The sequence below is a fragment of the Rissa tridactyla genome, chromosome 2, assembly GCF_028500815.1.
Source record: "Rissa tridactyla isolate bRisTri1 chromosome 2, bRisTri1.patW.cur.20221130, whole genome shotgun sequence".
Classification (NCBI taxonomy): domain Eukaryota; kingdom Metazoa; phylum Chordata; class Aves; order Charadriiformes; family Laridae; genus Rissa; species Rissa tridactyla.
The window spans coordinates 122,760,349-123,048,706 of NC_071467.1; the positions used below are offsets into that span (position 1 = coordinate 122,760,349).

The 288,358-nt window shown below is 39.0% G+C and overlaps 2 protein-coding genes and 1 long non-coding RNA gene across 4 annotated transcripts; 2 read left to right on the forward strand and 1 right to left on the reverse strand.

Annotated features, from left to right (window-relative positions):
• The first annotated feature begins 14,334 nt into the window (after nucleotides 1–14,334).
• On the forward strand, nucleotides 14,335–132,217 carry OSBPL10 (oxysterol binding protein like 10). 2 transcript variants are annotated; one of them, XM_054193432.1, is made up of 12 exons: nucleotides 14,335–14,755; nucleotides 47,351–47,526; nucleotides 49,269–49,348; nucleotides 60,923–61,114; nucleotides 80,598–80,808; nucleotides 90,432–90,583; nucleotides 109,502–109,648; nucleotides 116,347–116,830; nucleotides 124,650–124,836; nucleotides 126,313–126,495; nucleotides 128,013–128,166; nucleotides 129,111–132,217. In XM_054193432.1, exons 1-12 carry the CDS (start codon nucleotides 14,445–14,447, stop codon nucleotides 129,153–129,155), a joined length of 2,322 nt encoding a protein of 773 aa, XP_054049407.1. In that variant the 5' UTR covers nucleotides 14,335–14,444; the 3' UTR covers nucleotides 129,156–132,217. The 2 variants fall into 2 exon arrangements, with proteins under 2 accessions (XP_054049407.1, XP_054049406.1); XM_054193431.1 differs by having other exon boundaries at nucleotides 14,338–14,755; nucleotides 90,429–90,583.
• Nucleotides 132,218–134,340: 2,123 nt separating this feature from the next.
• Nucleotides 134,341–187,753, reverse strand: STT3B (STT3 oligosaccharyltransferase complex catalytic subunit B). Its single transcript, XM_054193430.1, has 16 exons — nucleotides 187,251–187,753; nucleotides 165,360–165,468; nucleotides 163,333–163,620; nucleotides 161,538–161,603; nucleotides 157,815–157,914; nucleotides 153,139–153,237; nucleotides 151,416–151,562; nucleotides 148,556–148,604; nucleotides 146,754–146,908; nucleotides 145,079–145,290; nucleotides 144,022–144,209; nucleotides 143,313–143,484; nucleotides 140,758–140,931; nucleotides 139,591–139,704; nucleotides 138,050–138,262; nucleotides 134,341–136,051 (listed from the first exon to the last, which is right to left on the reverse strand). Exons 1-16 carry the CDS (start codon nucleotides 187,529–187,531, stop codon nucleotides 135,971–135,973), a joined length of 2,448 nt encoding a protein of 815 aa, XP_054049405.1. The 5' UTR covers nucleotides 187,532–187,753; the 3' UTR covers nucleotides 134,341–135,970.
• A 126-nt stretch (nucleotides 187,754–187,879) lies between these two features.
• Nucleotides 187,880–214,973, forward strand: LOC128906296 (uncharacterized). The gene is made up of 3 exons (XR_008465118.1): nucleotides 187,880–187,938; nucleotides 213,968–214,113; nucleotides 214,719–214,973. It is a non-coding gene; the product is annotated as an uncharacterized LOC128906296 (long non-coding RNA).
• The last annotated feature ends 73,385 nt before the right edge of the window (nucleotides 214,974–288,358 follow it).

Genomic DNA, 288,358 nt, shown 5'->3' on the forward strand with positions numbered 1-288,358 from the left:
TCTGTTATCAGCATACCAAGCTGGCATGGAATGTCCCCCGTGGAACTGATCTGCTGCAGCTAGTTTGTAACTCAAGGGCGTAGGGCTCTATTTATCTTATCTGCAGAGGATAAAAACTCCCATGAGGGTGTTCCAACTCTCTGTTTTGTTATTCTGTGGTAGAGTTTATGCATATTAACCTCCCGAGGATCAACACCTAGGACAAATTTAGCATCCAGAGTAACTGTGACTTATTTCAATGTTTTTGTTTAGTTGGAAACCATACACTTGCCATAAATTGTGAAAGGCCAGGGAGTTCTGAAACAGCTTTCAAAGATGGCAGCTAGCCAGCTTTAGTGCCAGTCTGATAGGGTCTGAGTATATAAACCAAATGTTTTCAGTGTGCTTAACATAATTTGGTTCAAAGAAAAACATTTGTTTCAAAGAAAAAAAATCATCAACAGTATCCTGCTTTGCAAGCACAGAAACGTTTTTATTTTTTCCATTAAATTTTAGTGCCTGCTAACACTTGTTTTAGCATGTACAACAAGGCCCGGTAACAACAGAATAGATTCCCAAATGCAACTTTAAAAGGAGAACATAATATTAATCAGCAAAGAATGACTTTCACTGGACATTAATTTAGTGTGATGTGAAGGAGGAAGCTCCTTTGGCACTAGAGGGAGTTGCTGTTTCCCCACGATAAATCCTGTCCCATGCAGCTAGAGTTCAAACATATAGGACTTTATTGGTTTACAAAGTTTGTATGCAAACTGACTGAGCAAAAGACCAAGATAGAGACAAAGGAGGCATTAGACTGAACATTTCTGAAGAAGATGTGGCATAAAACAAAGTTTACAGCCAGTTAACACGTCTATTTTTATTGCAGTTCTTAAAATCAGTAAATTATTTGAATTAATCTCCCACTTTGGACCTAATTTGAGTCTCCACCTATTATGTTTAAGAAAGACTGGTATGTTCTTCATAGCAAAACTAAAAATCTGTAGTTTATGGATAGCTTCATTGGTTTTAGCATCTAGTTTATGTCCCTGCTCAACAGAGGTGTTTCCAAAAGAGCTCTGAGTTCCAAATTCCTGAGTGATGCCTCAGTTGGTTACTTGGGTGTGGGAGAAGCAACAGGAAAAAAAAAATCCTTGCAAGTTTTCAGAAAAATAATGAAGAACTATGGTGATGTTAACAATTTCACCACTAGTTTTGATTTCCTTTAATTTTGGATAGAAAAACTTCATTGTTTGTAAAGCTTGTGTGCATTAATGTGGTATTCAGACCTAAATAATGTTCTAGAGCCTGAAATATTCATCCCCAAAGCTCAAGCAACTTAGTTGCCGTGGATGGGGTTGTGCAGTAGTAAATGATAGGCGTATAAGATGCAGTCATGTTGATTAAGAAACAGGGTGAAGAAGAGTTGAGTTTTGGTCACTATTGATAGGAATAAAACCCAGTAAATATCAGTAGATAGATATCACCAGATATCAGTAAATATCAGCAGATATCTCTCAGTAGAAGAGTTTCAATTTTGAATATGCATAAGCGCGATAAATCCACTTTTATTTACATAAATCCACTCTGAGAGTGAACAGCATGCCACAAACTACTGTCTCAAAAAAAAAAAAAGCTGTCTTTTTATGTAGAGGAGAGCCTGTAGCAGGCTGTTTGATAGTCTAATTTGTATTCATTTGGTTAAAGAGGAAAATTATTTACAATTATTAGCACGAAGAGACTATCCTCCCTATAGTTATCCCCATCTCTGCAACCTTTCTGCTCTGATATTCAAGTTTTTACCTAATGTGTAAGAATGAATACCAGGATGGAGTAAAAAACATTTGGACTGAAGAATAAATTAACACAGTAGATAATGAAGCCTCTTCTCACTTTTATTGATTTTCTCAACTGCTATAAAACTTGCTGCATCTTTTAGAAGAAATATTATCAGTTCTCTTGGAGATTCAGATCTTCATATTTGTTGCTAGCCGAGATGATGCATTGTCTTTCTTTGTCTGTGCACCCATAAGCTCTATTGTATGACTAATTAATCTGCTGTAATAACAGTGAACTTAGTAATGTAGTTTATGGCTTAGCTTTCAAGTTTGCAAGAATATTTATTTGAAAGTTTTTAATTGTTTTGTGTCTTGGCCTTGAAGGCACTAAAATGTGCACAATACAGGCATGCTTTGACCATTCAAAATTAATTGTCAGTAATGCAATTAGAAGTCTTCTGAAGTGTGTGAGCTATCCAAATTATAATGAAATGGAAACTTGACTTTGTAGTCATTAATTACCTCATTAACTGGCGGTTTCTTGCACCTTCAAACCTTGGAGATTTTATTAGAATATGGGATTAAATAAAAATACGATTTAGTCTTTTCTCAAAGGGAAAAGTGAAATACATAAGGTTTTCAGGATAGGAAGATTTTGAGAATGTGAAGAAAAATCCTTGGCATCAGCCATATTCCCTGAGTGTTCCTTCCCTTTGAGGAAATGGAACACGTTCCCTTTTTAAATATTTGCTGAATTCTTTGGAATCCATGGCTAAGTAGAATATTTTTTTTCAATTATGCTTAAATCCGTTTGCTCTTTTGGGTCTTCTGTTTTCTCTGTGACTCCCAAAATAATGCATTCAAGTTCTCTTCTCATTCTTTGCGAGGCCAAAGAGAACTTTCCTGGAGGCATGAAATGTGAAGTGCTTGAATTTCTCCAGCTCTTTTCTATAATCTGTGAGGACTTCTACATTCTCTAGGAAAATGTCTTCATAATAACCTGTATTATTTTGCTTTCCGTTTGCCTCTGAGTGTAGCCTCCTTAGTAAGACCAAAGATGTTAATTACTTTTAATCCAAAAGCTGGGGCTTTTTTTCTTTTGACACTGTTTTAATTTATAGAAATATATCTTAATTAATATATTGTGTCTGTGGGAAAAGCTAACCACTGTGAGATCCAGGTCCTATTGCTTATCTTCTATTATCAGTGGAATTTTGTTAGAAACTCTGCAGTTCTGGCAGTACATTAGTTTTAAGCTGGACATTGGTGCACAAAGCAATACATTTCCCATTTGCTTTCTAGCTGACAGTCCATTCATCTCCTGATACAATGCCTGCGAGGAATTAATCAGACTTAATGAGGCCCTCATCATCTCCTTTTTGATGTTGTGCACTCTACCAGTGCACCCTTGCAAAATGACATAATGTATTAGATTTTTTTGCTTCTCATTCTACATAAGTTTTGTGACATGTTTTCCTAGATTGTGCTGGCTACCACAGAATGTAAGGCTTCTTGTGTTATTTTGCTTGACTTTGATTTTGAGCTTTGTATGCATACACCTCATTACCCCTGTGGATATGAGTTTCATACCTGAGTTGTCCTTTTTACTGGCATTTTGAATTTTCAGTTATGTCTGCTGAATTAGACTGCCATCCATCTGCTAGAAGCCTTATTCTGGAATGAGCAGATCTTGAGCTAACTCTAAATAATGTGCCCAGATTTAATTCTAAATCTGCCAGTCTTTTTAGTGTTTTCAATTGTGTCCTAGATTTCGATATTCTTTTCCTTCATGAGAAAATAAATTTGATTCTTCAGTTTTCATTCAACCACAGATACTTCTGATGTAATCTTGTACCCTAGATAAAACCACATTTTTGTGTTTCATTTTATGGCACAGCTATTGTACTTCTTACATTTCTGTGCTGCAGTTTCACTGCCTCCTTTGACCTATATTAACAAGAGATGCCTAAATGTACCATGTATTTCAGCATCAACCACCATAAAAAGGTGACCTTCTCAATGTCATTTTTCTTTTAATAAAGCCTATTGCTTTTGTACACACAGTATAACAGTGTTTGAACTTCCTTCCATTGGCTGCTGTATTTCTAGAGAGTTAGAGCTGTGACTGAGCCTTTAGCATGTGTGTTGTAATTTTATTTCTGTTGTTATATGACATTAAGTAAACTCTGGGACACAGGATGCAGAGCAGAGATCAACTACATTATTAAGTGCTTTGATTCCAGTTGGGCTTGAATTTATTGATCTTCTCTATTATATACCACAAATTTCTCAGAAACACAGCTCTTCACAAAGGGTGCCACTAACAGTACAGAGAATATAGGGGAAATTCAGAAGCCAGTGAAAAAGGAAGGTACATGCTTCCTGGACAGCCCCTCCATGTATGCATTCCTGGGTAGCTAAGAATAGCATTAGTGAGAAGAAAATAACTTTATTCTCCAAGGAAGAAACATTAGTTGCATTGTGCTACAGATCGTGAATGAAAATTGTACTGCCTTGGTTCTGTGTTACACATGGATATTCATCACTTTTTTGTAAACTGGTATTGCATGTTGCTTGCTGTTTATTTCTACCTCCCCAGTCCAGGTTGAAGAACACCACTCTTGGCCAAAGAAAAAGAAGCTCTCTTGACTTGAACTAAAGTGGAGAATTTCCTGAGAAAGAAGCTGATGCAAGAGTATTTTTCTACCTTTCCCTCACTTTTATTTTTTTCTTTTAGCAAGACTCAAGCCTGAGAACCTGTATGTACTGCATTTAAACAACTTCAGAGAATTTCCATTTTTGAGAACTGTGCTAATTTTACACTAGGGAAATGTTAGGAAAAAACAAAGTGGAAAGAAATTGCTTTGTGTATTTCTTCCCATATTTATCAATTAATAAGGCCATTAGTACCTCTGAATACATAAACACCGTTCCTATCCTCTGTGAAGAAAATTACTTGAGTGCAAGGAATGTGTCAGAAGTGTTATGCATAAAATTTGTGTAGATAGGAGTGGTATTTTCCCTCAAAATTACTAAACTAAAGAAAAATAATCTTAAAACCTAGGGCATCAGGACATCAGTTTACTTCATGCAGATAAAGCTTTTTTTTTTTTTCCTTAAACCCTTCTCTTTTCTTGTGTGATGGCTTGGGTTGGCTTGCTTAGGTCCGTTTCCCTTTGTAATATTTTCCTAAGATTCAAATTAACCCTGAAACGCTTGGTTATCTCTGTCTGTGGTTGATGACCTCTGACTTATTTCTGGTGCACTGCATCATCAAACGACATCAGCTTTCCTTCTGAAGCTCTATGAGAGTGAGAAAATCCTGTGGTTATGTCAGGAGACTTGTCTTCTATTTCTCCCTGGGTTACAAACTTCCTGGCAGCTAACTGCCAGGATTTTGACACGTGTGGTTTATGTGCAGCCTCTGAAGACTGCATTTAACCTAGCCTTTTTTGGCAAACTCCCCATTACACTCTTAGGCTGACACTGGAGCAGCTCCACCTCCACTGGGAATTCTAAAGTGGACCAGCCGCTTGTGTTGCTATCAAAGTGTTGTCTAAACTTGGTTAGAACAGATCTCTGGCAAAATAAGGCGATAGCAACTGCCAAAGACCTTGCTGGTGCTTCGAATGTGGTGTGACAGTCCTCATTGTTGTTAGCAAGGAAGAAATCTAAAACTCTTTCAGACTGGCTGATTCTTGTCTTTGTTACTGCCTATAAGCCCCATTTTTCCCTGTCAGCAATAGAATTCTATGCCCTTCTCTACTAAAAGCAATATGAATTTGATTTCTGAGATGAAGGAATCTGGGACCAGATTACATTAGTAAATTAAATGGGCTGTGTTCTCCCATAATATGACCCTATTCCAGTTTATGAAGCACATGCTGTGTATGAGTTTATTTATAGCTTTTAGATGATGATTTTGTTCAAGCAGTCTTCTAAAAAAAAAAAAAAAAGGAGGTGCATGAACTTTTGAAGACCTTTCCTGTTCCATTTGATATTTATACTAAAACCTCAGATCCTTTCTATTTGTTTTTCATGAAGTGTTTTGAAAATTATGTGGAGAACTTACTTACATAGTTTTTAAATCTGACATCAGATCAGTGAAGCCTAACTTGGAGGGGGAAAGTTCTTATTGAGATACTTCAAAGCTTTGTTATATAGTTTATTTAAATTTTAGTTTCTGATGATGATTTCAAATATTTGCGAGAAGAATTTTTTTAGAGATCTAATGCCTGTCTTTTTAGTTAGGGGTTGATCTCTTCTGATCATGATTTCAAGGTCCCCCAGAATTTTTCCCTATTTCTCCTGAATGGGATAGTAAGATTAGACTTTCCTCCTTCATTTCACACAAACAGGATGTCAGAAAAATTAAAACAGATTTCCAGTCTGCTGTGTATCTTATAAAGAAGGAAGAGAATCATCTGTGTGTGCAAAGTCCTGGATTCTTCCTCTTATTGTCATTTCAGGTTGTTAAGTCTGGAATCTGTTTTATCAACTTTCATAACTTTAATGCTATCTCATTTTCTGAAAGCATAGCCCTATTTTTAGGCTGTAACACAGTATCACCATAGTAAGGGGAAGTTTATGATTGAGCGAAGCTGGCAGAGCTGAGTTTAGAATGTCTGGATTTGTGAAACTGCGGCTAAGGAGTGCCTGTTCCAGGCATCCTCTATGGAAAAGATCAAGGTCAGGAAAAGTTAAACTGAAAAATGACAGTTTCCTGAACTTGTAGTTTGCTTATTCTAAAAAATTAACATTTGTTTCTACCTTTGAAATCACAGCAAATACTTTCATATCAAGCCATTTATGAATGCACATTCAGTTCTGCAGAATAGGCTCTCAAAAGTCAAAGATCAAAGCTGACAGCTGAGTTTTAGAAACCAGAGAAACGGAATCATAATTCAGCTCTTTGCATATTTGAGGTTATCTCCATTGGATACTCCTGTCAAGGCTGTGTGATATGAGAGAGCAAGCATTACAAGCAAATTCACTGGGGAAGAGGGAGAAAAAAATATGGCTGTCTCTTTCTGTCCAGCAACCTAAAGAGGATTAGATAAATGACCTTGTCAGGCTTTTATAAACCTCAATTTCTACTGTTCTTCAGAATCAGTGAAGATAACAGTCAGTTCTGTTCTGTGGGGTCCTGCTGAACATGATGTTGCCTATCTGTTATACCAGCATTAAACCTGCAGACCACAAAAGAATTAGCCCAGCATTTGCATGAATTAGGCAATATGCAGTACACTCCTTTTATGTTTTTTTTTTAATTTTTTTTTTAATTTAAAACCAATCTTATTTATTGTAATATGTAATAAATTTTTTGGTTCATATGTTTTTCACAAGCTATTTTAATTTGTCTGTTACCAGCCAAATTAAAATCAGTCAGTGGTGAATGCTGGCAAACAAAATGTCATCCCTAGCTTCAGATAATTGCATACATCACACATTCTAGAGCTAATCACAGTATAACCCCCAAGACTATAAACCCCCAAACTGTAAAAAATCCCCAAGTTTTACTGCCTTTTACTGCCTTTTACACGCTTGTTGACTGGTTTTATTGGTGAGAGCTAAAATTTAGAACCGAATGGCAAAATATATTTCAGTAGTTTATTGAATTTACAAAAGATTTATTTTGAGAGTAAAAAGCAGTTAAAATATAGGTATCATGATTGGCTCTAAGGTTCTTGCATTTTGTGTTAACATTACTCATAAAAAAACTAGGAAATCTCTATAATCTGCCCAGCTTCTAAAACATTGTCATGAAAAAGGGAGTGAACATTATGCCTGTTTTAATACAAGGTTCCACAGTTTCAGAAAGTGTTTCAAACATACTCTGTCTTTTGTCGTGTCTATATATTTCAACCACGCATATTGAAATACCTACCAGTATTTTTATGCAGAATTGTAGGTAAAAAAGGAGTCAGTCATGTTGCATTAGAAACTTGTATTTGTTTCAATTAGGTTTCTGTAGATGGAACTGCTTGCAGAACGGAGTCTGAAATTAGTAATCTAAAGTACTTTCTGCATAAGTAGAAAGTTTTATTAGCTGAATTTTTCTCCCTTTCTCAGTGCCAAAAAATCTCAAATGTTTGTTTTTAATTTCTAGCCCATAGTTCCTTCCTTTTTTTTTATTTTTTTTTTAACTGTCATCCCATTGTGTGGTGTATTCTAACATTACCTAAGTAGTATTTTTAAAGATGATTTGAGTAAAACACAGCTCTGCTGTGGGTGAATAAGGGTTCTTAAGCCATAAGATACTGCATGCTATTATCAAACTATACAAATTGCTGTTGGTGGAGTATGAGATCAGAGCCCAAATGGCATAAGGTAGCATTATAGTATCAATAAATATGCACTCTGCAGTATAAGTGCTCTATAGCAATACTTTTAGGATGTACAAATGGTTCTGCAGATTAGGCATAAGATTACAGGTGCACAGATACTTCATTTAGAAAGTGGATGGACATTGGACACTAAACTGTGGGGGTTTACAGTGATATACAGCCTCATGCCTTATGAATAACAAATGCTGAAATCTGACAGATTCCACTGGAACCACTCAGCTCTCCAAAACAGGGGGATAAAAGAGAGCTTGAGCACTGGTTTGAGATACGATATATATAAGAGAGTGGCATTGAGTAATCCCAGCCTGGTCTTGAATCTGAATTTGACCCTTAGTGGGCTAGTGTACTTTTCAAATCTCTAAATGTTTAACTATAGAGATAGAAAAACAGTGGGTAAAAATGTCTGCACACTGTTAAGATTTGCTATATTGACATTTATCTGTAATTCCACACCAAACTGAAAAGGGTTTCTGTTATCCAGCAGGTTATGCTAGATAATCTCAGTGGTTTCTTCTGGCCTCATTGTGTAAATGAATCTATTTTAAAGAACTGTATTTGCAACTACCTATAACAACTGTTCAAACATTGGCTGGCACAGAATAAGGGTCTTCCCACTAGGTAAAATACACAATATATAATGTCAGTGATATTTATGCTCACTTAGTTTCTTATGCTTACTTAGTTTCTTTATGCACTGGCTTCCTATTTGTTTCCAGTTGCAGTTCAAAGGGTTGATTCTAGCTATACAGAAAATACCTTTTGTCATGGTTGTCATACACATCACTTCCTCATGCGCATTTAATGATATCAAATGCAAATTTATATAATGTGCATAATATAAACTAGTATTCTCTCCAGCTAACCATCCCAAAGTTTGTATTCCAGAGGCTCAGACATTTTGATCAAGTTTTGTTTCAACTGGTCTAACCTGCAAATTACAGAGCAGTGCACTGTAAACAAGCTATGGGACTCTAGCTGTGGCAGCACAAACCTCAGTCCAAATGACTTTGCAATGCCTCGTGGCAGAGTAAATTACCCTGCATGCAAGTCTGTTTCCTAGGCTCGAGTGTTTGTGGCAGCCAAGGTAGTTTGGGTACTTTTGCCGTGTGCCATGTCTCTCTTGACTGTTTCCTTGTCACCAGCTTTAAGTTAAGTGAGGCTTAGGAGGATGGTTATGCTGGTGGATGAGAAACCTGGATGAGAAGTTGCTGACAACAGGATGAAGTATGGCAAAGAAGTATGTTTAGCATATGCTGCAGGGTTACAGGCACCAGGGAGGGAGGATAAGATGCATAACGTTAGCAAAGCCAATGCTAAAGTTGGCAGACTGCAAAGCTAATGGTAGTTTCTCTACGTTCGTGAAATCCTAAGGTCAGAAGTGTTTTACTTATGGATGACATGCTGGTTAAATCTAAGTGAAAACCTCATATAAGATAGAAAATAGTAATTGTATTACAATTCTTGTACTGTGTTATGAAAAAGGCCAGATTAGGAGGGTCACTGCTTCTTTTAGACTTTCAAGTCCAGAAATCTATGGAACTGGATCTGAGGAAGGACCAGAGGACATGCTGCTGCTGTGCACTGTTCCATCTGCTGTGTTCACTCTCTGGCAGTTGCTGTAGACAATTGGGGAAGCATTAGTGAGAGCAGGCTCGGTGCAGGTGTGACTCTGGCATGAACTGAACTTTGTGGAATGTGTCTGAGTCATTCCACTGCTGACGTCTTTAGACAGTGGTGATAGAGGTGCACAGTGGTATGGTTTTGCCCTAAGTATTGCCTGCAGTTTAGTGACAGGTGGCTTTAGTCTCTAGAAGCTCATGGGAAATGAAGCAGTGTCTCAGGAGGACCGTGGGGCAAGAAGGAGGTGACAGTAAAACTCTATAAGCAACCCTCAGGGCATTTCCATGGAATAGGTTCAATGCTTGAATGTAGACCAGGCAGAAGTGTTTCTGCAGAGCATATAGTTAAACTCCTCCACATGATTATGATGGTAAGAAGTTGCGTGGAAATCTGGTGGGGGGAGGAGGTGGAAAAAGAAATTGGAAAGTAATTCTGTAAAACTGTTTGGTAGGGGAGCATTAAAAAGGTATAGAAAACCAAACCAGGATGACCAGGAAACAGAAATTGGTGAGCTGACCTTGTTTCTAGAAGCTAAAACTGTGTAATTTAACAAAGGATGGAGAAACATCTCTGTTTCCTGATAAGGGCCAACAGTATTGCATTTGTTATCTTACCAGATGTTTTGCTTTCTAAAAAAGGTGGGATAAATAATGAGTTATCTTGGTTCTTTTGGGTACATAATGAAAGAGGCAAAAATTTGATTTGGCCAGAGAGTGAAAGTAACAGTCTGAAGGAGGACTGTAACATAGCAGCTGTGTTACCGTGGAAACAGTGAGAACCTTCATTAGGCAGGTTGCTGTTAATAAATAGCTAATTAAGAATACTCGTAACAAAGCATACATCATGCACGATTGCATCAGACTAAGTCAGTGTATATTACTCTGAAGTCTAGCTCTACTGGGATAGATCATTAGCTAGTAAAAAAGAGATAAATACAGGTTCGGTCAATTTTGAAGAACACTAATAACTTAAAATAAATGACGACAGGGGTTCACTGATATCAAGATTGCTATGAAAGGTTGTCCAGCTCTGTTGGATTGTAGCAGTATGTACATACTGGGAAGGGAAAAAGGACAAGAAGAATCACATATTCTTGTGCTTAAATACAATCTAAAAGCTGCAGAGTGACAGTGTTTGACTCAAAAGGACCTTTGGCTAATCAAGGGGAAGGGATCCTTAGTACATGAACAGCTGCACTGCAGGTTAAACCAGAGGTCTGTCTAATACAGTACTTTATTCCTTCCACTAGCAGGTGCTTAGGGAAAGACTCAAGAACAAGGCATGGATTAGTTCATCAATATTATAAACAGTCTTCAAGGAGGCATATGTTTAGGGCCTTTCTGAACTTCAAATACATCCAAAACACTTTGGTCAACCTTGTTTAAAGGTTCTTCAAAAATAATTGCTTTTTTAATCTTTCTTGACTTTTGGCATCCAAAACCATCTTGTAACAATGAAATTTATGAGTCTAAATCATGTGAAAAAGCATTTTCTTGAGCTTGCTTTAAACCAGATACCCCATAGTTCTTGTTTCACGAGAAACAGTGAAGAATCGTTCCTATTAACCTGAGTACCATTTTGTACACTAGTTGTTTCTTTTCCAACTGAAAACCCTGTTCAGTTAGCTCCCTCCTCATAAAAAAGCTGGAGTTTATACCTTTTCTATTTCTACTCTGTCCTTTTTGAAGGAATATTATAAATGCAGAGTATACAGACGCTGGCTGTACTATAGATTTATATAGCAGCATGCTGATATTTCTGTTTTCCTAATGAGCTCATCACAGCTGTTCGCTTGATTACCCTTGAACACCGAGATGGTCTTTTCAGAGGACTATTTAAAATGACTCCAAGATCTCTTTCCTGAGAGGCTACAGTTAATTTATAGATCATCATTATGCATGCATAGTAAAAGCTATTTTCTCCACATGTGCTTTACTTTGGTTTTTTAGCAACATTAAATTTCAGTTGCTATTTTATCAGTGATTTAGTCACAACTGTGAGATACTTCTGCTACTTTTTGCACTTGATTCTAGTTTTGAGTGAACCAAGGGATTCTGGTTTAAGAAGATGCTGAGTAACACAGATCTCAACTCGGAGTAGTGGTTTCCCTCTATTTGAAAGCTAGCCATTTATTCCTGTGTTTTGTTTCCCATCTATTAACTAGTTTATAATCTGTAAGAGGACTTCCTATGCTATCACATCACAGTAATCTTTCTAGCAGCAGTGAAGAAGGTTTTGGGATTTTATGAAATTCTCTTGAGGACATAATACATTTACAGTTTCTTGTCCCTTCCATTTCAGAAACTCCTGAATGAGCACACAACTGTTACTTGACATTTGTTGTGTGGAAAGGTATGAGAGGGTTCTCTGTACCTGTGTAAGAAGGCTTATTTTCCTGACATAATTCTCTTCCAATAAATTCTGTGGAAGGCAGAAAAAATTACATTCATTCTTTATAATGTAGAACATATATAGGTAATGTGATGCAGTGGCTGATGCGATGACACTTATTTCATTGAAGCATTTTGTTCCACTGTTCTGGGCTGTCATTGTAACTGATTATGAGGAGAAATGCAGGGGTCTCATGCTTACCTCCAGCGAGCAGGGTCTGAGCTTCCTGAAGGAGCATGCCTTGCTTCATTCCAATGTCTTCTGAAAACCGTGGTTATCAGTAGTGGAGTTGAGCCTAAGAATGAGGATGTGGTCATGGAGTTTCTTTCCATGGTAAACAATGATTGGGGAATTTTACACGAACATCTTAAGTAATAGCTCTGATTTGGAAAATTACTCTAAAATATTTTGTTTTAAAAAATAACTGAGTTCATAATCTTCGTCTGTACTGCAAGAGATGTGCATTAAATGTTCTGCCAATGAAATATTAAATTCAAATTCAAGTTTCCAGACTGCAGTGCCTCAATATTTATCTACAACACAAGAAGTTTAACTACCCAAAAACTCAGGATCAGGTTGCCCAACATTTCAGCTACCCAACCACAACACATATGGTAGGATTTTCCAGAGATAAAACTGAGAGAATCTAAGTTAGGATCCCTCCTCTCTATGCTCGTTTATGTGGGGAATGAAGGCCTCTAACTGTATGTAGGTTCGGGTGGTTTGAGTATCTACTGACGTGCAGAACACAGAGGGCACATGATATTTGGTACACTCCAAAAATCTCTAGTGCAGAACTTTCCACAGGGTTAAAGCACAGGAGCTAAGCTCAGTTCATATTTTGTCATAGACTCTTTGAGCTCCTCTATATTTCAGGTTTCCAGTTATAAAATGACAAGGAGAGTAACTAGATCTGTGGTATGCTGTGAAGATACTTCTTGTAACAAAACTGAAGCACTGGGCTAATGCAGCAAGGATGGCCATCGAATTGATTTGAGGGAATGTAACCACATAGCTCTGTACCGAGCTGCCTGTTCAAGGACCTGGTTAGCTTTTTACAGTGATCTTGAGGTTACATCCTCTGTTTTCAGATGTGACTTAACCCACAATAATGTTTGTTTGTTTGTTTGTTTTTTTCAAAATCTGGATGAATGATATGGCTGCTGTGGTAAGAACAGGCTGCCCACAGAGGTTGTGGAGTCTCCTCCTCTGGAGATATTCAAAACCCGCCTGGATGCGTTCCTGTCCAACCTGCTCCAGGTGAACCTGCTTTGGCAGGTGGGATGACCTAGATGATATCCAAAGGTCCCTTCCAACCCCTACCATTCTGTGATTCTGTATGTTGATATGCATTATGTGTAGCACTATATGCTGTGTGTTGGGCAAGACTGTTGCGTTCCTGACTGCAGGGCACACCACCAACCTCTTGATTTTTTGCTGCGTGCAGGCACTGCTCTGTGCTGCTGGTGTACTGTATTGTGGACAGTTGTCTCCTTGGTGTCATGCTCCATGGCAATGAGCAGCGATGTGCATCAGCCTGTCCCAAGAAATCCCCTCTCCGGTGCTACGCTTTGTGCTCTGGCGGACACAGCTTTTGTGAGTGACAGTCATATGCTTCGTCGCCCAGCCATCCTCTTCTCCGGCGGTGTCTCTGTGTGTACACCCTGCCTACAGCCACTGCTTTCCTTGCTCCCCACGCGTGTGCGTGTCATGGTGTGTGTGCCAGGCCTGGCAGGGACGGAGGCTGCGTCCTGGGCTCTCCTCTTGCCCCGCCACACGCTCGAGGGCCTGGCAATGTGCGGGCAGGGCACCCCTTCCCAGTGCCACCAGCCTGCGTACGGGTCTCCATGGCCGCCCCGCACCCTGGGCACGCTTTCCTTTGGGGTCCCCTCGCCGTGTCACACAGCGTGCGTGTGTGCCTGTCGCGGATCGGCGGGGCGCGGGGCGCGGGGCGCTCCCTGCGCCGCCTGGCTGCGCCACGCACTCTGTGTGTGCGTGTCCTGCCTTTCCCCATTCCTTGCGTGTCTCCGTGCCTGGCACCCGCCCACGGGCAAGGGCCTGCGCGGCTCCCGGCCGGCTCCCGCGCCTCGGGCGGGCGGGGCCGAGGGGGCGGCCGGGAGCCCGCTGAGCCGCGGGGCGCCAACCGCCGCCCAACTCCCCTCAGCAACTCGGGAGGGAGGCGGCGCGGCCGTTCCCTCGCCCGGCGCGGCCCGGCCCCTTCTCCCCCGGGCGCCGCCCCTCTCCGCGCCGCCTGTGAGTCAGGGCTTTGCCGGGCACGGGCGGCAGCCGCGGCCGGAGCGGGCTCGCAGCCTCCGCCGCGGGGGGCTCCATGGAGAAGGCGGCAGCGGTGAGCGAGGGCGGCGGTAGCAACAGCAGCAGCCGCAGCAGCAGCCGCCCCACGTCGGCGGGCTCGTCTCCCTCGTCCTCCTCAGCCAGCCGCGGGTTGCCGGGCCGGGCGGCGGCCGCGGGGAGGCTGGATGGAGGCGGGGGGGCCGGCGGCGGCAGCAGCAGCAGCCCCGGCTCGGCGGCGGCCAGCCCGGGGGGCGCGCAGGCGCCCGGTGGCGGTGGCAGGCGGCGGGAACCGGTGCTGGAAGGGACGCTCAGCAAATACACCAACCTCCTGCAGGGCTGGCAGAGCAGGTAAACGCTGCGGGGCCGCGTCCTGCCTCCGCGGGCTCCGCTCCTCACCCCCAGCCGCCCCCAAGATGGTGTCCGGGCTGCTGGTCCACCCCCGCCCCGACCCGACCCCTCCCCGGCCGCCGCGGGCAGGTAGGCCGGGCCGTGCCGCCAGCGCAGCCCGAGGCCAGGCTCCCTTCCCCTCCGCGCCCGCTTTCCTGCATTTTGCTTTACTTGTTTGTTTTCCCAACGGAAGGAGCAGTTGGGCGTAAGGACGGATAAGGCGGATGGGGGGGGCGGCCCGGTGTGGGGTCGGCGGGCGCAGGGCAGCCCGGCCGCAGCGGTGGCCGCCAGCGCTGCCGCCGCAGGTGCGAGCGGGGGCAGGGCGGGATGACCCCCGCACACGCTGTTCTGCCGGCGGCGTGCGGGTTTTAAGCTCCTTTTTGTGTCACGTTAGTCTCCTGTGAAGTTGTCTTGGGTAACTACAGAATGAAAAACCGTGTGAGAGCCTCCCAAAATAAATGGGAAAAATGCCACGCTTGTGATTATTACTATTTTTTTTTTTTTTTTTTTGCTACGGGGTGGGACAGTGGAAACAGTTACCTGTGTGTTTAATAGGATCTTTTCTTGTTCCTATGTCCTTCCTGTTTGACAAGTCCTAATTGATGTTGATACGGTGACAGGCCCAGGTCCTGCAATTTTGTTGGGTGTGGACAGGCTGATGTGCGTCTGTGGAAGTCCCGGGGAAGGTCTGGTTTTGGATCTAGTGTCTTCAGTGCAAATTTTTTTTGCAAAGTTGAAGCCAGACTGTGGAATTAATAATGTTGTATTGGGATCTGTTGAAATCAGGAGAGAAGACTTCTTATTAGTGTTTTACTTTTCATTATTAAACTTTGTCCTCTTAGTGGATGGGTGGATGATATCTAAACCTTGACTTTTTAATGTAGGGCATCACAGTGATGGTTTTGAAGAGAAATAATTGCTATAGAGATTACAGGACTAGTTACAAATCTCTACACAAACCTTTAAAAAACAAAAAAACGCACCAAACCTACCAAAACGTGCCATTGCTTAAATATTAAGTGATCCCAAGCAGTAAGAACATGGGAATGGCTGGGTCCTTGTTGTTCTGACAGTGATTTTAAAGTGTTTGTAAGCGACAGAGTTAAACGGCACAAATACCGATGATGCTATGATGCTCACTCACATGGGGCTAAATCAGTGGTAGGAGTCCTGTAGCAATACTTCCTGAAAAGTTTCAGGAGCTGGTCTTAATTCCATACACTGGAGGGCATGCATAGGTACGTCAGCTAGGAGCATTTATGAATATATCTGGTATGATTTGGATACACGCTCATCTTCATAAAGCTAGTCTGCTTCAGTGTAGGCATAGAGAAGGCCCTTGACTATAGTTTTGTTACTGCAATTCTGTGCTAGGTTTATATTAGGCTTCTATCTGTTTATTGATTTATGCAGTCCTCCTGTAGTTTTGTTTAAAAACCAACCAAACACGTTTTGATACCTAAAATGTAGGACTCAACTGCATGACTACAAATTAAAAACACACCAGCCTCTTTTTTTTTTTTTTGGTGTCCCCTGACACCTCCATCTCTTTTCCAGAAACGGTATCTCTTTTACTGATCACGAGTGATTTCAAGGGTCGCTTTCATGTAATCTGATGAAATTCCAAAATAGAGGTCTTTGCGCATAAGTCTTTGGGTGTAGAAGTGTCTGTTTGTTGTATTTGGGCACTGATTAAGTCTCTGATAAGGCTGACAGCTTGAAGTGGTGTGTATAGTCTATGTATGTCCAAGGAATTTACCTGAAAACATCATGGAAAAAAGACAAATGTTACTTAAACAATTCTAGCATAGCACTTGGAAATCAATGTCCATTTACTTTAGCAGTCTTTTCTAATGCTGCTTTATCATGCTGTGTCAATTGCTACTTTTATTTTCTGTAAATCCGGCTGTTTGAGCAAGTGGTATTTGAGCAAGAGCTCTTATGCTAAGTAACTTTAGTTTGAACTTTAGTTTGTTCAGTTATTCCATTCTATGGACAGTTGAAACTTGAGGTTTACCAAAGTTGGTCTGATTATAATACTCAATAAATGAATAGTGATCTGTGGGTTCCAGCATGGTTTTCCATTTGGCCTTCTGAATACTTGTCATGGAGCATGTTTTCTGTGAATCAGAGGTCAGTCTGTAAGATTGGTAAGTGACTTTGTAGCTGGCACCTGCAAATCTATCAAGAGTGTATGTGTTACCGAATGATCATACAAATTAGTTTTGAATTTACTTAATATGAAAAAATACAAGATTGTTTAATTGCATGATCGATACAGCCAGATGGTGTGAATAGAAATAAAATGGAAAAATAAAGTGAAAACTGACAAGAGTTTGGTGATCATGGATTTGGAATGATGTTCTTTAAAGCTCCTTGTCCATTAGCCTAAATAATTTAAGTGTATTTAATGTTAGCTTATGCCACATGGTATTGAAGTTGAAAGGCTTTAGTGGGTTATCCAACACTTACTGTGCAGAGTAGCCTCTATGAGTCTAAAGAAATTATTTTCATTTGAATTACAATAAATTAGTGTAACTTTTTTATCTATTGTCCTTTAACAGGTGTTAATTGTCCTTTTACTCATCCAAAATAGTCCTATTTTGGATGAGGCAACTGAGTATGAATACTGAAGCACAACACTGCATTTACAAGCATTAACTGAAGTAACTGAAAGCCCCAAATCCAGTCAATCTGGAGAGCTCTGTTACTTCTTATTTTAAGAATTGTGGAGGGTTTGTTGTTTATTACTAAAAAAAAATAAATCCATTTTTTCTGCTCTAGCAGGTCAGGAACAACCTGATCTGGAAATGAGTAAGTTCTTCTTCACCTTTATAGCAAGCAGAAGGAAACATTGCTTTTTTCTGTTTGGTTGTTTTGAAACTGTTGTGTGATAAAGGTGTTAAGGGGCATGGGCATCTAGAGTGTCTCCACTGAAGTCTGTAACTTTCTTTGGATTTACACAAGTATGAATGCAGGGAGAGGAACTTAATCTAAAACACAGATGTTTTGACATAATGCTTGTGTCTGGTCTGAGACATTGGGGCATCTGACTGCTTATGAAATTACATATAATGATGTTATCAGAACTGAAGGACTGTTAACAGAGCATTTCTATGGGGATTTACTTGTTCTACGTGTATGGGAAAGTAGTAGCTTGTTTTTTAGATGGGAGTTGAGTGGGTTTGATGGACAAATACGTCTCTGTAGAATCAACTCATGTCATGCAAAACCTGTTTTGCATGAGTTAGTTTGATATTAATGAAATATTTATTGCCGGTGGCTTTATTATCCTGTTTGTGAATAGATCGGTAAAATGTTGTAAAAAGTTTTAAAACTCCCATTTGCCCAAGGTTGTGTAAAATTCACATGTGGTCTGCCTCCCTCTCCCTGCGTTTTCCTTGAAAATGTTTTTAGTGCTTGTGCTTGTAGGGTTTTGTCCTGCAAGTGTTGTATAAGCCCCTGGATCATCTGCATTTGGGCTGGGGCTTAAATTTGGATTTGTACCAACAACAAATGGAGCCCCAGCTGATGGATGTTGTTGTTGCTTTTCTGAGCTGAACTGCTCTGTGTGAATTATTCTATAGCCAGGTGTTTTCTAAAGCATTACTTTGGCCTATTCCTGTTTCCTCTCACAGTTGAGAAATATATTGTGTTACCAGTCTGCATGAATTGTGTCCAGTGTACTTCTTGTGCTTGGGCACCACCAGACTTCTTTTGGGAGTTAGCTGCATTCCTTGAATGTCAACAAAGAGTGTACTTTGGGGCAATTTTGGGATTTTTTTTTGCTCAGTCTCTTTACTGGGCTTCACAGTGCTGTGGTGTGCTCTCTTTGCTTGTGTAGTTGCAGAGAACAACTGCAACCTGACTGCTGCCACCACAGAAAAACCCTTCCCTATTTCCAGTGTCCCAAACAGCAGCTAGGATGCCGCCAGAAGAACCATCAGACTTTAGTGCTACTTTAGGTGATGACTTCTTTGGCTCCCAGAGGTTATGCAGCTCTCACCATAGCTGTTATGGGAGAGTTATTTATAAGTATGTCGACAAAATATGTCAACACTGTTTTGTGCTATAGCACCTATGAAAATCTGCAGGTAACGGTTTTTATTTCTTTTTTTTTTAAATTGTATATATATTCTGGAGAAGGAGATTGTGACCTCTTAGAAGGGGAATTGATGAAGGTACTTCAAACACGGTAATAGTCCCCCTCTCCCTCCTCCTGAATTAGCTAGTCCATCTTTTGCAGAATTTTGGAATTGACACATCTGCTTGTGAAGCTTTTGGGGTAGTTGACACATCTAGTAGTTGCTAATTCTTCAGTGGTACCAGTTAAGTTGTTCTGGCAATGAATTGTGGTCTTTTTCCAGTGTAAGAAATGAGTAGATGGTTACTGAACAAACTATATGGCTATAGGTATACCAATATAACTGCTGGGAGGGAAGCGTGTCCTAGAGAAATAAACTGATTTTTAATACAAAATAAACCATACTGTCAGGATTCTAACAGTAGATAGTATCTGAGGAGAAAATAACCATGTACTTGTTTAATGTTTGTGAAGTTTGCTGAAATGGGAATTTTTTTCTGTTCTTACTGGAATAAGATTAACACCAACCCCTCTACTGTGTATCTTTTAGTCTTAGTGTGTTTCTGACATATCTGTACGGGGCTTTGTGTAGTGTTGTAATACCTTCCAGGGTTTATTTGCAGAGTTTGGGGAGAGGGAGACTATTTTAAGGAGCTGGAGGTGCAACTCTCTCTCTTTCTTCTGTTGGAAGTTTGCTTCTTAAATTTTGGAACCTGTGTTATAATTTGTTAGGGATGGTGGAAACATTTTAAATTTTCAAGACATTTTGATAATATTGGGCTAACATTCTATTAAAGATTTTACTTGCAAAATAGATTTTACTAGAAACTGTGCTGTCCCTTCACATGTAGATTCTGTTTGTAGTTGGAGGCAATGTGGAAAGGAAGAAAACTAGTTAAAAGCAATGTTGTTTAGTTCTGTTGAGCAAATGAACAGGATATGTTCCGTGCTGAACACTCAGGAGTCGCGTATCTTACACTATTGAAATGAAGATCCATGTCATTAGTTTCAAATCAACTTGGAATTTAAAATGTCAAAAAAAATCAGTTATTAGTAAGTTCTGTTCAGGATTAATGCACTAATCTTTTTTTCTTAATTCTGAAATTTGTGTAGCAAAATAATCCCACTCAAATGTAAGCTTTCTTTTTTCCCTCCTCCGCTTCCTTCACTTTTTGCTGTTGAAACTTTTCCCTCATAAAAAAAAAGGTTATCTCTTTAATTGTATATCCCTAATTTTTTTGTAGGAAAATCGGAACTTCCAGTTAAGATGCACTTTGTTTAAGTAGTGGTTGATTAAACCTAAGTGTTTTAATCACGAGCTGGTTGATTTAGTTTGAATATCTTTTGCTGTTGCCTCTAAACTAGCTGGGTTGGGAGAATGGAGAAGGCTGTTCAAATGGTAGAGTGAAGTCAGGAAAAGAATTTCAATGAGGTAAGAGGGAGGCTGAGAAATCCATCATTCTCTGCCCTTCAGTGATACTTATAAGAAGCATTTGGAAGAAGAAAACTTAGAACCTCAGGCTGAAATGGAAAAGGATGGTCTTGTGGTTAAGGAATTGGTTTCCACTGTGGAGATGTGGGTTCTGGTTGGAGAACTGCCATGGATCTTTCTCTTGTCCCCGGGCAGGTAAACCCAAGTTGTTTGTTCCTCAGCTGCCTGTGTCACATGGTGTTAGGGCTGCTTATGCCTATGGAGAGAATGGATTCATATAATGCATAATAATCTAATGCATAAGATGCTTGATGATTATGTAGGAAAAATCTGTTTAAAGCAAATGAGACTTGAGCATTTTCACCCCATTTGAGATTTGGAAGCGTGCTTCAGAGCTGAGCAGCAGTCATGTACCAGAGGGAATGAAGTGACAGGCAAAACAGAGCGTGGTCTTCCTTTCACCCAGATGTCACACTTAGTTTTCAGACAGTGAAAAGAAGTGGCAGTTGGCACTAACACTGAAGCACGCACTTACCCTTATCTGGGTTTTGTTATTACTAGCTCATCTGCTGCTAGCTTTTTGAATGGTGATTTCTGTGCTTACCAACCCAGTGATAAATGTGGTTAGAGGGAGCACACATGCACTTGCTGGCTCATTTAAAAAAAACCCACCAGTTCATGAATATGGATTTTGTTCATGTAGGAGAAGTGACAGTAAGTTGTTTAAGTAATGTGCCTGGAGTCTTTCTGTGCGTATGTAAGAAAAGTATTCGAAAGTTGTCCCCAGTCATTTTATATTTAAAAGCAATTGTTTAATAAGAAGAACTTGTTTGGGCTTTAGCTGCTCCTTGGTAAAGTAATCCTAAAATTCTTACTTTGTCCTTTATGATGTATTTAAAAGACTGAACCTTCGAAGTGAAAAGGGCACTAAAAATAGCCATAACTATTGGTTTTTAATGTAAAATTGTATTTGTTAAATCCGTATTATAATGAATGATGAAACAGAAAGTATTGAATTTGGTTCAACTAGAAATGCTGAGTTTGTTCTTTGATGCTAATACACTTCCACAGCTTTGCTTTCAAGCGTGTTGGCATTCTGCTTTAGATCTGGTGGGCTTTTGTGGATATCTTACTGAGATGTTTGATTACTTTTTGGAACCTAATCCGGGGATGCAAAGTTTTCTTAGTATTTAACTGTTGCATATGAAAGTGTTTCACTAAATGCTGTTTAAACGCTATTGCACTTCTCTTTCCAGCATGGCATGTAATTAGTAGATAATTCAATGTTTAAGAATATGGGTCCTTAACTACCCAAGTCTGTAGTACAAGCCGTAGAATTTGTTGTGGTTTCTGTTCCACCTAGGCCTGTGTTTCTCTTTGGATATCTATCTAAGAGTTTCTCTTCCACTGGTAGAGGACTCTTCACCGTAGCTATGGGAACAATTTGCCCGGCTTTAATCACTACTTAAAAAATTGCCTGTTGCTCTTACTACATGTCAGCCTTTGACTTTTCACTGAATCTCATTATGCTGGTTGTGTATGGGACTGAAGATATCTCTTATCAAATTTCTGTGTGCAGTCTTTTTGGGCAGGCTAAGTTATCTTTTGTCTGTGTTTGGAGCATCTAGACCAATGGAGTTTTCTTGCTGCAAGCCAGATCTCCCAGTAACTTTAATAATTTATGATAGTTCTGATTATTTTTTGGTATTTCAATGTTTTTCTTCATGTGTGGGCAGAACTGTGTACACTTTCAGTTGTGGTTGCAGTGGGGATCAAATACAGGGGTAATGCATCCCATTTCCTCCAACTCAGTATTCCCTGCTTAAAAAGTTCTAAGACCATTAGCTTTTTAGCTCTCTATCATGATTTTTTTGAAAACTACGTTGTTAGTTTTGCCTCATAAGTTTCACTATTAGTCTAATTGCACACAACACTGAGAGCTCATGTTCCCTGGTGCTGCCTGGGTTCTCCAGGCAGGTATCTTTGTACCTATGCTCTTGTTATTTCCTGCTTGCTTTGTGTAAGCTGTCAGTGGTGCAACACCCTGGTGCTTGTTATGCCATTTTCTCCTGATAGCCAGTATACTACTTGATCCAGTAACATATGGCATAGTACAATCACAATGAGTGCCAGAAGTATCAAAACAAAGAGTAGCGCTTAACTATCCTTTTTTGGATGGGAAGGTGATGAAAAGGAGTGCTGTTGGGAGCTGTCTCCCTGCAGTATGCTCTTTCCACGGTTAGCATGTTTTTGTATATACCCAGTGATACTTCTTGGGCTTTCTCATGGTGTGTGCATGCCCCGTTTTTGAGGGGGTATAAATAGTAGTCAATTATTTGTTTACAGAAGACAAATAATAAAATATAGTTGAGGAAACTGATTATTAGTTGGAAGAATTACTTGGATGAAATAATCAGTAGATTTTCCTTACCCTGAATTTCTGAGTCATTGCTTTTCCAGGTAAATCCTCTATCTTGTAGTTATGACTTTTTTGGTCACTGGATGTATGGTTTTATTTTGACAGTATTGGAGTGCACGTTGTTTGCTGATGATAGCTTGTTTTCATGTCATCAGCAATCTTTATGGAATTTTTTTTTCCATCTAGGTCATTGCTAAACACTCCAAAGCCAAGAACTGATTGCCAGGGAACCCTCTTAGAAATACATTCACTCAAAGATCCTCATTTAGTTACATTTTGAGGCTGGCTCCACCTTTTAACTGTTTTTCCAATGCATTTAATGTGTCTTGTTCATTTTTTTATTGTACTTAAAAGCCAGTGCTGCCTGCATTAGAACACTGCCTCAGTGCTGTTAATATTATGAAGCAAACTTGTAACATCAGAAACCTAGCAGGTTTTCTGGAGGAAATTTGTTTTTAGTAAATGCATACTGATTGGCGTTAATTATCTTGCTTTAAATATCTTTTGTTTGTTTAAAAGTGTACTGTATCAGCTGTTGTTTTATTGAGCATTGGATAGGCTGAGAGGCCTATGTAATTAACGAGGCTCTTGCATTTATACTTTTTAAAATGTTTGCACAATGTAGTTTCCTTCAATTTGGGGACTTTCCCATTGGTTTTGGTGGAAAGGAGCTGGATGCACCAAGTGTTGATGAACTCGGTTTTGAAACATTCAGTATATGTTTGGTGAAACCTAACAATTTTGTTGGTAGTATCTTTCTGATAAAATTACGTTTCAAAACTTAGAGTGCTATTCTTCAAAAGACTGGACTACACTGATAAGTAGTATTAATTGCTGTATGCTTGGTGCTTGTTTTAGGACCCTTCCACAGACTAAATGCAGTTGCTCTTGTGTATCTCAGGCCAGTGAACCCACTCAAGAGTGTTGTACAGCATTTGCAGGTGCCCTAAGGTGTTTGACTGAAAAGACCTTAGTCCATAAGTTGGATGGTTGTAAATTGAAATCCCTGAATTAGTATTTTTCTGTGGTTTTGAATAAGTTACTACAAGTTCATATATCAAGTACATATTTCTCAGTGACCTGGGAAATGTCTTTGCTTCAACTGCGCAGTCTTTTAGAGGTTACCTGGTGCAGTATTAAGAGTTACACCTTATATAGTGTGCCTTTTGTTGGGTTCCCAAGATTTTTTTATAAATAAGTGGACTTGGAGCACAGTTAAGATTGTGATGGGACAACTTGTCTAGGTCATTCAACAGTATATTTAAAAGTTAGAGGGAGTGCATAGATATAAGTTGGGATTCTGATAAAATTTCTGTGTTTACCTTAGACACAGAATTGTGAACCACACTGCCGCTTACAGCTGTATTGGTTGCTACATCTTTCATTGAGATAGGATCATGCTTTTATGTAAGGGACACATATGCACTGTGGGAAAAATCTACACACTGGGGCCAGAGTAGTGTGTTTAACCTCACCAAGAGAGAACTGTGTGTTTTTCTAGCTTTGGAATATGGAGAAAACTTTCCTAATAAAAGGAGAATGGCTTAAGCTAGCGCAAGCAAGACCAGACGTTCTGATATTATTCTCCTGAAATTTATAAAATTAAAAAAAATAATAATGGGGAAGAGGGAAAATGGCCAGTTTCTTGTCTGTTGTTCTTACTTGGAGTTGGCAGGGAATTGAAGAGTTGTATCAGGTTTCTCCATACTGCTTTTATCATGGTGATAGGAGGAAGATAATGAACTTGATCCTGAAAAAGATACCGAAGTAGAGGCAAGATTGAGAAGCAAAAAATGTGTTATTCATTGCTGCAAGCAGTTAGGCATTTTGCACTGGCACAAAAACCTCTCCTGAAGGTAGTGATTCTTTTTTATTTTTTTTTTGTGCCTTATCACAGTAAGCTTTTTATAGAAGTTTCTGCTCTTGAAAAAGGAATAAAGAGATTCCTCTCTTGCGCTTTTTTTTTTTCAACGGGGAGGTTTGCCTTCCACACCATAAGGTGTAGTGTGGGTTTTGTGTTTAATTTTTTTCCCCTCTTTTCTTCTCTTTTTTTTTTTTTTTTTTTTTTCTTTTTCCTTGTGTTCCTGTGTGTTTATCTTACCAGGTTAGTGGGCTTTGATTTTGTGACTGTTGGGTTCATGTGTCAAACCTGATCTTTTTTATATTATGCAAGTGCAAGGAAAGGGTAGTTTGGCAATAGAACAAGGGAGAAAAGAAGAGATGTAGAATGGTGGAAGAAGCTTAGAAGAGAAGTTAAAGCCTCTGGAGGAGGACTGATGGAGGGAAAGGTATCAATGGAAAGGGAAGAAACAGAGGAGAGAAAGAAGTAGATACTGAACTGAAGACAGCACAAGGATAGATCTATACCACTTCTTAAAAAATAAAAAAGAAAGTCTAGGAATCATGTAATGTTACTTCAGAATGAAGTCCTGGAAGCCCAAGTGAGATAATTTGCTCTTATTAATTTTAATACTGCCATTAAGAATGGCACACAAAAAGTAGAGAGGAAATTATTATTTTCTAAATTGTAGAATTTGTAGTGCAGTGAGGATTTTTCTGGTTTTGCTTTCTTCCCTCTGCCACCTTCTGTAGCAGAGCTCATTTCAGGCTGGTGGATGACTGATGTGAATAGCAGCCAGAGGAACCTACTGACAGTGTCCACCTGGATATATATTAACGTGCCAGACTTACCTTTGCCCTTTTAAACACAATATTGTTTATGTGGGAATTCAAGCATATGTGATGATGAAACTGGTTTCCTGTTAAATGTTATAGGTATTGATTCTTCATTTTTGATTAAAACAATGAGGATGTAGATTTTTGTAGAATAGTGTTTTTAGAAATACATATATAAAAAGCAGTAACCTAACGCATAAAGGTCTTTGGAATTAATTGTTGCTCACAAATGTAAATATGCTTTCTTCAGAAGGATCCGGGCTAATATGCTGCATATCTCACAACATATTGGTGAAACCACCCTCTCACGGACTCTGTGGACTCTATACATATGTTTCTAAGAAACAGTGTTGACAAGATACTCTGTTGTGAAGATGGCTGCATATCAACTGCCAGGATAAAGAGCAAACACAGGAACTTAAATTTCTCATTTCAGTCGATGAATCGATAGTCCTAAGAATAAAGGCAGGGCAAACCCTATTGGACAGCAAAGCATTGGCACGGATGGCTGTAAAGTTCCAACTATCCTAAGATGATGCAACATGTAAGAAAGGTCTGGTTTCTGCAAAGCTTTGTTTGAACTAGCGGGGGTGGAGAAGAGATGGACGTGAGCCAACATGCTGATCTTGCAAGCAAGTTCCTTACTTTGTATATTGTGTTTTCTTCAGTATGATGTGTAAAGAAAATACATGGTCTTGGATACGTTCATTCTTTCCAACCAGGAACTTTTAGACTATGGATTAAAAAAAAAAAAAAAAATTCTAAAGTGAGGAAGGATGAGCAGAAAGGAACAGACAAAATCGAGAACTTCAAAAATTCGCAAAGCAAGACCTTAACTTGCCTTTTGCATTTTTTTTCTTCTGTGTAAATATGTATTAAAAATATATGCAGCTCACAAAAAATGGCATTAGTGTGACATAAGTGAGTTCTCATCCCCTTGTATATGAGAGTGAGTTCTCAGCCCCTTGCATACGAGAGTGGAATGAATGTTACTTGTTGAACAGGTTCTGTCAGTGAAATAGTAGCTTAAATGAAACTTGCAGTTGGGAGAAAAGCCAGCACTCATGTGGTTCAGTTTTGAGAACCTAGATGATAAATTACCTGCATCTTGAAAGTGAAAAATAACAGCTGCTATAAACACTACAGTAAAAACACAGGACAACTCTAAAACCAGATGTTTTATTCCATCAACTTGCACAAAAATTACTGTCCAAACAGATGTGTTCAGAAAGCATTTGTCTGCTAGAAAGTATCTGGTAGCCCATGTATTCACTTAGAATATGTGATAATAATTTGTGTCTAGAACAGCTATAGAGAATATACCCTCAGTGAATTCTGTAAGTAGTACAGTGTGGAATGAGGGAGGAACGAAGAATTGATTTGAGGACTGCTGTCTCCTGGCATCATGTGTATTTATTTCTCTATCTTTAAAATCTTTGTGTTGCTTTTGCAGGTGGTAATCATCTCTTGTTATTCTGTGTTTCTTCCACATAAATTATGTGAGTAATACACATTTGTACACAAGCCAAAAATAGCTAGATGAACGTGAGGCAGTTATCCGAAAAAATCAGGAAGCCACATTCAGAAGCTTTATGTTGGCATTATAACTCTGATGACCTAGATTGATGAAGACAATCACACCTAGCTGAAAAGGTGTTTCAAACTGTTATATTTGTCTGGTTTTTTTATAAATGTTATTAATACTTGGAACACCTCATAATATATTAAAGAAAAAAAAGCTGTCAGTGAGCTTGCATCCTTGTCAGTATTGCAATACCTTACTCAGTAAAATAAAATACTTCCTAAAACTAAGTTGTAGCATGACTGTTCTCTTTTTTTTAAACTTTTAACACTGTTTTTTATGGTGATAGTGTTTTCTTTTTTAAAAAAATAGTATTTATTTTTCATCTGAGAATGCCATAGGTACTTCACAAAATTTGAGCAAGCCTCAGATGTGATGCTTACACTGCTGAGGTTAGAGGAAGAGGTGCTCGATCTCTAAGGTGTCCTTCCCCATTAAATCATTGCCAGGTGCAATATATACATTTTTCTTTTCTTGGTGTTAAACTGAGATCTACAAGTGGCTTTCATTGATCGCAAGGTGTTTTTCAAACCTAAACATTAATCTTTCAGATTACAGGAAGGTTATTATATCTTGAGGTCTTCTTATTCCGTGATGTTTTTAGCTGCTGACTAGAAAATAATACTGAAGAGTTGCTGGCTCCTGGCAATGATTCTTGCTGAGGACAGGGTATTGCAAAACAAGGATGAGCTATGAAGGTCTGGCAAAGAAGTCAGTGAACTGTGGTACAACCTCTATAAAACTTTGCTGACTCAAGGCAGCTAATTGAAAATTTATGCTATAATATCCATTGATGGGATGTGGTTATGCTTTGAACCTCATTGGATTGCATTATTGTAATACAGTACAGTCACTATCTTTCTCTTGATATGTTCTTGTTCTTAAAAAGTTAGCTTCAGCAAAATAGCTTCCGAATATTGAGAAGATGTCAATTTGAAGTCTAGTTGATCTGAAAATAAACTAGTAGTAGCTCTGGATATACCAGAAACTTTTTCTGCCATTTTTTTAAACATATAATGATAATATGAACTACTTATACTGGCCAGTCCTTAACATAATGTGTACTGACCAAAAAAAATTTTCTTATGTAGTACAGTAATCTTTACTAATACAGTTACTTCCAGTTGTATAAGATCTCTCTCTAAACATTCCGTGTCTTTATTTAAAATGGACTGTACAGTCATGCTTTATTTCCCTTCCATCTCTACCCCTCTGTTGCCAGTGCCTCTGTGGTCTTTGGTTTGTTCAAGCTTGGACAACCTAAGGCATTTCTGTAGCTCCGTATTCTGTTTGTAAAAACTATGGCTATAATTGGTGTAAGTCCTGTCCAGTTAAGTCTATGTGTACATTTTATTTAACGCTTACCATGCTTCATACAGTATGTCTGCAATTGTTCCACACCCGGTAAGGAATGCAGCTTAGGGTGCCAAGTAAATTCATTATCAGGGAGATAGTGAAATGCAAGGGATCCAGAGGTTACTGATAAAATGTATGGTTTGTATTTTTCTTTTCCTTTTCTTCTTTTCTCTCTCCCTCCCTCCCTCTCTCTTTTCTCTCTAGGAGGGCATGTTAATCTAAACATGCTTTTGGGGCTTATTTCAGAATATCCTCTTCTCCTCCCAAGTCCTGAATTGCACTGGTTAGGAGAAGGTTGGTAATTTTCCCCAGAAGTGAAAGCTGGGGCGCCTGACTTGGGGGTGGTTCTGGCTAGCTGGGTCTTTTTGCTCCTGGGTGAGAAAAACACAACCAGAGACTGGAATACCTGAAACTTCTAATTCCTTAGTTTTCTTCTGTTGTTAAATAACTTGCTAACAGGACTGCTAGCTTTCCCCCCAGTTCTTATATTTTGATGGTAAAATCCTAGTGAAAATGTAATTATGCTCTGAAAATAATGACTTCACTGGTACCCTTACTCTTCTTTTTTAATTAAGATACTGATTTAGAGTTGATAGTCATAAGGAGCTGTGAGAACAGCCAGTGTTTTGAAGCAAAGCTCTCAGATGTGAGTACAAATACGAGAATCCGTTGCAGACAGTAAGCAATTGATAACCTGTGGGTTATCACAGCCTTGTTCAGCTGCTCTGCCCTTCCCAGGGGGTCAGAGGTTCAAACTGCAAGTTTCATTCTGCAGTTTTCCGGTAATCCACTGCTTTTCCAGCCTTTATGTCCTCATGCACCCTGTGCTGCTTACAGGGTGTAGGTGGGTGATACTCACATTTTGGGACACTGTGGGGTGTTCTGTTGCGCTGGTTTCTGATGGCTGGCATCGATGGCTGCCCTGCTTTGATGTGCTTAGTGCTACGTGGTCTGGAGTTCATCTGTGCCTGTGAGCTCAGACTGATGTTAGTTGTTGAGCTATAATGAATTAATTCACAGCCCTTGGGCCTAACGGCAAAGGATGGGTTGCAGGTATGGCATAGCTTACATCATTCAGTGTGGTGGTTTAAATGTTGTTGGCTGGAAGAAATCCTGTAATATATGTGGTATTTTTGCTGTGCTGGGGACTGAAGGCTGGCAGATCGTTCAAACCTAGACAGAGCTCAGGGCTCCCCATAGCACACTGTGCTCCTCTCAGTGTGGGAAAAGTATTGGAAGTGTCTCCCTGTGCATAACCCTTTGTAGAGGAGTCAGATGACTGTGAAAGCTGGTAGGAGGCTTAGGTGAACACTCCTTGGGCACAGAGGTTCTGGTGGGAATCTCTGAGTTGAGGGACGAACTATGGGAAATAGCTGGACTTTCTAAGCAGACTGTAGCAGCTTAGAACTGTTAGTCTCATAACTTAGGTTCTTATCTTTTCTGTATGCTAGTTTTTAAATGGAAGGATTAAAGCTTGGAGGAAAAGGGTTGAACAGATGCCAGATAGTGTCTTGCTGCTTCTTGCATTGAACAAACGGGTTAGCAGTTGAATATGAAGCTTTTCTGTAGGATCAGAAAAATGGTATGAATCCACCTGTCCTTCTTCCTATGTTCTAAGGATCTCGCTCCTTTCCAATTTATTTGATCTTGCTTTTGATACTGTGATAGCAGGTGTAAGGGGAGTAGTGCTGTAGAAGATGGACTGAAGAGAAGAAAACATTTGAAAGTATAGAGATCAGATATGAAAATGTTACATATGCTAAAAATTAGAGATGGAGGAGCTGTGACCTCAGGTTCCAGAGAGAAGCCTAATGACATGAAGCCTTCCTGGGTTTTGTTCCCCTTGAGCTGAAAAAAATTGATTTTTCAGAAGTGACATTTGAACAGATTGAACACAAGAGGCGTGGAATAGGTGTCTCAACTGAGGGAGCTGGAAACCTTAATGGAACTGTCAGTAGTAATAGAGAAAGCAGCTGGTATAGGAAAAAATATAGTGCAGTTTCTCACAGATTGCTTATTTGAGATGGTGTCAGGACATCAGGAACAGATGTCTGAGAGACTGAAAATACCTACTCTACTCATGTTGAGTTTTAACTTTCATTAAATAATTCCCTCAACTAGATTTAATTATTGGAATGCAGAATTGTATGCTTTTCTAAAGGAAAATATCAGAATTATGAAACTGTAACTTAGTTCTGGAAATATGAAAGCTACTGGATCTCTGCTCTGGCAATTTATTATCTCCACTTGTTCTGTGTTTTATTTTTTTCTTCCTAGTGGCATTGGTATCTATTAGGTGCTTGGACTAATTGTTAAAACTAATTCTGTTTTAAAGACTGTTTTACACTTATGAGTTGGTTTATTCCCCCCCCTGCCCCCTTTCTGTATGCATTTGGCAGTGCTTGGTTCAGAGGTTCAGTTAAGTTGTAGCGTGTTTATACTGCTGAAGGAAAAAATGACCACCTTATGTCTTTCCCTTCCGGGGAAGAGGTTCTGTTTTTTGAAATCCCTGCTACTGAATTTCTTCCTGAAATTCTTTTTCTGCATCATTCCCTGCTCTGTCATTGTTTAGGGACTGCATAGTAGGCAAGCTGCTATTGCAGTTCTAACAGCAAGTATGGGGCTTACTAGAGGAGTCTAAGGAAACAGAATTATTGCTAGTGTTCTAGGCTGCTATTAAGGACCTTTTTCCTCCAAGTGTATTTAGGTTGTGAATTTTTTTTTTTAATTACAGTCCTTTTATTGTAGTGTCTGCTTGTCACTGCTCAGAATGAGATGAAAAGCAGAGGGAGGGTGCCTCGTCAAATGCTGCAGTGCAGGACCAGTGCAGGACCTCAGTGAGTACTGAGGGGGGTGGTGAAGGCAGGCAGTAGGGTACCAAAGAGCACTGCAGAGCAGGACTGACCTTCAAATGTCAAATCTCTGTTAGAAAACAAGACTTACAGTTTGTGCTTCCTAAAGTGAAGGAGTAATACTTCTTTACAATATTTTCTTGTGAGAAATAGTTAGTTTTTAGAAGTGGCTGTTTAAAAAAAATGCACCTCTCTAGTTATAGTTTTCAGTTAAGACTAACGTTTCTTTGGGGATTGTTTTTCCCCTGTCTTTTTGCTTGAGCATTTCTGATTATAATTTGGGTGTCTCAGATACAATAAGTGAGAGGAGTTATTTTGTTGGGGAAGGGCGGGAATAACGGTATAGATTCCGAAGCTCTTAAATCATGTCTTGTCTGGGGTGCCAGATAAGAGAAACTAACAGCTAAGGAGCAGTACTGTTTGGAAACAGTTGATAACATTTGGGAATAAACCAAAAGAAAACTACAAACAAGTGGTTGAATAGAGAAGTACTTAACACAGCATTGATTTTTATCATAATTAGAGACAAGGAAAAAAGCTAGAAGGAAGAGCTTTTTGAACTGCACTTGAAGGAAAGAAATTAAAATAAATTCTAAGTCATTACTGAAAAGAACTTAGTGCAGTAGAGTAATTTTGCTTGCTTCTGATTTTTAAAGCTGAAGACTTATGGTAACTGAAGGAAAACATATTGTTTATAACTGTTAGTTAATGAAATGGTTAAGCTATAACAACTTGATCTTTCCTTCTTCCAAGTCCTCCACAGCCTTTCATTATTGTGACTACGGATGTTCATGAGGATGTTCGTAAAGTAGCCTAAATATTCAGGTAGTAAAAATAAGATTTGGGGTTCTAGCTTGTGCTAGAACCATTAAACTTCAAGTTTAATAGAAATCTCACAACTTGATGTTACTTCCCATCTCATGGAAAAAAGTGTGCTGTTTTGCTATAATATGTTTGATGCTGGTTTTACCAAAAAGAGGAGAGCACAAACCTGACCTTAGAGAATCTATAAAACTCTAAAGTTGAACTGGAAGCAGACTCTAAAAGATATTTTATTTGCCTCATTAAGTTAACTCATTGTTCCATGGTTTGATCTTCTACAGGCAGGTGATTCTGCTTTATACCATTGATAAGCAGTGGTGTTGTCAGCATGTTTAAAAGAAATTGGTTTTGCTATAATATTTTCATTATTGGCAATATTTCTTTAATACCCATGTACTAGTTTATTGCAAAAGTGAAGAATTTAAACTTCGCTTTGGTTTGTATTGGTTGGTTCATAGTTCTTCATAGCTCAGAAGTTCATAATTTCAGTTATGGCAAAGGAGCTCTTTTTATTTGTGCGGGAGGGTGGGTTAGATCAGCAATTTCTGAATTGCTTTTATAACTAGTATGATTGTAACTATAGGAATGATATCAGAAATTATGTTAAGCTTTTAAAAAGTTACGAGCGAGCTTGTGCCTCGTTGTAGAGCAGACTGATTGCTTTCGTATTAAGAATGATGTCAAATTTTGTTCAGAATTACCTGCTTGCCAGCTGATCAGCCAATATGATTTCTCAGTAATTCGGTAAGATATAACAAGGGACTCAACAGAAATGTATGTAATGTGATGTAATGTAGGAGGCTTCTGAAAAATACCATGTTTCATAATTTTAAAATTGAAATTGATGTAGTACTGAGTACAGTGGAAACAAATTTGACAGGACTGCTAGTGCTGAGTGGTGCGAATTGTTCCTAAGAGAGTGACCTGGCGTGCCGTCTAGCTGCAGTTCAGGGGGAGCTGTGTGAAGTAGTTGGCTGCTAGACAATAGTATAGACAAGATAGATGTCTTCATTTTAGCTCTGGTATTGTGTTCTGTACTTTGGTTATCTTGCGTTTTTGGGTTTTGAAACCACCTTTCGAAAACACCCGTGCAACTTGCTCTAGGTGAACCTGCTTTGGCAGGGGGGATGGACTAGATGATCTCTGAAAGTCCCTTCTAACCCCTACCATTCTGTGATTCTGTGAAATATTTTTCCAAGGCACCTTCAATCCCTTGTATGCAAGCCAGGAGCTTTTCAGCTCTCAGGTTTGCCACAGGGTGCGAGGCCTGTTGCTCTTTAGTCAGCCTGAATCAAAGTATGGCTAGGAATCAAGTGTATCCATCACAGACCTACGGCTGAAAATATTGGCCAGAGGTTTCCGTGTAATGCTTGTAGCTGCAGAGGAAATGGATTGCTTTCCTGCTGGATGGATGACTCTGCAAAGTTCCTCTTCTCCCCAAAGACTGATCTGGCAGCATTGTTCTTTAGCTGACTACAACTCTGATTATTGTATAGGCTATACTGGGATGCGGTACCGAGTACTGCTACTGGCCAGTGATCGGAACAAAGAAATGAAGGTGACAGAGCAGAAGTTCTGACGTGACACCAAATAAGGGAAGGCTGTTCAGCTGAAGCAGATTTTTAAAGTGCAAGTCAACAATTCTTCCTTGAGGAGATAGAGTGAGAAATTACAACTGATTTTCCCTTGTGCTTTCTAAGGGCAGCGTTTTTCATTTTGCCTAATTGTGTTGATGTAACAATATACTGAGATTTTGGGGGAACTGTTGCTGTTTATTTTGCACCATTACTGTCGACTGTGGTGTAAATGTGCAAGACATTTCTATATAAAAGTAGGTGATTTAGAGATTAAAGGGCACTATCTAAAGTTCAGCTTTTTTTTAAATTTTTTTGTAATTTAGTGGTCGTAAAAGAATTGTATGTATTGAGAAATACCAGAGCTACTTTATGTATTTTCTTCAATGAAGTAGTGCTGGAATGGAATTCTTCATGTAGATTGCAAACAGTTGTAAGAGGATGTCCATGCTGATTTCCTAAGACTTCATCCATGGAAATGCATCAATTGTAAATCAGGTTAAATATAATTTTTGGATGAGTTTTAGCTTCCAGAGGAATGTCCTGTTCTTTAGAGTCTCCTATCAGTAACTTGCACGGAATTAAATATCTCTGACTTTCTTCCAAATAATGAAGTTGGAAAAGCAGATTAGGAGAAGAAAATGTAAAAGTTATTGCATAGTTAAGAGGAATAAATGAACATGGCTTATGTCTCTTTGAAGGCTTTTATAATGATTTAGTAGTTACAAATTATTTTGCATATTCCAGTTTTTGTTTGCTGATAATAATTAGCATGAATGTATGTTGTGGTTTGGCTTGAGCTGGTAGATGGTATCTGAAAAGACCTCCTTTGCTTTTGTGGTAGCTTGTACCAATTGTTTTCATGAGACCAGAAGATGAGCCGCAGTTTCACCTTACTGCTGAATAAGGGCGACCCTCTCCCAACTGTCTGTTCCATCTGTTGTTTTTTTTTTTCCCCTGGTTTAACAAATTTAATTAGGTCCCACTGAGTTTGAGCACTAGAGAGGACCCAAGGGCACAGGAGAGGAAGGAGGGAAGAGGAGCAGTGATGAACCCTAAGTTTGAATGATTTTTTTTTTACAACCAGCTGAGCTGTGGACATGAGGTGAGGTTAACTGTGCTGTGTTTTGTGAAGACAATCTAAGATATCAAAATGTAACCCACACTTGGCAGTAAGCCTAGCACACCAGTTTCTGGAAGAGAGGGAAGTGATCATTTGTCACAGTTAATACTCAACTGAGGCCTGTTTCTGATCACTTGATACCGCTCGTGCTTTTTCCTCAGTCGTTTAACCATTGTAGTAGAGGTTGTGAGTCAGTGCCGTCAGCTGCAGTTGTTCATAGCGTGGCATAGTGATAAACTGATGAACTGATTGCAGATGATAACCTTAGTTTCACTGAGCGCAGGACTTCTGTAGGGTTGGTCGGTTGCTGCTCTGCAGGGGTGATGATCTCTGGCAACAAAGTGGAGGGGAGCAGACGATGGAAAGACATAACAGCTTCTCCTGCCACAGCATGCGTTAGTGGCACTTGTAATTTGGAGCATGCAGGTATTCAGTAAATGTGACTTTTAATATTTTTATATTACCTGTCGGAAGTTTTTCAAGATTTGAAATGCAAAAATATGTTCTGAGAAAGCACGCGCAAAAGATGGAATGCCTTCACAGACTCATTTAGGTTCCTGTGTACTTTTGAATGCTTGCCCTGTGTAAATGAATTTTTGTTTATTTATTTATTATCTTGTGTTAGTATTTCTGGCACATTACTCTTCCAAGAAGACTAGGGAAAGCTGGAACTAATATCTCTAGGCTGATACGACTGGAGGAGAGCATCCTAGGTGTCTCTCATACATCATGAAGGAACAAAGAGGGTGCTTTTTCTGCCTGCTGGTCACCTTTAGGCATAGCAGGGGTGATATAAGTAGATCTGTACACAGCACGCCTGAGAGTGTTGAACGTATACAATATAGTAGATTTGCATTTTCACCTGTAGGTTTGCTTTTAACATATATATAGGTTTTTATATTAGCAGATGCTAAGATGGAAGTCAAGAATATGGTATGAGAGAGAAATGAATGTGAAAAAACAGTACTATAGTTACTCCTTTGTAATTGAAAAATAAACTCCCAAACCTCAGACTATACACTATCACTTGTGATACTTAGTGTTGGAATTAGAAAAGACCAAATCAGAATAACTGAAGAATCAGAATTATCTACAGTTTTATTCCTGCTCATAAATACAGTTAAGCGCTATGTCATTAAAATAGCCCTCAGAGGCTATGGTTTAATGAGGTTTGTTGAACCGAATTAAGAGCATGTTGTCAACAAAAGGGGGACAACCTCCTTGCATGCTCCTCACTTCCTTTTACTTTGCCATGGCTCTGATGTCCTGTTGATTGCATGGTAATGGAATTCGGCTCACTAAAATGGCAGAAGATTAACCTGGCCAAAAAAGATGAAAAAACCTTAAAGTAAATATGTATTGAGTGTTGATACCTTTCTTGTTAAGTACTCCAATTAACATCTTTGCTGCTTTCAGTATGTGTTTGCTTAGACACATCTCTCTCGTGCAGGAGAGTGTTTTGCTCTGGATGGTGGTTTGAAGTCTAGCTAGTAGAGTGCATTATTCTTGACTGTAGTGTCAAATGATTCTTCAGGTTTCTGTTTACTTAGTTTTAGGTAAATTTCCTGAAAACCTTTTGGTACATCCTCTTGCCAAAATGTTCTGCTTGTCTACTCCTTCATCCCTCTGTTTCATTTCCTCTGTAAATTGTCCATCACTTGTTGGCAGCACAGTGGTCATAGTAAAACTGAGGATCTGTCTCCATGAACCACTACATGTGTGACTGTGATAATTAATTTTCAGCAGCATCTTTCTATTGAAAACTTTGAGGTTGGCGACATCTTTTTATTAAGAGAGTTTATGAATCCTATCTAACCTTTTATATTTCATGTTTAATAATTAAAAATAATGGAAGAGCTAAGTAACAGTGAAGACAGTTCAGTGATTTAGCTATTTTGTTTGATAGTTACTGTATACAAAATAGTACAGATTTTATAGCATAGAATTTACAATTCAGTTGCATGACTTAAGGTACCTTTCCTGTGACTTTAGGGTTTTTACAGTCTGTCTTAAAGCAACCTTGGTTTCCAGTAAGCAGTAATAATGAATTGAAAAGAACTCCAGCGGCCAATTTGCTTGCATTGACACTTACTCCTTTTTATTTATATACAGGTCAACTCCCTGACGTTCCCTGACTTAGCACTGCTGGCTGTTACTGTTGAGCATGGAACCATGTTCACCTGTGAGGAACAGACTCGTTAGTGTTCACCTACATAGATAATTTCCCTGGCTTTTAACTTGGAGACGTGCTGCCCAAATACTTCAGTCTGAGATAACAGACTCCTTTTGTCTGTGTAATTGGCTCAAGATATGACTTGAATGATACTCCTAATTTCTGTTCTGTCATTGTTAAATTGAGCAAAAAGCAGCACTTAAAGTAGCTGAACTACTCAACAGCTACTCTAATTGAAGCTAGTCTTGTAATTTGAGCTACTTCTATTTGCAGTCTGTTTTGTGGTCTGATTACCTGAATAAATTGCCTGATATTCCCACTTGGAGGTGTTTAGGCCATCCCTTGATTTGTCATCCAGCAGTTGTCTCTTCCTCAGCTTCAGAGTTAGTGCTGTTCAGGGTCACTCTCTGTGCCTTTATTATTTGTTTCATTAATATTTCAGTCCCTCGAACTATTTTATCTCCAGGTGAAATCCTAACTAACACCAGGTCTAGCATAAAATCTCAGGGTCATATTGGTTGTCTCATAGCTGAGTGTTTTTCTGTATACGGTCTGTAATTCGTGGCAGCAAAAGAGAGCTCTAAAAATCTGTGGATGTTTGAGGTATGAAGGGGCTTCCTCTAGATGGGACTTAATATCCAATAATAGTAGTGCTGCGTTGAGGTAGGGTTAATTCTTACCAGTGAGGAATATAAGTTGTTGAAGAAGAGAGAAGAAGATTTGGGAGGGACAAGTCAGAGAAACATAAACCAACTTTACCCCTGCAAATAAGGGTTTGATTCATCATTGGTATACCATAAGAGGGAAGTAATACGAAAGCTGAGGATGGGAAGGTACTGTGTAGTAGACCTGGTGTGTGTGTGTGAAGGTTTACTGCTTCCTTCCTACGTTTTCTGTCCTTCTAGTAATTGTATCCGTCTCTCTTAATGTAGTTCAGAGGGCAGGCTGTAGGCAGAAGGTGAGTAAAAGGGTGCGAAGGTATCTTAATTGAATAGATGTTCTTTGTTCAGCATCCTCTTTTGTGGGTGTGTATGTTTGGGATTGCCAAAATTTAGTAGCTGCAAATTGTAGAGTATTTGGATTACGGATGGTAGTATTTTGAGATAAATTTGTGATTTAGATCTGGCTGACTCACACAAATTCAGTGGGATGTGGTTTTCGTTAAACTGTTTCGTGGTAGTGCTGATACAAAACCAGCAATTCCAGGCTATCTGTGTGTGTTGTGGGGGCGTTATATTAGGTGACTGAATTTGCTATACTCTCCTCATATTGCATGAGAACCAGGCTGTCAAATGGATGTATTTGATTCATTTATGGATGTTGTAATAGCAAGTACCGGAAAGCTAAGGTTACATCTCTCTTCAGTCTGTGAAGAGTCCTGCAGAATGTGGCACGTAGCAGACAGAAATCTCTGTAAAATACTGACATTGGTCAAATCTTACTTCATTATTGATCTGTCTTCATATATGACCTTCCTGGAAATGCGTTCTCTGTGTGTGTATGCAACTCCCTACTTAAAGTAGAGACTGTTGAAAGAATAATATATAATAGCGTCAGTTACTGTTGGACTCATTAGTGCTCTGAGCAGCCGCGTTCACAGTCTCTGCATTCAGTGCTGCCTTCTTTTTGATTACTTTCCTTCAAACAGGTCTGTGGGATGCTTACACTTTCTTAGTGTGTTTAAAGTACATGGTAGAGCCTTTGATTCAGCATTTCAGGCTTCCTGAATTTGTTATTCGGCTTGTTGGAGAGTTGTATTTTTGGTTGCTAGGCCATCTTCTAAACCTGTTGCAGAAAGTATCAAGCAAAAAGAAGTGACGTGTTTTTATGGAAGGCCAAATGTTTCTGTATCACTTACAATTTTGGTGTGTTTTTTAATTACAGAAAAGAATAGACAATAAGATTCCTGGCATGGCTGGCATTGTTTTGGGAGACGTTTAAAACTTTGTAGTGATCCAACTGCTTGATCAGCAGCAGTTTTGACAGCTGCTGATGTGAGTAGAGAAAATTACAAATTTAATATGGAAAAGCAGCTTTCACGAGCTAGACATCATTTTATATAGGTATTTTCTTTATTTTGGGGACGAAGCTCAGATTTTTTCCAATTTTTAGTTATTGCCCCCTGTTTAGTTATTTTTTTGTAGGTGATTTGTTATGATAACGAAAGCAAGTGAATCAGCGTGTAACTAGTTGTCTCTCGTATGTTTCCTGTATCTTTTTTTAGAATTGCACAGAAGTGTGTCTTTCTAAAGCTTAACATCCTTTCATTACCAACAAATTATTATAAATGACGTGGAAGTACTCCGTTCTTGTTTTGTTTTAGATCTTCGTTGTTTTTCTATCTGGAAGCTCTGTTTTTAATCTGTGACCTCAATCGAGCTGGATAATAGCATTGCCAGAATTAAGATTGCACCAGCCCATTTACTCCCCCAATTATGTCTGCTAGCCTTTTTTCTCTGATCTGCAATACAAAAATTGGAGCCTGTTTAATTATTAAGTAGTGGTGAATTTAGAGCAAATAAAAAGGAAGGTGGCAAGGACTACTAAATGGCACAAAGTAGCATCGGGCAGCCAGCCGCTTTGGTGGGATATGAGCAGTAAGTGCTGTTTACGCTATCACTCTCAACTGTGTATCTTTTGTTTATGTCTTTGCCCCTAAATTGCGGTTGTTACCCCTCAGTGCGGCCATGTTGTGCTAAAGCATACATTAGTATGATGAATATACTTTTCCGCAAATCTGTAAGAATTCTAAGCCTGATGGGTTAAAATGGATGCATTATTTTTAAGCCTATTTTTTCTCCCTCTGTCCTAAAAAGCAACCCCTAAGCAACTCTTATCTGAGATGAGAAAACTAATATTAATATTTATCCTTACTGCAAGTCTCTTTTTACTGAAATAAAGTTTGGGCAGCATGTCTATTGCTGACTATACAGGATTTCAGACCGTTGAAAGTAATTGGTGTGGCAAGCAGAAGTTGATGAACTGATGGGCTGGTCTGTAGCAATTGCAGCTTCTGCAGACGCTGAGAAAGAAGTGATCTTTTAGTTGGTAAAGTGGGCTTTCCTGTAAACTTAACGATTGACTGGAACTTGACAAAAGAGGAAAGGCGATTTCTCTTAAGATTTTATTTGTGAGAGTTCTGTGGATGTTAAAATCAGGAAGGACGTGATGATCAGAAACAAGTAGTCCATGTATTAGGTGTGGATAATACTTCCTCTATTTCTTATCTCCATTTTAGATGTGGAACGCTTCTAAATGTATTCAGCAAATTATAGTTCAGCTTGACTGATAAGCAATTATAATAATGCAGAGAAATTACAGTTTTAAAAATCTAGTTTTCATTCAGAAATGCTCAAAGTCAGTAAAACTTAAAATGAATGCTGTGGTTCTTACGTTTTCTTATGTTAGAAAACGATAAATTGAGGAACCTCAATGCATAAAGGATGTTAAGCAGTTACTGAAATGTAAGTATGTTCTCCCAGCCACCTGTCTTTAAATGTCAATTTTAGAGATGGTTTTTAATAATAAAGTCCTTGACTTTCAAATGTGTATGCCATGCTTTATCTTTATTGGCATGAATAATTCCATTAATCTTATGGCTCAAGGTAAAAGGGAAAAAAAGAATTAAGCAGTTGCATAAATGTCATCTCCAAGATGGCCTAATAAGATACAGTTTCCTAAAAATGAAATATTTCTATGTGACATCTTGTTCAGTTACTGGAACCATAAACTTTTCTTTGACACAGTGATTTACTTTCTGTACTATAATTCTTATATAGTTTTTTTAACTATGTTAAAAAAAAAAAAGGAAGAGAATTATAGAATGCTTTGATTCCTTATTCTTGAAAATGTCCTCTTTTTGAGGATTATGCAATCCCTGAAGAACACACCTAGGCAGCGACTGGAGGAAAACTGGAATGGAGTGAAAGGAAAACATGTGTTTGGGACTCAGAAATGTTGAGAACCAAGTGGTAGAAGGAAAAGGTAGTGAAATTCTTCTGCCGGTGGGCTGTTTCTGTTCTTGAGCTAATTTGATCCTGAAATGCATAGTGAAACATAATATTTGTCCCATTGTCTGAAATAATAAAGTCTGAGAAGGGGAAATACATTAATTGTTACTTTTCTGATATGACAGGGAAAGAGATGTTGTCTATCAAGGTTTTAAATCAGACAGAAGACTTTGTGCTCCTTCAAATCAATGTATTTTATCTGAACAATTTGCATTTTTATGGTTAAAGCAAAATAAAAAGTAGGTCATAAAGTATGTATTGTGAGACTGGTTTGGAAGAAGAGGTGTCTCTGGAAGTGCTAAAGTGGTGTTCAGAGGGAAAAGCTCCTCTGTCCATCAGTGAAAAAGTAACTGGGGAAAAAAACTCCAAAAAGCTGAAACCAAGGCTAGCCTGCTGTAGAAACCCAGCAAGCTTCTCCATCCATAAGTAGTTGCTGTGTTACGTCATGATATAATGAAAACCATTTTATTGTTTAGAGATTATGGAAGTTTTGTCTTTAGTCAAAGGATTTGTCTATGCTACTGTGCGGTATTTGGGCATCCATACCAATTTTAAACAGGTGAGCTCTGGGATTAGACACAGTCCAATTATGAAGCATGGGTCCCAATGTAGGCTAGTTTATGAACCCTAGGAAGTAATTAATACAGTGTTGCTTTCCAAAAGAGGTGATTTTTTTAAGCAGATTGAGTCTTTAGTTGAAGATTTGACTGGGATTGCAGTTGTCCAGTTGCAAAAGTCTTTATATAAAAAACTTCTATCACATTATATATTCAAACAAAATTTGGTCCAGAAAACTGACTTAACTGAGGAAGAAGGGTGTGGGGAGAATTCAGATGACTAGGAATGCATTACACAATGGAAAGATTTGACAGTCTTACCCTGAAAACTTCTTGGGATTACAGAGTACTGAAAACGTGTTTTCAGATGGTTGGTTTCTGAGATGCTTTCAGAATAAGGGAAGAGAAGAAAGTTATTTTAAGTGGTGTTTTTTCTGCTGGGAACATACCTTTGTGTGCATTGCAGACTTGCAGACTTCCATCGGAGTGACAGCTTCAATAAGCAGCGCACCCTGTTACGTGCAATTGAATGTTGAGGTGCCTAGAAATGTTTTTATTTGTTCTTTATTTTTTTATTAAACTATGCATTTCCACTGGAGAATATGGAAATGCTTAATTTGAGTGGAGATGGGAAAATGAAAATTCTTAAATCCGGTGAGGTGAGTAAATTACATGGGAAATGTTCATATTGTGTGCTTCTGATAGTTTTGGGTGTCTTTTTACAATTTTTTTAAACATTTTTTTTTTATTGCCCCAAACTGGAATAGTGTTGGAAATGTCAAATTTTCTCATGGAAGACCTATGTAGCTGTTGTCCTCTGATGGTAGACCATTGTTATCTACTATGCTACCAGCATTTTATCACTTTTTAAACCATAGTCATTGCTTTTTCTTAAATTCTTACTGAATGTGGAACTAATAATAAATTATTATATTATATAATTATTAATAGTTTATAATTATTACTATAATAAATGCTTATAACAGTGAATGCAAAATCCAGTTGCAAAGTTTATTGATACAGTTTGAGTCTCTATCTTCCAAGAATTCGAAAGATGACATAGTTACACTTCCTGATGGATGTCATTCACTTTTTTTTTTTTTTTGTAATGGCTGTCAAAGTGGATGGATAAAGGGGATAGGAATGAAACACGATGAGTGTTTAATTAAGACAGATGGTTACAGAACTTACAAGACTTAGGATTTATTCTGAGAGCGCGCTGATTTTGAAATACGGGAAGTAAAATAGAAATAAAGCGTCATCAGGCCATATTGACAAACTCATGAGTAACTTAAAAAAATTCTGGTAGCATCAGACTCTTGTTTTTTTTTTTTAACTTGATAGAACAGCAGTAAAATTCTAGTTCTCAGTGTGGCTGAATGTTTTTATCTTGTAATTGATACCAGCTGGTAATGCATCTGCATTTGATTGGAATGGCAGAGGGGAGTATCTCGGTGAATCCCAGGAGCTTGCGGCAGGCTGGGCCAGAGGAGCAGGAAGCCTGTAGTCTCTGAATGTATTCGGTTCAAAGTGAGAAATCCATTGGCCAAGGCTTTTCTTTATGAAATGGCCTACTTTTTCCTGCCTCTAATTTTACATGTCTGCTTTGAACAGTGCTTAAGCAGTTAAAACCGCTTAAAATCTGTTAAAGCAGTAATTTTCTAGCTTGCCATTAGATGGACTCTTTTAACGAATGTTAATTTAAAAAAAAACCCCACAACCCAAAATGATGATTTTGTCCAATTTTGGAATAAAATATTTAGCTGTCTTTTGGAAGGGTTTGTCAGTAACAGTTATTTCATCATTTCTGTATAGCACTCATTGTTTGTATGTCTACTGTGACATAACTTGACCCTGCGTCCTCCTACCTGACTAAAGTGTATGTTAGTTTTCAGGAGTATTGGTCTGTGAATTAATTACAAAAAAATGACATCATGGGTAAATGTGTGCCCTGTGAACGAGACCAGTAGAGAAATCCAGGATAAGGTGGTAAGATTAATCAGTTCTAGAGAGGTTAGTGCCGTTATTTCCCTGGTGTGTAGAACAAACGGCTTTTGGAACTCAAGTTAAAAGATATCCCTGTCCTTTTGATACGGTTACATGGGGCTTCTAAAATGGGACATGTACCATTCTCTTACTTCTGTTCTGCTTTATATTTATATAATGCTTTTCCATCCTCAGTTAATGAAAGAATCTGGTCTCCCATTTCTTCTGCGTTTTTGTGATTGTCTGAACTAGGTCATCACTTGGTCTGTGATGCAAGAAAATGTTTTTGAAAGCTGCTTCTGTTTTTTCTATCTCTTTCTGTTACTCCTTCCCCCCTCCTTTGTAGGAAGTCTTGCGCTGCTTGATTTGACATTTAATTCCTTATTCCTTCTCCTGGCTTTTGCTCTCCTTTTAGCAGTTTTCAAGGTGCATTATCCCCCTGCTGCTCTTGTGAGACTATAGTTGTCTGTGCATTTTACTCCTGTCTATCTTTTTCTGTGATACCACTGTGTAAAGGTGAACCATAACTTTTGAAAAGCAAATACTTGCTTCTGTGTGATTCGAACAGTGTCATGGTCAGGATGCCTGTGAAAAGTTCCTGAGCTTTTCAAAGTCACAGGAAAGCTATTTCGTTGACGTGACCAGTTTTTGTTGGGCAGTTGGGACTTAACGTTTCTGTAGATAATTCTTTTTTCTCTTATGACTTTCAAAGTTGGCAAACATAGATACTGGTTCAACTGGGACAAGAAAGAAGGCAGGATACTTGAAAAGGGCGATGCGAAGGCCTGTGAGAGCTGGATACTTTTTTTCTTTCTTAAGATTACTACTTGAGTTGTTCTGGAAACATATCGCATGCTTTTACAGGCAACTAAGACATCATCACAGGTACTGAAAACTGAAGGTACAAGGCCAATGATGTTCGTTTTTTTTCTGAGACTGTATGTAAAATAGGTTATGGTTGGCTAGAAGGGCAAGTTACCACTACTGCTGTAGCAGTGATAATAAGGATGTGGAAGGATGCTGTCTCTGCACATGTGGATTTGCAGAAGTCGTTACTCTTGGATGTCGTTATGCTGGTAAAGGTGTATTCTGTACTCAAATCGCTGGTTTCCGTCCCTGGGGTAGCTTTATGGCAATGCAAAGACCATCTTTGCGGAGCTTACAGTCATTCTGGGAGTGCTTTACTGGTCTGGCATGCAAAGGTTTCTGAGTTGAAGTGCTCATAGTATTTATGTAATGTAATAGATCCTGTTCCATTAGACTCAGAGGAACTATTTTCCCCAAATCCTTTGGTCTTAATAGAAGGAAAGATGATTTTTCTTGCCTCTTCCCCACCCCCCCCTTTTTTTTTTTTATTTTTAGCTGTTGTTCCTCCTTTTGTTAATTGTAGACCTGAACTGCAATAACCACAATGATGACTTCCAAGGTACTAATCGATAAAAGATGGCTTGATAGCAAAGGCTGAAATAAATGATTTGTACCTGAACAATAAAAGGACAACGAAATTATAATGAGGATGGCACAGGCTCAGAATGGACATCACTGCGTATAAAGCCTAGACTTGTTTGCTAACAAAGAGATTGCTGAAAACTTGTCAGTTGGAGATTGCTGAAAACTTGTCTGTTGGATAGAGAGAAGCACTAGCTCTAGGGTCAAGCTACTCCATCGTTTTCTCAGGGGCATGGCATCACTTCTGTCCAGTGCTCTGCTTTTTATCCTGAATATGTAACAGTTATTCCTAAAATGGACAAGGAAAACTAAGAATGAGCAAAATTCAAATTTACTATGAAATGTGCAAATCTGACTCTTTTTTTATAGTGTGTTTTCCAATTCTGCTGTTTTTACCTGCAGTTAAGTGCATCATCTTTCCCTGCTAAGCACCTTGAAGAGAAAAAATGCTTTGTAAGTGGGAGAGCTGTATTGTAAAATCATTTAAAAGCAAAAAACAAAACAGGAAGGTTGTGGACTGGTGTAATACAGTCATTAAAATAATCTTCTGAAATTTTGGCAATTTCCATTTAGGGCCTCTTTATGTTTAACACTACTGTTGAAAACACTGTGGTGGTTGGTATTCAGCTTGCCATTTATCTAGTGATTTTTTTTGTGATGAAGATAAACTGTAGAGGGAAGGTGAAGAGATGTGCTTCATGATTATAAAAGGGAGGCCTTTCATTTGTTTCATGAGGGAAGGGGTGGAGAGGTGCTTGTGGGAGATGGAGTCAGGGCAGAAGTGAGGGGTGTAGTGACGCACTAATTTAAAATTATTTGGGACAGCTGGTGTTAATCTGTTAATATTTTAGAGAAAATTTGATCTTTGTCCTCGTGCAGAGGTGGTGGCAGTAGAGAGTTATGCATAAATGTGGCAAAGGAAGGTTCCCCGAGCAAAAATGTCTGAAGCTGGGTAAATCTTAGGCAATGATTGCTTGCATTATGTCCAGGCTTATTTAACTTGAAAAAAGAGCACAAGAACACCAATGACTTCAGCAGGCTGTGAAGACGATCCTGGAAATACCCCATCGTGGGAAAAGTTAGAGGTTTCTGCATATCGGTATATTGAAAAAGGGCTAAGACAAAATGCCGCTTTCAAAACAAAGTTGTGACTTGAGCAAATTTGGGGTGTGCAAAGCTATGGAAGTCTGAGTAATCAGTTTCTGAAATATTGTACACAAATTCATATGTCCTATGCTAATGCTATCTAGAGGAACAGCAGCAAATAGTATGCATTCCAAATGCCCATGTTAGTGCATTAGTCAGATTGTTAGGGCTGTTTTTTAGTAGAAGCTAAGGGGGTGACCTGCATTCGTGTGATCTTCTCTCTAGTCTGTTGTGAGTCACAGCAAATTGTCCTTCGTGTGAGCCAAGAGGTTGCCGTCCGTCCCCTGTTGGCAAAGAGTTAGCGTCAAATAGTTGTTCTGTGTAATAGCATGGATGATTTCTGCAGGGAAATGGAATTTAAGATCTGTGCTGTTGTGAAAGATAGGCTTATTTGGGAAAAAATAATAATTTGTGTTTCCAACTCTTGAAACTGATGCACTAAGTTTGAAACATCTTCACTTTCATTTAGTGCACTTGGACAATGTAATGAGTTTGTTTCTGTTTGTATGATCTTGCAGTCCTAGTAGTTGGTTTATTGTGGAACGGCTTGTGTTCGTCAAAACTTTTTTTTTTTTTTTTTTAAAATCTTTGTGGCTACTGAATTTTTACCGTCTGAGTATTTCGTGATCCTAAATATATGATCATCAGTAAAAATGGTTTTGCCTTGTTAGAATTTGTTAGCAGAATGACCAAATAGAATTTAGACTTTACTTCTCTCTCCTCCTAATTATTTTCTTATACGCAGGTGTCCATACTTCCTACCTAGTGCTTATCGGGAACTGAATGTTCAATTTGGTTGTCCAGTTCTCAAAATTACACTCCACATCTGCATGTAAAATATTGTCACAAAGATTAAAACACCATGGTATCTTTAATTATGGTCATCCCTCTGTAAAAACAGTGTCACCTTTTCAAAAGACTAGTTATGGGGAATTAGCATTGTCTTTCAAGGTTATAAATGAAAAAAAAAAAAGGGGGGGGGAGGGGCCAACCCCCCCCAGGTGAAGCAGTCTCATACTTCTTCAGTGGAACCTCTTCAATTAAAAACTCCTTTCCTTGCTTTTATGTCTTGTATGCAAACCTCACCATTAATCTGAAAGAAACATGAATAAAAGAATAGCTTACACATGCCCTTGAAAACCCAAACCTAATGATCAAAATAACAGTACCTTATAAAATTGAGTTATTACAAAACCAAATTTAACCACATTTGTTTGTTTATGATTTTGATTTAAGATCAGTTTGTACTCTTATTTGACCAAATGGATGAAAAACTTTGACAGAAATACTATACCATTACAATTTCTTTGAACAGGTACTTTGTGCTGGACTTTGAGACGGGGATTCTGCAGTATTTTGTGAATGAACAAAGTAAAAACCAGAAGCCACGAGGAACCTTGTCTTTAGCTGGAGCTATAATATCGCCCAGTGATGAAGTGCCACACATGTTGGTGGTCTACTCTGCTAATGGAGAGATGTATAAATTGAGAGGTACAGCGCTGCTTTGGTGCCAGCTGAGTCATTCTTCTCTCCCATTCCTGCTTCTGCATCTCTTCTGTCATATCTCATTTCTCTTTTACCTCCCTATACTGTCAGAAAGTAGTGGTTATACAGCTATATTGTTACATACTATGTTATAAACCATAGTGGAACAGTAATCTGGAGTTAAATATGTGTGAATTTACAATATATAGACTTTAAGCGCTGGAAGATGCCTTCTGTAAACTGCTAGTGTGGCATTTTGATTGTACAGTATATCTTGTTTGCTTCCGAAGGAAGAAAAAGCTGCTTTTGTTGCTGTCCACAGCATAGCATTTCACTTCTAATATTGTTCTCCCCTGCCACCACCCTGCAGATAATGTGCAGTAATGAATGTGCTGATGGGTCAGAGAAGGGCGAAATGCCCTCAGAAGGCTGTTAAGAAACTCTGTTCTTGTCAGTCTTGGAATAACTGAATGCACCTTTAAAATAAAATTTTGCCTTCCCTTGCTCCCAAATGTAAGAAAGACAATATAGAGTATGTAAGAGTTACATTAGATATTTTATTTTCTTAAAAAAACCCCAGAATTCTGATTCAAAGGTATTTTCAGTATAGCTGATTGGTCAAGATACTTTCATATCAAACTAGTTTGTAAAAAAATACACTAATTAAAAAAGTGACGTGTAACAGAAGTTTAAAATTATGTTAGTTTTATTCTGACCACAGTCTATCAGTTGGCTAGCAGGACAGAGTATGCAGGACTCCCCTGTTGTACAGAGTGATGCTGTTTTATATGTAGAACTGAAACAGAAGAACAACCAGGGAGAGTTTCTGCTAAAATATTTCTGAATTTGCACAGCTAGAAATCACGAACACTTGTGGTTCCACTATGAGGCTTTTCCAATCACTTGAGATTATAAACTACTTACAATGTGCTGCTTTTAATTGAATGAGATCTATGAATTTGATTCAAATCAGTAAATAATTTTTATGCTGAGTCAATAACCATTGAGATACTTAATAGCAGAAGAAGTAACAGAAAATATTTACTGAAATTATCCAGTCTGTATTGCTGTTCTTAGTTAGGATTGCTTTAGTAGTGTTTTGTTTAAAAATAAAAAACACAACCAAACCTCTCTCCTAATTATACTTATTCATATTACACAGGAGCCACCTGATACGGACTGCAGACAATCTTTTCAATAATTTTTAAAGCCGTTTTACAAAGACGTATGGGGGAAAATGTGTTTTTCATTCTTGTGTCTTTAAGTGAATGACACACAGGTTTAAAGAGAGATTTAGTTGAACTACATTAAAACAGAAGTACTAAAGTATCTGGGGAGCTGGTAGCTTGTCTACTAGCTGATTGACAACCTGAGTGTAGAGGTTTCACTGATTTAAATGCTGTGATGTGGCCCTTGTCCTTCACAGAGAGATGAGTAAAGAAAAGTGGATTAAAAATAAAAAAAAAATTCATCGTGAGGTAATTCTGCTTTTAAATAACACTTGGAGGAGATAACTATGATGAGCTTATCTCTTCCACCTGGCCGCAGCATCTTAAGTTGAAGTTTGGATGTTTTGTACTAAAGAATTTACATGTACTTAATTACGTAGCGTAAATTAGAATTTATAATACGTCCTAACCAATAAATAATCTCTCTCCTCCCCACCCTGACCCCATAACGTCCTCTTACACAAAAAAAAGAGTATTGGTTTATGTGTGATTCCCTGCATTTTCTTGTTTTTGTTCTAGCTGCTGATGCAAAGGAGAAACAGTACTGGATAACTCAGCTTCGATCCTGTGCCAAACATCACAAGGAAGGTAATTCTAAGGTAAATAAGTAAGAGGGAGAAGTAACTATTATATTTTAAGTGGTGTAGGTGAAGAATGGCACGATCTGGATAATAGACTGTCTGCTGTAGTTAGTGGGCTGGTGTTCAGAGGTTTATCAATAAAAGCAACAAGTTGTCATTCCTCACTAACTGGAGCAGACTTAAGTTAATTGGGCGATCTTAATAAATAAAGACTGTCCTATTTATGAGAAATTAATGAAGTGCATTTTGGATGCTGTTAATAAATGGTTAATTGAGTGGCTGGATCAACAGTTTATTAATAAATACCTGTGTGATGTCCTGATTAGTATTTAAAAGTGTTAACTGATACTAGTTTTATTTTATTTTATAAAATTTAATGGCTCTTATTATAGAAGCTTCAGTTAAATGTTAGCAGTGGTCAGTCTTCAACTTTACCAAATATGAAAGGTCATCATATGAAGATTTATATGTATTTCTCTTTGGAAGTGATGTCAGAATTTTTGTCCTCAAACAGGTAAATATTTCAGACAGGTGAATAAATATCTGGACTGTTCTCTGTTGACAATATCAGTATTATGTTAACTGCAGTTAGAGTCATGATCCTGAGTGTCTTTGAAAGTTGGACTTTGAAAAGATGGATGGTATTTTGAGGGGACTGGCATTCACTGAAATGTGTGAAATAAAATGAAACCAACCTTTTTTCCTTCTTTGTGAGTGATGTGGACTTGTCGGGAAGCAATTATGGTATAATTAAAACCCTTTTTGAAGGGTAATAAGTAACTTCAGTGTTTCAGTACTCTTTCAATTGTAATGCATGACAGATAAAATATATGGTTTTTATATAGCTGTGGCCCGGTACTATTCAGAAAGTTGAAACTCCGCATGGTCAGAATACTCATACAGTTGCTGATGATTTGCAGCTCAGGGACTTTCTGTGTTAGATAGAGACGGTAACTTTTTATACTCAATTACCATCAATGAATTATTCCTCAATGAGTTTTCTAGTCACTTCTGGAACCCATTTAAATGTTTGGCATCTATAATGTATTGTGACAAGGTAATAGAAGTGTTTCTGAGTGTATATGATATCAGAGACTTATGCAATGGAAAATTGATTCTTATACTTCTACTCTGTATTAGTTTGGTAATATTTCTTAATATTGGATTTGTTTTTCTCCTTTGGCCCCATCCTGATAAATAATTCTGTAGAAGTGTCTATTCTAATACAAAAATTCATTCAGAATGGTAGTAATTGAATTGAAGCTGATTTTGTGTAAGTGAAGTTTGGATCATTTTTCCTCCTTAGGTAAAAACTGTTGCACTTGGTAATAATTTATGTTCAGAATTTTTCATACTGCCTTTCCATGTCGAGCTCCTGCAGTAGTATTATCTACATATTTTGATAGGTTCTGAATTAATTATATGTCAAGAGAAAAATCTTGGTGTTATAACAGTGAAAATGTCCAGCAATTAATAGTGGTGCAAAAAAATCGAGTAGAATTTTAGGGATTATGAGGAAAGGAGCAGAGAACAAAAGGGAGAATACTTAGACTGCTCTAACTCTGTCGAACACTTATGTTGAATACTTTTATCAGCCCCCTTCCATTTCTGAAACAGAAACACTGGAGTGGGGGAAAGTACTTTTCATCTCTTATTCTTCTGTACAGAATGAACTCTCTGTGACAAAACTTGACTACGTTGGAGTCTCTTTTCTGATGATGGGAAGGGAAAGGGCAAATCAGGGAAGTATACTGGTAGTGAGTGCTGTGGAGTGGCTGAATAGGAAGTATTTTCTAGCTGTTAATAGCAGTATGGAGGAGCCTCAAAGAAAATGAACTGAAAACAGGATCAAAATAAAAGGAGATGAATGAAAACAGGAATGCTTTTGATGCCAAAAGTGTATATAGATTTGAAAAGTATTTGAAAGGCAAAATATTATTAGAAAGTCTTGACTAATTGAGTGGGGGGGCTACTAAATACAAAGACGGCGTCTGACCCAGAAGATGTAATGTGCAACTTTTAGAAACAGGAAGGGCTTAGAATGGGGAGCATCTCTCTAGACTTGTAGTTGTACTCTTGCATAGTGACTCACCACTGCTGTGGCTTTCTTCTGGTTCCTAGGCTCAGCATGCAAGAAAATAAAAGGATTTCCTTGACTGAGAAGTGGTGGGCATACGTAACTGAGGAACCAAGTGAAAGTTTATTTCAAACAGCAGGAGAAGGGTTCATGCGTTCTTGGAAGACTGATCAGTTACAGAAACTTGACAGAGAATGCCACAGTATAGATTCATTTTGGTTGGTACAGCCAGTCATAAATTTTAATTAGCTTGGATCCATTTAGTATGAAATAGAAATGCTGAAGAAAATTAAAATACATTTCTTAGTTCTGTGTTAGAAGTCTACATCTAAAATCAGACTAGGTCACTTTTCAGTTGATGTTTTTGTTAGTGAAGCGCTCTTAATTCCCCACTCTTGTAAGCCACAGAGCAAATAGAAATTTTATATCTTCTGTATTTTTAAACTTAACAGTCCAGAAAATAAAATGTTGGGAATTTATGTGTTCCAGTTGAGGCCACTGATGACTCTGCTTCTTAGTTCGGAAGTGCACCGTACTTGAAGCAATGTTGTGCTTACCTGTTCCTAGGAACCTCTCTTTTGACAAGATTTGCGTCTTGTTTTTCAATAGAATTTTTTCCCTTTTCTCCTCCTGTCTTCTCAGGGTTAGAGTATTATCAAAGAGGCAGATTTTCCCTGACCTTAGCATTGCATATAATGCTAACTTGGATTTCACCTACAAGTGGGTTTTAAAGCTTCTCTCTGCTTTTCTCTAAGAAAGTAAGTGATCAAAAGCTTTAATGCTACAATGATTAGACTTTGGAGATCAGATATTGGTTACATTGGTTACAGATATCTCTTCACAGAGATTCCAGAAACTAGAAAAAAAAAGCATTTCTATAACTTCTTTTTTTCTTTTCCTCAAAGTTTCGTACTTCAAAACCACTGCCTGGTAGGAGGTAAGGGAAGCAAAAACTGCTGCATTTCTTTGTGGGTTTTTTTCCTTTCTATTGTAGGTGAAAGTACTTTAGTATAATAATTATTGGCATGGGAGTGGAAACGTGCTGTTGAAAATATTTAAATTTACATAAAAAAGCATGCTGCTATTTTAGCCACCTTACAGATTTGGGTTTTTTTTGTGTTGGGCTTAGGGACTGGAATTACCTAGGAAGGTCTATAATGACACAGAGAAGGGTATGTGTTTGACTTCCTTTTGCATAATTGAGGACTTGACAAAAATCCGTATTTTTGTATTTTGTTAAAATAGCCCTACCATTGATAGGAGTGTCACGATGTGATTAGTTAGTCTACTGGCAACAGGGCTGGATCTGTCTCTTCCCCCATCTCCCCATACTTCGAGGGCTGCAGTAAGTCATAACTGCAAATTGTCTGTCTCTCATAGTGCCGTCATGAACAGGAGAGAGATAGTAGTGTTTTAAACTTCTGGAGTTTGAACAGAATCCAAGCTCTGTCTCTGCTGGGAACTGGCATGTTTCTGCATCTGGGAAGTTGGAGCCTGAGTGTTTGCTCCCAGCTTCTACATCTTAAACTCATCTTTTTCACAGGAAGAACGAGAGGCAGAAATTTCTAGCTATTTTTTTTAGGAGTCATACACTTGAGAAGGAGGTGGAATGGGAAGTGTAAAATATGCAATGAGGGGTATGTTTTATCTTATGAAAGTGGGACACAGTTTAACTGGGGAAAAATAATGGGATAACCAGGCAAGCAGTGGGAAAGTTTCCAAGCATACCAGTGAAGCAACTCTTAGATACAGGCCTTTCATACTAGAGAGAGAGAATGCATTTTAAAAATCTTGAATAGATATTATTGAAAGGAGATTGATAGGAAAACATGAGAGTTTGGAGAATGTTTTTCAAAGCTGAAGCTATGACACTATTTCTGTGAAATATTCATAGGAGAGCATTGCTTCTTCCTGCACTGGATCCAGATCAGCACTGGTTGTCTTTTCCAGAGCTACTGCTTGCTTCAGAATGCTACTGTATGACTTGCTGTCCTTGCTATCTTTAAAGCTTCAGCTGGGGACTGGAGTGGTGGAGGAAATTAAGTAGAGCAGCAATGTAAAAAAAAAAAAAAGTAAAAAAAAGTTATATACTAATGACTAAATTTAGTTGCATCCTAATTAATGGTCCAAAGGTGAGCTATACTGCTAACAATTGGATGTGACACAAGCTAAGTCTGTCACTTTGCTTTAATTAAATTTTACATCTTAATGATAAAAAAGCAGTAAAAGGATAATGTTCTCTGGCAAATAATTCCCATGCTGTAAGATAGCCTTAATGTTCTTCGTATTCCCATACAAGTCTCATTTCACTTAATTACAGATTGCTCAACCTCCACAGAGTGCCAAATCACACTGTATTGGAAGAAGTCTTCTATGTCTGGATAAGACTGCTGTTTTTTTAGACTATTCTAAGTGAATATTATTTTATGAGTCTTAATTAAAGCATTAGTCAAATAGGAATTCAGTGATATAAAATGCTTCCAAGAAGAAGAAGAAGGCTTATGCATAATTTTTATGGTAACTTCAAAGAATACTTTTATGTCTATAAATTGTCACAAGCTTGTTGGTTCCTCTGTTTCATACCCCTTTTTTCTCTACTGTTTAATGATGGTGGCTGTAAAAGCACTACGAAAAACAAACACACGGGTTTTTATACCAGCTCTTAATTCCAACATGTGGATCAGTTGCTGGATTGGCATATAACCCTCATATTTCTCAGTGTGTATCAGGAATGTGGCAGGGAACAGAAACCTTGATCTTGTGAAGTAGCTTCTCTTAAACTCTGCGCAGATGGTTACTTTCAGCTTAGGTCTGTGCTAGAATAAGGAGGTAGACTGCCCCTTGTTCCAGCTTCTGGTTTGGAGCTGCACACATGAGCTGCTAAAAATTGAATGATGTGGTTTTACGTTTCAGCTGAACTCAGCTGCTCATTCCCTGCAGCTGTAAATGTGAGTCCAATACCCTTCCTTCTGCTGCCACCCTTTGTGTGGGCTCAGTTGTGTTTCTGGTTCTGTGTTAGCTTGGGCATCAGAAACAAAAAATGGCATCCTATTAAAGTTACCTGAGCAGCCCACTGAGGAATCGGATGAGCAGTGATACAGGGGAAGCTAGACTCTGCTTCCAGCAGCCCCTAGTGGTAAAGCCCTGCTGTCATCTTCCTCCTGAATGGAGGATGGCTGAAATGGATCTGGCCAAAACCTAACTTTTCTCTGGTGTAGTTTGAGGCTTTGTATTTAAAACTGAATCAACCTGATGACTGCATGCCTCTGTGAGAGGCTGTCCTGCTCACTTTCCGCTCAAGGAGTGCTCCTGGTGCCTGTTATAACCATCATCTATCTCTTTGGAAAGGCAGTTGGGGGAGCCAGATCAGCTCTGTGTATGGCTGCTTCTCTGTTTCTTTTCTGGTTTAACTCCCCGGCGCGGCTCTCCATGAGGTCAAATAGGCCTCAGAGCCAGCATGGAGAGATGGTGGAGAAAAAAGTCCAAACCTACCCCTTTCAGTGGTAACTGCAGTAGCCGTTCAGCTGTAGTAATGCCTGAAAGTTTGAGGTCAACACTTGCTATCAAATCATTTTGAGGCAGGTGTGTAATTTTTTTCCACAGCTGGAAAAATGGCTATCAGATCTTTGGTGGCCCTTCTTCAGTTTTAATAGGTTTCTTCTTGCCTTATTAATAAATGGCCGTGGAGATACCTTTACATTTCTAAGTGTATTATTCACTGGGTATTTTTAACATCTGCTTGATAACCATTTTCATAAAGCCAGATTAGTGAAAGTTTCAAGTCTTTGTGAGTTTTGTTTTTGCACATTTTGGTTCCTTTATGCACATCAAACCTATTTTCCTTTTGAGCAAGTTCACTCTTCCCTCCTCTGGTATGCACGTCTGCTTCCTCCTCTTGTCCCTGACCTATAGGAGTCAACTAAAGAGTGGTGCTTCTAATTAAAACATGCTTTGGAAATCCTCACAGTGGTGAGGCTGAGAAGGAAGCAGTGCTTGGCTGTAGATATGCGTGTTTGACACCTTTTTTCCTGCCTTTGGAAGCTGCATGAAGATAAGAGTTGCTCACAGCTTTCTGCTTTCAAAATCCTTTTACAGAAACTGAAAAAAAATATCCATTTACAACTGAACACGAGCTTGCTCGAATAATTCTTGACAAAGAAAAGATTTTATGATGGAATGATTATCATAGTCTCTTGCTTAAAAGCAGACACATGTATCGCCTTATAGAAGATGATGCAGCACTGTAATATTCTGTTGGAAAAGTTAGTACTATAGATGGTGCTTTACACAAATGTGCAAAGCGTATCATAAGCCGGTTCCTTTGCAGGGCTGAAGTTTGGATGTTACGTAGATTCAGTCACTTGCATTTTAATATTTGTGAATGACTATAATGTAAATTAAACAGATCTCTGTCCATATCTTTCTTTTATCAATGTTTGTTTACTTAGGATGCATTGGAAAAGAAGTAGATGGGAATTAAAATACTGAATGGTGGTGTCTCAAAATTGTAATTACTTTCTGACGGCATGAGACTTCTCATTGCTCCAAAGCTGCACGTAGGGATTGGTTCTGTGCTATATATATGCAAAGGAGTAAAGGAATGTCATTTCAGTATTTATTATTCTGTAGATAACATCTATAGCACAGAGCCTGTGAAAATTATTATTATTGGCCATAAACAGTTATGGTAATTCACTTCAGAAATTAGTTTATTGATCTCTGGAACATTGCATTTACTTTACAAAATAAACAAAACTGTTTGCTTCTGGTAAATGGTGAAAAACACTTCAGCATCTTTGTGAGCAGGAATGACCATCTCCAGGGAGAGTGAGTCATGAAAAGATTAGTATTGTTGGAACTTGCTGTTGTACAATTACATTATTTTAATTGTTAGGATTTTTGATATCCAAATGGAAGCATCCATTATGCTGCTTTTTTTCTTGGAGATGGACAGTCTACTAAAGCAAAATTCTTAACCCAACTCTGTGTTAGCTAAGTGTACTTTAGCTAACTTTAGGTCATAAACCCAAGATGAACACAGTTAGAAATTAATCTTTTATTAGCTTCTTTATTATTCTTTTATTAGTTTCATTTTATTAGCAGGCAAACTGTTGGAGCAATGGCAAAGTGTAGCCTCAGGAAAGAATATTTGTAATCCTTTTGGGATGCTTCAGCCTGTGGATATATTGACTCATTATTGGCACCATGCATTACTAATTTTTGAAGAGCTTATGTCTTCCTTTCATCAGATTTTTCACTGTCTTTTTATTTATTTATTTATTTGCAAACCAGAAAGCAGTAGGACCAAAGAAAATGGGATATGATAATAGAGGGGCAGAGCAGCCATACCAGCAGTGCTATGGGGAAGAGGGGATTAGGAGTAAAGATCCCTCAGTTACTGTCATTACTTTGATTTCCTGGGAGAGTGACTTTAATGACTGTTGTAGTATGATATGTAATTAGAGTGTTTTTCGCTGTGGAAAACATCACACGGGTTTTAACATTTTAATAAAAATGGAAAATTTTGATTTTTGCACAGCTGTATATCAATGTGAAAGAGATGGCTGTCATTCACAGTGCTTAATTGGAAAAACTTGTGCAAAAGAGGAGTGAAGCATTTGGCTGGGACATAGGTGTTGACAATGCGTTGTAGAATTCATCAGCGCCTGAAGGGCTGAGTGTATAGTTCCTGGAGAGGCATCTTCTGGCAGTGGCAGGAAGAAGCTGTCAGAAGGAATGAGCTGCCGCCCCTGTCTCCTTGGAGGAGCAGGCACAGTTCTCTGCTGCTGTTCTCTGTGGCATTCAGGAGTGGACCCCCAATTTGAAAGGTTTGGAGTGGTTGTAGAAACTGCCTCCTGCAAAAATTCACCTGCATTTTGTGTGTGACTGCTTTTGCAAGTTGTAAGTTGTAATTTTTTACATTTATCACGGGGCCTTGCCTGTGGATTGCTTCATGGGTAGCCAGAGGTCCTGGTGCTAAGCTCATTTAGAATTTGTATGTTGTAGATGTCCTCTAAAGAATAATCCCAAATTAGATGCTAGAGAATTTGTGTTGTGGGCTGGTGGAGTTTTCTGGCGCGTTGGTTGGAAACATGGGGTCACTAGGTGGATGAAGGGTATAAAGGGACAGAAAACAAAGAGGTGAGGAAAACCTACTTTTAGACCTGTAGGAGCTATTCAGTGTATTCAGCTCTGATATTTGGCACAGACTGTGCCAAATTCACGATTGCCAATCTTCCTGATTCGGGGAGCTGCGTAGGATTGATAACTATCTTGTGCTGAGAAGGGAAGGAGAAGACTCTAGGAGAGGCTCACTGGCAGAGGTTATCGTCCCCTAGAGATCGTATAACAAACACTCTTGTAGGGCAAGGCATGCAGCTGAATGTCTGTCACACCGGGCAGCGTGATACGGTCAGCCCTTGCCAGGCTGTGGACTTCTGTACACAGAGATTTGAGCTTACCCAGTGTCCCTGTAGCAGGACAGCCGTGTTGAGCATCACCCACTACTGATACTACAGACGGGCTTTTCTTCCTCATTTTTCTCTCCTGCTCCACTGATTCTCAAACTCCATGTCCTAAATGACCAACAGTTGCTGTGAGCTGCCACATGCCTTTGCAAAACTTAATGAAAAGCCATCCTAAATGCACTGTGGGCCCACGGTCTGCTTGTTCTGCCTCAAGTCACAGTTTAGGAGTGTAGCTGATGTCGCCCAGTGAGTTGTGGTATGAACTAGAGCAAATCTTGCATGGAAAAAAAAACTAATCTGGATTAAGAGAATCCTAAAATGATGGGCATATCTGTTTCTTGGAAATGTGTTCAAAACTTATTTGTGATACATAGCCAGTTAAAAAAAATCGCAGCTCGCTAGCAGCTTTTGTACTAGTAGTTCACTATCAAATTTGTGACTCCCAAGCGTAAGCGGGGTTTGGTGAAAGGCATATCATATTAGGTGACATGGTGAAAGAAAGTGTGAGGTGTGAGCTGCAGTCAAGGTGTTTGTTGTGAGCAGCGGGTCAGCTGCAGATAGTACACTGCAGTTTGAAACACTGTCTTGAGGAAAAACAGCACTGAATTGCCAACTGTTATCAATGATATAGATACTAACTTAGAACATACACGCATTTCAATATATGAACATATCTCTCAAAGTGTTCAGGTTAAATGAGATTATTTTGGCAGCTGTTTTTTTTGAAAGTTATTGCTCTCCTAAAATTCCTTCCTGATTTCTGTATTTAAACAGAAACGGTGCATGGATTTTTCCGTATTTGTTTTATGTTACTTTTGTTATTTGCAGATCTTTAACTTCCCCCCCCCAAGAAAATCACAACATAATAAAACTTCACTTCTCACAGAGTGTTGTTTTCTTTCAAGCAAAACGAATGACTAAACTGACTGTTTTACATTGCTGCTGTTTATCTGAGTTTTAGCATCAGTTTAACTATATGAAAGTAGCAGTTTTTTAATATTTTTAATATTGTTATTGCATGATACTAGAATGTCAGTGATTCTCAGAAGATTTCATTCAAAAAACAACTTTTATTAAACTGGGAGATAAATTGACTTTATGCTGAAAACAAAATAAGTTATCTTATTCTTCATCTGCATCCTATATTTAGTTTAGAAGTACTCTGATGCTCGTCAGTTTAAAAAAGAAACATCACTAAGTGATGCTATTACATACTAGGGATAGCCTTTTACTGTGAAACTTCTGTTTGAAAAAGGAAATTCAATTGCACCCAGTTCCCCTTCTTCCTCACAAATACCTTTTTCTCTGGTTCTTATTTTAATTGTAGTTATGTCTAAGCAGTGCTCTTTCAAATGGAAGATGGATTAAAAACCTAGCAACCTTCTGTGCCCTTCTGACAAATTCCACCCCCGTGCTTTTTTTTTTTGCCTTAGCGTCAAATCCAGTTTTAATGCAATTGTGAATTATCATCAGGGATGGATAGTTGTTGAATGTCTGATTCTACAGATGCTTATTATTATGATCTTATTAGTCATGGTAATAAAGAATACATTTGTTGCAAAAACAAGAGTCAGGCAGATTCTTGGAAGTGTTTGTAAACTTAAGTCCAGACCAATGGAATAATGCTTATTTCTATTGAGTGTGGCAGCTCTCTGCACGCTGGGAATATGTTAACCCATTTTTTAAACATTCAAATGCTTCAAAAAGTCTGAAGTCTGGTTTTGTGTGGGGGTGGCAGAGGGTTCATGTAACTTATTTCACTTTTCCTTCTTGGCAGTGGCAGATAATCTGCCTTGTCATTTACAGTCAGTGTAGTGGTAACAGAAGGCCTGGCTTTAATTCCAGTGCTAGTTGGAACCCGTCCACCTTGGATTTAAAGTCTTTTAATGAAATTACCACAGAATTCCAAAGTCTGACCTGTAAGGGATAAGGAAAGAAGTTGTACCCAAGTAATATTTTTTAAGCACTTGCCAGCAGACTCAAGAGTAGTACCCCATGTTGACGGTAACTGTCTCAGCAGTGTTGAAGGCTGCCATCACTGCTTGTGCAAGGTTTGTATTTCACCCATAGGGCAGCATGTTTACCTCACTTTCTTAAAGTGCTACTAAATGTCACGCTCTGAAGCAATTTGTGTTTTATGAGGTAGAGTTTTTCTGTTTCAGTTTTCACCTTACAGATGCAATCTGTTCAAATAGAAAGGAAAAGGTCTTTAATATTACACTCTCATATACGATGTCCTGTGGTGTTCTAGTGCACATCTGAGCTCGATTGAGAATTGTTGTCCTAAAGACTTCCAGGAAGACTCAGGTTTAAGGGCTGCAGAAGACAAACCAAATGGCAGCACTGTCAAACGGTTAGATGAGAACAGAGAAAGTTCTTGAATGTTCAGACTGATTATATAGGTTGTGTGTTAAGAATATTCACACTGCAGATACTGTTGGAGACTTATTTCTGACTTTTTTTGTATTTAGGGTTTATTCCAAGCTTATTCCAAAATGTGTTAACTCTTTAAGCCATGTTTTGTTTTAAAAGTTAGTGTTTAATTGGTGTGTGGATTTGCCTTGCCAAAATTGCAGTTCCTGTAATGTTGAACCAGCACTGCGCTGTTTCAGAAGTTCATCAGGTGAAACCATTAAGATTATTTCTTTCTTCCTTGCTGTTCACACCAGTTTGGTGAATTATAGGTCAATGGCTTAATAAAAAATGTTTGTGTTGGCATTGTTATTACTTTGTCTGCAAAGTCCTTCCTAATCTTTCCTAAAAAGTATGGTTGTGAGAACTTAGCAGCATGTTAATATGTAAGAGTTTGTGAAGATTTTTGTGAAGGCCAATTTCAGACCATCCAAAAAACAAAGGCGGTAGTTGCAATGTTTCCAAGAGGATCCCTGCTGAGCAATGCAGATGGTTCAGAAGGAATAAATCAGTCCTGAGCACGTTACGCCTCCAGATTTAGGTTTGTGAGGGAAGTAGAATAAATCTATAGCCTGAATTGTAAATTATTTACTTGTGTAAAGGTTGCTGATGTCAACATCTCATCGCTTGTTCTAGAGCATTTCATCCTCGCGAAGTAGAAGCTCATCTCTGCTGCCGCCTGGGACAGTTAATTCTGCATCTCCTAGTGGCCAGAAACATATGAATCAAAGTGGTCCAACTGTTGTAACCATCACACATCACAAATCACCTGCAGCTGCTCGAAGAGCGAAGAGCCAACGTTCTGGTCAACTCCATGAAGTCAGAGAGGTAAGAGATAAAAATCTGCTGTTTTGCTAGAACTTCTAAATGCTTATTTTGCTTTAGAATAAGCAATCAAGCCTGGCGAGTTAACAGTTCTCTTTGTTTCCTACTTTATGTTTGACTGCTTTGTTTTGATCCCTTCGCTGAGAAAAAGGCGGTCTTTAGTTCTGGTTCAGCTTAAAGTCTGGTTTATACAGGCTTTTTTTGTGCCGATGTTAAAATCAGTGTGTGCGCATCGTTAAAAGAGGAAGTAGGTTAGCCACAGGTCTCAGACTTTGCAGTGGTGCTCCAGTGCTGGAGGAACATCTCTTTCAAGCTGCATGCAGCAAAACCTTTCAGATTAGAGAGAGGGCCCTGAAGCCTTTAAATATAACTAGAAAAACAAAAACTTGAGTAAGTCTGATGAATGAATGTGAAAGAAGGCATGGCTCCCATACTCATCAGTTTCTATATGGCTGTCGTCTTAATTTTGTTGTGAGGTTTCTATTGCTGGCCTTGTGATGGAATTCTCTGTATTAAACACGTGAAAAGCAAACAAGAAAACATGTTTTTTTCAAAGTGTGTTTACCAGGGTTTAAGAAGTATAACTCGTATATAATTTAAGTCTGTCTTCCACACAACAAAAATAGTACAGAGTTCTAAGCTTAAATACTATGGCAGACTTGCACAGAACTGACTTTCATCTTTCTCTCATCCCTCGTTATTTTTGCTTTGTCTGAATTTCTTGCTATTCTCTAATAATGTCTGTGTAAGGTCCCCCTTCCACCTCTTCTACCAAAGAAACTGTTGGCAGCCTTGCTGCTTGAAAGCATTCTGCTATCACGTGGGTTTAAAATAATTACCCCACCCCCTCAAGTTGCAATCTCAAAAGTCTGCTTATAAGTTTATACTCCCTAAATGTTTTAGAAATGGACACCTTTCATATTAAGACTTTGAATAAATTCTTAGCGTGTGCTCACAATGAAGACTCAAATTACACATCCGGATGAAGAATGCTTGTTTTTCTTCTAGCAACATTAAAAGTGAAAACTTCCCTTGTATCCTCTATTCTATTAACAATAGTCATTCCTTGCTCTGAAGAGCGCATTGTCTGAATGTCACCCACGTTATAGAAAACTCACATCTGTTTGTTTTTCATGAGAATACCTTGTCTTTGCCTACCAATCATCTCCTCCAAGTTGTTTCTGCCTTACTAAACGTATTTGCTCTCATAGGTTGAATTCAGAGTGTACCTTAAACCTATTAATAAAATAAACAGTGGGAGCTGTTGCAGCTTTATCAAATGAAGCTGGGTAGGGTTGAAAGGAATTTAAAAGACAGAATTAGTGTATGAGCTGATCATAATAAGTTGGGAAGGGAAAAAGTCAACAGATGCAAAGAACTACACTTGGGAAGGAAGAAATAAATACTAGCCTATAGTAAACCAGAGAAAAAGTGGCTAGGTATCATCCCTGCAGAAAAGGCCTGGGGGTTGCTGGCACATTTGTTTGCAGTGTATTGCAATGTGATGTCATTGCAAAAAGGTAAATATTACAGGACTGTAATCTGTAATCATGAAAGATAATTATTTTGATGTGTTTGATGTTTATGATTCCTTAGCTGCAGCACCAAATCCTGTGAGAACAACTTAGAGGGCTGCAATAAAAAAATCTTAGACATTGAACATATGGCAGTGATTGAAGGTTAAAAGAAATGAGTGTTTTTCAGGGAGGGAAAATGGTACTAAAATAAACAACGCATAAGAAAATTTTATAACGAGGCATATGAGCTTTACCTTTTTGTGTATTGATTTTTGGTTTTTTTTGGTGTGCTGCTTCTTGAAGTGAGCGTATTAGTGGAAAAATTGGTCATTCTGCCCTATTTCCCAGACTCACGTAAATAGTGGCTTCTTGACTGATCTTGTTTCCCTCTTGTGAAAGGATAAGTCTGTTTTTCCAGATTAAAGGAGCAGACAGATTTAATTTCAGTGGCATGCTCCGTACATTTCCTTCTCCCTCCTTTCCCAGAGTGACTGCAATAGACTTGGGTATATGCTGCCTGTTTTGTCAGGGAATGTTCTTGTTCCCTTTATGAGTCAATGGTGACTGTTAGATGTACTCTCCCTTGTTAAATTTATGAATAAAGAGATGGGTCCAGATGCCTTCACAAAAGTGCACTTAAATCTGTTCTAGTCCTTTTTTTAAAATTTGAAGCGAGGAGAAATAGGAACTAAAAGTACAATAAGAGACAATTAATCCTCTCTTTAACACCCAAATCTTTGCGTTTTACTTGGGAGTTGTTTGGTATGATTTGGATGAAGCGAAGAGACTGCAAAATGATTATGGATCTGTGTTAGTATTCCCTTTATAGAATGAAGTCATCGAAGCTTTGACATGCAAATAAGCTTTTTTTTTATGGTACTATTAATAGGACTACATTAACTAATTTTACATCTTACAAAATACAGTAGTTCAATCAATGGAAAGAGTTGATATGCTTCTGGAAAATGCAAAGCAGCATACATATTTTTAAGTTTTAAAACAATGTTATGGTAATGCAACAATATTATATATAAGATCCGTGAGAAACAAGAATGCCGCAAAACGGGAATCTTTCACGTGGGACATACGGTCTTCACTGTCTTGGTCAATCTCTCTGGGAAATGCTGAACCTGAAATTGTTACTCAATTCTTGACCAGGTTTTCTGGATTTGTCCGTGTTATTTGGAAAAAATGAAGTGTATTGCCATGTTGCAAATAGGACAAATTGACATAATGCAACGATATTTGGTAATACTTTGTTGTTTTTTTTCCCCCTTTTTCCTTTCATAGCAAGAGTAAACAACACATTGCTTCCTTCTGTTGTTTGTTGTGGCTGATTAAATTTATTTTTATTTTTTTTTAGACAACATAAATGCAAAATTCGGTAAAGATAGTAAAAGCAACTGCATAGGTCTCCAAAATGACACATGTAGTAAGTGTTTCTGTTGTGAAATTAGATGTTTACTTTTTTTCAAAATTTTGGTAAATTACAATTGAGTGTGAATATGGAACTTTTAACTGCTATAAAAATTTTACTTTTAATACTCAGGACTACTTTTGTATAACATTGAATTGAAAAAGAGCTCAGGAACATTCTTTTTCATCATAATGTAATTTTTTTGTTTAAAATAATATTGCTCTCTTAAATCAGATTTTTGCTTATATTAACTTGATATTAATAGTCCAGTCCATACTGATTTATGGAATGTTATATCAAAACTAAAATTCACCATACATTGATTTGGGACAGCTGATCTGCTATGTGTTGCATTTTATGCAGAATTATTCAAGATACTATGTCTTTATTTGGGCCATAACTTATTATTAAAGGGGTGCTTTCATCTGATTTTTTAGCAGGTGGTTTTATGGTAAAACCTAACTATGTGCGGTCATGAAACTGAATTCTGTTTTTTAAACTATGCATATTATTATCCTCTTAACAATTTGTGGTAAGACTTATGCTTGCAGAATTCTTTACTGCAGGCAGTTAAGATTAACTGGAACATAAAGCCAACTGGCCACGTCACACTTCATATTAAATTTTAGCTGTCACGGAACTAAATAATAGTGGCACGCTTCATCTTGGAGTGGCATTTATTTTGGCTGAGAACATCTATGACTATTGTATGACCTCTGCCAGTGTTGCCATTGTTGTGAAAGAACTAAGAATTGCAGTATGCAAACATGTTATAGTGACTTATATAATTATTTACAGAAGTTTAGAGAAATTAAATGAAGTTAACAAAAATAAGCCTAGAGAAATACTTTTTTTCCATAATTAAAAAAAGTAATAGAGGAATTTCTGATCCCTTTGGAAATGTGGTGTTTGTTACAACTTTTGATGCTCTACACTGGCCTAGACATCAGCAAGTGTTTCTGAACATCTGGTACGGTGAGATCCAGATTTCATGGGGCCTCCACCAGTGTGACATCTATTTTATGTGCCAGTGGGCAGTTCCAGAATGTTTTTGCTTTTTGGCAGAATGCTTTCAGACTGCTTTTTGGTAAGGTGACAGTCCTACTGCTTCTTGCATGTCCTTTGCCATATATAAACGTGATTGCTGTTTGATTCCTGCAGGAATTACGCAACTAGCTGATAGTTCTTTGCTTCCTGCCTTACAATATAGGAAAATCTAGGACTTGCGCCTTGGGTGGGAGGTGGAGTGAGGTTTACCTGCAATTTGTGGGGCTGCAATTGTCCAATTTTATGTGGTTACTAGGAGAAAGAGATATGATACTAAAACACTTTGGGAATTTTCAAGTGAGAAGTGAACGTCTTCAGGTCGTTGTAATATTGGGATAGCAAAATTAGGAGCTGTGACTAGCTACGGTTAGCAAAAAAGGATACTGTTGTCTGTGGATAACTGTGTTGTGTTATAGAATTAAAGCACTGCACAGGCAGCATTGTAGGTGAAAAAGTAGATGCAGTACTCAAACCACTTGGAGAAGCATTCGGACTTGCAGGGCTTCCACATGTGTTAACGTACATACACTAAGCTGTGAGTTTCTTGATGGTAAAACTTTGTAATCGGTGTTCAAGCTGGTAGTAGGGGAAAACCTGATGATTTTCATTCCATGCCAGATTTTACTTTTCAGCTTTGAAAAGTGAAGTTTTGCTTTTTGTTTCAATTTTTTAATCCTCCTTGTTTCTCTGGAAGTGTGTACGTAAAAATGTCAATGGATAAGATCAATCTAATGCCAGTTCTAGCAAAAAGCATGCTGTGGCTCTTGGTGTTTGGGATAGCATTGAGGTTATGTGAGGTTGTGCGATAAGGGCACAGGTAAAAATATTGATTTGGATCCTTGAACATCATGCCTAAACAGTGCGAAGTATGCACAAAGAACATTTTTAAAAAATCCTGTTAACAATTGAAGTGTTTTTGAAAGTATGTGTATAATTTTGATTAGTTTGGTAAACTTCTGTGTAAGTAGGGAGAAGTGCTATATGTTAAATCTATTGCTTTCACTGACAGTTCTCATCTTGATTTCGGAGCGTAGGAAGGTGAGACCAAGCTTTGTGATAAAGATGACCTTCAGGACTGCATGACCAATCAAATATTTGCTTTTAGAAGATGAAAATGATCTCATCATGTTTACCTAACTAAAAGGTATGGATATAGGATGGACTGCTAAACTAGGCTAACTTCAGTCTTTCAGGCCTAGTAATGTGGATGCTTTATCAGGGAGAGGCCTGATAACCATGGACTGCAGCTGCAATAGCACTGCTGGAGTCTGCTGCTGTGCCTTTGCTAGGCAGATATAAAACTAGTTACCTAAAATCGTGCCCATTTTTCCTTCTAGGCATGTTTTAGTGTAAAAGGTAGCTTTGTGGTGTTTTCTTCGTGGCAGTTTGGTTGATTCTTTTAAGTAGAGTCTTCCTGCACTTCAAAACTAGTACAGTAAATATACTCTATAGTTTCTCGGTTGGACTGACCAGGGAGCTTCATATTGGTAATTTAAAGATACTAAAGAAATCATTTATAGTGTTTCACTTTTGAAATCTAAGTATCCTGTTTTCAGTTCTTTTGGAGAAAGGATGTGGTGGTGCAGTGAGTGGTAATTTTGGAAAGAGAAGGGAAAACACAGAGGAGGAACCTTTGTTAGTTATAGATTTACAGTTTTTCCTGGGCTTGTATTTAAAACCTTCCTCCCAGCCCCCACTATACATAATGAATTAAAGGTATAAAGGGTCATCCTTTTGATCATCTTTAATCAAGTGCATCATATCATACACAAAATAGTCGGTCTGTAACTGTAGATGGATGCTGGTCAGAAAATGATATGTTACTTAATAGGTTACATCTTAATACCAATACATCTATACTTTATATACATTGTATGTATTACACTTCTTTTGTCTGCAAACTCATTGTCACAAATTTTTTATTTCAATTAGCAAGGGGTGGAAAACAGGGAAAACAATCTCCACTCTAAACCAGATTTCTTTGGAGGCTATTTGACTTGTCTATAGAAGTCTCATCTCCTATATCTGTTTATTCTACCTCAAGTCAGTACTGCGAATATCAATAAACCCACACCTTCCAAGGGGATAAATGGGATGCTTAAATCTCTGGGAGTGTCGGCCTAGTACCTTCCAAACTAGTAAGTGTGCATGTGCTTATAAAAATTATTCAGTAAGTAGCATTAACTATTCCACTTTGGGGATGAGGAAATGTAAAGTATTGTAATACTATAAACCAATAGTTATTAAATCACATAAACATGAGTGGAATACTCTTGTATTCTCTGAATCTTTACCTTGCCTTTGCAATATCTTTGAGGTCGCTAAGACTGCATATAAGTTACACCTTCCTAAACTGCACCTTGTTCTGTGCATTTGATTTTGTATTCATGGAAAGGTTGAGTCATCCTGGATTGCAGATACCCAGGCAGGGAGAATGAAGGTTGCTATGGGAATCATAGAGCAAATGTTCTACTAAAATTACACCCTTTGTCCATGCAGGTTATGCCAAGAGTGAACCCAGCCCATTATTTCTGATTTTTTTTTTCCCCTCCAAATCTGAAAAATATAAATGATGCAAACATGGCTTTTTTTAATTAATTTTTTTTCAGTCTGTAGTTTAGTAATACTTGAGCATGTGCAAAGACAATAATTTTCAATCGTTTAATAATGGCAATTTATAAATTAGGGATAATACAGTGCGTATGATAGCTACATTCAGAGACTGCTGCAGCATTCATTTTCTTTAGAAATTACAGAGAAGCTAAGATTACTCTTCACAGTTATTAAAATATTTCATTAAATTTTAAGTAAATGGTAGGTTCCCAAAGGAGCTTGAGAGAAGTCAGATATGAAGGGTATTCAGTCTCCAGCTTTTAGAGGCCTTCAAAACTAGACAGAATTCAACTGTTCTGTTTTATATGCATATATAAAACACCATAGTATATCATATACTTACCTATTTTTTTGGAAAACTACAAGGCTGTTTTCTTTCACAATTAAAGCACAAATACTGCAGTAGTTTCAATTTAGAGTTGACAGTTTGAAAATGAAGCATTAGAGAAAATATAGTTTGGTAAATCTTTTCTCAGATTAGGGTGTCACATCTCATGGCTGCTTGTTTAGTGGCCTTGCTTTCAGTGTGGGCTTCTGGGTGACTGGCTGGTGCAGCAGTGATCTTCGTAGGAAACCCTGAACGCCACAAGGTGCATTTACCTTCTGTAGCTCTGTTTATAATGCAAATTGCAGCTTCTAAGATACATGGGCTATTTTGTTAGCCCACACTTAAATGCTATTTTTATTAAATTAAGTAGAAGATATTTTTGAATGTTCTCAGTGTTAATGTATGACAATGTAATATTAGGTGGCTAGCCAAGTTTCAAATACTAAGTACAGAAAGTACTTGCATAAAGGCCCTCCAGGAGAAAGTAACCATAGAAATGCCTTATATATTTTAAGCATACCATTCAGTTTACATTATTATACAGATTTATCGAGGGACTTACTATAATCTTCAACTCCTTGTGTAACACCCAAAGTGCTGCATGCTGCCCTAAGAAATACAGGAAACATTTTGATTTTACAACAAATGGGAATAATAAACACTATAGCTCTCATCAGTTATTTAACAAAGAGCTGATCTCTAGCAGCTGTTGCTGTATGTTTTTATTGTGATCTCCATCTCTTATGCTTGGCTTGCAGGTTTTAAATGCTTTAGAAACTTTGTGTGTGTTAAACAGATGCTTTTAAGCAGCTGCTTACCCGCTTCTTGTTTGCAATTCTGATTTCTGATAATATGCTTTTAAAATATGGCTAATAACATGACGGCTAGCAACACTTCATCCTAACAAGCTAAACTGAACTATACCTACCTGAATTTGACATATACTTTAAAGTAGCTTCGTATTATAGGTACTAGATGTATACCTGTAATTGATTAATTATTTTGAATTTTTTTTATGGTCCATACATTTTTCTCTTGCTCAGGAAACAGAGTCTTATGTTCTTGCACATAGTGCTTAGCATATTCTTCTGGTGATATCTGCTGTATTCTGGGATGACTGCTTGCAGTTTTTCTCACAGAGATCCCCAGTTATCTAATTGCAGTTTTATTGGTAGGTCTAAGCTGACAAAGCACATGAATTTGTGGAGAAGTTGCTGTATAAATGCAATTCAGACATATTACAGTATGTCATAAGTTTGCTACTCAAAATTGTGGTAGTGTGTGTTGAATCACTTCAGTGCTGTGAAGTTAATGATGTCAACTTAAACCAGTTCATAGTCAGCTTTAGGACATGGGGAGAAGTCAAAGGGGTGGATTTGGAATGCTTTGTCACAGGTTGTACAGGTACGCTTTATTCAAGGCTCAGGAATGGCAAGATTAGATAGCTTTGATAGTGACAGTTCATTTGCTCTTCAGAAAACATAAGGTGAATTGGCTGCAAGATGGGGAAGTAAAGTCTACTTTGATTAAAATTGAAGGTCATTCCAGTGTATACTGGACACCTGAGAATTGTTATAATGACAGAAATAAAATTTTATTTTATGCTTGGACACTACAAGCTAGGTGACTAACTGGGAGAGGGGTGAAAGGAAGTATAAGCTGTGTTGGGAAAGAGAAGAAGCACTGGAAGTATCCATCAGAAATTTGGATAAGTACTATATGGGATATTGGACTACTCTGAATAGCTGTATGTGTGTTTATATAACCCCAGATGGAATGGAATAATTTAAAAAAAAAAAAAAAATTAAAAAAGATTGAGTTACGTTTCCTAGCACTATCTGTTCTGAGAGAGACCTCCACATCCTTGAAGCTGTGCATGTTGAAATGTGTAATTTATGTTCTAATACAACATGACCTTTTCCTCTTCTGAAGACTGATTTCAATCAAAGTACAACAACCTGTTTTTATCAGTAGTATGCTGTATTGTGGTAAACTAATAGAATTTTCCTGTGATGATGTTGACTTAATGACTAGCAGCAACCTTTTAGGTGCTCTTTTGAATGCTTAAAATTCACAAATTGGCCTTAATTGCTGATAATTAAAATATGCTTTCCAGCTCTGTGCTATAGCTATTAACTTCACCAAAGTGATCCTTCTGAAATGTGAACTGCTACTCAGAAGAGCCCATAGAATAACATCTGCTTATAAGTAACGTTTAATCACTAAAACTAATGACTTTCCTTGCGGATTTTGAGGTAATTTTTATAGTAAAATTGCATAAGAAGAATTTCCTGCAAGGTGTTTTTTTATAAGCTGTGTTCTCGGTGCAGCATTCCGTGGTTTAAAATACAGCTATGTGCATCCTGCTTGGCTAGATGGCAGCCAGTTGCCGTCCAAGATTCACTTGAACTTGCAAGCTCCTTCCTTTTGCTTCTCTAATTTTTGGTTCTGGATCACTGGAGGCAACTCGGGGTGGGGGAAACAATCTTGGCAGACACTGTCTGCTTTTTCTCTTCTCTGTAGTTTTACCTCAAGATCCCAACGCCCTGCTCCCCTTGAGTCATCTTTGATAGTAAAGGGTAAGTCTCAGAAGGTGACTATTAGTAGGATGTGGTTAATATAGCAAGTAGATTAGCAAATGCGCAAGAAAAGAACTCATGGTGGGGGAACCTGGCACTTACTATTTGTGTTTTAGTACAAACCTTATACTGTTAGCAAATGTCATGCATTACCTACATGTGTGGAGTATCCGCAGGGAGCTCTAATCCAACAGGCAAAAAAGAAAACCTGTTGTGTCTCCTGCAATAGACCCTGATCCCCAGACACCTCCCTCCAGTGGCAAAATGACCAGTGCTAGATTGATAGTGATCATTTTGCAGAAAATGTACAGCCCACTCATTCTAATTTGTGGGGAAAGTAGTGCTCATTGGTACAATTTGTCTGAATCATGCTTTTTCACTTGAGTATTTATTATGGCAGCCAGCTCTTACTAAATAGCTTTAACTTGTCTCCTAGAGACCTGTGGAGTAGCTCCATTAAGCGCTCTTAAGATAGCTGACACTATCAGAGGAATTTTATTTTCCTCCAGTGTTTTAGTACTTTGGTTTGTTTGTAAATCTTTCTCTTTAAATCTTGCTCTTCCACAGGGAAAAGAACCTGAAGTTTCTGTTGGTTTGGAAGGGAGAAGTGTTCTCCTCTTCAGATCTTAAGCAGCAAGATGACATTCTCAAAGTAACTAGCAAATTTTGGGAGGCTTCCCCCCCTTTCCTCTGTAAAATAAGGCATTCAAAGGAAGCTGAATATCTCAGGGTATTGACTAAGATTAAAAGCATCTCCAGTTTAGAAAATCCAAGGTTGACTGTTTGCTAAAACATTGTCTGGCAGGATTTGAACTTTTCGTCGTAGTCCATCTCAAAGGACACAAGATCTTTTCTGTAATTTCACTTATCCCCTCCCTTCCCATATGCCTGAGTTTCAACAGACTGACAATTTCTTGGGAAGGTGGATTACTTTTCCTTCTCTGGTACTGAAAAGAATGTTGAAGGCTTCCAGACCCATCAACAAAAAAGACCCTTCTTACCTTTTTCTTCCCTCCCCCAGATCCAACAACCTTATGGGCTAAAGCAATAGTATGCAGACCCACAAAATACAAAGTCTGATTATTGTAGCTGTGCAACTAACAGCAAGGGAGCTTGGAGGTGTGACTAATAAACTACTGGAAGGTTGACCAATGAGTAAGAAGTCTGTAGTCCATCAAATGATTAGTGAATGTTGTCTTCACAAAACAGAATGGTACTATGTTGTAAGGATATGCAGCAAGTGTCCAAGATACAGAATTTAAAGATATAAAATAGGAATTGAATGCATAAAGAATGGAACATAGGATCACGTCTAGTATATGAATGAATAAACTAGCCAATTTAAAAAGTGCATGACAGGACTCGATAAATAACAGCTACTCCCTGGAGTGTAAATCGTGAGCTGAGGTCCCTGGAGATGCTGATGGCGACCAGTGGAACAGCAGCAGTGTCAATGGAAGCAGCAGATTGGAAAGAATAGCTAAGAACATGAAACAATTGGGCCAGGCCTTCTCCTTCTCACCTTGTTTTCTCCCAGTTGTCTTAGACTTGGCTTTTAGCATCAGTCCTAATGACATTTGCTCTCTGTTCTGTAAGGTTTTACTTACAAGGAACCACCCTGCAAAGTGCACGATGAGACTGAGCTAAAAAAGCCAAAACAAAACCCCAAAGGAAATAATTTTTTGTTAGCTGAGACAATGAAGATATATAGCAACTGGTTTTTCATTTGTTCCCTTAACAGAGATGATGTGGATTCCTGGTTAGGGAAAAGAGAACAAAACAGTGGATGGGGGTGGGGGGAGCTTGTTTTCATTCTTCTCTGAGGGAAGAAATAGAATTGTGAAAGCAGAGGCAAGGACTGAAAAGAAAAAGAAGTGTGCGCTGGTGATTGGCTGCCATCCTGATTGTCAGAGGTATAGTTCTGTTTGTTCCGTCACTTTTTGTGTCTCTGTCTGCAAATTACATGCCAAGTGAAAATTAACTTGCTCCTTTGAAGCTTCGTTGATAGGATGTATGTGTCTAAGCCTTAATAACTATTATATAACAAGTCATTCCAATTTTACTGTTCATTGTTTGCTTCTTTAAAATAATTGAGGTCAAGCCGACTGCTACCCTGAGGTGACAATAATGGAGAATTATGGGCTTATTCTCTGTAATGGGAGGGAAGCAGTAATCAAGAAAGGACAATTGATATCGATGTCATTATCTGGTTCCATCTTTCCAAGATGCTTTCAGAATATCTCACTTGGTGTTCTAGGATCCTTTCTTAAATTTTTTTTTTTTCTCATTACTGTAGTAATGTTCACAGAGGCTACTGTGGGTCTTCATCCAGATTGAAGCTTTTGGGGTAGAATTCCTTTCTGTTTGCAGCTCAAGGAGGTTCTTTCTAGTCAAAAGCTCAGGTTTTATTGTAACAAAATGTACAGATTGTTACTTGTGGAACTTAAGCATGTTTGCGGTCATCTGGTCTTGTACTGTTTCCACATTAGACACTTTTAAAGCTGAAATGCAAAATTCTCTTTAAGAGATTTGCGTTTTATATTGCGGTACTTCTAGCAGCAACCTCTGTGCATAGCTCTTTTGCTTTAGTTATATATTAAGCTGCCTTCCTAGCTTGTGTGCTATTGATGGAATCCCATTGAAAGATCTATGGATGTGACTTTACTTAAGAGAAGAGAGAAGTCTATAAATCCTTATCAGACAATTTCTTTTGTCAAGTAGTGAGATGCACGTAGCAAGTGACCTTGAGTAGTTTGGGAATGCTTTTCAGAAGTTAAGCCAAGGGAAAAGTTCTCTTGCTCTGCAGTGGTTGGGTATAAATGCTTAACTCAAAACAAAAATGCATTAAATTGGGGAAAAAAAAAAAATCATTTTTACTGCAGTTGCATACTTCTCAGTTGGAGAGGTATACCTGTTGAGCTGGTGCTTAACAGTATTTACAATAGTCTTTTCTGCGTGTGTTTATGCTCTTTCCTTTTTCAGAATAAATAGTTAAATGTGGGAAAGCTTCATGGAAATACTAAGTGGGAATTGTGAATTTAAGCTGAATTGGTGGCTAGTGTGTCAAATCAATGACTGGTATGATTGCTTTAGTGACGTGGGAGTTCCAGGTATCTCTGTCTTCCATTTTGATATATACTTGATACATACAGTTATACATAAATGTATAAAAAAATACATTGATGTATGTTGGTTGTCTGTTTTAACCTTTAATTTTTACAATATGACAGTTCCTGTTGTTGTTGATGAAATACAGGTCAAGATTGCAAGAGGAGTCCTTGCTCAAGGTCAGAATTGATGACTATATTAGGTTTACATGGCAACCCAATCTATTGGGTTTACTTAGACTTACTTAGAAGGCTTTTATGTTTTGTGTGTGGACTTTCTTCTGTTCTGTCACTCATCTGCTTTTGCTTTTAAGAAAAGCAGTGTTTTATATTAAAGAACAGAAAAAACCACCCCCCTGTGGTATATGCTTATTTAACAGTGAGAATCAAGGTCCTGACTCATATCACTTATGACTTAGTCTAGGGTGGTTTGAAAAGCTGGTTTCTCCTTGTGTCCTTTTGCAATCTCTTCTGAAATGTTTTTCTTTTGGTACTGTTGTCTAAAAGCAAGAAACTAATATTTCCAGAAAGTGTGTATGTGTGTGGATAGGGAGAGAGATATCGTGTTTTCATATAACACTTTATTTATTTAAAAAAACAAACCAACCTACCAAACAAACAAAAAATTCCCTAGAAAGTGAAGAAGAAAACTGGCTATTTCCCAGCCTTGGAAGGCAGTAAACTTTTCACAAGGGCAACTTGACTTAATGTTGGTAAGAAAGTGATCCATGTTGCATTTCTGTTATTATTTAAATGTCTAGAGCTTTTCCCACACAACTGTTTATTTTTACAGATGCTCTGTTTTTCATATAAGCACTGTGTTGTTTATTTTCCCATGTTTTTAATAATTGTTTTCAACTTGCATGCAGTCAGTAATGGAAAGGATTTAAAAATAAAAATTGCTGCATTAAATCTTTCAAAGGAATTGCGTAGAGATAAGTAGTGCTGCTAGTGGTGGTGCACAGAGAATACTACAGTAGAGAAAAAGAGTTATTAACTGATTGAGCTGAATGTCTCGATTAATTATTTCTAGCACGTCACAGAGGAGCTTGATGATACAGAATTTCTGTGGGTTCTCAGCGCTAAAAGAATGTTTTCCTTTTTCTCTGGAGTGTTTTGGATTTTTTCATACACATGGGTAGGCATATCTTAATACTAGGTCTAAAAGTATTCAATATGTGTGAAGGTCAATACCAGAAAAGGAAAATGCCATAAGATTGTGGCTAGGGAGGTGTGAAGAATCTTCCTTGGATTTTATATTCCAAAGAAAAGTAGGAAGATCTGAAGTATTTAAGTGGTTACATAGAAAGGCAGGATTGGTGACACTACTTTATTTTCTCGGCCAGCTCCACATGGCCTGTATGACAAAGGGAGAGTGTCTGCTTGCCCTTCAAGGTCATATGGCTGATGTCGTTCTTCCTTTGTTCCAGGGAGCTTGAAGTCACTGTGTCTTGGGAGATGCCGCTGAGACAGCTGTGGATTGGGGAAGTTTTATAGATGGCTTAAAGCTGGTGTTTGCTTTAGGTTGTTGTGATGTGCTGTGTTAGTTGGGTGAGATCCCATAGACCAGTAATTCTAGAAAGAAAGATGTTCTGATTGTCATAATACCCATCTGGGCTGGACAACCAGACTTAGGCCTCTTAGTCCTGGAGTCTGGATAACAAAAGCATTTCCACTGTAAATAAAATCATGTCAAAAGCAGTCATATGCTCTTCTGTTTAGGTGTGGCTATTCAGTTTTCTTCCTTTGAAATTTCTATTTATCTTTGTTTTAGGATAGGAGGAAAAATCTTTAACAGAGAGTTTATTATTATACTTAATGATTGGGAATCTCTCTCTCTCTCTCTTTCTAGTTTAAGAAACAAATTGAAGCCTTAAATTGAAAATGACATTCAGGTTTTGTAAGATGATTTCTCTGCATGGGAAAGATTAATATATCATCTAGTATTTTAACAAAATATTGAATTACTGTAATTTTTTATTTTAGCACAGAAAGTAGCACCTCAATTTTTCATTATTACGTCTTAAATTAATTTATAGCAGCTAATTTTAGCTTATTTACTGGATGAAAGAATGTTCTTTCTTTTTCTGACATCTGAAATACATCTGCTTATCTTTCACATATTGTGGGGGTGACCCCAAGACAAGCGTCGTTTCTATTTCACCCATTTGTTTGGGATCTTGTCACATAACCGTTTGTTCCCATACATTATGGTTGTCATTGTGTTCATAACAGGAAGATCCAGGAGGTGCAATTCCAGCTGTGAAGGAGTAGTTAGCAGTTGCAGTGGCTGGGATAAGTAGGAAAAGCAATCACACAGGATTTTGAGATTAGCCAGGGAGGGGAGGAAGCAGGCAGCAACAGAAGCTGTGAATTGGCTGTTTTGGAGCAAGCAGATGACCTACTGAGGAAAAAGTCAGAGATGATTCCCATTGCAGTCTTCTGTGAGGGTGTCATTGGATAGCAGGTTTCTTTGAGGGTAGCGTTATTCAGAAGAATTTTATTGGGTATGCATGCCAGGGTTTTGATAGCGAGCGGGCTACAGGGGTGGCTTCTTTGAGAAGCTGCTAGAAGCTTCCCTCATGTCCAACAGAGCTGATGCCAGCCAGCTCTAAGGTGGACCTGCTGCTGGCCAAGGCTGAAACCATGTGGGCTGGGATAACACGTTTAAGAAGGGGAAACAACTGCTGTCCACCAGAAGCTGGTAGAGAGGAATGTGTGAGAGAAACAATTATGCAGACACCAAGGTCAGTGAAGAAGGAGGAGGAGGTGGTGGTCCAGGTGCTGGAGCAGAGATTCCCCTGCAGCCCATAGTGAAGACCATGGTGAGGCAGCCTGTTCCCCTGCAGCCCATGGAGGTTAACAGTGGAGCAGATATCCACCTGAAGCCTGTGGAGGACCCCATGCTGGACCAGGTTTATGTGTGTGAAGGAGGCTGTGACCCCGAGGAGAACCCTCGCTGGAGCAGGCTCCTGGCAGGACCTGTGACCCCATGGAAAGGGGAGCCCATGCTGGAGCAGATTTGGTGGCAGGCCTTGTGACCCTGCGGGGGACCTACACTGGAGCATGGTCTTCCTGAAGGACTGCACCCCATGGAAGGGGTGCATGCTGGAGCAGTTCGTGAAGAACTGCAGCCTTTGGGAAGGACTCATGTTGGAGAAGTTGGTGGAGGACTGTCTCCCATGGGAGGGACCCCACACTGGAACAGGTGAAGAATGTGAGGAGGCAGGAGTGGCAGAGACAACGTGTGATGAACTGACCACAACCTCCATTCCCAATTCCCCCTGCGCTGCTCAGGGCCAGGAGGTAGAGAAGTCGGGAGTGAAGTTGAGCCTGGGAAGAAGGGAGGGGTGGGAGGAAGGTGTTCTAAGATTTGGTTTTATTTCTCATTACCTACTCTGATTTGATTGATAATAAACTAATTTCCCCAAGTCAAGTCTGTTTTACCTGTGATGGTAATTGCTGAATGATCTCTCCCTGTCCTTATCTTGACCTACAAGACTTTTGTTATATTTTCTCTCCCCTGTCCATCTGAGGAGTGGGAACGATAGAGCAGCTTTGGTGGGCACCTGGTGTCCAGCGAAGGTCAACCCACCACAAGAATATGGACAATACCTGAGAATTTCTGGCAGGCTGAAAGGTCTGAATCTCCGTCAAGCTTTAGGAGCAGCTGTTAATAGGGAACACGTGACGTGGTCTGCTTGTTCTGCTGCAGGATGAAGATGGAGAAAGGAGCAAACCATTTGTATGAGCTAGTCTTCTCCTAGCCCGAGGCTTTCTCTTAACATTTTGCAGTTAGATAAATGCAGGCCTACTAATGTTAGACATATGCATGCATGTAATTCCTTTTAATACATGTAGTCCTGATAGTTCTTTCAGTTTTTCTATTTTGTATCTAGCATAGAGTTGTATTTCTGAAGTTTGAGTGCATTTGTGGGAATATGTGGTTTCTTTTCCATGTTGTGAGAAGCTATTTATAGGTGAAGAAGGGATCCAAAGCTGAAACAAGAGTGGAAAGAGAACTGGGTTAAGACTTGGTGAGGAGACAGGGGCAAATATCCTTGCTGTTGTTAGAAGTAGAGAACTACTACTTTCAGCTCTCTGTATTTGCAAATGGGGAGGACGGAGAGCTGTAAGGTGCTAAAATAACCCAGTGCAAGAGCAAAGTCATTCAAACTGAAGCAAGCTTTTTCACTTTGGAAAATGAAAGTTACAATTTAACTATCTCAAAATCAAAGCTTTTGATTCTGGTTTTGCAGCCAGCTTAGAGTGCTGATAAATAAGTAAGATAGCGGATAATACTAGAGCTGCATGGCATAGTGTCTGCCCTGTTAAGGGTTAATGTGTTTAATAAGTTTCGTCTAGCACAGTTTGGTGTTTTTGTATTAGCTCCTCTTTGATTTACTCTTTTTAGAACAACCACACTTCAACTCTTCTAAAACCTTTTGTCAATGACTTTTTTTTTATAAAAAAATATTGGCAAGCATGTAAAAAAAGTTCAGTTATTTCAATAATATACGTTATTTCCTTCCCCTTTTGCCACAGAGTTGTTCTGTGACTGTCTAGAATAGGGGAGGTATTCCTTTTTGTTCTCTTCATTCAGCACTTTAAACAGAGTGGTTTTGATCAGTGCTCATGCAGCAAATGTTCGGCAAGTTCTAATACTTTGAATCCTACACAGAAGTTGGCGTTCTTGGAGTCTTCTGCTGCATCAGGTCTGTAGAGCAGCTGCTGGTACCATGATGATAACGTGAAGCTAGGTAGCACAGAAAGGATGAATCAAAAAGGCTTCTTTAAAACTATCTTAGGTCAGCTAGAGGATAGTATGACTCGGAGCAATACCTTGTTTTGGCTAAAGGGAGAATAAATCATTGATTTTTTTTTTTTTTTTTTTTTTTTAAATTTCTCCTAATCTAGGAATGATATAGTTGATAAAAGCCTGTAAAGCTTTGGGCTAGGTGATAACTGCAAACATTCAGTTAATTTTCCATATGTTTCCCAAGTCAGTTTATCTTATCCTCCTGTCTTAGCTGCAGAAGAATATATTGCCTTTTATTAATATGGAGGGGAAAATTGAAATGTTTGAAGTTTTCAAAGTTTTATTTTGGATTTTATTTCCTATGGAAGCATTTATTTGGAAATATTACTGTTTCTCACCAAAATAAAAAAAAAAAAAAAGGACAAGAAAAAGGAAGGTAGGAAAACCAGTCACTTAGAAGTGAAAATAGAACATTTCTGTCACAGTGGAGCATGAGAACATCAGGTTTTCAACTTCACATTCTTATTCAGGATAGGAACAGGAGGGAAGCAGTTTTCCATACATTTATATTGTGCAGTCTTACAGGGAAAAGATGATTTTTTTTTTTTATCCTAGCCATTTCTTTGTTGCCTCCCTGAGCTCTTTTCCCGAGGGAGGAATATTTGCATGAGTGTGTGTCTGTGATGCTCTTGATTTTGTTCTAGCTTTGAAGTAACCCTCTGTCTGTGCTGCAGAGCTCAGTTACACGGTGTGTGACTTCTCAAAGCAGAGCGCTGCCTGGGGTTTTAGCGGTTCCCTAAAGCTGCATGTTGTTGGGGGTCTGTGTCACCTTCTGACTGATCTGGTTTTCTGTCAAAGGGAATTAAAATTGACTGTGCCTTCTACTGAAGCTTTGGCTTCGGTTTTAAATGTTGTCTATTAAAATGTCATTATTATAACCTTCAGCAAGGCATTTAGCGAAGTTTCCTTACAAACCTTGCAACAACAGCTTTTCGCTTCATTCTAAACCGGTTTGCAAGGATGGTTATTTGCATCTTTGAGTTCAGTTTCCTTTCTCGCTTTTCAGTGCACTCAACGTATACTTTTTTAATCAGTTATTTACCATAGCATAGTGAGGGTATAGGAAGGAGGCTGTACCATACTTTGAAATATATGATAATGCTAATAAAGTCATGGAGTTCATAATAATACATTTTTACAGTCTAGTAGCTCAGACAAACAGAGCTTGAATCTTTGTTGTTTATGAAGCCTTTGGATATTTTTTTCTGAAAGCTTTGGATACCTCGAGTATGAACCTATAAGTTTTTGCAATAAGTTTTTTGCAAGGTAAGTGTAAGAAAAGAGGCTTGTCATGTGCATGTCTAATATCCTATAGGCTGTAAAAACAGGAGAGTAGTTTCAAACATCTTTTCCTTTTGGCTTTAGGAAGGATTTTGGAAGCTTGACAATTTGTTTAAAGAACAGCCTGCTGAAATAATGTTGTTTTTATCTGCTATACAAGCATGCATTTCATCTTCATCTGGACAGTCCAAATCTAGAAACAAATTAACTTTCTCCCTGACAGCTGGATTTCATATCTGATAGTAAATAAGTACTCTTAAGTTGCATCCTATGCTAATGTCCGTAAACTTACAAGTTACCTTATTTTGTAACAACAGTTCCTTACTGATGCTTGAGAAATTAAAAATGGCTGTTCTTAAACTGTAATTAGATATTTTATGTAGGAAAGAAGGAGAAGGGACACTGTAAATTCCTTGGGTGTCTCAGATAACATATAAAGGAAAGAAAATCTAAGCCTAAATTACTAATGGAGAAGGAAGTAGAATTTTCATACTTTTCCTTACGAAGACTTTCAGAAAGTATGAGTCACACTATTAAACCTACTATGAACCTACTATTTTAAGAGACAATTTTCTCTAACATAGTCTTGACATTTTTACAGGCCTTTGGTAGTCTCAAGCCCTTCGTTTTTGTAGGTAAGTATATGGTATATTTGGATCAGAACATTAACATCCATTTGTGGTAGTTCTTCATATTTAGTCACTATATCAACCCATAAGAATTTAACAGCTACATAGTGATATTTCCTATGACAACAGATGGTTTTGGACCTTTACAGATCATGAGCCAAGTTGAGGGACAACAGAAGAATCTTGTACAAGCCATTGAAGCTCTCCCAAGTTCTGGCCCCCTTTCTGCCTTGGATCAGGACTTGCTGCTTTTAAAAGCTACCTCTGCTGCCACCCTGAGCTGCCTTGGAGAATGCCTAACTCTGTTACAGCAAAGCATGCATCAAGTGGGCCAGCATCATAACAGGACACTGTCATCAGGTGAGCACAAACTCTCTTGGGTGTTATTTTATGTGCCTTTGGGTTTTTTGTTATGATAATGAAGCAGGCAAAATTAACCATTCCTCAGAGAGTAAGTTGGGACAAGCAGCTTTTAAACTTCTACAGTCTCAGGTACTGTAATTTTTTTCTTTGCCTAAAAAAAGATGCAAAATCTATTGAAAGCAGAGGACAGGAGGAAAAGGGGTTGTCCTAAGTCTTCTCAGGGAAATTGGGTTCTGGAGACAGCAAGACAAAAAAAAAAAGGTGGGCATGGAGAACAGCCTATATTCTTAATGACAGTGCAGAACCTGCTTCATTGTCTTGTTTTGCTTTTTTTTTGAGATTGAAACCACAATACAGATCTGTTTGATGAAAATGCATGTAATATTATGCAATATACAACGAAAAATCATATTTCTAGTTTTTTATATGCAAGGATGCTGCTGAGGCAGATTTATTTCACTCTGTTTTTTTTTTAAATCTGGAAAGAGTTCCCCATGCTGCTATTTAAAAAAAAAAAAAAAAAAAAAAAAAAAAGTGGCAAACTTCTATGAGCCTAAAATGTTGAACAGTGTGATTCTGCATTGAGCTCTCTCATGAGCAGGCATGAAATTCTCAGTCCCCACGTAGCTCGTTTTTTTTCAGTTCACCCAGTTCTACATCTCTGTCCATAATGTCTGAAGTTGGACCTTTAGTGTTCTGAAAGGGTGGCCAGTGTTTCTCCATACACAAGCTGCACTCCCAAGTCTAAGAGCAGGAGCAGGACTTGATATGAGAGGAGCAGCAGCAGCAGAACTCTGGATACGGGATGGCTTTTTATGTTTCCTTCAGGTGCTTCAACAACATCCCCCCTAACCTGTTACTACAGGGCAGAGTATGCCCCGAGGGCTGCTGAGACAGGTGGGAAGGTAGGTAGGAAGCCCTCTGAAGAATTCCAATTGTGGGGAAAAATAGAAATGTGAGAGGGTCACTTAAAAAGCAGGCAAATGATGTAAAAAAGGTTCTTGGAAAAAACAGTGTAAAAACTTTGATGCCTATACTATGGTATGTCGTGACTTTCCGGCATCCAGGTTCTGATATATTTCATAAAGGAACATAAATAAAAAATTAGTTTTCTTATTTTCTGTATTCTGGTTTTCTTGTAGAAAATGCAAAAAAAGTTGCACGTATTTAAATAGTGATGATAAAATGTATTTAATTGAATTCTTTGATATAATTTCATTTCAAAAGAGAATGGTTTGGAACAAAGATGAAAAGCATCCTTCAAAGAAAAGTCACTTTCTAGTTTCAAAGTCCCTGAAGGTTGTTTTTCGTGTCCATGTGATCTAAGTGAACTGTCAGAGATAGATGACTTTGAGTTGTACATGTCCTTGAATCTGTGTCCAAATAATCTTCTGTTATATCGGTGTCTGTATTTTGACTTGATAATGATTTTTGAGGATTCGTGTGCAAGAACAGAAAAAAGCAAACATAACATTAGTAATTGCTGAAAGGGAATCCCATATTTTTTGAGAAAAAAAAAAAAGGAAAGCCACAACTCTGAAGTACTCGATAAAATGTAAAACGTTGTTCTTTGTTCCTCCTAAGACTTTAAACTTGTTCAAGAATCCTTTCAGGAGTCAAAATTCTGTAACACTGGTTCACACCAGCAGGTTTGGTGTAACTGTGGAAACCTGAGTGTAAACAGTTAATTCTTCAGTGTGTACATGTGCTTGTTCTTCGGTATGTAATTTAAAAAACAAAAGAAAAAAGAACTAAAAGCTGCTGAAGTATTTAGTCTCTTCTCCCTGACTGAAAGTCTGTGAAACGATCTGTGCCCTGTTATGCAACACAGTTGCCTGAAAGAACCTGGCCTACCAGTCTTGATTACTGATTTTCCTACACATTTAATCTTGTCCAGGCGTACTTTGATAGACTTAACATTTCTGCTGAGTGGGTAGAGTTTCAGAGTCATCAAAGCTGCATAAACTCATATCTAATCAGACTAATGCCTTTAAGTAATCCTCTAGCAAAGTCTAATTCTGAGAGATGACATATTTCATTTCCATTCTGTGTCCTCCAGGTGATTTTTTAAAATTTCTTACCCAGAAGGTGCAACCAAAAGATGACCTTTACTGTCACCTGTTGATACTGTCAAGTGAAAATGACTCTTGTTAGTTTAAAAGCCATACATTTTTTCTGACAGGAAGTTTCAAACGCCTTCCCCATGAGATGTGATGGCACCCTGCAATTTATTGCCAAATTTTCCCATGCCAGTGCTGTCTCGTTACCTCCCGCATAGTGTCCCAATATGCTAGGGGGCGTCGCTGGGCAGGATCCACAGAGTTCTGTAGGGAGAGACAAGATAGGAGTTTGGTAACTTACTTTCTTGCTTCTAGCCTACAGTTCCTGAAAGCGGTCCAGTCCAGCAAAGCAGCACAGGTCCTGGCACATGTGGAGCGTGAGAAATAATCAGTGGCTTAGCTTTGGTGGTTCAGACTTACCCTTGAGTTTTCCTTCCTTCAGCATTAAAAGCTCTCACTATTATGCCATAAAGAGAACTGCCTGAAAAGTAGATATATATCTACTTTCTCTGTACCTTTGCTCCGCTTGTGTCCTTGAAGTCTTTATGGCTGAGTACTCAAGGATTGCTGACGACTTCTCTGTGCACTGTAGGCCTTGCAATCTTACTGCTTCTAAAGGAAGGAATTAAAGTAGCTGAGAGTTTCTGACATATTTAAGGAATGCACTTATGAAGATCATAATTAAATAGTGGCTATTTTAAACAGATTTACAGACCTTTATTGTTTTAAACAGAAAAAAAAAGTCTCCTTTCTTTTGATGTTTTTACTGCTTTGTTTTCCAGTAATGTGAGTAGAAAGACAGCAGCTTGGCATTCAGTTTAGTGGAATCTTATCCAGAATCTAGGATTGTGTAGGTCTTAACTTTGAATATTTTTATGGCCTCCTTTGTCATGGAATAGTTTAAAGATGACGTGATTTTTCCTTCTCGTTTTCATGTTTCTCACGAGTTGTCAGTCTTAGACCTCAAGCCTATAAGCAGACGTGAGGATGAAACTGAAGTCTTCAATCTTGTCTTGAAGGGTAGTCAACACATTTTATTTCCACTCTAAAGCTTCAAGGAAAGGTTTTTGTGATTGTCTTTTTTGTTAGTGCTTGATTTTGGAAGTGCATCAACAAGAACAGTCAGTGAAGCAAAATCCTGTCTGTGTTTCTACTTTTGAGTCAAAATAATGTCAAATATTGTCAAATTCATTTCTAGCTGACATTATTAAAGGTATGTGCATTGATCACTGGCTAAATTCTTTGTGATTTTTTTTTCTTTCATTGAAAAATATGCTGGAGAAGGATATTATTAGCTGAAAGTGGTTACATATAGTGTGAATTGAGGATGAGGGATTGCACGTAGACAAGCGTCTTTGGGTCTGAGAATTTTACTCTCTTCGTAGGAGGGAGAAAAATGTCAAGGATTTTACTAAAAAAAGTGGAAAGGATTTTTACTCTACTCTGCTCTGCTGAGACCCCACCTGAGTATTGTGTACAGCTCCGGAGTCCTCAGCACAGGAAGGACCGTGGACCTGTTGGAGAGGGTCCAGAGAAGGGCCACAAAATGATGAGCGGGCTGGAGCACCTCTCCTGTGAAGACAGACTGAGAGAGTTGGGGTTGTTCAGCCTGGAGAAGGGAAGGCTCTGGGGAGACCTTATAGTGGCTTTCCAGTACCTAAAGGGGACTTATAAGAAAGATGGAGACAGACTTTTTAGCAGGGTCTGTTGTGATAGGACAAGGGGTAATGGTTTTAAACTTAAGAGAGGGAAGATTTAGACTACATAGAAGGAAGAAGTCTTTTACGCTGAGGGTGGTGAAACATTGGAACAGGTTGCCCTGAGAGATGGTAGGTGCCCCATCTCTGGAAACATTCAGTCAGTTTGGATGTTGAAGTTGTCCTTGCTTATTGCAGGGGGGTGGGACTTGATGACCTTTAAAGGTCCCTCCCAACCCAAACTATTGTATGATTCTATGATTTTCCTATTGGTCAAGAATGTCACCACTTAGGTACATGTGAAGTATTTGCTAGTCAGCATTCTGTGCCTTGTGACAAGCTTGAGTTGATTTAGCATGCAGATAGGAAACAGATGACTTTTAAAATAAAAATGCGGAGAAGAAACTTTTTTCTTCACTTCAACCTTTAAAACTTTAAAGTTTTATCTTTGTTATCTTTTCTGCCTCTGTAGCCTTTGGCAGAAGAATACTCTATAGAGCCTATTGACTGCAATGGTTAACATCCTTCCTTCCTAAACTGCAAACAGGACAAACTTGAATGCTCTTTACAGGTTATGTTGTGTTTTAAGTCTGTTTTTTTTATTTTAGTGTTTTGGCAGACAGAATCCTGTCTTGTAGTAGCAAGCTGCACAGATAAATCCGTTCTTCTAGTCTGTGTTTCACATTAGCCATTCACTCACTGAATAAAGCATCTCCATGATAGGAATTCCCTCCTATATTTTTCTCACTTACCCACTTTTCCAAAATGTAAAATAGAATGTAGTTGTTTTTTTTTCCTGAGGAATTTTTTTTTTTAAAAAACCAAACCCGTCCTTACTATAGATTTTTCTGGAGTTCATTTGAATGTGCAAATGCTGCTTATTTTGGCTCCCATGTCAGCAAATGGATTGAAGATGATTCTGGAGGTGAGGGCGATGTACTTGAACTTTGCTTTAGCAGATTCTCTGTTGCCTCCTTTTTAGAGAAAATAAATGGACAGGGAAGACAAAATCTAGATACTTTCAATTAGGTGACAAATGACAGCTAGGGAGTCTCCTGCAGCTGAAATGGTAGGAGAAAATTGAGCAGAGGAGTCCTCTTTCTTGCTTAACCCCCCCACCCCCAAATGCTTGTGGGCAGGAAAGGGTGAGAAAAGAAGACAGGGGAGACCATATTCTTTGTTACTGGTGTAATTTACTAAATTTGTCATGGTCAGTAAGGTCTCCCTTGAATGCATCATCACTATACTTGCTTCTGCTGAGAATAACCAAAACAATTTGCTGTTCTACCTAAAAGCTGATACATTATTCTTTATATGCTCTTTCTTCTTTGGAAAATAACTTTACTTTCTAGTTCCTGCAGAGCATTAGCAAGTACAATGTTGTCTTTCTAATCTGAAAAGCAGACGTGCAGCTGCCACTTGCTGTTGCTGGTTCAGCCTGCTGTAGGATTCATCAGAGACAAAACTGTCGCATCCATCCCTGGCAGGGGAAGGAATACGGATCTAATCTTGGTCTCTGCTCGAGGCCTACCGTTGCATTGTTAAGGGGATACTTGTTAGAGTATAGGTACAGTGTATTGTAAGAGTTCTATCAATAGATATTTGTTTACAATTGTGCCAGGAAAAAACATAATTGTTTTTTTTTCGTCTATAAACCAAGACCAGAAGACTTAATAGAAAGGTTTTTGTTATAGAATAGAGGTAGGTGTTAAGCATACTTCATGCATCAGTTATCATGCAAAATGGTGTTTGAAGGTACATCAGGTACCTAGAAAATCAGAACCAACAAAAGAAAATTGTGAACACTGCTTAACTGAAAAAATCTCCTGCAAGCCTCTTTGGGGACAATTTCCCTCCCTCCTCCTGTGTGTACCTGTGAAAGGGAAACGTGTGTCCTGAGGGCATTTGTGTGGGATACGGCCTATTGTGCCATCTGAAATAGGTGCGGTTTTTGTGAACTATAGCATTGCTATAGGGAAAGGAGAGTAGGTTGTGCCTGGATGCTGTACTTTTCTTATGTAGAAGCGTTCTCCTGTGCCTTGGTGGATTTGTCTGCTGGGTGTTAATCACAGTGGAAATCAGTGATGAACACGCAGCAGTCGGTGACAGGGGAAGTGGGAAAGAAGCTCATTTTGGGTATTTTCAGTAAGAACTCTCATTTTGTGTGTACGTGTGCACTGAACTTCCAGAGGAATCAGGCTTGTGTTTTCAATCCTGGAACCACAGAACCAACACTGCGCAGGTAGAGGAGATCTGTCTGATTTTACTAGTTGTGTATTTGGCACATCCTTTCTAATTTTTGCATAGTTCACTGCAGAAACTGATATTTTGTTTTAGTTAGTGTAGTGCTTTGCATAGTCTTAAAGTAGCCATGAATGCTTATGGCTGCCCTTCTGGAGAATTTCTTTAGAATTATGAAATGTATCAAAATAAGAATTGAATTTACCTTTCTGTCAGCTGTCTTTGGCTATGACTGAGAACAGAGCAAAAAGCTGTCTTAAAAACAAAACAGTAACAGCAGTTTCTTCCTATTTTTATCCAACTCTGAAGATGAACTTTCTTTCTCATAATATGTTTAGTTTTTATGTCTTTTTTTTTCCCTTCTTGAAGTCTTTAAAAGAACATGACTTGAACTAGTGATAGAAAATTTTGAGTGTCATAAAGTGGCAAAGATGGCAAATCCATTAGAAGGGATCAGGTTATTTACAGGTGGCAGCTTAGTCTGCAGAGAGTAAATTCCAATAAAATAATGTGATTTGGTATGGGACAGGGAACAACTACCTGTATTATTTTGTGGTAAGAGTAATTTCTACTAATGCAGGTGAGAACATTTTGGATATACAACTGATAACGTGAGTGAAATAGGAGCCATGTTGTTGTGTCATTTCACTTCTTACATAGAGATTGTATTCTGATCTTAGTTGATTTTAAGATTATTTCTGACAAGTTCTCTCTTCATACTTTTGTTTTTGCCTGAAAAGTAGGCTGCTATATTAGGTATATGGCAACTCCCTTGGGATGGTATGAGAATGCTGACATTTCAGTGTAAGATTTGTAGATTAAAGATCATCAAAGGTTCCCTGATGGCGCTTTGAAACTAGGCATGGAATTTTTTCAACTCGTTCAGAGAGCTGACTTTTTATTTATTTAGGTTTCTGTGCGTATTACTGGTATCTTTTACTGCATATGTCTCTTCTGCAAAGTAAAATTCCAGGCAGACAGAATTTAACAAAACAGTTTTTCTCCTATGCAGAGGTGTTGAGGAAACAGATGTGCTTTATCCTTTGGACCTTAACTTTTGGCATCCTATTGGTGTTGGCTAGGTCATAATGTGTTGTTAAGATCTTTTTAAAAATTGATTAAGCTGACAAGATTTGTTGTTTTGTGAGGGTAGCATTGCCCTTGGGACAGGTGGAAAAACATGCTTCCATAGTTCTAACAGTTTCTATTTCTGTAAGAGAGTCTCTAAAATGTGTGGAGAAAGATGAAGTAAATAGTCTTTTTATGGTGTGTTTGTACTGAAGACAACACAGTCTTAAAGTGCTTTTAAAAATATGTAAGTGATGATAATAAAGTAAATGTTCATGCTTAAACATTTCCCCTGAAGCAAAGCATTTATTCAAGTCAGAGCTTTTTCTTATGCTTATTTACAGAAATTAAATTTTTAAAAAATATATTAATTAAAAAAAATAATTGTTTACAGTGAAGCCCAAATAGATTGTGTGTGCAAAGAGAAAACGGAATACCCCAAGGAAATGATCGGATGACTTATTTTCAAAGATTGGCATAAAGAGAAGTCAGCTCAATTTTTTTATTCTTTTTAGTCTCTCTGTAGTAGGAAAACAGCATCAATAATCCAATATTCAGCTGTCTGACAAGGAGAAACAGAAAAATAGATTGAGATTTGTTACTACAAAGTAATGAAGAGCGAGAAGAATAGGCACGCTCCATAGGACTCTTTGTGGTTATTCAAAAGTGAAGGAAGTTTATTTTAACTTCTTGCTTTTTTTTTTTTCCCCCTCTTTGAAACCTGTACTAATTAACATCAAAAAGAGTAAAAATTTTTTAACGGTTTACAGACATGCGAATTCCTTCCAAGGAACCAACATTTTTATTTGAAACTTTCCAGTTTAGTTCTATTGTTCGTGCTGATGGTACACTTCCTTCCTCCCATGCAGCGAGAGTCCATTTTGGATGTGCCAAAACAATCTTCAGATGATCCTCTGAATCAGAGCTTGTTTTGAGGGGTCTGGGGTTATCCTTTGTTCCTGTCAGCAAATCGCTCAAGACCTGAGGAGCAAGCGAAGAGATACCGTGACTACAGTCACTGCACTCTTCATTCCTTGCCACGTATACTATAACAGCATGTGTTGATTTAACTCCATCTTTGGAATGGAGGCAGACGTTAGTTTCCTGACGCGTAGGACCAATGTATAGAGCCAATCCAACAAAATAACAGTTTGTTTCATACTTGTATTTTCTCTCACATGGTTCACATAACTTGACCAGGACTTACAACATCTACTGGCATAATCCTCAAAGTCATTGAAACCCAGAAAGCTTTGCAGTATGTGGCCTGACAGCAGAGCCATAGAGATGTTCTCCCCTTGGCAATGGGAAATTTGAGTCATTGTGTGAAATACACATTTAAAAAAAAAAAAAAAAAAAAAGCGGGGTTTTTTTCCCTTGTTGGTTACTCAGATTTTTGAAAATCGTTTTATACTTAACTATTACCTTATGCTTTCCTCAGCAAAAGATGGTGCCACAAAATCATGCTAAGCAAGTAGGCCTGAACTCCTGTCATGTCATCATAATTTAATGCCATTTTGGATGAGAGGAATGTTCTGTGATTATTTTATCTTTAGAATTTGGTAAGAGGTTAGGTATAGAATTTGCGGCCCATTTATAATATTACACAGGATTACCTCACCAGATCAAACCATTTACTTTAATTAGGAGGCAACCTCTGGTGACCCTTTGTGATAGGGAGAATAGAAATGGCATGTTCTTTAATGTACATTGTGTTGATTTGGGTCATCTTAAAAAGTTGTCAGTGATGAGAGGAGATCCTCCCAATGGCACTAATTGTATTTTCATACACAAATGATGGTAATGACTGAAGAGCTGCGATTTTCTCATCCATATCTATGCATTTTATAGCAGTGTGTAATTAATAGCTGAAATTTAAGCCCTATGCTGAGGGCTACTGATTTGAATGTTGATGTTTTAGAGCATTAAGGCAGGAACAACCCTGCAGTCGCCTTAGCTGATTGTTCTTTCTGTCTTGGGCATCCTTAAATACTGTCCCATCCTTGAAATCAGGTGCCCCCAGAAATAAGGGTTGTTCTGATATCTAGTTCTGTCTGATTCATATTTAATATGTATCTTTCTAATAGACCGCTTTTAAACCGTGGTCTTGGGACCAGTAGAGCATTTCGGCACTTAATCTAGAAAGAGCTTTTAACAGTACAGAGAGAAATAAAATACAGCTGCTAAGCTTAAAACCCTGATTTCAGGCAGAAGAAATGGAGTGTTTGCTTGGATAACTTCGTAACTATGAAAACAGTGGATAGAAAATGCTTTCTTAATTACCAAGGTGTGCCAGATTGTACAGTCTTCATGTATAATTCTGTCTGGTGGTGGGAGTAACATTTTAAAATCTTCCTTCATTGACTTTTTTAAAAAAAGTACTTATCACAGATAAATTGGCATAAAAGATGCTAAAGTATTTTGTTACTGAAGTAAAACTGCATGGAAGCAGAGAAGAGATAGCAATTCATTTATATTAGTAGAATGATGAGATGAATGGAAGAAATCTGTAATCTGTCTCTTGTAAGTTGACCCTCATTTTCTGCTTCAGAAGGTATCCTGGGATGGCCTGGGCCCAAGTCACACTCCACAGAGCAACTGAAAAATGGTGCCCTCAGCTCCTTATCATCTGCTAGTGCCAACATTACATGGGCGATAGTACCATCTGCAGCCCAGGATGGACAGGCGCTGCAGCCAAATACAGAGGTAAGCGTGCTAGGTCTCTGTAGGCCATTTCTGTTGTACCTGAGACTTGACGTTGGTTAGATGTCAACCATGTATGATGGTGGATGCTTTTATTAATTACTTGGTTTATTTTTTTTATAGTATCCTCTTTGTTTGAAATTAGTTGTGAAAATGCTAAGTTGCGTGCAAAAGTGCACTCAAAACTAGAAAAATACATTGATGATATTGGTGTGTGCTTTTGCCTCTCTGAGGTACTTTGGACAGTGGGCTGTGGCAAGTGTACAGTCTCTTTTCTAGTCGTAAAAGCAATTAACAGACTGTCAGTACCCATTTCTATTTTCTGTCACCAGAAAAAGCTGTTTGATTTTTATGCTGGGTTGAGATAGACAGGAGGCGCTAGGACCATACCATTTGCTTGCTACTTGTTCTTCCATGTTGCTGTTTTCTCTTTGGTGTCTCTTTGAGTTGAAAAAATAATATAGTTGAAAACTATATTATTTTCTGACCCCTTTTCCTGTTAAGTAATTATGGGCAGAACTTGTCCACATTATCCTGCTCCAGCCTGTTGATTTGTGCTTTTGTGGCGTTTACTTGGTAAAGGGCAGTTCTGAAGCATCGACTCTTTGAGGAGGCTCACAGCTGCGTATCAGGCATCTCATGCACTGAAATCTCACATCTCACCATGCCAAACTTCTCCAGCTTCTACTGTCTGCTTCGGTTACCAGTGCTGCCCACCAGGAAAACACTTCACTCTGAGACCCCACAGATTGTAGGGGAACATGTGAGACCTGGAAAACTGGGAGGAAGTTTTTGAGAGAGCTGAAGAAACCCTTCCCTACTAATGAATGCTCTTTGGCAATTGGAATGGCTTAAATTATATCACCTTTAACAAAATGTGTAATGGCTGGGGACATCAATAAAGTTGTTTGTTTTTCCAGTTCTTTTGTAGTATCTTGAATTGAGTATAGTTCAAAAAATCCAAGGATAAACCAGATTATTTTTCTTTTAGTATTACGTGTTATTTTGGTCCTCTTCCAGATCTATCTTTAGAAAGTAATTTCAAATTCTGTTACTCCTAGTGTCCATTAATCACAATGTTTAAATTACCTGTAATTGCTTTTTATTAGGAGGTTGTGTAATTTCTTTTTCAGATAAGCCAACTGCAGTTCTTATAGTATGTTTTTAAGACAAGAGGCTATTTAAGAATATTGTTTTGGGAGTTACTTCTTTACTCACTGATAGCCTGCAATTTGTTTCATTAGGGTTTTTTTGGCCTGGTAAAGCCAAATGGGATGTGGAAACATGGGCTTTGCAGCAAAAACATAAAGAGCAGGAGCTGATTTAACTCATCTCAGGGTATCATTTTGCAGTTGAGTTGAGCCTTTACAGCTTGTTTTAAATTACCTTTTTTTTTTTTTTTTTTAAAAGTCCAATCTCCTCCCCTTCGCTTGCTGATGAGAAATACTGAGTTGCGCGTGTGGCTTGAGATACTGCTTTGCTTGTGGAACTCATGATTTATTGAGAAGGGAGTACCCTTGAAGAGTTGGATATAAACAAGGGAGCATAGCAGAGTTTGTAGTACAGAGTCCTCAGTGCTTTGTGCGCAATCTTCCTGAAATCAGCGGCTTGCATTTGGAAGCCCTGGGGCGCTAGCCCTTAAAAAAGAAGAAAAAAAAAGAAAAAGAGAATAAATAAGATTTTTAAGTTCTAAAAAGCTCAGCTGAAGATGGTGTTTTTGGCAGAAGCAGTAAGTGGAAGTTTGTGGACTGATAGACCAACAAGAAGCATCAGGACTGATGCATGTAATTTTTGTATGGTAATATAGTTTGTTAAGCAGAAATTTGGTTTTGCCCCAAGAAAGTGGCCTGAATCAGGATTCATTCCTGGAAGCTCTTTCCAAACCTACATCTTCCCTTCCACTGAGTCCTTTTGTACTTCATGTCGTCGATTTGAAGTGCTCGTTTAAATGTAGCTGATACATTTTTTCAGTTTTGATCATGTTGATTAAGGTATCAATGCCCCATTGGAGGGCTGAAGCACAAAGCCTGAATTGTGGAAGAGGTGAAGAGTTGCATCTAACGTAAGTTGGAGCTTTTGTGTTTCATGTTCATCTTCAGATCAAGCGAGTTGTCATGCCTTGTCCCAGAGGCTACACCTCTTGGCTGCTGTGGTCAGATCCTTTTCTGGAAGAGGAGATGAAGTTTTCTTTGAGTACTGCAGGTTCTGCCCAGCTGTCCCAAGCTGAGTGAAGTGTCAAACAGGAAGCTGGAGCTTCTTGGTGTTGTGACAAGAGAAGGGAGGGTGAGAGAACAGACTTCAGAGAAGAGAAAAATCTTCTGAGCAGCATAACTGTTACCCTGCTAAGGATGCTGTCTGAGCCAGATGGTCACCCTGGAGATGATGTCTGACACCCCACAAAGTCATCAAAGGTGTTTGACTTAACACACTTTTAACAATTCTGTGTGCAGGATTTAAGCATATTTTTAAATTTATTCTGGCCTGTTGTGTGTCCAAGGCAGGAGCCTAGGTTTGGCACTAACTAGCCAATTCATTTTAAAAGGTATAAAAGCACTGACTGTGCCTAATTACTTACGATGTGTGATTATATATAAAAGCAACTGCAAATTGTCACACCCCACTTGTTTCGTAGTCCAGATTTATTATTGTTAATAGCTGTGGTGGCATGAGCACAGATGCATCTAGATGTCATTGTTTGACAAATTTTTGACATTGAAGACCCTGATTTCTTTTTTTATCTGGTAGCTTCTTTTAAATGTAGAAGAAAAGAGGAATCCACAAGTGTCATTCAGATGAAGCTTATTTCTCTTAATGATTTTTGTTTAAAAAAACCCCAAATTGGGCACTGGATGATCCTTTTTTCTGAGGAAGTTTGTAGTGTATTAATGGGGCTCAGCTTTCAGAATATACCTGCCAAAAGAAGTGAGCCTTGCTTTTACAGAAGTTATAAGAGAGTGATTATCAAAGTTAGTACCAGTTTCTTCTTTGACTGGATTCTGGATTTTTATTTTAAAAAATCTGTACCTTTTATGACATAACTTCTATCTCTTAGTCAGAAGTTATACCCCAAAGGAATGGGAGAGAGCTTTTTCGCTATCGCTCAGCGTAATACAGTAGATGTACTGACCAAACAAATTGTGAATTGACCTGTAGTCTGAAATAGAAAAAGCCATTAAATTAGTACCCTTGAGGAACAACCAACTCAGCTGCTTATATTATAGAGTGTTATTTATAAGGAAAAGATAATTTTAGGTATGTACATCAGCAGTGATTTTGAAAAGAAAACGGAGATGTTTGTTATGTTGGGCTGGGGAGAGGGATGACTGCTGGGGAATCTTTCCCATATAGCAGGCTGCCAGTGGCAGCACTTTCCTGGCAACATGACCAAGTGGCTGAATGTCTTTAGTGACAGCTGTGTTAATTCTCAGCACAGCATGTAGACACTTTGCAGCAGTGTATTAAGCAACATCATTAACAAACCAATGACTTCTTCTCTGCCGTGGTTTTTGTATGTTTATGAAGAAGCGTGGATCTTTATAATTCTCCTCTGGAATAACAAGGCTCATCTGATGCAATTTTCTTTGAATGCTTAAGCATTCTTGAGGGATGTAGTAAGTTCTGGTGTTGAGTTTTGATGCCATAGATAACTAATGTAAAATCTTTCTTTTTGGTCTGTTGCACTGTCAGGGTTTCAGGAATGCAGATTCTCTTCCCTGGTGAAATAATGTAGCAGCTAAAGATTCTTCTCTTTAGATAATGTGTTGGTGTTCACTGGCTTTTGTTATTCAGGGCGTTTCTAGCTTCCAAATGCAGGGATATCATTTGAGATATTGTTTAAGCTAGTTCAGAAAATACAAGATTTTGTGGCAGAGATTATTTTCTTGTGTATTCCTTGCCTATTTTATCATGTCCTTTCTTGATGTTGCTGTTTCATCTTCCTAGATGAGTTTTCTTTTAGGGTTGTGATATAGGACAACATGAAGTTAAAGCCTGTTATCTTCACTGAAAGAAGTAACACCTGACAGTGAAATGCCGGATCAAACACCTTTTTCTCTTTATTTTTCACACTTTTTTTTTTAATGGTTGGAGGTACAAGTTTCCTTTTTTGGATTTTTTTTCGTTCTGTCCACCTGAAACATCAGGTGGAAGCAGGGATAAGGGCTGAGCTGGACAGAACTATTCTCCATCTGATGTGAGTTGATATAACATACTTTTGTGCCTCTCCTACCAAACCACTTTGGAGTTTTTGGCATAAGCTATGTTATAATTTCAAGATACTATTTAGGGTTTTTCCCTTAAAGCCGAACGGGACAAATTTGGTATGGAATACGCCAGAGTACACTCTTCAGAGCTGTGACATGAACTTGGTCTGCGTCTGTTGTGTGGTAAACGGGACCCTGCTTCCTTCATTTAAGAGTTTGTAATTTTGAGATTCCTTTCAACAAATGCTGAAATTGATTAGTTTTAAAATATTGAGTCTCATAGTAAATTCAGTTGTAGTAAACTTGGTGCCTAAGTAGAATAAAGGTGTGAATCACTTCCATGTGTGAGCTACTGTTCCAGTTCAAATAATTGTCATTTTGGGTGTTAGAATTCCCCTTCTGAGCTGAAAAAATGTAACTGCGGGCCAAATGCTTCCCCCGGCAGGCAAATATAAATGGGAAACAGGCTCTTCTTACACAGGACCTGAGAAGGATGGAATAATCTTCTGTTGATCTAACAGTTTAGTTAAGGATGATTAGAAAATCATGCTATATCTACATTTGTGATTTAGTTCTCTTCGTGTGATTTTTATGCCTTAAAATGCCATGCCAGCTGATTCTTTCCATCCTGCGGATCTGGTGTCTGTGCGTTCTCTCTGCTTTCCTGTCCCTAACTTTCCCTTGCTTGTGCGCATGAGAAGCTGTACGCATGCTCCATGTTGAAGTGTCTTTTTAATAGGATTGAAGTTTTAGCTCTGTAGGATTGAGGCTTTAGCTCTGATTATCTAACTGCTAAACCAGGTTTTAATTGTGGTAGTGATTGCAAGGGCAGTCAAGTCCAGGTTATTAAACATATTTTGGTCCCCTAGATGATCTTAACCTTGATGTTTTCAACTGTAAGAAGGAACTGTGCTATTTACAGGGTGTACTGTATTTTTTTAGTTCTTAATTTTAAAAGACCATGTGTTTTTGTCCAATCTCTTCAGACGATAGTCACTTTCAAGCTGAAGTTGTTTTCTATCTCTAGGTTAGTATACGTCCTAATATGACGATGCTTCATCCTTTACAGAGGATATAATAGCCTTCAGAGCTATTACGGAATGTCAAGATGCTAAGAAATGATTTTAAAAGCACTCCTGCAATTTTAGAAACTAAGCTGGGTACAAGAAATGCTTTCTAATTTGGTATTACCTTTTCTCTATATAGCTGTGTCTCAGCAGACTTTCCCAGGACTGGGGATTGTTTGCTAGTTTAAATTGTTCCTAGTGTTTCCTAGTTCCGTTTTGTACTTGACATAAAGCTGTGTAATTGATGTTGGGAGATCAGTTTGGCGATGAACATACTGTGCTAGCCACAAGTGCAGTAATGGAAAGAGAGCATATCAGCGTGTGAAAGTAACATTTGCAGTATTACAGAGAGTCCCTTTTCACTGTTTAGTACAGACATTACAGGATTTCTCAATGTGCTCTGCTTTTTGCCTTCTGCATGATTAAGTAGTTTTTGGGCCGAAGAGCGCAGTAAATGGCCTGTAATGACCTGGATAGATAAATTAATCTCTAGGCAAAGATAGTACCAGTTAATCCATTCACTAGCAGACCATCTGAAAAATGAAATCTGAGATAATCAATTGAAGGTATATTTAAGGATAATCAAGGGAGGTATATTTAAGGATTAAATGTACAATTACACTAAAAGTAGAATTAAATGACCCTAAGCCTGCTGCAGCGGGGCTGACAATGACTAAGATAATCTAGCTAATTTTGATTTTATTTTTTTGCTAGCTTTCTGGAATAATTACTCTGTCAGCAAACAATCTCTAATAAAACTGTTTATGCAAATAATTAATAACATTTAACTCCAGCCAAAGCCATTGCATTTTTTTGACTCACTCTCACCTCCAAAATGCATGTATTCCAGCTGCTAATATATTTGAGAGTAATATTCTGCTTAAAATAAAAATATGAAGCTTTAATACAAAATTTGCATCTAATTTGAATAAACTTGAGGCTCTGGTTCATGTGGCATTCCATAATTAACAGTTAAATTCAGTGAAAACTAATCATTGGAATATAAAGAACTCGGGTTCCCTTGCAGTAAAGCTTAAAAATTGAGTTAAAATGGATCAATTGCCTAATCTGTTCATTATAAAACTTGTGCCCTCTGCAAAACAAAGTCTGAAGCCAATGTTAATTTTATTTCAGGATTGTGAGCTAATTGATTTGTTGTGTGACAATTGATTTGCGTTGTGCTGTCAGTTTTATTTCTTAGTATGTTTATACATGTGGGTTTGGCAATACTGCTCATTAGTAGGCTTACCCATCTCATTAAAACAGTCAATAACTTCGCTAGACTTTAGTAAGTTGGGGTGAACTCTCTTACAACAAGTATTTGTCTCGGGTTGGAATTGCTTTATCTTGCTCAGTGAAGCACCATCCAAACTGGCTTCAGCTGTTCCATCTGGTCTTGGTAGGAGAAAATATCATTTTCTGCTTGTGATGATGAATTCTAGTGATTCTTTATTTGAAAAGCCTGGAATGTGGAAACAGCTGCGTTGAAAGTATTTAATTATAAAACTTTGTCTCAGAGGAGGAGTTGGAAGGAGAAGATGGGAGAGGCAGGACTCTTCCACATTATAGTGTAGAGAGACTGCACAGTTGTCTTCAGTCTGAGATGGACCAAGCGATTCATCAGGCCTGAGAACAAATCTTAGAAGCTTTTCAAGTGGAGAGTTCCACTGGCCTCAAGAATTTAGCTGTATAAAAGTTGACAATCTTCTAGGCTCAGTTTGTTCCACATGCACATTGAATGTTCTCCTGGTACGATTTATAATGATTTATTTTTCTTTTGCAAGACTGGAGCCTGTCTTTTTTTTTTTTTTCCTTATTTTGTATTTTGTGTGTGTGTGGCCACAATGGGAATGTGTATGGAGGATGGGACAAGAAATTGCAGGAAGAGTCAGAATGGTTTAATAAGTGCGTTGCATTGAGGAACGATTGTTGATACTGTTTGTATTACCATGCCTTTACCATTTCTTTCCTTTTACAAATACGCTGGCATGTGATATTGCATACAAGAAATAGCACTGTGACAACTGGATTTACATATAGATTAGTATTGCAAGACCAGATGATTCTAAAGGTTACATTTGTAGTTGTCTATCTTTTTGTGCCCTCTTTGCATATGTGAATGGTATATTATTGACTATTGTGGAAGCATTTTTCTGTCATAAATTTGCTTAGCTAGCATACAAAGCGACATAAAAGAGGATTACAGTGGGCTGAATTATTTCAGTTCTGTTCCTTCCTAGCTTTTCAGTTGCTGGGCTTTGCAAGCAGAATCATTATGGAGTACTCCAGCTTGGAAGGGACCGCTGGAGGTCCTGCAGCCCAACACCCTGCTCAGGTCACCTTGCTCAGGGTCATGTCCAGTCAAGTCTTGAACACCACCAACAGTGGAGGTTCAACAACCTCTCTGCGCAAATTGTTGCAGTTTCTCTAGGGATTTTATCAATGGGAGCAAAGGTTCGTTTGAGTATGATGCCTTTCCTTATCAGTGGGCTGTGCTGTACCCTCTGGTGGGAGACTAAGATCACCTGCTGGGTCCCTTACCAAAAAGTGTTTGTCTTTCCCTTCTTTGTGGGGTTATGAGGCAAGTTGCTCCTGGTTCTTCAGGTTTCTCCCCAATGATCTCATTCAAGAGAGGATCTCTTTTAATACAGGGTATTATACATTATTTATACATAATATATATATATTAATATACAGGTATGGAGAGTATAGCCTTCTGCCATACTTTCCCTCCATGTTAGTCTCCCTCACCAACCTGCAGCTCAGTTCAATCTTTTGTCTTTAGCTCCCCAAAAGTTATAAATGTGACTTTCAGATCCATCACAATCTCTGAAGTCCTGCCTGACCAGTGATGGGAATCTGTCCTGCCACGCTGTGTGGTTTGTAAGCTTGTAAATTACGAGTAACTTATTTTGGATAGTGTCAGATGCTGTATTTATAGCCATCTTGCTTCTAAAAAATTTGATTGTCAAAACCAAAACCGAATATCTTTCAGGAACTCATTCTTCACTAGTATCTGTATTGCATTAGGAACAGGTTTTGTTAAAATTGTTTATGATGTGATACTGTATTTCTTGTGGTTTTAGGTTAGCATAAAATTTACTGTTGTGATTTATGCTAGCCTTCAAGGTTTTTTTGCTTCAATTTAGGACAAGTCCGTGGGGCTTTTCTCTTTGCACATGTTTTTTTGTAGTCTCATGTTGCTGTTCGTTTCTGTTGATACCAGTGATGAAAAATATTTATTCCCAGTTCTTACTGAATTTATGCAATACTGCAAAGTCCTCTTGTGTTTTAGGATTCAGATTAAACAATGCTGTACTTCAGTAGCCCTCATTTCATGAAAGGTGCTCACAAGATGTGTGGACTGGTGCTGGTACTTAGTCTTTTCCTGTGGAGTCTGTGCTTGGGAATTAGCTGCTTTTCAGCGGATTTTCAGAACTGACTACCTTAAATTTATGAAAATCGAAATTTGCAAGAGGAATTGTCTTATGAAGAAGATACAAACATGTGAAAAAGTTTTCCAACAAACATTATTGTGGTGTGTAACAGGGTTACAGTGCTGTAGGTAACCTAAATGAGGATCTCTGTTTAAAAGCATGTTAAGTCACTGATTGATTCTTTATTCTCAAACATTATCACTTTCATGGTTAGTTTCTAGTATTTTTTCTGAAGGCTTACACAGGCTATACTGCAACATAGGCATAGATGTGCTTTGTTTCATGTTACATGTGTTTTTTCCTATTCTTTAAGCAACAAACCAACCCTTTTTCTTCTTAAATCTCTTGTTATCTGGTCCTCATCACTGCTATATTGTTATGTTTACCCCTAAATAGGGTCACATGTCAGAGTTAAATGCATCTACAGTGTAGGAAAAGGAAGCTTTCGTAGCTTGTTCTTTAAGGATGAAAAGACTTCTGCTCCCGGAGATAGTACTGCAAAACATTAAAAAAAAGGAATAGTAAAGCTCTCAAAATAGTGAATATCCATATAATGTGCTTGCCTCCAGATGCCTGGCAGATTGGTTTTGTTGGGAAGAAAAAAGATTGCAGACCTATTTGTCACCTAAGATACAGGGTTTGTGATTATTTTCTGTGCTTGCGTCATCTCTATGTCAGCCTGTCTATATTTACGAAGTATTAGGTTCAAGATGCATTTCTACTTTGCTTGCTTGCTTCGCAGTGAAGGAAGGATGTCCTAAAGAGAGCTAGGTATTACTTGGTTCACTTGATGACTCTGCTGTTATGTGCTGTATCCAATTAATCTTGTGGGATAGATGGATTGCTCGCATTGCCACCCTTTTATCCTTGCACTTGACCCTAGCTGGAGAGATTTTCTGAACGTCCAATGTATTTAGCATATTCAATTAAAAAAATCCCAAACAACAAACCACAAAATGTATATAAATTACCCATACACAAAAAAATGAGATGTTTTAATTGTTGATAGTCCTAATTTGAAGAATTTTATTTTCTGTGGAGACCTGAATTACCAAACACAAATAGGAAATTTGATAAGAAATTAATTTCTGAGCACTTTGTAGACATTCTTTCCTGTTGCAAGCTTTTTCTACCAAATATTCTATGCTTTGACCTATCAATGATGAACAATGTATCCAGGATTACATAGAAGCTTTGACCCCACTCTCACACTCTAAACAACCCAGATGCAGCAGTTACTTATATATCCAGATAGATGTGCCTGGATTATTTTTCTTGGTATACATAATTTAAGGTAAGTAGACAATCTGCCTATTACCACATTTTTCCTTCATCCAGTTGTGTGACGGAGAAAGTAACTCTCTTGCCAATTGGATCTGTATGTAGATGACAGTAGCATGTTGTTGTGTATAAGTGCGCTTGCTTTTTAATTGTAAGATCCTTCTCATTTGATTGTCATCCTCTGTTACTTGCTTTGATATTTTAAGGTATCTTAACTTCATTTTTGGTTCATCATTGTTATATCTAAGCTGTAATGATTGAATACTAGGAAAAGTGTGACAGTGGGTGTGTGTGCTTTGGGGTTTGGGGGTGGGTGGGTTCCCCCTTGAGGTGGTAGACTTTTTGCATATTAATACTATGGCAAAAATTTTCCCAGCAATTAAAGCAAAAGCTACTGACAAAGGCAGTAGAGGAGACAGCTCCTCCTCTGAAATATTCAGAGTAAATGAAGAAAATCATCTGACTTGAGCCACCTATTTTGCTACCTTTAAGAGAACTTTTTCAGGATGAAATTGAGATGTATGGGCTGTACTAAGTTTTGCTTTCTAAATTCTCCATTTAAGCTCTGCTTTGGTTCTGAACTTGTTAAGTCTCTTTTTAAAAAAAATCAAACTTTGAGCACTGGGGAGCCTTAAGTCTCTTTGGAAGTCACTGGAACTTTGGTATCCAGGTGTATGGATTACAATGGGTGTACGGGATCTCAGTGTGTTTGAGGTTTTGTCTTTAATCTACTCTTTCTTTGCAATGATCAGTCACCAGGAGCAAGGCATAAATAACACTACAGTAAGATGGAGGCCAGGGCTCAAGCAATGACCTGAGTTCACTCTACCACAGCTTTTCAAACCCTCTTTTCGCCTTCCTCTGCTACATTGTGTAATGGTGTTGTGGTAAATGTTGAGAAGAGTTTTTTCTATTTTGTTTTATTTGAACTGTTCTTGAAGAGTAGAAAAGCTTATATAAAGAGATATAGGAGCTTATTGGATATTTAAAAAAGAAAGTGTTACTACCTTACAGTGAAGCTTAAAGTTGCTAATCTGTAGATGACAATGCATTTGGAAACTAGAGGAGAAATGCATGGATGATGATTATGATTTCAGTCTTTAGACTGGGTTTGAAGTAAATGTGTCTTGAGTATTTTGTTGGTTTCAAGATTTAGGTTGAAGTAAAATGAATTTTTTCTATTTCATTTCTATTGTTTTAATTTCATTTTTCTATATGGGAATTACTCCTGCTTTCACAGCTGTATTGGGTTTGTGTGGCACAATTTTGGTAGCGAGGGGGCTACAGGGGTGGCTTCTTTGAGAAGTTGATAGAAGCTTCCCCCATGTTCGATAGAGCCAATGCCAGCCAGCTCCAAGATGGACCTGCTGCTGGCCAAGGCTGAGCCTGTCAGCAGCCATGGTAGCGCCTCTGGGATACAAAGTTTAAGAAGGGGAAACAACTGCTGTCCATCAGCAGCTGGAAGAGAGGAGTGAGAATGTGTGAGAGAAACAATTATGCAGACACCAAGGTCAGTGAAGAAGGAGGAGGAGGTGGTCCAGGTGCTGGAGCAGAGATTCCCCTGCAGCCCATGGTGAAGACTATGGTGAGGCAGGCTGTCCCCCTGCAGCCCATGGAGGTCAACGGTGGAGCAGGTGGATGCACCCAAAGGAGTCTGTGACCCCCAGGAGAGACGAGCCCACGCTGGAGCAGGTTTGGTGGCAGGACTTGTGACCCTGTGGGGGACCTGCGCTGGAACAGTCTGTTCCTGAAGGACTGCACCCCATGGAAAGGACCCACATTGGAGCAGTTCATGAAGAACTGCAGCTTGTGAGAAGGACCCATGTTGGAGAAGTTCATGGAGGACCGCCTTCCATGGGACGGGACCCCATGCTCGGGCAGGGGAAGAATGTGAGGAGGCAGGAGCGTCAGAGACAACGTGTGATGAGCTGACGACAAGCCCCATTCCCTGTCCACCTGCGCCGCTCAGGGGGAGGAGGGTAGAGAATAGATAAATCGGGAGTGAAGTTGGGCCTGGGAAAGAGGAAGTTGAGTGGAAGGTGTTTTTAAGATTTGGTTTTATTTCTCATTATCCTACTCCGATTTGGTTGACAATAAATTAAACTAATTTCCCCAAGTCAAGTCTGTTTTACCCATGATGGTAGTTGCTGAATGATCTCTCCCTGTCCGTATTTCAACCTACCTTCTTATATTTTTCTCTCCCCTGTCCACCTGAGGAGTGGGAGTGATAGAGCGACTTTGGCGGGCACTTGGCATCCAGCCAGGGTCAACCCACCACAAGAATATGATAATATGCTAGTCTGTGTATAAAATAGTTTCAATTAGTACAATTTACTGGACAAGCTACGTTGGAGATAGAAATCACTGCTAATGAGGCGTGGGTGCGGTAAGCTTGCGTGTTTTTCTATCAGGTGCATGCCACAGCTGGCAGTAAATGCAATTAAATATTTTGAAGGCGTATATGCTGGAAGAAGAGAAGACAAGTGATGCATGCAAGTTATTGCAGCTTTGTAGATTCTGATAAGGTGGCAAGCCCTGCAAGAAGCTAACAGCTCATTACATATTACTACTTTGGGGGTATTTTTACTATATCTGCTTTATGAAGAGAATTCTAACTTTGGTATTGAGACTAGTGAAAATCTTACGGGGCCAATTTTGTCACCTTAGTGTAAATGTGTTAAAGCTCTCTGACCTTACAGAGTTATATTTAATCTTACACCTACAGAAAACCTGTTTGCAAGCTCTCAAGTTACACAATTGAAAGTGTAAATGACGCTTGCAAACCTATACCATTAACGAAGGGAATCTGAAAATCAAAATGAGGCCTTTGACTTTCATGTGCACTAGTAGAACTAATTGTAATTAGGTGACTCTACAGAAAATATGGCAATCCTTGCGTAGTCTGAAAATGCTAATTCTGCTTAATGTTGCTTCTGAACAAGTCCTGCAAGTAAGTTATTCCGTCTTTCTCTCAATGCAGAAAAGTTTTGTACAGTGTTATTTTTTTAGTATCTTTTGCATTTTTTTGAATGTAAAAAGATTTCAGGACTACTTCCCTTGGAATATCATAAAACATCTGGATAAAAAGACATAGTTTAAAGTTCCTAAGACTTATCCTCTTGCTCCTGACTACAGTCCTTTTTGTACTACATAAAAACTTTTTCATGCCTTAATGAAAACTCTTAGAATATTTTGGTGCAATTATATGAAGAATTGCCTTATGAGTCCTATACAAATCCTCAGTGTGTCCCTGTCAGCACACACATGGTCTCTGCTTATTACTATGGTGGAGAAAAGGTTGAGTTACGCAACACCTTCTTTGCCTCAATCTTTACTGGTGACATCAGCCTTCAGGAATCCCAGGCCTCTGATGTCAGAGGGAAAGATTGGAGGAAGACTTACCCTTGGTGGAGGAGGAATAGTTTAAGCAGCACTTAAGCTGCACATTCATATGTCCATGGGGCACGATGCGATGCATCTATGAGCATGGAGGGAGTTAGCCAGTGTCATTGCAAGGCCACTATCTATTGTCTTTAAAGGATCATGGTGTTTAGGAGAGGTTCATGGAGACGGGAAGAAAGCAAATCTCACCCCTGTTTTCAAGAAGGGCAAGAAGGAACATCTGGGGATGTTCTGGTAACATCTGGGGAGCTGCAGTTTGGCTGGCCTGTGATGGAGCAGCTAATGCTGGAAAGCATTTCCAAATACATGAAGGACAAGGTGATGATCAGGAGTAGTCAGCATGCATTTACATAGAGAAAATCATGCTTAACTGACGTGATAGCCCTCTACAATGAAGCGACTAGCTTGGTGCATTTTGGGGAGGTGTGGATGTTGTTTGCTTTGACCGTGGTAAGGTTTTTGACTGTATCTTCAGTAACATCCTCATAGACAAGCTGATAGATTATGGATTAGATAAGTGAGCAGTGAGGTGGATTAAATGTCTGAATGACCAGGCCCAGTGGGTTGTGATCACTGGTACAAGGTCCACTTGGAGGCCAGTCACTAGTGGTGTACCCCAGGGGTCAATACTGGGGCCAATACTGTTCAACATCTTCATTAATGACCTGGACGACGGGGTAGAGTGCACCCTCTGGCAAGTTTGTAGGGGGGCTGGGAGGAGTGGCTGATGAGCCAGAGGGTTGTGCTACCATTGAGAGGGACCTTGGCAGGCTGGACAGAGAGGAATCTCATCAAGTTCAACACAGGGAAATGGAAAGTCCTGCATCCAGGGATATCTGAGGGTAAGCCCCTGCACCAGTACAGGCTGGAGGCCAGCTGGCTGGAAAGCAACACTTGCAGAGAAGACCTTGGGGTCTTGGTGGACAACAAATTGACCATGAGCCAGCAATGCATTCTTGTGGCAAAGGTGGCCAACAGCATCCTGGACTGCTTTAGGAAGAGTGTTGCCAGCAGGTGGAGGGAGGTGATCCTTTCCCTCTACTTGGCAGAGGTGAGGCCACATCTGTGGTGCTGTATGCAGTTCTGGGCTCCCCAGTACAAGACAGGCATGGACTTACTGGAGTGAGTCCAGCACAGGTGCACAAAAATGATGAAATTTGAAATTTCTGGAGCATCCTTCACATGAGGAGAAGCTGAGAGAGCTGGGACTGTTTGGCCCGGAGAAGAGACAGTTCAGGGGAGCCTACCAACGTGTATAAATACCTGATGGGAAGGAGTGAAGGACAGGGAGATGGAGTCTTCTCAATAGTACCCAGTGACAGGACAAGAGGCAATGGGCACATGAAAGTCAATCTGAACGTCAGAAAATGCTTTTTCACCATGAGGATGATCAAACGCTGGTGTGGGTTGCCCAGAGAGGTTGTGGAGTCTCCATCCTTGGAGATATTCAAAACCTAGCTGGACATGGTCCTTGACAACTGGTTCTAGGTGTCCGTGCCTGAGCAGGATATGAGACAAGATGACCTCAAGAGGTCCATTCCAACCTAAATGATGCTGTGATTCTGTATATTCCTTTCTCTTCCCCCTACCCCAAACAAGTAAACGGGGTGAGATCCATGTCATGCTTGACAGTACTGTTGCATGATATGTTTTGTGAAGTATGTTGGAAAGTCAAGCTGTGGGCCTTATAGCTGAACTAATTATCTAAAATAAATTTCCAGCACAGCAGTTAATTTGAAAAATTAACTTGTGGAAGATGTTTTGGAAGAGCAGAGGCAGGTTTGCCCTTTTACAGAAATGTGGCTTTTAACTCTTGTGATTCTATCCCACTCTTGTGATTCTGTCCCACACTTTTTGAAATGGCTTTTTCCTGAAGACATTTTTTTTAAATGCGGAATGTTTCCTTCAGAAACAATTTCTTTCCCTTACAGGTTTCATCTGTTCAAAAAGAATTGGCGTGTTTTCTGATGAAGACTGCTGACTAGAACATCCATTTCGTTTCCCAGCAGATGACCTCTCTAAATTAATCGACTCAGTTATAATGAAGTGACCTGTTTAAAATGGATCTCTGCTGGCGTGTGTTTTTATGTCTTCAGCCTTTAAACTTTGAAGTGAATCCCTTCACGGGATTTCTAGAAATGCCCTGTTGTTTTCCATTCAGATTTTTCTGAAAAATCCTGGTGCTTCAGCCCAGTGTTGGAAACTCATTTTGATTGAAATAATTTTAAAAATAAGCCCCTTTTTGGTGCTTATTTGTAACTGGTTCAGTATTTGATTCTCGGGGTCAGCACTGAAGCCTAGCTGTGCTGTTCATTCCCAGGCTGAACTGTGCACAGCTCAATAGCTTTTACAACATGCTCTGACCACACAGGAATGGAACAAATCACTGCTTGCCTATATATATTATATTTTAAGGGGGGGAGGGGGAGATGTATGTCTGTGTCTGATAATTCAGAAAAGCTGCCATTAAAGGATAATCACTTGCCATAATCTTTTGCATTCTACTGAATGCTTACACGTGGGTTACTACTAAACTGCATTTTGGTGGAAATAAAAAGAATTAAAAACCTGATTGGACTTTTATGACGCTTTAAAGATACAGTAGCTTTGTGTTTTGTGGCTGTGTGTCCACACACCCTGAGTTGTGCTTACATGGTTGTTTTTTTTAAAGAAAATACGCATTAGTTAAAAAAGAAATTCCATTTTCTGTGCTCTTAAGAAGGAGTTCAGTAATTACCTAGAACAGCTAATGACAACAGAGGGAAATACAGAAAGGATATTGCTTTTACTGATGCCAGCTGCTGTTCAGTTCCTGTGACATAAATTGTAAACTGCTACTTAAGTTCTTATTTTCTTGGAAAGTGAGAAAAGATGCAGACAGCTGATGTCATTGTTCATGCACTGAAGGCCACTAGTATGTTGATAACTCTAATAGTAGAGTTGTGGGATTTTTGGTGCCCTTGCACATGTTCTTAAAATAGGGGAGAGTTAAGATAATAGAAATTCTAGTCCTTATTGCAGAATGGTTGTTAAACACGCTTGATCCTAATGTTATGTTGTACTTACCCTCCCTGATTAGCAGGAAGTCCTTCAATTAAAACAGTGCAAACCCTACTTTCGTGGGCACCTAAATTGTTTATAGGGTTGTTTGCCCTCACCGTGAACGTTTTGTAGAGTAGCAATGAGAGGCAGTTGCTATTTTGTTAGTAACGCTTTGAAAAGCATGGAAAGCCTAATACCTATTCTAGCAGGAAAGAAAGAAGGGTTTCTGTCGGTGGCTGAACATGCAGTTTTCAGGAGAACAAGTAAATTCTTAATTTATGATTTAGACTGCGAACTTGTCGATGTGCAATTTGTTTATTTTCTGATGCTGTTAACAACTAAAGGTTACACACCTGTTATTTGTTCACTTGAAAGCATGTTACCTGCTAGCATGTTCTCTCTCTCTCACACTCGTGCACATTCACACACGTCTATGCCCCTTCCCTCGTGCCCTCCCCACCCCCCCCACCCCGACCCGGAGAGCAGCCCACCAGGATGTCCTTTGGGAAAGAGCAGCCCCATTTCCCAGTTGGAGCTGTGTGCAGTTAAGCTCACTGATCTCAACGCCATGTGACTGGAAACGCAAGGAGCAGATTGACATCCGGCACGCACTCTCCAACTTGTCAGATAGCCAAAAAAAAAAAAAAAGAAAAAAAAAAAAAGGCAGTGGGAGTGAGGAGGGGAGGTTCCCTTGCTTTTTTTTCTAGCGCTATTAATTCCTGCTGGAGCTTGTTTGCCGCGAGCTCAGTTCATGGCAGTAACAGAAGCAGCAGTGCTTATTCGGTAGCTCAGTGCTCTCAATGAGGTCAAGCTGGATCAAAGGGAAACCTCCTGTGGAAGCATCTACTGTAAGTTCTGATACTGCTTTTTCCACGCTCCCTCCAAATGAATCGTAGCCTGTACAACGGAGCCAGGCTTCAGTGCTTTATGTCTCCCCGACTGATAATTTTGTGTGAGGTTGTCAGGTTTTGTGTTAATTGAACTTGTCAGTAAGGCGTCAGTTGGATAATAATGCTGTGCATTTTGGGAGGAAAGGGCTTATTGTTCTATCTTTTTATTTTCTGAGGGAGTGGGAAGAAGAAAGTGTGGTTCTGTCCTTTTGAAAAGCTCCAAGCTGTTGAGGTTACAGTTTACCAGATTCTGTTTTATGTAATCTACATATTCTACTTTCTAAATAAAGTAATAGTAAAGTGTCTTTCAAGTGTCCTTGGATTTCACCAAATAGCTATGCTTTTGGGAATAGCTACCTAAACATTTATTTACTATTTAAAAAAAAAAAAAAAAAAAAAAAAAAGAGACAGAGAAAAGACTTTATTCAAATCTTGGAAACGTGTAGTAACTAAATTTCAGGGATGCTCTCCTTACACAAGCTGTTGTTCACCTGAGAGGTGAACCTAATTCTGAATATCAGCTGGTTTTAATGAAACTTTTTGGTTGCAAAGACTTTCACAGTGAGATGAAAAATTTCTCATTTTATGTAACGAACTAGCTGTTTCTGCAGAAATGCTATTTAGCATGAAGGAATGCTAACTTTTGCAGGTAGTGTCTCATTTACAGCCTGGAATCCTTGGGGAATAATGAAATGCTGGGCTGAAAATTTTTCAGCTCCATAACCCAACTATTTTTTAAGTACAAAAAGCTTACCCGAGTACATATCTGGAAGGCTTGTTGAGTGGTTTTGATGAATTCAACAAAGTAACTACCACCTGTTTGGGTTATTGTTAGTAATATATTGTAAACCCTGAAGAGAAATAAAATGTCACAAATCATTATCCCTTTCTGCTTTAAAGCTCCTCTTGAAGGAGGATGGCATGACACCTTTCTCTTGATCTTCAGCTTGTATGTCTGGAAACTGGGCAGCGTTGGGATTATTGTGCTGCGAAGCACCTTAGTGTTGCAAATGTCATAAAGACTCATGGCATTGCCTTAGCCCCCAAATTCTAATGTCCTTTTTTTTTTTTTCCAGAGGTGTGTACTTTAATTATAGTTATCTTTTTATCTCCTTCAGTTAATAGTCTCGACTTTCTTAGGTATGTAACTTGCAAGTTGAATAGAGGAAAGGAAAAAAAAATACCCCTACCAGTGTGAAATCAGGTCATGCAACATCTAGATATGAAGCATGAATATTTACTGGAGAGATTTATGAAACAAATTCTTGAAGACTCATTTTCAGCTGTGTACTTCTACTTAATAAATAAAGACCCATTACTTCAATATGCTATGATTTTTTTCTGGCATCACTGGAATATAAATATGAGAAGATAATGTGTAAATTAGCATCTGATACTTACCACAGTTGTTTTGAGGATAGGATCAAAATGCTCTGTGAACCCGTCACTGGATTTTTCTATTTTGAATTTGTATCTTTGCTTGGTTTTAACAGAGCCTGTCTTTGGTTCCATTGAGACAGCTCCATTTTTAAACATATACAGTGGAAAAAAACATACTGTTATCTTTTTGCCCAGATGGTAATGTTTCTTTTCATTTCAGCATTCAGCTTCTGAGTTGATCCTAGTTGAAGAAGAAATGACAGATACTGAAGATAATGAAGAGGAGGATTTAGGAGTCATGGATGATCAACGTAGTGTAATTCTCCATCTCATCTCTCAACTCAAACTTGGCATGGACCTTACCAGGGTATGGACACTGTATCTTTTTTATAGTTCATTATTTTTTCTTCTTCTCATCCGTCTGTGTGTGTGTGCGCATTCACACATGTGATTCTCCTGAGCATGTTTTGCCCCTGCAGGCAGGGAAGTTTGCTATAAAGGTGTAGTTCCAGAGAGCTATGGAGTACTATCTCCTGCTAGGCAGGCTTTCACTTGAAGTGACCACATCACATATTTTGGGTATGGGAGAATGGGGTGGGGGGAAGGGAAAGAAAAAAGAAGAAAAAGCCCTGAAACTCTTGCTTATTTTTTTGTAAGTCTTTCCGAGCAACCATATGTCGTCTATGTATCCCACATGTATGTTAAGTCAGGCTGCACTGAGTTTTTGAGGAACAATAGTTGCAGTTGTTTCAATGAAGGAGATAAGTGCTCAAGTTACTGCTTTGTGGATTGGGTTCCATTTAATTACTTGGCAGCTTCCAAAAAAACACGATGGTAAAGAATTTATGCTCTTCACTGTGTCACTGTTCTTGTCTGTGCTAAGCAGCTCACCAGTTTAACCTTCTGTGCATCCTTCTGGTCCTGGAACCAGTATTGTTATGAGCTTATCTGTACTGACATGATCAGAGAAGTTACGGCATCTGAGAAGTTTCTTATAAGTCCTTAGAGTTTTGGAAATGAGGTAGATGTTCTGGAAGCAGGGAATGCCTCTTTTTGAATAGTCCTACATTCCAGTGAAACCTTCTCATGGGGCTTAATGAATAATCAAGTGTATTTTTGTAAAGATACGGAATAGCCTCTCCTTCCACAAAGGTTCTCTACCTAAAAAAACCCCACACATAAAACCCCTATAAGCCGCTTCCCACAAATAAGAAGAGCTCATTCTGACAACCCTCCACAAATAAAAAAATGTTTGTAATGACCAGGGAATTTCCCTTGTGCATGAAGAAGCTTTGTAGGAGATTCTTCTCATGGGCATTTTGGTACTCTGAAGAGTTCATCTGCTTTCCTTTTGATCTTAACATATTAGTCAAAATCTGTTTTAGTATCACTTTCTTACAAAATAAGGCTTTCTCAATATAGTCTTTTCTGCTTCCTCTGGAACAATTGACAGTATTTAAAAATACTTACATTTTTAAGACTGAGCAATCCCATGATTTGTTGCTAAGTATAGCTATTGAATAGCTGCACAGGAATTAATGTTTTGTTCTATGTTGAACAAAAGTTTCATCAGTTCATTTGTGAATAATTTATACCTGTCACTTCTTAGTATGTCTGGGGTTATGTACAGTTCATTTTTGGTTTTGTTTTTCTTAACGCTCCTCAATTTTTCATAGCTCTTACTCTTTTCTGTGTTGGTTTCCTGAGGCTGTCTGAGTCCATAGTGTTTAAATTAGACAAAGATTCCTTATGTGTTGTTCTTGTGTCTCAAAACATTCTGGTTTTGGTAACGAACAAGATTTTTCTTCCCTAATTTCCAGTGTCATCTTTTTGTCACAGCAGAGGAAGCAAAACCCCAAAGACACACAATTAATGTAAATAAGACAAATTCTTCTAAATCCTCCTTCTCTCTAAATAAGAGAAGTGTAGACGCTTATAAGAAAAGTAGGAAGGTAAATATATATGATAACCTGTTTCTTACATAGTGTTCTTAGAGCACAGTTTTTGAGGATGGTGATGAATATTATCAGATCTATAGTATGGCAAAATACTAGGGTACATGAATGTGTGTATATAAAATCTACAGTCTGAAAAGAGGCATATGGCGGATCAGATCTATCTCTGGTCTGTGTGATGCACGAATACACATATGATGAGTATTAATGAGACGTGCCACATGTGCACATCACTATTCTGACCATTTTGAGGATTAAAAAAAAATAAATTGCAAGACAGCTGGCTGCTTTTTTTATAAACTTTGCTTACTGACATGAGGCCCTTTGGGCCACAGATGATAAAGCTTGGTTTGTTGGCTGCACCTCTTCTCATTTTTTGTTATTCCTCTGAAAGTCAGGTTTCAGATAGCCTTGATGCTAGTCAGCTTCTGCTGGAAGTGGCTGTGGCACAGTAGTTGCTAATACCAGGGGATGTTTTTTGTATGGTTTTTCTCCGAGGGTTGTTTCTTTGGTTCATTTTGTGAGCTGTGGACTGTAACATGCTCCACACATGAACAAAGAGCTCTTCTGAGCCCTTGGTGGCTTTGAGTTCTGGATGCATAATCATTACCTTCATGTACCATATCAGAGGAAGCAGCATCTTTTCCTTTTCCTTTGGGGTGATTGCTTATAGTTAGTCTTGGCCTTGCCTGCGCTGACATCAGTTTCCCACAGTGATGATAGGCGCATTTAATGTCGCAGAGATGCTTCACTTATGAAATGTGTCATGCTGCCATGCCTTTTAATGAGGAGTTAAACGGTGAAAATCTACTGTGACGGAAAACACCCGCAATGAAGTATTAAATCTGCATGGGGATTTGCTAGAACAGGATAGGCGCTGTGGTGGCCAAATAGACTTCAATAGCTGCTAGAGAGAGTTGGGGGGGGGCAGCAGTTTGCAGCAGCAGAACTTAGTACAAAACGGATGCCTTGGACTGGGCTAGGACTTTAAACCTCGTTTAAAATTGGAATTGCTGGGGAAAAAATAAGTTTCTACATTGTTTGTTCTTTGGACTTTTAAAAAATGAAAAGTAGCGCTAAAAAGAGCTGACAGCCTGATAAATTTGTTGGCAAATGGCATCTAATGGATTGTAATTAATGCTAACAGTTTGTACAGATGGGTGATCGCTCCCCTGCATTCCCTCACGTTCCCCACATAGTTAATATGTGTTAAAAATAAAGGGCTGCCATTCTGTGTAAAAGGGCTGCCAGTAATTCTGCAGAATATCAACCTTTTGTAAATTAACATTGTAGTATGTTCACGATGTCAGAAGTTTTTAATTTGCTTGTCAACATACTTTTACCTTGTAATTTTAAAATATAAGTGGGATGACAATAGCTTGTTTTATTCCCACAGCAACACATATGACAGTGGAAAGCTTTTGTACCTCTAAGAGACGGACATCTCAGCGTGGGGTACCTTGGTCAGATTTCTGAAAAAAGTAGGGAATGGTGCTGACACCCATAGTTTGCCCCACAGTAAATAGTAGAGGGGATAAATATCTCTATTCTTAAGAAGTCATGCTCTTACTTTTCTCAGTTGCATTCAGATCTAATTAAGTATAGGTGAATTCAAACCTAGGAGATTATGGTCAAGCTTTGAGCCAATATCCTCTTTTTAACTTCAATGAAAATGGAAGAATGGTTGTTAAACTGCTTTGTTTTCAACCTGAAGCCTGAGAAAAGAATAAGAACTGAGATTATTCTAACAATTTAGAATGCAGTCAGGAGATTTTTTTTTTGCTTCAGACTTCAGCAACTTGGTATTTTTTCTAGAGAAATTCTTGTGTCCCATTTGGTTATCATGCGGGCTTTTTCTCAGAGGAAAAAATACGGCAGTTTTGACTTTTTATGCAATTACCAAAAAAAAATTAATATCGTTGCAGTCCAGTCCAAAACCAATACAACATAAAGAACATGGATCCTAAGTGTATTTTTCTGGACAGTGCATTCTGTTTGGCTGCAGAAGAGTCAAAAGCCTCCTTCCTTTGGAAGCTAGAGTACTAGCACAAGTGCATGACAGTCCAATGCTGGCAAGAAGAATGCTGTACGCTTCCAAATTTGTTTATTTCTGTTTTGCTTATTTCTGCAAAAATCAAGATAGGGCCAATTAAAAAAAAAATTGACTGGTGTGCTTTTTATTTAATTTTTATTTTAGACTATGTTAGTGTGTAGTGGTGTTGCATATTGAGACTTTGAAGCTATGAGATTATTTAGTAAGAGGCAATGTTTTCTAGGCATATTTTGTAACACTGGAGTTGTGTAAGCTTTAAAACTCAAATATTTTTCATACGTAGTTCTGGCTCCTTTTGTGGAAACAATTCAATTATTCTGCGTTTTGCAGTGGATCCTTTCCTGCTGCCATTAAGAGTGTAGTTTCCATTTTAGTTGGGCTTTTAAAGCAAGATAATTTGAGCTGGAGTTCAAGCGTTATTCAGATTTTAAATTGACTCTTGAAACTGAAAAATTAGAGTCCAGTGATTCATAACATCTCATTTAGTGGCTGTGTTGGTGTAGCTGTATTAAGTACGTAGCTGCAGAGCACACAGCTGGGACTTGCAAGAGTGGATAGGAGCACTATACGATCAAGACAACAGGATGAAACTACAGCCTTAATGTTGTACCATAAAATTTGCATCATCTTAAGGATGGTCTGTAGTTTTCTTCTCCTCCATTCGTGCTAATAAAGTTCACTCTTTTTAGAGAGAGGCACTTGGACGTGACGAGGTGCAGAATGCTGTTTATTCAGATGAGTTTCTCTGCCCTTTTAAATCTGTGCAGTGAAATGGTAGTCACTACTAGTATTTCTGGACAGAAGTGATGGGTTGTGGGTTTTTTTTCCTGTGTGTTTTGCTGTCAGTTTCCCCTTTGATAACCTCATCTTGGAATGTACAATTTATATTAAAATGAGATCCTGTATTGAGGGTCAGTGATGCTGAATTGCATTTTTTTTAAGATTATATCGGATAATTAGTATTTGGTCAGAATGAGAGTGCTGCAAGTAAGATGGGACTGTTTAAAGAGCTAAAAACACCATAACAAAATCTGCCTTTCCACTTTGCCTTCCAAAGTTTTGGATTTCACTTCTAAAAACAAGTCTTCTCAGACCCTCGCTGTCACACCACCATGGGGACTGTAGGCTGCCTCTAGCACTCTGTAGTTTGCCACGCGTAGTGTAAAATTAAGGTCCTGCATCTTTTGGGGCCTCATTAGGTTGGTAACAGAGACCATGTAGAGTCCTCAAGGCTTCCAGAGTAGATCAGAGGAATATTACAGACAGAACTTTGCTTGATTTATATCTAAACTTGTAAAAATTATTAGTCTATAAAGACTATATGCGTGTAAACAATATACAGAAGGAGAGAGCGAATGAGCATGTATGTTTACCAAATGGAGCGGTTATCTTTTTTTGCAGTTGTGGTATGTTGACTTACTGTGTAGCCGTTAAGACTGCGTTTGAGCTGATGTGACTGGAATATTTTTTTTTTTTCATGTTTACAAGTTTTCTTTGAAAAGAACTAAATGATTAAAAAAAGTTTGACAGTTTCTATTTCATTACCCGTGGGATCCAGAAGGACTGAGCTGTGCTTTCGTCCCACTTAGAACAGCAAGCTGGGGCGGCAGGGGGGAAAGCAAATGTGTTTATGATTGAAGGGTGGCTCCCTGCCTGCTGTAAATAACCTTTGCTTTTGGGAAAGGGAAAAAATAAATGCAATGAAGAATTAGAGAGGAAAGCAGAACAACTGCTTTAATAGAGGACAGCTGTTGATCTGCACCTGGCATCATTGAGCCACTTTGATTCTAGACAAATTTGTGTGTGCCTTGTTGGTTGTGCAGGAGCGACCTCTGAGCTCCCCTGGGATGGTCCTGCACAAGGTGGGGGAGAAGAAAAGGAGAGAAAGAAATCATTTCAGGTCCTGTAGCCCTCGTCTGTCTTGCAGTGCACTCTGGGATGTTTCACTGAAAACTTCTAACAAAATGTTATTCCTAAGAGGGTGACTTTAGCAACATCTGTGTTGCTAGATGAGCCACTCGAGACTGCATCCAAATTGCTTGGGGCTGGCTCCCTCCAGTGCAGGCTGCCTGGTGCTCAGTCCCGGATTTTTTCTGGCCCCCCTCGTGCCTCTCTAGTCCCAGGACATTGATGTAACAGTTTGTGCAGTTTTTGTTTATTTCAACTTTGTCTGAAATAAGGTAAAGGCATACAGGGGCCCATCATATGGTATGATCTGAAACTGAGGGGACACGCCGTGTGCCTGGGGGTGACAGGGTAGTGTAGGGGTGGCAAAGGATTTGACTTGGGAGGTGGGAGGGGACGTGAGACATATGATGACAGCGTAGGGCAGAGGGAGGCAAACAGGGAGTGTTTTCTTGCTTATAACCTCTTGGGAAAGGTCCGTGGCATGGTTTTATCCTTGGAAACACACCTGAGATTTGGGTTTGGCTGGATCTAGTTGGCTTGGTTTGTTAGAGGCTGGAAGGGACCTAATACCTATGCAGTGGGTGGTCAAGGGCCCAGGTGTGAAACTGGGAGCCCAGATGTTTGACAGAATGGGTAGATGGACCCCTAACACTCCCCACCACTTACAGGTTGGTGATGTGTATGTTTATATAAAATATTCATCTTTTAGTGGTTTGGGAAGGTGTGCCACTCCCTTCTTGGAGGGTTATGGTGTTCGGAGGGTTTGTTGATGTTTGATGTAAATTAGTTTACATTGAAGTATGTTTTTTATGCCCTGTAAACAAGCAGAACAATGGTTGGGTTTGTTAGAGGAGAGGAAAAGGCAGATTTCCATGTGAGCGGAACAGCCCATCCCTGTTGTGTGAGCTGCTGTTGAGAATCATAATGAAATCGGAAGCAGCCTGCATGGCTCTCAAGGCCGCTGCTTTTTCCTTCGCTCATTATTTACACTGCAAAGAAAATGAAATCGCTGTGGCAGGGGAGGAAAATACCCTGTCCCGAAACTTGGCAGGGCCAGAATTGCAGCTGTCTTAACTGTTCTTCCCCCCTTCCCCTGTGGTAGTATGATCATGGGGAAATCATATCTGCCTTTGTCTGCTTTGCATACAGGTAGTGCTTCCAACATTTATTTTGGAGAAAAGATCCCTGCTGGAGATGTATGCAAATTTCATGGCCCATCCAGACCTGTTTTTGTCAATTGCAGCTGGAGCCACTCCCGAGGAAAGAATTATCTGCTTTGTGGAGTATTATCTAACAGCTTTTCACGAAGGCCGAAAGGGAGCGGTTGCCAAGAAGCCCTATAACCCTATAATTGGTGAAACGTTTCATTGCTCGTGGGATGTGCCTAAAGATAAAGTGAAAGCATTCAGAACTAATGGTGCCTCCACGGTTTCTAAGGACCCAACCAAGGAGCTTGGCCAGGACCAGTCCACGTGCTACAAGCTGAGGTTTGTAGCTGAACAAGTGTCCCATCATCCACCGGTATCTTGCTTCTACTGTGAGTGCAAAGAGAAGAAAATGTGCGTCAACGCTCACGTATGGACCAAAAGCAAGTTTATGGGCATGTCAATAGGTGTCTCTATGGTAGGTGAAGGTAAGAAATCTGCTTTTATTTTGGTTTTTTTTTTGAGCTAATGTTGTGGGTGTCAACACAGCACGAATCCAGATATTTTCCTACTTGCTCTCCCTCTGACCTTTCATTTGAACCTTGTGGCTGTTAGCTTTTGTGAAGTTTGGAATTAAAACTGTAGGGTTCTTAGAACTTTTTTCTGTCCAGGCGTAATGTGACACACACATTCCATTTATAAATATGTGCTTTTATATGTGAGTCTGTTAACATATGACTGTAGTTCAGCTATAATTAAGTTGCTGTAGCAAATGGCTACTGACAGCATATTCTGTAAGAACATTTTTGTTTGTCTTGCTCACTTTTAAAGTAATATACGATTCGGTATGGAACAGTTTCACAACTGGAACAAAGCTATGGGAAAGAACATGTTTTTACTTAAGCCTGTCATTCTTTTTTCATAGTTTCTGCAAAGAATCATGGTTTCTGCAGTGTTTACAAAGTTAGTGTTATCATCTCAAGCTTTATAGACAGTCGTGTAGTTGAGTTATAGATTGGGATTTGCTATATCATATATACGTGGTCTGCTTTGTGAGCAGTTATTGCTCAACACAAATTCAGAAATATGGAGAATCATAACACATTCTTAATGGATGATCTGAACCGATAAATGCACCTGTTCCAGTGTCGTTACTGACTGCTAATGTATTGATTTAATGTTTCTAAGCAATTTAATCAGTCCCTTTTGCCATTTGAGGGTAATTTCCCATGTATGGCTTATAGTGTTTTTTCTTAACTAGTTTTTTGACTGTAATCTCAGAAGTACCAGGACAACTTACAGTAAATGCTTCCTTTTGTCATCATTATGTTAAATACTATGATATTAAAGGGAGTAATAAAAAGTAGAGTGGGAAATGTAGTGATTTGGTTTTGCTTAGTAATAACAACAAAACAATTATGGTGGAAACATGCAGATATTTCTACTGGCTAGAACTGAAGAACAAGCTCAAACAGTAGAAAGGGTTAAAGTAGCTTCTTTCCTGATGGCACTATATTCCCTTTTTCATAGAAGAGCCACGGAACTTCCTTACTACTGTATTTGGTATTGTTGTGATAGTTAAAGTCTAAAATATCACAGCTGTTTCCGTATTAGGAATTAGGTATTTTGCTTTTAATACGGCGTTAAGGAAGTTGGGAAGGGAGTGTCAGAAGGGAAATTGGTCTTTCTGTCTGTCTACTGACTGTAGCGCTGCCAGCCTGAGTCACTGGTTTGACTTGCTGCATTTTTCCGGTACATATTCGTTCCTAGTACTCTTTTTCTCAGTGAAGGGAGCTATTTAATGGAAATAAAATTAAACACAAAGTCACTTATGATTATGTAGGAGTAGGGAAATTTTCTTGCTGCTGGCACACAGAGTTCCCTGGGATTGGGGGTGTCTACTGTGGGGATTATTTAAGACTTCAAAGTCCTGATGTGTCCCAGTTTTGAGAGAGAAAGGGTCCAGGAATTAACCACTTCCCTGCCCCGAGGATTGTTTAATGTGTGTTTGTGAGAATAAGTTCTCCTCTATCCCCTTTTTTCATGATCCTGGAGATATCCCATGAGTGGAGGCGGCCTTTGGGGAGCATCTGCAGTGGTGAACTCTTTTATTGCAAGGTTTGCTGCTGTCTTTATGATGGGGAGGACATTTGGATTTACCAGTTCATAGTTACCATTCATCTTTTTTTTGTTCAGGTAAGCAGTGCAGAAGCATGTGGCTTTGCAGTGAGAGCATTTCTGGGATGTGGTGGAGAAACTCCAGTGCAGCCCAAGCGTTTCTGTTGCATGTTTGAGGGCTGGCAATAGGCAGCAAGAAGTTGTACCACCGAAGCTTTTCAGTCATCTGAAGACAGCCAGCCTAAACCCAACAGTGTGGGTTTAAAAGTGTGGTTTATTCACTCAAAACTACACTTTCTTCAAAATTTTTTTAAATTTATTTTAGTCCCAGGGAAATCTTCCTAATTAAGTTGGTGTGTAGATGTGTCAAGCTGTGCAAAAATTAGGATCTGCTGCAGATGTTTCTTTCTCATGGGCTGCCTACGTATAAATTCTGCGTTAGATTGAGGTCAGTGCGAGTACTTGGGAAAAGAGTGCTGAACCAGAAAAAAGTAGCCGCTGGACTGTGATGTGTTTTGAAACTTTGCTCTCTAGTGAATAGTTCTGTGCGTGCCCTTCAAACAATTCAATGAAGCTTTTACTACTGCGGTTGGCTATTCACAGAAATAAAGGAGCACTGGATTTTCGGACTTGTTATTGTGTAAGGAATATGCCGGTAATGTTTCTGTGGTGTTTTTGAAGTGTATTTTTCTAACTTGTCACATTGTCCTCAGATGTATAGAGCATGTTGCTTTTTATGCTTTGTTGTTAGAAGCAGCAGAGGATACGCTGAAATAGGATGTCATGGAAATACAAAGGCTTCTATAAGAATTTAAAGAATTAGGGGATTTAAGGACAGTATGGTCCTGTCACGCAAAGGGTACAGCTCAATATCTTTATTGTACAATTTTTAGTGTACGTTGCACCTCAAAGTGACTTAAGATTATTTTTTTTCTATCTGTGATTTTTGTTTGTTGATTCAAAGTAAGTATCAGTTGCAGAGATACAGAACGAGTAGGAAAGCACTGCTGGAAACCCGTGTGAGAAGCTGTTTTATATGCTAGCCCTTCGTCTGTGGTTATGAGGGGTCTAAATCTGGCTTGCTAATGAAATGTCTCAATTTTTTTCTTCACTATGTAACAAACCCCCCATTCTTCAGAGTATTCTGCATTGAGTTTCCTCATGAGAAAGCTAGCCTCAATAGAAGAGAGGGTATTTTGCATAAAAGAATTCATGTTGCATGCGCAGTCCCTAATTCTGGTTAATGTTAATTATGTACTAATGAGAGAGTGAGGGAGGAGAAGAGGGTGTAATGAATAGGATCACATTAAGATTTAAATTAGCAAGGGATGGGAGAGTCAATGTAAATATTTAATGTGTTTTACGTGGTCCAAAGAATCTTCAAACAGATACTGGTTGTAGGATAAGGATGCTTTAGTGAAGAGGCTGTGGTGAGCACACTTCAGTGCGGGCTCTGCGTTTTCCTTTTCTGCTCTTGGGTATTGTTCTAAAGTGGCAAAATCCAACTGAAAGTGTCACCTTTGATTCATGGGTTAATTTTGCAGAGAGTATAAAGTATGTTTAAGTGGATTGCTCTGTACTATCAAGTGGGTAGTTCTGTCTTGTGTTTTCACTCCTGCTATTTTAAATGTTTTAAAAACTAGTGAGGTGTAGGCTTCCAAAATTATTATTATTTTTTTTTAAATTGAAGTCAACCGTGAAAATATTTGGTAGGTACGGAAAAGATTCAATGTGCTTTCCAGGATAAATCTAAATGAAAGCAATGAATGTTTTTTCTCTTTTTTTTTTTTTTTTTTTGGTCTCCTGTTCAAATATATGTATGTGTATGTTATTTATGGTTGTACAGGTCTATAATTTCTATTCCTGAGACATTAGTGACTTTTTAATTTACCAGTCCCAAAGATTGACTGCTCCATGCAACTAGAGCAACCTAAATATTTCCCTAGTACTAATTTTTGTATTAATATTTTTTAGCCCAGTGGTTTCAGAACAGTTTCCGTATGGCATGGCACTCATTACTTAATTTAGCAAATGGCTCCAGTCTTTGGAAAACAAGCAGTGCAGCGCAGCTCGCTGGAACATTTACGAGACGATAAGAACCCGTTTCTGGCATCTCATGTTTTCCTGTGCGATTCTGTACAGCTGGTGATGCCCCACACCCGTGTGGGGTCCATCCCAGATGTAACTTACTCCTGTTTGTGCCGTGTTACAAATAATGCAGAGTGAGGAGCCTGTTAAATTAGGAAACTGCCCTAGGCCGTTTGTGTCCCACGTACCATTTGTTGTTCAGATTGATCTCCATAAAATCGGTGGGAAGCATTAAATTTCACATGCCTCTTCTGCAGCTTATTGATCCAGAGCCTTCTCTGGGTATTTCGTCAATATGTGTTACAGGAAAATCGATTCACAAAGCTGCAGCATTGGTGAGGGACGTGTAATAGTCAAACAGGGAAAATTATATGCCCTGAACATCACTTCCTTTAATGCAGGCTGAGGAGTCGTGGAAAGGAGCATGGCTGTAAATATGTTGCCTTACCCAAAAGCTGGAGTAAGTGGTGTTGAGGACATTGCAAGGGGGAATTTCAGAATTCCACACTTGCTTATAAAAAAATTCACCCTTCTCTGTGGGATTTTTTTATAATAGACTAGATTACTAAATCCACTGTTCCTCCCAGAGTATTTATCTGGTGCATTCTTCCATGCATAATAGCCGGCTATAAATACTTAAGATTTTTTTTTTAAAAGGAATTTGTAGTTTCTGAAATAATTATTTGATGTGAGAGGAGGAAATGTTACTGAAAATGGGAGAATCTTCTGCAACTTTTCATGTATATTTACTTACAGCCATTTTTAAACTAAAAATGAATAGTCGCTTACAAGAAAGAAGAAAAATAGCCTGTGTATTTTCCAGCAGATATTCTTAAACATCAGTCACAATGCGGTGATACTTATAAGCAGATGTTAAAAGTACGCAGCGCTTTTCAAAATAACCGTTAGTTTTTAGTTTTTCTGCCTTTAATTTCTCAAGATTTAAACTCGGCAGGGTGTAAGGCACGAATTCCAATTGTGGTGGCAGTTACCAGCCGTGACTCTCGGCGTCATTTTGGCTTCCTCTTCCGTCCGAGCGCGCGGGTCTCCGTTCAGACGTGGTGGTGCAGCCACAGTCTTCAGGGTGCGTTGGTTGAATGAGGTTTTGCACGTGGACTCTGCAAACGCCAGAATGCAAAGCTAGCAGTCACGTTAATACCAAAAGTAGTATCAAGTTGTGGATATTTCAAATCATCCCTTTATTCTTTTTTAGATTCTAATTATTGAGCTGGAGTCCCATTTCAAGTGAGATAGCCATTTCATTAAAAATGTGTTTATTCAGGTGTTTAAGGAATTAAAAAAATGTGCTACCAGGTGCTAAAAATACTGCCAAGAGAGCTGGGTTCAGTTTTTAATTTCTAACCTGCTGTGGTGGTTAAATATTTGCATTGAAGGTCACGGCTGTTATTTGCTGTTCACTTTTCGGTGTGCTTGGCAGCGTTCGTTAGAGCTCTGCCTCCCTCCCGCTCGGGTGTGGAGGAAGAAAGCTATCGATCCCGTCAGAGAGACAAAAAGCAAACCCATACTAACCCAGAAGGAAATGGTGTTTGTCACGGCAGTTTCCTCTGACGGTGGGGACACGCTGTGACGGTCAGCGGAGGACGGCTGGGCCTGGGGGAGTAGGAGGAGGTTCTCCCCCAGTGGCGAGCACCACACCTACTGCTGTTAGACCTTCTGTCTTTAAAAAAAAAAAAGCCAACCGAACACAAAACCCTCACAACAACAAAACCCCCAAAACTGTCGCGTTGGAAGCCGATGCTTCCGGGTGCACTGTGCTTTTGGACTGTGTAAGGATTGTGTCTGTGCTTCAGCCATTAAGATGGAGGAAACGTGGCCTCGTGGGCCAACCCTCGTGGGTTGCTGCTGCGTGTCTGTTGCTCGTGACTGTTAATGAAGAAGGTGAAGAATAAAGGGGAAGAGGAGGAGAAAGGAAACCTGTCAGACCTGAGTCTAAAACCTGTTGCAGTTCTCTATGTGGAACGTGCCCCACTGCAGACCGTCGGGTTTCCTGTCTGCGTTTGATCAGCACCCGTTAGCTTTCTGTGATCCTTTTTGAATATCATCATCCAGTTAAAAGACTTTTTGATTGTTCTTTATTAATTTAATATTGTTTTAGCACCCGTTTAATGAGTTTGATAAGCGGAGTTGTCTTTTTTGAGAAGAAGTTCATCCTGGCTGGGTGTCCTGGGGGTAGTTCAGCCTTCCTGCAGCGTGACGAGCTTGGTTTTACCTGCAGCTGTGGCATTGAGGAAGCTTGAGACAGCGTGTGTGTGGGTGTGTGTTCCAGCTGTGTGGGTGTGTGTTCCAGCTGTGTCCTGCCTCTTCCATGCCGGGCAGGGTTCAGCACGTGACACCAGGAAGTTGTGACTTGCCGAGGCAAAATGATTAAAGGTCCATTGAAGACATCGCATTGTTCGTGCTTGTGCACTCTCCAGCTCGTTTGTCTCCGAGTCGTCGGAGCAGGAGCGCTGGCAGTGTCACTGGTGGCAGGCTGAGGTTGCAGAAGTCCTGAGAACGACTGCACAAAACTATTCTGGTTTGCAAAAGATGTTTGCCTGTGGAACATTTTCAGAAGGCAGAAGTGACAAGTTGCAGAGCTTCCTGTGCCTGCGTTTAGTTCTATTAATTGGAGCCAATATTTAAGATGATTATTCTGTTAGAGCTCTGTGCTTTCAAATTTTGAATGTTTTTTAGGTTTGTGTTTTCACACAGTGTTAAGGGAATATTTTTATGTTGGCAGTACTGGTGCCTTGTTCCTGTTTTAGTGCCTTTTCATCATTACATGTCAGATCACTTTCCAAAATTAATGTCATTGTTCCCTTAAACGGATAGACAAATTAATACCACAACAATGCGTTCTTCCCCTGTCTGCCCCAGGGTGAAGGCCGATTGGCTCAAGTTCATCTTGTTTCTCAGCAGATACTATTACTATGTGAAGATAATTTTCCTGCTTTTTTTTTTTTTTCCAAATATTTCTGGGTTCTAAGTGCTTCCTGTGATGGGTTACTTTCAATCTCTGTTGTGAAAAATTATTTTCAAAGCTGTAATTCTTTTTACCTTTAGGCAGTCATTAAATGGGACACAAAAGAGTGTAAAACTCTAATCAAAAATATGCTACAGATATTTGTCATGATCTAATTCTGTGTGCAAGGTTTAAGGTCCTCTTTACCCCGTCTTACATCCTGTTCTTTGTCATCCTGAAGACCAAACTACAGCTGTGGTGGGGATAGAGGTGTATCCTTAACACCAGGGGAAGCTAAGATCTGATGAGACATGCAGCTTTCTTTGTAGTTCCAAATAATCTTGTAAAATTACTGCTGCTGCATGTTGTTGGTTTTAGTTGCAACCCCACAACGCTCAGGTTGCAGGAACCTTTAAAGAACAGAATTGCCAGTGATTTTCTCTGCATGGCAGAGACATTGGTCCCAGTGGTAATAGATCAGTGGGGCTGGTGGCCCCTCGTTGGTTACGTGAGACTTTTGCAAAGGCTGTGTGGGAAAACAAGGCATTTGGAAATGAAGGAGCAAACTCGTAGGGAATTTCTAGAAGGCTTCCTTAAGCGTGTGTCCTAGTTGCACCCGAGCAGACCTAGGGAGAGCCTTTCACTCCCACCAGCAAACGCGTCAGTAAGAAATTGATGGAGAGGACCTGGTTGTGTCTGATTGAATGAAGAACTGAAGAGTCCTTTGGCCATGCCCGTGTTTTTTCTGGAGAGAGATTATGGCATGACATTGAGTGAGCATCTGAATATTCAGTGTGGCTTTTTGCAAGAATTTTTTTTTTTTTCCCCCAGCTTTAACAGTTTATTGCTTGTCAGTAATATGAAATAAGTAATCCAGTCTGATTTTCTGATAAGCTGTTTGGTACCATGATGGACCCCAGGGTACACATTCAAATTGTGTGCTTTTGAAAATGCTTGTTTGAAGAAATTTGTTCCAGAGGGCAGACTTTTTTTCCTTAGCAGACAGTACCCTCCTTCAAGGCGAGTTGCACGTTGTGCTCTCTGTGGAAGGACATTTTGATGACAGTCATTGGTTGGTGACCATCAGGTCTTATCAGTGAACTTTTTATCATTTCACTTTCAACCTTCTTCCTACGTAGGTGTTCTTTACTTGATGGAACATGAAGAAGAGTATGTTTTCACCCTGCCTAGTGCCTATGCTCGCTCGATACTTACCATCCCATGGGTGGAGCTTGGAGGGAAAGTCAACATCAATTGTGCCAGAACGGGCTATTCTGCCACCGTCACCTTCCACACCAAGCCGTTCTACGGAGGGAAGGTCCACAGGTACGGAAATTACTGTCTTATTCTTGTTTCCCTGCTACGGGATTTCAATAGAAAGACTCTTGGGCGTCTGTTAGGTTCTTCTGCTGGAGTATTTTATAGTCAGTTATCTAAATTTCTTTTCCTATTAGTGTCTGAGATGACGTACAGCTTTAGAGCACAGTTTATTGTAGTTATACATTTTATATCGTTTAACTGACTTGGATATATTTCTCTCATTAAACTAAAGTGAATGTATTCTTCCAGGCTTTGTTGCTTGTAAAAATTGCTGTAAGTGCAGGATCAGAAAAACGTCTGTAGACAAGGCAATATTTCTGCTACACCAGCTGCTGCTCCTTCTGTGTGAGTCTTGTAGACGAACTGGTGTTCCAGTGGAGCTCCTGTAAGGAGGAGAGAAGCAAAAGTGTCGCTGCCCAGAGCAGTAGCTCCCTGCTGGGAACCCCCACTTCTGCGCTGAAACAGATGATGAAAATATTATTTATGTGTCTTTGGTGCTCTTTTATTAAGGGTGTGAAAAGGCACTGTGCAAGACAGCTTCCTCTCTTGCTTCCATGCTCAAGTTGATGGCCCGGTCATTAACGTACGCAGACCCCTTTCTTGTTCTGCTGCGGGCTGTAGCAGTGTCCATGACAAGGCTGTGTTGCCTGTTGGGATGGTGTGGTTTTCCACAGATACCTCTGTTTTGTTTCATTTGGCCTAATTATTCTTCCATATGCATGTCAACCATTTCAATATTGTGTTCAGGCCAATACTGACACGGGCTGTTTCGACAAGGGCTTTTCTAAAAGGTGTCGATTAATAATTGATGCCATCAGGCTGAGTGAAAACTGGGCAAAGTTGTGCTGTATGAGTCTAATAATTTAAAAATTTAATTGAGGTTGCAGATTATTACTTGGCGTGGCTTGCTAAAGCATATCTCTGTATGTTCTTAGAGAGAGACACTCACACAAAACTACTCCCTGCATTTTGGTTTTCCAGCCCTACCAATCTATTTTGCTCGCTCTCAGACCAGTTCTTGGACCACTTAGGTAGGTTTAATCATAGCTGCCTTTCAGCAGCTGAGAAGTAAACTCGCCGAGCTAAAGAAGATAAAGGTACCTGAAGTCTTTGACTTAGTTGTCTGACAGCTTTGTGTTCAAGTGTGAAAATAACACGTGTACTGCAAGTGTCACGTGAGTGTTGGGAGCAGTTTTTCAGGCTGATGAGGTGAACAGTTCTGGGTTAGAGCCGAGCGTCAAAGTTTTACGTTGGGTCAGCTGTACTCTGGGAGAAGGTTGTCCAAAGGCTGTTGCTGTGTTAGCAGAGCTTTCTTGGGTTGAGTCTTCCTTTTTGAAGGCAGCGTCGCTACTTTTGCTTGAAAAATTACTTTGTAGATGTAGAAAGCTGCTTGTAGCCTTACCTGCGGTAGTGCTTTCAATATGCTGATAATAAATGGTACCAGTTATTTCCGTGGTCTTTTTTTCTTCCCTCTTGAATTAGGGTTACAGCCGAAGTGAAACACAATCCCACCAACACCATTGTATGCAAGGCACAGGGAGAATGGAACGGGACGCTGGAATTTACTTACAGCAACGGAGAAACCAAAGTGATCGACACTAGCAAACTGCCTGTTATCAGGAAAAAGATTAGGCCGATAGCAAAGCAAGGCCCGCTGGAATCAAGGTAAGGGCAGAGGCATTGCAGTGTTCATTGCAGTGAACCTCGGGTGGAAAGAGAAGAGGGAAGCAAACTGCAGTTATAAACGGTGTGGCTCAGAACCGCCGCGCTTCCTGCAGCACATTAATCTAGGCACAAATAGCCGAAGCTGTGTATTGGTGCGTTGGAACATAAATTCCATTATAGCGACGTATACATCAATTTTGTAGAGGGGGAAAATGCTTGTCTGCGTTTTAATGAGCATTTGGAAAATGGTAATGCGGTGTTTGCACCTGCTTTTTTGAGTGATTGTAAGGTGGTAGTCAGGTTAGTTTGTTACAAGTAATGTTGTGTCTTATGATTTACCTGGAATTTCATGTTTTATATATTTTAGAATATGTGTATGTATAAAAAAAATGTAAAATATGATCCAATGTGAGATATAAATACACACACACACGTGGTTTTAGGGCTCTCAGCACCCACATCACATGCCAAACTATGACTAGGTACATTAGAAAAAAAAAAAATGTTCTGTTCTTCACTGTCAATAACTGTTGGCGCTTATCTTCAGAAAAATCAATAATTTTATTGAATTTAGGAACATCTGATTGGAGGATTTAAAAACATGAGTTAAGCTTCATTTTATTATCTGTAAATATGTTCTGTTTATTGTACAAAACTGTCTTGAGTCATTGTGCAGGGTCAGATATGGTTTTCTACTTTCTAGACAGGCTTGCTTATCAAGAACTCATTTCTCCCCTGTAGTTTAGGAACAGAAAGCTTGGAGTAAATAAGGAAACCAGTAGCTCTGCAGTGTATTTATTGCATTTTTTGGATACTCGTAAACAAATTACAACTATCCGGTGTTTCTGCAGGATATGCAGTTTATCAGATTGTAAACAGAAACTCATTTAAACAGCCCTGGAAATATGCGAAAGCTGCAGTCAGTTTCTTCTCGGTATTTTTCTGGGCAAAGTTTCTCCTAGGCTAATATAGTGTGAGAAGTCATTGCATCTGAATGTGGTCAGTCGTGTGGAAAAATAAGTTTGGTTATATACTGATAATTATTGTTGGCTGGGAATATGGACCACAGACCTAGAAGGGCTCCCTAGAATCAGCGCATCAGTTCCTCTGTCAGTAACCTGGTGGGAACAGTCAGTATATCCCAGTTTAATGTGCTTTTGGCTAACATTCCCTTGTAATTAAAAAATTAACTGCGAACAAACACGGAATAAGCGCATGTCATTTTGGGGGTGGATCATCAGTAAAGAACGTCAACAGGAAATAATAATAAATCTATCTGCTTTGAGAAGAACGCTCAGGTCGTGAAGAGTCAGGAACACGAACGAAAGTTAACTTACGTGGCAAAATACTGGGAGTTGAGTAAATCTGAAAATGTGGTCCGCAAACGCGATGACTATGCGGGAGGAGGGATGGTTCACAAACTACGTGCCTTGCAAAAATCAGTGTGCCTGACACCGTGCTGCTGTCTGGGGCAGAAGTTCTCACTCTGTCGCTTGTGCTCCTTCTCCGTCACGCAGGCACCTTTGGCAACACGTCACCAATTCTCTGAAAGAAGGTAACATCGATGCAGCGACAGAACACAAGCACCGCCTTGAAGAGAGGCAGCGAGCAGAGGAGAGGCAACGGGTGGCTCTCACAACCCCGTGGAAACCAAAATATTTTGCCAAAGAGGTACATGCGTTCGAGACCAGTAGCCTCTTCGTGCAAACAGCGGGGTTCTTCTCTGCGGTCTTCACCACGGGCTAGTGGTGTTATGTAGCGATGACATATTTATTTTTTAAACTTTATTTTTGTCAGAATTTGGCTCTTAAAGAAGAGCAATGGATCGCCCCGTGTCCGTTTTGTAAACTTGTTCACTTCCCTTCGGTTAGATTTATTTTAACTGGAATTTTTTGGTACCTAATGTTAGGCACCTAAAGCTATGCTTTTTACCTTGAAATCCGCACCTTAATTTACAAGTGTGGTGTACTCACAACCCCCACTAATCTTGACCTAAAGTGGATGTCAACTTTGAGGGTGGGAGAGCCCTGGCACAGGCTGCCCAGAGAGGTGCTGGAGTCTCCGTCTCTGGAGACATTCAAAACCCCCCTGGACGCGTTCCTGTGCAACCTGCTCTAGGTGACCCTGCTCTGGCAGGGGGTTGGACTAGATGATCTCCAGAGGTCCCTTCCAACCCCTACCATTCTGTGATTCCGTGAACATGATCTAGGGATATTTGTCCAATATAAGTAAGCACAGACATCTTAAACACAGTCTTGGGTTTCATCTGCTTGAAATGAAACAAGTTTTACTAAGTTCATCCTTGCCCTTCCTTAGAGGCAGGGGGGAAGGGAAGTAAGACGGCCCGAGGGAGTGAGGATGTGACTCTGTTGTTAAGTGAGCCGCTCTGTGCAGCTGTTTAAACCAGCAGCTCAGCTGTTGCGTCATCCCATGGCTTCTCTTCCCCCTTGTAATTTTCTCCCTTCTGCCCAGATTACTTGTAAACTCATTGAGCGCAGAATTTTCAGATGACCGAGATGGTTGCTTGTGTTGATTGGTATTATTTTAGCTTTTATGTGGACATACGCAGATCCAGGATGTATAAATCTTGTTCGTAAACTCTGCTTTTCTTGCAGGGCGATGGTTGGCTGTACTTGAATCCTCTCTGGAAGACCCACTGACGGGACAGAGCAGTTGCCTCATAACTTTACCTTAAAGGCATTGAAATGATACAGTATATAACTTCAAGACACAAACGAGAAGCTATATATACTGTGAATGATGCATCTCAAAATAACCACAAGCTCACGTTTATTCAGGAGCCATTTTGTGTGTATGGGTACACAAACACACGCGCACACGTCCATATATACACACATATGTACACGCAGTGTGTATGTGCCTGTGTGTGTATTATTTACACTACATGTAAACAAGTATAAACACTAATGGCGATTTACAGACCTTTTTCCTCTAAGTGTTAGGGCACAGAACTCCGGCTGGACTCAGCTGGGGTTCCCCGAGTTGTGTGCTTGCAGGATCAGGCCCTATGCTAGTATTTAAGAAAATACTTTTTTATTAGTACCGGTTAAGGTTTTTCTATTTTTCACTTTTGCCAAAAATGTTTTGCACTTAAAACGTGACGCGTCACTTAATGGCAGCCGTTCTGTCTAAACAGTCACTCACTTTGACGTAAGAATGATACACTGACAGCGCGCGCGCGCTCGCTCTCCAGGATGCTGATTTAAGAGCATGTTCCCTGTCACTTACGAGTGTGAATTTTCTGCCATCTTATAAGAAGTAGCAATACCTTCTCCAGAACGTTGTTGGCACTAACCTGTTGCGTCCTCACTTGTTTGTTTGTTCGTATTTCCAGCTGTTGAATGGACCCGCGGTCACCAGTCAGCCAGCTGCTCTGCTCATTTCCATCTCGCTGCTGAATGTTCTCTGGCTGCTCTCTATGCCGATGCTTTTGGGTTACGTGTCCCGCTAAATCCCTTCTGGCCGACGTAGCTGGTGGCGTTTCCAGCTCACTCTTGCCTCAGCTTTCCACCCCCACGTAAAAAACCCAAACCACTGCTGGTGTGTTCATGCTAAAAAAGCCCAGCCGTGCGCTGAGGGGGGTGAGGTGGGACAGGAGACCTGTCCTCCTGGGCCGCTGCGGTGGGCGTCAGCCTCCCCCACCAGCCGAGAGGCGGGTTCCGTACACTGCTCCGGGAAATCAGAGCGAGCTCCTCTGGTCAGAGCCCTTAATTCTGTGGTAAGGCTCCGAGCAGACACGTGTTGTGATTTCTTGTGCTTTTGGCCCCGTTGTTTGCTTCTGGATGCGATATTTGGATGAATAGAGATGACGTAACGAGCCTCCTCAGATGAATGATTTTCTGATGCAAAAGTAGATACGATTTTAGTAAAGTATTACACTGAGACAATTACCTTTATTAATGAAATGGGATATAATTTGTTCCGTAAACTAAAAAGAAGTAGGCAAACAATGCTGTAGCTTGATCTTGCTTTGTAAGGTAACCACTGCGACACCAAGAAAGTGGATTCTAAAAGCGTGTTAAGGCTTTGTCGCTTTTTAGTTCCCGTTTGTTGCAAGTGAAGGTGTTTTTGAGAGAAGTGGCAACAAAAGGCAAATGGAAAATGTGCTGACTTCTGCTCAGCGCTGCTTTCTACAGTGCCCCGGAAAGAAACCGCTCTCATTTCTCACGTACAGTAGCATGGATGCCTACCTTCTCTAGTACGGATTAATTTTGTGCCTTTTGTCTGCTTTCTTAATACAATAACTTAGGCTTTATAGGTATTACACAAATATATTTAGGTCAAAGCACTGCTTATATCTGTTCTTGTGCGTCCTGCATTTTATAGTTATTATTTTTGGTAGATGTTAAAAATCTCTTGAGCAACTAACAAGGCTAAACGGAGGCGTGTACACAAGGAAACATAATATTTAATAGATCTTCACATTTGAACTTCAGTTCCCTGTTTAATGAGGGTGTGGCTCCTTTTTCCTCCTAAATGCTATTCTGTCTTGCTTGTGCGTCCTTTTTTTTGCACATTAGAAAGATTCATGTTATAAATGATTTAAATCCTATTTTTTAAAAAAAAAGTGGACTTTATGAGCTTGGTTTTGTAACTGACACTTTTTTTTTTTTTAAAAAGGAGAAAAAATTATCTTATTTTTAGGAATAGTTGATGTTTTTCTGTAACAAAACCAAAATGATGCTGTCACAGTAATCACTGAAGTACTACCAAGCATCATCAGGAAAACGTGTACTTTGATCACCTGCAGGAATTAACTTTATAACGGCTCCGCTCTTGTTCTAGAGGTTAGTCTGACAAGTAACTAGAAGTATTCACGCGGTTTGTAATACCATCACAAAGAACAATTGAGAATTGCAGAGTTAAACACGTGGAACATCCTCCCAGAACTTTTGACTTTCACGCACCAAAGAACAAGCCACATACTCCCTAAAAATAGCCATTGAAAACCTCTCTCTGTGGCAGGCGCGCGGGCCTGCGCTCCTGAAAGAGTAGACCTCTTTCAGCTTTGATGGTGGGACTGTCGAGGCGACAAAGACGCTGTAACCGTTCTTTTAAGGGGAAATTTGAGTAATTTTATGCCTGTAATTTATTGAAGCTTTTTTCTGTCTGCATGGTTGGTTGTTTCTGCATGCCGAGAACGTTCCGCTTGTGCTCTGAGAAATGTTTTGTTTTGTTCTGACGCTGTGACGAATCCCCTGATGCCATCACCGCCCTTTCTTTCCCAAAGAAATGAAATGGGAGAGGCAAACATGAAAATGGTCCTTTCTGAAAAGATCCCATCAGCGAGAGATTCCAGAACAAGATTCACACGTCTCATTTTATTAATTCTTTTTATGGTTACGTGTTCAGTATATTTTACAGGACTGAAAAGTAAATATTCATAAGCCTTATTCTGTAGGTTGTTCCAATAGCCGTCTTGGATTTGCAAGTGAATCTTTTCAAGTAGCCAATGTACACTCTGAATTGTAATGTAAGAACCTCCATGTACTTCAATATTTTTTTTTTATTTTTTTTTTTGTGCACACCTGTAGAAAGCCTATGCAACCTTTTTCTTTCTTAAATTAGAAATGTTCAGAAAGAAAGTTTATACCTTTATCATTTAACAGATGCTCTGGCAGTCTCTTCTGATTTGCCTTCCTTTCATAATTTGTGAATTTAAAACGACAGATGCTCATGAATAAAAGATTTGTTTCATTTAGTAGTGGGATGCCCTTTCTCTTTCCATTGAAGCGGGAGTTGACTGGTGTCGGTTACTGGGATGTCCAGGAGCGGTGTACGACACCCAGGGCACCCGGGAGCTCTTGGCGTGGCTCTGACAGCAGTGACGTGTCAGCTGAAGCCTGGTCTGGGGTGGGGTTTTTGCCCCCCCGTTCCTGCTGCCACACACGGCGGGGGTAAGTCTTTGTTTCGAGGGGCCAGCGCTACACCGGGAATACAGGGCTGGGCACCTTCACGGCTTTGGGAAAGGCTGGGGAACACGTGCCTTATTTCGACAAATAAAAAGGAAACAGGCTGAGGTGTTCCCTTGTTTCTGAAAATCATTATTTCATTTCATCATTAACAGAGAGTCTTGATCAGATACCTCTTAAAATACAACTCTAAATTATTGCAGCATTGGACACTTGCACGGGGAGGAAAAACGTGCTTTTAGAGGCTTCATGGATCCTGGTCTACATTTTTCAAGTGTTAGATTTATTTTCTTTCAAGTGTTCTGGTTTATTTTAAACATTTATCCACAGTGCTGGAAACTATGGTGCCAGAACACTTTTTGTTTTCTATTTTGCATAAAACCAAGACTCGCTGTAAATAGGACAGGAAACATTACCCACTCGTGTTCGTTGTGTTGCTTCAAGGCCGTGTCTTGCAGCAGTTTATACGTTTGGTTTGAAGAGTTTTACTCCTAGCCAAATACCATTTATTTTCAGTTTTTACTCATAGCGGGATTGATATGTACGGAGGGCTGAGTCAAAGCAGTTAAAACTGGTGTGTTTTTTTTTTTTCAAGAGTAAATCTGTCAAGATACTTAACTAATGACTTTTCTCCCCCCTCTGTTATGGAATTACTTCCACAAGTCAAAATATTTCTGCTGGGATTACCAATAGTACTGTCTGCCCTCGCTGCTTTCAACAGCGCTGATCAAGTGATACAGAACTTCAGCAGTGCTGGCTTCTAGGCACTTGCAGTTTTAGTTCCTTAGCAACTGAAGACCAAAGCCCAGCAGAAGCATTTTTTTCCATCAGCTTTTACTGTTCTGTGACAATTAAGCTTCAAAAATCTTCAAATTTTGACCTAGTAGAACAATAAAAGAATGACTGTAGCTAAGGAAATAAACTGGTATGGGAGGCATATTTGATAATGATACAAGATGTTCGTATTCTTTGCCGTTATGAATGTGGTTCGTTTCTCAGAGAGAAGAGGGAGAAGTTAGTTGAGCTGAGGAACTCTCAGATGCAGGTGGACAACCAGGTACCCAACCTGGCCTGCAGGTTCCCGAGGAACCAAGGGAGGTGATACAACACCTGCCACTTCTTCTTTGTAGCTTAATGACCCCAACGTTTCATTTCATTTACGTGCAGAATGTTGGCAGAAGCCTTGGCATCAAGTTAGATTTAAGAAAGCTCAGGTAAGCGGTAGGCAACTTTAGGCCCAGGCTGCTAACATTCCTGGAGTTAGCGCATTTTTCTTTCACATAGCTTTAAAAATGCTGGAACTGTTGATACGAGTCACTTATTTCTGCTCTGTTGACAAGAACGCTGTCAGCTGAGATGGAAAACAATCTGACAGAACTGTAAAGATACCTAAAGATGGGAGGGCAACCTTTTACTGGCTGTTTTAAAACAAGGCTGAGTTACTGCCAAACCCCAGCCTGACCGGCGGCATCTGTTCTGCTGCTTTCCAGATGTTCTTGCAAATGTCAGCGCGTTTATTTCTCAGCAGTGGCGAGGGGGCAGGATACAGCTGTGCTTGGGAGAAGCAAGAAAGATACCACAAATCCTGCATCGCACAATTACCCTTCCGCTTGTGCGTAAGGAACAGCAACAGCTTGAGCTGCTCCAGCTGCTCACAGCATTCACTGCAAACAAACGAACGCATGCGTTGGGGAAAGACGGCTGCTGTTCTCCAAAATACTGCAGCCCCCTGGAATGGCAGCAAAGCAGCAGCCCTGCAAGGGCAAGGATGTGAAGTAGCTTCTGCGGCTTCATTACAGCGACTTCATGAGGTCAGCAGATTTGCATTATGGAGTCGGAATGACTTAATTTATCACTAGGAGTATAAGCAACGTGTTATCAAGTTAATCACAACAAAACCGACACAACACCCTTAACACAAAACTTGAATTAACTTTATTTTCCCCTACAGTCAACAACTGGTCTGCATTGAGCTTTAAAGCAACAAAATAAAATGAAATCTCCAAACGCCAGGGGGCCAGAAATCCAGATTTAATTACCTTTGTGAAAATGTTGCAGCTGTAGTATTGGTCTGTATAAACCATCGGAGTCAAAAATGAGTTCATAAATCAAAAAAAATATTCTACACCTTGGGAAAGAAGTCAGCAGTAACATTCTCACAGAACACTGTAAATTTACATTTTCTTCATGAAAGGTACATACTATTCTGCATTTTACATCAAATTAATGATGCAAGTTTTGTTTCTATAAAAAGTTACAACCTGTGGCAGGAAAACAAACTGCAAAACCCTTTCATTTTAATTAAAGAAAATTTTCAAGTCGATATAAAGTTTTCCTATAGCTGGAAAGTGAACGTGTTCAGTCTCCATTTATATTTTAGTGCATTTAATCTGACAGTTTTCACCACTTTTTGTTTTTTTCCTTTAAAAAAAAACAGTATAAAAGACAGACAAAGCAAATAGCACTATAGCAGGAATTTCTTCAATTGATTTAAGCACTCTAAATAAAAATGCAGAGAAACAGATTTCCAGAAAAACTTTTGCCCTCACAAGAAAGGCAGTGAGAGCGGAGCAGAGGTTTGCAAATCCTCCACCTCCGAGAGCCACAGAAAAGGGGGTTTGTATACCTGTCAACCTTTTTTTTCTTTTTTTTTTTTCCCATTAAACAGGCTATACTTGCTGTACCAATGTAAACATTTACCTAAAATACTTTATTTTCTGTTCTGAAGCACCCGCCGCTACACGGTGCTCAGGTGTGTGTTACTGTAGCATTCATTACTGTCGTTTCAGATTTTTTTTTTTCAGGAGGATACAGATTTAGCCCTTGTATCTACGGCGTGCAAGGCTGGCCGTATCTACCTTGGGAAATGCCAGTGTAAGGCAGCGATGCTGCAAGCCCCTGCGCAGCAAAAGCAGCTTGGCCAATCTGGACCAGCATCCAATCAATCTGACCTGCCATCTCTTGTGAAAACTGCAGCTCTGCTTCTTACCAGATGAAAACCAGCCTGCAGCAAGAGTAAGAGGACACTGGAAAAAAAAACCCAACACCAAACGCATTGAAAAATAATCACGGGAGAAACTTATTTTGAGAGTTTCATTTCAGAGAGCTCTGCTTCCTCTTAAAATCGTTGAAAACAAGTCATTTTTAGGTTTCACCATTCCAGTTTACATATGGCTGCTATTCAGCTGAACAGTGTTTTCCAAAAAAGATTGACAAGTATGCATGTGCCAAGGACCAAATTACAGGGTTCTTTGGTGCAGTCAGTCCAAATTCTCAACAGATTTGAAGGATAATATGTACCAATAAAAAAAATGCTGCTAGACTTGGATAGCAGCTCTGTCTTGCTTCACATTACAAATCTAAAACAGCTGTTCTCAATAAGCCAATATTTTTAATCAGACATTGCCTGAAAATTTTGTACAATAATCTGGACCAATGATGGTTCTGTACCCTCATGTTGCTGTGAAACATGACTTGAGCTAAAGGCAAAGACTGGTTATCTCAAGGACAACTGCTTCGTATTAGCAATCAGAACAGTGTATTTAAACTGTCTTCCTGTTGGGTCTCTTGCCTTTCTTTAAAATTAGTTTATTCTTAATGTAGCCACGCTTCCTTTTGGAGGTCTAAAAAGAAAAACAGAATAAAACGTATTAGTTAATGATTTAGTCTTGACCGCGGTTTAATGATGTGCATTTCAACACCTCATCTTTAGATTGATTTTAAAGAGCTTAAATGGTAAACCCTCAATTAGGTATTATCCAGTTATTAGTTTTAAAGTTGGGATTATTAATGCATGCCCAACACTTGCTTTTGCACAAGATGTACTTTTGCAAGCCCCATCTACCAGATCTGTAGGATTATTTTCAAAGCTTGTGCTGAGGCAGAATTAATAATTTACCAACATGATAAAGCTCTAGTATGCCCAAGGAGCAGAAGTGGTGTAAAATGTTAGTTTTGTTTGGAAATACCTTCTTGCATCTTTTCCACTACTTGATTCTCTTAGAAGTTACCAAGCTGACAGTAATACTTGCTCAAAGCAGCATTTTTCAAAAATAAGAGAAAAACTGAATAACAACATTTTAGTCTTTAGTCTTCTGCTGTTGGTCTGTAGGCTAGTTAGCGCTTTCTGCTCATGTGTCTTTATCAGCTATTTTAGATATTGGGTTTTTTAAGGTAGTAATGGGGGGAAATATTAATGTTAGTCTTAAGTAATATTAACTTCAAAGTTGCAGAAATACAGTTAGCTGCTGGCAGGTAGAGTTTTACGCTCAACACGCCTGCCACAACACATCAGACAGTAGGCAGCTCCCACTCTTGCTGCACTTTGCGGTGCTTACCAGCAGGCTCCCTTATCTCAATTAAATATAACTTTAATATAAAGAGAGAGAGATACAAACTAATACGTAATACTCAGACACATCATACCTCTGAGCTTGAGCAATGTCATTCTTAACATGGAAGAGTGACAGGAGAGGGACTGAATTTCCACTAAGGAAGCAACTGCTGAAAACCTGTGGCTACTAAGGGGCCCTCAGAACGCAGTTAAGAAACCCTAGTTTAGACGTTCACCCCACGCTCTTTGCTGGTTCTCCCATTCCTTAATGGGAAGTGGAGCCTGTTTGTACTGCACGAGTTGGTGATGGATAATAATTTGCATCAACTTTTATCCTGTCTTTAGACATAGAACCAACACAGCCACAGCTTAAGTGAGGTCAATGCATCTATCGTTAATGAATACGTCTGTCACTTAAGATGAAGGATTACACTGAAATGTATGATAGGCACAGTAAAGCTTATAATTTCCTTTCAACATAAGTCTAGCTTCAGTGGCAACTCCTAAATGCCTTATTTTATGAACTTGCATCAAATCACAAAAATTAGCATCTTTACCCTCTAACATTCTTTACTTGTATTTCCACGACGCAGTGTAAGTTTATTACCTATACTAGTTTAGTTCGTTACACATATGTTTCTGATGGGATTCTGGAATTCCTTTTGCAACATATATTTGAATATATAGAAAAGAGATGTTGTGAAGGAGAGGACTGCTAAGGGTCTCCGCTGGTAACGCATCTTTCTTACTAGGCTGAAGTAGCCCACCACAGCTAACAGTTTGAAAACCATGAAGATGACTTCAAACAGTAAGCAGCCAGACACTAAAGTTCCGTCAACAAAAGTTTCATATTTAATTTATTTCATACAAAATTGCCATTTTTAAACTTCTAGGCATCACTACTTCCAAACAAAGTCAGAAAGCAACTTCCACATTATTTACTTAGTGAGCCATAGATACTGAAACATGAATTGCTGTACTTTAGAGATTATAATTGCAGTTACATGAAGACTTAAGAGTTGTAACAGCCAGTGACACACTCTATTTCCAGTTAGCATTCTGCCTTAAAAAAAAAAATCTAGCCTTGTGTCTTCACATGCTTTTAAGTTAAGCAGACAGTAAATTAACAATTATTACCAGCAGGCAGGTCTGATATTGGACACTAACATGAACAGTATCCGTAACATTCTGGCTAGTGGAAATACATAATTCACCAGCTATGTGATTCACTGTTAAAAATAAACTGCCATCTCCTCAACCCCTTTCAGTCACTTCACTGGGAACCCACCTTCTTTGACAAATACTTCTGTTTCGGTACAATGTTGGTTACTCTAGGTTTATGATCCAATGTCTCTCTGTTGTCTAGTTGTTTCACCTTGTATATTCTAACAAGCCAGTGCTCTGAGGTAAAGGCTTCCTCCAGATGTTTAAACTTAATGTCTTTGTTGCCTATCTCAGCATTGCGTGTACGATCGAATCCTGGGGGTGTCCGAAAATCCAGCTATAAAAATTAAAGTTGCATATTAGTTTGAGACAAAACCCACAACACCCATCACTGCAAAACTGTGGTACTTCATACCACAAGGCAACGCTTTCAACTGGCCTAGTCAAAGGATAGCACTTCTCTTGCATTGGTTATTGCTACATAGAAAAAAAACTCAGTTCCTTTTTACAACTGAGAAAGAGACACGTTTATTCTTACTCCTACAGATGCCGCAGGAGACAGCGCTCCGTGACTCAACAGAAACACCACGTCTGCATTCAGAGATGAAACTACTCAAGTGAAAGTCTGAGGTGCAGCAGCCTGTGGTGGCTTTTTAGCATAGCTGCTCGCTTAGAATCATAGAATAGGGTAGAAGGGACATCTAGTCCCACCGCCCTGCAATGAGCATCTCCCACTAGGATCAGGTTGCTCAGAGCCCCGTCCAACCTGACCTTGAATGTTTCCAGGGATGAGGCATCTACCACCTCTCTCTGGGGAACCTGTGCCAGTGTTTCACTATCCTCATTGTAAAAAATTTCTTTCTTCTATGTAGTCTAAATCTTCCCTCTCTTAGTTTAAAACCATTACCCCTTGTCTTATTGCACTTGCACTCTCTCTTCTATAGGGCAATAATTTGTACTTCTGTGGTTTACCATGCAAGTTGGAAATAGTTCATGTTTTTTATGTTTATCAGCTAAATTTGCTTCCCCCGTGTTACAAATAAGATCCACTGGCCTCAATTTTAGCCAAATAAATGATTCTTGTGCTAACACATCAGGATGAAGGGCCCTTGGTGGGGAGGAGGGGAGGGGAGAAGAGGAAAGAAAGAAGCAAATCAGGCAGACTTCGCTACATCCATATGCTTGATGATCCCAAAGGGGAGTGACAGCTCGCTCTGAGAATTATGCCTTTATTATATAAGTGCCATGTTGTTTAATACACTGATGTGACTTGGATAGAAATGGGGTAGTTTCTGACAGTGATTAAATAGTCAATTAAGAGTTCCACTTCTGTGTTGCTATTACAAAACACAAATCTAAAAGCTCTCCACAACAAAACAGTTAATGCTTCAGCAAGCGCGCTGCATAGTGGAATTAAGATGCTCGTCTGGGGCAATATGAAGGACAGCAAAAAGCCAAGTACAAGTGTAGGTTAGCAGCAGAAATGCTTTTTTCTAAAGGTTAGATACAGTAGAGCATGCCTAGATGTGTTTTAATTTGGAAAGCTGACTCTTACCTCCGATTCTGCTACTACAAGCAACACAATCTAAAAGATGGAAAATACATCAAAATAACATTTGCTTTCTCACATTTCAATTCAGATTCAGAAGAAGTTGTAGCACTAACCTGCATCTCTCCAAATCTGTAATAGGACATTTTATACATGAGGCAGTTCAGCAAAGTTGGAGAACCTGCCTTGTCTACCCGGAATTCTCCCTGAGGGGTAAAGTAATCACTTTCCTTTAAAAAGAAAAGAAGATACAAAGAGTCAATATAAAGTAAGCCCCTATTTAAGATAATTTCTCATCCCCTTCTCCACAAAAAAAACTTCATAGAGAATAAAACTGAGTTTTACAGTTTAAAAGCTGATTTAGGCTAGTCTTAAAACAGAAAATGAAGGTACAATAGTTACAAACTACCTGCTTCTAACCCAGACCCCAATGGACCCACCTTCCTAAATCCATCTTACTGTGCTGGTACAAGTTTTGTCACTTCCGTTAGCAGTTACTGAAAAACTAATCTCAAAAATGTAAAAGTTAGTTGGGCATCTATCAAAATGATTCTTCAGAAAGGTGAAAAGCATTGTATTGTTGATGCACAAGGTCTGCAATGTTACCATAAACTTCATACGTGCAGAGTGTTTAACCAAAAAAAATGTCTGCCATTTTCATCTCCAGTACAAGATGAAACTATGCACAGGGGCTACTCCCTTGAGCCTGTGCTCAATATCTAGAAGTTTTTCTTAGGCTTAAGCAAATATTACTACAGACTTCTGCAATCTCTGGGATGTTTGAATAACTTAAAGTCTACATAAGTCAATATTAACACTTAAACTGGTCTCCTACTATTACAGAGTTTGAAGAAATTTCTAAGGACAACTGTTTAAACAGTCTGAACGCTCCTACTTTTTTAAAGTATGATGGTGCGCAGTGAGACATGCACACAAGAATTACAAAAGATATTCTGTACTTTTAGTATCATGCAAAAAAAAAAAAGTGAGAAGCTTTTGAGGTTACTGACCTTTCAAAACGATAAATATTGAAAGAAACTGGGCTACAGGCCTCTGCACTCCTACTGTTCTAGGAAAACAACCCATAACGCATTTTTCAAATAAAATTGCAATAAGTAGTAGAGATTTCCCTCCGCTGTAATAAGCACTACCAGAAAAGCAACAACATAAATGAAAATTAAGAAAAAAAAACAAAACCAACAAAAAAACCATAGAGATGAACATACAGAAATACAGTTTTCAGCCGAGAATGCTTCAGTCTTCCCGTGTACGTTTCCACTTACCCGAATATCTTTGGGATGTTCCCCCTCTGCTATTCTCACCATCCACAAGAACTTATTGATATCATCACCAGAGTAGCCAATCACACCACCAAAAATAATCAAAACATAATCCACATCCAGACTTCTCATGATCTCATATGCCGCCGACTCATTTGATGACATTGCCTTTCCCACCTGCATCATAGCAAAAGTATCTTAAATACCTGCAGAGCTGCCTATCGAACACACCTGCTGATCAATACCTGCCAGACCAAAGCCCAAGAATCCATCCTTGCCAACCAAAGCCTACATTTTCATTCTAGATAAAGAAAACCTATTGTGAATATTTAGAAACACAAAAGCCCAACCTACATTGAAGTATTTTCTCCTCTGTAAGAGGAGTGCTGCCTGCTGAAATGAGTGGTTTGAGTATAAAACGTAGCGGTAAGGGTTTTCCTTTTGTGGCACCTACAGATTTTTCACGTCATGGCTGTATTGACAAACGTAGTGTTGCAGAAAATACCTAATTGCAACTTATTTTCAAAGCTTTACACACAACCCAAAGTGAATAAATTATTTGAAGAGTTAGTCATTTCTTTGGGGGTTTTTTGGTTTTTTTTCCCCCCTTGAGCTCTGTCCTTCAGTAATAAAGCAGTCGTGCTGCGTTGTACTCAGTAGCATACAGGCACCCTCAGCACTGAATTCAAGGTAAATTTATGCAGAGAAAATGTCAGAATAGTGACATCCTTAAGTTAAAAGCGTAATACAGTTCTGGCTTTGAAAAACTTTCTAAAGCCGTTTCCAGAACCTCTTCCATGCTGGTCACTTCCCGCACTTAAAGAATTCGCTTAGGTCAGTAGCTGGCAATCAGTTCAGTAGTTTTGTTTGCCATTGAAGCTCTTGTACTTCAGACATAATAATGTATCACTGTAGTAAAAGGGAGTAACTACAATATAAATAATATTGCATCCAAATTGGTAACATTCAGTTAAGAAGGTAATTAGAAAACGCCAAGCTTCAGCTGCAATCTGTCAAAAAGACTGGGAACCTCAGCTTCTTGGCCATTATCCTAATCAACGTGAAGTTATTTGGCAGATTTCCATTGCTGTGCAGGAGGAAGTCATCTGGCGCATGTCTCCAGGGCATGCCTCATTTAGCGCACAAGTTCAGGTATTCGCCACAACACACATTTATTGTTTGGGTCCCCCTTTATTCATTCCGAAATGGAACCTGACAGCGCCAGCAGTCATACTGGAGAGAATTCTTTATTAAAAACCATCATTGCTAATTGCTGTAATGTGTATGGTTACTGTGCTTATGCAATACAGATGACTTCCACAGTCTCTCTGTTCACCTTGTCCTGCACCTGTCACCAAGTCCAGATATAGTATCTGCACTTCTACCTCTTGTAGAAGAGGGAGGCACATAGAGCTATCAAGAGTTGAACGTCCATCTAAAACACACTGTCACGCCAACAACCAAAATTAGAGAAAAATGCCTTAAGAGTACATGGGAAGGCTTGTTTTCCGACATTAGGACCAACACCACGATTTCCCAAGCTTGCTTTCAGCTGATGTGAGTTCCCTGCTCCTGTCAAAAGCACATACGTATGATCCCCCCCTACCCCAATACACATTTTTCAGGACTTTGGGTGCTCAAAGCATAGTTTGATTAATTTGTCAGTTTGAACACTGCTTGTCTGCAGATGTGGTCCAACTGCTGTACTAGGTACTGACACAAGACAAGAAACTGCCCTAACATGTTCCTCAAGCCCTTCCCCCATTCTGCCCAAGACACAGGTCTTCTGTGTGATCACAGAGTGAGGAGTCATCACACAGCACCTAGTAAGACTGCAACCCAGCTACAACGTACAGCATTTTTTTGTTTCTGAAAAAAGTTTTAAGTTGCCCAAGGTGGTGATCCTGTAGCCACAGGCAATGCTAACACCCGGCTTCTAAGCACATGCACAAAGGTTAAACTTACTCTTCAGAAGTGAAAGAAATGAAATGTACAGATGTTCTGTCTAACTGCAAATTTGAGAAGACAGAATCGTATCAAATCTGCAACACTTCCACTGCTATTCATAAACTTTCTCTAATTTCCAAGATGCCCGAAATCTGTTGTTTCATGTGGTCAGTTTTCACATGCCATTCAAAAATCCAGTCAGCAAAGACCCTGCTGAACTGAAATGATCCCTATTTGGATAGTTCCTGTAAAGTAGTGATACCAGGCAAGCTGTCATAGCACTAATCACAAGGAGAATGGTTCCATTAGCTTTTGTCTATCCTCTCACAAAGAAAAGAAGAGAAACTGAAGCAGAAGTGAAGTTTTCAAAACTCCAAGGAAACAAAATGGAAACTCCAAAACCAAAATTGATCCCTCCCTTCCAGTCCCAAAACTCTTTATACTCGAGTTCTAATAAATGCAAAAATGTGTTCCTTCCACCTCTGTGTTTCCCGCTCTACGGATTTTTTCCTTAGTATCATACTATCTGTCAACAGACATTTACAATTTTGTACTTGACTACAATGTAAACGTTTTAGTGTTTCTACTCCATAGAAAATCGCCACCCTTACCAGGGCTATGTGGCTGTTGTTCCAAGTATTGTTATCAACCAAGGTTGTCCGGTTAGCCATTCCTGCTATCTGATAGCCATAGTCCCACCACGACATCACTCTGGCGTGCTCGTCTGTGTTTTGTCTCAGCCAGTAATAGGCTTCTCTGAAGTCATCTAGGATATTCCGGGTGCTGGAAAACAGAATTCATTTTATTCACATCAGTACAAATACTAGCAACAAATTAACTGCACCATGATAAATCTGGGCTCACAAATAAGGGTTTTCTTGTGTGTTCATCTCCCTTTGAGGGATTCAGTCACCAGCAGTCATAAGTTTGAACTCACCGACAGCTGAATGACCAGAAGCTGAGCTGCTTTTGAAGATGCATCTGCATCTTCACAATGCACTATATGCATTTTAAATGCATTTCCAGTCAAATATATATTCATAAACAAGTTTTCCCACTTGACTCAAAAACTTTCCTTTTTTTTTTAACCATCATCTTTATTGGCTTTGGATAGGATTATTTTTATGCATTTACATTAAATATTTCAGAAAATGTTGTATCTTCTTGAAAATTAAAGTATTACGAATTGTTTATTCAGGTGACAGCTCTGCCTTAATATCATAAGAAGTGATTAAAAGAAGTTAAAGCAAATTTCTAACGCAAAGGAAGTAGAAAGGCTTTTGCCCTTTAATTATTTTCAGACCTGTAGACCTTACTTACCCATCATGGTTATAGGAAGCAAGAACAACGCTGGGGCTGGAGTACGCATTGCTAGTTACCCAGGTACAGTGAACAGCAAACATCATCAACAACATCAGCATCAGCATAGTAACAATGTTTTTGATATTGGGACCCAGTCCTTCTTCTGTTTTTTCCTGTTCAGATACATGTTTTCTCACTTTGCCTGCCTAAACAAACACAGATATATCTGTTACGGCAACTTTTGTCACCCTTGACAATGGAACCCATGCCTTTTTCTTCACCACATACACCCCATAAACGCTACGGGATACTATAAAGCTAGACCAAGTTGTAGTGTAAATTAACTAAGTATGCACAAGAATATTTTGACAATCCAGCAACTTGCAAAAATGGATGATTCCTTAAAAGCCTCTTTCGGAAGACAAAAAACTATTATGTGAGGGTCAATGCATGACTTCCTTGGTTTGGCTCAATATGATGATGACCTTTTATAAGGCAGGATGGAAAAGAGAAAGGCACAGATACTCCCTGTGAGGAAAAGGGGGGAAACCCAAGGCTCATGCACTGTCAGGGTCAGTATGACAAAGCCTAAGAGATTTAAAAAAATTCGTATCTAACAGCGTTTTCTTCATGATAAAGAGAGTATGCATGTTTATGAATAGAAATACCTTTTTATAAAATCTATTATTCTTTAATTTCACTGTGTCTTAGAGGAAATACAGAGAGGCAAATATTCAGTGACACAGAACTGCTATAACTAGTTAAGGTGAGCGAGCAGCTGTCTGCCGTTGCTTCTACAAAAGGCTGGGTCAACACTGTACGTTTCCTTTAGGTTACGGGCACAGCACTGATCAAGCTAGAAGGATGCGCTTCTACATTGACACTGATTTTTTTTCAGGACATCAGTCACACCTTATTGGAGAACATCAATATTTGTTCTAAATTTAAATGCTAGTGATTCAGACCTCTAGTGGTATTTAAAACATTCTGACCAGAAGAAAAAAAAAAAAAAAAAAAAAAAGAGAAGTAAAAATGAGCTGGTTTCTGATGTCTAACTTTTGCTCCCTCCCCATACCTTATCATACAGGTTGCCAGGGTTCCTTTTGTCATCCTCATCACTGCTGTCCTCTATTGGTGGATTTTCCCTCTTCATATCATCCCCCAAATAACGCTCAAAGACATTGGAGAAAGCAATTGCAGACAGCATGCAGACCACTGGAGTCAAAGTGAGCATCAGCCGAACCATCACACCAGCAAAGTAAACGGCGCTGATTGCGTACAGAGCAACTGCAAAGAAGCAAATCTACTGATGACATTTAGAAAATAACACTCACTCTGACTGCACACGTACATGCTCTCCATAAAACTACTTCCAGAAGTGGGTTGAGCATCTGTGTATGTAAAGCCTTCAGTATGCATCTTGTATTTCATTGCTTTTTAATTTACAGAGCTACAGTTCAATTAACGTTTGTCCCTTTTAAGCCTCAAACCCTTCCTGAAGTCCATCTTGACAACTTAACAGTAATGCAATCCCATTTTCATATTCATTAATAATGTGTCAGAAGATACATTATTAGTGCAGTTTAATATCACACACCAAAAATACCACTGGAATAATAGGTAGCTCATTTGATTAAAAAGGTCAAACAGCCCTAGACCAAACAAGTTATTGAAACTGAAAAAGCAAAAGGAAGCGTTAGAGTTTCATGTTAAGTATCAAATTTTAATTTAAGCTAGAGATATCTGTGGACAAATTGGGGGCTTGTCTACATTATAATTCCATACAGACAAATAATAAAATATTGTGAGCCCTATTCTGAAGCAAGTTTTCCTGAACGATGTTATCTCCACTCCCCTCCCCCCAAAAATCCCAAACCAAGATTTTCAGAATGGTAAGGAATATTCAGAACACTCTTCTTAGGAGGGAAAAAAACCCAAACAAACTTGTGTGCACTGGTTAGGAACATCTATTGTTCAAGTAATAGTTGTTATTCCTTAACACAGTAAATGTTCCCACTGCCCACGTACATCTTAGGTAATCCTAAATGGCGTAGTCTGGAGCCTCCTGTCCCTGTAAAAGCTCAAGACCTCAGTGATCTTCACTCCTCCATACAAGTCTCAACTTCAAATTACATCCTTACAAGCCTCATTCATAGTCTTAAAAGTCTGCTTTCACAGTACAGCTTTGTACAAATAAACTATTTGTTGTCACTGACATAGGGAGACCCAACACCTCCACTTAGGCTCCACAGCAAGCGATTCTGTTCACTAAAATAGCAGAAAATCTGGAAAGAGAAGGCATTTTGCATCATCATCTGTGATGGGATGAGTGCCAGAAACCCAGGGGAGGGTCAGGTGCCTTGCAGCCTGCACAGTGTTGGGACCTTCCCTTTGCACTGAGCTGTTCGTCTTGCTGAACTGCACTGTGGAACTGCACCCCAATGCAGGGTTTGCAAGATTGGCATGCGGAAGAACATACAACTCCATCCGCAGAACAGAACCATACCCACAAGGATTTCAGTCCCACCTCTTGGGAGGACACTCCATCATCATTTCACCAACCTTTGCATTTTTATAAACGATTTTAAATACTGCTGGGTGCAGGCAACTTTTAATAATCATCTTTAAACACATCACTTTTAAACCTTTTTTTAGAACAAGCCATATACCAGCTCTCAGCAAACAAAAACAAAATAGAATCAAGTTGAAGACAAGATTTTTCAAAACAATTTTTAAATGTTTTCTCTTACCAAAGACTCTTTCATCATTGATGTTTTTGATACAGAACCACAGCCCTGCTGGGAAAGTACACACGAGAATATGCAGATCAAAAAAGAAGGAAACCCATGTTGTAGGCTGATGCTCAGACACAGAGGCAATGATCGGGATGTGAATTTTCGCATACCTTTTTTAAAAAAAATTCAGTTCAAATTATTTTGAAAAGATAAAATTATTAAAACTTGTAAACATTAGGAATTCTGAAATTAATTTCAAAAGAAGCATTTCAATTTAAAATGGCAAGTGCTCTATTCAGTAGAAAACTGATAAAACTTTTATACCGAAAAAGTCCCCAGGTCTTACTGTATTTAGGAAGTATTTGGTGTATAGAGTTATTGAAAACACCAATATAAAGGATTATTTCCATACTAATTAAAAGAATGAAAATTATGGATGATTTTTTTTTTATTATTATGGCTAAATATGAAGCCAAATTGATCAAAATGAAAACACACAGCTATGGAAGCCCCATCATTACATTTTGAAGAGATAATAATACATGCCAGTAAGTCTCCTAGAGTTTCAATATTGTATTTTGAAAACTCTCTACACAGAATATCTTTGTTTTCTTAGTACAGAAAGTTACAGTATTAAATACCAGATCAGTTACTGATGCCCTCACATCCTTTTAGATGCTGAATAAATCAGGCCTTGTCTACACTTGGAAATACGTGTCAGCTAAACAACATGTCACACACTCAGTGCAGACAAGGACAAAACTGCATGCTATATTAAAGACAGCTATATGTACCGACCTAATCCAGGGTGCTACGTGACTGAATGGTGAGGTATCAAACATATGTCCTTTTCTTCACTGAGATCTAGTTCTCATTCAAAGCTACATTGCATGTTTTAACACAATGTGATTTTCTAATGTAGACAAGCCCTCAAAAGTTTAATGCTCTGTGTGTATATATATATATATATATATATGTATATGGACTGCTTCATTTATAGGCAAAGAACAACATCTATGTGTTCTTCAAACAAATGTGAGGCTTCTTTACTGACATCTATTTCTACTACATTTACTACAGAGTTGGTACAGAATCTGTATGAGTGGCACTTAGGAGCTTGAAAAAACCTGAACAGCAAAAGCTTGAAGTTCTCCTATTCCTGCTTTTAAACTCAAAAAAACCCAAAACCTACCAATTGAATTACACCTTAAATACATTTATCTGAAAAAAAATATTTGAGTTTTTGTTCCTATTTTCCTGGCTGGCTAAAGAATCCAAGATTGTATTTTTAAAGGTTTACTAAAACAAAAGGTTAACTACCACAGGTTTTTACCCATGAAAACATACATGAATAAACCAGAATTGTTCAGAGTATACATCTGTATACACAAACCGGATGTACGAACATAATAAACAGGCAACATGCAAGATCATATGTGCAACATCTTTGTGACCGTGCAACGTTGCACAATGAAAATAGCATAAGGTTAAGGCTCTTAGTAATTTTTAAATGTGTCTTCAAGTGTTGGTACAACTTTTGGTTATTTTATGCCAAGAAGTGCTACAATTTCATATAGAAAAACATACCATTACATATTCAAAGACTTCCAAAGAAGCAAGAAATTTAATAGACCAATTAGTGAAACGGTTGCAAAGATCATGAAACAGCCACTACAAATGCCTTCTTTAGATAAAAGCACTATATTCTCCTTGACTGATATACTAAATGGATTTGAGGATGAGGAGAACAAGAGATTATTAGTTTTCAGTAGAATGTTATTGATATCTAAATCCTTATATCCTTTATTCCTACTTACCCAGTGTCCCACAATGAATAAAATCTGCCACTCCAAGGAGCAATATAACCTGAAAGAGAGAATGGGGAAAAAAAACCTTTTGCTGCCTAGCTATTTAAATGCAGTAATTTTTCTAGCAAAACCCAAAGAAATTTCATTAACTTCTAATATATGTGAACTAGACCTACCGCATTAGCAGGCTATAAAGTCTACCAACCATGAAGCTAGTTTTAGAATAACACACTCTTACAGGATCACACTCTCACAGGATCACATTGTACTCGTTGAGTATCAAAACATGCACACCTCCAAAATTAAAGTAATGCAGTAATAACTAAAATATTTCTCGAAGAATATGACAGATAGCAACCTACACTCCATAAAGAAATATAAAAAAAAATACATAATTGATAAGAAAGTATTTAATACTTCTGAAATGCCCGAGTGGGAAACTGGCAACAATCTATAGCCAAAACACTGATACTCAATGAAACACTGGTTTCCTATTGTTTCTCTACTGATGGATCTACACCAAGCATGGAATAGAAAAGCTGCTACTAGACATGCTGACAAGCTTTACATATTATTTTTTTTTAAACAAAGACTTTAGATACTTTAATATCTTAAGATGAAAAGAAACAGCATCATTATGAGATGAAAGATAAAAATCAGTATTTGAAGTTATTAGTAAGATTCTTCTTAGATTTTATTTTCACTTTCCTTGCATCTGCTTCAGCTCGCTCTGAAGAGATACAGACAAGCTGAAACAAGAGAAAGTTAAATCCTTTTATTTATTACCCAAGTCTTTGTGCATGACACAGTAAGTCTTCCCTCTATCTGATATTTAAAATTAGTATAAACTGACTGAAGGTTTTAGTTTAATATCTAGTTTAGACATTTAAATATTGTGGTTAATCCTCTATGACAAGACATATTTTTCCCTTCAGTCTTTGGGTGTAAAGTTTGCTCCCAAATCACTGTGTGCACAAGGAGCTGCCAGCAGATGGGGAACTACCTGTTATGGTCTTCTCTGAATGTATCCAAAATATTAGATTAGATAGGATTCATCTGAGGTACTGAAAGAGTTGGCCAATGTGATAACTAGCCACCATCTTCATCGGGGTGATAAGGGAGGTCTCTGGTGCTTGTAAATGGCTAATGCTACACCAGTAGGAAAGGCACGAAGGAATACACAGGAACTACAGGCCAGTAACCTGAGTCCCTGAAAAGATCATGGAGCACAGCCTCCTGAAATACATTATTAAATGCTTTTTGAACCATTTTCTTCATTTCTCATTTATAAGCTGAAGAAGAATGGGCTGAACAAACAGACCATTTGATGGATTGAACACTGGTTGTACTGACAAGCTCAAAAGGAGCACTCAGTGGATCAGGGTCCAGCTGGTGGCTAGTAAAAAGTAAAAATATCCCAGAGGCCGAAACAGTGAACGATGCTAAATTGAAAAGAGTGGCTGACATGCCTTGTATCAGGCAGGACTTCAATCCAGAACCTCAAACCTTTCTTCCAGGTGCTGCACCTGGGATACAGGGTCCAGATGTGAGCACCCTTCTGAAAGAGGATCATTAAGAAAATAGGGATCAGAGTGCTGTGAGATGGTCAGGACCCCAGACCGCACAGCACACCAGGAGAAACTTGAGGCAATGAGGTTTGTTCCATCTGGTGAAGTGCTGATACTGAACCGTGAATTTCAGAAGTTGAAACCAACACTTCCTAAGAACTGCAACAAAAGACATTTTGCTGCACACTGAGATTAGAAGCCACATTTTGTTTTGATATGCCAGTCTGAAAATTTTTACTAAGTATTACTAGGACCTGCTCATACGTACTGAAAAGCAAATCATAAACCATCAAGTTTTAGAAGACTTTCAAACAAATAGAGATGCTAAGTATTCTTTTGGAATAATGGTATCATAATTAACAAAAATAAAACTGCTGTTAAACAGTCCAAAACGTTAAACAACTGATATAAAAAAAAATTTATGCCAGAAACATTGCTAAAAAAAGTACAAGAAAGAAGTCAGCCAAAATAAAAACAAGTGAAGTCTCAGGGAAGTGTGTTTTTCCAAAATAAAACTCTAACTAACAAAACACAACTGTATTTGAGGCATAATATTAAGATCATGCAATTTAAACCAAGCAGAATTCAACTGTTGCATGGGCAACATATCTTTAGCTAGGAAAATAAAATTGCTTTTTCTTCACCAGGGGGAGGAAGTATGGCATTAGATCACCAAGGAAGTGTCATGGAATCAGAAGACGGCAGTGAGACATCTGGGGATGGCAACCAAGCAAAGACAAGCTTGATTTTGTACGACTGGGTAAGACTGCCTTGAAGACTGGAGGCTGAACCACAGACCTAAAGTAGAACTTACAGATTAATTCCAGTCATACAGAAATCAGGTTCAAGTATTTCAGAAAGTAAGCAATCTGATTTTGACCTATCAATGCTATTCAGAATAGATTAGCTATACCTATCTTCATAATATGCTTTGGCTACAGTTATGTTCATCATCCAGTCTGACTTCTTACATCATCATGTGGATTGTGGATAAACCTGAAATATTGGAATGATGCTACAAAGTTGTTTTGTTTTGTTGGTGGTTTTTTGTTTGTTTGGTTTTGGGGTTTTTTTGTTGTTTTGGTTTTTTTTGTTTTGTTTTTTTTGTTTTTTTTCAGCCCCTGTAGCCCAGAAAGCACAGTGAATTACAACACACAGAAATACAGAGTAACATGCACACTGGTTTGCTGTGGCATTGCCAACAACTAGTTGTAAACTACTTCTTTAGTAACTACTTGTAAACAAAATATTGATCAACCGGTTACAGGCTCCAAAGGTAAACTAGTTTCACGTTTATTTACCTGTGTATGTCAAATAGATGACACTCAGGAATACAATACCAGCAGCTAGTGAGACACCCAAGAAGAACAACGTCTGAAATTCTTGCTTTGTTAATCTGTCTCTCAGGTACTGCAAAAATGCATACGCCTGCAGCAGTGCAAAAACACCTAAAGGAAGAGGCAAGTTTTTGTTTAAATGCTCAAAACCGGTAACAGCTGTTAAAGCAATTGGCATACTTTGGCTATATTTGAATTAGAAAAATAGATGTAGGGTACACACATCTGAAAACTAGTATAAAATCACTTTTTGACAAATAGCCTTTAATACTTAACAGGGATGATACTTTCTTGCAACGACAGAAACTTGCAATGGGAGAAAATGCTCTCCAAAACATTTTTTGCTTATTATATATGAAGAGCTCCAATACCCACGGCCTCTTTGCTCCCAAATTACACTGGGGTAAGGGACAGAATCACTTGAAATATAGATTGCATTGATTATGACAAAAACACAGGTTAGCATATCCAGACCTGGTGAAAAATTAAGACACATATCCGACGCAACACAAACAAGGCTGACATAGAAAATATATGGAAATTAAGCTACTACACAAACCAGGAGGATTTAATGAAAGAAAAACACCCAAGCATTAAGTAATACAGACAACTGAATTATATAAAGCTAGTGTTGAAACACCAGAATTCACTGGATAAGCACCCCACGCCCTTGAAAAGCCTGTTCAGAGTTTAACATTAAAATCAAAACTTGGACATGATTTTTCTGTTGCTATTCATTTCAATGTATATAATCAGATCAATTCAATGATAAGTCCATTCAAAAGTGAAAAACCACTGGTGGCTGGCAGAAGGAAACCACAGAACTAGAGCATATGGTCTTTCTTCAAATTAACAACAAATTTGAGGTGCACAATGTTGAAATTCACTAGTTCTGAACTCTCAGAGGAAGTCACTAACTCTATTCACTAAATAAATGCAAAATTCTTTAGACACAAAATGTGGTTTGATGATCTTTAATCTCTTTCCACTATATTCAGTCTGTTGAAAAAAATCTCCATTTTAAAAAGTATTTTGCTGGTAAATTTTAATGATATTTCAATTGCTGTCCTAAATACATTTTGGTAAACGATTATACATAACAAAAAAAAAAAGAAGAATCTAACAAACTAAGCTATATCACACAGTGTACGCAGTTAAACATAAACCTGTCAGAGTCTTAGTAGAGGTTACTGCTGTCAAGAAATCAAGATGTTTGACTTAACTACTGAAAAATGAACTTACTTTAAAGAAATAAAAAGAATCAAACAACACTGAAATTAGTTATTTAAATTACTAATCAGGAGGCTGATTTTTAAGTCATTTTTATTTAACCCACTTTGAAAAATTACAGCAGACTATCAACTCTAAAACCAAATTGCTCAGTAAAAACTGTGTTTACCAATAAGGAATGTTTCAATTGTACAATGCTTGAAGGCAACATTATATTGCAAAAGAGTAGAGATTATCAATGTGTAAAATAAGTGCTTGTCAGAAAGTGGTTCACACAAAGGATAATATGTCAATTGGAAAGAAAACTTCCCTACAGACACTAAATTGTACCTCTTTTTCTTTAACAATTTGGTTGGTTAGTATGTGTTCTTTCTAATATAAGGAAACAAAACCGCAAGGGTTTGAGCTTTTCTTGTGCTAAGCAGACTGTTTGGAAGCAGACATTTAATTTTCTTACCTGCAGCTGCCATGTGTTCACTTGTTCTAATTGGCTGAAATCCCACAAAAGGTATCTGCATCGATAATATTAATCCCACGATGTAGAAAGTGCTATATGCTACGAAAAAAAGAGTGAGGAGAGGGGAGGAAGAGAAAGGTGGGAAGAAAATGAATACACGCGTTTCAAAAAGCATTGGTTCCCCAGTAGAGCCCATCTCCCCCCCAACTTCAGTGACACTGAAACATATTTCAGCCATCCTAATTAATTTTTCCTCCTTTGACTAGAATAAGCCTCCCTACTGCATCCTATTTTAGAGGAAGTGGCAAAGTATTGTTGTTCCTACTTGCGCTGCCTTTTCTCCTCCTAGGGAAATAAACCATCTACCCAAGATGCTCTAGCTTGGAAATAGTTTTCCCTTCCCATCTTGTTTTCATGAGTCATGGGTGGGAGAAAAAGCTCTCAGATAACAAACAACAAAAGAAGCTTTCTACATGAGCAGAAATTGAAGGGACCAGACCTCAAAGCAGCAGAACATTGGAGAGTCCACTACCTATTTAGAAAATGCAAAGAGGTATTTTTTTAAACACAAAAGCAGAGGCATGCCAAGAAACTGAAAAGCAATAGAATTAAAAATTAATATTAAGCATATGTATTAATGGATCTATATCAACCACAGGGACTCATAGCCCCCCAGAAAGTAGAGGCCAAGAACATCATTAATATTAATATTAGTATTAATAATATGAATGATTATTATGTATGCATTAAGATTCATATACTTTCTTTTGGCAAGGTTTTAGCGCTCAGTATTCCAGGGTGAAGAAGAGAGGGGAGGGGAAGAAAGAAATACCAACTCTGAACAGCCATGAGTCTGATCACATTTGAAGTAACCAGCCAACCTAAAGTCCAAGCAAAGTTTTGTTCCTTCTGTGGCAAACAGCAATAATCCACCTCCCAGATTTTTAAACACTCCTACAAACCATAAACCACTGTCTTTGTTACCGCCTTGATCTTATGAAGAGATCCCTGTGCTCATACAATCCTTTCCTAACCTCCATGAGAAGAGGCTTGGGAAGCACATCATTTTCCAGTGGTACTGTTTCCATAGCACCTGTGTGGTCTCACTGGGGGATTATGCTCCCAGGGTACCACACGCTTTCCAAAAGTCTCACAAGTGACTGTGATGGTACTTCCATCCACTTGCTGTCTTCTCTGGTGTATTCTTTCAAGCATCTGTATTGCACTGCTTTGCCTAGCTACTGATCTATTCCCTCTTACGTCACCGAAATACACTTTTGCTGTAGGATGCTCAATTTTTGAAGAATTCACTACAACATAAATGATTTATTGTACCATGAAAGTGTTACAACACTGCCATCCTGTGGAAGTTCAATGATTGGCATAAATCACTACATTTCACATTTGTTAGACCATTGTAAATCATCATTTTTAAGCCTAGGCCTGCAACTGTTATACTTTCTATACCCATTACCCCCCCGGCCCCATCCCTTACTTCCGACTTCTTTCAAAAAGCTATCACATATGTCTGCCTAATATAAGGGGAAAAAAACCACCAAAAAAAGGTAATATACCCAGCAATGCAATTTTTCTAGGAACTTGGCTATGTCAAGGTGATCTATCATCACAAGCTTTCCATGTTCCTTTACATTCTACTGTTCGCACAGTCTTTGTGAAAACAAGAAGTTAATTTGATCCCTGCAATCTATTCTCATGGTTATAACTTTGACTAGGTCAACAACAAAAACATTCTGACCTACTGTGGATAAACTCATTTTACAAACAGTCCTGCACAAACACAGGAAGAACCTACTGAAAAAATTCTCCAGAGAGTACAATCAAATACTTGATCACATACTTCCAATTAATGGATTACAATCACCAGAAATAAACACTAATAATCTGAAGTTTTAGAACACTGAAGTAGTTAATATAAATACACATGCCCCCTTACTATTTAAATTATAAAATCCAGTACATAGAACAAGGAATTATTGAAATTAAGTTTTAAATTCTGGAAGATCCTTAATGGTTTTGTTATTAAACATTTTGAAAAGTACACAGAACTTAAAAATTATACAGACAAAAACCAAAACAGATTGAAGTGGAAATTACCAAGTCTCTAAAATGTGCAAAGCATGTCTTAAATCTATATATACTGGTATATTTACAAATGTAAAACCATTTACTTTTTCAACATATGGTAAACTGCAAGAGAAATTACAAGTACAATAATAGAACATATTATCAATGGTTCCTCTATCTGAATAAAGAGGTTTTCCACCTATACAACTGCTGCTAATGCTAATACATTGGAATTTTAAGCACTTCTTAATTATTAACCTAGTAAAATCTGAATGAAAGATACTGACTACTGTCAAGGAAAAAAAAAAAAAGCACAGCTTAAGCTTTCAAATGTAGGTAGCATGATCACTATTGATGCCAAGTTGGTCATAAGTGATCTGGCTGATAAATTCATCTGCATGCAAGTCACAAAATACTTTAAAATTGGCAAAAGGTTCACGTTCTAGGAAATTTTTACTCATTAAATGATTCTGAGTTACACTGCCAGGCATATCAGATCATGTCCCATTAACCTTTTCTTTGGTGTACGAACAGCCACATGAAAAATATATACCAGGAAGCCATCACTATTTTTTAAAACTTGCTGCTGCCAGATAGTGTCCTGTACATTTATGTTATGTTAGACTAAACATTCATCTGTTACAAAAGTTAAGCTCATGCTAGTTTTAAATAAAATTAAGCAACTGATCGAGAGATTAAAACCCCCAACATTCTCGGCAATAGTAAAATGGATACAGATTTTAATAGCTGCTGTCAGCTGACAATAGTTTACTAAAGTTTTAGCTGCATATTGGTAGTTTTTTTGAGAATTATGAGACTGCTGCAGGCACACTAGCAATTGCGTATCACATAAACTCCAAAAATATCTTTATTCTTCTTATTTCAATGAGCTTTTGTAAAGTCTTTTCCCTATCTGAGTAGTAAGTGAAGCACACTTGAAGTTCGTCTCAGAAGCGCTTGAACATTCTTACCTGTTTTACAAAAACATCCTGTTAAACAAACCTAGAAATCACATACTAATGTGATACGTACAGCCTTCTCTGTGTGTAAGGCTTCCCATGAAAACTTAAATTAAGCCAGCAGTTGCAATGAAAGAGCAGAGCAGCAATTACATTTTCATTCTGACAACTCTGCTGAAGTACAGCTGAAGGGCAATAACATCTGAAAACACTGTAGCTATTTGCAAAACAAACGTCTGCCAAAACCTTTAATTCATGTGAACCTGCAGTACTATCTTCCCCAGACTAGTTCAAAGACTAGTTCATTGAAAGCGGAAAAAGCAAGAGTACTTATTCTTTATTGTTTCTGGTTACCACATTGCTTCAGGATTTTATAATTAGTAGATTTAATTTTCTCTTGCCTAACTCATAGAAACTGGAAAATGGAAATACACAATAAAACAGTTTTAAAAGCAAAACAAGATAAATTACTTTCCCCATAAGTTATGAAGAAGCAGTTAGCGAAGAAGTAATACTAACATTAAAAATGGGTTAGAGATTTTTTCCTTTTTTAAAAGAATATCCATTTTTGAATTACATAAATAGATTATCAAAGAAGCATGAAACCAGTATTTACATTTTTTTAAACAAAAATACAAAACTGAACTTGAGTAATTATTATAGTACGTAATGGATCAAATATATATGTAAAGATAGTAATTTCTCTAGTAAGCACTAAAAAAAGCATTAGAATAATTAAAAATACAGAGATAAAACAGTATTAAAATGGGCAACAAGATTATATTTACAGATATGAAATGTCCTGTGATATTACACTTCAACTCATATTATGTTCTCAAACTATCTATCTATTGTAAAGATTTCACATTACAGAGTCAAAAATGTTCTAGCTAACTTATAAACCTTTGAATACTCAAATTGCTTGTTACTTATTTCATTCACACACCTACACCGTGGCCAACTGATTTAACTGATAAAGTCTCTGTAAAAACAGTTTACAGAGTACTTAAGTGTCAGGCAAATAAGTTAAATTGTTAGTCTCTTAAAATCACTATTCAAACATTTCTGAAACTGGAAAGAAGGCTGACCCATTAACCCAATAAAATCTTACGGATTCACAGGGAGTGGAGAGACTCTTAGACTACTTTTTGGTCTAGGTTATATAAAAACATACACGTCTGCTTAAAATTACCCATGTTTTTTCTCACATGTCACAATATACTGTCTGTTTGCGTAATTTCTGCTGCACAACTTTTTAAAATAGCAATTGTATAACATACTAGGAAAAGACAAAAATATGAAACATTATTATAGACACACATAATATATATATGAAATATATTAAAAGGATTCTACAGATACCAAACCATTCAATTTTATTTTTTTTTCTGTGCACAAGACAAGAAAATTAATTGGGAGCTACATATATGAAATTTTGGAAGTGTGAATATGTTTTAACTCCTTATTTCTATGCTGTAGCAAGTAACTGACTATAATCAGTAAACAAATTAATAAAATGCAACCTGATATGCAATTACTTAATTCCCACTTGATACAAAACATATCCATATAATTAACTTCATATCTCATGACTAAGCATTTGAGAATGACTGTTCACTGAACAAAACTTACCAATGTAGACCCTCCTGCTGTATCTCTGCATCAGCAACAGAACAAACACATGCAGTGGAATAAGGTTGATGATGAAAACATAACCACCCCATGCAGAGACCTAGGAGAAATGGGATAGGAAATTAGACCTGAAAATATCTGCAAATTCTTAGGCTAGCCAATGCTGGATTTATACATTGTGATGGTGTAACAAGAAACACAATCTCCACCTAGACAAGCCATCAGAGCTACCAGTAATACAACCAGAATCTTTGTCAATATTTATTATCAAAAAAGAAAAAACCCCAACAAAACCCCTGCATATCAAAGTACTAAAGACTTTTGAAATGGGCTGGTGGATTTTCAAGGCTATCCTTCCTGTATCTCCTCCTCCTCCCATGCTGGCAAAGAAGAATGTGATGCTGAGGGCTTTTCCCCATGGTGAAGGCTGCAGCACAAGGCAGCAGCATGACCCCCAGGTAGGATCCAAAATTTTCCTTTGACCTACAAATTTAGCACCATGCTCTGATGCTCTGCACTTGTTGCTGGGGTCAGGGAACAGTATCTCCAGCCAGAGAGGAGAAAGGCAACAAGGGACAACCTCAGAAGCAGAACTCCTGGAACACAGCAGCTAATGCAGGTTGCCACGTAAGGAAAGAAACAAAAGGAAGCAGGCGGATGCACAGGGAAGCGGGGCTGAGGACTCTGCAATGATGTATAACAATACCATGGATATTGTAAACCTGTGATAACAGCAGCACTTCAGAAGCACTGGCATGGTGTACTTAGAACTGAAAAACTACAGTGTTATCAATATATCACTGATTGCTAGTTTAGATAAAGATTTAATGAGCTATCATTACAATTTATTATCTACATTTCTAACATATTTAGAAGGGCTAATGTTGACTGTATTTTAACACATGTCCTGTTGTCAAATTACAGTCTAGACTTCTCCCATATGTACCATGCCTACCCTAGATCTTAATTTTTAGAATGCAGTAGCTAATGTGGTTTTCACTTTAATTGTACTTTAGGGCGTAGATTCATGTAACTATTTTTAAAGCCATAGAATCCAAAAAGAAACCCAAATGACTATGTTCTATAGAACAGATTGTAAAATAAGAACAAGGCCAAGTACTACTGTTTTTTGATACTAATACTACAAAACCCAGCGTTTCAAAATTTGGGGTAACCAATTCAGACAATGTGAAACAAGTAGAATAGAAATCTCGAAGTCTTCTGGAAAATCATTTCAGGTTATCAAGATCCTATTGCCAAATTACTAGCATGAAGCGTGCTGGTTTATACAGGGAAGTTTATTTAATGGGAGAAAATATGATATGAAGATAGACAATACAGAACAGAATAAGAACAAATGTGCAATTAGGACACTGTCATAATTAGGGAAAGGTTTGAATGAAGCAGGTACCAGACAATTTGACAGAGACCTGCATCTCTAATTATCAAAATATTAAATCAAATCAAATCTAAGCACTGAAGATTGTACTGAACTAAAGATGCACTTTGGAACTTTTCAAACAGAACTGAGGCATCCTCATAGACTGGCACAAAGAGTGGAAACATGCTATTACTCTTACAATGACTGCTTCAATGTAAAGCTTTGTTTTATTTTACCTCCTCATCATAAAAAGCTATCCTTCCGCTAAGAAGCGGAAGTTGCTGAAGTCAAATAAATGCTAAAAATATAAATTAAAGGAAAAACCCCTTCTCCGTATGGAATGCAATGCAGTGCTATGGGTCAAATTACCACAGTGAAGTAGGTATATATTTTAGGCAGACTTAGTTATCAAGAAAGACTTCTGTCAGTCCATGCAGTATCTGTTCTTCTTTTAAGAAGCTTTTCCCCAAACTCCCCCCATGCAAGACTCACTCTTACTACCTCAAAATTGTTATTTAATTTAATTTTCAGCTTACACTGAAAATGTAACTAATTCCATTAGAGAAAGGCAAATGAATACTATGTAACGAATGGTACAATTATGCTTTGTCTTAAAAATTTACCTAAGCAAAATATCTAGAAGGGCATCTTAACAAAACTTTTTCCCAAAGGGAAATAAAATATATGGAAAGCCGACACCAGGAACGAAGCAGGTACCCTCTGTAAGCAATAAAATTCTATCACCTAATCACTGAGGCTAAGCTATGGACAAATCTTAACCTTTCACTGGCTGACAGCACTTGAAAGGAAATAAAATAAGAAAAACCACCACATCAATTTACATTCAAGGATTGAATGTCATGATGATGACATTGATTCCATAAATTCTGTCACCATGCACACTATATATCACATCCCCTGCCTCTCGTACAAATCGCACAGACTAAGACACCAGTGAGCCTAAGATGGGAAGAACTTGTTACTGTGTGACTTTTCATCAGTAAAATTGTAAAAGTATTGCATTTGTTACCTCCATATTTATGAAGAGAACTTTTAGAGGATCTTGCCAATAAATTGGCACAATATAAAAAAGACTATGGTATATAATTATAGCAATTCACAAACTTACTTGCCTGATTTTGTACTGCACGTAGGTTTGGTACAAACTTACAGAATCTCTTCACTGTAACACTACATAAACAGCAACGCTATGTATAAAAAAGTGGTTGTTTATTTAATGACTTTGCAAAAAGGAGGAGAAATAGAGGAGGAAATAAATGTAGTCTCAACAAGAGATAGCTGTCCTCTTTGGTGACATATACAGGACTATTATTTGCTATATTAACAGCAAAAATCTCCCAGAAAACCCAATGAACATTACAGCTAGGGGAAATCTAGGCAGCATCCAGATAACCTCTGAATTAACCTTGTACTTTAAGGCATGCAAAACGGTTCATAAACACCTTTTTCCTTGCACGCCTAGTTACCTGACTGTAGGAAAGCAATATTCGAGACTTCAGTCTTAACCGACACCAAGCAATTTGCCTGACTGTCCCATCACTGGTTAGTTTGAGTCCAATTTATTTTTCATATAGCCACAAAAAAAATTATCAGGGGAAAAAAAGGACCTTTGACTGATTCATACAGGAAAATTCTTCAAGTTCACGTTTTCAGAAGATGGAGGAAGGGGGGGAACGAATTCCCTCCATTTTGCAATTAGTTTTATCTCCTCAATTTTACTACTGTTTTTCACCTCTGTTAGCCCTTAGGAACATCTCTGCAATAGCCTCCATTTTCACAGATCAGGAATGAAAAGGGACTTTACGATCCTTTAATCTGACACTGAATTCATTCTGCAGTTCTGTGGTTTTAGTTTATGGCATGATTATAGACAAAGAAATAGTTTTCAAAGTTATATTAGTGTAAATTCGTCCATAAATATTAAATATTATTATCATTATTGCATTTTAGTAATAATGACACACAGACACACGAATTTAAAAAGTCTACCTTAATTCACCTGCACCAAAACAAAAATCCCACTGAATCAGAGTACCTATTCACAGCATAGGATAAATTTGTAAGTAAAGTTATTCTACCTAAGAGTTTTTAGAAAAATTGTTTTTACTGTATTTATTTAAATACTTTAAATTTCAAAATATTTATTATGCTTTTTTTACTCATATATTTAAGGTTTTATTAGTAATATGAAGCAACAATTTTATATTATGGGTCCAACAAAGATTAAAATCTCTTCCTTCTGTTCTTCATCAACATATGGATTATGTAAACCTTACTCAAATAGTTTAGCTAGTGTGTATATACATATTCAAAAGGCTTACCATGTAAAAGTAGGATAGACAGCAGCAGATTGTCCAAAAGACCGACCCAGTTTTCACAGACTTCACCTTTAAAAAAACCCAAGTATTTATGAATGACAAACAAATACTGGACAATATTCCAAAATTTAATTCCAAAACAATTGTCAAGAGAACTTCTTCAGCGCATATCAAGTTATATTTCTGTACTTCTGAACTCATGCCCATAAAACCAAACCACAAGTGCAATTCATTCACATGCAAAACAGCTTACACCTCTCTCTCTAGTTAAAGCAGAGGCAGGATGCAATGCAACCCTCTGCTTCACGACCCAATAGAAAAGTTGTTGCAACACCTCTGTGCTACTTTGTCTGAGACATTAGACTAAGTCTAAGACTAAGTGTAGACTATCCATGACTTACTTTGGTTGTCATCGGACCCAACTCTGCAATTATAGGTAAAAGAGTTATTCTGTAATTTTTAAAAATTCCCTTAAGGTTAGGGAGAGCATCCAGACACTACTGAAGGTTTAGCAGGATCCATAAATTGGCCCAGGAGTATGATTTTGTCCAAAACTGATGGCAGTGATTGTGGTGTGGGAAAATAGGAATGAAAACCTGACATTAAATAAAGCTAGAAAGTTCACTATAAAATATATTTGATTCACACATAATTCTACAAGAGTTCACGCAAACATTATTGCACTATGCAGTTTAGTTAAATATGAGTTCCATAAGAACAGATAACTGCGATCATGCCTCAGTTGTTATAAAGTAACAGCTTAGGTTGATTCTATTACTGTTATCAAACACAGTACACCTTTACAGCTGCAGTTTATTCTAAGTTCAGATTTGAAAAACCCACATTTAAGTAACACTGGTCACTCAGTCATGAAAAACTTGAATTCCCTTCCATTACACTTCTACCAACAATATCCCAAGTTTGAAACACTCTAAAGCTAAAAAACTTCTGAGTACGCACCTGCTTCTGAAAAGTAGAACTCTTGACAAAATCATGGGAAAAGCTGTAATGACCACGTACATACATGGAGACACTCAAATTGAAAAGTATATGCATCAATGCACAAGAGACAGTACCATGCAGTGTCTATGCTGAATTAACAATATAATTATTCTACTTGTGGTATTTCCAAAATAGATGCAACAGTCCAGAAAAACTCCAGCTTGCCTAAACTCCTTCATACAAAACTGCATTACAGATGTAATTCTACCTACAGATTAAGGATTGACAGACAAGCCACACTAGCAAGTAGGCTAATTAAAAGACATCAGCCTATTTTGTTTAAATCATGCAAGCAATATTAGTATCTTGCTCTGGACAGCTTTGGGTATTTAATTTTGATGCTTAAGTCAAAGCCAAAGCCCAAGCCCGGCCCATCCATACAGTCAAAATCTTCTCCAGAAGACAATTCAAAGCACTTCATATTCAGTCTACTGCTTTTCACTAGCTAAATAAGGAGGCTAAAGTCTGATGCTCACATAATACTATTACCTCCAAACTGAAAACCAGAAACAACCCTCCTGTTTGCTTTAAATTTACAGACTTATTATTATTATTACTACTACAGGACACATATACTTCAGTTGAACAGGACTTTTACACAGCAAACTAAAGGGCATGATTACAGAGTGGTTCAGATCATGTGACTTCTCAGTACTTGCCTGATCAAGAGCCAAGGGGAAGAGAGATGAGAGGGAGGAAAATGAGAATTCAATGGATTCTAAGCAAAATCAGTCATTTGGTTGGAAGGAGGAACCAAAGAAACCTTTCCAAAGCAAAAGACTCAGCAATTACTTACCCATAAATAGTATGTGAACTGCAGTGCAAAAATAGCTATGCCTTCATTGTCAAATGATCCTGCTACTGATCGGGATATGTAACCTGGAACTATGGCAATAAAACAGGCAGCTAAAAGCCCTGCTCCCTGGTTCCACAGTTCTCTGGTGAGCAGGAAAGTAGAAATAGCTGTAAGGCCGCTAAAAACTGGTGCTAGGAACACACATACATCTCTTATATGGACTGTCACATTAAGCATATTTAAAATCCAATGTATAAGGCCTGCTGTCACCATTAGTCCTGGGTACACCTAAAAGGAGGAAAAAAAAACCAAAAACCACTAGGTTATTGCAGAAAACAATCATGGTAGGTTTATTAGCATATAATTTGCAATGAAACAGTCATTTCTTAAGTTGATACAAGCATTGAGTAGGTAAAGCTAATGGAATTATTTTAATACTACTATAATCATGTTTTGACAATACTGAATACCAGAGGTCCTTTAAATTTTATCCAAACGCTAACAATTACATATAATCCATTTTGTAAATGGATAAGCAGCATACAGATAATATCCTATCTTACCTGACATTTATCAGATAATAAAAAGAATGTGTTGTAAAGGTATGGAAGCAAAAGCTGAAGTTTGCGAGAGAATTTCAAGCCAGGTAGCAGCTTTAAGAGAAAAATGAACCCGAAAATCCTAAGACAACAAGAAACCCAAGAACATTCCCCAGCTCTATCCATTTTCCTCCAAAATATACCACGCCACTCTTTCACTTCTTGTTACCCATGGAGAAAGAAAATGCGCATCAACAAGATCTCTTTTTAAGCTGAAAAGCTGATGGACAGTCAGTTGAATATTATAAATTTACAAAACGCGCGTAGACATCTTTGGATATAAAGGATTAAAATAAAGTCCTATAAAATTGAATTAAGATGTCCTCCAGGAAAGGTAGCATAGACTTACACAAATCTATTGAACCAATCATAGATTATCGGAGAACATTAAAATATTCTTAATGGGAATTCTACCCTCCCACATTTATCAACATTAGAAAAATCAATATGTACTAACTTTTCCAGTATGTGCTTCACCTGCCTTAGTTTCTTGTGAAAGCTAAGAAGGGCGTTGTACTAAATTAAATTAACAGACGACAGAATGTTGACCTGCATATATCCTTGAGAGCTGGTTTTCTAGATAAACTATCAAAACACAATATACCATGCGACTTGCAAAATAACGTATGCAATCAACATTTCAATTCTATTTCCTAAAGGTTTTAACTTTGTATACGACAGGTATGGAAAAAATGTATACATACATTACATAAAAAGTTGCAAGTATCTCTAAGATAGTAAAACGGTGTTCTAATTGTTACAAAAAACTTCGTAAATGCATTTAAATGGCATGTACTATAATCAAAAAGTTTTATCACACTTTCACACATTAAGTAACACATGGCTGTGTTACTTAGTGTTACTAAAGCCATTCTACCAACGTATTCTGATTTCGTAATATTGTTTTGTACAGCTTTCCTGTCGTGTAGCTTGCATTGATACCAACCTTACCTACTCCTTATGCTTTATACAGGTGCCCTGCTGATTTAATTTCAAAAGGTCTTTTTCCAGTGAAACCCTAACATTTACCATACACACGTGAAGTCCACTTAACATTGGATTAAAACTTGTGCCTTTAGAGGTTTAGATAACTGCTTTAAATTTTTTTTTTTTTCTTTTTTCATTTCATGTACCAGAATTAAAGGAGTCATAATATCCTTATTTATTACAAGTTCATATGTGAGAAGTAAAACTCAGTTCTGTATTTCTTGTTCACATGAAACAGTATGCTGTTGGGTAAAGACTAAAGCATGTTGACTTACTGTCTCCTGCAGCTAAAAATTAAAACATTTTGCTATTCCCTCTGCAACAATCTGACAATTAAAAGCATATTTTATTAAGGTTCTCCTTTTATCAATGTCAAATTGTATTGAAAGTTCAAAAAAACTTACTGCAAACTCATCTTTAAATTATTGTTACAATACTTACAGTTCCACCTACTATTCTTCCCAGTGGATACCATGCTCTTTCATCAAACCAATTTAAAAATTCATAAAACCCATGGGATGCAAGATGATGTGTTGATCTATAGTTAAACCTAGAAAGAAATCGAGGAAAAGAAGGGGGGGAGGGGGGAGATAAAAATCAAGAACCTAAGTTTTAGGCATATCTTAGGTCACCTGTTTTCTAAGACCTAGAAAGTACTTAAAGTTTAGCATCTCATTTACTATATAAGTACAACAGTCCTCCCTAAATCTATAGAGTTTTAAAGTAAATTACTAAACTCTCAGTTTCTAATCACTATATTTTCTTCATTTCTACAGCCAGTGCATATACACAGATGAAACATTAAGAGTTTTGGAGAATTTTTTTGTAAACATTATGAAGTTTTCTGTCACTCTGACAAACACTCCTGTAATTTTCTGCATTCCTTTTTAAAGCTAGTTTTCTAATACAGTCTATCAACCAAGTATTTACTATATCCAGAATACCACTTAAGCAGAATTAAGATCATGAAAGAATCAATGCAAGAGTGCCATTCTGAGACAGGATAGCTACCCGGTACATCTGCTGCTGCTCTACTTCATGCAACATTGAGAGGCGACATAATGTAATAATATGCACCATAGGCAATCGGTCTATTTTTTCACACTATCAAATTAATGGTCTTGACATATTCCCTTCTTTCAATCAATAAGAATCTATACAATGGAGAATCTATGTAGAGGAAGTTTAATCCTCAAAGCTTGTACATTCTCTGCTGCACAAAATTCCTTGTAGAACAAAAGCCCTCCCATGCATACCTTCAGTTCTACATTGCCCATATACCATTAAAAAACATTGATGGATTGCCATCAAGGCACTAATCTTCCGCTTTTCTGGCACATAATTTTTCCAACTTCTTAAAATTCAGATAGCAAAACCTTTCAACTATTAGAAAGTTCATTAATTCTTCAAATTAGCTACCAGACTGCTGTGAGAAGAACTGCAGTGCACGTTACCCCAACTGCAACTCTTTCATGATCACTCAAAAGCCAAACTAACAAGGCTACAGGTATTGATGCTGTAAAGCTCTGTAAACAAAGTTTAGGCTTAGAAATGCCTGGGGGAACACCGCTTCTGAAACAAGCAACATCCGCAAACCCAACCCTCCTAAGAGATATTCTAATTGGAATTTAGATAACAATGCAAAATTAATTAGTTAAAGAAGTGTTAAAGATGATATTCATTAGTTAAGTGGAAGTTCAGATGACTAAATGGAATACTGTAACAGACAACAGATTAGATGAGCAAACTACCATGAAAGACTTCCAAAGACAGTTAGTATTCAAGACTAGAAAAGCTTATATGTATTTTTCATTTTGTCTATTTTATGAAAGTATCCACTTATATCAGTAACATGCATCACTTCTAATAGAAATTTTAAAACTACATCAAATTCTTCTGTATATCTACGATTCCCAAAATATCACAGGTTTACTCTGAACTAATTCATTTCAACAGAACAAAGCTAATGTCATTCAAGACTCTGAAAGACCCATCAAGTTCCTACTTGTTTAATCAGTACAAGTCTAACATCCGAAGTACCACTACACAGAGGTCATGAGCAGATTTCTTCATCTACACAGTGAAAGAACAAGAAGAATTGAAATTCAAGTCCAGATGTCAGCAAACTTGCATGTTTCCACTGACTGAACTATCACAGCATCAGTCAAATGACATTAAAAATAAGTAAATAAAAAAATAAGAGTGCAGAACTTTCAGGAACACTCTCTTACATGTTAAATAAGCAGTTATATAGCATACATTAACTGATAAAACTGTGGCCTTTCAAACGCAATTAGTCATGTTTATATAAGAAAATTCACACAAACATCAGTCATTCTGACCTAGAAATCTTTGTATCAAACAGCAATGTGACATTTGTTTCTAATAAGCCTGCAACTATTCCCATTCCACTAGATTTCTAAATATAAATTAATTCTCTAGTTCTGAGCTGTCAACTGTAATGTGATTTATGAAATGCTGTACCTGTAAAATTACCCTCTTATCTTAGTATAGCAAGGTCTATTGTTAATTTGTTTAGTGCCAAGTGCCTGCAGTATGGTACAAGACAAAGCAGGAGTTCCATGTTGCACAGGACGCATACAATCCAGCCAGCTATGGACCGAACTTAAAACACACTGAAAACTCACTGAAAACTCAGTCAGTGTTGTTATCCTAGAACTTTAAAAAGCAAACCAGAAAGATATTTACTAACATGGATTACTTTCAAATTTTTAAATAATGACTCAAACTCACAGAGGCTACAAAAGTATGACTAATGTTTACTTTTAGAGCATTAAAAGATCAGTTAGGCAGATTAAATAGGCAAGAAGAATACATATTGACATTCTCCTTGTGTTTTGAACTAGTAAAACCTCATAACTGACTTCAGAAGCATGCGAACAACTGTCTTGTGCTTTGGCAGCATCCCATTAAGTCCTTAACAAGAATGAATTACCACCCAAAATTGAAATGCAGTGTAACAGCATGCTACCTCTATCACTTAAGAGGTAAGAATTTAATCTTCCCTCCTAATATGCGTTTGGATAGATACAAATCTATTAACTACTTCTTTCAAAAAGCAGTTGATTCTTTTTCCACAAATGAAAGCATGCAGAGACAGCTGGGCATGTCTTCACAGAAGGAATTACTAGCAATACTGTAGGTATATTAATTTTTCACTGTGAGAAGACCTATAGGTGAGAACAAGAAATAACCTCTGACCACAGAAACCTAAAAAAAGTATTTAGAAGTTTAACTACAGCACCTCACTTTGACTTAAAAAAAAGTGCTCACTCCACCTCCCACTAGTAACCTGCAAACAAAAATAAGTTAAAATGTAAATATAAACATATGCATACATAGGGGAAGCTTGATGAGTAATACTGCATATCAAAGCCTGCTTCAGGCATTGACAAAGTGGCAGCAATGGGCAGCACCAGACAACACTATGGTCTAGCAATCATATGATGCCAGTATTATGCTCTGACACTGCTTACCCACTTCATAGCACTCTACTTCTTTAGGGACAAGCCTGAACCTTGTAAAACCGTTTCCCTTTTGGCCAGAATGGAGAGATCCGCTAACAAACGGTGAGCATCACAAACCATAGTCACACAACCTTCTTATTATCTTGGTACTTTTCAAACTGTGTTTGAAATGCTGCACAGTGTTATTGTATTTCTACAGCAGTACTCTTACAGTATTTACAACTATCTATAGGTTTCTTAAGGATGGAAACCAGCCCTGGGAAATACCCGAAGTGCCACCTTTGCCTATGCCTACATTCTGGAGATCTAGGGGCTGCAACTGAGGGAGGAATCAGAATGGAGACAAGAACAGCCAGTGGTGGGTAGGGGTTGCATTTCAGGCCTGTGTGTCACTGCCTTCCCCAGTTCTTCCATCTCCAGCAGCAGCAAGAATAGGTGGTAATTAGGGTTTTTATCTAACTCTTTTTCTGACTGGCTAGACATTAGCCAAGGAGACACAGGAACCGGAGTATGCTGCTGGTTACAGTGACTAAATAGGACACAGTACTACGTGGCAGTACCAGACTGAAGGAAAGGCTCCCTTTTCTCCCACCCTCAACCCTCACATCCATCTAATCTTGAGGTATGGGAACTGTTCACGCATCTCCCAGGGTTCCCTCTCATCCTTCTTCATCCCTTTGAGGCAAGTCAATTTGAGACAGACCTGAGAAGAATGAAGAACAAAATTATGTGAACCACATGCCTAATTAAGAACATAGCTTGAAAGACTGAGATGAATATTCAAGTTCTTAGTCCATGTTGTGAAGAAAATAACCACACTTTCTAACATTCAGCAGAGAAGAGCTCTTAAGGACCTCACTGATTAACACCAATAAGCGTTGGCTTTTCTTATTTTAGCTGACGTTCCAGGAGGAAAAGTGATGCTCTGCTGTTCTCCTTGCCCCTTTCTGTCAGGTCTGTAGTTTGAACTGTCTCCTCCTCCAACCTAAGCTTTAAAGGAATCATCAAACAATCCTAAGTCTTTGTACATTCCAGAATTCAAAGTGCCAACCACCAAATTAGCCTGATACTGTAGTTTGAACATTTTGGGGGATGCTCTAATGATCACAAAAGCGCTCTATGCATGGTACCATTAATTTTGTGGCACTATTGGAGATACCTATATTATAGTTGGTTCATCAGACAACTGAAGATAAATTAAAGATACGGTTCTCATTTTAAAAGCATATTTCAATTTCAGCATAGAACAGAGCATATGCAGCAAAGGCAAAAGAACTGAGCAGAGGCATATTTATTTATTTATTAGTAGCAACATTAATTTGGAAAGCTTAACTAGGCAGCTTGGAAAATAAAGCCTGTAAAGTTTTCAGTTATACCTTATGTACTGTTAATACATAATCTTAACTATCTGTTCATGCTTGGATTTGATTTTTATTCCACCCTATGAACTGCTTTTCTTGATGACAGAAGGTAATGCTGTAAAATGATTAGTTAATGCTGTTCACAGTGATCACTCGCTCTATCCAGGGGCTACAGAATTCTCCAGCACTTCACAGCAACAATGACTGCTATATTTATAAGGAGACATCTTTGGCCTTGACATTCCTAAGTTTAGTATTTCCTTGGCAGAAGTACTATTTAAGAAGAACATTCAAATAAAATTCAGCCTAATGAGAAAGTAAGAACATATAGGAAAACGGCACATGTACAGCAATGCAGTTACTTGATCCACATCTTAACAACATTTAGGGCAAATTACACTGATGGCCATGGAATTCATTTGACCCTCCCATTACAACAGAGCACAAGATCAGCGCATTGCTTCCTGTGGGAATGTTGTGAAGTGTCTAAAACCCTATCAATTTCATACTGCCATTGTCCCATCATCTGGACTTCGATGTTTTATAGCCGTCTGAGAATATGTAATATCCTTACTAGCAGAATCTGTTGAAAATTTTCTAAGCCTGCAATTATAAAGGCTTCTGTGCTCTAAAAGTCTCCAGCTGCAGATGCACAAAATTTTCACATCTGCAAACTCAGAAAAATAACATGATACAAACTGTGAACATTACAAGCTATCTGAGCAATTTTAGGAGTCAGTTTTTAATGCAAATGTAGATTACAGAATCAATTCTGCCATACAGCATCTAATTAGAGATGGCAAGTCTAGATTCTTGAAGAAGATAGTTGCAGATTGACTCCATATCCGACGTATTCTTTGCAACCAAAGGAAGAATTTATTCAGTCCAACACTTTCATGGAAAATTTAATGAGAAAGTTCAGTAACTTCCACTGAAATGAAGAAACATATACACAGTATTCCATATTAAATTTTAAAACACTTGCTTGCCTACATATTACACGGCAAGCATAACATCCTGAAAGTCTTATTCTGAAATCTGTAATTACGAATAAGCAATTACCACAATGAGTTTTGCATATTGTTTTTAAAATGGAAGTACAGTAACCCCATTGATCACATAATGAATTCAATGCACTATGGCAGTTCTCATCATGAAAATGCTTACTGGTATTGAGTTTATAACCTTAGAAAGTATGTATGGACATTTAAGCTAGTTTCAACTAATCAAGATCAGAATTTTGCAGCAGCAATACCTGTAGGCGGAAGTACTTAAAACAGGTAAAGAGCCTTTCCTACTGCCCACAACCCAAAACTAAGGCGTCACAGACCTCAACAATAAGAATGGTGAAACATGCACCAAGCTGTACATGTGTAAGAACCAGTGAGACAGGGTGGTCCTCCATTTACCTGAGCCAAAACTGAAAATCTCATGTTCCTTTCTTTTTAACTTAAGCTGTGTCCGCAGAATGGTTTTATTAGGTCTCAAATTTAATAAAAACATAAGGATACGCTGCATGAATCGTCCCCAATTAGAACATTTATACATAATCAAGTACTTATGTGTCCAGAAATACTTTTTCTGGAATTTCTCTAGCTGCACAGCTACCCCAGTTTTATGTGGAAGATGTTATTGCTCTGTACACTCAGCTGGAGCTTCTGCACCTCACTGGACAAGAAACGCAACAAATATGTCCTGAACATATTAACTCTACCCAGTCTTTCACAAGAGACATGAAACATGTTCACACAGTTCTTTACTAAATTTGATTGAAGCAGACAATTATTAAGTCAAGTCCACCAGAAAGAAAAAATAACAGCTTTGGCTGAAGTACAGTTTAATATTGTCCTAATTCTGTCCTTTGGGGGGGGTGGATCAGTATGGAATTTTTGATGGTTTGGTCTGCATGGTTTTATCTCAAAATATATGGACATGTAATTACTCTTTGTATTCTGAGATAAGCCTCAACTAATATCAAGTACTTGGTGAAATGCAGGCCAAGAGTGCCCTGCATTTCGAAAGGCCCAACTGATCTTCTGGGGTTTTGTTGCAAGCAGGGCCATTTGAAGAAAGACATACACATCGTGCAAGTTGACTGTCACCCAGAAGTCTAATGTTAGATAACAGGACTGGCAGCAGCACTATCATTCTGAGTTTTCTCAGGGTCAAAATTGGTCATGATGCTGCCTTTGATTTCAGATTTCCTAATTCTGAACAAACACCATCAACTCAAAAATATATGGCAAAAATCCTGTGTTATACTAACAATAATGAGTATACTTAAGTAATAAAATAGCAGGAAGTTCTGCAGTGATGTGGCCACCTAACTTCAGAAAAGATGGAAATTCTGAATCAAAGGAGGACTTCCCTGACGGGGAAGAACAGAAGAAAGCCCAGGCAAAAAAAAGCGCTTGATGGCACAACCAGAATGGCAGCTATTTTTTCAGGTCCAACATTCAGCCATACTCAATGGAAATACTGAAGAATACTAGAATGGTTACAGAATAACCATTAAGAATATCAGAATGTCCCCAATGTGTTTAAGAAGGATTACAGCATTCCTACTGCCACTACTTGGCATGGTATTTTCACTGCCTGCAATAAGATGTCACGCTTAGCAAGTGCTAAAATCAGGAACTGCATGCTGACAGTAGCTTAATGATACGAAATTCTACAGGGAGCATACAGTTACTATAACTTCTTCAGAGAGCCCAGGGCATCTTCGATATTTTTGCTGAAGAGCTGCAAGCTTTTTGAGGCATTCCATGACCATAGCTCATATTTTTCACACAATATACCACATCTGAAGCCACAATATGCTTCCCATCATCACTATGGTGGGTGTATATCTGCGTACAGTTTCAGACACTTCCTCTGATGCCTATTAGGCTTTTTCATTACTTTTTTCCGTCTTGCTTTTGAACTATTCCATGTCTCAAGGCAAATTATTAAGAAAAGAATTTATACTAAAAGGAATACTTTGCCAGCGAAGTCTGCCATTCGTGACATTTAACAACATTTCAGACCTAAGAAAAAAAGTGATGATGCCATTTTTTCTTGGGACAGTCAAAATTCCCAAGAGGTTTCAACAAGATGCAAACAGAATAACTCAAAATTCCTACAGGGGAAAACTGAATGGTCATTTTCTTCTCTACTGGACACACAACTTCACTGCAGATACTACAGTATGACTGGCATCAGTACTGATGGCAACACTGATTCCCTATCTTTTGGCAGCATCCACTTCTTGAGAGTCATCACTTCTCTGCTCAATACAATACTAACTACCACTAACCCAGAAGGCCCTATAGTGTTATGTCTGTTTTTTTCTGAGTGCTATTGGGCTACTCTGTGGCACCTTAGCCTTGCATCTTGCAGCTCTGAAGGCTTTGCATCAAATCCAAAAATATGTTCTTCCGGATGAAACAGATTCGTGCTGCACTTATTTTTAACATGATGGAGGCAGCTTAACCTCAGGACCTTCTAAGTTAAAGGCTGGTACATGAGGATCTGGTGGACAGAGAGGAATTCAAAAGGCAATTAGCTGACTAATATATTTTAAGAAGCAAAATATTCTTTCTGTAAGAAATGCGATACTAGAAATCAATGGGCTGAACACGACTGCTTCACAAGAAGTGACTGTGAACAGAGGATGGCTAGCCCCCAAGCCACTTTCATCATGGTCTTCTACTATAGAACAAAGCAACCTATAACACCTAAACAACTAGAGTGGACTCTTATGAAACTGATCTCAAATATACTACCTGCCATCCTGTAGCAAAATCTAATATGTACCCAGAAAAGAATACTACTTTTTGTAATAGTCTGAAATATAGAGTAAAATAAAGGATATTTCTTATTCATTGTGGGTACTTCAATTACATTTTAAGTATTTGGGAGTATGTGGCACAGTCATAATCTCTATTACATAACATAGTCATCTATATGCTACAATGCAGTGGCAACTATGGAAGTACTAGTTACACCAAAACACCATTGAATCAACTTCACGATCACTTCCCATTAAGTAAAATTTAAGGAATCAGACTGGACATAAGGCGGCCTGGCAGACTGTTTATACCCTGTAAGAGACAAGGCACGGTAAAAAGTAAATGGGACCCTTAAAAAGGGTCCAGATCTCCACCATCTCATACAAGCACGTAAGTAATGACGATACTATTTTTGGCAGAACATTTAAACAGTTATATCACTGTACAAGAGCTGTAGCAGAAACTATTGTGTTCACCCCTCGATAACCCACAGCCTGTTGCTTGAACTTCTGCCTAATATTAAAAAGAGTAGATCCAGATAGAATCAGACATTAGATACCAAACCACCCTGTACAAAATATGTCAACATAGTTTTCTGTTAGCTCACACAGACTGAAAAAAATCTACAGTGTTGTGATTGCATGTCAGCAGTTTAAGTCAGTTTCGCAAGTTAGTGTTTCACCCAATATTCATTAAGTATTTGCCTTTTACTACATCTCTTAAGGCACCTGCTATTCTTCCTCCTGCAACTAGCTCTCCGTTACCTATATTGTCTGACTATGCTTTCTTTCAATTGTCCTTTCTGTATGTAGATTATGTTTAGTCTAAGAAGCTGGACCTCTCACAGTGCACCTGTTCAGCTCCATCTGTTGCAGTATTGACTTACTGATTTTTTACTACAATGAACACTGAAAAAAATAAAAATTAATGCTTCAGAGTGGATAATACAAAGCATCAGAGCAGAACCAGTCAGTCTATCTAACTTGAACAATTTCTGACCAGTGATTGAGGACAGGTTAAAGACCAAATTTTATCTAACTTAAATATGTCTGCTCAAATTCAACTTAACCCTTCAGTAACTTGACATAAGTAGACATAAACATTACCTTCACCAGGCATGTAGTAGGGATCAGGCAATTTTCTGCTGTGGGTATGTACATATATAGATATACATATATAGCTACCTGCAGACCAAACCAAGCAATATGCCCAGAGTTTGCAGAAACCTAGAGATAGTTCTAATTATGCCCTAATCAAATAAAGCTGAAAAGGAAAAAGCATGAATATATCCCAAAGTGCAAAAGCGTAAGGGGAAAAAAAATATATATATAAAAAAAATTCACAACTCCAGGATGCCTTGTACTGAATTAGACGCTCACACAAATGTGGCTGTGGCAGTTATCCTTCAACTGAGCTTTACTAGTCAAAAGGAGTGCAGAAGCACTCCTAATCCGCTTCTGTGCCCAAATTAGCTTGAATCACAGCTAAAAAGCAAATCACTCGAAAGATGATTTAAACTATTTCACCTGCTCTTTCCCTGAAGCAGTTTAGGAGTACTCACGTAATCTATTAATACAGTCCACCAGAAGGGACGGTGGCCTCCAGATGAGGGCAGAAAGACTTCCAGCTGTTTGCAAAGTGACTGCATATTCTCACACTGGGGGAAACTGATGTGGAAAAGGATGTCACCAATAAAATAAACAAAGACCAGAAGAGTAGATGACAACAGAAAGTGGTCTTCATCATTCCCTACAGACTGGAGTTTCTAACTATATTTTGCATTCTTGATCCACTTTCAATGTCCAGTTTATTCTGAAATAAGTATGGCAAGCAGTATTTAAAATCCGTTATCCACTACATTTATTTTATACCTTTCATACTGTTTCAAATAAATCTAAATTAAAGCAAAAATGCAAGTTTTCACTGAATTTAATTCAACCTGTTAAGAATTGTACTTAATGGTTACCATTGTTTCTTTAAAGACTATGCACAAGAAACACAAAAGTGTAATAACAAAACATTATTTGCTTTTTATTAGGTATCCTTGCAGAAATGCTGCAGATTAAGTGTAATGCAGTGACTACAGTGCTCAGCATTTAAGACAGTATTTATAATTAATATTAAATTCCTGCCATGTACAATGTGAAATTAAATTTACGTTTGTTTTCTCATTACATGATAGTATTTCCTTTATTGCTTACTCTTACTATATTGTCCTACTATATCAAACCATTTCACTGTGCTCCTCAGTCACTTTAGTAAAATCCAATTCATGTTTAAAAGTGACGATATAGGGCCTTTTAAAGAAAAGAAAGTACAATAAAAATGTGGAGGTGAGGGAACACTGTTAAGATGAGCTAGGCTTAATATTACACACATATGCTTTGAAGCTGCGATGCCCTTCTGCCACAAATGCTATTATGGACATAGGCTACACCCATCCTTGCCTCATCTATTCTATGTCCAGGAGGATGTCCTTTCCAAAACATGCCACCTCTTTGACCAGATGACTACATTAGTATACAGTTTGGTGGCTTACATTAATGAATAGTAAAACAGATGAGTTTAATTTCTAATGCCATTTTATTAAATAACACGTAGTGACTTGAGGTACCATGCCTTCCCCTCCTTCTCCATTGCCACATAAAATGGGGTAAGGTAAAATGAACGTCCGGTTGCCCATGAAAAGGAATGGGGAAAGGAGGATACTAAAGCGAGAGCATTAGTTGCAGTTCAGACAGGGTCGGACAGTATCACAGGGGATACGTGAGAGTTGTTGGGAAGGATCTAGCAGAAGTTCTCAAGGGATAGTTCTTAGGTCACATAATCCTAAATCTTCTCTCTCCTCGCTCTCCAGACATGAATTAAATCGGCCTGTTCCAGGACCTTTCACGCTTCAATCCCCACCAGACCGTATGCCCTCTCGACTCTCTCTCCATAAATGCGCATTTAAATTAGAAAACTAGAGTTAGCCTTCCTGATTCAGAAAAAGGATTTGGCTCTAGATCCCCAACATCCCATATAACCATTTAAGCAATGACAATCTTATTTCTGGCAGAACTTTTAAACAGTTACAGCACAGTAGAAGAGTTTTAGCAGAAACTATTGATATGTTCACCCCTCAATAACTCATGGCCCCTCATCAGAGAACTCATGAGTACTTGAGATCAGATCAGGGTACAGGATGTGACAATGCAGTAGCTCACTGCCACTGCAAAAGGGGAGTTTCCCTCTCCCTGCACCCAGTTGCAGATCCTGACACCGCTCTTACCAGATTTCTGCAAGTTGCCTTAACTTGTTAACACAGCAGAAAACTATCCCAGGAAACGTCCAACAGATTACAGGAAATTCAGGAGAACTGCTCCACTTGATTAAATGCAAATAAGGCCAATTTATAGTGGTGAAGACAAGCTTAGCAGCACCTTGTCATATTGTAGCTATTCAGAGTCAGGCTTTACTCAAAACACTGAACTGCCATCTTATCAGCAACAACAACTTCCTGGAGGTTCTCAAAGGAACCTTTGGAATCATCTTCCATGTATTTTCCAACACGCAAATGATATCCACAGGTACTCCAGCACAGCATATTAGATACTGAGATAGAGGACAACACTGCTTAACTTCCCAGGTAAAAGTACCATTCAACTAACATTGAAAGCTGCTCCGTGGCTTTTTCGTATTGAAGATACCCCTGAAAGAAGATAGCAGATGATGCTGTATTGAACGTACTATCGCAAAGCAAAACCATAATGTGCATAGGTAAGAATGTTGTGCTGAAACTAGAGTAAGATGGAAGCATAAGGAAAAAGGGACCCTGAAGTTCACTTTTTATTAAGTGGACTTAATAAAGCGAACTTAGCAAAAGCTAGAAAATTAAATTCAGTGATGAAACGGTTACAAGCATGACATATTTGACACAAAACGTATCATCCAGTCTTCTCCCAAGCAAAAATTGGGCTTTACTGTGGGAGGGTGGGGAGAGCATTGGTGAAGTAGTGGTGGATTACAAAATTAAAGCACTAAAAACTCCTTGGCTCCTGAACACATTTAGCCATGGGAGAAAAATTACATTTGTCATTACTAGCTGACCTGAGACATCACAAATTAAGATACTGGTGCAAATGTTTAAGGCAGTCTCTCCAGTGTCAAAATCCATTTTCTATTTGGCAAATAAAAGATTAAAACTCTTACAGAGTAAAATGAATTGTGAGACATATGCAACAGTTTTTCAAGTATTACTTCAGACACTTGACATTAGATAAATCATTCTAGTCACCTGTGAAAGCTAAAATAGTCAAAACACAGCATTACACAACTGCTTGGAAAACTCAAACACTGCATTGGCTTTCACGACTCTTGTTCTACAGTAAAGCAAGCCAAAGAGACACCCATTTACTTCCGTTGTTAATATCAATATAATAATGCCAAAGCTCCAATTTTATTTCACTGACTTTCTAAATTAGAAGAATTGCAACTTTAAGGTGTTTTATCTATTGCCAGAGAAATAATTAAAGGCATTTTAAAGGCCTTTAATACCCAAATGATAAACTTTAAATATTTCAACCATAAAGATTAAACTGCCTTTGTCAAGATACACATTCCAAACAATATTTATGAAATTCTAAGTTATTCAGCTGAACTTCCAAATGCTGCTTGGGATAAGTCTAGAATATGAAGGAAGCACATTCAACATATGCAATAGACTACTGGGGGGAAAAAAAAAGCTGGATAAACATAGACATAAAGAAAAATATTCAGGACAAGTAGGCTTGTTGTGTTACATTTTGCTTCTGCCTCAAGAAAATGCACTGCTGTATTTTCAAATCCTCTGGCTATAGCACACAAGTATTCTGTTCAACATGTGGTCTTCCCAGTCAGCTGCATCCTCAAATAGGTGCTTTCTATACCTAGATTTCCTTAAAATATCCATCTATTGGGAAGATTGGAATAAAAATAAATAAAATCACACTCCTTGGAGTTAAAGTATTTGGATACCATTTATACTATAACAATTGCAAAAAATTATCACAAAGACTGAAAAAATAAAGCAAAGAACTCAGAAAATATAGGCTGCCCAGCCACATGTGCTAGAACAGTTTAAAATTACATAATTACTTGCTATTTTTCCCTTCTGCAAAATCCATTTACCATTCAACAACCAGGATCGGTGGTGCCCATGCGTACAGTGAGCAACTCTTAAAATTAACGTAAATAATACTGTTTAAAACAGTCTAGAAGATAACAGCAATCCCATTAAGAACACCACCAAAAACCAATAATAAAATGAAACTCCCATCCTCACTTGCAATGTAGTTTCCCAAGGGTTTTTTGTTTGTTTTAAATGAGGGAAGTTTTGAAAAGGTGTTTTGCAGTTCTGTCTTCATGGATTATCAGCTGAACAGAACTCTAACGTGCTCTTTAACTAACAAACTAACATAACCGATATAAATCACTTGCCATAGAAAATCATATGATAAGCATTGTAACACCCTGAAGTAATTATCATTACAGCCCATATACCCCAGCCATTTATATTAGATCGGCCCTTTAAAAAGTTGCATACGATACTGGACTTGGGTCTCCCATAGCACACAGACATTTTAAATATTGTTTCCTGCTCCAATAAGCATTCATGTACAAATGCTCAGTTATTCCTTGTTTAAAACAGGCCATCTCTTTTTCTAAAGCACAGAGGTATTGCCTCACTTAACAGCAAAAACTTTTGAAGTATAGGCAGCATTTAATTCTCCATATGCCAAAGGAGCTTTTACCCTGGGAAAGCAGCAGCAAGTTGAGAAATACAGAAGCTGATCTATTTTGTTTGTATCTATGTCCTTAAATTCATTCCTCGGGCTGCTTCAACTTATGTAAGGTGTGATACAGCATTAGGGTCAACTTCATGGTGCCTCTCAAGCCCAGACCTATGAGCTACCCACATTAAAAATACCTCAGCTTGATTCCCAGCAACAGCTCAGATAAATATGACAAGCTCTGCTCAGCTACAGGGCCAGAAATGAAGTCTATCCATTGGACATACTACGAAACTTACTGCAGAAGTAAAGCACAAAAAAAACTATAGCAAAACTTGTCCTAAATTCACTTTGCTCTCCAAGTAAGTTGTAAGACTGATGATTAGAAGTTTTGCTATAGCAGTTAATAATAACAAAAACATCTACCCATGCCCCGCGACAGGGTGCAGGCTCCGCAGGCTCTGAAAGCAGCAGTTTAATGTCTCTGCTAAGTAGAAAGAGGCCCTCAGGATTAGCCCTAAATGTCAGTACAAATGTACCTCAAAGGGCTTGCAAGAATGGAGTTTTCAAAAATTAAGGAGGAAACTCCACAGCACATGCACAGATAGACATTACATGGAAAACAACCTGACTGCATCAGAAGAGATCTTTGTGGAACAGCAAAGACACCTCCCTAAACCCAAACTACCCCCAACCCATTTAAAAAATAGTTTTTAATAATAAGTACAGGATTTTGAATTTTCCTGCTAGCTTTACTGTCCAAAATTTTTATTCTCCCCTTCCCCCACCAGCTCAACATGAGACAGATTTAAAAACATGAGTATTAGGATTACAGGCCGCCAAAACCCAGACACTGTTAGAGAGAGAATTATGATACGAAGCAAAAGTTAACCTTTATAAACCACCCTAACCTTATGTAATCAAATCATATTTCTGTTTAAAAAACAGAACAGATTAAGCTGCTCAAATAATAGGATAACTGCCAAGAAAAGCCCATTCAAGGATTTTCATCATAGCATTTGCTCTAGCTAGCCAAGTGTTTGTGAGTATTTGCTAAAGACCATTTAAAAAAAAATAATCATGGCATTAAAAGTTAAACTTGCTGGTTCAGTTTGACTCAGTCTACATAAAACATTCCGATACATTTTCCTTTTCAAGTTTCATTCTGCTATCGACGAATCAATAAAAGGATCAACACTGCATGCATTCTGTCTCACCTCCAATGTTTTCCAAAAGATGACTGCAGGGATAGTTTCTGTCCTCAACCATACTCTGCACGTGTTTTATGAACACTGCCCCTCCTACCCTCTCATGCATAACCTCATTACTGCACCCACATGAAAATTGATGAGGTATTCACCCCAATTAAAAGTTGTGCAAGCGAGGAAAGAAACGCTACCTGCTAAGTAAAGATGGCAGAAAACATTAGTAGAGATGGAGCAGAGGTTTGATTCTTACATGAATGTTATTTTATGAGGCCACACGGTGAATCACTTTTCAGCTGCATCAGTCTAACTGATCAAATCTAGCCTGAGGTCTCCATGCTCACAAAGCATAGCCTCTGCTATGCCTTCAGCTCTGTCCAATGTTCTTTTTCCTGATTGTCCTCCTTCCATTAAATTTTTAATATTTACCTATTTCTGCAATTTCCTAAGCAGTAGAGAAGTTCAGTACAGTCAACTGCACATCTTCTCAACTACTAATACTGTAGCAACCTTCTAGAAAAGTTCACTTAGCTTCAAAACAGCACCCTCCAAGTACCTAAACAAGGAAAGGCTGTTCCAAGTCCCTGGACATACAGGACTTATTATCTTATAATCTAGAAAGCCACAAAAGCCAGACACCAACCTGTGCTAACAAGAGTTTCTCAACACATGTCATATTGCAATAGAAGCAATGAAAAAAGATGCCTGATCTGAATCTTCCTCATTAAAAACAGGGGAAGATAGCTGGCGGGCTATTCTCCAAGAACACAGAAATCTCTAAACTTGCCCTTCGTGAACACACAAGCCCTGCTAAATCAGATTTGGAGACTATGCTAGAATATTTTTTCCTACTATAATAAAGTGGCAGAAATGAGTCTGAGATACCCAGCTACCTGAAATCATACTGAAGTTATTAGTATTACTAGAGTATAAACAACTTTCATCATTCACATGTAACATGTCTGTATCTTACAGTCAGAAAAAAAAAGTCACAAAATACTTAATCCAACTGTTCATTAACAGTAAGTACACAACCTTTTAAAATATATTCCTATAAAACAGAAGTAGAATTCTTCTCATTTAATATAATCAAAAAGCCTGTGAATGAAGATACTGTAGTAAGTTTATAATATGAATCTCATGACATTTGCAACATCGCAAAATCAATCCAAAGTGATTATATTCAAACTGGATTGGAATCAAATGCTTTCCCCAAGGTCTGGAAATTGTCGAAGATTATAAACAAGAGCAAGTGTTTGGGAAAAGAATCCTGAAGTGGATGGGAAATGTTTCCTAAACAGATCCACATTCATGTACTCACCTTCAACGAGATTATGTGATGGGTTGAAAGCCTCCAGAAAGACAGCAGTTTAGAGATGGCAGCGGCTGACACCCCTCAAGAAGAACACATTTACTATGCAATCTGCTGTCTGCCCAGCAAGAAGAGTCACTAGCAGGTAAGCAATGGCCAGATGAATTATCTGGGTGAGCCACATCTGACCATAGCCTACAGACTGAGCATTGTTAATTGAGATTATCAACACTATCACCCTCTTCACATGTTGTTTTTCCCCTTATGAACACCAGTTTAAGATACTCTCATTCACTGCTACATACCCCTTCTTTTGTCACTCCTGTTGCTGCAGTGTTTTAACATGCTCTGTTTTTATATGTATACAAGTCTCCACCCTATCACTCAATCCCAGTTTACCTTCTAAAATCAGTCACTATTTACATTCCTTCCCAATATTCATTCTTCCTCAAAAATAAGAAACTAAACTGCAGTATAAAAACTGATGGTAGGCAGGCTCAGGGAACTAAAATGTTACAGCATTTTGACAACTGAATCAACTCACCATGACTGCGTTAGAGCAAGCACAAAGAAAAAACGCAGACTGCACAGTGGGTGACAGAGGAGAGCTCCTACTCCAAAAGGCAACCATCAGATCAGCTAACTACAACACAAACCCACAACCTTACTCTCTCCCAACAAAATCAATACATTTACACAACCTCCAGTGTTTGATCAACTCCATACACCACTTCCAATGTTCACTTGAGTCACACTTTGTATTTTAATGAAGATTTCATATCATATCCAACTCTGAAGATTCCGTGATTCCGTTGTGCTTTAGGTAATCCTGCTCTAGCAGGGGAGTTGGACTAGATGATCTCTAGAGGTCCCTTCCAACTCTGAAGATTCCGTGATATTTAGAGGTATTAATTTAAGTTTTCATTAATAAAAAAAGTTCATACAGCTCAAGAATCTGTCTAGCAAACACGACTTGAGCCTAGCAAAACCCGTCTTTTTGGTTGCACCGAAGATAAAATACTAACTTCCTTTAACCAGTCTGCCTCTGAAATGCAAGCAATGACACTGACCTTATATTTATTTTCATCAGTCCATTTCCATCTACCGAAGTCCACTAATGCTATATGATGGTATCAGTGATAAGAAAGTGGATTGCTATTATATATATAAACCATACTTCCCACTAACACAATTATGTTACCTCAGTGAGGTATGATAAACAATGGTCACCCTGAGGACAGCTAAAAAGCTGGTGGTTTGAGCAATCAATGATGTCGGTTTGGAGGAGGCAAATATGTATATAGGATTCTGGGAGCGCTGTTCAGTACCAGGAACTGTCAGGACAGTAGGAGACAACATTCCTGGCAGTAGTACATAGGCAAATGTAACTGACAAAGATCACAACTGGTGCTCCATCCTGCATATGCAAGCTGGTACAGAGAGGGCCTCATGCTCGGACATACAAGCTTCTGCATTCCAGCTTAAACCAGCTCTTTCACTCCTAAGGTAGCTGGTGCTAATGTGGTGTTTAGCAAGCTGTTAAAATTCTCAGGAAAAGATAAAACTTTGATCTAATGACATGGAATATGATTAATGATTCAGATACAGTTCTCACATGTGTGACCTAACGGTAAGAACCATGCAAACAGAATGAACGTTACTATTCTGACAGCACTCCCTGAAGACTACTGATGTACCAAAGGCTGCTACTGTTTTAGTTAGCAGCAGTATCAGGATGCAACGGTCTTGCTAGATATATCTACCTTATATATATACATATATACACACACATATAGATTATTATGCACATATATGATACGAGCAGCCAAATGAAATAGCATACGGGCATGCTGGAGCTGTACTTTAGACAAACCGGTGCATAGAAAGTAGTCCCTGTTCAAGTACTCCATAATTTTGGTCGCCTCGGTTCAACAGCCATGCTAGCATTTAAGGCAACATCTGACAGAAAGAATGACCTCGCTTGACAACCAAGTTAAACACGCGGTTGTACTTTCAGGAAAAGCTTTCACTGTGCACTTGTGTGTACGCAGCACAGAAATTATGCTCTTGGTCCGCCCAGCTGCCAAACCATCCAACAGATGAACCAAATTGCAGGCATGAAACCTCTGTCCATGTTTCAAGTTCTTGGCCTGATAATGAAATCCTGAAGTTAAATGCTGGAGGCCTGTCAACAGCACAGCTTAAAGTCAATGCTGACCAACTTCATCTATTGGCTCACCTGACCTAGGAGCTGCCTAAACTTACACGCATTTTTCAAAGTCTCTGGACCAGCTCAAGTATGGAAAGTAAACAAGACATGAGAAATAAATCAAAATAAAGTGTCAATACTATACGAAAGAGGTATTCAGCGTAGAAAAAAAACAGTAATCCTAGTAATGATGAACAGCTTGCAAGTTTGTAAGTGACAGTATGGTGACCTCAAAGTACCAGTTTGTTTTTTCCTCACACAGGCATTGTATTATAATGGAGATCAAGAGCAAAAGTTGTCCTGTTTCTACTGCCTTGGCCTATTGTACTACATTTGGGTCATTTCTGGAATAAATGCCAACTGGAGTAAGTCTCAAAGGCTAATTTTACAAAACCAGCAAAGCTCACGGCCCCAAATCAAAACCTAAATTTACTGTCAGAAATCCAGCTTGAAAGAGATGTTAGAAAAAAGCCATATTTGATTCAATTAATATGCAGAAAACCCAAGGCAAATCTCCCTTTCTTCCCACCCCAGATATCCTACGTTTCTTATGTCCATAGCAGAAAACTGGATTCTGAAGTAAATAAGAAAGCTTTCTAGACCTCAGAGGCAAAATATTTTTCCATTCAAAAGAATAATAGTTTTGTCTAATGCTCCTCATTTTATCAAATATACCTCAGCTTCCTCTCTTGATCACAAACTGAATACTACAGAATAGGTGACACACCGCACACATTGCAAGATATCCTATTCAAGCTTGACAAAAAAAGCCAAAGAAATGGAGAAAACTACGGAACTGTTCCACCTGCAAATACTATGGCCGCTGTCCTGAAAAAAATAAATATTAAAAAAAAAAAAAATCCAGTTTACCTGAACAAGCTGCTAAAGTGGTTAAAAAATATAAAAATAGAGCACTGCTTCTAATCTCTTTTCATAAGCTCCTTTTCCACATTAGATTCAGACTTGTAAGACCCCTACAACTGTGAAAATCCATTCCTACCTAGTTACTCAACAGCATTTAGGAGTGACATCATTTTTCACCAATATTGCTGCTGCAGTAGAGAAAGCCCTTCGTTTTTTCCTCAGTTTCTACCGTTTTAGGTTCTCTTTCCTACTAATTAACTTAAGTGCATTTACCTCTACCATTTCTGGCATGCAGCAACATGACACTGGCATGATTCTTGACATTTCAACTGCTTCTCACAGACCTGCACTAAAATCAATGAGTTTTGTTAACTTAATCTATTCTCTAATTAACAAAGGTACATACAGCAGCATTGGCAGCAATGCCTTTTGTTTATATACTCAGGAAGATGACTTTGCACCAACTTACACATTGCTTAAACCAGAAGTTTATCTTTACAACTGCATCACGGCTATGAACTTAACTCCCACAGCACCTTTTTCAATGTACTTCAGGGCTTAATATAAAACTTCCATTTATCCAACAAGGATCAGCCTTGATTATAAAAATCAGATAAAGCTGTACAAAAATTTAGGTTGTGTGCTTAAAAAAAAAAGTTTCCTCCATGATAGAAAGACTTTTTGCTTAAATTTAGATTAGAAGAGCCTGAGAACTACTCCATAGGATACAACCCCACGTTCATAGCCTCATTGCAGATGTGCTTAACTGTGCTCCCCCCGTTGTTAACTTTATTAACTGAATGCTTGCATTCCTTCCATTCGTGTTTGCAGCAACACACTTAAATTATGGGCAATTACTTGATGTTTTAAAGATATTTTGAGATATTTGGCTTTCACATCACAAAGTGTGTATTACTTCAGACAGCATTTAAAAACAAAGCAATTCCTTGTTCTCTAACCACTATTCTGAGCCATGATTTGTGAATGGATTACACTGGGGGGGCGAGGGGGAAAAACCAACCAGAAAAGAGGAAGTCGTGCTTTTGAAACTATCGGTGGAGTGCATGCTTTGCAGATAAGTACAATTTCAGTAACAATTTTAGATTGAGTTTAACACGAAGCATCTACTGTGCATTTCAAAATCAAGCATCTCCTTCCTTCATGAGATTAACAGTAAGACTCGAGACATAAAATTTTAAATTAAAAACAGAGAATTCATTATTCTAAAGTCATCTGCCGCTTACCCTACCTAAAGTTCTGAAAAAACCCACGGATTCCTAGGATGAAGTAGCCACCAATATAAAAATTCATTGTCACGTTTTCGCATTAAAAGAACTGCCCCAGAAGTCCCGTCATCTTTCACTTTGCCTTGCTGCAAGGAACGAGCGCAGCATTTCTTGATCTTATACATAAAATGGTTTCAGCCCCCTCCAACAGGGGAAAGAACAGACAGCTTCTACAGGAGGGAAAGCAATCTTTAGGAAAAAAAAAAAATCAAGATGCGTGGGAAACAGCAAAAGTCCTTGGGCTCAGTAAGCACAGCTTTGAAACACCTGGCAGTAAATCAATGTCACCCATTTCACTGTAATCCCTCCAGTCACTTTCATGAAGATTACTTCCTGCAGTGCATTCCTCGCCCCCCTCCCTCCCCCGCCCAACAGGGGCTCTAGGACAGACCACTCCGAGAAGCCGCGCATCTGGAGACCCCACGCCGCGACAGCAGGACCGGGACGTCGGGCACGTTTTGGTACAACCGTTTTCGTTACGACGGCGGTCGCCGGAGCCCGCCCCCCCACCCCCGATTCCCGCCTGGCACCAGCACCTCCACCCACCCCCTGCAACTTTTCCCGTCCCCCCTCGGCGGACCGTCCTGCCGCAACTCCGCCGGATCCGGGGCAACAGCCGCCTCCCCCTCCCCGAGGTGTCCTTGCTCCCTCCCGCCCTACGGCCACACCGAAGCGACCCGGCACTGCCGCCCGCTCCCGCCGGGCGGCCCCTCACGCCTTTTCCCCCGCGCACCCACCACCCCTTGGGCTCCCTCCGACCCCGCCACAGCGTGTCCCAGCCGCACCGCCTCACCTCCCGCGCACCCCCCTACCCTCCCCCCCAACCTTCCCTCCCTCCTTCGCCGGGCGGCCGCGGCTCTCGGCTCCCTCCGCCCGGCGGCCGAGGGAACAGGCAGGGCGCAAGTTGGCGAAGTGGCGGAGCGGGGGGCAGGCGGCGGGGGCCTCCCGGCGGCCCCGCGGCGAGGGAAGCCTGAGGGGAGCTGCCCCCCAACACCACCTCCACCTCCCCGCCTGAGGCGCGCCCCGTAAGGGGGCGGCTTTCCCGCCTTCCTCCGTCCCGTCCCGTCCGGCAGCGGCGGGGACTCACCAGGGGTCGAACTCGTGGATGATGCTCTCGAAGCGGATGACGGCGAAGAGCCGGGAGCTGAAGCCGGCCAGCCAGGCCAGGAAGAGGATGGTGAAGGAGAGGAGCGACTGCCAGCCCGCCGGCTGCGACAGGCCCCCCGACAGGCCGCCTCCGCCCGCCGGGGGGCCGCCGGCAGCCGCCGCCGCCGCGCCGCCGCCGCCCGCCCCGCCGCGGCTGTTGAGCGGCGCCACGGAGTTGGCGGCGGGTTTGTGCTTGTTGTCGGGGGCCGAGTGCTCCGCCATGTTGTACCCGGGGCTCCCTCGCAGCCTCTCCGCCTGGCGCGTGCGGGGAGGAGGCGGAGGAGGAGGGGAAGGCGGGGGGGGGGGGGAGGGAGCGGGAGGAAGGGCAGGGGGAGGGAGGCTCGGCGAGGGGAGGGGCGGAGCTCCGCCCGCTCCCTCAGCGGTCCTCGCTCACTCCCCGCCGCCGCCGCCTCCTCGCTGGGCCGGGCTCTGCCTCCCGCCGCCGCCGTCGCCGTCCCAGTGCGGCGCGGGGCTGGACGGGCGGGGCGGAGGGGGTGGGCGGAGCCAGTGACGGAACGGGGGGAGGAGCCGAGGGCCGAGCTCGAGGCGGGGGAGTCGGGAGTAGGAGGGGCCGGTGGCCGCGGGCGCAGGCTGAGGGCAGAGCCCGGGGATCGGGGGGCAGCCGCGAGGTGCGCGGGCCGGCGACAGGGGGGGCCCCGCCCCGCCACGCGCGCGGGCGGGAGCGCGCGAAGCCGGGGGGGAGGGGGCGGGCGAGCGAGCGGTTTGACATTGCCGCCCTCCGGCGGGGGAGGGGCTAGGGGGGAAGGGGCGGGGCTCCGAGGGGAAGGCGAGGGTGGGAGGGACCAATCCCCGCCGTCGCCCTTCTGACAGGAACTCCGTGACGGCCTGTCACGGAGCGACAGGTATTTAAAAGGGGCGGGGCCAGCTCAGGCAGCCAATGGGAGCGGTGGGTGGTGAAAGGCGTGGCAGCGCTCGGCGGGGAGGTTGCAGTCGCCGCCAGCCATTGGAGGGAATTAGAAAAAAAAAAGGGGGGCAGGGGTGACTGGTGGCGGCCTGCTCCAATCGGAGCGAGGGGTGCGTGTCACGTGGGCGCCCTCCGGAGCGGCGGTGGCTCACGGCGCCGTGCCAGAGCGCTGCAGTGCGTGTGGGGCGCCGGGGCGGTGCCGCGCCGCGCCGCTCCCGGTGTGCTCCGCGCGGGGGCGCAGCGCCTGTCGGGAGCCGTAGTCGGCGGGGTGGGGGCGTGTCGTGCGCTCAGGGGTTGCTCCAACGGTTGTAACGGCTCCAACGGCCCTTGCTTGTTAAGGGAGCCCTGTGGCGCCGGGGTGCGCCCGTGTGGTCGGAGGCAGCAGCGGCGCCAGCCCGTCCTCAGGGAGCCCTGGGGGCTCACCCCCCCCTTCCCTGAGGGGGCCCTGCGCTGGCGTTCAGGGCTGGTCGCCCGCCCTGCAGCCGGCTTTTATTTGTCTTCCATGATGCGAGCTTACTCTTCGGTGCTCTGTCTCCCCTGGGGCTGGCGTACCTTCGATCCGTGTGCTTCAAATGTTTAATTACCCTGGTGGAAATGGCATTGGCCGCAGCAAGCGTGGTGCCAGAGCTTGACCCCCAGGCAGCTAGGAGGAGTAGGTGGAGGTGAGGCCTGGCTGAGGTCTGGGGCACCTTGCTGCCCTTGCCCTGCTGTGGCCACCTGCAGGGTGCCTGGGCCCACCTGCCTCTGCTGGGAGCACTTCCAGACTGGTGCAGAGACTGGCAAATGGAAGCCTTGGTCTTTTTTTATTTAAAGTGAGTTTTCATGATTAAATGCTGCTTGGGAGTCTTGTAACTTCCTCAAAATATTTTGTGAAACCTACAGTTATAATAAGAATGTGAAGAAAGCTGAAAGCTAGTGAAGTTTTGTAGTTGCGCTTTTTGAATGGTCCTGATGACCTTCATTCTACTCTGAGATGGCAGAAGACTGCCTGCTTTTAGAAGAAATATGATACTCAGCACAGGCAAAATAAAAAATCTATGGTTGTTTGCACAGTTTACACGAGCAACTCATCTTGTGACTTTTATGTAGGGCTGCATTTTTGAAATTAAATAGCTTGGGTTCTGTTGTCTGAGCTCCAGGCATTCCCTCTGACACACAAAAATGACTCTTCAGAGGTCCTGAAGATCTGCAGTTCAATTTCACCAATATTGATGGGAATTACACTGGGCCTTAGCTGACTAATACCATTCTAATTAGTCCTTGCTATTGTCTCTGGTTTTATTTTATTTGCCAGAGGAAGAAAACAGTATGTTTCATGGTAAGCAAAGTGGAAGCCTTTCTGTTAAAAGTTGTTCTTTCAGTGGAAAGCTCTGTTTAACCATTTGTAGAGAGTGTAACTATATCTTTCCTCAATCCTTGCACTAGTCAACAGTTGTGACTGTGTTACTGGGTATGAAAGCAGAGTTACGGTATTGTATGGTGTGTATGTTTTAAGATGAGCACTTTGATATTCTTTTGCTCCTATAGGACTCCATTTTACATGCTTTTTTTAGAATAAGGCTTAGGAAAACTTCCAGAAAATTTTGAGGTTCAGTTTTGCTGAATCTGGCTCTTAAAAGGCTATGTTTTTTGTTTGGTGGGGGTTTGTTTGTTTCCTTTTAATATTGTGTTCTTTCTTATTCTTGTTAAAATAGGCCAATAATATGTTCAATATAAAGTGAGTTAGCTATTCGTCCCTTTTCTAGTGTTGTTAGTGAGGCTTTTTTAATGACCTGATCAACTGGCGTTTCAAGAGAAGGATTTTTTTTTAATTGGCTCATGAACAAAGAGCAAATGTGACTAGAAATTTGCAACTGTCAAATCTTTTCTAAAATGCATTGACTGACTTTACAGCAGGCTCTGTCCTGGTCTACTTTTCTGAGATGACAATGTGGTGTTTCCATTCTCACAGTTGGGATCCTGTGTTTTGGTAACAGCAGTTCAAGCTTAACATGCAGTAGAGGAGCTGCTTTAAATGTTAGTGTTGTATGTAGAATACCTTTGTCTTTTCTTCTTACCCACTTCCCTCCCCTCCTCCAACCATTTTTTTAGAAGTTAAGGAGCCAAAAAGGATTGATGATGCATATCAGCTGGAAGAAAATGTGTATATCAAAACTTATCTTTATGTAAAATTTAGTATCAATGTTAAATTTCCATGATTGGGAATCCGTTTTATTTCAAAATTCTTGCAGATCATGGTGGATAAGGTTATACGGTGTTTACTTTAAATTTCAGTGCTATAACTGAAAGTTGTATCACTTTGACTACACTGACAAGAGTTAAATCAGACAATTTTTTGAGTATAGACAAGCCCAGACAGAATGTGATTTATTTGAATGCTGACTAGTGGTAAAGTGTTCCTTTGTCGTTGGTAACAAATGATTTTGTTGCCTATTCATTTTCAAACTGTTCAAAAGTCTGTACTGTTGAATACCTCAGAGCTTGGGCAACAAAATTTAGTGGCAGCAAAAGCACAGTTCTAGTAAAAGCTTTTATTAATGTTTCTGTAAATATATTGTTTGAATTTTTGTATTAAATAAGGTTTAGTAGTGTTACAATAAAATTGATCAAACAAATACACACACAGAAGGAAATTCATAGACTCCTATAGTTAGATGGAAGGATTCAATGATTTTTGATGCTATACTGCCATGAAAGCAATGGAAAGTACATTTCTGTAGAGGAGATGCAAAACATGTGTGCTGAAAACTGTATTCAACCCATACTAATAGCTTGATGGGGAAAGAGTTTTTTTTGCCCCCCCCAACCCCCCGCCTTGTTTTCTTCCATTTGTTTTAAGGTAATTTGGTTTTATTTGTTCCACTGTGTGTGGTGGCATTTTCTTTGAACACAAAAACCACAAAAAATGTCCACAATAATGACTGAGGAGTTGACTTTGCGTAGTGATATGAACCATTTTGCATATAGAAAATCAGTTTCCTATTCTAAGCATGCAAAGTAATAGCTGAATGCCTTAAGGAAAAAAGATCTTGTTTCATTTTCAAGCTTCCTTAATAATGGAATTATTCAGGGCATAATGCCAAGTGCAGCATTCATGTTATGGTTGTACAAACCAGAGCATCTTGAAAGTTGTGGAGCTGCATACAGGAAAATGTCAGATGAGAGCTCCTCATTCCTCAACAGAGCTACCACGTGTCACTGATGTTTGGGCTGCTATTGAAAGAATAGGAGATGAAATTTGTGCAGAAAAAAACTACACATGGAAACATCCAGGTAATAAATTCTTAATCAGAAGTACAAACTCATAGTTGATGGGAACAATTCATACTTTTCACCAAACTTTATCGTCAACAATTCAGCATGTTTATTAACAGGAGTAGGTACCTCAGTTTAGATAGACATTTGAAGTGCAGCTCAGGCTTGAAATGAATAAATAAGTCTCTTAATTAGTCCTTCCAACTTTGTGGTCCTGCAGGTGAACAAGTTAAAAAGTTTGGTGTTAAGATTTTTTTGAGGATGGCTTTAGAAATTAACAATATAATACTTCCTGAACTGAAGAATATGACAATCTGAGTAGCACAGTTGAGCATAACTTGATGTGGTGGAGGATGATTGATTTCAGCTATGTGCTCAGATGGTCATTGTTTGAAAATGTGTGACAGTGTTTAATTGAAAGAAAACATAATACTATTGCACATAATTATCCTTGAGAATTTGAAGTTTAATGCATTTTAAAAATAACTGTCTATTAGTCTCCATATAGACAAAATGGCATGAGTTTAAAATAATTTTAAAATCAGTTTAATTAAGCAGGTGCAACCTTTTGTGGATATCTGTAAATCACTTAAGCCAGTTGTAAACTGATACAAGATTGTCTGCAAAGAGCTTTGCACCTGTGCAACTATAATGAGGTTTTTGATTGATTTGAATTAAAATGGCGCAACTGTTGTGTTTAGACAAGGCCTTCATCTAGCATTTAATTCAGTAACAGTAGAAACTTGGCTTACTCCTCACAGTGTTCTACTGGTGATTTCTCCTCTTCCTTTCCAATAATGTAACCATGTGTCGGTGTTCTTCCTCTGCTTCCCCTGACTTAATTATCCTGCTTAATCTCCCTTTCCCATGACATGCGCAGGGGTAAAAATCTCTCTGGTTTGCACGCACAGACCTGCCAGGAATCACAATGCTTTTAGCTCTCCCTAGCCAGGCCCTGGTATATTCTTCTGCCGCCAGCACCTATTGTATCAACCATGTCTTCACTTCTTGAGGAGAAATGGTGCTTTTCTCTCTGGTGGACTGGTACCAGCTCTGCAAAGTCCCCATCCCTTGTTAGAAAAACTGAGGGAGAGGCACATGCTGGGCCTTTATTTAAAGAAATAAAAAAATACCGTACTCGACATTATACACGTGTATATTCTTACCCACATGCGTAAGCGCTGTGCAACATTTAAAACCTGTGGACCTCTGAAGCACCTTTCTTGAAGTGTTGTGTTTTGTCATCTCCAGTGCTGCAAGCACCTTAACCAGAACTTGGTTGTTCTTGGCAAATGCTGCAGCCAGGTGTTTTTGCAGAATTTTAATTTTATTCCTTCTGGTGAGAAGGAATGTGCTGCCTCGGGGATGATCAGCAAAAAATAAAATTTTTAAAAAGGCTATTTTCTTCGGGGACATCACTAAATGGCCCATCAAATAGCTGAAGGGTGACGTTTAGCATGTAAATGCTAAGTCCCCAGAAGTTGTGGATACTGGGTCTTATTAAAATATTGTGTTGGAACAGCAAAGCTGCTAAGGGAACTAGCTGGAGGGTAAAGCTAACCTCTGGGGAGTGAAGTGAGGGATATATCCATTTTAAATATATGGGCTCTGTTACTGCTCGGTCGCAATTAAGATGAATTTTGTCACCAGATTGAAGTGAGAGGGGGAGCAGAATACAGGAAAGAGTCATTCTGCTGTTAGCTGTAACAGCAGCTGCATGTTACAGCATCATAGCAGGACGTGTGGAAACAGCACAGAACAGAGGGACAGAGAGGAAAGAAAATTGGTTTTATGTTGTTGTTTAAAGCCTGTTGAAATCAGCGGAGAGTTCTGTTGGTAGGTTTTTGATCACCCTTGAGTTGTATTTTTCTTCACTGCCTCCCTCACCAGAACATTCCACAGTCCCTGGTAGCAACTGAATGTAGGGGAAGGGGAAGAGGGTATTGTTTGCACATTGTTTGTGAACTACTACCATAGTTCATCAGAGCTTAACTCTTCTGATTTTAGTTTGGCTGATAAATTTGAGCAAGTTGTTTAAGTTAGAAAGTTCTTCTGCAGTATCAAAGATAACTAGTTCAGTAGGAAAAAATTTGAAGATTGTGCAGTATAATATCAGCAAAGAATTCCCCATGTCTGAAAATGTCTCTGTAAGTATTGTGCAGTATTTTTCCATAATTGAGTTTGTAGTCTAAATGTGCATAGCCTTAAGGAAAGAGAAGTTATTTTACAAAGGATTGTTTCTAGTGCTTTTCTGTTGCTAGCAATTCAAACAAATTATTGTCTCCTTGCTGTTTTTCTAGACTGCTTTTAGATATTCTTGTAGTCAACTGCTGCATTAATAACTGCATCAGAATTGCAAAAGAATTTAAGTCATTTTTTTTGAGGAATGAACTGCGCCAAAATGCACAATGAAATACAAAACAGGAGCTTATGGGTGCTTTGGGATAGTATAATTTCAACCCATCCTCACATACAGATTTGAAGTGAGGACTCCATCATTGTCGAGAGAATTCAGCAATGACTACTTTATGACTTTATATGACTTGAATTTTTTTGGCTGCTGCAGTGGCATCAAATGATTAGAGGCTTCAAAAATGGAAAAACTGCTGCATTGAGGAAAAGTTACTAAGAGGCTTTTAATGACTTCTGTCCACATGTGAACTGAGACACTGTTCTGTGATATCTAATCCATAGGTCTCCAGTTCTTACCACAGGACTCTCTTTCTGTAAATGACTGTAGCACTCAAACCCCAGATCTGTAAATGACTGTAGCACTTAAATTCCAAATTCATTGTTATCCAGTTGAATTTCTGGCATGTGTTTTTGATTATTTATTTTTTTAAATTGTAGGTGTATCTGGAACAATGAATCTTAATGTTTAAAATCCTATCTTGAGGAAACACAATAATTAATCCTTACTGTTAAACTCTTTTTATGCATCTCTCCTTTAAATATTTTTTCCATTTTTGTAGGTCTTAGGGCACTGAAATCCCTATCGATACTTTATGCCTGTTACTGATATGCGCTCCCAGACTTAAAAACCCAGTTATTATTTCAAATTCAAAAAAGAGAATTTCTAATTGCTAAAGGAAAGAAGCCACACAAATCTGAGGCAAAAATAAAGATCCTGTTCTTATTTGACTATACAGAAGTGCTGCTGCAAAAACAGGACCAGAGGATAAACTCCCCTGCCAAAGCACCTGAGCCACTGTTCAAGGCAGACACTTGCAGGACATACTGGGCAGGTTGTGCGACTATTGCATGCCCTGTTTTCCTTCCATGATGTGGCAATCATCTAGAGTAATATACCCTAACATAACAAGCCATCTCATAACTTTAAAAAGCCTCTTTGTTGTTTTCTGGTGTGAATTCTGTCCTCTAGAACTTGATCTTGTTTTCTTCTCCTTATGCTGTCTGTACTTCTGCATTTAAAAACACTTTGAGGGGTTGCATGAAATTGTCTTTAACGTGAAGATAGGAAAATGCCTTGCAAGTGCTGATTTAATAGCTACTGCCCTGGCACACACATACAACCTGCCTGCCCCCTTCCTTCCCCCACCTTGTTGATATTGTCCCTCATTTTTGCATGGAATCAGTGTTGCTTGAGACCACCCAAAGTTGCTGAGACCTGTGTGGTAACTCTAACCTCAATGTTGCTCTTTTCTGAGCTAGAACAGATGCACATTGGTTTTGCACAAAGGACTGTGTTCAGCGTTGCTTTAGCTTCTTTGTGCCATGGAGATCACATGGTAGGAATAGCCAAACTGTTGACCTTCAAAATCGTATGAGTGAGAGATGGACAAATCTTGCAGCTGTTCCCTGTACTGTTACCTAAAGTGTGGACCTTTATCTATAGTATTCAGGATTCATCCTGAGAGTCTTTTCAGTCCTGTAACGTACTGTGTCAGACATGCATTGTTAACGGGGCTGGGGGGGGGAACAGACACACCAGGTTAGCACCAACATCTAAACTGTATGGCAGCTTCCATGCTGCTCTTGTCCTCTGTCATCCAACAGACACACAATGTCATAAAGAGCTAATCAACATTAATTTGAGAGAGGTATATTTTTGTGAGTGTAGTTGCCATTTTTCAAGTGCAAGGTATAAAGGTAGTGGCTCACGGGCTGCAGAAAGTATCTGTCATGGAGGCACTTCCTCCCCTTCCTCCTTCTCCTCCTCTGACCTTGGTATTCCTTCTGTTGTTTCTAACTCTTTTTGTTCCCTCCTCCTCTTTCTGTAGCTGGTGTTTTCTTCTCTTTCTTAGAAATATTTTCATAAAAGTGACGCTGACTTGGCTGACGGGCTCAGCTTTGACCTGCAGTGGGTCCATTGCAGAGCCATCTGGCCAGCACAGGGCAGCCCCTGACCTCTCCCCACAGAGGCTGCCCCTGCAGTCTTCCCCACTACCAAAATCTTCCTATGTACACCCAGTATGGGTTTCCAAGTCCATACAGGCAAGCTGGATAGGGAATGTGACCAAGTTATCTGCATCATGATATCTTTTTGCTGGTTACCAGGAATTTTTTTACTTTACTCAAAGGTCTTTTTATTACATACTACTCTTGTTTATCCGTCATCATCACACATTCAATATTATGCTCGGAGGCTGTACGTATTTATGGAGTCACATAACTTTTTATTTTGAGAGGATCTTATTTATTAATATCGAGAATAAATTCAGGAATTCTTAAGATAATGGGCCTCTTTTTTAGAGAAAATACCCCCATTATCTTGACATACAAGGTTCTTTAATTTGCTGAATCGGTTCTACTTACATCTCCTTCATATGACTTCCACTTGAAGCAGAGATACACTCCATGGTTTTTATTGCAGGCAGATGGTAAGATTTGTGTGGAAATCCTAGGCATTTTTTATTGGGCTGTTAATTACTGGCATTTGAATTATTAGGCATGGTAATCTTTTCTTATTTCTGCCACAATTATCCTTCTTCTGGGGAGAAATGTGACTTGTATTCGTCTGTGACTTTCTTGTTTTCTTCATTAACTCATTGTGTTAGGTAACAACGAGGAGAAGACAATGTTCAAATGCTCTTTTAACAGCATTAGAGTAATTTTGTCAGGCTTGTGGAAAAATGCAGTGTCATTTCATTGTAGTCCCTCCACCCTACTGTGGCCTGTAGCTTAGTGTGCACTGTCCTGACCTGAACTGTCAAGTAAAAGTTTTATGTGTTTTCTTCTAATGTGATAGGAGAAAATTTTTATTAATACAGTCACCACTGGTTCTCACAGCCAGAAACTAGGAAAGCTGTGAATATTAAGTACAGACTGACCATCTTTTACTTAATTCTCTATTTTAGTTGAGATAGAGATATGCTTCTGAAGATCAGCCAGATCCTCCAGAGTATTATAAGCACTGTCTGTCAGCATAATACAATTATGTTTTGGAGTACTATAGAGACTCCTAAAAATTTGGAAACACAAGGTCAAACCCTGAATGCTCTTAGGTGTGCAGTCCCAAGCCATATTGATTTATGATGGCAAAGAGTTTTCTCTGTCTGTCACATATTAGAACAATCTGAAGGGCTACAGATCCCCAGTAGGACTAAGAAATGAAACATAAATATTTTAGTTCCTCTCTCTCCATATGGTATTGTTATCCTTTTATTCATAGAGCCAACACGATGTCACCAAGTTTCTTGATAAGGAAGCAAAAGCACTCAGCTTCCTAAGCACTAGTGCAAGGTGGGTCTGTAAGAAATGTGTATGGTAAGCTTTCCTTTCCTCCAGGATGAGAGATATAATCATGACTTGTTCCACCCATCCTTGCTTGAGAAATGAATACCTCTCAGTGCAGGTTTTTAATTTGGTAATTAGACATCCTTGTACTTTATCTTGAGTTCATTTTGGAAGCAGTACTCTCATCATTCCTAACCATCGCTTTTTATTAACTGTTGGGAAGCCACCCTTTTATATATTGGAAGATTAACTGTAATTAGATTCCATCTCACTAAAGCACTGCTATGTAAACCACTTCACCTCTTGTTTAATTGAGAAACTGAATGTGGAGAGGCTTTATGTTAACAAGGAAAGAATGAATATTTAAATTGGCCAGAACGGTATTATGGCTCTTCTAAGCCTCTTAGTACATAGTTATTGGCATTGCCTCCTTTCCTATGCTTATGTAGTCCTTATTTTCAGGCATCTGCAAGGCTTGAGAAATGCTCTGGTGTTATAAATAATGCACCGCTAGCAGAGTTGAGATGTTAAGTGTTCAAAACAAGCTCATCAGTATATATATGTCATGAGCAAACAAACACTGTGTTTCTACCCATATATCTAGTCAGCTCCAGATTTTTGGAAAAATAGTTTCTTAGGCCTAACTTACATGTGGTGGAGCTTTTTCCCACTGAAGGAATAGAGTCACAGGGGCCAGTTCTTTTGGTTACAACACTGTTGACAGATTTCAAAATGTGGTCAGCGGATTCCCATCATGGCTACCTATAAGAATTTTGCAAAAGAAGCCCAATACCAATGACCTTAGATTGACTATGGAGAAATACATCTTCATTGGAAAACTTTTTGGGGTACAAAAATTGAAAAGGACTGAAAACAGCCATTCTGTTGCAATGTTTATGCTCTTGGTCTAGTGCAGGGTCTCCTGCTGTGAACAAGGAGCTGCCTCAGTCCTGTTTCATGATGAATAGAGTTTACACGTAGAGCGTAAGAACTGTAATGATGGGATAGCATGTTTTACCTTTTAGACTCTATTTTGAAAGTTTGTTCCTAAAACTTAAGAAAATCTAGGTTTATTGGTGTCTGAAGAAGAGTAATGCAAATTGACAGATGTCTTGGTTTGATGGGAGATGAACTTCCATCCTTAAATCATTAATGCTAATAGTGCTAATTTTCCTGCACTTCAGCTGTGTTGCAAGGGTATACTGACTGTGATACCTGAAGCAGCAAGGAAGAAAACTATGATGATAGTTGTGAAAGACCTTACTTCAGTTGTAGAGAAATGTAAGAAGCATTTTAAATCTGAAACTTTTGTCCTGTGACTATGGTGGAGGGAAAAGAAAATGCCTGTGCCTTAAGGAGCACATATGAAATCATAATCAGCAGGAACATTCCTGGTGCTTAGCTACCTGGTTAATCTAAGCAGCTTGCCTACAGTAATAGAGTTAAGCTTTTCTTGCTGTGAGTTTTCAAATTCTTTTGAAGATAGAGTTGCTTGGATTCTGACTGGGCTGAAACCACGATAGAAGAATGGGGACTACGAGAAGAGAAAAATCTGTAGATTTTCCTGTGAAGGTTTCCATCTAGGTGAGGTGAGGTGCTGCCAGAGCACACTTCTGGTGACGTATGTGTCAGACTTGTGTCTTTTATGTCGTGTGTCCTCTCAGAAGCCAGGAAGATGCAGATGCTGCTGACTATAAATCAGGATCAGAGTGAACTTCTTGCAGAAGCACTTTGGTTTAGGTATTGGATCGAGGAAGCGTCTTTCTTGTCAGTTTTCTAGGTATGTTGTTCCAAATCTCATTTTTTTTTTCTAGGAAAATTAACAGAACAGTTGTGATTTAAAAAAAATAAAAATAAAAAATTGCTGTGCTCCCTCTGGAGATCAGGTTGCCTTGAACATTTGTAGTTTGGTTATATGTCTTGATGTAACAAAAGAGACAGATTGGAGGATTCTCTGTAGCAATGGATGAGGTGAGGGCATCCTTGCAGATGCTGGATGATAGGAGAAAAGTTGCTTGCAAGTTGAGAATATTTTTATAAGATACATTTTTATGAAATCTGTGTTGGCATGTTTTATTTGAAGACTGTAATTTTAAAATTGTTGAAATGTCTAAGCCTTAAGTTAAGCACTTAAGCTAGTATTTCTTTGTAAGCACGTGAATAGCTCGATTAAAGTGCGTAGAGCTAATCTTATGCTGAAGTGTTTTGCTGAATCGAGTCCCTAGAGAATTTAATGCGCGCAAAGAAAAATATATCTAAATATATGAGCATTGTTCCCAGGTTTGGTAGAAATATTTTGCCTTTTTGTATGTACTTCTTAGTATCCATTTCCCTTGAATGCAGTTTTAATATAACTCTGCTGTTCAGCAACCCAGATGCAAGCAGCATGCCATAAATATCTTTCCCTTCCCTTCCCTTCCCTCCCTCCCTCCCTTCCCCAAAGTTGCATTTGGTAAGTGTATCATGCTATATATCGATGTTACTATTTTATTAAGAATTTATGAAACGCTAGACAACAATAAGATACTTTTCTGTTCAACAGCCTGAGGGCTGGATTTGTGCACTGTTCCGTGCTGTTACATAAGCACAGAGAAGGTGCAAGACATCACCTGCCCTCCTACTCCCATCTAGTATAATACTAGTCATTGTGCTCAAGAAACTCTATTATCACTCTGCAAACAGGATTAAGCCACTCTTGTCAGTAAGAACTATTCATAATTTGTTTTGGAAGAATCAGCCCACAGAAGTGGATCTCAGGTTTTTTATTTTTGGTGACAGGGGTGTATATGCTCGCAAGAAGGTGCATGGGATGTATCCTGAGGGAGGTGAGAGTGGGAGGAACCCAAAGTTACTCAAGGTTCACCCAACTGTAATGAAGAGTAGCTGATAGGCATGGCCAGTGCACAGCCCAGTTACTACTCTTTCTGTCCCATCGGAAACTCTGTATGGTTCCAGTATATGACCTTCCTATTCCCTGGGGACAGGAGAAAGCAATAGCTGGGGCTGCATATCTCTATGGCATCAGCCACAGCTCTCTGCTGTAATAGGTGGGTAGCTGGGGTCATGCAGAGCTTTATCTGCTAATGTTTCCAAGGAAGGATTTGCAATTGGGCTCCAAGGAGAGTCTCAGACCCTGGCTGTTGGGGCAGGGATCAATAACTGAGGCTCCCTGTTTGGTCTCTTGTTTTCCTTTTGGATTGTAGCGGCCTGAATTGCACGGCAGAGCAGGTTTCTCATAACTGGCTGGAGGTGCAGCTCAAGGTGACAATGTTAATTTGAGGCATTTTGGTAAATATTCCAAGTTAGGCTGGGAAGACTCCAGGCCACTGTGTCATTTCAGGAATTCTCACTGATGTGATCAATCATCTATTGCTCTAACTTGACTAGCAGATTTACAGCTCAAATCGGGCTTAAATACTTTTTGCATACCCTTTGTTTACCTGTATGACTTTACTGTTTTGCTTTGCTCTGGGCATACAGCAAGTTCAGTCATGATCAAATGTAAACATGGCCAAAAGTGTAATATTTTAGAAGCATGATACAGTACTTGTGAAGTTATACTTAAATCTAAATAATTTATTTTATTTTGTTGTAATTTTAGAATGATTAGTGGACTTGTCAGACTTCTCCACCTTAGTGTCTCCCAGAATAATGAAGGACAGAGTTTTTATAAGATAGTGTTTTTTGTTTTATTGGTTAAAAAAGAAAAAGTCTTCATGCACTATATGAATCATAGAATCTAGATAGGGGAGACCTGTTAAGTTATGTAGTCCATCACATTGCTGCTGCAAAATGGTTCTCTAACATAAACTTTTCCAGTGCTTTATGCAGTTTATTTTTAAATATCTCTGCAAATAACAGGATTTTGAGTGCTTCCTAAGGCAGTTATTGAACAACTTATTCAAAAATATTTAATTATATTTTACTTTATATTTAGCATACATATATAGGTAGGTAGATGGATATAGATATATTTTAAAGGACAGCAATTTGTTATCTGATCTTTTCTGAGCTAGGTAGAGAAAAAAAAATTTCAAAGTATTTTCCAGTCTAATGCTATATATACCCAAGTGCCTTAACAAATGTTGCAGTTTTGCAATTATGTTTTCACACATATTTTTTTGCAGTAAGGTCCCCCCCCAAAGAGTGTGAGTAGTACTATTGAACCAAATACTTTCAAATACACCCTCGCTAAAAGAAAGAAAAAAAAAAAGCTTCTCCTATTACCATAACTTCTTATCACAGCCATTTAATTTACTGCTAATTGCAATGACAGGTAAACAAGAGAGTAAGCAAAACGAGATTTCTAAGTTATGTCTCTTTATTTTAAATTCATGTCTGCGTGTCTTTGCTACTGTCCTTAATAATCCTTACTGCCAAGCAGTGCAGATCTTTATAGGCATTACTTCTGAACTAACAATGTTATCATTGAAACAAATTACACAGGTCTTGATCTTTAATCTTTTAGAGAGATTAAAAGAACAAGTAAAGAACATTATAGAGGCACAAAAAGCTAACATTCGCTTTCATTTTGTTTGACCCTTTAGTGAAACTGTTACTGTTCCTGCTAGAAGATGAACAGAAATAATTTCTAGTGTTTTAAAACATTGTAGCACAACTATTTGTCCATAAATACAATTATTCCTCACCTCTTTAGGACAACTTATGTGATAACAATGACTTACTGTGTTAGTACAATGAGAGGATGATTAATAGAAATCTCAGAACTGAAAACAGGTCAGTTTGAGTAAATAAGACTAAAATATAGCTTGCTAAAGCAGTTCATATCAAACTAAAGCTAGTATTCTAATTTAAAAATTATATATATATTTAGTATTTAAAGTTTTTAAATAAAACTTTTATTCAATTTCTGAATAGCTAGAATCCCAATAGATAAAAGTCTTCCAATATTTCTAGTCTTGGTAATAGAATCGTTCATGGTTACAATTTGTCAGACTTTAGTTACTTAATGAATTGCATCTTAATGAATTAACATGATTGCCTGTGTAGCTGTAGATCAGTTCAAAAAAATGGATTTGAAACTCCTATGGCCTTCATCCCTTAATTACACACAGAAAGTTCCTGACTTTTTCCCTCTGTAATGATAAAAGCCTTGATAAACAGACTTCCTCTCCTCCCTTCCCAAAAATATTGATGGAACCATGCTGAAATGTTTTATATACTTAGTGACTTTTAAAATAAGTTGGATTGGACATTTGTCTACATTCTTTTCTAAGGACTTCAGTTTTATATGTAGGGTGCCAGTGGGAATATCTTGCTTAAAGAAAGTAAAAACATTGAGGTAAAAATGAATCCATAAGAATGTAGTGCTCCCATCTGAGGAGGCTTTTACTGCTTTGGCTTGTGGAAGATGCCGAGCAAAATAAGGAAATCTGCAAGCTTGTTGCCCAGGAAGGTAAAAAATAGAAATCTTCAAGATTTGTGTGGCATTCCTGAGAAGAACCTCTTGGACTGGGATCAGTTTCTTGCGAGAAATCTTCCCACCAAAGCTTCAGATGACTGAGGAAATGTCATATATTTCCCTGGTTAGGAATTTACTGGGTAACCAGCACCAGTGAGAGTCAAAACCACCCTGAGCAAATGTGATTAGATGCTAAAAACATTACTAAATTGTCATTAATCAGGCTTTATGTTCAAATAGCAATTTCCAGAAAGTAAAATCTTATTTCCTTTAAAAATTTGTCTTTGTCTCTTTCCTGCTCTCATCCTGAGCATTTTTTAATTTTTAAAGCTGATTAATATCTATGGTCATCTTTCATATCATACATCTACACTGCAATCTAGTGATGCAGCTATAGCTCCTCATGGTACACCTAAGCTGGCTTTAAAACAGCTGGCTTGGGTATCAAGCATAGTGTAGCCAGGCAGGGGTGTGGAGCTCCATTTAGGCCATTTGATGTATTTAGGCTTTAACAGTCTTTCTGAGAGTCACTCTCCTTTGGGCTGGACTTCTGTCAATCACGAAACAGGTTAGTTATATCAGCTTGGATGTGTACACAAAAGCCTAGTGGCAAACCAGCGTATTATTTGTTCCACTCAAACTTGCATACGGTAAAGAAAGGTCAGTGTGTCCAGACACCTGTGGAGGCAATAAAGAGATTCACAACATCTAAGTGGTCTGTGGTGGTGTCAAACTGAAAAAAATACAATACAGGAGTTACATCACTGCCTTGGGAGTTTACAATGTTTGATTTCTCTCCCCAACAGATGCATAAATGACCAAATTCTCACAGAGCAATGGATTTGGACAGATCAACCTTAACAGAGAATCTTACGACAGTCTACAGTATTCAGCCCGATCCCTGAGTCATTTAGCGTAAAAACAATCAAGCAAGCCAATGCCAATTTCTTATATCACTCACAACCTTCTTAGATTACTTATCTGTGATCTATTTTTCCAAGTTTTCATTTTTATAGTATATTTTTATTGCTATTGACAGAAAAAGATGTTTTTTTGAGATCTAACAATATTACAGTGTGCTGCCCTTTGTTCAATACTGTATTTTATTGTTTTTTCTTAGTAGTAGTAACAATAATAATATTTAACACTTTTATATTACCCTATGTATTGAAAAGAGCTTTGCTGCCAACAACTCGATAACTTCTGTAGGCTAGCCAGATATTGTACCTTCATTTTAGAGATAAGCTGAGACAGAAGATCTTTAATTCTTTTGTTGTCCGACTCTAGTTTCCAAAGGTTCCTAGCACACCTCCCTCTTCTGTTATCTTCAACGGGGGAATCAAGCGTTACTCTGAAAACAGGAACTGAGGAGGATAATTGACAGGGTGTCTGTATTTGAGTAAGATGGCATTTCCTCATATGCGGATTCTGTTCTTCAGTCTCCAGCTGTTTCATACTGTACCCAGCGTATGCTCCACGCATCTTGCAGCCACAGCCCCACTGCTGCAGAGCTCAGCAGGCCAGCCTCAGTCTCTAGAGACTTTAGAGAGTGTCTAGCCACTCTGCTTTTCCTTCCTTCTCACTTTTTGTCCATCAGTCATCTCTATATTCCTGCTTACTATCTGCTAATTTATCTGTGCGTTGTCTCTAATTGTAGTCCCTCCTACCATTCTTCTATTCTTATGTTTCTATGCTTGCTTGCAAATGGCTGAAGAATCTTAGTGGTGTAAGTGTGATGAATTTACCAGTCCCAAAGAATGTTAAAATTAGATTAAGAGCAGTGTTCCATCATATGTTACACCCTCTACTTGCTACCACCATCTTTTGTATGCAGGAGTTCACATTTGGTTCTGCTTTCCTTCCCTCCTACACTTACATTTCCTCCACACACACACATCTGTTTTCCTTTCTCCAATCAATGGTAAGATTTAGCAAATGGGTATATATTACCGCTTAAATAAAACCACAGTAAAAATCTACTGGTGTATTTTTGGGTGTGGAAATGTAACGTTCAGAATGAAAATACCATCAATTTTATCTGTTTATGATAAATTTTGTAAAAGAGCCTGTCACGAGAGTATTTCTAGTGCAGAAAAAGAGCAGAAGGCAGTAGAAAGACTGTCATGTGGGACCTTGTGGTACCTGTACTTGTATTGTTTCGCAGTGGAAGGCTGATGAGTTTGGTGTGGGATATTTAGTATGCATTGAAAGATGTTTTTATTTTTAGAATGTCTGCAGATGCTGCTTATATATCAATTTATTACATAGGATAGCATAGGAGGGTTTTTATCACTGAGTTTTAATCAAAACTGGGTGGAAAATAAAATTGGATAATCCTCTTTTTCATTTGGGGGGATTTCTTTTTAAAATAGTTCATCTCTTCCAATGTTGTTTTAAGCAAAAAGACCTTCTGATTTGAAATGGGCTTTTGAACAAAGGTCTAATTTAAATATAGATAGAAAAGGGCAACATTTTTTCTTTACTGCATTTTAGTGCATTCCAGCAAAGTCTGCCAGTGCATGTTGATAATTATTTACAGAAAAATCCAGACAAATTTCTGTACCTCTCCCCCCAAATATTTTGCTGTGCATCTTAAGAATATAGTCTTCCAATAGCAGTTTCATGGTTAAAGTTGTAAAATGTTTTTTTTTATTAAAAGCTTTTAATGTTGACTTTCATAGAGGAGAACTTTTTTCTTTTAAATTTTGGAGTGTGATGTGTAGTCAAAAGAAGGTACTTGGAAAGGACTCAAGTTTAACTGCTCAAGCTGTTTTTTGAGACTATGGAAACTGAAAAGAAATTGTTTTCATTTTTACAGCAAAAGACTTTGCTTTGTGAAAAGCCTTACAAAAATGTGTTGTCTGAAGACTTAGTACTCTTGACTAGCATGAGAAAGCATCAGGGTTATTATTAACTAGGTAGGGCTTTCCCTATAAGACTTCGTTCAATGCACTGGAGCTACTACAAATACTTGAAAATAAAAAAAAAAGGTCTTGCTAAATCTTGCAAAATTTAACAGCTCTTTTTACACACTTAGCAGAACTGTGCCTCTGGTAAGGAAGGGAAGCGGAAAAGGCAGAGAGGCTTGCCTGTTGTCAGGCGTCATGCTTGGGTCTGTAAACGTGCAAAGAGATGAGATCTCTGAGCCCATTTAACATCCTGCTGAAAGGAGGATTTCAGGTTCTGTTCTTTCCTGCGTCTTTTTCTGTCCTCCCTTACTTCTGCCCCATGGTCCAACCTCTTTTTTACAGGCACTGTTACTTGTTCGACGACTCATGAGCTGATTCAGATCATTAAGTCAGCAGAAAGCAGGGTGGGTTTTTTGCTGAACCAGGCAGGCTTTTGCAATTTTATTTGTAATATTTGTCATGGAAGAGTCTGCACAAACACATAACAAAAAGACAATCACAGTCCTGAAAAACATACAGTATTTTAGAAATCAGAAGGATTTAGGTATGTGCTTAAGCCACTACTGGTTCAAGGTCCAAAAAAGAAATAACTGATTTTATCTTTCACAGTGGAAATTAAAATCAGGATATTCTGATGGGCAACAGCATGCCAGAATCTCAGAATCATGCTCTCTGAAGTTCTGCAATCCCTGTCACCTCAGAATAATTGAGAAGCAGGGTTGTTTTTTCATTTAAAGGTCTGCTTGGATGTTAGCATTTCACAAACACTGGGGAACTCCAGGTTAAATTAGCTTCCTCTTCCATGCCTTCCTCCCCTTAACCTCTCTGGTTTTAGCTCCTTGTGTTTTCCAGAAAGTTCAGAGACAGATTGCATTCTCTACCTTGTTCACAACTGTAACCCCCTGCATTTTTGTTGTTCAGTGCTCTGAAATAGGCAAGTTGTATTTCCTTTCTATTGAAAATGATGATGTAATGGGTAAAACATCAGGAATTATTAATCAAAATGCTGAAGTCTTAATTCCATAATGGAAAAAGGTAAAGGTGCTAAGCTAAGTTTAACTACAACTGCATTACACCTTTTTGGTTTTTCTGATTCTTTAACAGCTCTGGTCGCATGAATGTTGTTTCAGACCGTAATTAATGACAATAATGAAACGTGTTTTGTTTTTGGTACAAAGTAGCTTTTTCTTTCATTCTTTCAAGTGAGGAGAAAGCAGCATATCCATCTTGATTTTTTGAAACATGGTTGCTACTGAGTCAATGTTGTACTTTATTTCTGAAACTATACTAAGACATCAGTAAAATACAATCTGAAAATAGTAAGCCTCCCAAAAAGCCTAAATTAGACATAACATCCTTTTAGGTGCATGTGTTCAAGAGTAGGATATTTTAAGACCTACATTTTAATCTAAACACGTGTTTGCTATTAACAACAGAGGTCAGGCCTTCACAGATTGTCCTGTGCACAGAGAAAATCTTTGACTTTGACTCTTTTGACTTTGACTTTTGGCTTAATACAGATGTTTTTACCCTTAGCTACTGACAGTGGTGAAGACAAGAGGATTTGAACCTTCAGCATTTTTTAGCCCGGTTCCAGGTTTCACCTCTGATATAGAGATATTCCCTGAACAGCAATAACTACAGCCCATCTACAATGATATGATGCTCATTGCTGCACATGTCATGAGAGGGACTTGAGGAACTATATCTTTGTAAGAAAAACCTATTTATGATGCCTGGTATTAAAATTTAATTGTATATTCTTATATTATCCCTCTTAAGGAAAAGGAAACCTTGTATGAGGGAGGGAAGTCTTATGTACAACTCAAATATGAATATCTGTAATAGCATTGTTCTATAGACAGTAAAAGCACAAAAGGAGCTCAAGATGTGCAATAGAAGGATGACAATAGCAAATTCGCTGAATTTACATCAAACTAACTGGTGCATAATTTGACTCAAATATCAATAATATTTTAGACCCGTGTAGTTCCTTTCCCTCTGGAAAATAGGATATTGAACACCCATAAAGCAGAAAGGTCAGTAATGCTATTTGTCCCATTGGCTTTCTAATACTATACAAGAAATAGATAGGGTAGAAGTTGTTAACCAAGGATTACAAAGACTACAGAAATGAGAAAAAAAAAGAGAGAGTTTTGAGTTTTGTGTTGTCCTTTTTGCCTCCAGCAGTTGAACTTGGAATGAAAAAAAGAGAAAAGAAAGCTGCTTTCTTGACATGTCAGTAGTTTACATCTCTTTAATTATAAATCTTAACCTTGGCCTAAATGCCTTACAAAATGGTTTGAGTTTCCAAAAATGTAGAATCTTGGTGTAAGACTAGCTAAACGACAATTACAGGGCAAGCAGTTTCCAGTGTGAGAAGTATAGAAAGAGCCTTGCTTGGGCATTGTCACAAGACGACTTATTTGAGAACCTGTTACTAAATCTTGTCCTTCAACATGCAGATCCAGAGTCATTGTGATTACTTACTGTTGCTTTTGCAGATGAACAAGCAGTGTTGCAACTGTTCTTAGAAGAGTTTTGTTGCCATTTATTTAGCAGTCACTTTTCTTTTTGTGGAATTTCCTCATTTCAGAACTTGAGACTTATCTACACGGAGCAATTCATGAAAATTAATGTGAGTCAACTAAAGATGTGACTTAGATCAGTTAAACGTCATTAAAACCCCCAAGGACCTTCTTATCCAGAATTCAAGTGGTCCTAATTTAATTTAATTTACTTCTACAGTGAAGTTAGATCTCAAATGTAATTCTAAAGGTGAACATCCACATTAGAGTTTAATGCAGTTTTACAGCTTCTCTTTAAAGTAACATTTTTAGTTAATACACTTTCCTGATTGTCCCCATATAAATAAATCCCTAATCCCGCAAGTGTTTTTAGTTCTGGCTAATCCTTGACACTTCTTAATAAGGGACTGCATAATCCAGATAGCGTCTATACCAATTGCTGGTCTGGAAAACATCCAATTTCCAGTCTCTGCTGCATCTGGTAAGGCTTGGTCTCTGACTATTCAGCTTTACCAGCAAACTATAGGGCAGTTAGGCTAAAGCTAAGGCAATGGGTTTTTGTTCCCGAAATCAATTAGCCGATACTAATGCAATCAGACTCTTATCTATTAACCAAGCTAAAAAGCTTTTAAGCTGACCTGCAGGGGATATCTTTAGCATCTTCATCCAAATTTTCCCTGAGGCGTGAACCATTTTCAGTTAAATGTCATGTGTGAGAGGGTGCTTGAACCTTGCTATAATCCTGAGGTGTAATTATTGGACAGAGATCTTAAGAAGTCTGCATAGGGGAAGATTTAAATTCCATACTGGATTTCTTAGGTGTCAGTCAGCAAAAGCTGCCTAGAGGATGTATAGCATCAGTATGTGTTTCAGCTGGCAGCTCAGTACCTCAGGCATTTAGGTAATTTTGGGTGCTTTGCGTAGATTATGCCATTATATATTTCTCCAAGAGGACTTAATGCTGATAGGAAATTATACCATTTGAGCTGTGGTGTTAAACCAAACCTGAACTGTTATGCTTCTGTTCTGTTTGCTTTAAGTGCTCTGAAGTAGAGACACAGAGATGAAGTACAGATGCAGATAGTGTTGACACTGTGGAAGTAGAGTGGCCCTTATGCTATATAGAGATGTGAATTTCAGCCTTGTGACAAAAGTGTATGATTGATCCTGGTATGCATGGGTCCTTGGTCATTTGGGTTCAGGAGTTGAAAGCCATGAAATGGGTTGATAGACGCATCATTCATTTGTATAAAATTGACCACAGAAACAGTGGTCTTTAACCATGCTGGCCTTGTGAGCTGCCAAATTCAGAACAGACTTTTGAGTTGAATTGCTTTTGGATTCTGTCAGCTCTATTGATCGGATCTCCACTAACTACAGTGAGAGTGAGGACATCTGGCTCACATGTAGAACCCTACGTTTAGATGTCTTAATCTAGAGGTTAAGCGTGATGTTATATGATGATAAAGTAAAGATAAATGTGTTTTTTTTGATCTTTGGATCTGTGTACACGATGATATACAGTAAATCCAACATTAGAGCTCTCAGTCTTGGACGAAAACCACCCTGGCCACAGGACAAAACAACCCTACTCACATGGCTAGGTTAAACTTCTCTGAAAATTTTTGGTGGGCTATCTTTGCTCCTGCTGACTTTAGGCCAGTTGGGTATGGATGATTTTTATCACCCTAATTTTAGGGGGAAGTAGATGTTTCTGTAGTGACATACAGTTGTCACAAAAGCATGATGCCAGCATAAGCTCCAAGTTGTGTCATCTAGCAAATTCAATAAAACTATAGTTCCATGCCCACAGTTAAACCAGAAGAAAGGTTTACTGCTATGTGACCTGGCAGTATGCAGAACTACAGCTTCATATCCCGCTGAAATAGGAGTACTGGCATTTCCTCTTGTGGAAAAAAAGCCCAACCCCATAATCTTTTAAAAGGCTTCTGCTAATTACACTTCTATTTTAGATCTCAGCTGAAAGAAGGCAATTTCAGTGACTAGGTACCTACTATCCTTGTTCTGAGTTTATAGTAGTGCAATAGTATCATTAGCACTTCTTCCTTCAACACCAAGTTTTCCAAAAAGGTTTCCTATCCACATATTTAAAAAGGCCCTCAAACCTTAACTTCTGAGCTCTGATAAATCATAGCCTGAGGTGGTCTGGTTGGAAAATGAGAAGCCACTGAATAAAGAAAATGCTGAAATTTCACTCTCCATAGGGATTACCACTTTCATTAGCCTCAGTGAAAACCACATTTCACTAAATTCAGAGCTGCAGCAGAGCTCAATACAGATAATGCATTTAATGTATGCTCTGGGCAGTGAAGTTGAAACTATTTTAAAGTAATTTTCTTCAATGTTGGATGCAGCCATCCTGTAAGTTTCCTGATAACTTAGAATTTTTCTTTCTTGGAACAGCAAGTGATACTATTCCAAAGCAGCTAACATTCTCTGTGACAAAGGTGTGTCATCATTTCACATAGTGTCATGTTTTATCACCACCTGGTAATATAATGTCACAGTATGACAGCACATGCACTTCAAAGATATGTTTTTTCCCAGTTCTGTACTCATGTCAAATACTGTTGAATAATGTAGAGGCTTTGCTTTTTTTTTTTTTCCCCCCCACATGCATCTTAACTCTACCAAACTAAAGACAGTTCAAACTTGATGGGAAGGAAAAAAAAAACCCAGATGTATTCTCCTTAGAAAAATGAAGACGTAGATATTGTGCATTTATACAAGGCAGTAGAAGTGTGCAAACAAGACAGGAGGTGAAGATACGGGATACAAAGCAAAATTGTTTGGCAAATACGGTTTGGTTTTTTTCATAGTATTAACTGCAGAAGTGTGGCACTGAATTACACCGTATTATGGTCAGACACCAGACATCTGTCTCACTTTTGATGATGTCGAGTGTTCAGTTTTCTGCCCTGAAACTTTTGACAATGTATCAGTAAGCTTGATTACATAGTAAATTTAATTTTTCAATAGTTAAGGTGACATGACCTCATGGTCCGTGACTCTTGGTGACAAGAATGATCAAACAATAGTAAAAATAAACAGAAGTTTACTTGAATGTTTGTGTCTGCTCTGGAAATATTTTTTTAGCAATGTGTTTTTGACTTCTTCCAGATTAAATCTGCAGTTTGCAAGGTCAAAAATATTTGTCTCTAAGTAGGTTTTTGGATATACATTTTAATCAATTTGTCTATATAGTAGTATAACAATATTTAAGAATTTGGATTTTTTTAAAAAATTCTTTAATGCAGAGCACCTTGTGCTGTTACAAAGCGGATGTTGTACGTCTCATCAATACTGGATGGCCACCTTACCTACTCCTTATTTTAAATTAGAATAAGTGTAAATAGTTGCAAAGGGATAAGACATAGGGGAGTCTGGACAGGTAGTGTTAAATATCTGGTGATAAAATTAATATGAGGTTATAAAATTAATGTCTGGTGAAAAGACGACTGTTTTCAATATTATGTGCTACATTCTACGTGGCTAGGTAGTAACTAAACACTTCAAGCCTCTTGCACACTGTTTCTCTAAAGGTCATATTCGTTACAGGGATTTTTAGCAGAGACTTTTGTTTCTTAGCAGGGACTTGTGTTCCTTGGCATTGATACAACAGGAAATTGTACTCCTTCCCACATTACTAAACAGGTGGGAGCATTGCACAGAATAGAGATCTACTATAGAAAAGATGAACTGATCTACTATATTTTGCTTTCTTTCTAGGGTGAAATCGATTTTGCAGGGCTTAAGGGTGACTAGAATTAAAGATCTTAGAAATAAATGTTTTTGACATTGTTGTTCATTTAAACAGTGGGATTAACTGGAAATTACACTGCTGAGGTCCCTACCATTTTTTCAGCTTTTTCTGTGGTGGGTTTTGTTTCGTTGTTTGTTTTTTTTTTTTTTTCCCTTGATGTGAAGGAAATGGTAGCAAGAAATTCAATTATACTAGAAGGGTTCCCATAAAACATAACATAGGAGCAGTATGGAAGCCTGGTCAAACTAGGAACCAGATGATACAGATAGCACTTCTGTCTCAAACCCTGTCATTTATGATTCACAGGAATTCTGGTACAAATAAGCAACAACTGGGGCACTATTCCGTATTTAAAATCTTGCCTAAATGCAGAGGGATAAATTTTTTGCCTCTAGGGATGGTGAAGAGCTGTCTAAGAGAGAACAAGTCTTTTGGGGTGACAGATACAATCACTGTTACCACGAGGCCTAAACACTAAGGTTGCAGTGGTGCACTGCTGGGGATGATTTGGTTTTGTAAGTTGATTAAAACTGTAGATTTAGTGGCTAAAACAATGTTTTTCAGGTAATTGCTGCAACTGAGACAATGCAGTGTCTCCTGTGAGCTCTGTATGGTAGATTATAGATTTTACTAGTGATGGATACAAAGCAAAGGTGTTGCTTAAAGGATTTTGGAAGAGGAACTGTGTGTTCTGCTCTAGTGAATTGCACAGGAGAGAGTTTTTCTTGCTTTCCTTGACCTCTGTAGAAGAATGATGTAAGGGAACAAAAGATACTTCTTCATATAGACAGGTGGACCTCAGCTGTCTTCCACTAGCTGGGAGCTAAGTAGAGCCTTTTCTCATTTAGCAGTTGTGGGAAAAGCAAACCCCAGTCTGTAGTGTAGACAATTACCTGTTTACAAAATTTCCTAGTAGCTTCAGTTAGATGCTTTTTTATTTTGTCCCCTAGATTGTAGTGAAATGTTACTCATTATGGAACAGATGCCACATTCCCTGCTAGAACTAACTTTTTAGTACAGTGCAGTGTTGTCATATCTGTGGTCTGCTTCCCAAGGTGGTTGACAGTCTATATAAATGTTAATGAACCATCTTTACCTCTGTGTCTTGGCCCTCCCAACTGTGTGAGCTTTCCACATTCTGTTCTATCAAACTTGTACATCCTCCAGGGTTTTCCTGACCCTTATTTTCCCCTCACCGCTTCCTTCCAGTCAGCATGCTTACCTTTACCCCTTCCCTCTATAACTCTGATATGTAGCCTCCTCCAGGTATGAACTTGCAAGGATGAGGACACAAGAGATGAATGTTCTTGGCAGCAACAGAAATTATTCGGGCGTGTTTTTTTGCTCCTTTGGTGTTTCCTCAGAGGTGACCCCACTTTGATAATGCTTTCCTTTTGGATTCCCTGGCTGAAAGGGTCTATAAAATATAGCTTTCACAAAGTGCTGTGAGGTGCAGTTGAAATGGCAAACTTTGTATGAAGAGCCAAGTGTTACTAGTATTAGTAGAAATAGTTAACCACCCTTTTTCAAAAATAGCACTCATCATTCTTCTGTGTAATGCACTTGGTTGTGTCTCTCAGGAAAAAGAGGCAGTAAGCTAATATCCTACCATCTTTCTTAGGAAGCCAGTTTAAGGAGTTGTTTTCAGTATCTCTCCACCGTGTGGAGTTGACTACAAATTAGTACATTTTCTCCCTGAAATAGATGTATTTTCTATTATTATTCTGTCACATCAGAGCCTGTCTGTTACTTGCTGCAATACTGCTAATATTGTGGCACCTTCACTCCACAGCTCTCTGGAAGCAGATACCTCTTGTTTACAGTGTTAAGATGAATATAGCAGAAAGCCTTTAATATGGTGTCTCAGGATAATGACGACCAGAATACTTTTGCTTCAAAGGCTTTTTCTTTTGCTAGATTTGCCAGCATTCTTCATTCAGTCCAACTTTTATTTATGAATAAAAAGCATTAGTTTACAAAAATAAAGACATCTGAAGATGATAATTGTTGCAAGGGTATAGTGGCAACACAAAAGTGTTGTTTCCAGAATGCAAACAAGCAATGGAAATGAGATTGATGAGGGTTTGCAAGTAAGATTACTCTCTCTTGAAATGTTATATTCCTTTCTTTGCCAATAGTGCTGAAGTGAAGATGTGATTAAAGTGGGCAAGAGCCCATTTCTGGGTACCATTCCAACTCCAAAGAAGAGAAGAGAAAAAAGGAGAAGAATGGGGGTCAGAGGAATACTTTCTGCAGACCAGGTGATTCCGAATAATCTCACTAGGTTAGTGTGTGGAAGAAATCTTTTGGAGAGGATGTAACTTTCTACTGGTTTTGTGTTGCTTTGTGGTTTTTTTTTTTGGTTGGTTGGTTTTGTGTTTTTTGGTTGGTTGTTTTTTTTATTGTTGTTGTTGGTAGGGTCTTTTTGTTTTGTTTTGTGGGTTTTGTTTGTTTACTTTTTTAATTATAGCAAACTCAAATACCCTGAAACCTTGGGCATTGTACAGACCTATATCACAAGGCAGTCTCTGTTCCAAACAGATTTGAATGTAAGGTCTGGAGTTTTTAATACCATCCTCATGATAAGGCCCTAGAGCTCTTTGCGAAACTGGGGCCTAAATGAAGAAATACAACAAATAAGGAAGGACAAATGTGTGGGTAACACTCATTGGAACACATAGAGTGATATTTGGCCATGTGACCTACTTGTTATTTATATAATTTAGCAGGCAGATACAAAGATATCACAACTGTTAGTAACGTCTGTCCATACCTATACATTGTATGGAAGCTGAGCAGCCCCAGAATGCTTTGAAATTTCATGTCTCTGTTACAAGCAGCTTTCCTTGAGCTGGAGCTTGTGCTCACACATCCCATTTGGCTTTGCAGTAGAACTCAGTGGAGTCTTCCTGGAAGAACCTTCAGTCATCTCATTTTGCTGACCTCCATGACATGATGCCATCCTGAGGGCAAAGAAGTTGCAGCATCCTGCATTGCATCCACATAGCAAGTAAGCATAACCTTATGTGCTTTCAAAAGTACATGGGCTTTCTCTACTGGGTGCTTTAGTTGGGTTGGTGTAGACCTGACCCTTGAGTAGGCTTTTCCAGCAAAGTGCTGTGGAGAAGTGACAAATTCAGCTTGAGCCTGGGCTTTATGCTATTTCTACACAGCTGCCTATATATAGCTAGTAAAATCAGCTAACCGCTTGTTTGGATGATACCAGTTAGTTGACAACTTGTTATCAGCACCAAGCTATAAGCGAAACAATCATTCTAAAGTCCATAGTTTCATACATCTTCTGACTCCTCGCACCATATATTTTTTGGCATCCCATTGTATCTGTTCTGTTCAATAGTGTCCTCTCCTATAATGTTATTGTTCTGTACTTTGCTTGTCCTATTTGCTGTAGCTGTGCTCAACAACCCCCTTGCAATGACAGTTCTTATTAATGTTAGAAACTGACTTCCAAAAACTGTATCTTTTAAAAACCACTGTTTATTATAAATGACCCTGCCTCGTTTATAATTTAGAAATCAATTTCCCCATAGTATTATGAACATTCCAGAAGACAAAAAGAAGATCTCTCCACAGAGCTGATGGAAGCCAATATCAGTGAGAAAAAAAATTACCTGTCCAATTGAATATATATGGATGTTGGTAATAATTACATGATATGGCCTGCTTAAAACTGGTCACACTCCATCACTCTCATGACAAAAGAAAACCACTATGATCAGCGTCAGAGATGATGGAGTTCTGTTGCAAAACATTTATTTATTTTTGAAGAACAAGTATTCATTTTTTAATATAAATTTGTGTGAACAGCACACGCTTTAGGATTATGCTAAACAAACAACCCCAAGTTCTCCATGAATTTTAATTTTTCCTTCAGTTATTCACAGATTGAATGTTTGTTCATTCACCCAGTCTGGGTGACTAAGAAGGTATTTTTCCTTGTCTTCCATTCACTGCCTCGTGAAGGGCTAAATGTAGTCAGTGTGTGACATGCCTATTCAGTGTGGAACATCCTATCACGTGGTGTCCTTATTGAAAACAGGTATGTTCTGTACAGGGCTGTACCCGGTTCAAACAAGGTGTATTGCAAGCTATGGAGCTGCTGAATATGATGCGTCATAGATCATTCTGTAAGAAGATACAATTTGAACTACATTCCAAAGCTTTATGCTTTTTATTATATTTCTAATTGGCTCTTGCCATCTCAAAACCTAAATGTCTTAAATTTCCCTTTTACTATTTAGACAATTTGGCTGCCTGCTATTAGGTGTCTATAATTGAAAGAGTTGACATTTATAGGCTTGCTGTGGATGCACAAGTGAAAGGAATCCAATGTTTTAAAACCATTCAGCAGTGATAAAATTAGATAGATCCACAATAACTTATGATGTGTATAGCTTTCACGTTACAGACTTCATGCTGGTGTTCTTTTATTGTTAAGTTGTTTGTACCTATATAGTTATCATTTAGCAAACACCTCTTCAATTGTATAAGCTATTGGGCAGGAAAGCTAATCTGGCAGAAAACATGGAAGCATTTGCATCAATAACCATCTTTATAAAAATGTTTATCATTGCAGCTGAGAAGCTTTCCCATTTGTCTGTGGTTGAGAGTTGTAAAACGTTTCTCTGCCCTGAGAGGGAAGTGGCACCAGATCATTACTGCTTTTCACAGAAACACTGTGGGGAGATACTTGCTCTTAATATTTCTTGACTCAAGCTCTAAAAGTAGTTTTATAGAAATAGGTATTCTGGACAGGTATCTCCAGTAAATTAAAATCCTGGAAAAATGCTAGGAAATAGAAACTGCAAGTGTGCAGTGTGCAGTGCACACTTCAGTGTGTCCTTAGTTATCATTTTCTATGACCTGAGGTAATCTGAGTGAATTTCGGATCAGGGTATATGAAATGAGATGAATAAAGGTCTGTGCTTGGAAGCTGTTATTCCTCAATCAATTAACTCAGGAAATTTTAAAAAATTCTAATCTTCCTGCTTCATCTATATTGAATTAAAATGTGACATGCAAGCAGTTAAATTTTCTCCTTGAAATATATGCTTTGAAACCGTATTTGAACATCCATCTGCTTTCTGAGCTAAGGAGATGTGGCCACTTCTACTGCAGTGTGAAGTAAGAAAACATACTGTGTCTCTCTTCCTGGAAAATACAATATACCTCTACATATATATCAATTTTTAAGTAAGACTGAACATATTTGGGCGTGTGTGAACCTCATGAAGTTCGACAAGGCCAAGTGCAAGGTCCTGCACGTGGATCAGGGCAATCCCAAGCACAAATACAGGCTGGGCGGAGAATGGATTGAAAGCAGCCCTCAGGAGAAGGACTTGGGTGTGGATGGGAAGCTCAACATGAGCCAGCAATGTACGCTTGCAGCCCAGAAGGCCAGCTACATCCTGGGCTGCATCAAAAGAAGCATGTCCAGCAAGTTGGGGGAGGTGATTCTGCCCCTCTGTTCCACTCTCCTGAGACCCCACCTGCAGTACTGTGTCCAGCTTTGGAGTCCTTAGCTCAAGAAGGACATGGACCTGTTGGAGTAGGTCCAGTGAAAGGCCACGAAGATGATCAGAGGGCTGGAGCACCTCTCCTATGAGGACAGGCTGAGAGAGTTGCAGTTTTTCAGCCCGGAGAAGAGAAGGCTCTGGGGAGACCTTATAGCAGCCTTCCTACAGGAAAGGTGGAGAGGGACCCTTTGTCAGGGAGTGTAGCGATAGGATGAGGGGTAACGGTTTTAAACTGAAAGAGGGGAGATTTAGATTGGATATTAGGAAGAATTTCTTCACTCTGTCAGCAGTGAGGCACTGGAACAGGTTGCCCAGAGAAGTTGCGGATGCCCCATCCCTGGAAGTGTTCAAGGCCAGGCTGGATGGGGCTTTGAGTAACCTGGTCTAATGGGATGTGTCCCTGCCCATCGTGAGGGTGTTGGAGCTAGATGATCTTTAAGGTCCCTTCCAACTCCAACCATTCTATGAATGAAAATTCGCTGGATTTTCTTAAAGGCAATATAATCTTCATTCTGTATTTGATGCCATATCTTGTATTTATAGCTGTTTGTGTAATTCTTAAATGGGAAATTAATCTTTCGTTGCTGACTTACACTAAAGAACAGAATGCTTTAAGCACAAGGTCTGAACTGCCGTTTTTCTCTCAGATTTGCCTGAATTAATACAGGATGTTTCTAAATTAACACAGGAGTTATTAACTAAAAAGCCCTCCACAGTAGATACTACATTTTAATGGTCATGTTTTAATGTCCTATCAAAATATTGTGATATATTTTGTTGTGTTTAGCTGCTTGAGTCAAAAACTATAGGAAGAACTTGGAGTTTATTTTTAGTAGCTCATATGTTTTAGAACATCTCTCTATATATTTGAATTTAGAAATAGTAATGTTTAAATATTTTAGCTAAAGTAGTTTTAAATGTGCCTTTTATCCTTATCTTGGCAATACCATCATAGTCTATGATCAAAGAGTAAATTTGAATATGTTAAAGGTTTTTCTATCAGCATAATACACTGCTTTATTAGGCACAGGCTTCTTGGACATCCTGTATGGGTGACACAGTCCAAGTGAGATAAGGTGTACAAGACCAGTGATGGATTTAAGACAAGCTCATCAATACTCAAAACAGGTAATTTTATTTGCATATGCCTGTACAATATGTGCAACATGAGCACAAAGGTTTGAAAATTTGCTTTCCTAGTAAGTACATAAAGTTGGCAGAGCTAATACTTAGAATTCCCTTTTTTTTGAGAGGAATTCTGTATAACATAGATTCAGTCTTCCTTAAGCGAGTACCTAAATATAAAGCCAAGCTGGAAAAGACAGATTTATTGGAATAACAGCTGCCACCGTTACTGATAAGTGCTCAGCATCTGACTTCTCTAGCTGCTGTTAAATCACGTACAATTCCTTAGGCTGGGAAAGTAAATAGAGATAACTGGGTACAGCAATCTGTGTGAAACCAGGGTGAAGAAAATAGGTTGCAGGGAGATCTGAAAGACCACACATCAGCTAATCTGCATGCATGTGGCTTTGGCATTAATTGCAGTCTCAGCATCTGTGTAAATAGTTTGCTTATTAAAAAGCCAGGTTAGTGTTATAAACATAGAGTCTTCTTGTGTTATTGTCCAGTATATGATGCAGAAACATGTCAGCAGCAATAATTCCAGAGAGACACACCACCCCCTTCAATATGATTAGCTAGAAAATAAAGCTAGGAGTGAAGTAAACAGATAGCCTGAGGGACTTTTAAAAACATGATGGTGGATTTCCAGGCAAAATAAGTGGTTAAAAAAGTAATGGAGTGTACGCACAAAGGGATAAAGATGAACAAATGTCAGTAAAGGTTTTTTTACTATCCTTTTGGGAAAAGGTGGAAGAGACATGAATAAGATGCTGTTGTGCATGAAACACTGGAAAGACTGATAAAAGTACTTAATGAGTAATGCGACCCCACAGAAGAAGATCATGGACAAGGAGCTGTTGTGCTGTTTTTGTTATTTTGTATTTAAAGTCAAGCAGAAGAGGAAATAATTATACCAAGAGCTGAGAACTCTTCTAGCCTTATGAAACTCTGGAAACATTAAAGATTCCTTGTTAATGACAGATTTGTATACGGGAGACAAGTTTCTCAGGGAAGACTGTCAAGAGACATACATCCAGCGCATAGCTTCCAATAACCAAGACTCTTGCACTGTCCAGGGAAACTATCAAAGCAACAGTGGATACTAGGAAAAAGAACCCAACAATCTACTGTCTCAAATTAAAGAAAACCATGAAGACATTGAGGCTGATGCTGAGATCTAGGGCAGACATCAGAAAGCAACATGAAAAGCAGAAAAATAACTAAAAAAAAAAGCCCAGTCCGTGGGCAGGGATGAGGACTAGAAATACTTCTTATCCCAAAACTGAAACTACCATAGGAGTGGTAAGTAGCAGTGTGTGTAATGAAGGAAGCCTACAGAAGAGATGTCTGCCACGTGTGAGCAATCTCCAAACTAATATACATATATTCATGTCAAATAATGTTTGAAGTGATGTTAATTAATTAACATTAACATTGGCAGCCAATTAAATTTGAGCTGCATTATAATACCAGCTGATAAGTGGTTAGATTCAAGAAGAGTGTCTACCAAGTGATAAAAGATAGTAAAAACTTTCTGAAGGCAGTGGAGTGAATACGTACGGTCCATAAGAACCCTTCCTCCCCAAATTATATGTTATTTGTTAGAATTTCCAGTAGTTCGAATGCAGGTGTACCTCCTGCTGATGAACAGCAATGAAGTTCTTGATGGAAGAGAGAAGAGAAAACTATCTAGCAGCATCTAAATCGGAGGCTGATAATATATGTCAAGGAAAAGGATGCCTACACTGCAGGGTTATTTTAGAGGTATATTCCCATGTTTACTGTGTGAGACAATGAAATGTTTTAAATTCCCCATAGAAAGGAACCGGCAAATGTACCGATGAACTGCCGTACTGTGTACAGTAATTACTTGCAGCAGACTACAGTGGTAATCTAGCTACACAAGAAATGAGGGACTCCTTAGGTAATACCAGAAGCTGTACTGAAGTCACACTGAAGATAAGTCATTAGCCTGATCCAGAGACTGAGGATGTAAGATCTGCTTTAGAATAAAAATATCATTTTAGGTGAAATCAAGTATACAAGTTTTGACATAATAAGGCAATGCAACTATCTTTACAATTATTGTTGGGTTAGCACTGCTGGCCATGAGTAGTGTTGAGTGTCTGTCCATCTTCAAAGGAGTTCTAGTGTCAATCGAAACACTAGAAAAAGTCCTAGGAGTAGTACTCTTGATATCTTGAAGGTAAACAAGGAACAACCAAGGAACAAGGTCCATAATATGAAGCTGCAACAATTTATAATCAAGTCCTGTGAAGAAAATATTAGCGAAAACATGGACAAGGTGAAAGTGAGGGGAACTGAACTCTGTAGACTTCTAGGAAATAATGGTCAGGCCTTGAGATGCTATTAAGAATATGTAAGACTGATATATACGAAAGGAGTCAATGATCTGTAAGGATGAATAACTGTCTTCCTAGATACTGCATGCTCTTTGCAATAGTCTTTGAGACAGGTTTTAACACATAGTGGTGCAGCATAAGGAGAGTCATGGGTACAAGAACAGACATTTGAAGAATAAAAATATTATAGCTGAAGTTATTTTCCTAAAGTATTTGTCCTACTGAAAACCAAGGACACTGTGGCTCCTAAGGCAGCAGCTTGCATAACTTGTTAGAAAGCATCAAGGGGCACAAAAAATGACTGTTAGGAAAAGAGTTACAGACTGAGCTTTTTGCAAGCAAACATTTTCACCAGCTCATCTGTAGGTACAAGCACTGTGAGCAGTCTCATCAGAGAAGCTGCATTCTGAATATACTCGGATGACTGAGCGTTGTGAAAACTCCAGAGCTACAGTGTGGAGCAAGAGACACTACTGGTAGCAGATAGTGAACTGGCTTTCCCAGACACAATGCATGAGTCTCTGTGAGATGGATTACAGCAATGGACTATGTTATATTTGCTTCTTTTCTTGAGATGTGTATGTGCGGGCTCTCTTTCTAACACAAGAAAGTGCAGTTTAATGAGAATAAAAAAGTTTATGCTCTGGCATTGTGACCAGATTGTGAGGAGTAAGTACCACATGAAGCTATCTCTTATATGAGATAATGGTTGATCTGTGTGGTTGAGACATTTTATTTTAGAGAATTGAGTTATAATCTTAGGAGTTGATATGAAACGAACAACATCTCATATATGAAATTACAGACATCACTAAGACTGCTTAGAGAGCCTGTCTGCTTGGCAGACATAAATATCTAATTGAGGGCGTGTATGTAACTGGATGATGAATTCAAAGACAGTATGGAATGCAGTCTTACACATCTCAGTTCTGGCAGAAAGTGAGAATAGACTTGACTTCTGGTAACAGTCACCTGTAAGACATTACACGCATTTCTGAGAAGTGCCTGTCTGAAGGACATGTAGGAAAGAGCTCTGACTAGGGAGCCCCAGGTGTGTTTTGCAAAGTGTGTGTTTGTCCTGAGATTACTGTACTCAGACAATGGTCTATACTGCACTGTGGCTGGATTTAACCAAGTCATCATCAACAGAACCTTGAGCACAAAGGCACTTTCTCATGGGTAACACAAAATGATGGTATGGCACAGTTGGCAATCAAGATGGTCAGGAGATCATTGATTTAAAGCACAACAGAAAGGAAGGCAAATAGACGGGAAAAGATCCTAATGGGTAAGCAAGAGAGTTTATAGGAGCAGATAAGGGAACGCCAAGCTAAACAGACCAGTGCAACAGATGAGTGCAGGTCTTCTCATTGTGCCCAGATGATCAGGTTTGGATTCATGCAAAGCAGTGGCATAAAGCAACAATACAAGATATGGTGAGATACTAATTATTTGAGTAACAGAATTAAAATTGAAGAAAAAACCAGGATTTTTTGAGCAAAGCTTAGGAAACAGCTGTGCTGACACAGAAAAGACAGAAGAAATTAAATTAGAGCAAAACAGAGAGAATGCCGGGGTGCAGAATGCAGGGACCTACAGTTTGGAAGCCTGTATTCCAACAGCAATTGATAAAGTGAGAAGACATTAATGGACATCATTGGGAAAAAATTATTAGAACTGCTTGCACACCTTGAGAAGTCCCAAATGAACAGCAGCAATATACAGAGGAAAGACTATGGTGTTACTGTGGACTTCCTATTGAAAACATCTACACACACAAGGGGGAAAAAAGAGAGGATCCTGAAATTTAGAAATAAATCAAATCCATTACAAACATCTTACATAAAGCAATAGTAACCTTCCATTTTGAATATGCATTCAGTTTGGTCACTTTATTTCACTTAGGCTATAAGTGAAACAGGAAATAGAGAATAGTAATGAGAAAGATTAGAGGCATGGAAAGAGTTCCATACATGCAGAGATTAAAAAGATTAGGGTATTTACGTAAGAGCAGAGATGAATAAGAGGTGAAATGAAAGAGGTGTATAAATTATTAATGGTTTAGAGAAGGTCACGAAGATGCACTGATTTAACTCTCCCAGAACACAAGAACAAAGGGTTCACAAGGAAATCATAGCCTTTCAGTTCAAAACTGATAGCAGGAAATCCTTTTTACATAAACGTGGCCTCCCTGACTCAAGATTTGAGGCAATTAAATTCATGGGATTAATAAATGGGTCTGACATTTCTCACTACCTTGGGTAATCATCTAATAACATATGATCTGAATGTTTAAGAATCCTTAATGTATTGATCCTTACAACAGGCTTCTAAGGCAGGAAAGTGTTGTCATCCCCCTAATCTGGTGAAGAGAATTGACACCTAGGGAACACTAGATGATTATCCCTGGACCACAGACAGAAGCTCTTGTCGAGCAAAACTGAATTTTAGCGACCTGAATGTTAGATTGGTACCTTAATATGTGGACAATCTTTTTTGCCATTATTTATTTATGTTGGTGATGCCCAGTCTTTCTGATACAGCTGGCCACACAGCTTCTTATAAAAGCACTTGAGTCACGTGCCATGGCTCTTCCATGGTCATGTGGCCAGCACATAATGGACTGACCGGAGGATTTGCACTTGCACAGTTAGTCCTTATGGCACTGGATTTACTGACCATGCCCAAATCAATGAGATTTGAGTATGCTTGCTAGATCTGATGCTTCCCTGAAGCAATGGAAATATTGCTGACACACAGTGCAGCGTATGTCTGTCCATATCTATCAAGGAAATGGCTATTCTTTACTGCCACCTCCAGAATCATTGATCTATCCCAGTCCCCTCTGCTTTCTTTCACAAGAGCCCTTCACTGACATTTTCCCATTTTTCTGCGGCTGCCACATGCGGGGCTGCTGGAAAAGAAGACCAGGCATAGAACTTTTCAGGTGGCTGGCAGTTCCCTCCTCGCTTGTGCCTCAGGAATACTAAGAGAAGAGAGCAGCCAGACTCGATCCATTGTTTTGACAAGTCGTATATGGCCCATGTTTCTAGATGGGCCTTCCCATTTTACAGGAACATTTAATACATGACAACAGTACTGCTCGCTTGTATTAGAAATATTCAAAGGAATGGCTGTCATCCAGGATGTACGTTTTCAGGATGTAATCTAACTGCTACCTGCCAGAGGTGAGGAAGGAACTTTACGCATCAATATGATCTCAAGGAAGAAAGTTTAAACTGTTGCATAAATTATCTGCCTGTGGCTACCGTGGAAGACAGGATATCAGATTGGAAAGACTATTACTTTGATTTAATGCCAAAATTCATAAGTAAGATATAAACCAGTAAAAATGCAACAGTGAGCTATTTGGAGGCTATTTGGAGGAATGAATGAAAACCCAGGCTTTACTGTTTGGTCCTTCTGTTTGCTAATCCTGTTTACAAAAAGATGTTACACAAACGCACATTTTTTGCCTTAATAGTCAGAATACTTTTAAAATAAAATTTTATTTCTTTTTTTGTGTGCGTGGTTTTTCTTTTCTTTTTTGTTTGAACCTGGAAATTTTAGGATATGGGACTATAAAAAGTCTTTGAAGCCATTGTGTTTCTGTGTGTTGTCTCAGGATGAGAGAATTTTTCTTTATGGGACTGTATTGTCATGTGGTGATGATAATTGCCCTTCTTGCAGAACACAATAAAAATATCACTCTGTGGTTGAGTTACTGGTTCTTTCTTTGAGTGTACAATGGTACAATGGCATAAAAGATAAACCATGCAAATAGAGTTGTTTTTTTTTAACTACCCCTTCTATCTCTGTAATCTTGGATCCGCATAAAGCTGTAAATGTACATCTTTGCTAAAAAAGCCTGTTAAGATACCTGTGCTATTGTGAGACTTTTTTTTAAAAAAAACCAAACAAGACACCACCTTTTTGCTTCTAGTTCAGAACTCTCACTTTACTTCCAATAGAGACAGGGTAACAAAGACTGCTGATTTCAACCCAAGAAAAAAGGATTGGCCAAGACCTCCTGCAGCTTCAGAGCTCTGTTTTTCCATCACCCATAACTCCTGTGTTTTTCCTAGGAACCCCTCTCCACCAGTTCCTGTTTGTGTCTTACTTTTTTTTAAGGAGTGGCTGCAGTTCTCACTGGTTAGCAATGCCTTCTATAACGGCACACGTAGTTCTTTGTGTCCACAGAAAATACCTCAAATAGTAAGTACATCCTGATTATGTCTTCGTTCTTGTCACAGCTGCATTGCTCACAGTAGTGCTGTGATCAGCCCTTAAGCATATCGTGATCTGACTGGGGGTCTAGGCAGCAGAACAACTGAAATTGCATCACATGCAGTGGGACTATGTGTGCTGTGCTTGCTCTCAGATAAATGCTGGTGCAAGAGACAAAGAACGTTCTAGTTTCCTGGTAAATCTGTGCCTCATAGCCAAGATAGGACCTTTTCTTCAGTCTTTTTTTGCTAGTGATTTCCTACATTTACTGCAGAAAGATTTGCAATTATGTCCTCAAGTAAATAGTGTTGCAGTCCACACTCTTTTTTCCATTATTCCTGTCCTCAGATCATTTCAGTTTTTCTCCACAGTGACTTGATTTTGTTTTGTATTGACAATGCTTCTTTGCTTTGCATCATCATACCACTCATTTTTATGCCATGATCATAAAAGAAAATTTAAAAAGATTTAGCCCCAGAACTGATCCTCAAGTAACTACAATTAAGCTCCCTCCAGTGTCAAATTGCCCCTTTCAACACTGTCAACTATCCAACACTTTACTTACGTTTTTCCTTTAGCAATACCCATCTGACAGTTCCTCTTTTACCTCTTTCTTTTCTAGCATTATTTATTAATTTCCTACATAGCCCTGTATCAGCTATTTTACTGATGTCTGGACGGAGGACATCTAAGGATTTTCTTTTAAAGCCAGCTCTCTTGAAAAAAGAATGCTGTCAAGTTTAGTCTGGACTTATCTGCCTTTGAATCCATTTTGTATTTATTTCTGTCTACTGGCATCATCTATTTGAAAGCACCGTGTTCTACTGAGGTCCAAATAGTGCAGTAACTGTTTGGATCACTTTTTCTGTCCCCACTGCTTCATAAACACAAGCATGTTTATGAAGCAGTTTATAATCGCTGTTTACCTGTTCATATGATAAATTGAGACATTCATTGAAAGTATTTTCATGTGAATACATGTGATAAATCTTTCAGAATACCAGCATGGAAATTGGCAGATACCCTATAGTTCCTGAAACCCTCTGAGTTTTATTTCTCCCTCCTCTGTGGTCAGTACCATCTCACACTTGGATTCCCAATATCCAGCTTTTCTTTGCCCCTAGGTCAAAATCATTGCCCTTTCTGTAGTCTGTATTAATTTAGTTTTGGACCTATTCATCTTGTTTTTCACCCTTTGACACAAATCAGGAAAACTGCTAACCTTTGAGACTTTGGAGGCTGTTCCCGAAGATCCACCCCACTGGTGCATTCTCTCATAATCTGGTAGCTTTGAGAGCATTTCAGCCAGTTCCTTTGTAACTGAAGACCTGGAAGAAAATCCTTGCCCCAGGAATAATTTCCAATTATTCTAGTCAACACAACTTAGCTTTTTTGTCAAAGCCTCTTAGATGCTCGGTGCATATATATGTATATACATATATAAATAAAATTAATTCCCTGATTCCTCTAAGTCTTAGCCTGAGGCATCCTGATCCTTTTTTTTTTTATCACTGGAATTTAAATGGTAGGTAAGCTTTTCATGCCTAACCTAACTTTACTTTCTGTGGCTGCTGTCTTGAGCTAGGTTTTTAGCTGTTAGCACACCTGAGCACTTTTGCTCATCCTGCGCTTGGCCCCTTCCTCTGAGCTCTGAGTCAAACTTAGTTTAATTTCTGTCTTGAAAGTTCTCTGTGGTCTGAAATTGATGAGTTGATGAGAGAAGCTTCCTGCTTTGGTAAAAGGACTGAGCTGGGGGACTGGCTTACCATGGCAGGATTTTAGCTCACCAGGAACAAACTTTGCTTCTACAACCCCTCGCCTGCTTTTATGAGTTCAATATCCCCATTGAAATAAGTACCTCAAAGTAAGGTAAGTCATCAGAATCATCATTACCTTGGCCTCCTTTGCCTTAGCTCTCCAGCACTGTTAGTACCTTCAATGTTGCACCTTTCTGTCGCCAGCTTTGATGCACAAACTTCCTAGCTTCTGTGGTACACGTTGACTTCCCTTACTCATCTTAGCAGAAGAAACTGGATTTTTTTTATTGGCCTCATCATTCTTTACTGTGATTTAGCACTTCTATGTGGAGGTATGCTAAGTGATACAAGATCTCTGTTGATGCACTGCAATCATGATCTTGATACGTCATTTGATGAAGTGTCTAAAATAACAATGTTGCGGGAAAAAATACAATGCTGCAGAGCGTGGAGTGTTAAGTGCAAGGGGTACCTTGTGGATCTGGGAAATCCCACAGTACAGGCACTGCATACAAATGCAGATCTCTACTAAATGACTGAATTTCTTCTGTACTGTGATGATGTGAGTTGTGAAAAAGACCAGGCCTTAGATGGTCAAGTAGACATTCATAATATTTGTAAAAGCCTCGTATGAAAAAATCATGATATGTAGGCGCTATCCAGAAACAAACATTTCTTTTGGATCTGACCAATTACACCTGGATTTGGAGTGAGGGAAGGGGTTGTATTGAGCAGGAAGTGAGTATAAGCTCAGCATCTTATGTAAGATTCGCAAAAAGATCCTTTGGATTTTGCTCTAGAAGAGCACGGACCACTGATCATGAGCAAAGATAAACACCTGAACTACCTTTCAAAGATCTTTATCAAAAGAAATCATAACCCTGTAATACTGCCCACTTGATAAATTTCCTATTTCGTTCTGAAAACAAATCCAGTGTTAACTAAGAGCATCTACATGTTTCCATTTTGGCTCAGATGAAGCTGTTCTTTTTTGTTTATAGGTAGAGGAAGGAAAAGAAAGAAATGTGGCTTTCAGCTAACATTTACACTGTAAATGTTAGTTTCAGTTTGGGGCCAATCCTGCATCTTTATTGATGTGACTCATTAACAGGACTCCTTTCACAAGTCAGGATTACTCACTCAAGTAAATGAAGTAAAATGAAGCCATTATCTTTTAAGTCTAAATGGTAAAACCTATGAATTAGATACTTATAATAGAACCATTAACAATTTTTAATTACAGTACAGCTACCAGCCACAGCAGTAGTATATGGTAATACATACTCATTTTTTTGCCTGCTGTTTCAGTGTGACATACCATTATGGAAGGAATGTTTAAGTCCTATTTTTAGATTTAAAATTTTGCAGACGGAAAACAACCAAAGCTGGAGGAACTGTATGAACAGCTCTCATGTTATTTCAGGTGGTTTAAACTGAAAAGAAAACAGGGTAAAAAATAATTATGTCTTGTGGTCAGAGGGGCAATTCATATGGCCCAGAAGGAACTCAGGGTCAAGTGCTATGTGGTGTGCATCCGCCACATGGCCTTAGAGCCTCTGGACTCTTATTAACGTTATAGTCTTAGCCATTCTGATTAGGTGTCAAAAAAGGATTTGGAGGCATATTGTGGATGTCTAACAATGAAAAAATTGTGACAGATCCAGTGTATACTGTCCAAGACTGCCAGACCTGTTTCCCTGTGCAGCCTACTCAGAAAACTGAGAACTCTGTTTTGGGACTGCAGATGACCAAATTAAGTACTGCTCCTAACTCTTCATTTACAGCCAAGTCTTACAGACTGTGGATAATACATACAGTGAGTAATTGATTGCTCCTGAATATAGATTCCTTAGTAGGCTCTTAAGTCTTCTTTGTGCACTGTGATAGGCAGTTTTAATATTCCTTATAAGTGTCTGTCTTACTGTCTGTCTTGGATTACTGTTTTATTAAGAACATATTGCAATCTCTGTGTGGAAGGAAACTAATGAAAAATGGTATCAGAAAAATATATTAATTGCCATGAGGACGATCAAGAATTCAGATCATGAATTTTCTGTTGAAACATGCTTTTGTAAAAAAATGTTCACTTAATAAAATGAAAACTTTCTGCAGAAATATACTCCTTTTCGTGAAATGTCTGCTGGGTGAAAGCTTTCCAGGTACAGAGACAGAGGGAAAGGCTCAGCCCTTCTATCATGATGCAGTTGATGGCACTTACCTGAGATATGAAAGACTGACAGATCAGGGGCATAAATTGGCTTAATTATCAGCTCTATAGAGTTGTAAGCTATAGTAAAAGATGTATTACCTTCCTTGGCAGGATGTTGACTGGGAGGTGCTTGCTCTTGCATGCTTCTCTTTCAGAATTCTGACTTTTGAATGTTGTGTAAATTGATGATCTTGTAACTTGCTCAGAAAATAAATCCACTTCCATGAGATCTGAAGTAAAACACCTGGTTTGCTCACATTTCTAAAGATCACCTATTTTAGCTCCTTGTCTGATACAGAAGTTGTTTCCTATTTTCCATTTTCTCATATGATTTTTCTCTATTATGTTGTGTGGTTTTTGAGTCCCAGATTATGTGAATTAGTTTTCATTTGTAATGAAATGAGACTATTCTTGCTTTAGCATTATAGACTGATAATAAAAAGGAATACAGTGAGATACCCTTTTAAGGTTTTACTCAAAAGATGAGAGGCTTTGCTGTCACAGGATTGAAAGCTGCTGGATTTTTAAAAATAAACCGCAATTATGTGTGCAAAAAGTGAAAAAAAACCCCCTACCACTGCCTTGTATAAATCAAGCTTATAAAATGTATTAATATCTTCTGAACATACATGATAATTTTTTCTGTGGAGGTGCCTTGTTATGATTTGCATTGACAGTGTTCTGCTGAGTAATAAAGAAGAGAATTGAGAAAATACAGAGTGAGTGAGAATCTGTACAGCATTTAGAACACAATAAGGAAAATCTTGCATGTATTGGGCTTTTAAAAATGCATCTTGAATCAGTGTTCATTTTTTTAAGATAAAATTTTTCCTCTTCTAAAACAGGCAAAGTTTAGTCACATAGCTCCAGATAAAGCCTTAATAAAACCTCACCATTTGCAGATTTCTACATCCATAGCCTTCATAGCTCTGTTTCCTAATTTCTTATTCCTTGGCCATCAAGATACGCTTCTGGATCTGTTAAGATGCACACCATTCCAACTACAGAACACTTCAGGTTCTATCTTTTTGGTTAGGTGAATGGCTAAAATTATAGCAAAGGAATGTGTGTGGGTGTGTTAATCTTCTACATGTGTTGCTTAAATGAAGAGTAGATATAAAGATTAACAGACTGACACTAGTGCAAATGAAAATTTGGTATAGGTTCTAAAAATATAGACCCTTTTAGCTTTGGTGTACGAGTTCTGTCAAAACTCTACATTACTGTTAAAAAAAATCAAAACATTTTCTATTGAATCATTCTGGTATTATCTCACCCTGTTGCAATACAAAATAGCAAATCAGGAGGCTTGATACGTAAGGCTAGAAAGAACTGTGTGTTCGTTGTTGATGGTAGGTAAAACACATTCATATTATAGGATCTGGATTGTCCTGGGAAATTCAATGTTCAGATCGTCCCAAGCATCTCTTATCTTTCCCACTGTGTTTTGGTTTTGTAATTGGGGAAAGTTGTACAATCACACGGAGCTGGTATTCTTCTTGTTACCTAGAAATATGCGACATTTTGGAAGTAACAGAATAGTAAATTTACAGCTACTTCCACACAAATGTTACCTGAACAGCAGTGCTTCTTCAGCAACAGATTGGACTCTCACAAGCACCGTGTTAGGTTTAGGAGTCACATTCAAATGAGATTAAAAAATCCTCTGATTGTTAAACAGACTGCTAAATTCAGTATAATGGTAACAAACAGGACATTAACCAACATTAGGTATGCCTCATCCCTCATCACCTACTTTATCTTTAGATAAAGACAGTGACTAATACCATATCAAGGAAGACTTTCACCTTTCATTTTTTGTTTGATTTCTCTTCTGTCTCTATTGAAATATCTCAGTATAATGCCAATGAATTACACTCTTTATGCTTTCCCTTTAGAGAAGCCAATCTAGGATGTTACTGCTTGAGTTGCGGTATTGCCCTGTGTATACATTACCACATTTATAGAGGAAATAGATGTGGGATAGAATCTCATTATTTCTCACCTTGGTATGTAATGCTGCAGCATAGATTCAGTGCTGCATTGACAAATGCATGCACCTTCTTCCTCCAGCTTCACTATCAGTCACATTTTTGTACTAGAATTGTATTTTATCCAGGTGATCCTGTTCTGCATTCCTTCTAATCATTTAGTCTTTCCACACAGCCCTGTTCTCATTTGTCTGCAGTAATAAAAGCAGGTAAGAAAATGACAAAACATCTTCTGATATTTGCCTTTTCATTTGTTCCGTACTGTACATTACACGTGTTTCATTACTGAGGAACTGTATTGGCAGATTTGTAACTTCCTCTGTTTGCCAACGCAAGGCACATGGCGATCCATTTTCTGGATAGATAGTACTCTTCAATGGAATGCAATCTAGGAAGCAGGCATGTGACTTCAGAGCAGTTTTCAGTTATATTTTTAAAACAGTGGCCAAGCACAGCTGTTCTACATCCCCCTTTTTGATTCCGTCATATAACTGAGTGACCCTGAGCTAATTAGTTAACATTTGTGTGCTTTATTAATCTCTGAAATGAAACTGAAACTATTTCTTAATTTCCAGATAAATTATAGTGCTTCCATCTACATCAATATTTGTACAGCTTTTGAAGATCTTTAGAAAGAAGTTGCAAGTGTTATTACTATTTTATTACTCTACCTTTTTAATTATGTAACTGTACTACCTTTTACCCTTTGAAAGATGGATTTTACTTTGAGATTTCATAATTGTCTCCTATGACACCTCTGCTCTGAGAATTAACATCTTTAAAAATCGAAGGAATTTTTCTCTTACTTTTAAGGAAGACTATTTAAAATATTTTGGATGTTGCATGTGAAAGGGTGAAATTTGGAAACATATCTAAATTTGAATGTGGTGTTTGAAAGAAAGAAAGAAACTGCACTGAGTTAAAATGTGTAAGGAATCTACAGCTTTAAGCTGTTCTCAATGACTTCTCATTGGGTATATGTTTTCCATAAGTTTTTAATTAGTTCTGTGCCACCAAGGCTTTTTTTCCAAAGGATTTCTCGGTTCATTCAGTACACAAGATGAGCCTGCTCTGGGGTTTAATCAAAACTGAGGAGCAATGGAAGCTGTTGCCTCTGAATTGTCTTGTGTTGTGTCACCACTCCTTCTTTTGTTCTTTTAGTGATTCCGGCTTTTCACATCCCACTCTTCTATTTCTTTATTTTAAGCACTGCTGGGTATAGGACATTCTTCCATCCCAATTAGCAGCCCATCATTCTCTCTTCTTTCAAACATCTCATAGAGGCATCCTCAAGGATGCCCCAGAGAAGTGAATTTATAAAGAAAAAAGGATAAAAAAACAAAACAAAACAAAAAAGAAAACATGAACTTGGTTGCTCCTCTGTTTTACTTGCTTTCTCTTCCCAGTATTAAAAGCTGATTCCTGATCCAATGGGAAAGCAGCAATGTATCACTGATTTCAGGGGCAATGCTCATGGAGAAGCTGATTAAGTATGGGCTAGCTGAGCAGGCAGTAAGGGGGGTTAAAAACTGAGTGAACAGCTGAGCCCAGAGGCACAGGTTGCCCAGGGAGGTTGTGGAGTCCCTCACCTTGGAGTCTGGACGTGGTCCTGGGCAACCGGCTGTAAGTGGTCCTGCTTGTGCTGTGGGTTTTGACAAGGTGACCTCCAGAGGTCCTTTCCAACCACAACGTTGATCAACTTTGATTAAGTGTTTTAAATGCAAAATAACATGCAGATTCAAAGTACCTGGAAAAACGTATCTATGATTTAGGGCAAATTTTCAACGTAGTATAGGAGGCTTTTAGGATTTTTATTAGTGTGCATGAGAAAATGCTGTTATATCTTGAAATGTCACAGAGTAAGTTTACCTCTAAATATGCCGTGACAAATATAATAGAAAAGGTTTCCAGACAGCATACCAGATGGATGTCAGAATTAGATGTATTCTTATGAGTAAAACGAGACTGCCCCCATATAAACATTTTTGTGGAGAAAGTGGTAATAGAAACGTGAAAATAATTGAAAACTGAAATACAAATGCAATATACATTACTGGTATTATTGGAACTTCATGCCCTTTAGCTCAAAAAGAAGCTTTATAAAATATTATGCTGAACTGTGACAAGACTGAAGTTATTAAAAAGAACCACAGTGGAAGTGCTTCTGCATTAAGAATTGAATATTTTTGTGGGAAATATGGAATGAGAATCTCTAATGAAAAGAATAGACTGGACATGTAAAAGGACATTTGGACACCTCTGATATCTGAGCACAGTTATACAGAATGGTTAATTCAAGCAGCACTGTTCTTATGTTATTACTACAGTAGAGCACTAAAAAAAAATTCTAACATTGCAGATAACAAAATTTATTCCTAAAATACTCTTTGATGTATAATTAGGTAGATACTGTTATTTTTTTTTCTTTGAAGGTTCTTAAGATATGTTATCTTGCACTTCAGCTGACTTTATAATGATTCATTGTAGCAAATGAAATTATGTAGTGTAGAAAGATTTATTTCTGTGCTAAAAAGGTAGACTAAAAGTAGTTTCCTGTGCTATCCACAATTTTCAGTGAAATCCTTCCTAATAAAAAAAAGTGAGAAACATAGGAATAAGTTGTTAACGTACTCAGGAGAAGTCAAATGAACAGACCTGGAAAAAAATCTTGCATCTGTCTTCAAGAGGAACAGTAGAAGCACAATTTTCCTTCATAAAGGATATCCACAGTCACTTGGAATGTCACTTTAGAGGATTCTTTCTGTTCTTGCAGGCTTTGTTTTCCTTGAGCCTGCCTGTGCTGTAGTGGTTTATCCGCTAGCAAAGTGTGTCCAGTAAACCAGTTTGCTTCCCACAAGTTAGAGTTGCATCAGTGCGTCATAATTGCCCACACCTGTCTCAATGAGGTGTTGGAAGTTAGAAATGAAAATCTCATCCAGTCTCCTCTCTTACTTTCTGATTTTACAGAAGGATTGAGTGATTATCCTCTGTGATGAATGCACTTCTATGCACCTCCTAGCAATTTTGCTTACCTCTGTTGGATTTATACGCTAGATGAGGGTGTGCTAAGCAATCCACTAGTCCTTTCCCACCCATGTCACCACTTGGTATGGCCGTTATACTCCCTGGTCACATGGCAGGGTACCGGCTGCCTGACTGTACCTCCATAGTTTCTTAAGAGGAAGAGTATGTGCAGCGGAATTTAAGGTTAAAATATATACTATTCCTACTGTTGTGTGTTAATGCTAGAAGAAAAGAAGGTGAGAGAAAGTCAACCTGTACTTGTGTGGTGAGGTTTGGACTGCTCCCGTAGTGCACGCTTGGGCCACGGGATGATGTTGATTGTAATGTTCATTTTGGAGGTTTTGTTGATCTTTCAGACACCCTGCCATCTGGCAGAAGTATAGCTTCATTTGTTGCCCGTTGAGAAGCCACTTTCAAGTGAGGAGAATAGATTTGATGTGCTCACAGCAGCGTGTGTTTCTGAGGGCACACGCTGCTCTGCTCTGTGTCAGGTGGAATCTCCAAAGTGTTAGAGGCTTTGTGTTGGAGTACATGGCAACTGTACACAAGTCAAGAAAGGGCAAAGGTGGAAATAAATGTGGCCGAGGTCCTCTTTTGCCAGAACAGTCTGGGGTTTCTTAGCCAAGCAGATATAGTAAAAATCATCACTCACTCATTTGCCCTAAAACTGGAGAAAGATCTGGGGAGCAGTTCCAATTCTGAATAAACAGTTCTGCCTGTATATCTTTGACAAAAAGAGACTGCACTCTGATTTCAAACTCTTCAAAGCACTTCCCTATGCCTACCAGCACAGTTTTCTTCTTCAAAGAGCACTACATCACATTCAAGAGTGGATCATTCTCTCCGTAGTGGTAAAGTCATGTGGTGAGAGATAGATGGTGTTACTGATTTCATCAGAGGATGCCAGGCTCTGAGTGTTTTAAAAATCTAATAATTACATCTATTTTGATATATTAACATAGACTTAGGAAAGTAAGTTTATGGGTCAGTGTTAAAAAATCTTTGGTCCTTTGTTTCCTAATGCTGTTATATTTGAAGAAATTAGTTTAAAATAATCCCTTGAGAAATCAAGTGCAGATATTAATGAGAGACACAAGCAACCTAGCTTTGGTTTGCTTTTTTGTACAGCTTGTTCATTTTGACTGTATCTTGGTATATATCCTTGTCATTAAGTGCTCATGTACCTTACAGGCAGCATTTGATATTTTCTTCTCAATGGATTGGATCAATTCCAGTAGCAGATACTGTAATATTTATAATTGACTTTGACAGTGGATTATGTGGAACTGAATGTCCTAAGGTGCGAAAGTAAATCACATCAGCCTCAGGTTTTCAGCCATTGTGGCTTTTGCTGTTTTGATAGTGGTGCTATAGATTCCTTTGCCTGTTTGGTTTGACATTTACCTGCTTGTTTGCCTTCTCTTCCCCTTCTTTCCTTTACATTCCTACCCACTCGCTGACTAAATTCTTCCTTGAGCTTTAGAATCCAGTGGCACCTCCAGGAAAGGCAGAAATGACTGACTACAGGAAGAAAAAAAGGGAAGAGAAGTCTCCTTGGTGTGTTTGCAGGCAGTGCAGTTGCAGTGTTGCAGATGAGAACTAGAAAGTGAAACTGTAAAGAAACAGGTGGTTCTTCTTTATTGTTTTCTTTTTTTTCTGTCTCACTACTGGAAGACTTAATAGCAGTTCTCCTTTTCCTCTGTGGCATAGCACAACTTGACTGTGCTTGGCTGAAGGAATCATGTGGGTTATCCAGACATCTGTGCTTTTCCCTCTCTTTTTAATTCATCATCAGGGCTTCTCCATTCCTTGGGCCTTGTGGGAGATTCACTTCTTTCACACTTGACAAGTATGCCCCTGCTGTGTCTCCTCATGTTCTCATTCAAGAATATAAAGATGGAGTGGCTACATCCCTGCATTAAATTCCTTCCAACTTCTTCAGAAATCCTTTGAATGACTTTGGTTTTGGCAGCTGTGATCGTATTCATCCATTTTCACTTACTGTTGGTGAACATGCTCCACTGCATGGGCCTACCTGTGTTGTCATGCTGGTTGTGGTTACATCAGTTGCTAAACAGATTGCGAAAGTAGCAGCTGTCTTCAAAGGCCTTCAAGTATGTTAATAGACACACCCTAATGCAGGCTCCAGTTGTGTCAGTGATGCAGGAGAGTTCAAATTATACAAGTGCACTGTCAAAGTTAAGGGCCAACTGACAGAGGAAGAGGAGACAGTAAAGTATTGTCTACCTTTACTTGAAGCCGACTGCTAGTCTCAGTTGTGCTGGAGCTACAGTACAGATAAATGCCTTTACAAGTGTCCTCGTTTCAAAGATCTGCATAGGTGCGAAGTGAAGGAACCTTCTGATTTCTGTAGAAAACTGTTCTGTAGTTGTTCCTGCCTGATCAGGTGCTACGGTTGTATCAGTCCTCCAGTCATTTTTGGGCTGATAGTCCTGGAACACCTCACACCTGTCTTTCACGAAAGAGTCTGACGGCCAGTCACTCAGAGTGCCGTCTGCACCAGCATTTACCGGAGGGAGAATAGCTGTCGTTTCAGATTTTGTCACCACCATGACATACCTGCCACTCCTGCTGTCAGGGTCCTCAGGTGCCACGAACTGTGAAGGAGCTGAGCGTCCTTACATCAGCCTTGTCTTCACATGTAAACATAAGGAGGTGCAGCGTGTGTGAAGTGCCCTGGCAGAGTGCACCGCACAAAACAGTGACATTTTGTTTGCCATGGGTTCATTTGCAGCTGCAGCGAGGGCCACGGAGACCGCAGTTTAACCGGTAATGACTGAAGCAAAACTCTCAGGTGCCTACTTTGATAGAGAGGCGTTCAACAAACACAAGTTAGAGGAGGCTCAGTGCAGTGATGACTGGATGAAATATAATGGATTATGATGTTCCTGAAGCGGATGGGATGATCTGATGGTCTCCTTTGATTTAAAACTTTATAAAGCCATGAAATATCTCAGTGCTATTCCCTGCTGTGAAAGTGTCTGCCTCTTGCATTTCACTTAATGCAGTGAAAATAGGAAAAGCATACAAGCTCTATGGTGAATCAGACTTTTTTTTGGAATAAATTCAGTTTTATTAAGCTAATGGATTGAAGATGTAGATATACTATCTGTATTTAAGTCCAGTGGAACCCTTCTCAATTTTCTGTGCAAATTTTCCAAGGTTAGTATGAATTGCTGAGAATAACTAACATTGTACATCAGCAATAGTTTCAATAGCAGCAAAACCATAAGTGCTGGAGGATCAGCCTTTATCATAACACTGAGAATGTTGCTTTATTTTAGAACCTGTGCCAGCACTTGAATCACAACACCTCAGAATGACCTTTCTCCATAACTACCAGTTTATACCACCTATACCCACAAGGACGAGCTGAGAAACTTTTTAATGAAAATGAAAGATATCTGGAAATTTGCCTCTGGAAGAGAACAGGAATTTGTGGGCTGACTTTTGGGGAATGCCTCACCCCAAAAATTCTTATCCCTTTAGAAACATTTTGGCCACGTATGAAATCATCACTGAGTACTAGTAGTACATGGGAAATTATTTATTTTAAATGTTTTTTTTAAATTGATAATATTCCTTTTTACTAATGAAAAATGTGAAGAATAAAATAAACCTTGGCCTTCCTAGTATCTTACAATAAGGTATAGAAGGAACAACAAAAAATGAAAAATTGAAAAAATACATAAGGGGCTTTTTGTTGCAGTGAGAGGAATTTCTGTTAAAGTTTTTCTTTAGATTTTTGGCCTCAGTCTTGCAAACTGCTCCGAATAAGCCATGTCCAATGTCAATCCTGAGTCTAATTGGTCTCAAGGAGTCTCAGCAGGGAGCAGTTTCCTGGATCAAGGCCTTGTTTATTCCTCTGTGTGCTGAGATATTTTGCTCTGTCGTTTTAGTGTGAGTGATTCCCAGACCATTGGGATCCCTGTAATGGATGAAACACAGGCTATTACTTCTTTTATTTAGAAATCAGATTGGACATCTTGGACAGTAATATTTTTTCTGTATATTTTGGCACTTCCAACCAAAGCAATATACCCGGTAAATCTGTTTTGAGATGTTCCTGCTTCAAAACATGTAGAGAAATTTTCTTTTATACAGTTTGATGTTAAAAGATGATGACAGTAAACCCTTTGATACTGATTTGCAGAATCATGAAGAATTTACTAATTTCATTACTTTTTCTTTATGTTGTTTTTTCTAGTCTTTTAAATACTCTTCTTTTAATATGCATTGGTTTTAAGGGAGCATTATGATTCAGTCTAATTAGCTGTAGTCCTTGAGTCTGAGGAGCAAAAGGTTTTACATTTTTTAATTTGGATTGCTAAAGCTGTAGAAATGTTTCATTTCTTCCAAGCATAATAATTAACTCTTTCTGGGTTACCTGATAGTATTTCCTCAGGTAGGATTAAATTTCATCCAGGAGTAAATCAGATATTTATAACAACCTTGAATATGCAAATATTCCCACATTTAAGTCATTTGAAGGTGCAAAAGACTACTGCAATTGAGAGCTTCTTGGCAACAAATGGAGGTCTTCAAATCGGACGTTCTACTACCTTTACCAGTATCAATTTTGGCCTGTCTGATGAGAAGGTTAGAAAGTATTTTTAAATAACTTTACAGGTGAAAAATTCTGCATAGTTGTTGTATTCTAATCCAGCATTCTGATTTAAGATTATATTATTTTAATTTAAACCTATTCCTAATCAATTTAAGACAAATTAAAATAAACATACTTTAAATGTGGTGATTTGAACTGAGTTACATTTAGTAATTTTAAACACACTTAGTTAAACTAGTGCTACATTTTATAGACAGCTCTGTAGGTTTCCATCTAGATAAAGAAAATTGGCACCAGTATCAGTTAGTTTAGGTTGACATAGATCCCTGAAAAATGCAGCAACTGGAAGAAAATACAGTTTATCCCATTTTAGTTTGGTCATTTAGTTATTTTTGTTGAGCAGAAGTTGGACCAATTTTACTCTATTCTCATGTTCATCATCCATTGCAGTGCCTTGACAAGATACCGCCTATCAGCTGATCTACAGTGACTGTGCATCTGCCCAAGACAGATGAGAAATTATTTGAATTAGTTTATGTTTAATGGAAAGATGGCTAAGCTAACTTTGGTTATCTCACTATTTGTTACAGGCTAAGAAAACTGACACAGCCCGTGGCAACAGATCAGGTGATACACAGTAGCCTGTTACCCTATTGTAATTTGTTTGTGTGGGAATTTCTGAGAGTTTCCAGACAGCTTATTTTGTGTACCGGCGTAAATCCCTTTAAAATGTTAGCCTAATTTAAATAGAAGCAATTTTCTTCTGTTAACATGCACATACCCAAATTAAGCTACACTGTTTTAATCCTTCTATCGGTCTACTATATCTCGAAATACATACCTTGCTTTTCATCACAGTAATTTGTTTGTATGCACGTACCTCTAGGAGTTTGCACTGATGTAACTAATTTGATAGTTACTATTAAACTTGCATTTTGCCAGTTTTAAAAATCTAGATGAGCTAATAAAACAAATAAGTTATTTGATCCTGACACTGTCATAGCTAGCAATAACAACACTTATGTCACCATTGTGTAAAACCCCATAGTAGACAGAATTAGAACTTGTAGATGTAAAGAAAGAGGAAATTAAGTCTTCTGATTCGTGTTTATGCTGTAACCCTGCATGCGAAGTGACTACTAATAATTAAATCAGGTAATTAACAACCGTTAGATTAAAACCAACATTGCCACTAAACTTCAGAGCTTACGTGGTATGCTTGTCTGCCTTTCTACACAACCAATGTTAATAACTTACCTTATTGCTAAAAATGGATCTCTATACGCATCCTTTTGTACCTAAGTAAATGGTTTGGTTCTCGTCTTGGTATTTCCAAATATAAAACTCATGTAAACCCTTTTATTTTGCCCTGCTATTATTTCCAGCTTGAATACCACAAATACGCAGACATCACATGGTTTCCCTAGCAAGTGGCTATGGATGAGCTTGAAACTGTGTGAATAGCAGTGATAAACAGTTGTTGACTTCTTTGGGTTTTTTTTTTGTGTCAGAATTGAAATGTACTCCGTAGTATGGCTCCAAGGTTTTGTTGCAAAGAAAAAAAGCTGAGACAGTGCTGCATTTTTAATGGCTGAGTCACCTGTCTCTGTCCCAACACCAGAATCTCATTTTAGGGCTCCTCTGCAATTCAAGTTTGTTTGCACTGATAGGCCTGCAGTCTGTGTTAATGTAATTTTTATTATTATAATAGCCGATAACAGTGATTTTGGATGTAATAGTATTTGAAATTGCATGGTGCCTTTGATTGAAGGATTTCAAAGTGCCCTAGAACCAAATATTTAATTATCTGTTACCTCAGCATTACCAGCAGCTTTGCTTGGAATAGATTACGATGTGCACACCTAGAGGAGGATTAGACAGTAGGTCAGGAGAAATGTGACCTTCTGAAAACATTGCTGGGTTACAGTTCTTCTCTTCAGTCCAAATATGTACATTTCTAATGAGGGGAGTGGTATATTACTTTAGCTCAGAAGAAAAAATATCTCACATTTATCATTGTTATGGCACACAAGGGAGTGATTGCTCTGCATGTATAAAAAAAGGTGAATCTGAAGAGACTTTCTTGTATCCTCATAAAGGACAATTATACAATTAACATTTGAAATTTATAGAACAACTACAAATTTTGGTACAAAGGAAATAAAATTATAGTGTAAGATATTATGAAGTGTTGCTCAATACCAAGAAGGAGATGTCAATGCATCAAAAAAAAAACATTTTCTGCACTCCTAAGTTGCAAAACATTGTTACTCATGACATCCCAAGGTATATAAATGTGATTCATTTTTAAGCTTCTGTTTATTACAGAACCATCTATTAGCATTTAACGAGAGTACTGTCAAGACTGTGTAGGAAATAGTTTATATTTAAAGGGATGCTGCCATTTTAAACATTTTAAAATTAATAATTCAGCATGCTATTATATCTTGATCCTATAACTATAATCCTGTGCATGTGACTTTTCTGCCTGAAGGGAATCCTGCTCAGTTCAGAGCAACCCTTTGAGGGCAGTTGGATTTGTTGGCCATCTGAAACCAGGCTAAGAAATGTGGTATTAGCACTCCAGGTTGTTTATTGATCTGGTGATTTTGTTGGCTATAAGAAGGGAAAAAATATGTGCTTTTTTTTCTTTAGGCTTCAAGTGTCTGTCTGCCTTGCTGGCTGTACGTCTGAAAAGTCAGCTCTTCATCATTGTCCAAGAACAACTGTCTCCTTTTTCTCCTGGGAAGCTCATGACTAGACTAGATGAGGATTTAAGAGAACTGGATTCTATTTTTAGGTCTAATAGTAGCTTGTGAAGTTTTGATTAAGGTACTTCACAGCTTTTTGTCTCAATTTCCATATCTGTAAAATGGGCATAATGATACCAGCCTCTTTCATGTGGTGCTGTGATGCACTGGTGAAAAATGCTGCTATGACCTTTTCTGTAGCTACTATCTCCTCATAAGAGGTCTGATTGTGTTAGATGCTACCTGAATGGTAATGAGACCTCTTAATGCTTAGTAATGCCTAATGCTTAGTGTTCAGCATGTGCTCAGGACTGTGTAGAAGTAGGTCCAAATAATGACGCTTTTTTATTTCACGTCAGGTTTTTCTTTATTTTGTCCCATACAAGACTGTGTTGTATTTTCTATTTAAAATTTTGGAAGTCTTCAACTAGACTAACAGGAGAGCATTCTTCGTGGGGTTAGTTTTGCATTCTGTTCAAAAGAATTAAGAGTGCAGCTGAGGCGATGCCACCATTACTTCGAATGTTAAAATACGTGTGCTTTCTCATTGTTTGAGTCTAAATTATCCTAGAGTCCTGTGCATGATAGTTAATTCTGACTGCAGCAATGCTCACTAATACTAATGAGTGTGGGTCTGATGCATGACAGGATGCCTTTCTGCCAAAAAGCCACTCATACCTCCTGCAGCTGCTGTTTTTGCTGTTTTTGCTGTTCAGCCTGGAAGGAATTTTATAGGCCTGTTCTTCCTATTCCCTAGAAACAACCCAGTGCTTCAGGAGAGAGATGAGGCTGAAACTCATTCCAAGTCAAAATGTTAACAGGATCCTATCAACAGCTTCTTGAGAAGAAAATATATTAACACATAAACATATGTAATTTCTCTCTCTCTGACATCTCCTATGCCCCATCCTCGAGGTAGAAGTACTTGGCATATTAGTACACTTACTTAGTAGCCTGTTAACATTAGAGATAATATAAGGAAACTGCTTAACAAGTTTGTACTCCATTTAAGCAAATTGCAAACTGCCTTTTAGCAGTCAACTAACAAAGCTTCTCAGATAGCTGAAGTAATTTACTGATTCTAGTACGGAGAAGGTACTGTGAGATTGCTCCTGTCCTAAGGTGAAGAACATTTATTCCCAGATAATATTGCTTTGTTGATTGCATATGAAAATAATGCTGTAAGGAACCCAGTATTCTGTCACCTCCTTATATCTGCGTAGATAAAGAAAGAGTAAGACTGAAAAAGGCAGCAACCTGATTAGTTAGAACTGGTTATAATTTGTTTTGCTGTAGGTCAGCAGTTGTCTAGAGGATAACATCAAAAACCTGTTCTACTTTGCTTTCTTTGGTCTTGTGCTGAAATGGATTTTTTGCTACTTGGCCCTTTTCCCAGGGATTCTTGGGAATTTAGCTCAAAAGATTTGGTATGCTTTTTTTCCCAACTGAAGAGTAAATTGTTCTAGGTGTACAAATTATGCTTGTTTTATTAATGATTCCTTTACATGGCAGCCTAGTGCCTAAAGGCATCAAATCAAGACTCAAGTCATTCTGTTTAGAACTTAGCTGTTTTGTAAAGCTGCATCCTTTATTGTTGAAGTGCCTAATTTTATGCACTGAGCAAGTGAGTTATTTCAGAACATTTTCAGAATGATTTCTTTAGGCGACAAATTAATGGCAAGTGTCATGAGAGTCAGCAGCAAGAAATGGAGGCAATTGGTGCAAATACTAATGACAAGGTATGGCTTAGAAGATAATACATGGAGAGTGCAAAAATTTTCTGTGGGACTCATAAAGAAAGATACAATTCTTAATCTTAAGAAAATGATTTGTTAGGGAGGGAAAAGAAATTATGATGTTAAGAATACAGGTTTCCTGATTTGTGGTGCGATCAATCTTTCAGAATTTTATTCTCAGATCTTGTGTGTGGCCACCTCTGAGCATGCACGAAATCTTTCCTAATTGTCTCTGACTTGCTCGTTGGTTTATGTCTTGCAGACTGATCTATTAGGTGGTAACTGATGGGAAGAGGAAGAAATGGTTATTTTAATTTAAATGGATCTCTTTGTGTCAGCAGAGTTTGGCTGAGTAATCTATTTATTATTAGGACCAACAGGTCAGGTGGCTAAGAGAGTTTCAGTGTTGCTTTATTTAAAATACACTTTAAAATACACACAGTCTGAAATCCTGACTTCGTGATTGATTGTATAGCTGGGGGCTTGCATGTTCCGTGGGTTGACATCACTACCTGATCTGGAGAGCTCAGCTTGAGACAAGGTTCAGTTTACAAGATGTTTCAAAATTAGAGGGGACCCGCTTTATAGCTACACAGGGATTTGTGAAGGAAATTGACAAATGAAGAGCCTAGGGATAAGTATTGAATTCTTGTTTTAAGAAGGTCTATCTGTGTTCTCTAGCCTGAAAACCCTTAACAATATCTTGTGAAGTTATCTGTTTCATGGGCCATTACATTATAGAGGCTCCTTATGCCTTAGTGTCATGTTTATATTTTTGTACTGATGAACTATGATATGCGACAATGCTCTTTGTAAGGAAACATTAGCACAAAATTATTGTTTTAAATTGCAAGCCCATAGGTAGAGACGCTTCTTTAATTGCATCCAAAGCACATTCTGCTCCCATAAAGGCCCGTTAGCAAAAGCAAAGAGGAGCGGCAGTTTGATGGTCAGAAGCCACCAGGGCAGCACCACACACAGGTGTACCACAGGTAGCGAAGATGGGGATTGGTGGCAGCCCAGCCATGTCAGTATAACACGTGGCTTGCGCTCTGCTGAGGGAGGCTGTTTATACCCTGCTACCGTAGCTCTTCTTCAACAGTCTGTTGGTTCTCTGGTACATAAAGATAGGAGCAATAGCGTGACAGCGTGAGGAATGTGTCCGTCAGGACAAGAATTCTTCTTGGTTTTATGAGCATCATTTATGATTGTTACCTTCAACGTAGAGAAGAATATCCATTTTATAGTAGTGCTGAATACACCTGGGAAGCAGAAAGAGGCCAATCAAGGTCTCAGGAAACATTTCCACTGTGGTAGAATGAAAGGATTTCTACCAGCAGAATCACTGATTTTCCTGTGTTCCCTGCTCAGCTGCTGATAAAGAAGGGGAGGCAGGGGGCAGAGATGGGAAAATTTCAAGTAGAGGAAGAAGAAAAAGAAGAGTGTTCCAATACCATAAAGGAGACGTATCCATAAAAGAAAAGGAGGTATGTCCAACCTACTTCTGGAAAAAGAAGACAGCTGACGGAGCTGAAGGGCAAGTAGAATGTTGTCCTTCCTCAAGGACACAAACCAAATCCAAATGCTCCAAAGGGAGATATTTTTAATGTGTGGTTTTTCTACAAACATTGCGATGCTCTAGCACTAGCTAAAATTAAAGTACAAGTTTGTAGGAAATTCCTTTGATTGCCTGTTTTATTTTTTTTGAACATGAACCAGAACAGCTACAGTGAGGTGTAATTCTGGGACAATGTGCCTAACAGCAGAGCTGAGTTGGGTTTTACCACTGGTCCCAGGCCCTGAGCAGTTGGACTATGGATCCCTTGCAGAGGACTTCAGACAGGATTTCTATATCCAGAAAATTGCTGGAGAGACCCAGAGTAAAGACAGTATTTGGAATCTTGCCATATCTAGCTGGCTTGGAAATGTGTGGGATGCAACTGTTGGGTCCAATTACAGCAGATTGATGATTGTCTATGAAAGGGACTCAGCCAGGACTATGACAAATAGTAATTTGACTTGCCATTACATTTTTCCAAAATCTTTAATGGTGGAAAAACTATATATGCAAATATTTGCTGACTCAATAAAGAGCTGAGGCCATAAATAAAAAAGATAGTATGTTTGTGCATTTATTATTTTTTCATGGGAAAAAGAGATCTTTCCCTTCCTCTGATCTTTTCCCCCACTTCTCAGCTTTTAACAGTTTCAGAATTGAAAGAGAAAGGAATCCTAAAGTGATGTTAGAGATGATCAGTTCAGACTTCTCACTACTTGCCTGTCATCCGTCTGTCCTCGTCCCCAGAGCGTGCTGTTTGTTATTGATGGAAATGGGTATGTTTTCTGCAAGCAGTTCAATTAAGACAACATGTTTTGTTTTTATTTGCATTTTTCTCTTTGAGAAGTCCGTACTGTAAATTAATCTTTAACATGTACTAGGAGTTAGCTTTTAAGGAGGATTCATTTAATTGATATGTTTGTGAAGCATATTTTTGAAAAGGAAGTATCCTTAAATAGTTTTTGACCAGCATTTCCTAAAGTTTCCTTTGGTTTTGTTTTTATTTTTGTTTTTTCCTTATTCCCTGGTGTCTTTAAAATAAAATGGCCTGTCGCTCCTTCAGTGATATTCAGTGTTCTTGAGTCCTAAAAGAGAATTTCGGGGCTTGCATTCATTTATTTAGGTAACTCAGAGATTTTTACCTTCATGAAAGGCCCCTTTATTCTCCTAGAGAGCTCAAAATCTCCACTAGACCCGATCTTTTGTTTAAAGGCTTAAAGCCCTGAAGTTGGTGTCTCTGCTCAGAAGAACAATGTCTCTGCCCTTTCTATGATCCTTTATTGATTGTAGTACATTATACCAGCTAGTGAGTTTTCTCTGATAAATATGGTCATAAGTAGTAATATTTTGTATTTTCAATTGGTGGCTGTTGGCAAGCAGATTCCATTATGTATTCTTAGCTTTTTGGCTATTGTCAAGCTAGCTTGGATTCTGATGATTTACTACTTTGTAGGACCTATCACTTGCTTTTATAAGCTTTGTGGAGAAAAAATGATATACTGTAAATTCTATGCTGAAGAAGCAGTTGGAAGGAAAAAGAAAACATTCCATTTTTTAAATAAGTATATGTTTTGGGTTTCTCAGAGTGTGATTCTGTCAGCCTTCTTGGGGCAGGAGATCTGGAAGTGCGTTTTGTACAACTCCACACACATCTCTTATGCAGGCAATGTATGGATTCTTATTCACACCTGAAGTGTAATGTCTGCCATTAGACACTCATTTGTATTATAATGGCACTAGTAGATCAAATCGTATTTTCAAGGCTCATTTCTGTCTTTGTTTTTGTGTAATAGTGATGACACATCCCTTAAGGATAAAGGCATTTTAATAAAACTCTTTTAGCAGGAAGGTATTTTGGCACCCGTATCAGTGCTGATCGCAGAAAGCATCTGCACTGTTTGCTGTGATCATGCAGAGAAAGAGTTGACTTCATTTCTACAGCAGTTATGACTGTAATTTCCCTCGATTGAAGTCTACTTTCATTTAATTTGTGCTCAAGGGCCATTCACATAGAATGATTTCTGCTGGGTGAAAGATCTTGCTACAGCTGAGAGGTCACAACATAATACGGTATTGATTGTAATGAATATTTGGTGTTTGCTGTATTCAGGATGCATGAAGGAATCCATTTTAAGTCCTGGAAAAAAAAGTAAAATGTAGGTTGATTGTATCTACAGCTTGCAATTGTATTCATGGAGGCTTACTATCAGGTATGAGAGGTTTGTCACCAGCTTGACTATGCAAACTCATAGTTTTTTAAATTTACCTTTGTACAACAGCCTTTTTGTGGTGTTATCATTGCCTGATGTAAATATAATCAAAGCTCTGCAGAGGGAATGGTTGTGTGACCATTAGTGCTTTGTTAAATTCTGGAAAAAAGATTATTTAATGCAGTGTGAGAAACAGGATTGTAATTCCCATGGAGGAAAAAAAAGAGTGTTTGCTAATTCTAACATGAACACAACCTTTTCTAGCAGGCGATGAGTAAAAATAAATCACTTCTCAATGGGAAAGAAATCAAATAGTCTACAGGTGTCTTCCCAAAAGATAGAGAACAGGAAGATGAGGACAAGGCTATTAATTCCTCTCATATCTCCCTTTGTTCCCAGGACCTGTTGGACTACCTGTGGGTTCCCTGTGAGCACAGGTCACAAGCTCTCAAATCGTTTTCAGGTAAAAATCACTGCTTCTGAATTAAATTCAATTCTGTATGCATTTATGAATGAAGGAAAAGAACTGACTGTCAGGGCATACAGCAGGTGGTCAAGAGGATTCTTATTGATGAAGTGTTCCTTATGTTGAGTAGTGTAGCTGGAGACAATATTATCAGTTTTGTTTGTAGGACCTGGCAACACTTGGTGAAGAAGCAACAACTGTGCTGTTAGATGGGGAGAATAGGCACTTGCATACGTAAGATCATTGCCCATCATACTGCATCATACTTCTTGACATGACTAATGTGACCATCTCATGAAACAGGGGATTTTTTTTTCCCTGTTTGAATTCAGTAGCCTTACAGAAAACCCATTACTATATCCAGGAGTTAATATGCTAAAGAAGACACAATTTTCTGTGTATTTATTTGTTAAAACCTGGGACAAATCTATAATGATATAAATCATGCAATGTTGTTGACTTCAGAATCATGGTACATCTGCACGCTATGGTGGAATTTGTCCCAGAGGATTTGCCATACCAAATTAGACTTCATATCGATCTACTCTACAAACTTGTCTCTGAACATAGCTGGCACTGGATGTTTCAGAGGGAAGGTGGAAGAAACCACCTACGTCATATAGAAATGAGGCTAATGTGTTCTTTACATTAGGAGCCCTCCTGAACCGTGGTTAGACATAGATTTAAGTCTGAAAGCAGACTTAAATTACTATTTCACAAAACTTATGGCAACTAGGTATTTTTGCTCATTTTATAAATGCAAGTTTGTGTCAAGAAAAATTAGGTTTTTTAAAGCTGTTTCAGTATCAGTAAGTCTTTCACCTCTGGGAAGAAGATAAACCTGTGTATCCAGAGAAACCACATTTGTGACACCAGCCCCATGACAATACTAGAAGAGGAAGTGATGACTTTTGGAACTCTTTTTAATGGGATCTCGTATGTAGAAAGAATGTTTGCATTTATTTATTTAATGTTTTACAATAGCTGTAACAGATAATGAAGACCTTTCTAGACTTTCTGAACCTTCTGTCAGTAGTCCTGCTTATTTTCATGCTCATCAGAATTAACACAAATTCAGTGAGACTACTGAGTTGCAAAGTGCGTTTCCTATGATTGTGGTTTAGGTCAAGAAAGACTGAACTTACGCATCAAATACTATGCGATAATTAGATCTGTGTGAAGAAGTTTGGATATTTATTGTCTCTGTGAAAGAGTGGTTATTAATGCATAGAAGACTACAGAGTCACAGGAATAGGATTGCCTTTACTCCCATTTTAGCTGCTTACCTAAGCAGCAGTTGTTAATGGTTTAGAGGAGTAGAGCATTAAGTGTGCTGGTTTGGAGTGCACGACCTCAGTCTCAGAGATCCCTGGAGATCCTCCAGGGTCAAGTATCCCCAGAGATTGAGTTGTGCTGCTCCCTCTTTGGGCTGAGGTGAATGAGTTTTATGAGGTGGAGAGCATCTTCCAGACTGTTTGAACTTTGCTGGCTGGAGGACTGTTGTGAGCCTTTGCTGTTTCAGTGTTTTAGCGAGTCACTGGGTAAATACCCTTGTGTAAGTTAGTTCTGCTATTTCTGTCACTTATAATTTTTTTCATAACAGCTAACTGTGCTTTATCTACCAAAAGTTACATGCCTAAGAACTACATAGCAACACACAGAAGGCCAAACTGTGGGCTTCCAACATCAACCGAATTACTCAAGTGATGTCAGCTCAATAGGCCAAGACATCTATCCTTTTGCATTTACAGAGCAGGGAAAAAATAGTGTCATTTAATTTGAGTAAGTAAAAATAACTGCCATATGAGGTGTACAATATTTAAATTGTGAAAAAAAACCCCAAACAGTAAATATCAGGTAGAGTGGCAGAGCTGAGACTTATTCTTTTCCCTGTCTTTCCCCATGCATTAAGTGAAAACTGATAACTGCAAAAACCACATAGCCCATTGGATTTTCTCTTATGTCTCTTATGGGATTCATGGTTGATGTGACCTTGTCAGTGACATTGTGTACCGCCAGTGCTAGGGAATCATAATTCATCAAATTCAAGAGATGGTGCTGTCTCAGGACTTACGGCCTGATCTGAAACAGTTGGAAAGACTTGTATTGGCTTTGGTGGCTTCAGACGAGGTCCGAACAACATGAGGAGAAGTTTTCTGATCTTGTGTCTTAAGGACCCTCAAAGGAAGAATTAATACTATTAGCTAAGGAGGTCCTGAGAGGGTTCCCTGTCAGTCAGGTGATTCGCACATTGCGTCTCTGAGTTCATAAATAGGTATGTATGCCAGTCTTCAAGGATTAAAGAAAAAATGTCTCACTAGTACCTAGTTTTAACTTGGTTTTGGCTCTTAATGATTCCTAAAGTGGTTAAACTGAGAAGTGTACAATAAGATTCCTCTGAAACTTCAAGCTCAAATAATAATATTTTAGTTCAGCTTTAAAAAACAGGACAAAATCATTGTACTGAGGCTTTTTCCCCTTAATGTTTATACTGCCATTTCTTAAGTTGCTTTTTGACTGTTGGATATATTTATATTCAACTCATACAAAACTAAGAACAGAAAGGCTGGTTCTCCTTTTAAAAGACTTTTCATGCTTCTTTTTTTAAGTGCTTGTAAACACCAGGAAAGTCAAGCCTGCTTTTCAAGTTGTTTTATTGGAAGATACAGTTTAGGTCAAACTTCACGATGGCCTTGTGGTCACCCAGGGATCACATCCTCCATTACATTTAGTCAGATTTTTTAAAACTCGCAGCTTCAGGATTTTTTCTGTGCTGGCCCTGATGATTAGAAAACCCTTCCCTACAAATATCAGAAAAGTTGCCTCCTGTTTCTCTCTCAGATCTCTCCTTAAAACTGCCTATTTTTAAGTGATATCCCCAAGAACTCTGGCAACACACTGGCTACTGAGGTAATGAGATTGCTAGTGCACAGAAAAATAAATTGGGACCCTCACTGTATGATTAGCAACCATTCTTGTCCCACAGACTATAAGCATGGAGGCAAACAAAGATAAGATGGTGTAGGGAAATGGCATTACAGATGTATAATGAAGGCAGAATAAGGGTTGCTTCAAAGTAAAATATTTTTGAGACACGTAAAAGAGGTGTTGAATTTTGACTTATTGGAGATTTGCCACGTCAAGTTCTTCATTGTAATACTCCTCTGTAAGTAGAGGAAGATGAACTGTTATGTGTTGGTGAAGATTGAGAGTTGTTTTCTTTCAAGTTCATATTGTAGTTTGCATAAAAAAATCCACCCAAAGCACTAGAGGCTTGAATGATTACCTATGAAATCACAATCGTCCATCACAGAACAGAATAATCTTACTCATATTCTTCTACAACAGAAAATTGTTCCTTGAATGTGCTGAAGGTCTACACTACCAAAGTCTTTGAAGGAAGAGACCTCCTCCAACTCACAACTAATGAAAAGTAGGGTTGAGCTCTACTCATGGGCTAGTTGGTTGAAGGCTTGATCTTCCATTAGTGTGACCTGTGGTCCAAGCTGTTCACACAATCACTTACCAATGGAGATCTGCCATGCAGCAGGTAGCCTGGTGCGAGCTGATTGATTTACAACAAAAAATCAAAGCTTTCCAGCCCTGCAATACCTGATGCATTAGCCTAAGCCTAAAAGAGATGGATCTTTCTTATCTCATACAATAGAGCTCAAAGTCAGACAATAAACGCAGCTTCAAACCTCCCCATCCCCCTTCTACGAAGTAAGTTTCTTTTTTACGCAGAAAGGAGGGAAGTCATTTGCTTCTGGCTTGGGTACAGCGCTCCTGTTATCAGACTAGAGTCGTAGCTGCTGTAGCAGAGTATAGCAGAAATGCGTGGAAATATTATTAACTTCCAAATTAAGCACAGTATTTGTAAGTTGCAATTGGGAGTAGAAGATTTTTAATTAGGAATCTTGACAGCGCTTAAATGAATTGTTTTTGTCCCAGTAAAAACTGGAGCCTTGATAAATTCCTGCTACTGAAAAGCAAGTTAATTTCCCCTGTTCAATTCTTCTTTCAGTGGCTGTTATACATCATAGAAACTAATTTATGGGGGGAAGCACTGAGCGGGAATTGATGATTATTTTAAGAATAGCTCAGCACAAAACTACTCGCATGAGTAAAGGAGGCTGGGATTTGGCTCCCCATTCAGACTCCGCAAATGCTATTATCAGATGCTTCAGAAGCTGGAATCACTTTCCCCCCATCTTTGTGACATACAAGAAAGTACCGTAATCTGGGGGTTTGCACTTCATTCTAATACCACTGGCTCACAGGAGCGCTGGCATCAGTTTTGTGCTCTGACATTTCACATTAAAAACAAAAAAAGATCATTACCACCAGTTTTCCAGTTTTAAATAGGTTAGCTCTTAATCCTGTAGAGAGATGCTGTGTTCTGCTTGCAGTGGGAAACAGATACCACCAGCAGCTCATGCCACAACTGCTTATCACCACCCTTTGTGGTATGAGAAGCTATCACTCATTCAGGGCTGCCAGCCATGCCTAACCCTCTTCTATCAAAATGAATCCAGTCAATCTACATTTAGGATGTAAACTGTTTATGTTCAGGTGGTTATTGTGGCTAAAGCAGGTTAGGGAGTGCATAAACGAGCAGATACCCTGCACATACAAGGCACAATCTGCTTCTTTCTTTCCTTCTATCCGATTCTGTTACCATGACCACGTCACCATCCTTTCCTAATAAAAGCTGACGGTTTCCCACCTAGTTTTCCCACCTGGTTTTCCCACCTCAGTAAAGCAACTTCAGAAAGAGTTCATCCAGGTGGAACTATGGAACCTTTTTCTGCACAAAAGCTTTCGAGACTGATACCTGTTAAAGCCACCTGGCTTGATGGGCAGAAGGAAATGTTCAGTGGTTTTTGTTAGAACTGTCACAATCACAGCCCACGGCAGCGTTTCTCCAATCAAGAAATTCTGTTAGTTTGTAATGTAACACCTGCCCTAAAATAATTCATGTTGCTCACTCCAAATTACAGAGAAGTTCTGGGGAAAGCCCAGCACAGATAATTGGAGAAGCGACCATTTCTGTTAAGGATTTTTCTTCAAATGGTGTATATGTTGATGGCTTTGTCAACAGACCCTGGGGAGGCGTAATTCTGATGGCCAGCTCCAAAAGGCCAGACCAAGCTGATACAATTATGCAGACTTTGCAGATTCAGCCTCTGCAAAAGCCTGTAGTCGTCTGAATACATGCAATTCCCAGAGAAGTCAATGATTTCAAGGGCAGCATTTGGCCTTGTGCTGTCATCTTCAGTAATTATGCAATTCTGTTAAATTAAAGTCAGGAAGTCACTTAGGCAATTTTGAAAAATCACACCTTAAATGACTAAAAAGGAGGAAACAAACATATGTGTATATAAAATATACACGTACCCATAGTGTATGTGAAAAGATAACATTTGCAGTTATGCTACTAAGGATAATTCTGTTTTCTCTAGACTGTTAGACTGCGTTCATCCCTGTGGCACAGGAGAGCCTTCTATTAGTACATTAAGCCGTATATCCTACACATCTGTTACACGCTTATTCTCAGATTCTCCTTTTAGGAGGAAAAAATTCTGCAGTTATATCTCCTATTTTGGTGGACCTGAGGGATTTTATTTATTTGTTTGCTCTTTCAGTCTATGTGCTTCTACATAAATATGGTAGATAAGGAAAGATCAAAGGACTTTGCCTTGCACTTGAAACAGAAAGTACAAAGGTTTGCCAAAGGCTCATTAATCCATCACTGATGCTGAAGTTTCCAACTTATGCTCTCTTGCTTTGTCAAAGAAGCCTTACACAGGGCACTTGGAGTGCAGAAGGAGTGTGCCCTGAATGCCAGCCAAATGAAAGGGGACAGCTGAGGGGTAAGTGCTAATCCGGCTGACGGCTGTGGGATCTGAAAGCAGAAGGAAAATAATTGCTGCTGATGTGAATTTCCCAGCATACATGCGAGAAGAGGGGGATAGAGCCAAATAGGTTCAGAAAGGGTCTTCACTAACACCTGCCTAAAATGCAGCCTCTGTCAGGCAAAGGGGATCTGTCTTTTGGTTAGATCATCCATTCACGTACTTTAATGTAGTGGGTACTGCCAGGTCTCCTTCATAACCCTGTTGAGCATTGGACTCATTCTCTCTCTCTCTTTGTCTGTTTCTCCGTGTTATTCTTTGGCTGCTTCTTAGCAAATTATTCTGATTTTCACATCTAGCTTATCAGAGTTCTGGTTCCAGTATCTTCAGTGTCTCAGTGTTTTCCATAAAAAAAAAAAGAGTAAGGATGAGGACTTGCACTATTAATAGAAGACCTCTTTCTCTCCTGAGCTGTTTAAAAAGTTACACCTCTTTTTGGTATTACCTAAGATGTGTCCTAGGCACATACCCTGTCCTACCTGTATTTACTCAGAGATCATAGCTCTTTGTGCTGCAGTGACAGCTTTTAAAGGAGAATAATTTCTTCCATTAGGTGTCAGAGAAATCTGGGATCTCTGCATAGTGCTAGGCAGTTACACAGTCTGTGATTGCTGTGGTTCTGAGTAGGATAATGAGCTTTTAGGAGTGTGTGACCACCAGTGGAGTGCACGGAGTTGCATCCCAACTTTTTAAAAGCAGTGAGTTAGCAGCTGGTCAGCTTGACTCTGGTGCACTACAGGGCAGCCAGGTAATCTGACAGACTGGTCATGGTGTGAGACAGCTAAGTGTAGGACAGCAGCGGGAAGACTGCCAAAGTCTAAAAAAGGACATCTGACATACAGATGCAACAGTATGAACTTTTCTTTCCCCTGCTTTAACTCATCATGAAATGGATGTGCCCTTTTGGAAGAATTTCTTCAGTTGGCAGAAGATTTCTGCTTCACTTGGGAGAACTCCATGAGGCTGCAGGTATTTCAACCTGAAAACAAAATGCTAGAACATCCCACATATTGACTCTTTCTCCTCCCGTCTGATGTAAACTAGCCCTTAGCCACACCAAAATATGCTACACAGAATGACTGGGTGAACAACTAAGTTGTGCTGATTTGATATAGTTCCCCCGTCTTACAAGTCAACTAGCTTGAGTTGGAAGCCTTTGTCATCTATACAGTAAAAGGGAGGTTTGGGTTTGGGTTGTATATAGGAAAGGGAGATTTGAAGCCAGAAGTTGATTTAATTCTGGTGTAAAGACAAGTGCTTTCTTGCACTGTGTGCACCCTGAAAGAGACTTACACAGAAGTCCATCTCTTACCACTGTGATCCCTATTATGGAAGAAGGAGCTTTGACTGGCAGAGAGTAAGGACCCCTGGCCACCTTGCATTACACAGGTTCTGGACCAGGCTTCTAGAAAGAACAAAAGTTCAAGGGTTTATCAGCAGCAATTTTCCTGGCATGTTTTGTCAGCTGTGAGTTATTTCTATTGCTGCTGTGAGCTGGTGGGAACTGATCTATGAAAGAAGTATAGCTACGTTTAAGTAGGACTAGACTCAAACAGGTATACACTGACTTTCATAAAGTTGATGAGATGAGCTTGGTGCCGCACTAACTTGGTAAATGCAGGTTTAGTTCATATCTAATTCACATCTTCCCAGGACCTCACTCTCATTCCTGTCTGTCCTTAGTAAATCAGTACCTTATATGTACATATATAACAGGCAAATGCTATCGGCCTGTGTCAGAGGTGAGATGCTTATCTTCCCCAAAAATTGTTATAATGAGATATATTTGCCCTCAATGTAACATTTTATGATCTTAAAAGGCTAGCAAATTATACCACAGGCACTATGAAATATCCTAACCATATAATTTCATGCAATTTAATCAACATCACGTTGTTTTTTGAATATAATAATTAAGTTTCAAACAGTCAATAATTAAAATCTATTCGAGAATACCTTTAGATTTGTTTAAGTACTTATTTCACTTCCACACTCCACAAAAGATTTAAAACATTCAAGTATCTCATTTCAACTCCTTTATACTTGTGCTGCTTGTTCGACAGAAAAAAAACTTGCTTTTCCTAAACACATTTTTCTTTTATCAACACTTATGATTGACTGAGAATCAACAGAACAGAACTGCCTGCCAAAGCCTTGTGTCCTGTTGTGAGCCACAACTCTGACAGTTTGTGCTTTGAAAATTTATCAGTTCTCCATCAGAAACAGCAGTAAGTCTCAGTAGCATCCCTGATGTAGTAACAGAGGGCCACATCCTTTCTTTTACCTCTTCTGAACGTGTTAGGATGTGTTAGAATGCAAATCAAATTACACCTCCTGAGGGATGTAGCGGTCAGAGGATACATGCCCAAATAGGCTCCCAGGCACTAGACAGCCACAGTCTTTCCCTTGCTGTGGGTCAGAAGGAACATTGTCTACTGGCAACAGCAGCCTAAAGGATGTCCTTGGTATGTCCTCCAAAATGTGTTTCTTGTCACAAGCTTGGTTGCTACCTCCAAAAAGTCTTTTTGGTGTCTGGGATCAGAACCTTCCTTCTAATTGACTGAGATGGGCTCTCTCTGTGCTCCTGGACGTACAGACAGCCTGTGTTCCTACAAAAATACTAGATTTGAACAGTTAACAGGAGAGCTCAAAAGAGATTGTTAGGTCTCTTTCCCTTGAACCGTGAATAGACAGGGAAAAAAAAAGAAAGGAAAAGGAGAAAGATGTTCTACTCTACTGATTTGAAACATATATGGCCATGAATTTCATGAGCTTGCTAATGTGACTGTCATGTCTCTTACACAAAAATCATCATTTGCATTTTCTGTTTAAGAACCTGATATTCTTTATAAACTTACTTGAATTCTGTAAAGAGAGCTGACAGTTCCTAAAGAGAAAAAAAGCCACATTATTACTATGTCACTTCTAGAAATGCTAACGGCAGGATATGAAGGACAGCATAATTATAGTGTTGCTCTAGTGATTCTTCGGTTAAGGTTTTCTCAGTACTTTAATTATAAACTACTTATTTCAGCACTTTAACTTTCTAAATTCTCAGTCAAACACCCTTTGGGTTTGATTCACACTTTGTGGTGCTTGTTGGTGTAAAAAGAGCCTCCTCTAGTCAAGGTCGAAGTCCCAGGCAATCGGGAGCACCCACCACTGTGAAGGTCAGCTGGACTGAAGAGAAGGACCAAGGGAAAAACTGGCTTCTTCTGCATAAGAATCAAACTGTTGTTGAGAAGTAGGTGCACTGAAGTAAACAGGAGTGATAAAACCCTCAGAAGAGAATTCTGGAAGAGAATTGGGCATATATCAAGCAAATTTGACAGACCAAGCTGAAAAGCTGCAGAATATGTAAATCAGACGAGGTCAAAGCACAGCAAGAAAAAGAGAATTCTATAACTCTCTAGCCAGCATCTTAGAGACCTGCTACCTCAGCATATCTGAACTCAGGGAAGGAAACTTAACAGAAGGAAAGAAGAAAACCTTCAAAAGAATATCTTCTTAGATGCTTGTCCAGCAGGCACAGTTCTCCATATTCCACAAAATGATTTTTCAGTCATTGAATCCCTTCTCAAAGCTTTGGTCAGGGAAATTTACTTTTCAGGTAATGCATGCTTAAACTCCTTTGGGATTTTTGTGCAATGCTTTTGAACTCGTTCCTTGGTGAATTTATGAATAAGAGCTGACTTACTATGTGACCCAATACTTTACTGAAGTAAGGCCAAGAGAAGGGACAGGTAGTTCTGTTAAGCTCGTTAAGAAAGAAATCTAAAAGCAGATCACATCATTTGAACAGCAGTACAAACTTCTCAGAACTGTAAAGCACAAATTCACTGATTAGCAAGACTCCTTTGTTCAGAGAACAGCAATTTGAGAAGCCTGATCTGTAAAGCCTCAAAGACCTCATTAGGAGCTTGTAATCGTTAGTTTGTTTATTTACTGTTATAAGCACACACTGTCAGTTTTGCCTCAAAAGCTACTGCTGCTTGTCCTTGGTGGAGAAGAACATGAAGGACAGGAGTTTTAACTTTTGTAATAAGACAGTGTGTGGTCATTCATTTCAAAAGTGATGGCATGAAAACTGGGGAGTGGGATTGAGGGAGGAGAGCGAACACACGCAGTTCTGGAATAGTTTGCAATAGTTTCTGCATAAGAGTGGCTATTACCTTTATTTCCTCTCGTCACTGTCTGTTGACAAGTCCTTCCTTCCCTCCTCCCTTGCTCAACCATCCATCTACCTCAAGCTTTGGGAAGTGGAAGCTCTCTGAACAGTTCCAAATACCTCCTTTCCTTAAAAACCATTCTCCTTGCTCCTCGACAAGGGAAGCAAAGCTAGATTCATTCTGAGAAACCACAAAGTTCAAGGGAAAGTTGAGTCTGTCTCAGCTTTGGTAACATTCATTTTTGCAGGACTGTGCTTCAGCTGCTTTTTGTTTTGTTGTTTTTGTTTTGTTCCCCCCTCCCCCTTCATTCTCCTGCTGTGATATGCAGTGCTCTGCTGTGGAATCGGGAGTGCGTTTGCGTGCCTGTGTGGGGGGAAGTAGTCAGCATTCAAAAAATCTTAACAAAGATTTATGAGGCAAATTACGTTGTTTGTTAAATACCCAGATGGAAAATCAGAAACTCTAGACATGGTGAGTAGCGAGGGTATCAGCAAAAAGCTATGATTCAGACAAATAGAAAGCCTCATGATTTAATTTAAAACGAAATAGTGTTCCCTTTCATGAATAACAAAAGGGTGTTTTGTGTTGCGTGTGTACGCCCCTCCAACACCCTTCCTGAAGCAAAGTCCTGTATTCTCCATCTTTGCTCCTTTGCTGATGGTATAGGAGGTACATAGGTGGCTTAGTGAGGGGCAATGCCTGCTGAATCTATGATGATGCTGACAATAAAAAGAAATATTCTGCCACAAATTATTGCAATGCAGTTGGTTTCAGACTAGGAATTAGTTGGCTTGGGGAGAAAGACTGGGGAGCTGTGACTTGTCAATATAGAGCTTCAAACCCTAGTAGGAACCCGCAGCACAGGGCGAAAAAGTATAAAATCCCTTGCTCCTCTCCTTTCTTCCCCAGAGCTTTAGGTCCTCACAGGGGTGGCAGCGCTGGCGTTCATCCTAGGCGGAGGAAGGAGAGCTGCTAGCGACCAGGGAGGCAGAGCCATCCCAGTTCCTCCAGCTGCCTGCTGCTGGGGTGGGGGAGCTGATCTGCCGGTACTGCCCCAGGCACATGTGGGCAGGAAAACAGGGGCAGAGACACAAGTAACACTGAGTAGTATCAGTACCTATTAATTTTCTAATTAAGTGATATGGCTTATTTTTTGAATCATGGTACCTCTGTGTCAGCAGAGTGTTGCCTATCACTAGGGTCGTTATGCTGTGACTCACTGTTGTCTCATAAAGCATAGGGGAGCTGAAAGGCAGTGTTCTCTGAAAATGTTTCATTTCCAACATTTCATTTTCAGCAGCGTTGTTAATGTTTCTGAAAATGATGTTATCCTTCAGTTCAAAGGTTATCCTTTTGAATACTGCTTGTTGCATTTCAAATAAAAATGACATTCACCAGCATTCAGGCCTTTAAGCAACCGAGATGCTTCTGGAAATGGTGACCTACCACTTTTGTGTTCTAGTAAGAACTAATAATGTTGTCTTTGTAGGAATTCCAGCTGTTTAGGAGAATCACGTTGCAGAAGGACTGCTTAGTTTTGAGCATTTCTAGTTCAGTGGTGCAACGGCAAGTAAAACAGCAGGTCAAAATCCGTATTTGGTAGTCTCGACCAGCAGTGAAAGGTGGGTAAACTGCATTTATCGTTGACCTGTCTGCCCATGCAGACATGCCTTGATATGGACAATGATGTTAGGACTGGGTGTACTATATGTCAAGTAAACAGAAAATTTAAAAAAAAAAAGCAAACAAGTAAGTGCCATTGCAGGTGGGAGGTGTTACTGGTCCAGACAGCTAGAGTCGGTGGCTTTTTTTGGCTCCGTTTCTCTGTGAATTGAATACAGGGTGCTTAACACATATGGAGTTACCCACAAGTTTACAGTATGTGGGCAGCAAATGAGAGCCTGCTGCTGTATTTTATTACTGCTGTGTGCTATGTGTTTTCTCCATGGTATCTACTTTTACCTAATCTTAGCTATTAAATCATACTACCATCAGTTAACAAGACCTTTTTAGAAGCAGAATGGAATGGCAATTTGGTATAATGCAGATGACTCTTCTAAAGTTGTTTTCTTTTTCTCTCTTTACTCCTCTGGGAAATGTCCAGCATGAGTAGAAAAATTCAAAGTACTTTTCATTTGATGAATCCATGCTTATTGCCCAGTTGTTTCACTCTGCTGTACTTCAAAGTGAGAGATCAGAAATTCTTTAACAAAATAGTTTAATTAGAATCTTAAAGAAAAAAATGTGTTTGTTTTTTTTTTTAAAAAAATCAGGTATACAGCATTAAGTACCGAAATCTACCTTTATATACCCTGATAAAGTTTCTTAATCTTCAGAGCTACAGTGGTATGAGGACACTAATGGAGCAGATTCTCTGTTACTGACTAAGAGGAAAAGAGGCTGAGGATTTTTCTCCTCGTGTGATGCAGGCGAAAGTGTTACAATACAAGCTGCGGTAAAGGACAAGAGTAGAGATAAATGGAATATTTGAGAGAGAAGGAAAGGCATTATAAAAAAGACCTGAACCACCTAGTGATGTGTTTGTTCAGCGGAGCTTTTAAAAAGTGCACTAACGGCCCATTTTATCTATCACCCCAAGTCAATGAAAAACGCCCATTGACTTAAATAGACATTGGATCAAGTGCGGAGCTTTTAGGAATAATTATACTCAGTATGCTGAAGTTCCTAGTATTTCTCTTCAGGCTGAATGCTACTCCCTCCATTATGTGCCCTGACTTCAAACAAACAAACAAGCGAGTGCCTTTTCCTGCCTACGCAAACTGAAGCTGTAGTGCTGCAGCTCCTACTCCCAATTCCGCTTGCAGATGTTGAGGAAGCTTTTTAGATCAAAGCACTAGTCTAGTCCCAGCAAACACTGATGGATGGGAAAACCGTGTGTAATACGTGTCTTTGTTTGTCACACGTAGCCTTTGCTGGATGGCTGGAGCACAGCTGGTGGGCTTGGAAACGTTTTGGCTACTTGAAGGTATGTTTTCACTTCTTGCCCTCAGGCCATTATGCTATTTGGCCCAAGAAATGCCAGAATCCACACTTCCCAAAGAATTTCTTCTAAGTACACTGGTAAGAAGGGTGATCGCTATTCAGTCCAGTGCACTACACCCTCACCTAGCTTTTTAGCTAAACTGTTTGAACCATTACTTGATTTTGTCCCTTTGTGGTAGGGCTACTGTTTTCTTTACTACTATTGCCCAGTTTGCTCTGTAAAAAACTACATAGCATTGAAACCTTCAGGAATATGGTTTATCATCAGAAACCAATCAAAAAATCTGTAAAAGCCAATGAAGAATAGATAAGATGGTGTCTGGGAACATAACTGGGTTCCTTCTATCCTGTTCTAATAATAATAATAGCAATAATAGTAATAATAATTAAAAAATCCTAGTGCAAATTCTTGCCGTTCTCCTGTTTGAGCTACATGCACAGATGAAAATAAAAACATAAGCTGATCCTGGATGGCATGAATTAAGGCACAGGACACATCCCACAGTTTGGCATCCACTGTGTAAGTTAGTAAAGATACCACCTCACCTCATGTAGACAATGAAAAACTCACACTGAAGAGAGTACGTGACTGAGTAAGATTGGGATATCTTAACCAAGGTAAAAAAGGAGCTGTCTAGACTTTTAGGGTTAGGAGGTTTGTGCATTATCTGTGATGATCCCTTAGCAAAGTATTAGTGCCCACACTATACTGCCTTTTATCAGTTTTTATGTTTATATCAGCTCAGGACTGGATAAGAATAGAGACTGAACTACTTATCGATCTTCTCTGTTTTGAACTTATCTCTTTCTTAGAAACAAACCCCTTCTATTGTAAATAACCCAGAGAAGAGAACTAATAGGTGAATGAATTATAAAGTCATGGATTCATAGGATAATTTAGGTTGTAAGGGATCTCTGGAGCTCACCTAGTCCAACACCTATAAAAATTTAAAAGATTATTCTTTGTGCAAAATAGTGGGGGAAGTTTCCTTATGCTTGCTAGGGAGAAGGCAGCTGAGAATACCTTTTTTGTTCTTATTTTCAAGGTGGAAAACTTGATGCACAATGGGTTATTTATACTGACAAATTGTTACTTAAACAAATAAGCTCCCTAGCATAGAGATGAGTTACTGCAAATAAGCAGAGAACTAAAAAGCATGTAAGTAAAATGTCTAAATAGAGAAAATCCTCGTGAAGTGCTCTACAAAGGTATGTGGCAAAAGAAAGTAGCATAGTTGTATTCAGAGGTGAACCTGGGAGCAAAGAGACTAAAATCACATTTTTTTACCAATTTGAACCCAAGGACCCCAAAGCTTTTTTTTTTTTTTTTCCCCCCCCAAATAAAAGATTAATAAAACTTGGCCATCTCTCAAAAGCTGGTGTGGAATGGGACAATCATTTGCTGGCAACATGACATAGGATCATGAAATGAGGCGAACATTATCACGAACTGAAAACAATGTCATATTAAGAGAGGCAGGATATTATTATGTGCTATGTAATTTGGCCAGCACATCTGGCTTCCTTCAGCCAGTGCTGTGATGGGTTCTTGGCAAACATTCAGAGCTCATGTTTTACATATCACCTGTGCTACTGACTTTCCAGCCACCTTAGTGCTCTGTTCCCGAGTCAGGCAGAAGTAGGATTCTTGCACAGCCTCCTGAAGCACAAAGATGGCCCTTAAAAAGCTTTTGAAGCAAAACAAAACAATCTTTGCTGATTTTACCACCAAATACTGCATAACAAGGCTCTGATACTTGGCTGTCCTGCCTTGAGCCTGACACAGTGGCCAAGAGAGGCGTGGACTCTCTTGAAATGACATGAAGTTGCCCCGACTGTTGGCAATTCTGAAGAGAGCAGCCTGCTCTTCCAAATGTTACATACTGTAACAAGAGTCTGAAATCACTTTCTCTGAGGCTTTCTTCTCCGGTCCCTCCTCCCTTTCAGGCGGAGGTGTGCTGGGTTCTTAGGAACAAGTATCATTTCTTAACCTATTTTAGAAGCGCTTGCTTTGATGTTCCTCTTTATGCTCCATTGCGTGAAATAAAAGAGAAACACTATTGTTACTTTACAAAAGAAGAAACAAATACATTCAAATCTGAAGATAAAGCAAGCTAGGATTAACAGAATAATTATGTGCAGGTACGTTAGAAGTAAAAAAATTATTAACTTGTTTGTGGGTGATTGCTGCAAAAGGAGACATCTGCATCCGCCTTCCCCATTTTATATGTTATGAAAAGGTTTTTTAAAATGTTAACTGTGCAAGTCCAGTGGCAGCTTCGGAGGGGGTCTTTGCCACCATCTATTGGTGAACTAGGGGAAAAGGCAGAGTGAGCTGACCTTGCCAATGTTCCCTACTGTACCAGTGCGAGCTTTTGCTCCATTTTGAGGTTTTGGGGTAACAAACGTTTTTTTCTTCTTGCTCTGGGACAAGGGGGAACAGGACTGTAGTTATGCTCTCTGAGTGAAGAGATGGCATAGCCAAACCTTAACAGCTGGCCTGTGATCCCCCACACCTCTCAACGGAGAAGAGGGGAGCTCTTAAGCCACAGAGAAGAATGTCTTTCTAGTGTCAAGTGTCTTGTTAATTCCTTTCTCTCTGGTTTCTGACAATGGAATTGGGCTTACTTTCTTTGCTGGTTTCAAGAAAAATCACACTGATAGTTGAAAAGAGGCCCGTTGCTGCCGACAAAACTTGGAAGAGTGCTATAATTGCTAGCATTTCTGCACAGTCCAGCGAGAGGGGCATCTGTGAAAAGGACATTGCTTACGAGTGAAATGTTTCCAGAATCAACCTATGCCCCTAAAAAGACAGGCAAGAAGGCAAGTGAAGGGAGCCAATGTCAGCAACTAAGCCAAAAAAGTAAATCTTTAAAGATGTCTCTAGATGTGAAATGAGCCTATTTTATTGGATTCATCAACACTGCTTGCATATGCAAATTCCTCATGAATAAAGCTTTTGTAATGCAGGCTCCAGAATGAATTCAGGTAGAGTCGGTGACAGCAGTGAATGAGCACAGAGACAGTTTAAAGAGATTGCTTAGTTTTCAAATCAACAAATTGCTGTGGTTCTACTTAATCCATCAAAAAAGGAAAAGAGAACAATCTGGCAGCCAGGCGAGAAGATATAATAGTAAAGGACATAATGTTCCAGCTATTTTAGGGCCCATTTACACTATGAAACTGATGGCATTAGAGAACAGTTGTTGAACACATTTGGGGAACAGCTGTGTTATTGCTAAAGTGTAAAGATTAAAGTGTGTATAGACCGGTAGGGGTGCTCAAGAAGAATAGTTGGGGAAGGGAAGCGGGGGGGGGGGCTTCTGTTCAGCTTAAAAGCATGTATTTACTCAATTTCACTATGAGCAAAGAAGGACTAGCAGAGTCAAATGACTTCACGAACACTCCTTATTTCCATGAAAAATGGCAGCAATTATATATGATAACTTTGATAGCTGTATCAATCTTTCTTAAATAAGACTAAATAACGTGGATCAAAAATGTGCCTTCAGTGTTCATTCACAGACATTCTGGTCATTGTTTAGGTATCTCTGTTCCTTGAGTGAGACACTTACTTTCCCTCCCTCCTTCCCTTTCTCTCCGTGGGGCTGCCATTTTGCTTATGCTTCAGACTGGACCTCACGCAGAGAAATAAATTGAGAATAAAGAAATGCATCTCATCACAAAATGGTATGAGAAAGACTTTCAAGGTCATTGTGAGGTAACTTTTGTTCTCCTAGACAAGATTTTATTCGTAGTTTCACTCAATTATCAAAGCCTCCCTGCCAAACTTGACCTGCATGAGGTATTCGAAGTCTGCTTGCAGTTATTTTTGGGTGAATAACTGAAGCAGAAGGATGAATTACTTTGCAGCAATTTTAGTATGTGTCTCATTGGCTTGCCTGTCTGCTTGCAACCATAAACACGTGTGGATGTTGGAGAAGTATTTGCCTTCGCCAGAGAACAGTGAGTGGTCTGTGATGGTGAAGCGATGGCAGCTACAGTCTGCTGGGGTGCAAGGGCTCTCGGAAGTATTTTCAGGAATACTGAGTTAAACGGTCTCTGCTTTTCCTCCTGTCTCAATATGAGAGATATGACTGCCATCTCTCTATTGTTATTACATCTGAAAATTAATTTCTTTCCCTTATTGGATTATTGGCAATTTCTGAAAATAACTGTTAAAGCAATGTCGTTGACTGCGTGCTGCTGAAGCGTGGAAAGCGTACATTAACCTGGAAGTTACTTGGTGGCTGCTTCTTGTAATTAGGGTTTCTTTTGTGTGTGTGGATAGCACAGTTGCTCGCACTAATTGCGCATAGGCTTATTGCACATTTTCTACCCTGCTATGTGAATAAATGTCCAATTTACATAAACAATTGTGTCATTTGCATATGCAAATGGAGATTCAAACTCCACACAGGAGCTGAACTTCAATTTATGAAGATCAGAACAGACATTCCATCTCTGTTTAGTGTATATTGAGACAGCTAAAATGCCACTACAACTTAATCTTAAATCATATTTCTTGTATTCAGAACCATGCAGTCTAGGACAATTTATATCTGCCTTTTATTATTTGTAGCAATTTGAATGTCTTTACATTAGATTATGGCTTTAAATTCAATATGTTCTTACTGTGCTATAAATTCAAACCACAAACACAGCTCTTGTTCCTGAAAACCAACAGAAGAAAGAGAAATAAAACAAGAGAAAGAAACTACCTGGTGAAGCGTGCAGGAATAGGGAAACAAGCAGTATGTATGTTAAGAAACACAACGGATTAAAAAACGTATCTTTTTAAGAACAGGTGTGGTTATAGCACCAACACGGGCAAGGAATCTTAGAAGGGTTATTATGACATTATTCCTTCAAATTTACCATTCTTCACCCTCTTTGCAATATCACACCTTTGTGCCTTAACAGCATGTGGGTCAGACTTAAAGGGCATGCTTGCTTTGTGCTGGGGAATCTCAGGCATTCATTTGCTGTTTCTCACAGATCCTGTTTGCTCTCATTCTTGAGAGGGCAAAAATTTAGCATTCCCTGGCTGTGGTGGCTCTCTGGATTTACGATGCTGAAAATTACCTAGTTTAGTTAAATATATTTGGTTTAGTAAAAGAAATCACAATAAAGCATGGGATACATGTCTCTCTTTCCAGCAGCCCCTCTCACAGGTGTTCCTATGGGAAGAACAAATTCTGCCTGAATAAACTGAATTTGACCTACTATGATTTAAATTATAAAAGTAATAATTTCAATGGTATTGTTGTAATTGTAGAAATAGTCTGGGTTTATTGTGCCTAAATTTGGGGATTTCTAGCTTTCCTACACTTAGGTAAGTCGTTGTTATGGACAAACACTGTGGTGCCTGATGGTTTCCCATTGTTGACAAAACTTTAAAATAAAGCTGTATGGAGACTTTAGTTTGTTTTTGTTGTCTTGAAAAAAAAATTACATTTTTGGCAAAAAAATTGAAACTGGAACATTTAATTCAAATCAGTTATACTTTGGATTCAAAAATATTTCCCTGTTGGCTCATAATTTCCTTCTTTTGTAATGGCGCTATGACAGCCTCATCCCATGTGAGAGAAGGTCTTTAATAATGGAAGAGAAAATCCAGCTAGGGAGCACAATATGCAGGGGAGAATGAGAGCATTCGGCAACCAGTGTATGATTTCCATGAGGTATTATAATGAAATAAACAAAAAAAATAGCTAGATTTTCAAATAAAAACCCAAAATGGAGACCTTTCCACTTTATGATTTATTTTTTTTATTTATTTTGCACATGAAGTAAATGTTTTCTAAGACAGGAAATTGTTTAGTAAAAATGAAGCTGCTAAAAGTAGATTAACATCACAAAAACTACACCTAGGAATTGGGAGAGATTTGGAATAAAAATTGAGAGAATCTTATCAAAACTTTCTTTCTAATTTTATCCATGTTTTATTTGGGTCTTTTAGTAGCAACAACACATGAAATTCCTTTTCCTTGCAAGGGTCTAATCACTTTTCCTGGTGTTTCTGCAGTCTTTGCGGGTTTCGTAGGAACTCCAAAACAGTATCGTTCATTCTTCGGCCTGTGGGATGTCCTCTCATCATCCAAAGCTCCTCTAAGGACTTAACTCAGTCTGGGCTGTCTTCATCTGATATCACCTATTTGAAAAATTATGTTTCTTTCTGGATAAATGAGGGGTATATAATTATGGAGACAGTATGAAAACTATAGGAAGCTTAAAACTTATCAGCAGTCCAGTCATTCATGAAAATTCACCTGACCTGAGACATCCGATTGGCAAAGGTGCTTGGGGAAATCATATCAGGAAACAAAATCAAAATAATGTTCTAAAGTGGAGATGCTTTTCTGATCAGTGAGGAGAGGATTAGAAAACAACCCGGGGTTTTGATTTCATATAAGAAAGTGAAATTCATCAAATGTTTTTAATTCAGAGGGTTTTCTTCTTGTTACGTGCTGCCTTGTTCAATTGAGGCTCCCCGACACTGTAGCTCCTGACAGTTGCAGCCTTGACATTTCTAATAATGCTTTCAATACCTCCTGAAAATTCCAGTAAGAGAGGATTTGTGTGATGAGTTAATCAAAGCAGACTATACATCAGTGTGTTTTCATCCCAGATAAATATCCATGTTCCATTACTGAAGTTGATAAAATATTTGATGGACAGCAGTGACCTCCTGCCTACAGTTCCTATGCTACTGGAAATTTATTTTTTAAATTCAGAAATGCATGAACGGGTCATATATTCGGATTTCTTCCTAATCTTGCAGCTGATTGCCTAAAACCTCCCATCTGTGTCTTACACTGGTTGAGGGTAGAAGCACCTGCTTTGATAAAACAGGAGCTGCAGTGATTTGACGTAAATGAATTTTTCATACAGACTGTTTCTATGGGGCTGCTGGCGCTAAGTTCCCATGAAAAGCACATACTTGGCAGAACTGTTGTAACCTGAAGAATCCAAGACTGTGGCTGATGAGGAATGACATATGATGGATAACAAAAGCTCGTTTTAAGGTAAGGCTCACTTGGAGAGTGGTGGCTCTCTAGCCAAGCCCAGGCAGCTGCAGACTGGGAGATACAAACCCAAATTACTTTCACAACCAGCTGGTCCAGGGTGTCTCCCGCTGTATGAATGTTGCAACATTACACAATGTAAATCAGGAAAGAGACTAGCACACTAAATCCACTGGCCTCTAAAATAGCAGCTGTTGCCCCTCTTTCTTCTCTCTGCCCCAGCTGATTTATCTGCAGTACTCTCAAGTATTCACTATGAATTGGAATTATGAGAACCAAAGGCATTTATCACCACTGAAATGAAACAAGAGATTTCAGCTGTTGCCTTGATTATCAAAAAAGAACCAGTTTATAGTATAACCAGTAAAGCAATGTAACCATATGACTTTCAGAAATGTTACTTAGGTTATGGCAGTATTTGCCTGGCTTCTTCTATAATTTCTCCTGAAATTAGGTAAACAGGGAAAAGAAAGATACCTGAAAGTTTCCCAAGTGTGATGCCTCAGGCTTTGCCTGGAGTCGCAGGGTACTGCTTATCCATCTGCTCTTTGCAAGAGAAGTGCTGGTTTGTGTTTGCCATGGAGAACTATTTGCCAAGGCTTGGCACCAGTGATACCAACTGCAAATTAGGGTCATTAGCAGTGGAGGGACAAGTGCCCTTCAGCGTTGGGTCTCATGGAAATGCCTGCAGGTCTGCAAGGATCATTGTCACGTTGAAATTTTTGCTATCATCTGCTCAATTCAGTGGCTTTCCCCCAAGCCACCTTTCAGCCAACTTCAGACAAGCATAACTGGCCAAACAAGGCCATACTGTTGTTGCTTGCCAAAATGGTAGGAAATGTTACAAACACACACACAAAAAATCCAGTTAGTCTTAATAAGTAGGTAGCCACCCTTATCCTTTTTCAACCAGAGCCTAAATGTGTCTGTGTTCTGGGCAGCCTCCCTCCAATAGGACTCTTCCTCTTCTCTGAAGAAACATCCCCCTTTCTTTTTCAAAGGCTTTAGTGTCTTCAGTCACCCACTGTCCATGTCTTTGAGAATTGAGGTTTGGAATAAAAATATGAGGGCTTGATGGCTTTTTCTGGAGGCAGGCATTGAGGGCTAGCCTGCTGGCTGGCGACTCTTGTCCAGGGAGGGCTGACGAATTTATACTTTAATATCCTGCTGGAGCTATCAATGTCACATGTTTAATGTTATAGAAGAGATGAATTACACATGCATTCTCTAAGTTCATGGTCTTTAGTATATTACCAGATTTCAGAAGAGATTACACGTGATGCATCAATGATGACAGTTACTGTAGAAAGATAATGAGTCCAATATGCACTGCCCACGTTTGCCTTTAGTGTTTGTGTCTTCCGTGTTACGCAGTCCATCTTCCACTCATTAGTTAGAGCCTCCGATCACATTGTCTCAGGCCTTCCTTTGGAGGACAGCAGCTTCATCTAGCCAGGACCTGTGGCAGAGACCTATTGGTCTCAATGGTCAGCTCAATGGAATTAGTACACCATCTTTGCTCCCAGTTGGGTTACCCCCTTCTGCAGACAGTGTCACCCATTTGTGAGACCTGATGGTCACTCCCCTCAACCCTGTACCAAACGGGGGTTGGAGTCACTTTCCCCTAACAGCATTTCTATTTATTTAATTAATCTTTGGATTTATTTGCACTGCTATCACTTCTCCCCTGGACTTCTAGCCCTATGTATATATATCACGCAATGTTTCTATAGGTCTTGTTTGTAGGGACTTTCCCTGTGCTACACAAATTACAAAATCTTTCAGCAGTAGTATTAGTTAGAACCTTCCTTCATCCTTCTGCTCACTCTTTGCACTACCTTTTAAAGAGTTAAATTAAACTGGGAATTAATTTTGTGCCAATTTTGTATAGAAAGCCCTCAAATAATTAAAGTATTAACATGTGTCTTTATAGTATTAGATCTAACAAAATGTTTGAAATGTGGGAAGTATAAGTGATTTTAGCCTCTTGAGAAGTGCAGTATTCACTCAAGTATATGCGGATTTTAGCATCTTCTCTTATGAACTGTAAATTTAAATACTGCTTGAAAAGACCTCCTACTGAATTTATTGACCTGTTGTTAGGAGTTTGACATGAGGGAGATCACCTCCAATTAACTCAGAAATCAAAAGCTACTCCTAACACTTTAGATCACAAAACTTTATGCAACTTGCTTTAAGCACACAGGAAGGGTTTAATCGTGTACCTCAAGCTGAGAAAGTGGTAAGTGTTTGCGAGATTGGATTTTTGGATAATAAATCCTTCAAGGCAGAGATTTTATGTTTAAGGTACATACTTGTACACGAAAGCTGTTTCAAAACAATCTAGAATGTGGATTTAAAGCATGCCAGCTATTTTTGCACAAACTCTTCATGTGGCCACTCTTAATCCAAACGGAGGATCTTTCTGAAATTGCCTCAAACTAGTTTGGAAGCAGATTGGTATAAAGGCATCCTTAGTGGGGAATCAGAGCAAGCATAGAAGGGGAGTGACGATGGAGCTGCTTTTGTGGAGAAACTCTCACTAGGCTGTTTTCCCACATCGATGCAGCTCATCACAGTGGGGTCCTGATATTGACTGGAGCTTTTCTCTGCTCCTGCACCACATAAGCATTTATGACTGACAGCACTGCAGACTATTGAGTTGTTTGAACTGTTTATAGCCGCACTCCTTTTTTGAAACATAACAGATACCTCTTTTGGGTAGATCTCCTCCTGGTAGCAAGCTGTCACTTCCTAGGTTTTGTGCTGCGGTGAGATGAATGCTTAGAAAGCAGGATACACTTGATTTTATTCATAAAGCATTGCACATGTGATAGAACATCCCGGCTCCATCTAATTAAGCAATAATTCACCATGGGCAGCAATGTCTTTCAGAGTGGTTATTGACTGCCTCAGCTGGATTGCTGAAAGGCATAAAGCTGCAGGCCACACAACTGGAAGAGCAGTAGTCCTCTGGGAATTTATTTTCCAGAATGCTTTACTAATATGAGGTAGTTTTGTTCTGTCTTAAGTTTTGCTTGCTTGTGCGGTGTTTATATTTTCCACGGAGACTAATGCCTGGCTTCATGGAGCACAGCGATATCTCTGTGCTAATGATGTGAGATCAAGCCAAGACAGCTGAGCGCAGTCATTTGCTGCTCCAGGTGTGTTACCTGAATGAGATCTATTGCCCCTCCTTAAACTGTTAGCAAGGCTGCCAGAGCAAAACTTTGCTGGAAGATGTATGGAGCTATGATAAGGGCTTTACCTGTACTTACTTTCTTTCTTTCTTTCCTGCTTTTTGTTTAGATTTTGTTGAACATAGCTTCAAAATCAAATGTAAGAATAAAAGAGCAGAGGGTAGATGATGTGGAGAACAGAAGCATATACAGCCTCTGAGAGAGGTGAGAAAAGGGCATATTGAACCGTCTGTGAGGAGAAAGGAAAGAATTGTAAGTACTAAAGAGAGTGGAGGAAGAAAAGGGAGATGCAGGAAGTAGGTAGCGTCATTAAAGAAACATGTAAAAGCTGAGGGTAAAGGAAATATGGTCACAAGAGCTGCTGAAAAAGGACTGCTGGTAAGAAAAGTAGGCTATGAGAAGATGTATGAGCAGTACAGTTTGTGATGGAAGGGAGGTAGTCTGGAAAAGATCTGGTCAGAAGCAATGTTGCTAATTTTGCGAATTATAGAAAATTAATGGAAGAAAAGTCTCAGAAGCTCTGGTGTGTCACCTGTAGGCACAGGCAGGAAGCAGGCTGGTGACTGTAGGAATTAGGTACTTCAGGGAGCTGCTCCGTAGCCCTTAGATTACTGGGAAAGGTGGTAGGCCTGGGCAAAGGAGGAAGAGAAGAGCTGCTGTTAAGAAGGAAGAGAGTGACTAGGAAAGACCTTCACATGAAGTAGCTTTAGCGTCATCCAGGACTTGAATTGAGATTTGATTCTTGTTCATATGCCTTGCCAGCTGTGTTATGGGTTCACAGCTGTGCCAGAGTAGATTTTGGGGCAGTAGCTGAGTAGTTTGTGTTTCTGCCATTCCCTTGAAACAATGCAAGAACAATTTGAGTGAAGTTTGTTCTTTCCATTGCTAAGCCCAGTGCCTCTGAACCACAGGCTCTGTGGTCTTTCAGGCCTGGCACAGAGAGAAACAGCAAACAGATCATCCTCCCTTTGTGTCTTGAGTCTATATGCTGTTAGAACTTGTGAAAAGTCATTGTGTCTAAGCTGCTTAACGTAGCAATTCCTTATATCTTTCTCTCTCTTGCTTAAGTTGGTTTTATGAAACTCTGTGTGTAATCCCATGTTGCATTATGTTGTCTGGATTTTTTTTTTTATTTATATGTGTGTGTATATATATGTAAAAGATATTGAAAACATCCACAAATAACCATTGTGGGGGAGAATGTGCATTGTGGATTATCTGTATCAGCACTTCTGAGAGGTTCTCCCCTCTCCCTTATTCTTTCTTGCTCTTGTGGAGAAGCTAAATACACGTAAAACAGAATACTTAGAAAACGTCATTAGTCATGGATTTCTTCTCTTTTCTCTTCCATTCAAAAACCAAATTAGATGAGCTGGAGAGTGGCAAGGCACAAGAAGATGATGGATATGTTCATTATCTATCACTTGCATTTAAATATGGCAAAACATTGCTGTAGTCCACTATAGACTGTGAGCATTTTTTTGTTGCTGTTGTCTGCTGTATCTGACAGTCAGGTAATATTATGATTACGACATAAGACTTTATTTCTATATTCATCATGGAGTTTGGCTTTTATGGTCAATATATTTTGTTTATGGAGCGTGAGGTTTTTGTTTTGTTGCTCTAATGTCTGGCTAGTGGAAAACGTGTTTCTTTCTAAATCAATATCAAACTCCCAACTGTAACACTTGCGTGTGTATGGAAGATAGCAGTTTTTATTGTCATAAATATGCCTTAAAATAGAAAGTATCTTTAGTGTTAAATTTAGGGTTTTACCCTGCTGTTGTAGAAGCTTAACAATCTTGGGGAAGGCTGACCACACAAAACTGCTTCTCTTACAGGCTTGTTACAACCTTCTAGTGTTAACTTCCAGATGAATCTATTCAAACTCGTTAGCCAGGTTACTCTCATCATTTGGGACTAGGTCATCATGGCTTTATTACTGTGACAACTGGATATAATTGGAAGTAATTAGTCAAAATGTGGATCAGTTGCATCAGCTCTGCTCTCTTCGAGAGCACCTAGGCAGAGTCTAATGTGAGAGAAAGCACCATGCAGGTTCAGCTAACCAGTGCCGAGGAATCCCCCAGGCCTTGTGGTGATGTAGGAGCTCATGGTAGGATTAGAGGCTTTCTCCCCTCCTGCCTGCCACAGCCAATGGTGGTGTTCTTAGCTGGGTGCAGAGTATGTGGTAATGCTCGGGTAAGACAGATACTCTTCAGTTGGTGGTTGAGTGGGGCCTCTGAATTGTGAAACATATGTCACTAGTTGTGCTTTGGGCATCAGCTCATTGGCTTCGTGACATGATAGACTGAGGAATGCAGGCTGAGACCAACACGCTATGAATGGGTTTGAGATAGTTTCCTTGCGAAGAGTAAGTCTAGTTTGGTGTAGACAGAGTACAAAAGAATTGAGGCACTGCCCTGGCGCTGTGTAGGAGAGCGTGAGCTGGGGTCGTACACTGTGCAGATGCTATCTGAGACCTCACAATTCCTGCTGTCGATTTTTCTAAGTACTTCAGTGAGATGGCATTTATATGCAGAGCCACAATAAGATATTTCTGCTCCTAGGGCAAAATGGCATCTGTACCATATACTCATATTTTTGAGTTTCGCGCTGGAGCCCACACTTCCCAATTGCTCTTCCTGGAGGCCAGAAGGAACATTAGCATGGATTCGGTGTATCCTGCCCCAAGCTGCTGTTCTCTACCTGGGTTAAACAGTTCCTCTGGAAACTGCCTGGCCCCAGTTGCGCTCAGTGCTGCCTGCTGGGGTCAGTGCGGATGTAAGGCAGGGAGAGTGGCAGCCCTTCCCTAAGAGATCTGGGATTGTGAGAAGCGTGGAGGCATGAGTTCTCCCTTGAAGCATAAGCAGTTCTCTTTCCAAAACCGTATTTACAGCTGAGAACTGCAGGTAATATTTGGGCTGGGTTGGCAACAGTATGGCTGTTCTCTACTTGTTCCCTGAAGCAAGGTTGTGATCCATGGCTGACAAGTGTCACAAAACCCAAATGAATAACTGTAGCAGGCTTGACTTCAGCATCTCTTTCCTGGAGTGAATTACCATTTGCATTTGTGTCAGTTGTTCAGATTTCCCCTAATCTAATGGTAATTTCCATCCTCAGAAACCTTGTAAAATAATCAATATATTTGACCTCCCTTTAGGTGATAGATGGAAAATCTTTGAAACTACTGAGCAAGGCACATACCAGCATCATCTCCAGGTGATGGATTGGTGCCCCAGGACCACCTGGAAGTTTCTACCTCAGAGCATCTACCCTGTTTGCATATCAACTGCTCTAGGAGGAACTCTTATAAACCTGGATAGGAGACCAATGCTAATGTAAGTTTGGAGAGGAAAGTTTTGTATTTTCTTCCTTTTGATATCCATTTTCAGTATTTTCAATATACCAGTTCAGTAGATAAAACAATCTGACCCATAAAAACCTCCAGCCATTATCAGCTAAGAGCCTTTTGAGCAACAGAGTATCTTAAATTAGCTGATTGTATTTAGTGCACGCGTGGCCTACTCTGTCGACCACCAAAGGTGATTAATCTCTTTTGCTTTGCAATGGAATTGTATTAGGTAAGATCACAAAATTATTTTATGAGGTTTAGCCGTGGAGATGCTAACCTGTATGTAGAATGTGCTCCTTAAACTGTTCTATCTAGATCTGTGAGCTCAGACTCTGGCAATTAAGATGAAAGTGGGTTTGTGTGCACTGGAGAACTCAAGAATCAGAAGTAATTAATAGACTTAAAGTGGATTAGTTAAATCAGATTAATTTCTGATCTTCTTCCAAAGCAAATTAAACTAAACCAAGTTAAGGCCACTTTCATTCTGAGTAAAAGCATCCACTTGCCAGCTTAATGCAGTTTAACTAATCTTCTTAAAAAGTGAATTTGGATTACTTTTCCTGAATATTCTCCCATGCCTAGTTCCTTTGCATTAAAACAGAAATGGCTTCAACAGTGCTTTCTTCAGGACTTTAGAGCATGGTTGAACCCAACACTCAAGATTAAATCCTGTGATTAATACTCAGGAAAAAGTGTCTGCATGACTGCTAGGAATAAAGTGAATAGATCTCTACGCAGTTTTACGTGCGAAATTGAAACAGTTCAGGCTACGCATCTTCCATATTTTCAATGTTTATACTGTGGATGCCTACAAAAAAAGGCATCTAATTTTAGCAGCAAACTGGGTGTAAGAGTAGCATAAAGGCAGGCAGGTTGAATCACCTGACTTGTTATTGTTTTAGGATGAGAGTACTCTAATGTTGTTATGACCCTCCTCATGTAATCTGCTTTTCTGCTATTTAAGGTCAGCAGGTGAGTTGTGCCTTAAAGTCCTGCTGAGTGCTGAATGACTGGGAAAGTTTTGAAGCTCCTCTCTGTTGTGCACGTAGACTTTGAGCTGGTGGCTGCCCAGGTGGAGAGACAGCTCTGTGTGCCCAGCTCCATGGCTTGTTTGTGAGAGTGGCAGAACCTTTGTCTCTTGCAGTTTCTCTCTAAGGAGTGTGGCTTTTTCACTTTTTGTTGGTCTGATCCCGTCAAAGACAAAGTAGTAGGAGCTTCTGCTTTTGATGTGGCCAGCCTGTGGCAAACCTTACCTACTGTGACTTTGTCTAGCTATGCTATGGTTAAAAAAAAAAAAATAAATACAGTGCTGTTTCCATTGTATTTTTTTGTTTGTATGTTTTCTTCTGTCAGTTATCTAAAGCTAGTCATTTTACTTTAAAAAGGAATCACATATATTGGGTATGAAGTTGAAGATTACACTGTAAGCTCCTTAGCACAGTGTATACGTATCTATAGCATGCTTATCGTGGAAAACTTTTGTGTGATGCAGTTTATGGACTAGAGCTCAGGACTGCAGAACATCATAAGCAGTGTGTGAGTTATTTTCTTTCTCTGTGTATTTGCCTCTATTTCAAAGTCCGACTGCAAAACGTAGCTCGCATTCAGCAACTGGTAGCACCAGGGTAGAAAAGGGGATCTTAAAGTGTATCTATCGATTTTTAGTGGGACAATGTATAGTCTCAGCAGTTTTTCTGTGTGCTGTCACTTGCAATATCAGCACCTAAAGTCCTTGTGGTCTTTCTGATTTTGATGGGACTTGTCATGTGAAGAAGTCATGAGTCCTGTCAGCTGGATTATAATGCACAACTATGCTGCTGCTTTTTTAGATCTGCTCGACCGTGATTCATAAAAGCATCCTAAAGCTGTCCTTGCTTTATTGACTTATATCTCTGTTGCTGGAAGTGGATTACTTTTGATTGTAAGAGGGTTTGAAAGAATAAGGAAGGCATCTGCCTTGTGAAAATTTTTGAGGTTATGTCAGTGGTATTTGAGCCAGTCAGTCTCAGAAGCAGGATAGGTACATTGTTCCACTGTAGTGCACAAGCTTATCAGACACAGCTTCTTGACCTGAGCTAGTCACCACACACAGATCTGTGTCATGCCACTTGGATTTACTGCCTAGAGACTCTTGTGTGTTACTTCATTGCATGGTGTAGATAGTCCTGAAGGAGATACTTGAGCTACCAATTAGATGTCTAGAAAATGCTTGGGCAAAAGTTTTTGAAGATGGAAAATGACCTTTTTACATCACTCAGATAATGTAGAGTGAAAGTAAGTACAGCTCATGCTTATGTAAATTCTCTTCTGTATTACTGGTGGCACAGGAGACCTTTGGCCTAGAATAATTTTTGGTTCCTTGGCAATAAAGCATCTTCTGTGTAGTGCGTGTTAAATAAATAAGAATTCATAATAATTTCTACTTAACAGACAGTACAAACAACTATTTTGTCATACGTTTATGGGGCTTTTTATATGACTTTCTTTGAAAGGACAAAGTGAGGATCAAAATATGAAAAGCTTTCTTCCTTGACAACAGGCCAGGTTTTACTCAAGAAAAAGGCAATGCACTTTAAATGTTGATCCGTGGTAGTTTCCCCTAGCTGATTTGATCTGATCTGTCACTAAATCCCAACACTTTGTAATGTAATAAACTCCCGGTCTTTGATTGTATCTGACACCAACAGAGGAGCACTGATCAGAAAAATCTTCCTTTGATTTCTCTGGGTAGTGGATCAGATGCAGCAGTGAAAAGGAAGGAGCTGAAGAACAAATGAACAACATAAAAAAGTGAACTTTTTATCTCTGTCCACAAAGATGTTCTTTAGACCTACAGACAACACAGTCCTCTTTTATTCTTAGGGTGAGCAAACCCTTCATATATACAGTACCTGCAAATCACAGAATAATACAAAATGTCTTTTTTTTAAAAAAAATAAAACAGCGCATATGTGGCAATGTGGGATTTCCAGTGGGTCCTTCTGGTATGTAATCTTCCACAACTATGCATGTGCAGTCTCCTAGCCCTTTTTTAAAAAACAGTTTTAAGTCTCAGATCTGTTCAAAAGCAAACATAGTATTTATCAGCCTTCCGTTCAGCTCCTATTAGAGCTAGTTGAACTGAACCAAACTTTCAGACTCTTCTTGACTCTAAGAGTCCAGGCACTACCCGTATCTGCGAGTCTGCAGATATGAGTATACTCTTGGGATGCAGATACTCTATCCTTTCTGGTATGTCCATCCTGAGAGCAGAGCTTTGTACAATGTAAGACCTCTCAGTCTCGGATTATTGCTGGTCCTCCATGCGACTGTTGTAACATGGACAAAGTCCTAACTCTTCCTTTATCTACAACAATGTGGGGGCTCTAGCTATGATACAGACTTCACAAGCATTCAGAATATTCTGGGTTTGTCCAGGATCCCACCCCACCCCAATTACTAGAGCACAAGTCCTATGAGGAGCAGCTGAGGGAGCTGGGGTGGTTTAGCCTGGAGAAAGGGAGGCTGAGGGGAGACCTTATCACTCTCTACAACTGCCTTAAAGGAGGTTGTAGTGAGGTGGGTGTTGATCTCTTCTCCCAAGTAACAGGCAATAGGACAAGAGGAAACGGCCTCAAGTTACAGCAAGGGAGGCTTAGGATGGATATTAGGAAAAATTTCCTCACAAAAAGGGTTATCAAACATTAGAACAGGCTGCCCAGGGAACTGGTTGAGTCGTCATCCCTGGAGGTATTTAAAAGACAGGTAAATGTGGTGCTGAGGGACATGGTTTAGTGGTGGTTTTGGAAGTTTTAGGTTAATGGTTGGACTCAATGATCTTAAAGGTCCCTTCAAACCTAGATGGTTCAATGATTCTAAGGTCTTCCTCTTCCAAAGGTGATGTTGTAGCCTGTGTATGTCCTGAACTCACAGCATATTCCTGTGTCAGTACAGGTGTAACAGGTTGTAGGTGCCTCAGCCATCTGTGGACCTGAGCAGGGCTTGCGTGGTCTTAGTCAATGGATGCTTTAAGAACAAATGAAGTAATTGTATATTCTTCTTAGCTGCATTTTTAAATATCAATATTTCCTTGAGTTATGCATTTGAGCTATAATTTTTCATGTTGCTTTCCATAGCCACACTGTTCTGTGACTAGGATAATTGATGATTAGAGCTATTCTAAAGTAACTGTTTTCATATCAGTAGCAGGGCTGAAGCGAGAAAGGACAGACACATTAATTATACAGCACACTTTGTTTCCAATGCCAGCTCCTGCAGGAAATTTTTCTGGTTACTCCAGAGCCTCTGTTTTGGCTCATGCGCCTTTGGAAGTGGAAGCCAAGGTATTTTAGGAAGTTTCTTGTTCATCTGAAATAAAATGTACAGTAATTAGACAAAGCAACCAGTGCCAAATGCAATGCACCACATATGAAATACTTAATTACAGAGGAAAGTTATGTGTTCCAATTGACGGAGTAATCTGTACTCTAATTTACTTGTCTTACAACTCATTACATCAGAGATATTGATTTTCCAGTAGATAGCTTTAGTGGCTAAATAAGTGCATTTTATCTCAGGGACCTTGGTTTGAGCCTGATCTGTGAACTTCTGTCAAATCAGCTTGGAAAGCTCAAACCTCTCTATTAGGTGGTGTCTGTGGAATAATCAAAGCAGACATACTTCAATAGTGTTAGTAATTTGTAAATAAAGGGCAGAGAGAAATGAGTGGCTTAAAATGGTGTTGCTTTTGAGACTTAAAAGATTATGTCCTAGCAGGTAGCTGAAGTGAACAGTGATCAGATTTTAATTATATGTACCTTGACTTTTAGGATTTAATATCTCATTTATTTCAATTATACTGTGTGAAACTTTGTACTATGAGCCAAAAGGGAGGGAAGGAACCTGGAGTCATTAAACCTTGTCCTGATCTTTCATAGAAAGTTGAATACCTTCAGAGTGTACCTCTCACTTCCTGATATATCAGCTCGATTATGGGTGAGATCAGCCGCTAACCTTGGCTGGGGAAGTGTGAAAAATGATTAGCCTTTGTAACATTTAGCTAAAGCACTGTAGTTGCAAAAATTGTTATAAATCATATTTTTCAAAAGTTTTTAGCATTTGCAGCTCTTGAACACATTGGCAAAAGCCATTTGTGCTAAATGATTCCAAGCCACAAGACCTTCACTGATATGTATCGTGCTCCTGGTACTTTGTTTTTGGTTTGTGTTAGTTTTGTTGTTATTATTTCCCTCTTTTACAAATAACTCCCTGGGATGTTATCTTTTGCATATAACCTTTTTCCCTGAAGTAAATGGTCAATTTGTTAAGTGTTTGTTTACTAATTTATTAGTGGAAACATTATGCTATTCAGTTTCAAAAGTAACGCAGGGGTTGCTGTAATTGATCAGGCTCGAGATCCATCTAGAGCTGCATTTCCAGAGAGCAACAGTAGCCGATACCACATGTTTTAGAGAAAGATTAAAATCTAATCTTTCGTGGACCATTTTGCAGTCATATCCCTATACACAATAATATCTGAAAGCAAGCAGGTTGTTGTTACTGAAACGTATTTATTTTAGGAAGCTTCAGATGGAGAATTTCTGATGCCTGCAGCAATACTCCTTTTTCATCCTGCTGAACTCTTTATTTCAATAGTATCTTGTGGAACTGGGTTTCATGATTTTATCAGTTTTAAAAATCTCTTCTGTTCTAGTGTGTTTCACTATTAGCTAGGAGCCCATTGTTGCATTTTTCTATGTGTTATTTACTTTATAGATCTGTCGTATTCCCAGGTGTGGGTTTTTTTGCTTTCCGAACAAGAATTATAATCTTTCCTTTTCTTTGCTTTTGATCTTTTCCAATATGGAAATATTTCTGTGTCTCTAATTGTTTTTATTGCCCCTCCTTGCCCCTTACTATTTCTGCTTTGGTTGGTTGGTCTGTTTGTTTCTTTTCTGTGGGTGTGAGGTTTTGGGTTGTTTTTTTTTTTTTTTTTTTTTTTTTTGTGAAATTAGATGACCAGAACTGAAAAGTGATTGTATCATTGATTTTATATAATGGCACTTTGATGTTTTCCACATTGCTTGTTATCTGTTCCTTAATGAAGGCTAAGAAATTATTTGGGGTTTTTATACTGCCCCTGGACATTGTGCTTTCCAGAAAAATGTCTAATTTTTTTTCTTAAATGGTTATGGGTACAAGCCACCAGAGTACGCAAGGAGTTTGTCTTGTTCCTTCCATTATTCTGCATTTAACTCCATTTAAGATGCATTTGCTATTAGGTTATGCAGCTCCCTAATTTCATTAGGTTCTGATCATTCTTTGAACCATGTGGATTGGCAAGAAAACAAACAGGTCCTCTCTCCCCTCAAAAATGGTGGTTTGCTTTCACAATGTCATAAATTTTGGCTCACTTGCATTTTATGCTATTGCTTTTCAATCTTAAAGGCACATGGGAAGATGCCTGCCTTTGTGGAGTGCCGTTTCTTTTCGAGGGATGGCCTCACTTAAAGGCTTAAGCACAGGGAATAAAGTGCAGGCTCAGAGCCCAATTTATTCCAGTCTTATTGATTATCCTTAGAGTGTACGTAACTTCTTTCCTCCACCTGATTTTTGTGGCAGATTTGAGCTGGTTGTCTAGTCAGTATTTTCTTTTTAGGGGGAGATGTTTTCTGAAGATGTTGCCTTGAGGCTAAGTGGCTTCTGGATTTTATCTAGTTTCTGCCTCTCTGAATCAATTGGAACGCTGTTTAGTCCAGTGGCCGGCAACCTTTTTGGATGACTGCTGTATCCTGCCTGAGTGCTGCCTTGTCCCCACCAATATCTTGATCTTTCCCTTGCTGTGTGGCAACGTGAATCAGCTGGCATCTGAATTAGGGAATCCCAGCAGAAGAACAGCTTCTCCTTCATCAAAGGAAACCTTGTCCATTTGAATATGAAGGTATGATAAGAGGACTACTGCACGCTTTGAGTTTCTGATTTCCAGAACAACCTGAGTAGCGTAGTGCAGCCCTGAGGCACAACAGCCTGAATATTATTTAACTCGTTGAATGGGCCAATACTGTAATGAAATCATCAAGGATATCCTAAGGATATCTGTCCAGGACCCATAAGTTACTGGGGCTACTGGAAGCAATAAAGTCACCTTGGGGTATAATCTTGCCAGAGCTGCTTAGCTTTGCTGATGTATCTAAACAGAAATAACTCAAGCATTCCCGCACAGCCTTGCTTTGGGATCTACATGCACGTCTGCATAAACTGCGGAAAATCTCTGCATGGTCCTTAAATTTAGGAACTCTTTTTCATCGCTTCAGATTTTTTATTATTTTTTTTTGACATGGATAGTTGTTTTATCCTAAAGTATGGATTATTAAAACTAAGGATTGGGAGCAGACGAGTTTATATTTAGAGTCAAGAAAAGTCTGGAGCTCGTTTTAGGTGCTCTTGATCGGGAAAATAAAAACATGGCTGCCTTTCAGCCAAACACTTGTAAATTATTATGGTTTTGATTTATAGCTATTCTCTTTCATTTTGTACATGAACATGTAAAACTGACCTGTATGCCTAGGTGCAATAGACCAGAAAGACTGACTGGAATATTAATGAGAATAACAGAACTATAAAGCCTGTCATGCTGATATTTGTGTTCTCGGTGTCAATGCTACTTGGCATCACGACAATTCCATTTTTATCTGTTCATTTCTTAAATTGCCTAATTGCTAGGTTTCAGCAGCATGCAGAAATTTAATGCGCCATTAAAAGATCACTTAAGAAAGATTTTCATACAGAGATTCTTTTTCTTTTCTCTTATGCTTCCAAGTCTTTCAGGTTCTCAAACTTTAAACTTGCCTCTGCAACAGTTTCGACTGGTTTTACATGGTAACAATAAAAAGCCACTGATTAAAAGTAAAGACAAAATAACAGAAAAAATATTTGTTACTGGGTTTTCACACCCTGCCCTGTAGGCTGGAACGCTTGAGTGCTGCTTATTCTTGTTTTTGTTGCATTTGTGACCTCAGTTCTTGATTAGTCCGAACTTCCTTTTATGCAGCGTAGTATAGTTCATGATCTCCTTACTTGCACGTGCCAAGATTTTGGCGCTTTGTAAAGGTTTTGCTTTCTCTCTGGTCTTTACTCCTTCACTTTCCCTCCAATCAATTTAATTCTATGAGATATATTTCAATCACCCATATCAGTGGTGAAAGAAATACTATTGATTTCTGTGTGCAGTCATTTCAGTAGTTTCTTTATGAAGCATTACACTATCAGAAGCTGTGGTAATAGGGACCTTGCAATGAGAAAGTAAAATCTCAACAAGATACGAGTTCTGACCTTGTGTGCTGTTTCCTTAACAACAAGATGGAGCACGATCTTGACCTTGTCTCAGAGGTGCTATTTTTGATCTTAGATTCAAACAGTGAAGCTAATAAGAAAGTAAATAACATTCATTCTGCTCTTTTTTTTTGTCTCATTCCTTGAATGTATAGTTTTATTTATTTTTTAGATAATGTATCATCTAAAGACCCTAACCAGCCTTTTTTTTTTTTTTGGCAATTTTTTGGTCAACTTTTGTCTAGAGATTTGCTATCAACTATCTAACTTGGCATTAGTAGATTAATAGGAGTTGTACAAGATGGTAGCTCTCTCAGACTGTAGTCTCTGGACCTGTTCTTGTCTAGATTGTAAATAATCTGTTATCATGTTATTTCTCTTATTTCTAGTCCATACCTGATGTCTCTTAGAGCTTCTCTATATGAGAAGTTAGTGTGAAGGCTATGAGGATAAAGTGCAATAGGTATGCCATGCTGTCTCTGGGAGACCGTTCCAAGTATGCACTTACCTAAGGTGCGATGGCTTATGTGAGATGGAGAAGGCTATCTCCTGCTTTGTGTAGAGTGTCTGCAAAGGGAATTAAAATTGAGTGGCTACTGTGCTGAGAATTTGTACCCCTTGCACCACATGCACTCAGAAAAGCCTTACTTCTACTGACAAGCATTTTATTTGATGTGAACTCAGTCAGAAACTAAGTTGTCACTGGCACCAGAGCAAGGCTAAGTACCCAAGGAAATGAAGCAGAGAGTATGTCTGTAATGCATGTGATATTTGTGTGTAAAATTAGAGTGGCTGGAGTGAAAGGTTACCATGGGTTGCTTTAGTACCCCAGCTTTTTTAGAATGCAGTGTCGTACAGGGCAGCATAGCTATTTGTTGAACAGCGAAATGATTTGAAGAGAGCAGGGGACAGCAGGAACAGTAATACTTAACAAAAAATGAAACTGTACACTAGGGGTATAGTGGAAAGAAATACCACGGACACCTGATAGAAAGACACAAAGAGATACATTTCCATAATTTTATTGTGTTCCTGATATTCTCATAGCGCTTACACAAAATATTCATGTAACAAGTTGAACAAGAGTGGTTGTTAAATGATTCAAGCACATTGCGTGTGCTTTTGAAAGTTAATCAAGAGTATTTCTGAGTTTGGGTTAACTGTGTAGTCATATAATCCAGAGCCTGCCTGCTTTGGAAAGACGTGCCTAATGACTTGTCAGGGATCTGATCAAGTCTCTGCAATACTGACGCTCGGCAGACTGCTGTATTGGACTCTATTCTATTGAGCTCGTGTGCTTGAAATTTCTGTGTGTACCAATGGACTGTAGTGCTATTTCTTCCCTTATGCCTCTGATGCCTTACTAGCTTAGGTCTAAAACTGGCCCTGACACCTCCAAACATCTGTCTACCTTTAGCAGCCTTTCTCACAACTTCGGCTGCACGTGTACCTTGGGCTACTACAGTATAACTCTTCAGGAAACCTGGAATAAATGCTATGCATACGCCTTTCAGAAGTGCCAGTACTCTTAATTGCATGGGAAAAAAACAGAGCTAGCAAAACAATAAATCCTGGATATGTTTCTATGACTCAATTTTCCTACTACATTGAAACATCGTTTGGGCTTTTGGTTCACTCCCTCTGGGATGGTCCACAATTGCTTTCTTGTAGCTCGTGACTAGTCTCATGAGCCGCTGAATCTTTCCAGCTTCACCCCGGTCATTCCTGGAGCTAGAACAGCATCCCTGCTATAAAAGAATGTTCCTCTCTATCTCCTTCACAAAGCTTCCTCTTCATCTCCCCAAGGCTTCCTATATTACAAACCTCATTTTTAACACTTGGTTTCTCTGGTAACTTTCCACTGTGCAGAATTCCCATCTTACAGACAGATACGTACAGCATTGAGCATCCTCCATTAGTTTTCTTGGTAAAGAGAGATACACAAAGACACAGAGGCCTTTCACAAGGCAGTGGTTGTCTTTGCATTTAGTTCAAATTGCTGCACAGACCATTCCTGGGTTTCTGAGATCCTTAATACTTTTTGTGTGTGCAATCTTTCCTAGGTGTTTCTGTACATAGGATTATCGCAGAATGGTAGGGATTGGAAGGGACCTCTGGAGATCATCTCGTCCAACCCCCCTGCCAGAGCAGGGTCACCTAAAGCAGGCTGCACAGGAACGCGTCCAGGTGGGTTTTGACTGTCTCCAGAGTTGGAGACTCCACCACCTCTCTGGGCAGCCTGTGCCAGTGCTCTGCCACCCTCAAAGTAAAGAAGTTCCTCCTCATGTTTAGGTGGAACTTCCTATGCTCAAGTTTGTCCCCATTGCCTCTTGTCCTGTCCCCGGGCACCACTGAAAAGAGCCTGGCCCCATCCTCCTGACACCCACCCTTTGAGTATTTATAGGTGTTGATAAGGTCCCCCCTCAGTTGTCTTTTTTTCCAGACTGAAGAGACCCAAATCCCTCAGTCTTTCTTCATAAGAGAGGTGTTCCAGTCCCCTAATCATCTTGGTAGCTCTCTGCTGTACCCTCTCCAGCAGTTCCTTGTCCTTCTTGAAACGGGGAGCCTAGAACTGGACACAGTACTCTGGATACGGCCTCACCAGGGCAGAGTAGAGGGGGAGGATGACCTCCCTGGACCTGCTGGCCTCACTCTTCTTGATGCACCCCAGGATGCTATTGGCCTTTTTGGCCATGAGGTCACATTGCTGGCTCATGGTCATCCTGTTGTCCACCAGGACTCCCAGGTCTCTTTCAGCTGAGCTGCTCTCCAGCAGGTCAGCCCTTCAACCTGTCCTGGTGCAGGGGGTTATTCCTCCCCAGGTGCAGCACCCTACCCTTGCCCTTGTTGAATTTCATAAGGTTCCTCTCTGCCCAAATCTCCAACCTGTCCAGGTCTCTCTGTATGGCGGCACAGCCTTCCGGTGTGTCAGCCACGCCCCCCCCCCAGCTTTGTGTCATTGGCAAACTTGCTGAGGGTGCACTCTATTTTTTTTTTTTATTATTTGCAGTCTTAACAAGTGTAACGATCAAAACAGGAGTTCATAAAACTTGCATGGACCTTTTGAAGTCCTGGCACCCTCATTTGTGTCATCCTCTTTACGTAGAGAGTGCCTGGACATGAGCTCACTGGTGTAATGTACTTCCACACGCCTGCCAGTTTCAACCACTCTGTGCCTGTGTGTGCATGCAGGACAAAAAGGGGGAGGGTCGGATCACACAGAGCACAAGTCACCAGAAAACAAGTAATTCTAATCTTTACCATCATTTTCTCAGGAAAGGTCTCTGGGGGGGTCACAGATCATATTTTATTCTATTATTTCTACCAAGCCTGAAAATGAGATGTGACTTGTCAATGAAGTGTCTGGTTATCAGGAAATTCACATTCTTCTGAACCCTTATGTTCAGCAATCCATGGATTTAGTAGTCTTGAGGTCTTGACACATAGTTCATTTCACATGCCGCTTTACAGTGACATTTTCAAGGCTGATGTGACCAATATATAAACTCCTATGATGCCTTAAAGAAGAAACAACACAAAACTTTTACTCTAAAAAGTGCGCGAGCTGTATACACAGATGAAACAAGGCTATAACACAGGTAACAATTTAGCTTCTCAGACAGACAACTAACCATCATCGCCACCACACACACAAACATACACTACTGGCTTCTTCAGTGATCTTTTGTTTTCCCCAGCATCTTTCCTTATGTTTCAGAACGGCCCTGAAACACCTTTCAAAGGAACGAAATACGCAAGGATCCTACTCTCTGCTGTACTTGTTTCTTCCTCACTGCCATAGAGCAGCATGAAGCAGAGGGACAGTGTGGTATTCAATCTTACTTCCCCATATCCATATGCAGCTGGATGATCTAATTTTAGGCCTGTCAGCTTTCGCAGTGATAAGTTAACAATATAGATCACATATAAGCTGCATCACAATGATTTTTAAATGAGATTTATTCATTTAAAGTGGATGATAAATGGTTCTCTTTTATCAGACTCTTGCAAATAAGATTAAAGCAAGATTATTTTCCTGGAATAAGAGAACAGCTGGCACAAAGTTAATGCCTCTAGGTCATACTGTGCTTGCCTGACCTTGCAGAGATGTATAACGACAATGGGGATCATCAAGGTAGTCTTTCTGCTTCCTAAATCCTGTTTGTGTATTACAACCAGATGCTACCTGGAGTACTAATGAGTTATGTGAGCACTATGAGAAGCTTTGGCAGGAACAGGCAGTGGTCTAGACAAGACAGTCTGCCCTGGCCTTTCAAGGAATCATGAGTACATGCTGAGACTTTTCCAAAAATGTGGAAGGTGCTGGCTGGTGCTCCTTCAGCATTTTAGAAGACCTACCATATTGTACAGAGTACCCTGAGTATGTTCCCCTCAGGGTTAGCCCGTCCTACCAGGCACTTGGCTTTGGTCTCTTTTGGATTCCAGGAGCCATCCTGATTTTTATTTTATTTTTTTTTCTTTTTTTCCTCAGTTCAGATCTCATAAAATAGCACAAGGGCTGTGTTACAGCCCATTACGGTTGTCTATTTGTATTGTGGGATAAAGAATTCTTGTTGCAAGTCCTTAATGTGATGTGAGAGGATGAAGGAAGCCAAATCTATGTGGACTTGTCAGTATTACATATGCAGAGTACCTCCTGAAGTGAACTATTCTCAGAATTTGTTTCAGAAGAAACAAGCTGGTTCAGTCTAAGGGACTGGGAGAGAGCTAGCTCCTTGTTATCAGTGAGAACAAAGGATTTTTCCCCTGGATGAACTCTCAGACTACAGGATAAAACTCTTCCTGGTGTTTTTTATTGCATTCGGGCAGAGGTCCTGGCCTTGTCCCCAGAACTCTCTTGGGAGTAGGTTGTCTGTACTGAAGAAGGTAGCAGGATTGCAAAGGGTTGCCCACGTGATAGAGAGGAGGACTGAATGGTTGACAATGACACTAGAGTTCTGTTTCACTGACTTCCACAAACTCCTGCCTGCTCTGGATCCTTGCAGGTGCAGAAGGTGGAAGGGAGATTTTATGAACTGATGGTGATTCCTCTCATTTCTCATTTTGCTAATACATCCACGTTTCTCCCTGGTGACTTGGATCAGAGGAGATATCCTGTGGTATGTGTGTCTGCAGCTTTCCATTTCTTACCTATGTTACCTCTATTTACATAAGAAATAAAGTCATACAGTTGACTCACCATATGTCATTGGTGAATGAGCTTTGACTGACACCCTTACTCTAGGGAAAAAACTGGACTTTGTTATGCAAAGTAAATGGGTCGTAATCTCCTGTTTCTCCTGTGCCACTATTCTTCAGCATCTCTCCTCTGACAGAGAAATCCAATCTCCATTACTTGATTATTCTGCTGCTTCTCAGACATTGTTTTTCTAAGAATTCCTGGCTATGAGTATGTTTATAAGGTGTATAGTTGATGGCATTTTGCCTCATCTGTCACAACCCTGCGTGCTCTGATAAATTAACTGTATTGGGCTGCAAATTTACATTGGAAAATAGTGCAGACTGTGAAGTTATTTTATTGGTTTCTTCCTTTTGATCTCTGATTGCTAGTCTATAATCTGCTCTGAACCTAGTGATCTGAGCATCCTTTGTTGTTAAAAGTAGTTGTCTATTTTCAAGTTTTGGGTCAAGGCCAATGTAGAGTGTCAGGCCAAATAGTGGGCAGAAGAGGAAAAAAATAAATTCCCTGGCCTAGTTTGAGGCAATGCTCTATAGATCTTCTCCAATTCAATAAGTGAAGCCACTCCTGCCCCCTCTACAAAGAGAACAGAAGAATACATGGATTACCAGATCCTCTAGATCTGGCAATGGTTCATCAGTTGCCCCTTAGCATCCCTACGTGTAGTGATGTGTAGCACAGACAATTAGAGACCTGGGGTATAAGACTGAAGGTTAACTTCAACTAAATTCTCTTGCAAGACCCTGTTTGTCCTGTTGCAGGAAGTACTTAGACATATATATATATATATAAAAAATATTATTTTGGG

Coding starts and splice junctions, on each gene's coding strand:
- STT3B (XM_054193430.1), bottom strand. CDS start 187,531: ATGGCGGAGCACTCGGCCCCCGACAACAAGCACAAACCCGCCGCCAAC. Junction 165,469..187,250: donor ATCCACGAGTTCGACCCCTG/GTGAGTCCCCGC, acceptor ATTTCTTTCTAG/GTTTAACTATAGATCAACAC. Junction 161,604..163,332: donor AGTTCACATACTATTTATGG/GTAAGTAATTGC, acceptor GTTTTTTTAAAG/GTGAAGTCTGTGAAAACTGG.
- OSBPL10 (XM_054193431.1), top strand. CDS start 14,445: ATGGAGAAGGCGGCAGCGGTGAGCGAGGGCGGCGGTAGCAACAGCAGC. Junction 61,115..80,597: donor AACTCCATGAAGTCAGAGAG/GTAAGAGATAAA, acceptor GGACCTTTACAG/ATCATGAGCCAAGTTGAGGG. Junction 109,649..116,346: donor TTGGCATGGACCTTACCAGG/GTATGGACACTG, acceptor CTTTGCATACAG/GTAGTGCTTCCAACATTTAT.